The sequence below is a fragment of the Hemiscyllium ocellatum genome, chromosome 1, assembly GCF_020745735.1.
Source record: "Hemiscyllium ocellatum isolate sHemOce1 chromosome 1, sHemOce1.pat.X.cur, whole genome shotgun sequence".
Taxonomy (NCBI): domain Eukaryota; kingdom Metazoa; phylum Chordata; class Chondrichthyes; order Orectolobiformes; family Hemiscylliidae; genus Hemiscyllium; species Hemiscyllium ocellatum.
The window spans coordinates 86,522,271-86,810,628 of NC_083401.1; positions in this window are offsets into that span (position 1 = coordinate 86,522,271).

A 288,358-nucleotide genomic window follows, 5' to 3' on the forward strand; every position below is an offset into this window, starting at 1 on the left:
CCTGCTGCACAGAATACCATGTGTGGCAGTGACATCAGAGGAAGAACCTATTCTTCGACGTATTGAGCACATGCACTGTGCTTCCCAATAGCTGTCCAGTCACATGGCATGCAGCTGAGAGGGAACATCCGACATGACTTTTTAAAATTTACTTGATGGCTTGTGGGTGGTGCTGGCGAGGCCAAAATTTATTGCCCATCCCACATTACCTTTGAGAAAGTGACGGTGAGATGCCTTCTTGGAGTTGTAGGTTATTGACCTAGTAACAAGGAACAAACCAAGATGTGTTATTATAGGATCCTGGATGAGTTACTGGAGTTTATTTGTAGATAATACACCCTGCTGCCACTGTGTATTTGCAGTGAAGGGAATGAATGTTAAGGTGCTGGATGGGTTACCAATCAAGTGAACTGCTTTGTCCTGGATGGCATTGAACTTCCCCAATCTAAGCAAGTGGAAAATATTCTACCACTCTCTTACATTGTGGTGTAACTGGTAGACATGGTTTGAGGAATCTGGATGTAAGTTAATTACTCTCTGCAGAATTCCCTGGCTCTGATCTACTCTTGGAGCCAAAGCGTTTACATGATTTGATATATTTTCTGGTCAAGTATGTTAACAGGAAATTCAGCAATGAATATTGAAGGGAGACGGATGCTCCCTTTATTGTCAAAGATGATCATTATCTATCTATTGTATGACATGGGTGTCACTTACCACTTATCAGCCCAAGCTTGAATGTTGTCTCGGTTGTATTGCATTTGGACATCACTATCTGTGGAGTTGTGACTGGCATTGAATCCTGTGCAATCATCAATGAATCCCACTTCACACCTTAGGATGGTGGGAAGGTCAACAAAGCAGCTGAAGGTGGTGAGACTTAGGACATTACCCACAAGAACTCCTGTAGCGATGTCCTAGGGCTGAGATGATTGACCTCCAAAACACCACATCCATTTTTGTTTGTCTTGGGTATGACTTCAGTCTCCTGTAATAAGAACAACAGCCAAATACAACAGCAGGTCAATCCGCAGGTTATGGTCACATTAAACAGAGACTAATGCTGCCAGCTTCCTCACTGACAACTGGAAACAGCTGCACACAGGTTGTAGCTAACACATAAACCCAGCACTGATTTACTCGACCCTGCAGGCATCATTAGATGATCCTGTGGCTTTCATGAATCACAAGGGTTTCTACTTCAATGATTTGCAGCTAGTGTGTGGTCAGCAATAATGTATCATCCCAGTTTATTTAATGTGAACAAAACTCTGATTGTTCAGAGTTGGCTTTCGATATTTTTGTCCCCCCTCGGCCTTTGTTCCTGATCTCAGCAGGCCCCCAAACTCTGGCTCAATATCTACTCACATTAGCAGATTACCAAAAATATCACAATTGTTGTATCATAAATACATCTGCTCAAGGCAGATTGCAAGGGAACTGCAGCCTATGGAAAAAACGTTAGCCCATTTTTGTTAAACTGTCCTTAAACTGCTGAAAGCCAAAGTAGTATTTTCCAACCACCCAAAGCTAACACCTACCTGTAGAAATCATTTTCTACCTACCAGAGTGTAACAGTTCACCGTGATTTCTCCCATCTCTCCCCATAAATGGTGTTGATGTTTTTATGATCTTAACCACTCTTCCTGACAACTTGTTTTCTGATGTAAATGAGTTTACATTATACAAAACCACTGCAAGTTGTTCCATTTGTCTAGCCTGCTAGATCTCTCAAATCTTCTTCATTTACACTGAGGGGCATATTCCACAGTGCTGCGCAACACGAACAGCACATGCTCAAACTTAAACATGAACACTCTTTTGGAATTTGTCAGTTATTTCTGGCCACTAGGCCTTCATTGCTGACTGAGGACTGTACGCACAACCTTGCATTATCAACAATGTCACTGACTTCCAAAAGGAAACTGTGGATGAGCCACTGTGTGAAGCAGTTAAAGAATGGTGGGCCCTCACAGATTCGGCTGCATCAAGAATATAATGCAAGAATGTCCCTGCAGGCTACTCCCTACTCTGTCAGACAACATGTCAAGATAAGATTGAAAGCAACAACAGCAGATTTATGTATGTATATCATAACAAAAAACTCCATAGCACTAAAGGCACAAATATGTCCCTTAATGTGTTTATAAATTAATAGCGCACATGAGTCATCAGGACTTACGTTATGTTTAAATGACGACATTGTTACTTCTAAAACCTTTCAGTTTACAAAGCAGGAGGAAGCCAGTCAGCTCAGTATACTTGTGTCACTTTTTTTTCAATCCAAAACTAATCCCATTGACCTATAATCGCTTTATCTTCCTCAAATACTTGATTTGCATTGTTAATAAACAAAACTACATTTGAATCACTTGTTGATTTGGTTTGAGGATCCATGCTGCAACAGTTTACCATGTGAAGGTTTTTTTTTCTAATCTGATCCTTACTGTCACAGCAACAATTTTATTCTTAATACTCATTTTTCATTCCCCACCCAAAGTATGTGGAGTTTTTTGAGTAAACGATAAATATTGGCAATTGCTTAACAGAACTCCTGAAGAATTTAACTCGATAATATGGACATGTTGAGTATTTAACATTCCACGAAAAATCATCATTACCTTAAAAATAGATGAATGCTTGAGAGTACGTAAACAAGGCAAGATTTTGAACTTAAGTAGTGTCAAAAAAGACCCTCAAATCAAATGCAGTTCAATCTAGAAGGGCAAACTTTAAGCGATAAGACGACATTTAGTGTCGATTTTGCTGTAAGTGGATCCAATCGCGTTGGCAAATTGATGGTTCTTTGACTGCATTAGCAGACATGTGTATAAAGAAACCACCTTGGTGAGTAAACCACCATGACCGAGGACTGCAGTGATTAAACATAGATGACAAAAATAGAGCAAAAGGAATAAATTATTTCACGAGATTCAAGGAGACAAAAATGAGCCTGCAAATCAGAGATAATAATGACTGACATAAATGAAAAATAGTGTTTGACACACAACTTGCAACATTCTGTATTAATTACCCAATTCAACTTCTTTAATGTGGAGGAGCTGATGTTGAGCGAGGGTGGACAAAAATCACAGAACACCTGGTTATAATCCAACTCCTTGCTGGATTATAACCTGCTGTTCCTTCATCGGGTGTTTGACCTAAAGAATCACCTGAAGAAGAAGCAGCGCTCCGAAAGCTAGTGCTTCCAAATAAACCTGTTGGACTAGAACCTGGTGTTGTATGATATTTAACTTTATCTAACTTCTTTAACCGTTTGAGGACAACATTTTTTTAAGGGTATGGCCAAAATCGATATGAAGGATGCTCTGGAAAGGCTGTGATTAGGCTGAATGTGTTGGCAGGTGTAAGTGGCTTACATTCCAGGTTGCTAAAGGAGATGATGGAAATGTCTAGCATGCTCTAGCAATATTCCCTAGATATGGGATTGTCAGAAGATTTAAGAGTTGAAAACGTGACACTCTTCTCAAAGAAAAGCTGATCAGTTTAACATCAATGGCGATTAAAATTTGATGAACAATAATCAGGAAAAAAATAAACATGTACTTGAGTTAATTAAGGATTGCCAGATTCAATGCAAAAGGTAGATCATGCTGCAATGATCTAACAGAATTCTTTGATGGAGTAGCTAAAGTCGATCAACTTTTGACAAAGCATCACATAAAAGCCTTGCTAAACAAGATTGAGTAGGAGAGGGTCTGTGAGCTTGGGTAAAAATTTGACTGGGGGGCAGAAAACAATGAGTCATGAAATATGGTTGTTTATCAGAGTGAAACCTAGAAGTTGGCGATGGTCCCTAAGGGTCAGTACTAAGAACATTTGTTGTCTATAAGTAACTTGGATATTGGAGTACAGAGAAAAATGTCAACACTTGCCAATAATATTAATGATGGTGCGTTAAATAATTAGGATGGTACAAAAACTGTGAGGTGATACATTTAACTGTAGGAATAGGAACACCCAATACAGAATTAATGACGTACTTCTAAAGTGGATACAGGGACAATGGTATGTGGCAGGATATATTGAGAATAATTAGCAAATCTCATTGGATTTTGGCTTCATTAAAGGGGAAAAGTACAAAAATAGGAAAGGTATGCTGAATCTTGGACTTATTACAGCACATGTCTGCATTGACTCTCTGAATGAAGATCCCACGTAGCATCTTTCTCCTGCCCACTCTTGGTAACCTTGCTCATTCTTCTATTTGAAATGGGCCAGCACGGTGGCTCAGTGCTGCCTCACTGCACCAGATAACTTGGGTTCAATTCCATCCTCAGGTGACTGTCTGTGTGGAGTTTGCACATTCCACCCATGTCTGCGTGGGTTTCCTCCAGGTGCTCCAGATTCCTTCCACAGTCCAAAGATGTGCAGGCTAGGTGCTTTGGCCATGGGCAATGCAGGATTATAGGTGGCGGGGAGGTTGGGTCTGGGTAGGATGCTCTTCGGAGGATTGGTGTGGACTTGATGGGCCAAATGGCCTGCTTCCACACTATAGGGACTCTATGAAATGTCTGTCTATTTCTCTTCTGAAAGCCTTAATTGAGCCTATCTCCAACATATCTTCAGGTAGGGCATTGTAGATCTTAATTACTTGTTAATCTCTGGAATTAATTGAAAAAAAAGTCCCTTATATAATTTTTTGCTTCTTTACTCAATAATTTAAGTCTATTTCTTCTTGTTTGTGATGCTTTCGCAAATGGCATTATTTACTTCCTATTTATTCTGCCCAAAACCTCATGACTTTGAAAAGTTCAATCAGATTTTGGAAAGGCAAATAGGGGCAAGACTTATACACCGAATGGTAAGGTCCTGGCAAGTGTTGCTAAAGAAAGAGACCTGCAGTGCAGGTACATAGTTCCTTATTAGTGGAGTTGCAGTTGGTAGGATAGTGAAGAAGGCATTCAGTATGCTTGCCTTTATTGGTCAGATTATTGAGTACAGGAGTTGGGACATCATGTTGCAGTGCTACAGGGCATTGGTTAGGCCACTGTTGGAATATTGCGTGCAGTTCTGGTCTCCCTCTATTGGAAGGATGTTGTGAAACGTGAAAGGGTTCAGAAAAGATTTACAAGGATGTTGCCAGGGTTGGAGGGTTTGAGCTGTAAAGAGAGGCTGAACAGGCCAGGGCTGTTTTCCCTGGAGCGTCGGAGGCTGAGGGGTGACCTTATAGAGGTTTATAAAATCATGAGGGGCATGGATAGGGTAAATAGACAAAGTCTCTTCCCTGGGGTGGGGGAGTCCAGAACGAGAGGGCATAGGTTTAGGGTGAGAGGGGAAAGATTTAAAAGAGACCTAAGGGGCAACGTTTTCACACAGAGGGTGGTATGTGTATGGAATGAGCTACCATAGGAAGTAGTGGAGGCTGTTACAACTGCAACATTTAAAAGTCACTTGGATGGGTATATGAATAGGAAGGGATTAGAGGGATATGCGCCAGGGGCTGGCAAATGAGACTAGGTTAGGTTAGAATAATGGATGAGTTGGACCAAAGGGTCTGTTTCCACGCTGGACATCTCTATGACTCTATGAGATGTCCTCTCTGCCTTTTTCCTTTCCATAGAGCACAGTTTCAGTTTCTCAAATCTATCTTCATAACTGAAATTCCTTATCTCTGGAATTATTCTCACAGACATTTTCTGCACTCTATCCAATGGCTTCACCTCTTTCTAAAAGTCCTCCAGAACTAGAAATACTCACAATACTCCAGCTGAGGCTGGACTTACATAAGTTCAACATAATGTCTTAGCCCTTGTACTCTGTCACATTCCACCTGAAACCATCAATAGGGGTAAACTTTTATTGCTGCAGCTCCATTGTTGTTTATGTCCTTGAAAGAAAAATTTGTTCATGAAAGCATATATGATGCTAAAGTAGCCATCTAGTACAAAAGTGACTGCAACAAGTACAAGGCATGTCCTTGTGAAGTATTATGGGATACGGCTTTGCTTGCATCCCTCTGACCAGATTGCAGATCCTGGAGTACGTTGCATCTACACTGAGTCTCAATACAACTTCAGAACTAGTAGATTGACAATTGGCATGTTTTTCTCACTTTGGCAAATATGGGAGAAACATTGAATATAGTGCAGACCACTCTCCATTACTCTTATAGACCTCACCATAGCTTTTGATCTTGTCAGCAGACCTAATGTCAATGAAGGAACAACAATCTAGTTCCAAGTCAAGATAGTGTTTCCAGTGGAGGAGAATTTGCATGAGAACAAGCCCACAGTTTCATTAGTTTCAATTAAAGTGATATCAGATGCTTTCAAGATCAACAGTCAATAAATCAGGGCTGTAACTTGGCAGCAACTCTGTTTCATTTGTTTTTCTTCATCATCCTGTTGTATGCTTTCAGAGTCACAATTTGCTTCCATCAAATAGTGGCAAGATCAGAGACACTATCTTTGGTCCAGGCTGAGCATTGCTACCAGTAGAAAAGCTTGCAATATAAGGCAGCAGCCAGGGGATGAAGAGGATTGAAGAAGGAAGTCATCATGAGTGAAATGGGTGGTCATGGTTTGAGAAAGTTGTGACTGTCGATATAGGAAGGACATTGTGAAGTTTAGGGAAAGATTGAATGACAGGAGGAGTGAGATATTGGGAATGAGGGTGCGGAGTAATGGAGTTCAGCCAGTTGTAAGTTGTATAAAGAGGCAAGTTGTTGGGTGAGACAAATTTCTCCAGCTTCACTGACCATGAAGCTGTGTTTACCTGATGGAACTAGCCCTTTGTATCCTTACTTACCTAATAGGTTAACAAGCCTTGAGAATCTCCGTGGGTTGAAAACAACACCCTGTTAAAATACTGTACAGGCAGGCAGCCTCCTGAGAAAACAATAAACCGTCCTTCTGGGAGTGGATTGGTTGTCTTCCTTTACCTAAGAAAAATTTTCCGTTCATCTACCCATTCTATATTACGACCAACTTTAGTTTGATCTCACATGAGACTTGCAAAGGAGGTCTGAGGTGTGAACATGCACTTTAATCAGGAATTGAGTAGAACTCCACCTTCATATATAGGTTTGTATGCCTGATGATCATTGGCAGGATATAACAGGGAGGGATGAGAATGTGAATCTATATGAAACACTGACCTGAAGCCACACAGGCCATTTCAGAAGTCCACACGTTGTTTCTTAGTCTTGCACAGTTGAACAGCACTTAAATAATATGATAGCTATCCTACAAGTCCAATTGAAAGAGATCCTGAACTACTTGCAGATTAGTAAATGGATCATTTCTACTGTCTACTTGTGTTTTGTTTGCATCTTTGGGGTTTTCTTGTACTTGGCTAAAGTTTATCTAAGTCGGCAGGGAATTCTCTGCTGATCTCGAAATTTTTTTATGTCATTTAAAATCTCGTGCTGAAAGAAATTACTTCCAGATCTGTTTGGTTGCTAAGACAACCTTTGAAAATTTAACATGTCTGAGAAAATGAAGACGTGTTGTTCAGGGTGGGAGAAGCTACCAGAAGAGAAGCAAGGAGGAGGGATGAAGGATGCACAGAATAATTCTCTTCCTTCATCTTTCACAAAGAGCAATGAATCTTAGCTTCAAATGAAAACTTGTGAGTAAAATCTGCCAACTGTTTGCAACCACAATTGAAACATCAAAACAGAGCAAAGACAATGTCATCTTTGGTTGGCAAAATGACAATGATTCTTATCTTTTATACATCGGACTCCTTCCAGATTGCTTCTGGAGAAAATGTTGCAATTAAGTACTGCTTCTGGAGCCACGGAGCCTCTCTATGCAAACAGAAACACATTTCTCTCACACCCACATATCAGAGACAAGTAGGTGAAGTGAGCGTAAGGATGTTCAAGGATTGCAGGATTGACGGATGGATTGCTATAAAAGCCTGGAAGCCACTTTCATCACTGCCATTCAGAGCTGTAATGGCAGAAGTCCGACTTTCCATTATTGCAATCAGAGATTTAATCAAAACTGCAGCCAGAGTTGTAATGGAAGCTGTGATGTTCGCCATCAGATCCTGAATCCTGGTGAGTTCTGTCATATTTGGTTTTGGAATACATCCACTGACATTTTGTGCTTGGGGCACCAACCTTGTCTTAGCAAGTAGGGTTCTTATGGTAAACAAAATATAACTTATCACATGATAGCAATCAAGACCAAGTTACATTGTTGAATGAACATTATTACCAAGGCTGTGGATATAAGTCTTTACTCCTTGAGATTGTAAGTTGTTCAGCTTTATCCTCACTCAAGTCCATATGGTGAGGGAACAGTAATCTAGTTCCAAGTCAGGAAAGTGTTCCCAATGGAGGGGAACCTGCATGAGAACATGCACACAGTTTCATTAGTTGCAATGAAGTAATACCAGACACGTTTAAGATCAGCGATCAATAAACCAGGGCTACGGCTTGCAGGAACTCTCTTTAGTTTAGTTTATTTTACTTTATCTTGCTACTGTGCACTTTGCACCACAATTTGCTTCAATTAAATACTGGCAAGACCAGAGCCACTATCTTTGGCCCAGGCCGAATACTGCTAACATTGCTTCCGTCTGATTGAATTGGTTGGATATTAATGCAGTATCCTTTCAGAATCATTACCTTATACAGTTAGTCACATAGATGTGCTGATGGGGTGGCCAATTAATCCATTTGGAACAGGAGGGCTCTGAGCTCTGCAATAAACCCTGTGTTAAGTTGGAGTCAGACTCTTTTATGCATATAGACATTGTCTATAGGCTTTCTGGCAGATATCCACTGAGCCAAACATTTGCTTAGGTGCAGTCAGCAGACTTCTTCCATGTCTTGGCTCAGCAAAACCTCCCTCTGTGTTCTCTGTAAAAGAACTCGTTGATGATTTTATCCTTGAGCAAAGAGGCACCTGTGTTTTTATTTCTGCCTGCCTGGATCATGCACGTTAGTGCCCTGTTTCTCAGTGCCTGAGTTAGTGACTGTTAGATTGGTGTTTCTTAATCTTCACTATCTTTCCTTCCTCCTTGCTGAGATGGGATCAATTCTTGGGCATCTGAAAGGTTAAAAGAAACACAAGAGTTGGGTTGTGGTGTGGAGAGGAGAAAGTAAGTATGCTAACACCAGCTATAGCTGGTGAATCAGAAAAGATTTGAGAGTGAGTGAAAAAAGAAAGAGAGAGAGAGAGAGAGAGACACACACACACAAATAGGTAAGCAGTTATCTTCAACATAGTTTCCTCCTGTAACCATCTGTCTGTGATGCCTCTTCCCAGGGTGTCCTGTACATTTTTTTTCTGAGTGTTAAAACAGGCGAGCATGTTATTATGTATGTTCTCCACAAGCTTTTCCTGTCTACCTCCTGTTATTCAGAACCTTTCTCCAACAGGAGAAAGACAAGTGGATGACAGAGTGTACTGTATTATTTCTGGATGTTATGACTCTCATGAGTCAGCCGTGCTGCCTGCATCATAATGAATAGAATAGCATATCATCAGTTCTATGTGCATTTTCAGGAATTCTTCAATAAAACCTCCAGTCTACTTACGCCAAAGCATTTGTCTAATAAATTGACAGTTATTAAACTTTATTTCATCAGTACATCTTTAATATTCATGATCAATGGTCTGCTATCTGACAGCATTTACACAGAACAATAACCTGCCCACTGGCATTCAGTTTGATTTCTACCAGAGCCATTCAGCTCCTGATCTCATCCAACCTTGGCTCAAACATGGACAAATAAGGTGAATTCCTTTGGTGAGAGGATAGTGATTGCCCTTGACCAGCTGTGGTATCAAAGTTCCCCGGAGAAACTGAAGTCAGTGAGAATCAGGAAAAGTCTCTCCACTGGTTGAATAAAACCCCATGGAGAATGGTTGAGGTTGTTGGAGGTCAAACATCTCAGCTACAGGACATCACTGCATGAGTTCTTCTAGATGGTGACCTAGGCCAAGACATTTTTAACTGCTTCAACAATGACAATGCCTCCATTATGCAGTGAGAAGTAAGGATCATTGCATAATACAACTCCTCAGACACTGATGTTATCTTGTCCACTTGCAATAAAAACTGGACAAGAGTTAGGCTTTGACCAATTAGTGACTACATAAAGTCATAAGTGATAATATCTATACCATTCAACTGCCAGGAAACACAGTAAGATCAGATGGGGTGGTTGGTCTGGCCTTATCCTTCAGCATATTATTTACAGCTGCTAGCGTTCACCTCAGGCACTCATTGCACTTTGCCTCAATTCTTTGGGTGGGGTCTATTGCCACTGTTTAGTCAGAGCAGATCCAAGTGAGTGAACTTTAACAGTATCTATTGAGTATAACTATATACAGTGGGTGGTGAAAGAGGACATTTCTGGCATCTTACAGACTCAGGTCCCAGCTCCAGGTGATGAAACGATGTCAGTCCTTTTGCGCATTCTCAGTAGATTTTTAAAGCAAAAATGTAGTTAACTCTGTACTCCACAGCCAATTAGGAGTAAGTGAGGACTGCAGATGCTGGAGATCAGAGTTAAGAGTGTGGTGCTGGAAAATCACAGCAGGTCAAGCAGCATCCGAGGAGCAGGAGAATTGACATTTCGGCCATAAGCCCTTCATCAGAATTCTTCTGCTCCTCAGATGCTGCCTGACTCGCTGTGCTTTTCCAGCACCACACTCTTGACTCCACAGCCAATGCCCATCTTCAGTAAGAGGGAATCTAACCATCTCCCCTTGACAGTCAATAATCATAGGAGGAGAAAGTGAGGACTGCAGATGCTGGAGATCAGAGCTGAAAATGTGTTGCTGGAAAAGCGCAGCAGGTCAGGCAGCATCCAAGGAGCAGGAGAATCGACGTTTCGGGCTTGAGCCCTTCTTCAGGAATGAGGAAAGTGTTTCCAGCAGGGTAAGATAAAAGGTAGGGAGGAGGGACTTGGGGGAGGGGCATTGGAAATGCGATAGGTGGAAGGAGGTCAAGGTGAGGGTGATAGGCCGGAGCGGGGGTGGGGGCGGAGAGGTCAGGAAGGAGATTGCAGGTTAGGAAAGTGGTGCTGAGTTCGAGGGATTTGACTGAGACAAGGTGGAGGGAGGGGAAATGAGGAAACTGGAGAAATCTGAGTTCATCCCTTGTGGTTGGAGAGTTCCTATGTGGAAGATGAGGCGCTCTTCCTCCAACCGTCGTGTTGCTATGGTCTGGCAATGGAGGAGTCCAAGGACCTGCAAACAATAATCATATCATTACTGAAAGCCCTCAGTATCAATATCCCAGGATTACCATTGACCTAAAACTAATCTGGCCCACCCATACAATTCTATGGCTGCAAATGTCAATTGCTTGAAATTCTGCAATGAATATTCACATTCTCCTTTCCCAAAGCCTTTCCCATATTTTTCAAGGCAGAAATCAGGAATGTGATAAAATGCTTTCCATTTGCTTGAGATGGATGCAGCTTCAATAACACTCCAAAAACTCAACACCATCCAGTAGTAAGCAGCCTGATTGATTATCATCCATTCCATCAACTTGAAACATTCAGTCTCCCCATTACCAGTATACAGTGGCAGCAGTGTACTTCCAATCTACAACTTCAATCACCAAAAAGGCAAAGGGCAGTAAGTACATCAGAACAGCACCACCAGCAAAGTTTCCCTTCAAGTCATATACCACTCTGACTTGCAAAAACAAATGTCATCATTGCTTCACTGTCACTGAGTCAAAAGCCTGAAACACTGTCCCTAACAGTACTATACGTGAACTCATACAACATGAACTGCATTGGTTCAAAAGGTGCCTCACTGGTACCTTCTCATGGATAATTAAGAATGAGAAACACATACCAGTTTGGTAATGATGCCTAGATGCTATTAAAATAAATGCAATTACAGGTTGACATTTTTAGACATGTCTGCTTTTTAGTAATTGGTATTCTGACATCACTCAGTAGTCCATTCCAAATTATATTTGATTTTTCTTTTTACAAAAATACAAGATAAATGGCAACCAGCCTCTAATATTGCTGATAGGAACAACAACTTATATTTCCAATAACTGGTTTTTCATTTCATCTATTGTAAAATAAATGAATTAATTTACGCTGAAAGCATTACTTATAGACAGAAAAATGTAACAATTGGCTGATGAAAACAGAACATTTACAATTATAAGCAATGTGGTTCTGTGATATTGGGAGTGATGATTAACAGTTTGTTTGTACATGATTTATCTGCATAAAAAGCAATGTTGAAATCAGCAAGGCTGACACCAAATGTTTTTTTATCACTGAAACTGCCGTGATGATACATTCAGAACAAAGGTTTCAAAGCTTCATTTTTTAAATGTTATTCTTTTCTACCTTGATTTAGCTTTATGTCAGATAAAAACCTCTTGCAGCTGGTGTCATTTTTACTGAATTGAATATATAAGGAAGCAAATAATATAATTATAAGCCTGTATAAACCAGCATTTGTGAATCTATAATTGATTGTGCATTGAGAGAGAGATATGAAACAAAGCTGTTCTTGGAATGAGCCATAGAAACTAAGCATAGAACTTAATACATAGACTTTGAACACATGCTGCTTTCAATATGTCCACAACCCAGCAATTGTCTTGTTCTTTCCTGCTGCTTTAATCTCCAGGTACTATTCAAACATAATCAGCTCGACTGCTGAGCAAATAATGTACAATTGTTGGATTTTGAAAATTGCAATGTAATGGAAAACTGCTGCACCTGGAGATTTCAGAAACTTGGTGCTTTGGATCCCTTTTCTTGAAGGCTGTCTATATAAAAGACTATCCATACATCCATTTTTGCGCATGGTTAACTAAGCAGTCAGTATTATGAAGTCTACATTAGAGCCAACAGAAGTTAGAAGGAACAACATGTTTGGAACTATTGGTTTTGAGTCTGTGTTAGGGGCATATTCCATAGGCCTCAGATTTCCTGAATCTGGCATAAATATAAAGAAATGACATAAAACACTGCTTAAGCCACAGCTGGGATTTTGTGTGCAGTCCTGGTTCAAATTATAGGAAAGACATAACTGCTCTGGAGAGAACACAGACTGGTGTCAGGACTTACAGATGACAGGTATGAAGAAATTTTTGATAGACTAAGGTCATTTTCCTTTGAACAGGGAAGCCTGAGGGTTGACTTGATTGAGGTGTCCAAAATAATGAAGGGCTTGGATACAACAGACAGTGGAGACCTGTTTCTCCCAGTGGAGAGGTGAGTTACTAGGGGGCAAACATTAAAGGTGATTGATAGAAAGATTAAAGAACTTTTTTTTGGCCAAAGGATAGTCAGTCTGAAATTTGCTGACCACTTTGGTGGTTTAAACAGAACCTGGATCTGCACCTGCCAAGTTATGGACCAAGAGCTCATGAATGGAGTTAGAATGCATGGCTGGTTTATTCAGTCAATGCAGACATGAAAGGCTGCATGGCCTCTTTCTGTACTGCAATGTCACTACGGTTCGATAAATTTCAGCAATAAATTGAGCAAGTTATTTTATGCTGTTACCTAACTAAAGGTAGAGTGTACTTTTGACTGTGATGATCTGTGGAAAACTGGCAGCTCTTTTACATCAGACCTAATTTTCTTTCCTCTTTACTTTTATCTGGAAACATGTAAAAAGGATGGCTAATTTGCCTCTCACACTGGCACACAAATTCAGCATATCTGCAAATGCTTTCAAAATAGTATCACTGAAACACAAATTATTAGATAGCAATACTGAGTGATAAGTCCTAACAAAGCAAACCTTGCATGCTATTCATAACTAGATGGACAGAATTGAAAAGCAGGTAAATTATGTTCAGCTTATGTAGAAGTCTTTGTTAGACTACACGCAGAGTATTGTCAATTCTGCTCTTCATATTATAGGAATGACGTAGAGGCATTGGGGAAAGTGCAATAAAGAAAGACTGGAATGATACTAGAACCAAGACATTACAATTATCAGGAAAAACTGAACAGACTGAAGCTTTTTCTCTAGAACCTGATAGCAACCTTCAGGATTAAGAATGGGTTGAATAAGAGGGAGATCAAGAAATAGTGCAGAGACTTTCCAACCCCGAATGGAACAGAGGAACAGGAATAGACCATTCAGTCCCTCAAGGCTGTCCCACCATTCAGGGGAATCATGACTGATCTGTGACCCAACTCCATATATCTGTCTTTGACCCAGATTTGGCACGGTAGCTCAGTGGTTAGCACTGTTGCCTCACAGCACCAGGGACCTGGGTTTGATTCCAGCCTTGAACAACTGTCTGTGTGGAGTTTGCCCATTCTCCCCATGTCTGCTTGGGTTTCCTTTGGGTGCTCTGGTTTCCTCCCACAGTTCAAGAATGAGGTTGAAAGTCACACAACGCCAGGTTATCTGAAATTACAAGCATTCAGAGTATTGTGCCTCGTTCAGGTGTAATGAAGGCAGCACCCAGACACAGATATAATCAGAGACATGAAAAGATCATACAAATGGTGTGAGTGGAGTGTTGGCTGGCCACATAATAGGTCTCCGCAGGTAATAGCCTTTTTGGGATCCTCTCTGCTTTCTTGCATCTCTGCAAAAACTTGATGTCTGTGACGATATGCACAATCTTCTTGGAGATCCTCGCCACTTTGAGCCGGAATTTGTGGTATCTATGGTAACCATGATGTGGAGGTGCTAGTGTTGGACAAGGTCAAAAGTCAGAGATTTGCATTTTAGGTGGATTGGTTAAACTGCCCATAGTGTCCAGGGATGAGCTGGCCAGGTGGATGAGCCATAGGAAATGGAGGGTAAGGAGGTGGGTCTGGATGGGATGCTGTTCAGAGCAGTGGTTTGGACTGAATTGTTCAAATGGCCTGATTACAGGCCGTAGAGATTTGATGATTCTATCCCTTAATACCTTGATGTGGCCATTGGTGAGATAGTTGGGTTAATATGATGACAATGTTCAGTACTGGCAAACATGACAATCTAGCTGGCTTCATATCTACACTGAAAGGCAGGGCTACATTAGAGTACAGTGTGGCTACAAGTTCTGAATGATCTGGCTGTATGCAAAAAGGCAGGGCAAGGCAGAGATATAGTGAGCAACCAAAGTCTCTGAGCACAAAGATAATAAATGAAGAGTCTTCTGTTGCATCCTGTTTCAGTGCTTGACCTGTGTGCAAAATGGCAATGCAGCAACATAGAGACATAGAGTCATGAGATGTACAGCATGGAAACAGACCCTGCAGTCCAACTCATTCATACCAACCAGACATCGTATATAAACCTCGTCCCATGTGCCAGCATTTGGCCCATATCCCTCTAAACTCTTCCTGTTCATATACTGATCCAGATGCCTTTTAAGTGTTCTAATTGTACCAGTCTCCATCGCTTCCTCTGGCAGCTCATTCCATATACGTACAATCCTCTGAGTGAAAAAGTTCCTTAAAGTCCCTTTTATATTGTTTCCCTCTTACCCTAAACTTATGCCCTCCAGTTTTGGACTCCCCCATCCAGGATAAAAGACCTTGCCTATTTACCCTATACATGTTACTCAAGCTTTTATAAACCTCTACAAGGTCACCCCTTAGCCTCCAATGCTCTGGGAAAATTTCAGCTTTTCAGCCCCTCCCTATAGCTCAAACCCTCTAACCTTGGCAACATCTTCATGAATCTTTCAAGTTTCAAGTTTCACAACATAATTCATACAGGAAGGAGACCAGAATTGCACACAATATTCCAAAAGTGGCCTAACCAATGTCCTGTACATCTGCAACATGACCTCCTATCTCCTATACTCAGCACTGATCAATAAAGGCAAACATACCAAATGCCTTCTTCACAAATCTATCCGCAACTCCACTTTCAAGGAACTTTGAATCTGCACTCCAAGGGCTCTTCGTTAAGCAAAACTCCCCAGGACCTTACCCTTAATTATGTAGGTTCTGCCCTGATTTGCCTTTCCAAAATGCAACACCTCATACTTATCTAAATTAAACTGCATCTGCCACTCCCTCAGCCCATTGGTCCATCTGATCAAGATCCTGTTTTACTCTGAGGTAACTTTATTCACTGCCCACTACACCAATTTTAGTATCATCTGCAAACGTATTAACTATTCCTTCCATGTTCACATCCAAATCACTTATATAATATGAAAAGCAGTGGTGCAACTCTGAAGTGCAACATTGAAGTGGTCAACTATTGTAAGTGAATCAGAGGTGCGTCATAATGATATGATGAGGTTGGTACAGTGAGTGTAGGCGACTGCTGCACTTATCAGTCAGGGCTTTCCTTCTGGCATGATCGGGGCTGGGGAAGGATGGTGAGCCATTTTCAGAAGGGACAATAGTTATGAATTTAACATATACAAAGGTGGGAGATGATCGAGTATGAAAGGACATAGGGTACTGTCATTGACAGACCCTACCACCCTGGCCTTGATGTGACTACAGTGCCTAACTATGTTAGGTGTAACTAAATTGTAGGGCCAAGGCTCATGGAATAAAAGGGAGAGATGACCAGCTGAATAAAATGGGAAAATGGGGGTGATTAAACCTAATGGATTGACAGGGAGATTAAAGCAGAAAGGAACATAAAGGTTTGTGATTTTAAGAAAGAATCATATATTTGATATAAACAATTGGGATCAAATGAATGTCTTGAAAAATATAAAGTGTGTTGGAGCATTCATAAGAGGGAAATCAGGAGGGCAAAGAGGCAGATAACATTAAGTAAACCCAAAGGGATTCTACCTGTATATTAAGAGTAAAAGAGCAATGAAAGAAAGAATAGAACCTCTTAGAGATCAATGAGGTTGTCCATTTATTGAACCTCAGGAGATGGGAGAGATACTAAATTAATATTTTTACTGTGGAGAAAGAAATGGAGGCTAGAGAAGTAGTGGAAATAAATATTGATGCTTTGAAAACAGTTCACATTGCAGTAGAAGTGCTGGAGGTCTTAGAAAACAAAGGTGGATAAATCTCCAGGACCTGATCAAGGGTATCCCAGGACATTGTGGGTAGTTAGGAAAGAAATTGCGTAGCCCATAGTAGAAATATTTAGATCATGTATTATCACGGGTGAGGTGCAGGAGGACTGAAGAGTTGTGCCTTTACTATGAAAAGCTGTAAGGAGAAGTCTGGGAACTAAAATCCTGGAAGACTTATACGTTCATGGAGGTGATTGTGAGAAATAGGATTTACATGCACTTGGAGAGGCAAGGAATGATTAATGATAGTCAGCGTGGTTTTGTGTGTGGGAAATCATGTCTCTCAAACACAATTAAGGTTTTTGAGGAAGTAACCAAAAAGATTATTGAGTGCAGATCGGTAGATATTGATTACCTGTACTTTTGTAAAGCCTTTGACAAGATTTCAAATGCCTCTAAACCTTTCCTTTTCATGTACTTATCCAAATGCTTTTTAATTGTTGTATCTGTACCTGCATCCACCACTTCCTCTAGCAGTTCATTCCACACACTAACCACTCTCTGTGTGTAAAAAAAAAATCCCTCACACTTTCTCCTCACCATGAAAATATGCCCCTGGTTTGAACACCCCCACCTAGGGAAAAGACCCTTAGCATTCACCTAATCCATGCCCCTTGTGATTTTATAAACCTCATACACTTCAGTTAAAGAACTAGCCAGCCTATTTTTATAACTCAAACCCTCCATTCCTGGCAACATCCTGGCAAATCATTTCTAAACCATTTCCACTTTACTAATATCTGACCAAAACTGAACACTGTTCTCCAAGTGGCTCATGAGTAAAATTCGATCACATGGAATTCAGGATGAGCTTGAAAATTGGATACAAAATTGACTTAGAGTCACAGAGTCATAGAGATGTACAGCATGGAAACAGACCTTTTGGTCCAACCTGTCCATGCCGACCAGATATTCCAACACAATCTAGTCCCACCTGCCAGCACCAAGCCCATATCCCTCCAAACCCTTCCTATTCATATACCCATCCAGATGTCTTTTAAATGTTGCAATTGTACCAGCCTCCACCACTTCCTGTGGTAGCTCATTCCATACATGTACCACCCTCTGAGTGAAAAGTTGCCCCTTAGGTCTCTTTTATATCTTTCCCCTCTCACCCTAAACCTCTAGTTCTGGACTCCCCCACCCCTGCGAAGAGACTTTGTCTATTTACCCTATCCATGCCCCTCATAATTTTGTAAACCTCAATAAGGTCATCCCTCAGCCTCCGATGCTACAGGGAAAACTGCCCCAGCCTATTCAACCTCTCCTTATAGCTCAAATCCTCCAACTCTGGCAACATCCTTGTAAATCTTTTCTGAACCCTTTCAAGTTTCACAACATCTTTCCGATAGGAAGGAGACCAGAATTGCATCCAATAATCTAAAAGTGGCCTAACCAATATCCTGTATAGCCACAACATGACCTCCCAACTCCTGTATTCAATACTCCGACTAATAAAGGAAAGCATACTAAACGCCTTCTTCACTATCCTATCTACCTGTGACTGTACCTTCAAGTAGCTATGAACCTGCACTCCAAGGTCTCTTTGTTCAGCAACACTCCCTAGCACCTTACCATTAAGTGTTTAAGTCCTGTTAAGATTTGCTTTCCCAAAATGCAGCACTTTCTGAGGATTCTGGGTAATCCAAGATGGAGGACGGGAAACAAATTCTGGATGTAACAGGCTGCTCAGTTTTTGGAGGTATTTTAGTGTTGGAGGTGATTCCCGTGAATTCTAGGAGCAGCAATTAGTATTTTATATGCTGTTGCATTGTTTTGGAATTTTGGAGAAAATCAGTAGTCTATTATTGTAATTTGTAAATATCGTAAATAGAATCATTTTCCTGTTAATGACGAGACCTGATATGAATTACTTTTGTCCTGAATCTTGATGGAAGGAGACTGAGGGTGGTGATGGAGGGTTGTTTTTTCAGACTGGAGACTTGCGATCAGCAATGTTGCATAGGAATCGGTACTTCTTATGTTTGTCATTTATTAAAATGAATTAGATGAGAATGTAAGAGGTATAATTAATAAATTTCCAGATGATACCAAAATTGGTGGTTTAGTAGACAATGAAGATGATTATCTAAAGAGATCTCAATCAATACAACAAGAACAGGAATTGTACAATTATTGGTATGGCCCTGAATAACATTGTAGAACAGAGAAACTAAGGGTTCAGGTGTACAATTCTTTGAAATTTGTGTCACAGGTAGACAGGGTGGTCATGAAGGTGTTTAGCACACTTGTTTTCTTGTTCAGACTTTTGAGTATAGGAGTTAGGGCATCATGTTGTGGTTGTACAGGACGTGGGTGAGGCCTTTTCTGGAGTACTATGTACAGTTCTGGTCACCCTGCTACAGGAAGGATATTATTAAATTGTAGAGGGTTTAGGAAGGATTTACCAAGACATTGCCAGGAATGGAGAATTTGAGCTATTAAAATAGGTTGACTAGTCTGAGACTTTTCGGGTGACCTTTAGAGGTTTACAAAACCATTAGGGACATAGATAAGGTGAATAGCAAGAGTATTTTCCCCAGGGTAGGAGAGTTCAAACCAAACAGCATATTTTTAAGGCGAGGAGAAAGTTTTAAAAAGAATATGAGAGGCAACATTTTCACACAGAGAGTGTTTAGTGTGTGGAATGAACTGTCAGAGGGAGTGGTGAATACAGGTACAGTTACAACATTTAAAAAGCATTTGGATAATACATGGGTTGGAGGGATATGAGCCAAACACAGGCAAGTGGGACTAGTTTAGTTTGGAAATATGGTCAGTGTGAACTAGTTGGACAGAAGGGTCTGTTTCTGTGCTGTGTGACTCTACGACTCTACATAGTGTGAGAGGTTAGGCCTGCAACTTACTCAATGAAAGGCTCCCTGTGCTGCCTTCCATCAACATCCAAATCACAATGTACTTATCAAAGTGAAAGCTGCTGCTACCACACCCAGAATGGGCAGCGAAATAGCTCCACAAAGGTCAGTACCCCGTCACCAAGTCACCTTTATTTACACATCCACAATACATGAGACTGACCCAGCTAACTCAGAGCTGGCTCTGAGAAGGAACGGAACCCCTGACCCTCCTGACCAGGTGAACAGCCCCAATCAGGGAACTCATATTCCATGAGATTCCCCTGGCTGACCTCATTCCAGTCACTACAGACAGTGTATTTGTTTGTTTAATCTCTGAGGGTGCAGGATTGCCTTGTGAAATATGAAAGGGGCAGCAGTATTTATGGGAGAGTATAGGTGAAAGACGGCAGGTATCACAGAATTCAGCATGTGATGCATCGACAATCGTGTTGACTATAAATCCCAGCTGCAAGCAATCTTGATCATATCATTGAATATTACAAATCAATCCTATTAATAGCTAGAAGTACAGATAATGTCATACAATCGATCAAGTTTCACCTAAATTCCACATTTCCCAAACATTTAACTGGCACTGCTCACTTCACATCCTCTAACATTTGTTCCAGCTGAGCAAGGTAAACTGCGTCTAACCAGGACACTCTCAGCATATTCCCCGGCCCAAACCTTCAAGCTCCACTATACAGCAGCTGCACTCCACTCTAGATGTGAACCTTAGGACTGCATTGCAACATTGTGAGAGGGATAGGAAAACTAAAATCTTGCAAGCGCAGATAGATGGCATTGAGGACACTTCCTTATAGATAGCATCTCATATTTGTAAACTAAATACTTAATTTTCATTTTCAGCTGTGTCATCGATTATGATTTTATCTGCAGCTGCTACAATAAAGGTAGACATGCTAGCCATCCTTAGTGCCTCCGTAAATGAGCAGTTCCAACATACACAGATGACATTTAGACTTTGCCATCCAAACATTGGACGTGAGGACTTGAACAAGGAATGCAATGGGAAGGCTCCACATTTGACATTGCTGACCTGATTCAGACGCATGGTGTGAAGAACACTAACATCTCCTAGCACCTGTACCCCCATGTTACCTAAGAAAGGCAGCAATGCATATAGGATAATGGTGTGCAAATGTTATGGTCCAGGAGATATGTTATAGTCACAGAGAGTTTAAAAAGGGAAACTTGGTCAGCATGGATGAATTGGATCAAAGGGTCTGTTTCTGTACTGTATGATCCTTTCATTTTTAAAAAAGCTTCCTTTTCACTTTTTTTGGTTCTTTCAAAACTGACCTTGAAACCTTTTGGATTTTGAATCCTTCCGCCTATCGAAAATGCTTACCTTGATTTATTTTATCTAAAGCTTTGAAACACTTCCTTAACATCTGCCTTTTGCCTTCTTTTATCTAAGGTGAACAACCCCAGCTTTTCCAGTCTATAAGACATAAGATGATGAGAAATAGGAACAGGAGTCTGCCCTGCCACTCAATATGCTCATGGCTGATCTCACATTCCTCACATCTAACCAGGGCTTTTCTGCCCTTTCCCCATAACCCTTAATTCACCTATTGATCAAAAATCTATCGATTTCAGCTTTAAATATACACAAGGACTCTGTCCCCACAACTCTCTCTGGCAAGCAGTTTCACACACTCACACCCTCTGAGAGCAGAAATACTTCCTTACTTCAGCCTTAAATTGGCACCCCTTTATTCTGAGTCTATACCCTCTACCCTAGACTATCCTATTAGGGGAAATGTTCTCTCAGCATTGACCCTATCATCTGGCTGTATAGTCCCTTATTCCTGAAATCATTACCTTACACTCCTCTTCACTCCTTTCAAAAGCCGCCATACCTTCCTGAAGTGTGGTACTTAAAACTGGACATGACATCTGCAGGACAAAATTCTTGTTTTATAAAGGTTTCAAACAACTTTCCTGTTTCAATGACTGCAAGTCATGTTTTTGACTTTAGATTCAACATTCTGAAATTAAGTGCCTTATACCCATTGCTTTTGAACAAATTAGAGACAAACAAAAAAATTACTGTTTTCAATTCCAGTAAATTCACTGTCAAGACTCTATCCTACATTCCCATTTTATAACCTACATCTTGTTGAAAGAAAATATACCTCACGCAGACCGTTCGACAGATGATGTCATGAGAACATGAACATATTGTTTTTTTAAGGTTATTACCAAGGAGATTGTACGTGTTGTCACGTTAGGCAAACCATTTGAAGAAGCCTTTCATCTAGATAGTCTATAATAGTCTTTGTAAGCAAATGATAAATGGGACCATATGCTGGCTAGCCTTATTTTGGATGAAATAATGTATTAAAGACAGACCATGTGAAAACTTTATTCACAATTTGCCATGGTACAGCCAAAAAGTCTCCCTAATTGTATTTATAGCACTAATCAGTGGCAATGCAAATGCAATTGATGGTAACATATTCCCATTGATTTGTTAACAAGACAAACGACTTGATAGATTTCCTGTTTTACACACAATTTAGCAAGAATGCGACAGATCATGAGCTGGGGAACTATTTCTAAATGCTTCCATGTTTGAATTATGTAGTATCTTAATAATATTTGTTGTTGTTGGCTAGTATTTTAAACAAGACTAGTGATATACGACTCATCTGTCATTCTGCACTAGATTTTCCTTCTTAGTGCTTAGAGAACCCATGTGGGAGGCCAAAGCATGAGACATCTAGGGCCAAGGCATTACTCCTGCCAGGCATTTTCTCTAGATCAGGAAGCATGATGGATCATAATTTAGTGCACACCTGAAGTGATGTATATGCAATTGAAGTTCCTGTGTGATAATTACATAGTATTTTCCCTGGTTTCAGTGGATTCCTGAGGGCAGTGGGAGCCCCACCAGCTTATGATATCAGGAATCTTTGGACAGGTAGGTTTACAAAATTGTGAAAATACTTTCCCATAACTCCCATAATTCTCATATCCCTTCCACAAATTGGTGCCCCCTCAAATTCCAAACTCCATTCATACACTAAGATCCATTTTCTTAATTCGTTGCATCAATTACAGAAGCTTCCATCCATTTTACACTTCTTAACCTTACATTCATAACGCAGTCTTCAAAAGCAACTTCCATTGGTAAAGTGCCATAAGCCCCATAATGAGTATTTGACGGACCTCCAAGAAGGGCTGTAGGATTGAATTGAATCGAATTGAATGTATTGTCATGTGTATCGAGTAACAGTGAAAACTTTGTCTTGTGAACAATACAGGCAGATCACATGGTTAAGTAGCATAGATAAGTAAATAATAGGTAAACAGCAGCAAAGACAAAAACACAGATACAGGCGAATGTTAAGAGAGTGTGAGTCCATTCAATTTTCTAACAACAGTAGGGTAGAAACTGTTTCAAAACTGGCTGGTGCATGTGTTCAGGCTTCTGTACCTTCCCCCCAATGGTAGAGGTTGTAGAAAAACATTGCTAGGGTGGGATGGATCTTTGAGAATACTGGGGGCCATTCCTTAACAGCGGGCCTGGTAGATGGAGTCTATAGATGGGAGGTTGGCCTTTGTGATTGTCCGGGCTGAGTTCACCGTTCTTTGTAACCGTCTCCAATCTTGAATAATACAGTTGCCATACCAGGTAGTACTACTTTCAGACAGAATGCTCTCAACGGCACACCTATAAAGATTGGCAAGGGTATTCGCTATCATGCCAAATTTCCTCAGCTGCCTGAGGAAGAAGAGACCTTGTTGTGCCTTTGTAACCAGTGCATCCACATGAAATGTCCAAGAAAGCTTGTTGTGGATGACCATTCCCAGGAGCTTGGTACTCTCCACTTGTTCCACCTCTGTGCTGTTAATGAGTAGGGGGGCAGGAGTAATATTCCAACAAAAGTCAATAATGATTTCCTTGGTTTTGCCGGCATTGAGGGCTAGGTTGTTCTCAGTGCACCATTTTTCTAGGTCTTCCACCTCCCACCTGTAGTCTGTCACGTCGCCATCTGTGATTCAACTGAGTATGGTGGTGTCATCAGTGAACATGTAAATGGCATTAGCCTGGTATTTGGTTATGCTGTCATGGGATACAGTGAGTATAGCAGGGGGCTGAGTACGCACCCCTTGGCAAGGGGTGGGGGGGGGTGCATGAGGGTGTTCGTTGAGTGTTAGTGAGGATAAAGTCTTCACTGATCTTCACTGATTGTGGCCTGTCGGTCAGGAAACTGAGAATCCAGTTCAGGAGGATTCAGGAGAATCTCAGCAGGGATTTATTCATTGCAAATTGGAGTGCTAGTTTTATTTGTTAGACATGGTTACGAAAATGTAATAAGTTGCTAATTGACTTTTTTTTAATGCTTATCACTTTATTTGGACAAGATTATGTGGTTTAATATTTTAATAATTGATAGGTTGAATGGCAGGTTTGAATGGCACTTGTATGAGTTCTTTTTTATTCATTCATGGGAATGAGGGCATTGCTGACTAGGCTGCATTTAATGCCCATCCCTAAAGGCCCAGAGGGCAGTTAAGAGTCAATTACATTGCTGTGGTTCTGGAGCCACATGTAGGCCAGACCAGATAAGTATAGCAGTTTCCTTCCCTAAGGGACATTAGCAATGAATTTTATAGAAAGATGATTTTCAAAGAGCATTTGATTACTTGATCAGTTTCAGAAACATTTTAATGACTTGCCAGACCTGCCAATAACTCATTGGTATGGTCCATAATGGATTCTGGAAGAGTGGGTGTAGATGATGCAAGGAAATTGCAAGAAAGAGACATGGTGATGTAATTGAACCTAGAGGGATATGAGGAGTTGGAGGGATTAGCAATCAGAGATGTTCCAACACATTGAGCCAGGCCTTCTAACCAGCACTCCCAAGCCACTATTGCTTTGTAGACTCTGGGGGACAGCATTCCCAAAACCAACTTCTCCAGATCACGTCGTAGAAATTGGACCGCAACATCAGGAAATTTAGATTAGATTACTTACAGTGTGGAAACAGGCCCTTCGGCCCAACAAGTCCACACCGACCCGCCGAAGCGCAACCCACCCATACCCATACCCTTATATTTACCCCTTAACTAACACTACGGGCAATTTAGCATGGCCAATTCACCTGACCCGCACATCTTTGGACTGTGGGAGGAAACCGGAGCACCCGGAGGAAACCCACGCAGACACGGGGAGAATGTGCAAACTCCACACAGTCAGTCGCCTGAGTCGGGAATTGAACCCGGGTCTTCAGGCGCTGTGAGGCAGCAGTGCTAACCACTGTGCCACCGTGCCGCCCAAATGGTCTGTGCATGGTTCTCAACTCTAAAGGGAAAATCTGACACTCTCCTTATTCTTTGTGAATTTAAAGCAGTTTGTATCCGATGTTTTTGGTTGCATTTCACCTCCCAGCAGGTTTCCAGCAATGAGTGAATTTACTGCCTGCATACATCAGTATGAAACCCAACCAATTTTAACAGCCAGCAGTCACAAGAATCCAGCCAACCAATTGTCCACTTAAACTCTCAGAATCACTGAGGTTTTATAATACAGAAGGAGGCCATTCAGTCAATGGGGCCTTCAATGGAACTTCAAATGAGCATCATTACTTAGTGCTGATCTTCTTCCCCTATTATTGAACAATATTTTAATCCAAATAATTATCCAGTATCTGTGAGACTGACTCATTTGAACCTTCCTTCACCACATTTCCAATAAGCCCATTCTTTACCCTAACTACTCACTGGTTTGTTCTCATATCACGCTTACTTCATTTGCAAATCACTTTAACACTATGCCCACTCATTCTGGTTTGTTTATAAGCTTCCTACTGTCTACTCTGTCCAGCCCATGCATAATGTTGAATACTTCTGTCTGACCTCCTCTTTGCTTACTTCTCTCCAAGCAGAATAGTGCCAACTTCATCAATCTATCCTCAAAACTGAAGTTCATCATAAGAACATAAGATTAGAAACAGCAAAAGGCAATTTAGTCTCTCAATCCTGTTCCTCCATTTAATTCGGACATGGCATATCTCATGTCAGCCTCAATTCTAGTTTCCACCCACTTTCCATTGCCTTTCAACCCATTACTGAATAAAAATTTGCTATCTTCTCCTTAAATTCACTCTATGTTCCAGCATCTACCACACTCTGAGTGATGAATTCCACAGATTCACAACCCTTTGGGAGAAGTGCTTCCTCCTCATTTCTGTTTTAAATCTGTTATCCCATAACCTAAAACTATGACCTCTTATTAAGATTGCTCCAGAAGGGGAAACATCTATTTTACATCTATTTTGTCAAATTCCTAATATATCTTACATACCTCAATCACATCACCTCTCAGTCTTCTAAATTCCAGAGAATATAGGCCTAAACTGCTCAATTCCTCTTCATAAGGAAAAATCTTCACTAGAATCAATCTAGTTAAACACAACCTAACTACCTCCAATGCAACTATATTCTTCTTCAGTAAGGAGACTAAAACAGTCCACAACACTCCAGCTGCAGTTTTACTCCTTCCTTACATAGTTGCAGCAACTTTCCCTATTTGATACTCTATTAATTTAGCAATAACTGCCATAATTCCATTTACCTTCTTTATTATCTAGTTTTCTGCAATTCATGCTCAAAGATATCCAGCTCCATATGCACAGGAACACTTTGGTTTCTCTCCATTTAGATAATAAGCTGCCTTTCTAGTCTTCCAACCAATATGGATAACTTCACTCTTATCCATGTTAAACTCCATCTGCCACATTATGGCCATTTACCAAACATATCCATATCCATTCGTACATTTCTTCATTGCAACTTGCTTTTTTACTTATTTTACTTACAACTGCAAACTTGTCTATAATACCTTCTATCCCTATGACACCCTACTGGAATAATTGTTCTATACTACTTCTGCATTCTCTTAATGCATTCACACCTTCCTATAAGGTGATGCTCGAAACGGGACAATACTGAGGCTGAGATCTAACAAGTGTTTTATATAACATCATATATTGCAACATCAACTCCTTGCACTTGTGAACAGTGGTACTATTAATGATGCCGAAGATACTGTATGTTTTACTCACTGCCCTCCATTTCCACTACCACCTTCAATGATTTGTGCCAATACATTCATGACCCTCTGCTCATGCTCCCTCTTCGGAATTGTACCCCCAATTTTATATTGCATTTCAATTCTCTTTCCATCAAAATGCACAAATCCATATTTCTCTGCATTTAAACTCACTTGCTATCTATTCATCCATTCCCCCCGATTTGTCTCTGTTTTATTGGAGTTCCACGCAGTCCTTCTCACAGTTTTCAATTCAGTTCCATTATCTTAAACCATTGAAATTGTCCCCGCACATAAAAATCCAGACCACTAATAGATATCAACAAAAGCAGAAGTTCCAATATGTACTTCTCAGGAATTCCACTATAAAACCTCCTTTAGAGAAATAATATTCACTGAATATTACTTCTAGTTTCCTGTCACTCAGCCCATTTTGTATCCATGTTGTGACTGACACTGTAATTCCATGACGTACAACATTCCTCACAAGTCTGTTAAATGGCAGTGTATCGAATGCCTACTGAAATTCCATGCACAACACGTTAGACAGCAAATCGAGCCTGTCACTTACAGTCATAGAGTCATAGTGATGTACAGCATGGAAACAGACCCTTCGGTCCAACTCGTCCATGCTGACCAAATATCCCGATCCAATCTAATCCCATTTGCCAGCACTTGGCCCATATCCCTATAGACCCTTCCTATTCATATACCCATCCAGATTTCTTTTAAATATTCTGATTGTACCAGCTTCCACCACCTCCTCTGGCAGCTCATTCCATATACATACCACCCTCTGCATGAAGAAGATGCCCCTTAGTTCCATTTGAATTTTTCCCCTCTCACCCTAAACCTATTCCCTCTAGTTCTGACTCCCCCACCCTGGGGAAAAGACCTTGTCTATTTACCCCATCCATGCCCCTCATGATTTTATAAGCATCTAGAAGGTCACCCCTCAGCCTCCGACGCTCCAGGAAAAACAGCCCCAACCTATTCAGACTCTCCCTGTAGTTCCAGTCCTCCAACTCTGGCAACATCCTTGTAAATCTTTCTGAATGCTTTCAAGTATCACAACATCATTACGATAGGAGAGACTCCAGAATTGCACACAATATTCCAACAGTGGCCTAACCAATGTCCTGTACAGCTACAAAATGGCCTCCCAACTTATATACTCAATGCTTTGTCCATTAAAGGAAAGCATACCAAACGCCTTCTTCATATCCTATTTATCTGTGACTCCACTTTCAAGAAACTTTGAACCTGCACTCCATGGTCTTTTTGTTCAGCAACACTTACCAGGACCTCACCACAGAAGTCCTGTGCTGATTTGTCTTACCAAATTGCAGCACCTCATATTTATTTAAATTAAACTCCATCTGCCACTCAGCCCATTGGCCCATCTGATTAAGATTCCAGTGTACTCTTAGGTAACCTTCTTCACTGCTCATTATACCTCAAATTTTGGTGTCATCTGCAAACTTCCTAACTATACCTCCTATGCTCACATCCAAATCATATATATAAATGACAAAAAGCAGTGGACCCCGCACCAATCCTTGTGGCACACCACTGGTCACAGGTCTCCAGCCTGAAAAGCCACCTTCCACCACCACTCTCTGATTTCTATCTTCAAGCCAGTTCTGTGTCCAAAAGGCTAGTTCTTTAATAAACTCCAGAAAATTAATTAATCATGATTTCCCCTTTAGAAATCTAGGCTAATTCTTCCTAATCAACCCATTTTTTTCTACCAAATCTAACTTGAATAACCATTTTTAGAGGATTTCTCACCACTACTGTTAAACTAACTGATCTGTAATTGTTGGGCTTAAGCTTACAACTGTTCTTGAACAAGACTATAATATTTGCATTCTTCACTCTTCTGGCCCATCCCATGAGTTGAGGGAAGACTGAAAGAACACAATTTCTAACCTCACTACCTTCAAAATTCTTGGATGCATATTATCCAATCCCAATGCCTTGTCAACATGGGAAAGTGGCAAGAAAATATGGAATCCCGCATGGATGGAATCCATTCTCCCACAAAAGTTGCATTTAATGATGTCAACAGTTTTATATTTTGGCAGGGTGGTGATGTTGGCTGCAAGGCCCCAAGATTAAGGTTGAAGAGTGTTATTCAAAGTCACACCAGTTCTCCTGGCTTCCAAGAAAATGAAATAACTCTTTAGTCTCCTGCCCTAATCATTACTTTGCCGGAAAGTCCCTGGATCCTGATTCATGCTGTTCTCGTTAATATTGCAGCCAGATCACTGGGACCGCATGTGTATGTTACAAAGAAAGATTCTATCGAGTTCTGAGGCTGGAGGTGAGACAATTCTCTTCTATCTGACCACCTCTCAGTTGTCTGCCAGTTGAGTCAGGTTCAAGTCCCAATTTTCAGCCTTGTATTTCCGGCAGCCCATCCAAATGTCATTTTTGGATCATGGTTGAATGAATCATCACCACAGGCAAGCACTCAAGGCACTTGTGAAATAACTGAAAGACTAACAGAGTCTGCCCGGCATAGTGCAGCATTGCAAGGAGCTCATTTTGGGAGGCAAAGAATTGAAACACAGCCCACAGGAGGAAAATAAAATCTATGCCTCTCTTTATGCAAGGTTGTTAGCAAAGAAACTCTGTCTTCATCACTCAGATGGCAGGAATCCACTATTCAGAACTGGATAAACAGAGCACTTAATTTAATAAGTTACCAAAGGTTTGGTATTTAGCTATGCTATTCCATAGGCTGAAAGTGAATACAATTTTTGTTGACTAACTTATACCTTTCAAAGGGATAATAAATATGTTCAAGACATCCAGATGAAGACCATTCTGTGCTTTTAATTGGAAAGGTTTCCGTTTAAAACAGGAATTTGGCCAACATCATGAACAAACATAATACTAAGAATGATGGAAGCAATTTCTTAGCAACACAGGTCGAATAAACACATCAGTCATCCAGACATATTTGTTCTGTAATTGATTCATTTCCATCCTTTGATTTGTTTTCTCAAAGATTGGCGGTGGTCAAATGTTTCAGTACATAAAAATGTTCCAACTTTTTAAACCTCTCCTTTTTGATGCTATGAAATTAAATGTAGCCTTGAAACACCAAGGTAGTGGCTTATCGAGTCTTAGGTATGAAGAGTTTTTAATGCTGTCCAAGTAAGTGTTTTTGGTAACAAAGAGGCATTTAAATCATACAGGAGGGTGTCAGCGGTGGGAGAATCCTGGTGCCTTCCATCGCCTGTCTAAATGAGGTCTGGGTCTGACAGCTTATGAATGGCCTTTCCACCCCAATGCTAATTTACTTAGGGATGTCATTGCAGCACTGCTGAGCTTCAACCAGCAATCAATGGCTTCCCAGGGCTTCTCTTGGTTTCAGGTACAGTGTGCCTGACTGAGGGGCCCGAAATCAAGAAGAGCTGGGGATCCATTGAAAGCCATCACTTTCCCTCACACACACACTTAAGCAAGCTTACACACACATATATACACACAGACTCTATCACGTGCACTCACATGCACACTCAATCTGTCACCCCTACATGCACACATTTATAAGCTTCTAGGGTGAATTTGTTTTTGCAGAATTACATTTTATTTTGCTGCATGAATCCATGTAAAACTCTGTAGAACTATGCAGAGGGTTTGTCAGTCTGACTTAGCATTGGAACCCAGACAGACTTCACACTGATTGTTTAAAAACCTGAGTTACCTTGAGCTATCTTGATTGCATGTTCTTTTCATATTTTTTAATGAAAGTGGAGTTGCAGGTAAGTAGGATAGTGAAGAAGGCGTTTGGTATGCTTTCCTTTATTGGTCAGAGTATTGAGTACAGGAGTTGGGAGGTCATGTTGTGGCTGTACAGGACATTGGTTAGGCCACTGTTGGAATATTGCGTGCCATTCTGGACTCCATCCTATCGGAAAGATTTTGTGAGACTTGAAAGGGTTCAAAAGAGATTTACAAGGATGTTGCCAGGGTTGGAGGATTTGAGCTATAGGGAGAGGTTGAACAGGCTAGGGCTGTTTTCCCTGAAGTGTCGGAGGCTGAGGGATGACCTTTTAGGGGTTTATAAAATCCATGAGGGGCATGGATAGAATAAATAGACAAAGTATCTTCCCTGGGGTGGGGGAGACAGAATTAGAGGGTATAGGTTTAGGGTGAGAGGGGGAAGATATAAAAGAGATCTAAGAGGCAACGTTTTCATGCAAAGGGTGGTACATGTATGGAATGAGCTGCCAGACGAAGTGGTGAATGCAGTATAATTGCAACATTTAAAAGTCATCTGGATGGGTATATGAATAGGAAGGGTTTGGAGGGATATGGGCCAGGTGCTGGCAGGTGGGACTAGATTGGATTGGGATATCTGGTCGGCATGAACAAGTTGGACTGAAGGGTCTGTTTCCGTGCTGTACATCTCTATGACTCTATCATTCTATGACTTAGAAATAGAGTGGTATGGTGGCTCAGTGGTCAGCACTGCTGCCTCACGGCGACAGGGACCCGGGTTCGATTCCCATCTTGGGTGACTGTCTGTATGGAGTTTCCACACTCTCCCCATGTCTGCAAGGGCTTCCTCCCACAATCCAAAGATGTGCAGGTCAGTTGAAGTGGTCATGCTCAATTGCCCAAAGTGTTAGGTGCATTCATCAGGGGTAAATGTAGGGTAGGAGAATGGGTCTGGGAGAGTTACTCTTCAGAGGTCCAGTGTGGACTTGTTGGTCTGAAGGGCCTGTTTCCATACTGTAGGGAATATAATCTAAAAAAAATGTCACTTAAAAGAAGTTCTGGGATTTACATATCAAAGAATAGAAGCCAGCATATCCCATTACAAAAGATGAAAGTTTTAATCTAAGATCATTTACTGTATCACATCTCCATTACACAGGACTCCTTTGGCTATAAATTCTGTGAACATGGTCTTAACCTCCACAACTACCTGATGAAGGAGCGGCACTCCAAAAGCTAGTCCTTCCAAATAAACCTGTTGAACTATACTGGGGGGGAAGAGAGAGAGAGACTGGGTGGGGAGGAGAGAGAGAGACAGAGAGACACCCTCGTCCTACACTGGCACCTCCAAGTCATGTATAATGCCACCATACATGGCATCATCTTAGCTACGAAGGTATCCAGGTATAAAACATTTAGTTACAAATTAGTAAGAGAAACGAGAGTTAAAAGTTCAGAATTGCTTCATAGCATAAGTGGAAAAATAAAGCAACATGGCAATAGGTTACATTAAAGTCTTTTGTAGTTTAATCTAGGAAATTAACGGAATAAGTTACAAGTTCAACAGTCTTTGATGGGTCCTCTATTTATCTCGCTCTCTGGGAGACCTCAGCTATTCTCGATCCTGCCATCACAGATACTGTCCCCGCTGCTGAAACAGTCACCTCTCCAATCTCTCCTCGGTGCCTCAGGAACATGACTGGCCAGGATCCACTCACAGACCAAGCCGAGACACATCGCCATGAGCCGCTAAACACAGGCCAACATACCACCGAGAGAGCAGGCCATGAGTTGCACAAGCGGCTGAGAGACCAGGCCGTCAACCACAACATGCAGCCGAGACACCTGGTGGACCCACCATGATTTACCAAGAGGCCAGGCTGGGATCCACCATGATCCACCGAGAGACCGGGTGGGACACACCATAATCCACCGAGAGACCGGGTGAGACCCACCATGATCCACCGAGAGACCAGGCTGAGAGCCACCACGATCCACAGAGGTATCATGTCTAGACCCACCATTAGCCACTGAGAGACCGGGCCGAGACCTATCACAGGAGAGGTGTACATCAAGATGACGAAAACACCAAAAAAGAGAATAAAAGAGAAAAGACAGGAAAAAAAAGAGAAGGAAATGAAAAATAAACTGAAAGAGCAGGGGAGATCTGGTTGGAGCTTCTCACTCCACCACCATCTTGAGTGGAAGCTTACTAACCATGGCTTCTATATCCTTATCCAAATCATTTATATTATCATTTAATAACCTCCACTTGAAGATACACTTGTGTGTGTACAAGTGATAGTCAGTTTGATCTTAATGGTATGAAAGCTATTAGGTAAATACCTTAACAAAGCCTGCCATTGGAGATGGCCATTTTAGTAAGAAACCCAAGTACATTAATATCAGTCCTTCTAAAGAATGTGGGGAGCACCTGGGAGAAAAATACTACTTCCAATTTAGCAATTACAATATACAATTTAGTATCTATTACATCAATATTCAATACTCAGTATTCAACGTGATATACAATTTTACAATTAAAATGTTTCAATATGTTTCTCGTTTTGTGATATGGAATCAAGCTTCAAACAATAACCTAATCCTACTTACACTTGGTAATATAACTCAATCCCTTTCTCAGATCATCTGCTTGGATGGGTGCTCTACCACTAAGCCACTTACCATTTAATTAGGAACAATATTACTGTTGGTTCACTGTCACTGAGTCAAAATCCTGGAATCCCCCCTTAACAACACTGTGGGTGTACCCAAACCACAAGGGCTGCAGCATTCCAGAACGCAGCTTCCTACAGCTTATCCAAGGCAGTTACAAATGGTCAAGAGACACTAGTCACTGCTACCCACATTGTATGAATAAGAAACCTGTATACATGCCTCATCCATCACTTTCCTGTCTCTAGATTTAACAATTTTCTCACTCTTCTGACCAGCCTTGTACTTTACATTCTCCATAAACTTGAACTCATCCAAAACTATGTTGCTCATATCTTAACTCACACCAGTGCCGTCCACACAAAGACTTGATGATCCACATTCCATTCCAATGTGGCAGTGCCTCAATTTAAAAATTACCATTGTTATTTTAAGACCATAAATCTAAGAATAGGAGTAGGTGGTTTAGCCCCTGAAGCCAGCTCCACCACTCAATAGGATCCTAGCCAACCGACATTCCTCAGGCGCACTTTCTTGCCCTTTCCCCATAACGCTTGATTCCTGTACTGATCAAGAATCTATGTCAGCTTTATATATACACAAGGACTCTGTCCCCACAGTTCTCTGTGGCATGGTGTTCTAAAACTCTCAACCCTCTGAGAGAAGAAATTGCTCCTCATCTCAGTCTTAAGTTGGCATCCCTTTATTCTGTGCTGAAGATGTGTTGCTGGAAAGGCACAGCAGGTCAGGCAGCATCAAGCAGGAGAATCGGCGTTTTAGGCATGAGATCTCCTTCAGGAATGAATCCCTTTATTCTGTACCATGCCCTTTTGTCCTTGACTTTCCCATGAGGGAAAACATCCTCTCAGCATTTGTCCTGTCAAACCCCTTAAGAATGCTCTATGTTTTGCTGAGATCACCTCCCATTCTTCTAAGCTCCAATGATTAGAGCTTAGCCGTTGCTCATAGGACAAGCCCTCCATTCCTGAGATTATCCTGGTGAGCCTTCAATTCAACTTTCACTTTGTTTCACCCCTCTCTGTCATTCTGTCCAGCCTTGCAAACTTGTAAAATCATTGCAGTCCTTCAATTCTGGTAATTTACATATTCCAGTTATAATCTCTCCACCACTGTCAGCGATGCCTTCCTCTTCCTGAACTGTCAGCTTTGGACTTTCTTCCTGATAACACAGGCTTACGAATCAGGAGCAGAAAAAGACCTCTCAGCCATTAAGCCCACATTGCCATTTAATAAGATCATGGCTGATTTGATTTCTCCACACTCCTGCATCCCCCTACCTGCCTTGTTTATCAAGAATCTATAGACTTCCATTTTTAAATTTTCAAAGACTCTGTTTCCACCAATATTTGAGAAATAGTTCCAAAGATTCATGACCTGCTAAAAGTCCTTTCATTTGCATCTTAATTTTCTTGTTCTAGGCATTCCCAAACATTTCTGCTCCTCTAAGTAACTCTCCTTCTTTCAGGTGTTCATTAAAATCTATTTCCTTGACCATCTATCCTATTACCTTCTTTTGGAGTTTGGAATGATATGCTCTGGTAAGAATGTGTCATAAATGTGAGTGTTGCTGTTGACATCCAAAATATGGAAATTATTTAAAATGTGTTTCAATATGGATTATCCAGAAGTATTTTGTTTGCATTTTAGCAGTTTTTAAATTATTCCAAATCACTTAAAATTAAAAGATTGTTTAAACTCCTCATTAAATAGTGCTGTATTTATTGACAAGCTATCAGAACAGTGGTTGTTAATCAAGTCCCCAAAATCAGTCGATCATCTGGATAAAGGATCTGGTGGTCATGAGGATATGACCAAGTGATGGAGACAAATAATATGAAGGGTGAATCGATAAATAAGTTGTAAAAAAATGTATCAATAAAGATAGAAGGGAAATAAAACAAAACATCTTGATAAGATTTAAGACATAAAAGTGAACAATATCAGAGCATGGCACTTGGTGCATGATGGTACTGTGTCTAGACCAGAAATCCAGATCCCCATGCCAAAGGTCTGTGGATGTGGGCTCAAATCCCACCATGAATTCAATAAAATCTGGAATTAAAGAAAGCAAACGGTCTCATGGCAACCAAGTAGCCAATGCTAGTTGCTGTTAAATAGTCATCCAGTTCAATAATCTCCTGTAAGCAACCTGGTCTGGCCTACATGTGGCTCCAGATCCACAACGATATAATTGACTCTCAACTACCACGTGGGCAATTTAGGGATGGACAATTAATGTTCGGCTAGTCTATGACTTCCACACCTTGTGAACAATTTAAAGAAAGAAACTATCAAATATGCCATGATGAAAGTACAAAATAAACAGACCATTTGAGCAAAAGGAGAGAAATACAGAAAGAGGGTGTTAATGAGGATCACAGATAAAGGCTTATGGACTGTTGGAAATAAATGTTCTCAACCTTCATTTATTTTCTTTAAATATTCTGCATCCACATTGGACAACTGAGGGTGAACTTACATTTTAAACCAAGTTGGGAGAGAATGCCAATGTCCTTAGTCAATATTGTGTGACAGCTACATGTAAAATCACGTGGATGTGCACAAAATGGTGGCCCATGAATAATGAAGAAAAAAAGTGCTGAAAGTCACAAAGGAACAGATTTTCTTTGTATATTTGAGAAAGAGTTGACTATTATAATGCAAGCATTTCATTTCTTTTTGCAATTTTCATCCCTGTCATTCACTTAAAACATATTTTGACCCCTTTAATTAACATCCACCTTTACATTGGCTGAAGGAACATTCTTCTGGAAAGCATTAGCCTATACTGTATTACTGTTTAAACTTATCGGTTGTTTTAATGCAAAGAATTTCACTTTTGTTTGGCAGTCTGGGAAAGAAACGCAAAAGAGAAGTGTGAGTTAAATTAAAATCTTATCAAAATTGTGAAGTAAAATGAGGTTAAACTTAAAAACAAACTGAGTTTGTGATTGCAATACCCAGAAAATAACATGTAAGGATAAATACTGCCTCTGAAAAATGTCTTTCAAAAAATTCAGAGTCCAGTTAAGAGTTATCTAATGGAATATCCATATTGAAATTGCAACAAGCTGCATACATTCAGCTCACAACAGACAAGATGTCTGACTTCAAAGATCAGGATAACTGCAAAACAAAATACAGGGACGCCAGTGTTGACTATCATGCCCTGACAACAAAAAAGGACAAGGAGGAATTTGTAATACTAATTTAAATGAGCTCCATTCTAGAAAAATTTTTATTAGACTTAAAAGTGGAAAATATCAGAGCAGGGGAGGTGGTGCATGATGGCACCACTTACATCACTTTTTTTCAGTTCTATTAAAATGGAATTTATTCATAACAACTCCTGCTAACAAAAAATACTCCCTTTTCTTCAGAAACTTGTTAGTACAAGCTACTACATATAACTGCAGGCAACTGCCCACTCATGTGGGAGGCCAGACCATTAGCTGACTTCCTGTCACAAACAAAAAAAACCCACAAAAGTACTTTAGATTTTTAATTTACACAAAGGTGCTACAATTCATGACTGTGCTCAATAGATGTACTAACACAGGATGGGAAGACATCACAAGGTCTAGTCTGTAAAGCCTGAGGCTCTATATTTAACCACTGTCTGGAGGACCTTTAAAATAATGCAACTGTATCAATTGCTTGTGACATTCCAACATTCTTCTACATTTTCTCCTTAAGACTTTTCTCATTTTCAGTAACGTGCAAGAAGTTGAAATGTATAGCAATGTTTCTTCCCCCTTCAGCTACATTACCATAATAACAGCTGCATCTGCTATCAGCTGCTCAACAAATATTTGACCCAAAGTACCAGCCGTCTCTGAATTACTCACTTTCTTCAGATCTGCTTAAGCCCCAATATCTTCAGATTGATTGCTGATTGTTTGCAAATGTGAAAAGCATTTGTCGAATCCACACCGCTACCCACCCCCACCTCCCTGGCCTCGTTCTGCGCCAAGATAAAAAGCGTGTCAAAGCAGGTTCCGAAAAGAGGCCCACCACTTGCATGTTGCACATTTTCTGATGACAGCTTGCTGTGATTACTCCTCTGAGGTTTTCCCTATAACACAAAGTATCGCTCCTACTTCCGCTGTCCATTCTCGTTCACATTGAATCTTTCATTAATTCCATTTCAGGAACAGCTAATACAGTTGGCATAGTATTAAATATCAATTTGTTTTAAAGCCAGGTGTACTTTTGTATTCTATTACACCGTAGATGTAAGTTTCTTTAACACTTTTCAGCTCAGATCAGTTGATCAGCAGCAGACCTTTTTTCTGCAGCATAATTTCCTCAACGTAAAGAACGTTATGAAGTTTTAATGCATACTCCGAGTCTCTGAAAACTTCATCTTGATCGTCTCTACTTACACTGTTGGGACAGGGATGTAAAGCAGGGTTTTTAATTTAAAACAGGCAAATTTTTTGCCAACTTATGTCACAGAATTGCCTGTCCCTTTGCTGTGGTGAAGCTTCAAAGTGCTGCACACCCATCTCACCGAGCTGGAAAATTCCCTTTTAAAGTTCATAGGGAATCAGCCGTTAAGTATATGATTGATTTTCCATAATTTTTGATGTTAGTAAAAAGAAACACAAACAACATATAGCATAAAGCATGACATTATTTCACTTATGTGGAGAAATAGTTTTGTATTGACAGTGAGTTTGTTTGAGACCTCTGATGCCCTTCAAAATGTGACGGAAAAGGCCCTGATTGACGCGGGCAATTGGCAGGAAAATTGTGAGAGTTGGCCAGCAAGGAGCTTCTCAATGATGATAGAAAAATGGCCCAATTTCTAAACAAGTATTAAATGGCAAGATGAGATTCTCGTTAGTGAGCAATGAGAGATACAGTTGCCAAAGTTAGCATGTATTAGCATCTAATTATTATCAATTTCACCTAATTAATATGCACTTTCCCTTTCCAACACTTACTGGATTGAATCCAGACAGTGACGATTACCAGTATGAAAGTCTGAACAATTTCCTGCTACTCCAGCTAACTGCTTACTCCTCTGGACCTCCATTATGGATTTCCAGCACCAACATCTCAGGGCATATTCTATGAGCAGCAATGACACACACACACCCACCCCATTCATGGATCTTGGCATCCAACACGTACCAGCAATGTTCGCACCTTCCTGGCACATCTTCGATCCACTTACCAGATAGTCTAGCACTTCCATACTGCACAGTGGAGAGCATCAGTGCGTTTTATTACAATGCTACTGCAGGACATTATTGGTTCAGAGAGAAGTGCTCATTTCATGGTTTGGATGGAGGTGAGTTTCAGGGCCACTCATTTGCTGTCTTAGTACTGACTCATTTTGCATGTGCTACAATGCTAAAAATATCTCTGCCTTGCCTTTTTATGCTTTGACCCTTAAGAAAAACTTAAAGACTCATAATATTTCTGTCTTGGCTTATATCTGTCTTGCCTTGCTGTTTAGTCTGGCCACAGCCAGTCAGCTTTCATAATTGTCAGTAGCGATCAGTCAATGGTTGTAGAACACATTATATACAACACAGGTACAGGCCATTTGGTCCATTATATCTGTGTTAACCATGATGCTATTCTAAACTAATCTAATTTGTCTGCACATAAACCATATCCCTGTCTGTTCATGTGTCTGTTTAAATTCCTCTTAAAGTTTGCTAACATATCTGCTTCTAGCACTTCCACTGGCAGCATTTTTCAGGCACTGACCACCCTTTGTGCAAAATCTTTTTTCATACATCTTCAAAGCTTCCCCTCTCACCTTAAACCTACATCCCCAAGAATTTGATACTTCCACCCTGAGAAAGAGACTCTGACTGTCCACCCTATCCATACCTCTCATAATTTTACTTACTTGTATCAGGTGGCCCCTCAGCCTCTGATGCTCTCGCGAAAACAATCCAAGTTTGTCCAACTTCTCATTATGCAAGTAATATCCTGCTAAACCTTTTCTGTACCCTCTCCAGTGACTACAACTGTATCACAGTACTCCAAATGTGGCCTGATCAAAGTTTTGTACAGTTGCAACTTGACTTGTCAACTTTCATATTCAGTGCCCTGACTGATGAAGACAAACATGCTATATGCCTTCTTTACTACCTCATCTATTGTTGTATTGCCATTTTCAGCATGTTATTGACTTGCAACAGAAGATCCCTCTGTATATCAGTGCTCCTAAGGATCCTGTCATTTATTGCACACTTTCCTCTTGCATTTGACCTCCCAAAATGCATCACCTCACAGTTGTACAGATTAAACTCCATCTGTCATTTATCTGCCCAACTTTCCACCTGGTCGATATTCTGTTGCACCCTTTGATATCCTTCCTCACTATCCACAGTTCGACCAATTTTGGGTCATCTAAAAACATACCAATCGGACCACTGACATTTTTATCCAAATCATTTATATATATATTACAAACAAAGAGGTCCCAGTATTGATCCTTGCAGAGCACCACTGTCACAGACCTCCAGCCACTACTTTTTGTCCTGTCTGACCAAGTCAGTTTTGTACCCAATATATGAACTCACAGTGGAACCCATGTGACTCAATCTTGTGGACCAGCCTACCATAAGGACCCTTGTCAAATCCTTTAGTAAACTACATGCCTACTGCCCTACCCTCATCAGTCATCTTCATCATTTCCTCAAAAAACTCAATCACGTCTGTGAGACAAGACTTCTCCTGCATAAAGCCATTCTGACTATCACTATTAAATCCCCTATTCTTGACATGTGAGTAAATCTTGTCTGTAAGAATCTTCTCTAATAAATTCCCTATCAGTGATGTGAGCCTCACTGGTTAATTTCTTAAATTATCCCTGATGCCCTTCTTAAACAAAGGAACGGCATTGGCTATTTTCCCATCTTCTTGACCTCACCTGTGGCTAAAGAGGACGCAAAGATCTCTGACAAGACCCTAGCAATCTCCTCCCTGACTCCTTCATTATCCTGACATTTTCAATCAGGCCCTGGGAACGTTTTTTCAACACACCCAATACCTCCTCTTTCTTAATATTGCCATGATTTAAACTATCAATATACCCCTCCCTGAACATCCCGTCATCCACGTTTTTCTCTTTGATGAATACTAATGAAAGTACACAATGAAGACCTCACTTACTTCTTCTGGCTCTTCCTTTGTCCTTGAGCTGACCTATTCCCTGATTATGCTCCTCCTAATGTATGTATAAAATGCCTTGGAATTCTCCCTAATCCTACTTGTCAAGGAAATTTCATGGTTCCTTGTAGCCCTCCTCATTTCTTTTTTAAGTTCTTTCCTGCTTCCTTTATACTCCCCTTGGGCCTTGTTTAATTTCTGTTTCCCAAACCTTACATATGCTTTATTTTCATTTTTAACTAACCTTACAGTATTTCTTGTCATCCCAAGTTACCTGAATCATGCCATTCTTAGCTTTCATTCTCACAGGAACATGCTGCTCCTGAACTCTAATTAATTGGCTTTTAAAAGGCTCCCACTTATCAGATGCGGATTTACTTTCAAACAACTGCCCCGAGTACAATTTTTTCATATCCTGCCTAATACTGTTGTAATTTGCTTTCCCCTAAGGACCCGTCTAATCCTTTTCTGTAATTACCTTAAAACTTAAGGAATTATGATCACTATTCCCAAAATGCTCCCCCCCCCCTCCCCCCGCCCACTGATATGTCGATAACCTGGCCAGGCTCATTCGCCAATACAAAGTATAATACGGCCACTTCTCTATCTACATTTTTTTTTCCCAGAAACCCTTCAAATGCACTTAACAAATTCTGCCCCATCTAAGACTTTGGCTCGAAGGGAGTCTAAGTGAATTTTGGTGAAATTAAAATCATCCACTATCATACACCTGTTCTTTTAAATGTCTATTACGCCTTAATCATCTAAACTCTGGAAGATTGAGCTGCCAGTCCTGCCCTTCTCTCAACCATATTTCTGTAATGGCTGCCCCATCATAGTCCCATGTACTAATCCAGGCTCTAAGCTCATCTACCTGGTCTGTTACACTTCGTGCATTTAAATAATTACACTTCATGTTGCTAGTCCTGCCACGTTCATTAACCTGGACCTACCTGTTCTTCCTATTAGACTTACTTGATGTAGTGCCTCTGTTCTCTTCAAACACTTCACATGCTGACCTACTGCTTTGGTTCCCACCAGCCTACCACACTAGTTTCAACACTGGCAAACCTCCCTTCAGATAATGGTGCCTCTCAAGGTGCAACCCCTGCTCCACTAACTGAAATGGAATTTCCCCACCTATTCTGTCTATGCTCATCCCTTTGTGCATTCTCCTGCAAGTCTCACAAGGAATTCTTGAACCTTACACGGGTCTACACAGGATTGTGATCTCTCCCTCTAACTTGTTTCTCCTCCTCCTGACCTGCCACCTCCTGCGTTTTCTAAGTTCCCCTCCTTACTAGGCAGGCTATCAGTCTGTCTGGACATTGAATGGGAGACTAAAGGATTAATTGGCATTGAGGTGTCTAGGGTAATGGGTGGGAGGGTGAGGTTAAGGATTAGTGGGCTGAACAGGCTTGAGTATAACAAGGATAAAGTCCCAGAGAATGAAAGCTTACCTTCCAACCAGACATAGGTACCCCTTAACATGAAACAGATTAAATATAACATAGTAAAATGCAAAGTTATTCATTTTGCTACAAAGAATGAGGAGACTCAATATAAATTATATTAAAATTTAGAGTGGGAGAGTTGTTGGTAGTAAGCTTGTCTAGTAAAACCTATACAATATATGTTAGACTTACCCACTGGGATTTTTAAGGCCAGGAGCTGGCTTCAGGCAGATATTCACTGACCAAGGTGCTGACATTATCATCACCATCATACTGACACACCTTCTCCCAACCCCCCACCCAGCTTCAACCTTTAGCTGATGTTGCAGACTGGATCCAGGCAGCAACATTGAAATGGACTCTTTTGATTTGATGTAGCTTTCTGCATTCAGCACGAAGCTTGACGATTTTAGATTATAACTTCCGTCTCTATTTTAGTTTGTTTCTTTAACTGCTTTGGTTTATCTTGCTTCTTTTCTCATTCCTTTAGCTTTCATGCAGACAACTGGTGTCCAATCATTCACACCTCATTTTGGCACTTCTTTTTATTCCCTTTAACTTTCGCCATGAAACATTTTCGCATTTAATCACTGCTGCTCTCCAATCGATCACAAACTTTGCCCTCTCAAATTTTTGGAGAGCTGCTGCAACCTGGAGTTTGCTGTTGAGGTGAACAGCACCAGTCAGGAAATTTCCAAAGCTTCTGCCTTCATGAAAAGTCTCCCTAATGTTAGGAAGCTGGTAGAGAGGAATGTAGTAGCACTTTAGTAGGAGGGAATGTCATAGTTATGGTGATAAACCCCTCACTGTTCCCTTCAACTGAGACCATGAGCACTAAAGGCTGTGTTGTCTGCCCATTGTCAGGATTAATGATATCAGTGTTGGGGAAAAAAAATATTAGTTTAGGTGGGGTGGCATCTAACTGTCAGCAGTTGCTTATAAACAGAATTGTGAAGCTTAAGAAAGGTTTTTTTTCTGAGGGTGTATCAGTAACTGGAGGATCCATTAAAAAGTAGAAAAGTAAGATGTGAAAAGGATACTCATAGTGCACACTCCTTCACTGTGCTCTGCTATCTAGGTATTATTATGGTGGTGTAGCTCTTCCTTAAGGCTTTTCCCTACTTTGTTGAAGCTCTGTAACAACAAATCTTAAAAAAAAACTTTTATCAACTCACTGAAGAAGCTTCAGGCAAATCTATATCCAGCAACCTGCTCTGAAAACTCTGATGCCATTTTGATAACATAGCAAATGAGACAAGCAACAATGTTCTAAATCAAAGAAACGCATTTTGTAGGAAAAAAGTCATTTTGCCCCAACTAACATTATAAAGTTCTAGTATCTGGGCACATCCCTTCAACAAAGCATTAACCATTTCTTCCTTGCACCATCTGTGTACCAAGTTTTGCTGACAGACAAAACAACTAATAAACGAGGAAGAAGGCATAATTTCCACCCACTTTCAGTGGCATTGGTAATAATCTTTGGGCTACTACCTGTGCCTCAAGCAACTTGGCATAAGATTGAAAAATAAAGCATGGGGTGGAATCTTATAGGAGCCTGAGCAGTGCTGACTATGCAAGCTGTATAGTACCTTTGGGGGGAAAGTGTAATAATGCTGCATTCATCTCACTCCATCTTCTGTACTTTCCCCAACAGCAGGGTGACATTATCACTAGGCTGTGGCTAGTTGTCACTTGACAGGGATTATTGCTTGTTAAGCACCTTGTTAACAGTGCAACTCCCCTCATCAACATTCAACCTCCCATATAACCAAACTCACCAAATACATTCAACATCAGGAAGACTTAATAATGAAACCAGAGCGAGCACCTTGCTGGGAATGCCTCCAAGTTGAATAACAGGCACCAACATCTAAAAGCACACTCCCATGGGCACTGCCCACACACATACATCCACAACCATTGGCATCCAGCGTGTGCCTGATTTGGAATAACCTTCTAGCACACCTATGATCCACCTACAGGATGCTTCTGTATTCCAAAGCTGCACAGGTAACTTATTTTGTAATGCTTCATCAAGGACATTGTATAATCAGTTTTTAAAGGTGAAGGTCAAGACTCTTAAAGATATACAATCAAAAACAGGAAATTTCTGAAGTCCAGTGAAGATTCTGACCATCATAAGGTAAGTATCTGAGTGATCACCCAGAAGACCATTATGTTATTTTCCTTGTGTCACAACACTTTTTGTTTTGGTGCTTTCTCTCTCTGATTGCTCGGGGTGGGGGGGGGGGAGATGGGGGAGAGGTGGTGGGTAGTAAAAAGCTGAGGGGGAAGTGGAAGAGGTGAATAGCTGTAGTGTGGTTGTCAGCAACTCTCCAGCTAGTGGACAAACGCACTACTGTGAGCAGCAAATACTGTCCCAAGAGTCTGTACCTGAATGTGCTGTGATGCAAACCATACATACCTGAAGAGGCGGTGAAGGCAGATACTTTTGCAATATTTAAGAAGCACCTGGATGAACAATTAAAATGCCAAGCTAGAGTGGGCTGTAGACCAAGTGCAGGTAAAAGGGATTACTGTAGTTTGGTGTCTGTTGGTCTGCATGGACACGTTCTATAATGTATGATTCTACGAGTTGCATTATAAACACTAAGTGCAAATTAAGAATGTTAACATCAAAATTACAAATTTTGATGTATTTTCACTCACTTTCATCCAATCTTTAAAATATACTGAACAATTGGAAATTATGGTAGTTAAAGACATCATAAAAATTTAATTCATGCATACTCTGACCAAGTAATTGTGATGTAACTAAAATAATAGCCATATAGTAGGCAGAATAACAATAGGGGAACAACTCTAATCTAAATGCAAAATTACAGAAAGATCAAAAAAACCTTTTTAAGGTTCCTTTGTTAGAATGTTTTATTGAAGTCTGCAATTCAGGGCAGAAGGTATTTACATTCAAGTTCCACCTGACCATGGCTGTGCTCGAGGAGTTCATTATAACTAATGCAAAGAAGCTGGTGGAATCCCTCACTTTGAAACTACATAGAGCCTTTGAATGATACAGAACAAAAGAATGCCATTTCACCACATATCCTCTTCCTGTCTTTAAAAGAGCTATTTGATTAATTCTACTTCATTTCTGTCTCATCATATCCCAGCAAATTATTTTAATTCTCAAATATCTATTGATCTAATTTTTAAAAATTATTATTACATCTTCTTCCAAGCCTCCCACAGCTAATAAATTCTAATTGAGAGTTTGATTGGAATCTTAAAAGTGTGCTTTTATTTCCTTGATAAAATCAGAAGTCACATGATACCAGGTTATAGTCCGACAGGTTTGTTCCTTCGCCTGTCAAAGGAACAGTGCTCCAAAAACTTGTAATTTTAAATAAACCTGTTGGACAATAACCTGGTATCATGTGACTTCTGACTTTGTCCACCCCAGCCCAACACCAGCATCTCCACCTCATTTCCTTGTTAGACCTAGGAAGGCTCTATATTTGTTCCTAAGTATATTGAGACAAATAGTTTACATTTATGGAGCACTGTTCATGATCCTATTTAAAGGCTTGTTATTGTCATTATTTTGAAGTGTATTCACTACTATAACGTGGGTACAACCAGTACCAATGTGCACATAACTAGGACTATCATCAATAATGTTTTAGGCACACTGCAACATCCCATCCACCAGGAGCTCCATGCAAGTGGAATGTTTCCCCCATATCTGCTATGTCTGGGGCCAATATCATTAACTGTAAAGAAAAACTGTGGGCTGAAAGATCTTACATGAGTGCACAATGCTGTTTTAAATAGGGTGATGGTGTCAGAAATCCTGGGATTACCCCATGGCGGTGAGTACTTCTGCCTATGATGAGTGAGATGCACCAAATGAGCGGAATACCACGAAAGCATTGCATACAGTGAATGAGGCGAGTTTGGTACAATAGCATGAGAAAACTCACTAGGCCTTGAAGAAACCCTCCATCAAACTGATGGAATTGATACTTAACACATTTCTGCTAAGATTTAGCTTAATGATTTCATTGAGTTTTTCTCTTCCTTCAAACTCCTGATATCTGGGAATTTTCTTTGTATCCTTTATAGTGAAGGCAGAAGTAAAACATTTAGCAATCACATCATGAGGTAATTAGCATCAGTGAATCTCATTGTCTCAATGTAATCTCCCTATTCTGATAAACTTTCAACCGATTTCACTCTACTCCAATTCTCCGGATAATTTGTTTCGTGAATAATTCACTAAATATGTCAGCTCATGTTGCAGGAAAGAATAGAGAGCTCTTGTTGGCGAAAGCCTCAATGCAACTCATGAAGGATCCACAGTTAAGTCAACTTTGACAGCATTTGATTTGCCACCTAAGGGCTACTCCAGCGTGAACTCAGGAGTAATATAGGTAGCATTGCAGTTTTTAATAAAAAGTAAACTAAATGATGTGTTTCATTACTTTTAATGTAAATGAAATAGTAGGTGCATCTAGACTGGGGCACCACAAAGCTCCTTTTGCTTTGGATCTTAACTTCATGTATTTGTTACACTGTGTACTGGACAACACAAGTGTTTGAATACAAGTACACCAACTCTTTCAGTCTAGGTGATTCTAAATAAAAAGTGTGTTTATTCATGAATGCATTGAATCATCCATCTTTTCATTCAGCTTCAATATCATTCATTGTTTCACAGCCAAATAACTGGGAATTCAAAACCCAACAACAAATAGCTGATTAATCAATCATTATGGAATTATTCTCATGCATGCCAATATACGCATACTTTATATAATTTAAATTTTAGATTATGACTGCCCTTTTTGGTTGTTATACAGTTCTAATTAAGATATTGGTTTCTTTTTGGTGAACCAGCTGTATTGCTGATAAAAATGGAAGCCTTGAAACAACAACTAATGTCAAGATTATCAACCTGAACCTTAACTTTGTTTCTCCATCTACAGATGTTGCCAAACAGCTAAATATTTCTAACAGAAAATGCAATATTTTGCTATTGTAATAAGGACTTATTATGATCGATTTTTTTTTAATGAAGCTGTTCAGAGATATTATTATACACCTTGGAGCAGAGGGGGCTTGTGTCTTCTAGCTCAGAGTCAGAGACACTATTGCTGTACCTCAAAAGCCCGATCAGTCTATAGTACTTTAAATAATATGATATCTCAAGGCACTCAATAGGAGTGTTACAAAGCAAAATTGAACAGCATTAGACAATTTTGCAGCAGATGGGCAAAAGCTTGGTCAAAGAAGTCATTTCCAAGGAGTGTCTTAAAGAACGAAAGCCAGGTAGAAATCAAGAGACAGTCAGGGAGAGAACTTTAGCAGCAAGGACTGACACAGCATCCCCGCCGGGGTGGAGCAATTCAAAGTTGGAATGCTCATGAGGTCAGAATGACAATAATGTAGATATCAAAGGATGTTTGTGGGACTGGAAGAATAGAAAGAGAAGGTCTGGGGCACTGCTGCAGAGTGGTGACAAAGTCACAAAGATCCATCGGAAACAACAGAGACAGTAATGATTTAAGAGGGGACTGGACAGCCAGCAGAATTTAGCCAGGCTGAGAGACAGACACTGAGGAAAGGAGGAGAATTAACAATAAAGGCAGCAGAATGTTGAAGTGGATGTCCCTGAGTTATGTTTGGCAGAAACTTACTCTCGGGATTTAAATGGGGACAAGGAAGATTCAGTCAAAGCATTAAAAAAGCTGACAAACCTGCAAACCCTAAGTCCCACTCTTCACAGAGCCAGGGGAAGGCTAGAATAACACATGCATGTTTCACAGAGCTATATGATTATTGAAATTATCAGCTGCCTCCAAACAAATCAGATTTTCCATCCTTGCAGTGTGGAACCTGATGTGTATAAAACTGAAAAGATCAGAACATATCTAAGTATCCTCTTGAATAATTCAGCTACCCCTTTGGAAAGTAGTTCCAATTCACTGAAATAAGGGTGTGTGATAAATTGCTCTTTAGTGGAGCTAAGCCACCCTTTTGAGAGATGCAGACTCCCTTTGGGAGAGCTAAGGTACCCTTTTGAAAGAGAGCAGGTTTATTTTTGAATGAGTAAACATGCTGGGAAAGTGTGTAAATGCACTGAAATTGCCAAGCTGTCAAAGAACTGTCAACATTGTCAAAGAACTGTCAGATCCTCTAAGAGATTTAACTTGGTTGCATTTCAAATTTAAAAAATAATTGTAAAGCTAAAAATGGTCTATGCTAAAGTATTCACAGTACCTGTTCATACAAGCCTGAAGTTTGTAATTATAAGGTTGTACTACATGCCTGACTTCCTGAAATATCGTTTTCACAGTGCCTGTTAATTCATCAATTTGATTGACAGCATCTGATTGCTTACAGAATCATTTATCGTAAAATATTAGTTGAAATAATTCAACAGCATTGAAATGTATTTTTCAGTGAGAGAGTTTTACTGTAATAACGACAAATGCAATAACCAGATAGCTTTACTTTACATCAGTATAGCTCCTGAGATTAACCCATTTTGGGTAGTAAGTGTATTGGCATTGGGGGGAAGCGCAAACAATAATGGATGGAACCATGCGTTGGCATCAGTTGGCACTAAGTTGGCATTGAGATTATGAAGAACTGTGAGGATAAGTAGGGTATCAGGGATATATAACGGACCATGAAGAATAGATAGGAAGATTAACGTGACATAATGACTATAAAAGACCATGGGATAATTGAGGAGACGGAGGATGGATTGGCTATGAGAAACTGTGCGGGACAGTTAGGGGACATGGAGTAGCATAGGAGTTGTAAAGGATCATGGGCATATCTGGAGCATAGTTTGAAATTGTGGTAAAACATGCCATACATCTGGATGTAATAGGAAGCAACATAGATTGGCGTGAATGATGCATGGGGAATTGTGTGTGGGTGACAAGGGGTTCACAAATTGCAGTTCTCTGCAAGTATTTTCTGGGTCACTTTTTGTGAAACTAGGAAATAGCTCATCTCTGCACTTCCAAACCAGATGTGAAAATTCAGGCCTATGAAATTATTATCATTAAAATGTCCAAATTCCTACAATCAGATGCAAAGAAAATGCAAGATAGTTCAACAACACTTAACAGGGATTTAAAATGGGGACAAGTATCAAAGGCACCAAGCTGTCTGAACAAAGATTGTTCAAACACCTGACCTCAAAAACAAAAGAAAACTCAATATAAATATGGCTTATCCAAAAATTGTGATGAGAAACCTAAAACTTGACATAGGAAATTGGCTAATGCAAACACTGCCAACAGTAGCAGTTATAAGACATCAAAGTTGCATTTGACTGACTGTGGCATCAAGAAACCCTAGAAAAACTAGAGCCAATGTGAATCAGGGTAAAACTCTCAGGTGGTTGGAGTCATGTCTGCTACAAATGAAAATGGATATGGTTGTTGAATGTCAGTTATTTCAGCTTCAAGACATTGCTGCAGGAGTTCCTGAGGGTAGTGTCCGAGGCTCGATTATCTTCAACTGCCTCAAGAATTATTTTAAGGTCAGAAATGGGAAAAGTCATAGATGATTGACAATATTCAGCAACGTTTGAGATTCCTCAGATACTGAAGCAACTCAACATGATCTAGAACCAGATTCAAGTTTGGGCTGACAAGTGGCAATTAACATTCACTCCATGTAACTACAAGGTAATGACCAACACTCAGCCCACACCCATTGATGTTCAATAGCATTGTCATTGCTGAAGCCTCCACTATGAGATCCTGGGAGTTACTATTGTCCAGAAACTGAATTGGACTACCCATTTAAATTCTATGGCTACAAGAGCAGGTCAGAGGCTAGAATCCTGCAGCAAATAACTCACCTCCTAACTCCCCAGATCCTGCCCATCATCTACAGTGCACTAGTCAGGAGTGTGATTTACTGAATGAATGCAGATCTTACAACACTCAAGAAGCTTGACACCACTAACACAAAGCAGCCTGCTTGATGGGCACCATATCTAAAAGTTTTCTCTACCACCAATGCTCAGTACCAGTTGTGTGTACCATCTGCAAGATGAATTACAAAAACTCACCAAGGCTCTTTAGACATTATCTTTCAAACCCACAATCACCAACATCTAGAAGGATAAAAGTAACAGATACGTAGAAACACTGAAGCATACAAGTTACTCTCTAAAATGCTCACTATCCTGACTTGGAAATATATCACCATTCAGTCAGTGTTGCTGTGTCAAAATCCTGGAACCCTATCATTAGCAAGATTATGGTGTGAGACTTTATTTTATTTAATTTCTTACTTCATCGCTTTCTTTTCTCACTGTTGCACCCCTTTTTTCAAGATTTAATGGCATTGGAACTGTTACTTTAAAAGGTACAAACTTGTAGTCATAGAGATGGGATAGCATGCAGAACAAGTAAGGCATGATGACACATGTATACTAGTGTCATCAGTTCTAGTGTCAAAATAGCACAGCTAACCAACCTCTGTGCACAGGTAAGATTAGATTAGAAAAGTGCTATTTAGTTACTTAAAAACTTTACATTCAAACAAGATGGGGTGGGGAGTGGATGGTGGGGGTTGGGGAGGTTTGGGGAATACTATATTTAAGCAGAGAGGAGCCTTTGGAGGTTTTATCATTTGACCCTCAATAGACCAGAAATTCTGAGTCTTTCCTTGCCTTCTTCAGCTTGAGCTCCCATAGGTGTGGGGATCGCAGGTAGGTTAGTGGTGGAACGACCAAGCTAATCTTCTGAGAGGTGATATCTGCTCAGCATGTCAGGGTCCTCCTCAGGTTGGGTGCCTAATATCAGTGTGTCTTGTCTGCTTGTGAGGACAGACAACCTAGTGTGAAGTCAATGTATCCAATGTCTCCTGTCTTCTTGCAGTTGGTATTGAGGAACAATGGAGTGTAAATCTGTGCACCCCTCCAGTAGACCCTGAGACCGATGTCCCTGGATCTCCATGGCAGCCAGCAACTTGTCCATGGAGGCAGTCAGGTGATTGTATCCTTGTGCCAGTAGGGGCCCATTGGGACTGCAGACCTGCAGCCTCTGAGCAATGGGGACATTGCCTCACACGTACCTTTCTGCTGCCCCTGGGGTCTGTTTGAGCATGTGCATGGCATTCCTGACTACCAACACAATGCAGGCCTCTCCTTCCTGGGGCTAGGCACATGCCTGGTCTCCGGCAATCCTCCGAGTCCCAACCTTTGTTCTATGGCCAGATGAGAAGCCTATTTGTGTGTGTGCTGCCCTCTCCTGGAATGAGAGAAAGTTGGTTGAGGGGATAAGGGGGTGGTTAAGTTATATAATAATGGCTAGCACAGCTGGTGCAAGTGGGGGAAGATGGTAAGGTGCCCATGGTTCATGAGTAGGCTGCGCAGAGAGCTTTCAAGGGTTAGTAGTGGGGAAGGCTTGGGCAGGTGGGGAGTGAATAAGGAAAAATATTGCATGTAACAGAGAGTAGGAGAGCACTAGTCTGAGTGGCAAGTGCAGCAGTAGCAGGGATGGGTAAGTGTGAGGGAGCAGAGAGAAGATGGCAGTGGAATGCAAAAGGTCATTGATAGCGAGTATTGAGAAGATTTGTGGCTCAGGTTGAGTTTCTGGATGTAGGTTTGTTAGCTGAGCTGGAAGATTCGTTCTCAGATGTTTCGTCACCATACTAGGTAACATCATCAGTGACCCTGGTGGCATGGCCCACTTTTAATTAAAGTGTTTAGGTTTCCTTGGGTTGGTGATGTCATTTCCTGTTCTTTTTTTCTCAGGGGGTGGTAAATGGGATGCAAGTCAATGTGTATGTTGATGGAGTTCCAGTTGGAATACCATGCTTCTCGCAATCATGCGCATTTCTATTTAGCTTGTCCTAGGATGGATGTGTTGTCCCCGTCGAAGTGATGTCCTTCCTCATCTGTACGTAAGGATATTAGGGAGAGAGGGTCATGTCGTTTTGTAGCCAGTTGATGTTCATGTACCCCGGTGGCTAGTTTTCTGCCTGTTTGTCCAATGTAGTGTTTGTTATAGTTCTTGCAAAGTATTTTGTAAAGGACATTAGTTTTGCTTGTTGTCTGTATAGAGTCTTTCAAATTGATTAGCTGCTGTTTTGGTGGTTTTGTGGGTTACCATGATGCCAAATGGTCTGAGTAGTCTGGCAGTCATTTCCGAGATGTCTTCGATGTAGGAGAGAGTGGCTAGGGTTTCTGGATGTGTTTTGACTGCTTGTTGGGGATTGTTGCTGAGAAATCAGCAGACTGTGTTCATTGGGTAACCGTTATTTTTGAATACACGGTATAGGTGATTTTTCTCTGCTCTATATAATTCCTCTGTGCTGCAATATGTGATAGCTTGTTCAAATAATGTTCTGTTGCAACTTCGTTTATGGGTGTTGGGACGATTGCTTCTGTAGTTCAGTATTTGGTCAGTATGTGTTGGTTTTCTGTAGACACTGGTTTGAAGTTCCCCATTGGCTTTTCGCTCTACTGCGACATCTAGGAATGTCAGTCAGTTGTTGTTTTCCTCAACTTTGACTGGGACAACACATCCATCCTAGGACAGGCCAAATAAAGACATGCATGAGAATTCCTAGAAGCATGGCATTCCAACCGGAACTCTATCAACCGACACATTGACTTGGATCCCATTTACTACTCCTTGAGGAAAAAAAACAAGAAATGACATCACCAATGCAAGGAAACCTAAACACATAAATAGAAAGTGGGCCATGCCACCAGTGCTTCATCCAGAGACTCACTGATGATATTACCTAGCATGGCGACAAAATGACTGAGAATGAACTTTCTAGCTCAGAGCAAACCTACATCCAGAAGGTCATTGATATTCATTATGATGCTACTGAACATGAATCTGCATGGACTGAGGTGACAACCTCATGCCAGGCAGCCAGGATCTGATGATGTTGTCTGGTCTGCCAGTCCTGGAAGTGTTTCCTTCTCTACCCCATCCCATCGACAAGGAAGTCTAGGTCCCTTCCCACAAAGCAGGGCACTAATTCATCCTGGTTTGTTGTTCTTCGGAAAACGGGCGGGAATCATGCTGCATGGCAATGCTCATGAAATCATACAACAGCCTTTTAAAGACAATGGATGTGGGTCCATTCTAGAATCTTCCGTGAGTGCCATGTTCTTCCAGTTGCAATGAGATGGTAGAATTGGACTAGCATCAGTCACGAGTGGCATGATGGGTAGTTAATGGTGCAAAAATCTCTCTGAGCATCATGGAGAAGCCTTAAAGCTCTTCACTCTTTCTCCCTTATCACATGCTGACTGTAAAGCAATCTTATGGCCAATTCTTATATTTTGGTTGACTTAATTTTTTTTTAGATTATGCTCCTGTAAGTTTAATTAGTGATTTTTTTTTCTGCATAAAAGGTTTATATATAAAAAGATATAAACCTTGCCACCTGACGAAAAATCGATTTATAACTGCACAAAATTAAACACAAATTTTACTTCTGACTGGCAGTCAGCTAACTGAAGCAATTCTATCTGATATTTTTGAAGTTTAACATGTGGGATGGTATACCTTTTTAATATTTCACAAGCAACAAAGGAAGCTGCAGAGATCTCTCACACAAGTAAAATAAACAGTGCTATGCAGCTAATCACACATTGTTTTGTTTGCCAACTACAAGGCTTTTAGATGTGAAAATTAGTTGTTTTCTTTAATATAATACCCTACTCAAAAATAACACGACTGGCTATAGAGAGTAAAAGATTATATTTTATTTCTCTGCAAATGTAATTTCCTCCCATTTTGCTTAAATTGCTTTAACCACAGAAGTCATGTTTGGTAGATAATTGTTAGAAATAAAGAATGATCCATCCAACAGTACAATCCTTAGAACATGTCCCTATTCTCAGACCGATCAATCTTTGTTGCTTTTACAGTAGTACTACACTCCCATAGAGATTTCTGGCTCTGAGGTATTTACAGAACCCTTTCATTGACAGATACTGAGGAGGAAGTGAAGCTGCTAATGAGACCCAGTGGACTAGGCTCTTTGTGTTATTAATCCCAAACCAGAAATTATAAGATGTCTAATAAGACAATAAGCCTTTTAACCCTTCCTTAGTGCAGGGAAGTGAAAGAGTCTAAAGCAAACCATACACTCTAGGAATGATTAAAGATGATGCGGAATATAAAACCATTGGAAATTGTTCAAAGCTATTGGATGTTTGGAATTGCCATTGACTGCCAAATGTCTGCGATGTAAACATAGAGATTATTTGTGATGAAATTGCAAGAAAGTTTTAAAAGAAGGTTTTTTATGACTTTGTTCAGCTTTGCAGAAGTGCCAATATACAGCAGCCACAAAGGAACCTTCTTCCACACTTCAAATAGCACTAAGGGTTAACATTCTATGGTCTTATTTTTAAATTAATCTAGAGTTTGTTATATCATTTGTTTTCTCTGTTGTCAGCCAGGTTAGGCTCGAATGAATAATCTGTCTTAGATTCATCTTTGGAAATCACAGAGTATTTGTAATAAACTTTCCCTCTGAAGACCAATCCCCAGAGAAGATCTGAGTGGGAAGGACCCAATAGGCTGAATTGCTTTTAGTCATTCCAGGTTTTCTCAATTTGCCAATACTGCAGCAAAAATTATGTAAAATGTATTTCAAGTTTGGTCACTTCACTATAATTTTTTTTCTTTCATAAAATTAACAATATAACATTAACTACATAGTCTGGTTTTGCTGGTGTAATTCAGACAATTTCTTCTGGCATTGTTGTTCTTAATTGTTTTCTGGATGAATCAGTTCAACCTTTGTCTCTTAAATAAAAGTCACTAGAAAATAGCTTCAGTTATAAGAGCATGTACCAATCATAATGGTTTAGTTGGAATAAAAGTAACTGCAAATAAACATCTAGGCATTAAGTTCTTCATAGCTGAGAAACAGTGGCTTTAAATAATATCTCGTCTTGATCTCTCTCCATCACTACCTTTAGTATAATAATTGAAATCAACTCAACTTTCTGTAACTTGTCAATTTAACTGATGGCCTCAGAAAATGCAGGTCTATAGAACAATTCAGGTTACTGCTATTAATAATCTGAGTGCAACAGATTGTCTGAAAGTAATATATTGATCTACAGCGCTGCATTTTAATGTACTTCAGCTAACTTTTTTTTAATCTATAGGGCAAGTTGCCTTTAAGCTATTGAAATTTTACTTTAATATGTACTTAGATCTCAAAACAGTATTTATTCCTTCCTTTTGTGACCCCACAGTACTAGACATTTTAATTCATATTAATTTGCTAATTTATGAAGTAAAGTCTTACAAGAACAAATAAAAATGCAAGGAGAGAATACAGCAATCAAGAATCAATATCTTCTTGAATTCAAAAGAAAATATTGATTCTTGATTGCTGTATTCTCTCCTTGCAGATTTTTTAAAAAAAGTTTCGGACAAACCCTCCTTAATTCCTGGTTGGAAGGTAAAAGCATTGTATCATTTTACCTCACTATTAGACTCAATTCTATGCATTTGAAACCTAAAGATAAGCATTAAATTGAGGGGGAGTAGGAAAAATTGCTTATGTTAATTTAATTACTAATGTAGTTCTTAATTTGCAATTAAGAATAGATTATTCTGTGACATAATATTGTACTTTTGTCAGTAATTTAACAGAGATCTCCAGTGCATCAATAAAAAAAAAATGTGCATTGCAATTCTATTGCCTCAATACTGATGTTCAAGGGCAGTGTACTTTTACTGCCTTGGTATTCATTTTCTAGTATACTATAAATCTTCTGATTCATTCTCAAGATGTAGACTTTGTTACAACCAGTTGTGGAGAGGTGGGTCCTCTCCCCTTGTTCAACCTGCTTTGTAGGCTGCAATAAAATGTTTTAAAATCATTGTAACACACAATTATTCCATTTCCAATTAAAACGCAATTAATCGTTTTGTCAGATGATATAATGAGCCAATTGCAAGATTTCATAAGTGAAAGGAAGAGGAACTTTATTACTTGTTAACCTCAAGAAAAAAAGACACAATGTCAAACATACAGCACAAGAGCAAAGTGAAAAGTTTCTTGTACCAAAAGAAAAATAAAAGAATGAAGTTTTAAAATTATTAGGTCATTCTTGAGGAGGTAACTGTTTAGTTGATTAACCATGGTTGTTTAAGAATATCTTGGCAGCCACAAATATTGAAGATATGTTTCTGTTCTCATGTTCAAATAGTTCTCAAATTAGTGTTGCCTTTAGATCCTTGGCCCTTTCTGAGTTTGTAAAGGGAGAGAGGCTTCTTCAGTTTCTGTCACAAACCTATTTCTATTGCCCTGTCAAAGCAGTTCCCTGAAATATAACTCATTTGTGTGTTCCCAAGACTGGGTTCTTTGTCTCCAAATCAGATAATTGTAAGCGATTTTGTTTCAAATATATGTCAACTTTTCAAAAATGTATAAACCAAACCAATGATACACATTTGATTGACAGATTTCAATCTGAGGGTGTGGATTCGTTCGCCAAACTGGTATGCTTTTCTGCAAGTATTTTGTCGCCTTGCTAGGGGACATCATCAGTGCATCTTTGATAAGATGTTGGTGCACTGTTCCACCTGATATTTATATGTCTCTGTTTTTTGATACTTCTGCTTCTGCATCTGAGTGGTTTGTATACGGAGTCCAGTTCAGTGTGTTTATTTATCGAGTTCTGCCTGGAGTGCCAGGTTTCAAGGAATTTTCAGGTGTGTCTCTGTGTTGCCAGTTGAACTTGTGTCCTTTGTTGGCTGTGTGGTATGAAATGAGTGTACTGGTCATGTCTGGCAGCAACGAGTTGATGTTCGTGCACTCGTATGGTCAGTTTTCTTTGTAATTGTCCTATATAGTGTTTTTCACTGTCTTTGGAGGGTATCTTATCGCTAAAGTTCATCCTGTTGGATGTGGGTGTCGGGTCTTTAATTTTTGTGAGGAGCTGGTGGAAGATGTTTACTGGCTTATGGGCCATTAAGATTCCCAGGGGTCTGCGTCGTTGGGTGGTTTTCTCTGAAATGCCTTTGATGTATGGTACGATCGCTATCGTGTCTGTATATGCCGTGTTTTCTTGTTTGGGTTTGTCCCATAAATACCAGAGCAGAGTATTCTTGGGAGACCCATTTTGTTTAAATCCTTTGAATAGGTGATTCTGTTCTGCATCTGGAGTTCTGGGTTGCTGCAGTGTGTCCTTGCATATTTAAATAATTTGTCAAGAACTCTGAAAAGATTTCAGAGTCTTTTGAAAGGCACCTCAAATTTGGATTGCATTCAAGTTCTCACTACTCAGACCTTGGTATCTTGGTAGCCCACAAACCCACCAATGCACTAAAACAGCAGCTAATGGACTTGAAAGACCCTATACAGACAACAAACAAAACTAATGTTATTTACATAATATCTTGCAAGAACATTAACAAACACTCCATTGGACAAACAGGCAGAAAACTAGCCACCGGGATACATGAGCATCAACTAGCCACAAAAAGACATGACCCACTCTCACTAGTATCCTTACATACAGGTGAGGAAGGACATCATTTCGAATGGGACAACATATCCATCCTAAGACACAGACACACACAAGAATTCCTAGAAGCATGGCATTCCAACTGGAACTCTATCAACAAACACATTGACTTGGATCCAATTTACCACCACCTGAGAAAAAGAACAAGAAATGACAACACCACAAGAAATGATATCACCACCCAAGGAAACCTAAACATAAAAATAGAAAGCAGGCCATGCCACCAACGCTTCATCCGGAGGTTCACTGATGATGTTACCTACTACGGTGACGATACATCTGAAAATGAACCTTCCAGCTCAGTGAGCAAACCTATATCTAGCACCTCAACCTGAGCTACAAATCTTCCCAAGAGTGTTGAATTTTCTTTTTATTCATTCATAGGATATGGGCATCACTGTCTGGGACAACATTTAAAATGCATCCTAATTTTTGAATTGGTGAATGGGCTGCCAATCAAGCAGAATGCATCGTCCTAGATGGTGTAGAACCTCTTCAGTGTTTTTGGAGCTGTACTCTTTAAAGCATGTGAAAAGCTTTCCACCATGCTCCTGACTTGTGTACTATAGATGGTGAACAAGATTTGGGGAGTTAGGAGATGAGTTACTCATCAACACGTTGCCAATCTCTGACTTGTTCTTGTCACCCCATTATGGATATAACTAGTCTAGTTCAGTTTCTGGTCAATGGCAAACCCCTATATATTAATAGTGTGTGACTCAATGATGGTGATGTCATTGCATATGGAAGGGAGATGGTTAGATTCTCTCTTGTTGGAAATGGCCATTGCCTAGCATTTGTGTACTGTACATGTTGTCAGCCTGAGGCTAATTGTTATTCAGGTCTTGCTATGTATGGCCATTGACAACTTCAGAATCTCCAGAATGGTGCTAACCACTGTGCAGTCATTAACAAATGTCCCGACTCTAATCTTAGGCCAAAGGGAGGATCATTGAAGAAGTAGCTGAAGGAACTGAGAATCTCCTGCAGCGGTATTCTAGGCCTGAGATGATTGAACTCCAACAATCGTAACCGGCTCCATTTGTGCAGGTATAACTTCAAGTTTTCTTCCTGATTTTCACTGTCCTTCATTACAGTAGAGATTCGTGGTGCCACACTCAGTCAAATGCTGCTTCAACATCAATGGTAGTCACTCTTATCTCTGTTGTAGAATTGCGATATTTTATCCGTTTCTGGACCAAGACTTCAATGAGGTCAGGAGTTCTTTGACCCCAGCAGAAGCCAAACTGAGTGCCAGTGAGCAGGTTATGGTGGAGCAAATACTGCTGGATAGAACATGGATGGCCCCCTTCCATCAACTTACTGTTGAGTGAAAGTAGACTAATGGTGTGGTAATTGACCAGGCAAGTGGAGTTTGTTCCATCATACTCCTGAGTTGTGTCTTCTAAATTGTAAAAAGTCAGCAAGTGAATAATGCATCAGAGCTTTCCAAGTTTCTGGGAATGTTTTAATTGCCACAGTATTTATATATATGTTGATGGTCCTTTTTAACACTTGGGTTCCACACAGGAATAAAGCCTGAAGATAAGGGTTGACTCTTTAGGAAATAAAAGTTGTGTGTCCCCCAACACAGAAGGTATGTAAGATCTGAAACTTCCACTTTGTACAGAGGACCCAGCTTCTGTCCTATATCCAGGTTGCTTCAGCCAGTTGAGCAGAAGTATTCACTGAATACATCCCTAAACTGTTAAAGATTTTAGTGTCCTCTCACTGATACTTACGAACTGCAATTATGTCAACATTAGAATCTAAAGATTTCAAATAATGCTGACAATAATATGTATCATGAAAGAAATTGAAACAAAATAGTTGGGAGGTTATGCTTCATCATACGTTGCACTGGTGAGACTCCATCTGGAGCATTGTGTACAGCATTGGTCAGCTTATTTAAGGACAAATGTAACTGCAGAGAATGCAGAAGGTTTACTAGAATAATACCTGGAATGGCTGAGTTCTGTTATAAGGAGAGGTTGCACAGGCTAGGATTGTTTCTACTGGAGTTAAAAAAAAAAGTAAGAGATGATTTGATTGAAATGTATAAGGTCTCAAAGGATCTTGACAAGGTAGGTGAGGAGAGGATGTTTCCTCTTATGGAAGAATTGAGATTGAGGTATCACTGTTGAGATCAGATCATAGTTTTAGGTTAGGTCTTTGGGACTCTCTACTTGAAAAGGTGGAGGAAGCAAAATCCTTTAAAGTTTCTAAGTTAGAGATAGGTAGATTCGCACTAAAATTTAAAAAAACTGCTGATACTGGAAATCTGAAACAGAAACAGAAACAAAAATTGCTGGCTTCCATGGCTGATTCCTAGGCTGATCGACTCATCAGCATTTACATCACTGAGCCATTTGACCCATTGTTTCCACCAAGGTCAACAAACACCTGACTACTCTCATCCTATTTTCCAGTAGCTCTTCAGTCTGTGATAACACAAGTGAGTATCTAAATACTGCTTACATGTTAAAAAAAAACTGACTCATCCACTCTTTTAGTAGCAGGTTTCAGATTCACAACAAACTCAAAACACAAACACAAACACAAAAACCTGCTCCTCAATGCTCTTCTTAGCATTCTACTTCTTATTAAATCTACACCCCTGCTCATGAAGCCCTCTACTAACAGCAGCAGTTCCTTTTTATCCACCCCCTTATTGTCTTATACACTTCAGTCAAGTCCCTGCTCAAACTTCGCTGCTCCACGGAAACCTAGGCTTTTGAATTTATCCACTTTGAAGGCTGTTAAACCCCACTAGTACTTGCTCTCCTTCTCTCTTGTTCTCCTTCTCTCTCTCACTCTCACTCTTTCTCTCTTTGTCTCTCTCTTTCTTTTGCTTTATGTCAATTTATTCTAACATTTCACTGTCCACCTGGTTGTCTATACCAGCACCCCTTTTTCTAATATGAAGACTAATGCAAATATTCATTGAAGACTGTGCCCATGTCTTTCGGGTCTGGACACAAATTATCTCTTTGGTCTCTAAATAGCCCTCTTCTTTGCCCAATTATTGGATTTCTCTTTATCCTACTGACCAATGCTTTCTCATACATCTTTCTTTTTCCTAATTTTTTTTCTGATTACTTAATTTTCCGATTAGGAGGAAACCTCAACTATTCAATCTTTGCGGCAAAGAGATGCAGAAATGTAACTTTTCTTGTTGAATGAAAATCTGATGAGAGAAAATCAGCACCTCATTTTAAATCTCAGCCAATGTTCACCAGAGTGTTCCAGAGGGAATAGCCTAACTGATTTGTTATCACCACAATAAACAAATTAAAATAACAACTTGCTAGGAAGATAAAATTCCAGATATTAGTCTAAATTTGCTTTTTAATCCTGTAAACTGTGAACCCTTGCCCTACATTTGCAAGTTAACTTTGCAGGAATTTACAAGGATTCCACATGGTGTGTTCGCCGCATACTTGAGTAATGAGAAATGTTGGGAGATGTGCAGCCAGCAAACTAAAACCTGAAGGAGTAGTACATGAACTGAAGAGGGGTAAACAAAGAGAATGGGCTAAAGGCTAGTTTTTCTGGCTGAAGGGAAATAAGAATTAAGTGTCCCACGATGATCAATGCTGGGACCATGCTTAATCAATCAAGATTAATGATTTTGAATCAGGAATAAGTAACTTAGTTCAACATTTGCAATTGAAACCAAACTGAAGGACATAATAATGCAGTGTGAAATTAGAAAACTTACAGATGAGGCAGTTCACAAGAAAGTTAGCGATAACACAGCTAAGTGTAAGCTTTATGCCCTATGATAAGGAAAATAGAAACATTATCTACATCATGCAAAACTAGAAATTAAATGGGGCAGACAAGAATTGGGATGTATCTCGGGATATATATAAACAAGCAGCATTGCAGCTCACAACATACTTAAATATAAACAAAGCACTGGGATCTATTTCTAGGATGGAATTCAAAATTAGTGAAACTATTTTAGACAAGAATAGGTCCCTGTTTGTATTGCATTTAGAATATTGTGTCAGTCTCCATGTTCTAAATAAAATATGAAAGCCCTGGGGAAAGTGTAAAAACAATCCACAAGAACAGTACCAGAATTTTAGAGATGACCTCTATTGGGAAATATTGAATAATTTAAAGTTATTTTCTTTAGAGAAGAGAGGACTTCAAGCACAATGTACAGACATATTTAAAATTATGAATGGATTGGATAAGACAGATGTAGGAGAGAATGGTTCTACTTATGAGAGAATCCAATCTGTTGTAACGTTTTCCTCTGATGACCTCTCCTGGTATGTTTGCCATAGCTCCCACACTTCTGCCCTCACCCTTTTCATTCCCTCCCAAAGTGATTACAGGGATCCCCCACCCCACCGCCCCCCCCCCCCCCCATCCTGTCCTCACTAACCTTTCTATCAGCCTCTTTATTAAAAAGATTGTAAACTGCCATTTCCGTCACATCCAATGCCACCACCAGGTGCATATTCCCCTCCCCTCCTTTGTCAGCATTCTGCAGGGACTATTCCCTCTGTAACACTCTGGGCCACTCTGCCTCCGCTCCCAACATCTCCTCACACTCTCATGACACCTTCCCATGCAATGGCAGAAGGTATAATACTGGCCTGTTTACTTTCTCTCGCTTCACTATCCAAGGCCCTAGACACCTTCCAGGTGAAGCTGCCATTTACCTGCACGTCAATTAATCTAGTCTGTTGTATTCACTGCTCACAATGTGGGCCCTCCTCTATATTTGGGTGACAATTTCACAGAACACCTTCCCTCTGTCCACAAAAATAACCTTGAGGTGCCAGTTGCCTGCCACCTAAACACACCACTGTGTTCCCGTGGCAACATTTCTATCACAGCCTGCTGCAGTGTTCCAGAGAGCCTTAGCACAAGCTTGAAAAACAACATCTCAATTTGCAACTAATTCCATTGTTTTAACTCATCCCCACACCCGCTCCTGTCATGACATGCATTGCTTTAGCATAGTCAACCATTCCCCAAGTACTCCTTGGCCTATTAACACATCATATTAGTTGCATTCAGCACAGCTAACCCATTTTCTCTTCTTACATCTTACTATCACTTATTCAGTCTTTCTTCTCTCTTACACCTTTCATTATCGCTCTCTCTCTCTCTCTCTCTCTCCCTCCCCCCCTCCTTCCCTCTTTCTCTCTGGACGGCGTTTCCAACTATCTGCTCACCTCTCCCCTTGTCCCTACCTCCTCCACTTCGATTTCAGCACAAGTACCACTTTTACCTCGCTGCTAACAGTTCTGATGAGGAATCTCTGGATTTGAACATTAACTCTGTTTTCTTCCCATGGATACTGCCAGACCTGCTGAGTTTCTCCAGCAATTTCTGTTCTTGTACCAGTATGTGGTATGGAGTAAGGGTTCTTTCAGGCAGGTAGTGTCACCATCCTCCTTTGTCTTTGCTTTGTTTTGGGTCTAGTTATTGATTAGTAGTAGATAATACTAATCAAGGAGTATCTACAGAAGAGACAGCGTTCTCAGATAACTAGAAGGTTTATTGCATGATAGTAGTAAGAACAGCTAATTTTATTCAAGACATTATCACTAGAACTTCAGAGAGCTTGTACAAATATATTTGCTCCCTCTGAAAGCTAGAGAAGTATTTGTCTCTTCACAGGTTATATATGATATTAGTAGCAAGGATGGAATCAATGTAACATTAATCCCCTTCAGAACCAGAACATATACAAGAACTAAGTTCATGAGTACAAGATAGATACTAATAAATCCAGTACAGGTTCAAGGAGGAATGCTTTTATTCAAGAGTTGAAGTGTGAAGTCTGCTACCATAGGAACTGGTTGAAACAAATAACTCATTCTTTCAAAAGAAAAATTGTTAATAAACACAAAGAAATGGATTAGAAAGAAATCTTAATAAATTAACATGAAGTGGATAGAATGAAAGATGACACACAAGAAATATAAATACCAGCAAAGACTACTTTTTGTATTCACTCACAGAATGAGAGCATCCCTGGCTAGGCCAGCAGTTCTTCTCTATCCCTAATTGTCCAGAAGGCAAGTAAGATCTGGATCAGTAATCATTTCTCAGCCAGATCAAGTAAGGTTGGCAATTTCCTTCCCTAAAGAGGATTAGTTCACCAGATGGGTTTTTCCAAAATTTGACAATGGATTTTTGGTCATCATTCAACTTTTAATTCTTGATATTTATTCAATTCAAATTCTACCATCTGCCATGGTGGGATTTGAACCCAGGTCCCAGAGCATTACCTACATTCCTGGACTAACGATAATACCACGAGGCCATTGATTCCCTTATTTGGAATAAATGGCCTATGTTTATGCTGTAAATTTTGGATAATTCAATGTAATATATTTATCTCTTTAAGACAGTTGTCTTTAAGACCAAAAACCCCACGTGTCTCTCAGCTTTTCATAAATGGCGATCAGCCGCATAGTTCTTCTTTACACTAGCTCCTGCATTTGAATGTTCCCTTTGTTTAGACATAGTGCTCAAGTTGAAGCCTCACCAGCACAGTTTAATCTGATTGTATTCTGATACTTTGCAATTGTATTTCAACATTATATTGCCATGGTAGGTGGGGTTATGCCCTGAAAAGTCAACTCTCCTGCTCCTCAGATGCTGCCTGAGCTGCTGTGCTTTTTCTAGCCCCGCACTTTTCGACTATGATTGGTTCAACATCAACCATGAACTGTGTGCATTTGTTTGTTTTTTTTTCCCAATATGCAGTACTTTACATTTTCCCATATTGAATTTTTTATTCATGGCTGAAAACACCAGCAGCACCCCAGAACTTCAGCAGAGTCAGAGGGCAGAGGTACATGTAATGGCTATCACTATGGAGAAGGTGCTGGGGAGCCCAAAACGTCTGAAGGTGGATAAATAAGGGTGAGATTGCGGAGTACTTAGAAGTGCATAGTAAAAGGGTTGTCTCAGCATGGCTCTGTAAAGTGGAGGTCATGCCTGAAAAATCTGTTAGAATTCTTTGAGAAGGTAATGAGCAAGTTGGAGAAAGGAGCACCAGAGAATGTGATCTATTTGGATTTCTAGAAGGCCTTTGGCAAAGTGGCACACAGGAAGCCACTGAATAAAATATGAGCCCTTGGTGTTAGGGGCAAGGGATTGGCATGGATGGAGGATTGGCTGACTGGCACAGAGTGGGGATAAAGGGCTTTTCTTCAGGTTGGCAGCCAGTGACTAGTGGAATTCTGTAGGGATCAGAGTTGAGACTAAAACTATTCATGTTATACACTAATGACCTGAGCAAATGAACTGAGGCAATTGTTGCTAAGTCTGCAGATGACACAAAGATATGTGGAGGGACAGGTAGTGTTGAGGAAATCATATGGTTGAAGAAGGGCTAGGAGAGTGGTCAGTAAAGTGGCTGATGGAATATGTGAAACTGTGAGGCAATGTACTTTGGTAGGAAGAATAGAGGTGTAGACTATTTTCTAAATAGGGAAAGGCTTCAGAAATCTGAAATGCAAAGGAACTTAGGAATCCCAGTTCAGAATTCTCTTAACGTTAGCATGCAGATTCAAATACAATGTTAATATTCATTTAGAACAGGGCTAGAATACAAAAAGCAGAGAGATACAACTAAGTCTGTATAAAGCTCTGGTCAGACCGCATTTGGATTTTTGTGAGCAGTTTTGGCTCCATATCTAAGGAAGGATGTGCTGGCCCTGGAGGGATCCAGAGGAATGATCTCTGGGATGAAGGGTTGCCACCTGGAGAGTTAATGTCCCTGGGTCTGTACTCAACGAAATTTGCAAAAATGAGGGGGGATCCGATTTAAATTTACAAAATAATGAAAGGCCATAAAGTGGAAGTGAAAAATAACAACTCTGAAAGGGGGAGATACCATTCCTTACCAATACTCAGCATCTTTAGATCTTTTGTTCAAATATCTAAAGCCGATAACTCACATTTTAAACACCAAACTAATGAAATGTGTATTTGTGAACACAGCTGCACTGTTACATGTTTAGCTTGCTTCACGTAAACTGCATTTGTGTAAACTACAAACTGTCACCATTGCTCACTTGGTGAAAATAGCTGGTGCCAAGATCAATGAAGGACTTCCTGACGTGGTCTCATTTTGACCACGAGTCCAGTGTTGTGAAAATAAAGCCATCAATGTGTGGCAGTAAATGATCAAAGTGGAAAATTCATTTCAGAATACAACATCTTAAATCTGAGGAGATTGGTGAGCAGTTGGGGGCGGGGGGGGGGAGCGGCGGTTGAGTATTGGGGGACCAGGGAGTGCAAAATTACAAATTTCCACAAGATGAGTGAAGCCAGTTTTGCATCATAGGAAATAAAATTTCCCATTGATGATCTGGCAAAATAGCTTTTTTTGAAAGGCTTCTTGAGTAAGCTGTTTGTCATGTCTTTTGGAAGTATCATTGAAATAAATTTGTAAAGTAGACATAACCTGTTGGGGAGTCTGGAATTGGACTGCAGTCTTTAAACAGACAATTCTTACTAGGGCCTGCCTCAGCACACTGTGAGGTACGGAGATAAGGAAGGAGCAAGACATAGTTCACTCACAACATTTGGCAATCATCATGGCATGTTTCATCGTTATTTTTCCAAGCACGTTTACCAAACAATCAGTTAGGACATGAAGCCAAACAGAATAGCAGGGGATGGTGTGGCACATAGGCACAGAAGTAGATGCAGCCATTTCACCACTTCTGACTGTAAAGCAATTATCTTGAGAGACATTAGCATCAGAAGACACATAATAATGGGATAGCAAACCCAGAAATGTTCATCATTCTATCTGAGGCAAAGGGGTATCAGCTCCCAAAGAGACTCTGGCACAAAGTATTAGGTAAACAGGCATTATTTGGATTAGAGTATAATTGGCAGGGATATATTCCAATGATCAGGATCTGTGTTTACTTTCAGCATTTAGAATTGATCTGAACATTCTCTGAAACTGCCAGCAGTTGAAATTGGGGATTGCCAAACAGCAAACAGACTTCCCAAAGGCTTCAAGCAGAGAGAAGTGAACACTATTGAAAGAGAAATGGAAATGTGTTTTGAAAGTAAAAGCAAAAAATGGGATACACACTTTAAAAAAAACTTAATGCCAAGGATGAAATGGCAAGTGCCATCAAATGTCAACATTTTAGAGAATCTGGGAGTGGCTAGATAAAGAATCATTGAACACTTACAACACAGAGGATGCAAATAAATCCATTCGCCTGGCTGTCTACAAGAGCTCATCAGCTAGAATCACACCCCTCCCTTTCCCATTGCTCTGAACTCACGGGTCTAAGCAAATCCACTTGAAAGACATATTTAAACCTGCCTCCACCACAACTCAGTCCATGCATTCTAAAACGTAACCACTCACCGCATGAAAAAGTTATCCTCCATGTTGCTGTTGCTTCTTTTGCAAATCAGCTGAAATCTGCATGCTCCGATCTTTAACCTTTCCTCAATGGGAAGAGATTCTATCAGTCTAGTCTGACAAGGCACCTTATGAATTTGTACAGGTTTACCAGATATCAGCATTAACCTAGCTTCTCTAATATAGGTATACAATGAACTCCCTCAACATTAGAACCATATTTGTAAATCTTTTCTACACCCGCTCAAAAGCTTTCTTCTTTGAATGTCATGCCCAGAACTGGATATGACTACACAGTAGTGCCTAAACTAGTATGTTATAGCGACTCATTTTATCTTCCTTGGTTTTGCAGTCGGAACAATGTTGCTATTTCTTCAATGTCAGTTGGTCAAAACCCTGGAACTCCCTCCCTAATAAAATTGTGGATGCAGCTACACTGAATGGACTATAGCGGTTCGAAAGACAGCTCATCTTCTCAAGGGAAGTTAGAGATTGTCAACAAATGCTGGTCTACTGTGAATGATGGAGATCGCCATATCTTGCCTTAATTGATCTTTTCAAAGTATTTGATTAGCTGAGTAGAGCTTGTTTATTTAAGCTATTGGGAAAATTGGCTTGCTGCTGGAGCTGCCCAGTGTGATCTCCCTTTTTCCTGACAATCTGGGAAAGATCAAGTTTAACCATGCAACACCAGAACTCTCAAAGGTCCACGCATACTTGTCTCTTTGCTGTTGTAATATGCCAGGAGAAAGTGAGGACTGCAGGTGCTGGAGATTAGAGCTGAAAAATGTGTTGCTGGAAAAGCGCAGCAGGTCAGGCAGCATCAAAGGAGCAGGAGAATCGATGTTTCGGGCATAAGCCCTTCTTCAGAAAAGAAGGGCTTATGCCTTCAAGCAACTTAAAGAAAACTTACATGCTAGAACTGACAGAAAGCTCTTGATGGCTGAAATCCAAGTCTCATCAGATCTACATTGATGAAGCCTCACCAGTATTTCATACACATAGATACCTTCAATGGCCAATGTGTCAGACCATTTCATGTCTACAGAGAGCTTAGTTTAATCACCAACATTATGTGGACAAATATAACGGTCTGAGGTTTTGCCAAGTGTCAGCACTGACAAAGCAGCACCAGAGATTGTAGATGGCTACACATATCTAAGTACCACAGTTGTAACCAAGCTGTCACCTGTTGCTGTACTCAACACTGGCAACAAATAAGCTGCTACAGTTACATGATGAAGGGCTTTTGCCCGAAACATCGACTCTCCTGCTCCTCAGATGCTGTCTGACCTGCTGTGCTTTTCCAGCACCGCATTCTCAACTGTTTCGGGCGTAAGCATTTCATCAGGAATATGGGGGAAGGTGGGGAGAGGGGGGCTAAGAGATGAATATGAGGTGGGTGGGGCTATGGGAAATGTAGTTTGGAAGGCGATAGGTAGATGCAGGTTGGGGTGATAGTGATAAGTTGGGTGGAGAGGTTGGAATGGATAGGTGGGAAGGAAGATGGACAGGTAAGGCAGTTCAAGAGGGTAGTGCTGAGTTGGAGGGTTGATTCTGGGATGAGGGAGGGGAAGGGGAAATAAATCAAATTTGATGCCGTGTGCTTGAAGCGTCCCAAGGTGCAAGATGAGGCGTTCTTCCTCCAGTTGTCAGGTGGCTTCAATTTGGCAGTGGAGGTGGCCCAGGAATTGCATGTTTTTGGGGAGTGGGAGAGGGAGTTGAAGTGGTTGGCCACAGGGCAGTGGGGTTGTTTGGTGCCTGTGTCCCAGAGATGTTCCTGGAAACGTTCCATGAGTTGGTGTCCTGTCTCCCCAACATAGAGATCACATCGAGAACAACGGACACAGTAGATGAGCAGTTTGAAAGTGCAGGAATTTCTCGGACGGATGTGAAAAGGTCCTTTGGGGCCTCGTAAGGAGGTGAGGGGGGAGGTGTGGGTACAGAAATTACACTTCTTGTGGCAGCAAGGGAAGGTGCTGGGTGTGAAGGTTGGGTTGATGGGTGGCATGGACCTAACAAGGGAGTTGGTCTCTTTGGAATGCAGATAGAGGTGGGGAGGGAAATTTATCTCCGGTGGTGGGGGTTAATTTTAAATGATGGAAATGGCAGAGGATAATGTGCTGTGTCCGAAGATTAGTGAGGTGGAAGGTGCAGACTGAAAGGTTCTTTACTTGTTACAGTTGGAGGAGTGGGGTTCAAGGACTGAGATGCGGGAAGTGGAGGAGATACGCTGAAGGGTATTGCTGACCACATGGTAGGGGAAATTGCAGTCTTGGAAATAGGAGGCCATTTGGAATGTTCTGGAGTAGAATAGGCCCTCCTGGATGTAGATACAATGGAGACAGAAGAATTGGAAGTGAGGGATCTCATTTTAACAAGAGCAGGAGTGGGAGGAGGTGTAGTCCAGGTAGCTGTGGGAGTCGCTGGGATTGAAATAGATGCCCATGTAGCTGGAGGTGGAGACAGAGAGATCCAGGAAGGGGATGGAGGTGTCTGAAAGTGTCCAGGTGAACTTAAGGTCAAGGTGGAAGGTGTTAGAGAAGTTAATGAACTGTTCAACCACTTCATGGGAGCACGAGGTGGCACTGATACAGTCATCAATGTAGTGGAGGAAATGGGGAATGGTGCAGGTGTAACTGCAGAAGATTGACTGTTCCATGTATCCTACAAAGAGACAGGCATAGCTGGGGCCCATGCGGGTGTCCATGGCTAGCCCTTTGGTCTGAAGGAAATAGGAGGGTTCAAAGGAGAAATTGTTGAGGGTGAAGACTGATTCCGTCAATTGAATGAGTATGTCAGTGGAAGGTACTGGTTGGATTTTTTTTTTAGATTAGACTTAGATTAGACTTACAGTGTGGAAACAGGCCCTTCGGCCCAACAAGTCCACACCGACCCGCCGAAGCGAAACCCACCCATACCCCTACATTACCCCTTACCTAACACTACGGGCAATTTAGCATGGCCAATTCACCTGACCCGCACATCTTTGGACTGTGGGAGGAAACCGGAGCACCCGGAGGAAACCCACGCAGACACGGGGAGAACGTGCAAACTCCACACAGTCAGTCGCCTGAGTCGGGAATTGAACCCGGGTCTTCAGGCGCTGTGAGGCAGCAGTGCTAACCACTGTGCCACCGTGCCGCCCATGATCTGTGGGAGAGGATGAAATGGAAGGCTTGGAGGCCTTCATCATGGCGGATGAATGTGTATAGGGAGTGAATGTCCATGGTGAAGATGAGGTGTTGGGGGCCAGGGCAACAAATGTCATGGAGGAGGTGGAGGGCATGGGTGATATTTTGAATGTATGTGAGGAGTTCCTGGACCAAGGACCACGGGGGACAGGACGGTATCAAGATATGAGGAGGTACGTTTGGTGGGGCAGGAGGAGGTGGAGATGATAGGTTGATCAGGACAGTCATGTTTGTGAATTTTGTGTAAGAGGTAGAACCATGCAGGGCAGGGTTCCAGGACTATGAGGTTTGTGGCTGTGGATGGGAAACCCCCTGAGGTGATGAGATTGTGGATGGTCTGCGAGATGGATGGAGATGAGGTCATGGTCACAAAGGAGGTAGTAGGAAATGTCCACAAGTTGGTGCCTGCTTTAGTGGTGTACAGGTTGGTGCATCAAACTACCACTGCACACCCTCTTTGTCAGTTGGTTTAACATTAAGGTTAATGTTGGAGCAAAGTGACTGGAGGGCTGTGCATTGCAAGGTTGAGAGGTTGGAGTGGGTGAGAGAGTGAATAAGTTGAGGCGGTCAATATCACGGAGCAATTGGAAGTAAAGAGGTCAAGGGCAGGTAACAAATGAGGATGGGATGTCAAGTGAATGGAGTATTTTGGAGGTGGAAGAAGTGGCCCTTGGAGGGTGGGTGGTAGTCATGATTGAAAATGTAGTTGAAAATGTGTTGCTGGTTAAAGCACAGCAGGTCAGGCAGCATCCAAGGAATAGGAAATTTGACGTTTCGGGCATAAGCCCTTCATCAGGAATGAGGAGAGGGTGCCAGGCAGGTTAAGATAAAAGGTAGGGAGGAGGGACTTGGGGGAGGGGCGATGGAGATGTGATAGGTGGAAGGAGGTCAAGGTGAGGGTGATAGGCCGGAGTGGGGTGGGGGCGGAGAGGTTAGGAAGAAGATTGCAGGTTAGGAGTGCGGTGCTGAGTTGAGGGAACCGACTGAGACAAGGTGGGGGGAGGGGAAATGAGGAAACTGGAGAAATCTGAGTTCATCCCTTGTGGTTGGAGGGTTCCCAGGCAGAAGATGAGGCACTCTTCCTCCAACTGTCGTGTTGTTATGTTCTGCCGGTGGAGGAGTCCAAGGACCTGCATGTCCTCGGTGGAGTGGGAGGGAGAGTTAAAGTGTTGAGCCACGGGGTGGTTGGGTTGGTTGGTCCGGGCGTCCCTGAGGTGTTCTCTGAAGCGTTCCGCAAGTAGGCGGCCCGTCTCCCCAATGTAGAGGAGGCTACATCGGGTGCAGCGGATGCAATAGATGATGTGTGTGGAGGTACAGGTGAACTTGTGGCGGATATGGAAGGATCCCTTGGGGCCTTGGAGGGAAGTGAGGGAGGAGGTGTGGGCGCAAGTTTTACATTTCCTGCGGTTGCAGGGGAAGGTGCCGGGAGTGGAGGTTGGGTTGGTGGAGGGTGTGGACCTGACGAGGGAGTCACGAAGGGAGTGGTCTTTGCGGAACGCTGTTAGGGGAGGGGAGGGAAATATATCCTTGGTGGTGGGGTCCGTTTGGAGGTGGTGGAAATGACGGCGGATGATACGTTGTATACGGAGGTTGGTGGGGTGGTAGGTGAGAACCAGTGGGGTTCTGTCTTGGTGTCGGTTGGAGGAGCGGGGCTCAAGGGCGGAGGAGCGGGAAGTGGAGGAGATGCGGTGGAGGGCATCGTCGATCACGTTTGGGGGGAATCTGCGGTCCTTGAAGAAGGAGGCCATCTGGGCTGTGCGGTGTTGGAACTGGTCCTCCTGGGAGCAGATGCGGCGGAGACGAAGGAATTGGGAATATGGGATGGAGTTTTTACAGGGGGCAGGGCGGAAGGAGGTGCAGTGCAGATAGCTGTGGGAGTCAGTCGGTTTATAGTAGATGTCTGTGTTGAGTCGGTCGCCTGAGATAGAAATGGAAAGGTCTAGGAAGGGAAGGGAGGAGTCTGAGACAGTCCAGGTGAATTTCAGGTCGGGATGGAAGGTGTTAGTAAAGTTGATGAACTGTTCGACCTCCTCGTGGGAGCACGAGGCAGCGCCGATACAGTCATCAATGTAGCGGAGGAAAAGGTGGGGGGTGGTGCCAGTGTAGTTGCGGAAGATGGACTGTTCCACATATCCTACGAAGAGACAGGCATAGCTGGGGCCCATGTGGGTGCCCATGGCAACTCCTTTAGTTTGGAGGAAGTGGGAGGATTGAAAAGAGAAGTTATTCAGGGTGAGGACCAGTTCAGTCAGTCGGAGAAGGGTGTCAGTGGAAGGGTACTGGTTGGTGCGGCGGGAAAGGAAGAAGCAGAGGGCTTTGAGTCCTTCGTGATGGGGGATGGAGGTGTACAGGGACTGGATGTCCATCGTGAAAATAAGGCGTTGGGGACCGGGGAAGCGAAAATCCTGGAGGAGGTGGAGGGCGTGGGTGGTGTCCTGAACGTAGGTGGGGAGTTCTTGGACTAAAGGGAACAGGACCGTGTCGAGGTATTGGGAGATGAGTTCGGTGGGGCAGGAGCAGGCTGAGACAATGGGTCGGCCGGGGCAGGCAGGTTTGTGGATTTTGGGCAGGAGGTAGAAACGGGCGGTGCGGGGTTGTGGGACTATGAGGTTGGAGGCGGTGGATGGGAGATCCCCTGAGGTGATGAGGTTATGGGTGGTCTGGGAGATGATGGTTTGGTGGTGGGAGGTGGGGTCGTGGTCGAGGGGGCGATAAGAGGAGGCGTCCGCGAGCTGGCGTTTGGCTTCAGCGGTATAAAGGTCGGTGCACCAAACTACCACCGCGCCTCCCTTGTCTGCCGGTTTGATGGTGAGGTTGGGATTGGAGCGGAGGGAGTGGAGGGCTGCATGTTCTGAGGGTGAGAGGTTGGAGTGGGTGAGAGGGGTGGACAGGTTGAGTCGGTTAATGTCGCGGCGGCAGTTGGCTATAAATAGATCGAGGGCGGGTAAGAGGCCAGCACGGGGTGTCCAGGTGGATGGGGTGTATTGGAGGCGGGAGAAGGGGTCGTCAGAGGGTGGGCGGGAGTCTTGGTTATGAAAGTAGGCACGGAGGCGAAGGCGGCGGAAGAATTGTTCAATATCCCGCCGCGTGTTGAACTCATTAATCCGAGGGCGTAGGGGAATGAAGGTGAGGCCTCTGCTGAGGACTGATCTTTCATCCTCAGAGAGGGGGAGGTCTGGAGGGATGGTGAAGATCCGGCAAGGTTGGGAGCTAGGACCTGGTGTGGGACTGGAGCTGGGGGTGGGGGCGGGGTTAGGGGCGGGGACAGAGATCGATGTAGGGGCGGGGTTAGACGTGGTGACGTTGCTCGGTGTGGGGGCGGGGTCAAGCATGGGGGCGGGGTCAAGCATGGGGGCGGAGTCATGCTTCGTGACGGAAATAAGCGTGGGGGCGGGGTTACGTGTGGTGGCGAAAGTCGGCGTGGGGGCGGGGTTATGCGTGGTGACGAAGGTTTGCGTGAGGGCGGGGTTACGTGTAGTGACGTAAGACGGCGTGGGGGCGGAGAAACCTGAGGCGTTGTGGTCCTGCAGGTTAGTGATGTCAGTGGGGGCGGAAGTGGCTGCGGCGACGGCAACCGAAGGGGCGGAAATGGTTGTGGCGACGGAAGACCCGTAGTCATTCCTGGTAGCCGCGGGGGTCGCGAGTCTGTCGGCGATCGTGGAAGCGGTTGTCTGTGCGGTGATCGCCGGGGCGGTTGTTTGGGCGGCGATCGTGGAGGCTCCAAGGTCGGTGAGGGCGGAAGTGACGTCACGGTCGGCAGCGGCCGTTGGTGCCGCGGGCGCTGTAGCGGCCACATGTGTAATGGCGTCCGACAGGCCGATAGAAGATTCTGGAACAGTTGAGGAGCCACGAGTGTGGGGGTAAGTACATGAAAGTTTTCGGTACTTACTGTCTTTAATTTCTGATATGGCTAGGAAGAACTGTTTGTTTAGTGTATGGATTCTTCTGTAGATGAGGAACAGCAGGGGTCCTTTGCAGGTTTGTGAGAGTGTTGTCCTGAGCTGGGGCAGGGCTGATTGCAGGGAATGTAGGTAGCGACGCATGGCTGCAAGGGTGGAGCGGAGGATCCGGAGGGAGGTCTGTTGCTGGAGGCTTCGGATTTGTTGCAGGTACAGGTTGTCCTGGTTGGGTCCAAATTTTGTTGGTTGGAATGTAGTTCGGAGTCCGTGTGGGATCAGTCGGTTCCGTAGGCAGGTGCTGAGGAAGGAGATGTGGCTGTGGTAGCGGGTCTGTTTGAGAACGTGGCTGAAGAGCTTCTGTGCAGAGGAGATGACCTGGGGGGTGCAGTGAGAGAGAGAGAGACTCACTGAAATCATTGTAGAGGGAGGAAGAGAGCTTCTTCAAGGAAGGCATCCTTGCAAGAGGATTCGCAGTAGGTTAAAATCTTCGGGTAAAAAAATGAGGTCTGCAGATGCTGGAGATCACAGTTGAAAATGTGTTGCTGGTTAAAGCACAGCAGGTTAGGCAGCATCCAAGGAATAGGAAATTCGACGTTTCGGGCATAAGCCCTTCATCAGGAATGAGGAGAGGGTGCCAGGCAGGTTGAGATAAAAGGTAGGGAGGAGGGACTTGGGGGAGGGGCGATGGAGATGTGATAGGTGGAAGGAGGTCAAGGTAAGGGTGATAGGCCGGAGTGGGGTGGGGACGGAGAGGTTCGGCAGAAGATTGCAGGTTAGGAGGGCGGTGCTGAGTTGAGGGAACCGACTGAGGCGGTGCTGAGTTGAGGGAACCGACTGAAGCGGTGCTGAGTTGAGGGAACCGACTGAGGCGGTGCTGAGTTGAGGGAACCGACTGAAGTGGTGCTGAGTTGAGGGAACCGACTGAGGCGGTGCTGAGTTGAGGAAACCGACTGAGGCGGTTCCCTCAACTCAGCACCGCCCTCCTAACCTGCAATCTTCTTCCTAACCTCTCCGCCCCCACCCCACTCCGGCCTATCACCCTCACCTTGACCTCCTTCCACCTATCACATCTCCATCGCCCCTCCCCCAAGTCCCTCCTCCCTACCTTTTATCTTAACCTGCCTGGCACCCTCTCCTCATTCCTGATGAAGGGCTTATGCCCGAAACGTTGAATTTCCTATTCCTTGGATGCTACCTGACCGGCTGTGCTTTAACCAGCAACACATTTTCAACCGTGATCTCCAGCATCTGCAGACCTCATGATTGAAAATGTAAGCAAGGAGGGGGAAGCTGAGGTGTTGGAAGAAAAATTTGATGTCGCAGCACATATGGAATTTGTTGACCCGGGAACATAGTGGGATGAAGTTGAGACCTTTATTGAGGACTGATCGTTCATCCTCTATGAAAGCGAGGTCTGGGCGAGTGACAAAAACTCGGCAGAGCTGAGGGATAGGACCTGATACTGTTCTGCAGTTGGGAATGGAGGTTAAGACTGTTTCTGGAGTGGGTGTGGTTATGGGATGATTGATGAAGTCATGGGTGATGTCACCAGAGGAAGTGATGTAAACAGCGATGGTCGAGGGGATGGAGGCAGTGTATTTGGTGGCATTTGGGGCACTGATTTTCTGGGTCTTTATATCTTTGCTACAAGGACACATGCAAGGAAAATATGAAGATGAATTATGACCAGTGATGAGACAATCCCTATTTTTTTTTCCTAACTGTGAGTTGCACTTGAGAAATGAACTTTGAATATCAGTTTCTTTTAAAGAAAGAGGAGAACACAATGTTGTTATTTGCTGTTGGAAGCTGGTTTCACAAGAAGTTCTGCTCTAAGAATATTGTAGACTATTCAGCACTGAGATAATATCACACTTGGGGACAGGCCACTAGCTGGATATTAAATTGGCCAATCAAGGAAGGGCCTTTTCTGTTCATGTACCAATCTAATTTTTTTTTAAATGTCATAACCGTACTTGCATCTATCACTTACTCTGGCTGTTCTTAAACTGCAGCAATCCATTTGGATTTTTACCCAGTGATACTGAAGGAGCTGAGATATATCTCCAAGTCAGGATGGGTGAGTGACATTCCAAGGGTTGGTGTTCCCATGTACCTGCTGTCCTTGTCCTTCTAGATGGTAATGGTATGGCTTTTGAAGGTACTGATTAAGGAGTTTCACTGATATCAGTGGTAAAGGTAGAGAAGCAGAACTGGGTGTCATCAGTAAACAGATGGAAGCTGACCCCGTGCTCGTCGATGATAGTGTCAAGAAGCAGAATTACATTTGTAAAAGCTGGTCAGGGAGAGCGTTTTGGTACAAACCAGGAGTAGAAGTAAGCCTTTTGGAGGCTTGTACCACTCAGGAAGATCGTGGCTGATCTGGCTTGTGTTTTGAATTCACAAAACATGCAAACATACTCTTCCATCCAAGTTGTCTGCCCCGACCAACATCCCAATCTGACCTAGTCCCATTTGCCAGCACTTGGCCCATATCGCTTTAAACCATTCCCATTCATATACCCATCCAGATGCCTTTTAAATGTTGAAATTGTTCCAGCTTCTAACACTTCCTCTGGAAGCTCATTCCATACAAGCACCACTGTCTGCGTGGAAATGTTGCCCCTTAGGTCCCTTTTAAACCTTTCTCCTCTTACCTTAAACCTATGCCCTCTAGTTTTGGACTCCCCCCTCCCCCCCCCCCATTGGGGGTAAACAGCTTGGCTATTCAACCTACCCATGCCCCTGATGATTTTATAAACCTCTATAAGGTCACCCCTCAGCCTCCAATGCTTGATGGGGAAAGAAGCCCCAGTCTATTCAGCCTCTCCCTATAGCTCAAAGCCTGTAGTCTTGGCAACATCCTTGTAAATCTTTTCTGTGCCCTTTCAAGTTTCACAACATTCCAACCTGTTGAGTTTGTCCAGCAATTTCTGTCTTATACCTGTTTCGAGCAATTTCCTGAGAATTTGGAAATAAGGTCAACACATTTGACGATTCAGTTAATAAACTGATTTGTTTTACACTCATTGCACTACGTGCCAGAGAAATTTCTGTTTATATTATTCAAACTCAACAACTTTTCTATAGTAAATATTTTTCAATGGAAAGTCCTTCTACAAAGATGCAAACATTTAAATGTACACACATTGATTTTTTTTCATGTTAAATTATATCAGTTTTCCTTTAACTAAGTCACACAAAATGTCTACATTTAAAAAGCTTTGTTGTCATTGTCACCTGCAAAATATAATATTCCACATCAAAGTTTAATAGCAACAATGATGAGGAGAATTATAACGCCATCAGTTTTTTACACTCATTTGCTCAGTTGTTCCTAATGCCTGCAACCATAGGTCTCTGAAAACATTGAACTTTTATGAAACAATTACCTTCAAACCTTTGAAGAGATAAAATATTTCCTTTCTAGCCTGCAGTGAGAACTCGTTCTGCTTTCAATTAGTGGCCTTTGGATTCTCAAACTGAGTAATCCTCATTGAGCAAATAATCATGCACACAAACCCATTCCTTTCAGAATTTGCCTGTCCTTCAAAGGCAACTAAATAAGTTTTGTTTTCCATTAATCTTCCCAACTCATGTATTTAGAAGAATATTACACTTATTATAAGTTATGAAAATAAACTCACCTATGAATAATCTTAGAACATCCATACAGTTCCTTGACTGCAGGCAGTACTGTAACTTTATTTCTTTGTCAAGGTCTTGTACATTTAATTGGTCTTTCAAGTGTTGAAGGTTCTCTGTCTTATCTAGATGAACTACACTGAGCTGCACTGTCAATTTGTGCATTGCTGTTTCACCTTTGATACATGGCCTGAATCTAGCCCAGGCTGATGAGTTGAAAGCCGTCTCTGATTATAAATAAAATTAATTTAGACAATCTCTGGCAGATGTGTCCACAGTACAAATCTCCCCATAATTCAGCATAATTGACACAAAGGGCTGAATTTTATTTTCGCGTAGTAGCAACTGATTTATTTTAAGCAAGCTGTGTTCAAATCAAAAACAAAAGCATCCCACATTAACTAACTCATTCAAAAAAAAGCCGTGAGGAAATTCCTGCCTCAAAGTTGATATACTCACTGTCTGGTGTGAGAAATGTGGAAAATCCAGTCTCAGATGCTGATGTAGTGCAGGGCCTGGACAGCAAGCCTCAGGCACTCTTATGGCATGGTTGTGGTGTTCTTATCTCTGAACCAGGAGGCCTGTGTTCAAGACCAACCTGCTCCAGAGGAGTGCAATGTCATCTCTGAACAAACTGATTTTAAAAATCTGCAACCTATCTAAAGTGAGCTTGTGTGGTGCAGTGGCAGTGTCCCTACCTCTGGACAAGAGTTCCAGGTTCAAAACCCCATCTTCTTTGAGGGGTACACTAAAAACTCTGATCAGAGTGATTAAAACATATCTAGGGTGAGCTTCAATTTGGAACTGGCAGTACTGTACATTATATGTTAGCACTCTATCCCACGATTCTTTGTCTTGCATTCCCTGTCCTTATGACGAAGGTTCAATTGGAGTATCTAAATATTCATTTTGCAATACAGAACGTAGGTATCACTGAGAAAGGATACATTTTGTCAAAGCATTTTGTCTTGGATAATCCGAACACTTTACGTTTTTATAAACTTCATGTTTGTTGAAGCAGCTGACAGTAGTTCATAGAATCATAGATTCCCTAAAGTGTGGAAACAGGCCCTTCAGCCCAAAAAGTCCACACCAGCCCACTAAAGAATAACGCACCCAGACCCATCCCCTACCTTATTACTGTACACTTCCCCTGACTAATGGCCCTAACCTATACGTCCATGAACACCAGGGGCAATTTAGCTTGGCCAATTCACCTGCCCTGCATACCTTTGGGCTGTGGGAGTAAACCGGAGCACCCAGAAGAAAGCCACACAGTCACAGGGAGAATTTGCAAGCTCCACACACACAGTCACCCATGGAATCAAACCCAAGTCGCTGCCGCTGTGAAGCAGCAGTGTAGGTTGGTTCAGGAACTTCTGCAGAGATGTGCTGGAGCTGAGATGACTGACCTCTAATAGCTACAACCCTCTTCCTTTATATTAGGCATGACTCAGATCAGCAGAGAATTTGTTCCCTGATTTCCACTGATTCCAGTTTTGCTAGGGCACGTTGATGCAACAATCAGTCAGGTGTGGCTTTTATGACAAGACCTATCACTCTCACCTCACCTCTAGAATTCAGCACTTTTATCTGTACTTGAATCAAGGCTGTACTGTGGTCAGGAGCTGAATAGAACTGGGTGTCATTGAACAAATATTTCATACCTCTGGTAATGATCCTTCCATCTCTTTACTGATAATCAAGAGTAATCTTTGGATTTGTCCTGCTTTTGGATATATCCTGTAGACTGGATATATTTAACAAATCGCCAGGTAGATGCCAGTGTTGTAGTGGTACTGTAACAGTTTGGCTAGAGGTGTGGCACATTCTAGGACACGTCTTCAGTACTATTGCCAGAATATTGTCAGAGCCCATACCCTTACTGTATCCAGTCCTTTCATTGACTTTAGTAAGTTTGCAGATGACACCAAAAATTGGTGATGCAGTGGACAGTGAAGGAGGTTATTTCAGAGTACAACAGGACCTTGATCAAATGGGCTGATGGGTCAAAGTGTGGCAGATGGAGTTGAACTTTGATAAATGTGAGGCACCACATTTTGTTAGGGCATATCTGAGCAGGACTTATACACTTAATGGTAGCATCCTGGGGAGAACAAAGAGACCTTGGACTGGAGATGCATAGTTCCTTGAAGGTGGAGTCACAGGTAGACAGGATAATGAAGAAGGCCTTTGGTGCACTTGCCTTTATTGGTCAGTGCATTGAGTATAGGAGTTGGGATGTTATATTGTAGTTGTACAGAATATTGGTTAGGCCACTTCTGAAAAACTGTATTCAATTCTGATCCCTGGCTATAGAAAAGATGTTGTTAAAAGTGAAAAAGTGCAAAAAGATTTACAAGGATGTTGCCAGGTTTGGAGTTATAGGAAGGTGCTGAATAGGGTGACCTTTAAAAATTATGAGGGCACGGAAAGGGTGAATAACGAAGGTCTTTCTCTCAGAGTAGGGGAGTCTAAAACTAGAGGGTATAGGTTTAAAAGAAGAAAGGTCTCTTTTAAATCTAGTGGGTGACGTTTCCACGCAGAGGGTGGTACGTGTATGGAATGAGCTGCCAGAGGAAGTGGTGGAGGCTGATACGATTGCAACATTTAAAAGGCATTTGGATGGGTAAATAAATAGGAAGGGTTTAGAGGGATATGGTCCAAATGCTTGCAAATGGGACTAGATTGATTTAGGATATCTGGTTGGCATGGACAAGTTAGACCGATAGGTCTGTGTCCGTACCGTACAACTCTAAAAGTCTAAATCATGTGCAGTGAATTCTATTAGCTAAAGACTGACAACTTTGATGTTGGAGACTTCAAGAAGACGCCAAGATGGATCATCCTTGCAGTGCTTTCAGCTGAGATAGATGGAAATACTTCAGCCTTCCCCTTTACACTGATGTGCTGGGCTCTCCCATTAATGGAGGAACATTTAGCAGAACTTCACACTGGGAAATTGCTTTTTTCTGTCTATCACTTGCTGCTTATGTCATTTGCCATGCAAGTAGTCCTGTTTAGTAGCTTCACCATTTTCCCACCTCATATTTAGGTATACCTGGTGCTGCTCTTGGCATGTCCTTCTGTCCCCTTTATCCAATCAGGGCAGATTCGCTCACTTTATAGTAATGGATATGCTCAGCCACAAGCTTGCAGTGCACATTTGAGCACAATTTTGCTACCCATGTTTGTCCTATCTTGAGTTGTAGAATCGAGAGACAGGCCCTTTGGCCCAAATTGGTCCATGCCAACTAAAATATCCATCAACGCTAAGCCCATTTCCCTGCACTTGGCCCATATTCCTCTAGATCTTTCTTAACCATGTATTTTACCAAATACCTTTTAAATGTTGTTAATGTACCTGCACCAGCCCCTTCTGCTGGCAGCTCATTCCATACGCGTATCATCCTCTGTGTAAAAAGGTTGCCAGTCAGGTTCCCTCTTATTCTTTCCCCGCTAATCTTAAACTGATGCCCTCTAATCCTCAATTCCCTAACCCTGGGAAACAGACTGAGTGCATTTACTCTATCCATGCTTTGCATCACCTTGTACGCTTCTGTAAGATCCCTACCTCGCTCTCCTATGCTCTAAAGAAAAATGTCCTGGCTTGTCCAACCTCTCCCTATAACATTAGACTGTTGAGTCCTAGCAACATCCTTGTAAATTTCTTCTGCACTCTTTCCAGTTTAATAACTTCCTTTCTATAGGTGACCTAAACTGAACACAATACTCCAAGTGCAGCCTCACCAATGTCCTGTACAACAGCAACATAGCTTCTCAACTTCTATATTCAATGCCATGACTGATGAAGACATAGTGCTAAAGGCCACCTTCACTGACCTGTCTGTGACTCCACTTTCAGAAAACATTGCACCTGAACACCAGCGTCCCTCTGTTCCATTACACTCCTTAAGGCCCTGCCATTCACCATGAAACTCCTACCTTGATTTGACTTTCCAAAGTGCAACGCCTCACACTTATTTATATTAAACTCCATTTGCCATTTCTTGGCCCACTTTCCCAGCTAATCAAGGTCCTATTGCAATTTCTCACAACTTTCCTGACTGCCCATGGTACCAACTATTTTAGTGTCATCTGTAAACTTGCTAATCATGACTTGGACATTCTTATCTAAATCATAGATATAGAAACTAAACAGTAATTGGCCCAGCACCAACTTCTGAGGCACTCCACTAGTCACGGGCCTTCAGTATGACCAACATCCTTCCACTATTAAGTACCTACCATTAAGCCAATTGTGTATTCAATTTGCCAGCTCCTCTGGATTCCATGTGATGTAACCTTCCAGATCAGCCTACCATATGGAACCTTATCAAAGGCCTTACTGAAATCCATATGGACTACGTCTACCACCCTGCCTTTTTCAACCTTCCTGGTCACTTCACCCAAGTTGCTAGTTCCAAATCTGTCCCATTTAGCAAAATGTTATTGCCACACAGAACAATAGAGGATATCTTCAATGTGAAGGTGGGACGTCATCTCCACAATTACTGTGTCAATGCTGTTGTGGACCGTTCCATCTGTACCAAGTGGATTGTTGAGGATGAGTTCAAGTACGTTCACTTTTGTTGGTTTCCTCACCCCCTGCTGCAGACCCATTCCGCTAGCTGTGTCTATAATTGAGTCAGATCATTCAGTGATGATAGTACTAAATGATGGACATCAAAGCTTCCCATACAGAGGGCATTCTGCCCTCTTGCCATCATCCATGCTTGCTCCAAGTGGTGTTCCTCGTCAGCCAAGTGTGGACAGAACATGGTAATCAGCAGGAGGCTTGATATGATGTCATGAGATTTCATGAGTTCCCGAGTCAATGTTCAGAACTCTCAGGGCAACTCACTCCTAACTGTATATAACTGTGCTGCCCCCTCTGCTTGATCCATCCTACCAGTGGGACAGGCCATATACAGGGATGGTGATGGCTGTGTATGGCAGGTATGATTCCATAAGTATTACAACATTAGGCTGTAGCTTGACTGGTCTGCGAGACAGCTCTCTCAATTTTCGCACAAGCCCTCAGATGTTAGTAAGGACGACTCCACAGAACTAGCTTGCCGTAGTTGTTTCTGATGCCTCAGTCAATGACAGGTGGTCTGTCTGTTTCATTTGAGAGTTTGTAGTGGTGTTTTGATCCATTTGAATTTCTTGCTAGGCTATTTCACAGAACACTTAAGAATCATATGACTCTATGGTTAGTCTGTACTCTTTTGCAAGTCAGGTCAGGTGAGGACAGCAGATTTCCTTCCCTAATAGAATGCAGGTGGATTTTTATGAGCAGTGACAACAGGTTTTTTTTATATAAAACCTTAACTTATCTTGACAATGAGACTTAAAAAAAGTTCTGGGATTTACATATTAATGAACTTTCATCTAAAAGATGAAAGACTGAACAGCAATCCTCTATTCCTGATGAAGGTCTTTTGCCCGAAACGTCGACACTCCTGCTCCTCTGGTGCTGCCTGACCTGCTGTGCTTTTCCAGTACCACTCTAATCTAGACCCCAGCAATCTAAGTTTGTTCAGTATATCATTTCAGTTGCATGACATTGCAGCCTTTTGCTATAAATTCTGTCTCTTATGGTCCTGTCCCACAGCTACCTGATGAAGGAGCAGCACTCCGAAAGTTGGTGCTTCCAAATAAACCCGTTGGCTTTTCACCTGGTGTTGTGAATATAACAGGTTCATCATTATCCCGAGCCCACACTCAGTTTCTTAGTTTACAAGAAATAACGTTAGCATTGATGGTATGAGGTAAAACACCCGGTTGGAGGCAAAACTGCATCACGAGACAGCCTTGTCCCAGGGTGTGAGAAGCCCACCCTTAACATTAAATCCAACCCGAAGTGTCCTGGAGTTTGCATACAGCACAGGGTGTACATGTATGTGGCTGCACCATTTATTAGACCACAAATCACAGAAATAAGAGATCTGGACAAATATGAAAATACTTTACAGCTACTCATCAATCAGCTTTCCTTATGTATGTCATTGCTTTATCACTGAGTTCCACAGCTGAGGTCATCTTTGAGGGGTACACCACAGTTCTGCTGCTCTAGATAAAACCCTCTCAGGTCTGTGCTCCTTTACTACAGGCTTAGTGTTTCTATTTCTTAGAAACTGATCTTTGAAAGATTGAAACATACTTTTGCTATTCTCTGCTGCTGCTTTTATCTCTGGATTTCTTGTTTTCCCTCAGGCTCCCTCTTTCCACCGACTTAGAGAACCCTCCGTGCTCTGGACAGAAGAAAATGTGCACCAACTATCTCTACTCAGCTCCTTCCAAGAATGTCTAACTCAATGCGGCAGAATAGTGACCAATGTACCAATCATAGTGTTATGACACCTAAATAATGTAAGCCTCATGATGGTCCCTGTTTGGAAATAGAATGTGCAAGAATAGTTCCTCAGGTCCCGATTCTGAAGGGAGGTTTCTCCTGACATGCTGCTGTGAACTTGGATAAATATTAGTGAAATCAGCAGAGAATAACTATTTCTATTTATATAATGTTTCTAGCATAATAAAACAGCACAAGGTCCTGAACACACATGTAGAAGTTGCAGCAGAGGTCCACACCACTGCTGGTCTGCCTGTTGGTTACATTCCACAGTAACCACCAACCTTATTTCACCTTAGACTACCAACATACCCTTCTATGTCTTTCTTCCTCATTTGTTTGTATGGCTTTCCCTGAAAAACAAATTGCTCAAAAGCTCCATGTCGTAGGGTCATAAAGTCATGGTGGCACAGAAGGAGACCATTTGGCCCATTGCATCACCTTTGAAAAGATGCCAGATTGCTTTCCTGCCCTTCAGGTAAAGAAGTTTCTCCTGAATTCCTCATTGAATGAATTGGTAGCTACGAGTGACTAACTTTAATTGATGATCTCTGAGTTTTGATTACCACATATTCCTGATCGTTGACACTATTTTGCAAGAAAATACCTCCACAGCAATTTAAAAACAATGTTTTCTAATATTTTATAACTGCTACAATCAACTTCTTCAATTAAGAATAGTGGAATCTGCTCCAAGCTATATTTGAAAATAGAAGTGTATTATGCCTCTTTAAATGAAGATCAAATTACTTCACTTCTTTAATATTCGTAGCATGTTCTATCACGTACTGGTCAGGACCAGTTCAAGCCAGTCGAGTAATTAGTTTGTACTGGAATGGACTGAAATTTATAAGAGTGGAGGTTGCATTGTCAATCACAGACAAAGCAGGTTAGACATTTTACTCACATTCAGGCAGAGAACTTTTAATTTTGTGCAGTATTTTTGTGCCTCATTTTGTTGGTTTTGCATACAAAATGAATTTCAATATCTCATCTGATATTATACAAATACCTTAGAATAATATGCCTTGAGATCATGTAAGGCATATCTTAATCGATCATGAATGAATAACTCACTGTGCATTATACATTTTGTGCCTACATATTCGCACAGTGTGAAGCTTTTTATTTCTTTCAGTAGATTTGATTTACGCAAAGATTGAACATGGTTAAGAGTGGAAAATGTTTGAAGTATGCAGCAGGTTATACTCTCTTTCTTCAAACTATTCTGATGAAGGTTATCTATCCAAATCATTAACCTCTTTTCAAATACTGATGTTGTGCATTCCCAGCATTTTCTGTGCTTTCTCCCAAATTGATAAAAATATAGTCTTGCATAATCTACACAGTATCCCAGTTGATTCGACAACAAATGCCTTTAAAATAGGCTTCTCCCTCAGAAAACATTTTAAATTCAGGTCCATTGATATTCTTTATGCAACTGTGTTTACTGATTAATTAATGAGTAAGGACATCACTCAATCTGGCACTGAACTGTGCAGAGAAAATTCTGCTATTTGCTCTCAGTCCTGCTTAGATTTAATAGTCCTCAAATGGGGTCAAAAGCAAGGCCCCTGCAACAATGTCTATTAGATAAAAGAAAATTCAGGCAAGCTTTTCAGTTTTGACTGGAATTCTTGTGTCATGCTAAATTTCTCAAAAATCTATGACTTAGAATGCAACAACAGCCAAACAAATGACTAAAAGGTTAATAAGGTGGGAAGAATTAGAGTTTGAGAGAAAGTTAGCCAAAAATATAAAAGCAGATAGGAAACGTTTCTTCAGATATTTAGAGAAGACTTAACAAAGTAAGTGTTGTTCCCAGAAAACAAATCATGGAAAATAGTAAGAGGATAAAGAGATGGTAGATGAATTAAACAGATATTGCATTAGTCTCCATTAGAGAGAATACAAGTACCATCCCAGAAGTAGCTGTTATTCAGAAAACGAAAGGAATAGTAGAACGCAAAGAAATTACAATTACCATGGAAATAGTACTGAATAAATTGTTTGAACTGCAAATTGACAAGTCCTCGAGTCCTGATGGATTTCATATTAAGGTCTTAAAAGAAGTATCTAGTGAATTAGTTGATGCATCAGCTTTAATTTTCCACAGTTTATTTGATTCGGGGAAAGTTCCTTTAAATTGGAAAAATAACAAATGTGACTCCTTTATTCAAAAAGGCGGACAACAGGAAACTACAGGCCAGTTAGCTTAAGCTCTGTTGTAGGAAAATGTTAGGAACTATTCGTGAAGATGTTATAACAGGACATTTTGATAGGTCCAAGCTAATCAGGCAGAATAAACACAGATTTATCAAAGGAAAATTCTACTTAACTAATTTATTGGAGTTCTTTGAAGCAATAACTTGGGAAAAGGGGAAAAGGGGAATCAGTGGATATATTGTACTTGCTTTATAAGAAGGCATTGACAAGATGGCACATCAAAGGTTATTGTGTTAAAATAAAAGCTCATGAATTTGGATTAGCCTGGATAGAAAACCGGTTGTCTAGCAGGAAGCAATGGGTAAAAACAAATGGGCCTTTATTGGCAGGATTTCATGAATAGCATGGCAAAGGGGATGGTACAGGGGCCTCTTCACAGTTTTATAGAAATGATCTGTGTGAAAAAACCAAAGGTATGGTAGTGAAAATTACAGATGAAACATAGCTGGGTGAGATAGTAAGAGAACATAAAAGCCAAGAAAGGACAGAGATAGGTAAGTTGATAAAGTTCTGGCATATGGAGAATAATGTGAGAAAGTGTAAGTGGGATGGTGAGTACAGCAGTGAGTGGGTCATTGACTATATTATCAAATTTGGCAGTGGGTAGAGTATGTGGATGTGGCGGTGAGTAGAATGTGTGGGGCTGTGTCTATGATACAAATGCGGTAGTGACTGGGAGAGAGCTGAGTGCTGTTGGAAGTCATTGCCCCAGTCTGACCAGTTTCACATGTTCCATAGATGATGTCAACAGCAGAAACTATCTGTCCCTGGACAGAGATGGGAGCAAGACTGATGCAGGTTTTAACAGAATTCCCCAAAATAATTTTATAGAGTAGACTTCACTTACTATAGTCCAAGTTGGCAGTGGAGTAGGATGCTTCAGAGAGTGCTCGTCTGCTATACCTGTTTCCTTTTCTTGTTCTCTCTCTCACACTCTCTCCCCTTCTCTTGTATTTTTTTTTCTTTCTCTGTTCTTCTCCCGCCACAGACCCCTAGTCTCTGGACTCTGTGCTGACGTAGCATGGCAGTCCCCTGGTCCAAAGAGGCCTCAGTGTGGAATTCCAGTCTCAAGGTGATTCCTCAGAGTGTACTCCCAACATGACTAAGCACTTCAGAAAGACTGAAATGCTTGAACTTTCAGCTTTATTCATTTTCCCCTTAAAATTAAAAAGTTCTGCAATCTATAACGTTTAACCTTATTTTGTACATTTTTTTTGCATTATACTGCTATCTATGCAATGATTAACTTTTAACTTTGTTCTTTATTTCTACCTTTTTCTTAAAATTTTCTATCTAAGATGCCATCTTGTGTGGTGACATTATACAATTTTCACTGTACTTTTGCACTTGAGTACACATGACAATAAAATCAAAATCAAAAATCACTGAATGTGCTCCTTGGAGAGGTAAAGGAGGCTTCCTGGTACACTGCCAAAAATCCTGCCTCTCCATTTTTCTGATCCGTTCTCACCCTCCCCATCTTGATCACTGCCTCCTCTCTGTCTGTTGCTCCGTGCTCCTCTCCCTCCAGCCTTTCTCCATCTCCCATACACTGCATCCTTCCATCTTCCATCACCCTCTCCCTACATTTCTCATTTGCCTTCTCCCCCCACCCCAAACACTTCCTCCCTATCACTTCATTTGCTTTCCTCCCCACCAAGTACCTCCCACCCTCTCCCAATCACATGTTCCCTACCCCTCATATTTGTCTGTCTCCCTCCCCCGGTTACTCCCTCTCCATTTGCCTTTTTCACTGTCTAAATCACTCCTTTCCTTGTTCACCCAGTCATGCCATTCCTCTCTCTCCCCCAATCATCCCCCCTTTTCTGGTCCCCATTGCTCCATCCCTCCCTATTTGTTTGATTCTCATAACTGATCCCTGTCCCAGTTATTCTGTCGTTTCATTTCCCATTCGCTGCCTCCCTTCTGTAATTGATTTCCGGTGCATTATCTTTTACTTTCAGGCAAAACTTCTACCTGAATGTTGAAATACCAATCTGGACTACCTTAGGCTATAGGTCTCTGAACATGCACTGACCCTGAGGCTACATATAAATAAAGCACTACAGTTCCTCATGTGCTCTAACATTCCTTTATTTACATCTGTACATGGTTGGTTGTCAAATACAAGTCTCTTGTGTAGTGGCTAAGACCATAAGTTCATTCTACACTGGTCTCTCCTAAATAATTGATAACAGAATTGTATCATCTGTCACATAATTATGATTTTCATGAATCTCATTATATCATTTTGCCTTAATTTTCTCTCTACATGACCTAAATTATTCCAGTATATTACTTTTATTTACTTATAAAGTCTTTATAATCATTAAGATAATTTGAAACATCATTATGACCATTATCACTGTTATCACCATCTCCCCCAAAACATCAAAGTCTGAATCTTCAGAGTGAGATGACCTTCGACTGGATGCCTTGATCTGGGTCTCTCGAGTACAAAATTAGGATAATTAGATTAGATTAGATTCCCTACAGTATGGAAACAGGCCCTTCATCCCAACATATCCACACTGACCCTGCAAACAGTAACCCATCCAGACCCAATCGCCTACTCTATATTTACCCCTGACTAATGCACCTAACACTATGGGCAATTTAGCACGGCCAATTCACCTGGCCGCACATCTTTGGATTATGAGAGGAAACTGGAACACCCGGAGGATACCCACGCAAACACGGGGAGCATATGCAAACTCCACACAAACAGTCGCCCGAGGCACGCAATGCTGTTGTCCTTTGCCTGGAATTGTTGTACCCCTCTGCCCATACTCAGCCTCACCTTTTGTTTGTGGGATCAATGCCTTCATGTTCCGCAATGGCCATTCTCAATGTTGTCTGTGCTTTGAACACTTTAACCAGTTTATACACTAAAATACTTGAACCAAGCACTCGTGTTGGTGAGGCAGACAAAAGGACGTAAAATTAAATTGAACTGCAAGCTGAATTCTATTAACAAACTAACTGCATTAAAAATACTAGAATATTTAAATACATTTCGTACTGAATAGATTTCCCAAGTTCCCATGCCATCTGTCTAGCTCTATCCAGCTGGGAAAGGATGAATAGACTCATATTGATCCATGTATTTGAGCTGGCCCATTGGATGAACTTTTTACTTGATTTAACCATATCTAAAATATTTCATACACCTTTTTTGCACTTATAGAGTCATAGAGATGTACAGCATGGAAAAAGACCCTTCAGTCCAACCCATTCATGTCGACCAGATATCCTAACCTAATCTAGTCCCACCTGCCAGCACCTGGTCCATATCCCTCCAAACCTTTTCCTATTCAAATACCCATCCAGAATGCCTTTTAAATGTTGCCATTATACTAGACTCCACCACTTCCTCATACACGTACCACCCTCTGCATGAAAATGTTGCGCCTTAGGTCTCTTTTATATCTTTCCCCTCTCACCCTAAACCTATGCCCTCTAGTTCTGCTCCCCCCCCCACCAAGGAAAACCACAGGACTTTATCTATTTATCCTATCCATGCGCCCTTATGATTTTATAAACCTATGTCCTCTAGTTCTGGACTTTCCCACACCAGGGAAAAGACTTTGTCTATTTATTCTATCCATGCCCCTTATGATTTTGTAAACCTCTATGAGGTCAACCCTCAGCCTCTGATGCTCCAGGGAAAATAGCCCCAACCCGTTCAGCCTCTCCCTGTAGTTCAAATCCTCCAACCCTGGCAACAACCTTCTAAATCTTTTCAAGTTTCACAACATTTTCTTTGCCAGAACTTCACTGATGAATCTTATCTTCTTTGGATCTATCATGATGCCTGATTCCTCATGGGTGGTAGTGGTTAGCACTGCTGCCTCACAGCACCAGAGACCTGGGTTCAATTCCCACCTCAGGTGACTCTCTGTGTGGAGTTTGCACATTCTCCCCGTGGCTGTGTGGGTTTCCTCCAGGTGCTCCGGTTTCCTCCCACAGCCCAAAAATGTGTGGGTTAGGTGAATTGGCCGAGCTAAATTGCCAGTAGTGTTAGGTGTAGGGGAATGGGTCTGGGTGGGTTGCTCTTCAGATGTTCGGTGTGGACTTGTTGGGCCGAAGGGCCTGTTTCCACATTGTAAGTAATCTAATTTAATATTCTTGTGCTCAAGAATTTTTAAAAATCTAATGTTTGTTCCAGAGGATTGGCATTTCACATTTAATGTAGGGCATCAGTTCAGTCATCCCTTTCCCTCTGTTTACTTCTTTTAACTCACTTCTGGCACGTGGTATCATTGGATGGCTGGCATTTATTGCTCATCCCCAGTTGCCCTTGAGAAGGCAGTGATAAGCTTTTTTTTGTGTCAAGAGCGGTGAGACTGAGGACTGGGGGCTGCTGGCAAGGGAAAGTAATCCTACTAAAAAGCTTACTTCATGACTAGGCAGAGTGCACACTGAGCAGGAGTGGACATGGGATGGCTGAGTAAGTGAGGTTATATACTTACATGGTTGCTTTACCCGAAACACTAGTTGGGTAGTGTCTCCCTCCCATTCTCCTCCTCTAAATAAAAAAAAGGTTCTGTCCACCAATTTGGACAGGTTACTACTTTTTTTCAAAAATCTCTTCGGGAATTCAGACCAGTGGGAATGGATGTTAAGGCATTCCTGATTAAGGGCTCTTGCCCAAAATGTTGATTCTCCTGCTTCTCTGATGCTGCCTGACTTGATGTGCTTTTCCAGCACCACACTTTTGACTCTAATCTCCAACATCTGTAGTCCTCACTTTCACCTTGGATGTTAGGGCAGTTGAATGCTCCTCCTGTAGAAGGCAATGGTCACCACTAGCGTCCCTGCTAACTGCATCTGGGGGATGTGCATCCAACTCCAGCTCCTCAGAAACTGCATTATGGAACTGGAACTGGAAGAGGAGCTGGAGCTGGATGAACTTTGCATCATTCGGGAGACTGAGGGTAATTGAGGGTTAGTAGTCACACCACAAGCACAGGAAGAAGGTAGGCAGGTTACAGTCAGGTGACAGAAAGGAACCGACAGGCAATGCAGGGATCCCCTGTGGCCATTATCTTCAACAACAAGTATAACCATTTTGGATACTGTTGCAAGGGATGACTTACCAGGGATAAGCCATGTAGTACAAGTCTCTGGCACAATCTCTGTCCCTGTTGCTCAGAAGGGAAAGGGGGAGATGAGCAGAGCATTATCCATTGGGGAGTCCACAGTTAGGGGAACAGACAGGAGGTTCTGTGGGAACAAGAGAAATGCACAATTAGTGTGTTGTTTCCCAGGTACCAGGGTTCATGAAGTCTCAGATCATGTTTTCAGGATCCTTTCAGGAGCAACCCCAAGTCGCGGTCCTCATAGCCACCAATGGCATAGGTAGGAAAAGGGAGGGGGATGTAAGGCAGAAATTTAGGGAGCTAGGGTGAAAGCTTAGAGCTAGAACAAACAGTTGTTATCTCTGGTTTGTTATCCATACTATGTGCCAGCAAGGTGAGGAATAGGAAGAGAGAGCAGCTGTACACATGTCTGCAGGGATGGTCCAGAAGGGAGTGATTCAGATACCTGGATAATCTGGGGTAAATGGAATAGTCTACACTGAACCAGAGGGGGATCGATATCCTGGGGGCGCGGGGGAGGTTTGCTCATGCTCTTCAGGAGAGTTTAAACTAATTCAGCAGGGGAATGAGAACCTGAATTGTAGCTCCAGTGTACGGGAGGTTGAGAGTAGTGAGGTCATGAATAAGGTTGCAGGAGTGTACTGGCAGGCAGAAAGGTGATTTGAAGTGTGTCTACTTCAACACCAGGAGCATCCAGAATAAGGTGGGTGAACTTGCAGCATGGGTTGGTACCTGGGACTTCGATGTTGTGGCCATTTCAGAGACATGGCTAGAGCAGGGATACGAATGATTATTGCAGATTCCAGGGTTGAGGTGTTTCCGTAAGATCAGGGAAGGTGGTAAAAGGGGGAGGGGGGGTGTGAGGGGGAATGTGACATTGTTAGTCAAGGACAGTATTACAATGGCAGAAAGGATGATTGATGAGGACTTGTCTACTGAGGTAGTATGGGCTGAGGTTAGAAACAGCGAAGGAGAGGTCACCCTGTTGGGAGTTTTCTATCAGCCTCTGAATAGTTCCAGAGATGTAGAAGAAAGGATAGCAAAGATGATTCTGGATAGGAGTAAAAGTAACAGGGTAGTCATTATGGGGGACTTTAACTTTCCTAATATTGACTGTTATAGTTATAGTTTGAGTAACTTAGATGAGTCCGTTTTTGTCCAATGTATGCAAGAGGATTTTCTGACACAGTATGTAGATAAGCCAACAAGAGGTGAGGCCACATTGGATTTGGTACTGTGTAATGAACCAGGCCAGGTGTTAGATTTGGAGGTAGGGGAGCACTTTGGTGATAAGTGAATACAATTCGGTTAAGTTTACTTTAGCGACAAAGTGGTAGGTATATACCACAGGTCAAGAGTTATAGCTGGTGAAAAGACAATTATGATGCGCTCAGGCAAACTTTAGGATGCATAGGAGGGAAAGGAAACTGCAGGGGATGGGCAGTTGAAGTGTGGACCTTATTCAGGGAACAACTACTGCGTGTCCTTGATAAATATGTACCTGTCAGGCAGAGAGGAAGTGGCTGAGCGAGGGAACCTGTGGTTTACCAAAGAAATTGAATCTCTTGTCAAGAGGAAGAAGGAGGCTTAAATAAAAATAAGATGTGAAGGCTCAGTTAGTGTTGCAAGTTGGCCAGGAAAGACCTAAAGAGAGAGCAAAGAAGAGCCAAGAGGGGACATGAGAAGTCATTGGCAGGTAGGATCAAGGAAGACCTTAAAGCTTTCTATAGGTATTTCAAGAATAAAAGAATGACTAGGGTAAGATCAGGGCCTGTCAAGGACAGTAGTGGGAAGTTGTGCATGGAGTCTGAAGAGACTTCAGTACAGCATTCGACAAGGTTCCCCATGGGAGACTGGTGAACAAGGTTAGATCTCTTGGAATAAAGGGAGAACTCGCCATTTGGATATAGAACTGGCTCAATGGTAGAAGACAGAGGGTGGTGGTAGAGGGTTGTTTTTCAGATTGGAGACCTGTGACCAGTGGAATGCCACAAGATCGGTGCTGGATCCTCTACGTTTCATCATTTATGTAAATGATTTGGATGTGAACATAAAAGGCACAGTTAGTAAGTTTGCTGATGACATGAAAATTGGAGCTGTGGTGGACAGTGAAGATGGTTACCTCAGATTACAATGGGATCTTGGTCAGATGGCCCATGGGCTGAGAGGTGCCAGATGAAGTTTAATTCAGATAAATGCGAGGTGCTGCATTTTGGGAAAACAAATCTTAGCAGACTTATACACTTAATTGTAAGGGAGTGTTGCTGAACAAAGAGACCTTGGAGTGCAGGTTCATAGCTCCTTGAAAGTGGAGTCACAGGTAGATAGGATAGTGAAGAAGGCATTTGGTATGTTTTCCTTTATTGGTCACAGTATTGAGTACAGGAGTTGGGAGGTCATATTGCGGCTGTACAGGACATTAGTTAGGCCACTTTTGCAATATTGCGTGCAATTCTGGTCTCCTTCCTATCGGAAAGATGTTGTGAAACTTGAAAGGGTTCAGAAAAGATTTACAAGGACGTTGCCAGGGTTGGAGATTTGAGCTATAGGGAGAGGCTGAGCAGGCTGGGGCTGTTTTCCCTAGACCGGAGACGACCTAATAGAGGTTTACGAAATCATGAGAGGCATAGGTAGGATAAATAGATAAAGTCCTGGGGTTTCCCTAGTGGGAAGGGGTTGGGTGTCCAGAGCTAGAGGACATAGGTTTAGGATGAGAGGGGAAGAAAAGGACAACCAGCTCCCATTCCTAGATGTGATGGTACAGAGAACACCAAACGGAGAATTCACCACAAAGGTATACAGGAAAGCCACACACACAGACCAAGTCCTGAACTACGAAAGCAACCACCCCAACACACACAAAAGAAGTTGCATCAAGACATTATTCAAAAGGGTCACAACACACTGCAGTACACCAGAACTGCAAAATGAGGAAGAAGAACACCTATACAAGGTATTCACCAAAAACGGATACCCGCGCAATTTCATCAACAGATGCCTAAGGGAAAGACAACGGAATGAGGACATGCCACAACTCAAAGGACTAGCCACACTACCATACATCAAGAGCATTTCCGAACTGCCAGCCAGACTACTGTGACCACTAGGACTCATAACAGCACACAAACCAACAGCCACTCTCAGACAACGACTCACCAGAATGAAGGACCCAATACCCAGCATGAGCAAAACCAATGTAGTGTACAAAATCCCATGCAAGGACTGCACAAAACACTACATAGGACAAACAAGAAAACAGCTAACGATCCGCATCCATGAACACAAACTAGCCACGAAACGACACGACCAGCTATCCTTAATAGCCACACACACAGATGACAAGCAACATGAGTTTGACTGGGACAACACTACTATTATAGGACAAGCCAAACAGAGAACAGCCAAGGAATTCCTAGAGGCATGGCACTCATCCACAGATTCTATCAGGTAAAAACAATGATTGCAGATGCTGGAAACCAGATTCTGGATTAGTGGTGCTGGAAGAGCACAGCAGTTCAGGCATCACCACTAATCCAGACACAGATTCTATCAACAAACACATCGACCTGGACCGAATATACTGGCCACTGCAGCGGACAGCTGGAACTGACAACCGGACGCAGCAGAGATAAACCACTATAAATGCCAGAGGGAACATCACAGAAGCGCTTCACAGGAGGCTCCCAAGCACTGAGGATGTCACCTAGACAAGGGACGAAATGTCTGCAACACAAATTCCCAGCTCGGCGAACAGAACCACAACAACGAGCACCTGAGCTACAAATCTTCTCACAAATTTGAGTGAGAGGGGAAAGATATAAAAGAGACCTAAGGGGCAACTTTTTCACTCAGAGGGTGTTATATGTATGGAACAAGCTGCCAGAGGAAGTGGTGGAGGCTGGTACAACTGCAACATTTAAAAGGCATCTGGATGAGAATCTAAATAGGAAGGGTTTAGAGGGATATTGGCAGGTGGGATTGGATTGAGTTGGGATATCTGGTTGGATGAGTTGGACCGAAGGATCTCTTTCCATGCTGTACATCTTTATGACTCTATGAGATAGGAGAGGCGCTAAGTGAATTTTTTTCATCAATATTTGCACAGGAAGAAGACAGTATTGTTGAGGACACTATTGAGATATGGGCTTTTAGACCAGACAGGACTGAGATTCATGAGGAGGAGGGGTTAGCAGTTCTGGTAAATGTAAAAATAGATCAAACCCCTGGGCCTGATGGGATTTATCCGAGGATTCTCTGGGAAGCTAGGGAGGAGATTGCAGAGCCTTTGGCTTTGATTTTTATGTCATCATTGTCTACAACATTAGTGCCAAAAACTGGAGGATAACAAATGTTGCCCTCTTATTTCAAGAAGGAGAGTAGAAACAACCCTGGTATTTATAGACCAGTGAGCCTTACTTCAGTTGTAGGTAAAATGTTGGAAATGGTTATAAGACAGAGGATTTATTTATAATCATCTCGAAATGAATAATTTGATTAGGGATAGTCGACATGGTGTTGAGAAGGGTAGGTCATGCCTTACAAACCTTAGAGTTCTTTGAGATTGAGACCAAACAGGTGGATGAGGGTAAAGCGTTGGATTTTGGTAAGACATTTGATAAGGTTCCCCACGGTAGGCTATTGCAGAAAATACAGAGTCATGGCATTGAGGGTGATTTAGCGGTTTGGATTAGAAATTGGTTAGCTGAAAGAAGATAGAGGGTGATGTTTGATGGGAAATGTTCATCCTGGAGTTCAGTTCCTAGTGGTGTACTGCAAGGATCTGTTTTGGGGCCATTGCTGCTTCTCATTTTTATAAATGACCTGGATGAGGGCGTAGAAAGTTGGGTTAGTAAATTTGCGGTTAACACTGAGGTCAGTGGAGTTGTGGATAATGCCGAAGGATATTGCAGATTCCAGAGGGACATAGATAAGCTGCAGAGCTGGGCTGAGAGTTGGCAAATGGAGTTTAATGTGGAAAAGTAGGAGGTGATTCACTTTGGAAGGAGCAACAGTAATAAAGAGTAATGGTAAGATTCTTGGTAATGTGGATGAGCAGAGAGATCTCTGTATCCATGTGCATAGACCCCTGAAAGTTGCCATCCAGGTTGATAGGGTTGTTAAGAAGGTGTATGGTGTGTTGGCTTTTATTGGTAGAAAGACTGAGTTTCGGAGTCATGAGATCACGCTGCAGCAGTACAAAATTCTGGTGTGGCCGCACATGGAAAAGTGTGTGCAGTTCTATATGATTGTAGGAAGGATGTGGAAGCATTGGAAAGAGGCAGGATGTTGCCTGTTATGGAGGGAAGGTCTTATGAGGAAAGGCTGAGGGACTTGAGGTGTTTTTGTTAGAGAGAAAAAGATTAAGAGGTGACTTAATAGAGGCATACAAGGTGATCAGAGGATTAGAGAGGGTGGACAGTGAGAGCCTTTTTCCTTGGATGGTGATGGCTAGCACGAAGGAACATAGCTTTAAATTAAGGGGTGATAGATATAGGGAGGTTTTTTACTCAGAGTATGAAGGGCATGGACTGCCCTGTCTGCCTACAATAGTAGTGGATTCACCAACATTAAGGGTTTTAAAATGGTTATTGGACAAACATATGAATGATACTGGAATAGTGTGAGCTAGGTGGACTTTAGATTGGTTTCACAGGTCGGCACAATATTGACTGCTGAAAGGCCTGTACTGCGCTGTAATGTTCTATGTTCTAGCTGCAGTCCACCTGCTGTACCTTCTTCAATCTACTATACACTGGGATATTATTCACATGGCAAATAGTTTCCTTCCAGGATTCAAAACATTTCACTTTGGAAAATCTCAGGTAATAAAGAGATTCCAAAAGGGAGATTGTTAAAGCAATATCACCAGAATGGTGTTAATAAATGTGAATAGCAAACTTGACTTTTGGTCTCAGTGTAGTTGCTAAGGCCCATTGTTGGATCATCTTGTCGAGTAGTGCGACCTCCCTGCTCGAATTTGACTAAACCTTGTAGTTATAGATTCGCTAGTCTGACTCTGACTTCAACAACCATGGCAGGCTGGCTATTGCTATGTGAAAGTTAAATTCTGTTTCAAAACCCTGTATCTTCAATGTGATGGTCCAGTATCTGTTTTGACATGCGTTGCCCTCTGAGGAATGTTGGCTTCATTTTGGTTCTTTACTATTGACTTTTTGAACACTTCTCTTGTTGCATGATTTCCATATCTTTGCAATGTGCCTTTTTACAGGGCATGTTCTTTATTCTTACAGTGATTTAAAGGTACTGTTACTTACAATTTTTAAAGTGACCCAAAAACCACGGAGCATTCAACTCCTCCTTCCTAGTTTTTCAATTGTTGTTGTGGTTCTTTTTGGAGTCACATCTTTGGTAAATGACTCTGATTCCAGATCTTTTGGCACTTTATTGGGATTTGTTTGGGAGGATGACAGCGCCACCTTGGGGCCTACACAAATGACCATGTCACAAAAATCCCTGCTATGTTCTCACAGTACTGTCAAATTTTGGGCAAAGATTTCATCTTGTGTCATGAAATGGATTACCTTTTTCAATGTTAAATCCTCCTTATATTTGAGAAAATCTAGTTACTCCTCATTCCTCACACTGGCGACAACATGAATTCATCCTTCAATGCTCCACACCCCACCACATCCTGCTGACTGTCAAAATCATGAAAAAAAGCTTCTATCGATTCTCCAAGATGTTAGTGTGTACTTGTAATTTTCCTTTTTAAAAATGTTCCATGCTGTGTTTTTACTTTCCTCCACATTGCTGATTCGCAGCTTGACTTTGAAGTCTGCCATTATTTTCCACCTTCAGGAGTCTTGCTGCACTGTAGAGTCTTAGAGTCATAGAGAAGTACAGCACAGAAACAGACCCTTTAGTCCTACTCGTCCATGCTGACTCGATATCCAAACCCAATCTAGTCCCACCTGGCCTCTGATGCTCCAGGGAAAACAGCCCCAGACTGTTCAGCCTCTCCCTATAGCTCAATCTTCCAACCCTGGCAACATCCTTGTAAATCTTTTCTGAACCCTTTCATGTTTCACAACATCTTTCCGATAGGAAGGAGACCAGAACTGCACGCAATAATCCTGAAGTGGCCTAACAACGTACTGTACAAAATCCCACAGGTGAAGTCTTCTGATGAAGTTTCCCTACCTTCAGAGTCTATTCCTGTTCCAGCTGATTTATCTTGTGCTTTAAGCTATGAAGAGATGGCAGGCTGGAGAATCATTAGCTGTGAATATCTGCAAATATCTGCTTCCCCCTTATTTCTATGTAATTGTTTTTGACATTTTATGTACTGTTACACTCTATTTACATCTGTGCATGGTAAGTTATCAAGGACTGCTCTCAAGTGTCATGTCTAAGACATTTCATCACATGTTTATGTGAGAGCTGTGTCTTCCCTCTTACTGATGTCAGAGGCAATATCTTCATGATGTAAATGATTCTCAAAATACCATACCTCCTTTCCAAGTCACTGCCTCTCTTCCTCTCCTCTCACTTCTGCATCTCTTAATTGCCTCCCTCATTTTGTCCAAACACTGTTCTGCCAAATCTCCACCTCCTCCTTCACAAGCTCACTGCCCTATCACTGTGCACACTTTCTGCCATCTCCATCGTGCACTCCCAAACCTTACTTATCCTAATCATTGTTACCTCCCAAGAAATGTCCCTTCCCACATCCTGTCTGCTTGAGGAATGTTTTTCAAAAGCCATCTGAATTGCAGATATTTAACTATTTGGCACCATCCTGTAAAGGAAAATTAATCTAGGTCCATAAGCAATTAACCTGGTAGACAATAGCAGACAAAGGAAGTGCAATTGCTTATTTTGATTTTTCTGCTGTTTTAACTCTTCGAGCATGAGCATTTTTCATAGTCAGTACTGTACAATCATTTTTAACTCAGCTGAAGATAAAACAGACTGGGTCTCAGTTTAATATCTTATTCAAAAGGCAGAATTTCTAACAGTACATTACAATGCAACACATCATTCTCAAATTTTGTACTGAAAGGTCAGTTTAATTTATGTGCTTGCATCCTGGTGTGAGATTACTTTCGAGTGGCTGGCAGTGACTAGTGGGGTTTCAGAGGTATCAGTGCTAGTATGCCAGCTGTTCACAATATATATCAAATGATTTATAAAGGAAACTAAGCGCCTCGCTAGCGCAGTCGGTAGAGCATAAGGCTCTTAATCTGAGGATGGTGGTTCAAGACATCTGGGCCTGGATATCTCAGTTGGTGGTGCATTTCAATTTTAATTTGAGTGTCGGGATTTAATACCTGCTCAGGCAATATTTAGTGTCCTCTTGTAGCACAGTAGTAGCATCCCTACTCTTGGACAGGAAGACCTCAGTTCAAGTCCGACCTATTTCAGACGGAGTGTAATAACATCTCTGAACAGGTGGCTTAGACAAATGGATTATTTTAAAAATTAGATAAGAAAACTAACTAATAACTAAAACAAATGACACAAAGCAGGGTGGGAAGGTGAATTGTAAGATTCAGGCGTTCTTCAGTGTGATTTGGACAAGCTAACTGAGTGGGAAAATGCATGGCCGATGGACTATGTTGTGAATAAAGGAAAGCTTGTTCACTTTGGTCACAAAAACAGGAAAGCAGAATGGCAACTTTTTGGGAAAGGGAGATGTGCAACAAGACATGGGTGTCCTGTAAAATAATCACTGAAAGTAAACATACGGGTGCAGCAGATGCTGAAGAAGGCAAATGGTATGTTGGCCTTCATAGTGAGAGGATTCAAATCCAGGAGCAGGAATTTCTTGTTGCATTTGTATAGGGCCATTATAACCACACCCGGACTGTTTTATGCAGACTTGATCTCCTTTTCTGAGGAATGATGTTCTGCCGATGGAGATAGTGCAACAGAGTTACGAGACTGATTCCGAGATGGCAGGAACGGATCGTTTTGGACTAGGTTTACTGGAGTTTATAAGAATGAGAGAGGTAACTCATAGAAACTTATAGAATTCTAACCGGACTAAACAGGGTAAATGCAGAAAGGAAGTTCCTGCTGATTGGGGTCTAGAATCAGGGGTAACATTCTAAGGGTACAAGGTTGGTCATTTAGGCTTGAGATGAGGAGAAATTTCTTCACCCAGAGAGTAATGAGCATGTGGAATTCTATGTTGGAGAAAACAATTGAGGCTAAAGCATTTAAATTTTTCAAGAAAGAGTTTGATCTTTTTAGCCTTAGAGTTATATCTAAGGGTATGTGGATAAAGTGAAGACAAGGTCCTGAGTTGGATTATCAGCCATAACCATATTGAATGTTAGAGCAGGCTTGAAGGGCCAACTGATCTACTCCTGTTCCTGTTTTCTATGTTCCTATTTTTAACGTAAAGACCCCTGAGTAACAGCACACAAACCAACAGCCACTCTCAGACACCAACTCACCAGGACAAAGGACCCGATTCCCAGCATGAGCAAAACCAACGTGGTTTACAAAATCCCATGCAAGGACTGCACAAAACACTACATAGGACAAACAGGAAGACAGCTAACAACCCGCATCCATGAACACCAACTGGCCACGAAACGACACGACCAGCTATCCCTAGTAGCCATACACTCAGATGACAGACAACATGAATTCGATTGGGACAACACCACCATTATAGGACAGGCCAAACAGAGAACAGCCAAGGAATTCCTAGAAGCATGGCACTCATCCACGAATTCAATCAACAGACACATCAACATAGACCCTATATACCAGCCACTGCAGCGGACAGCTACTGACAACCGGAAGCGGCAGATTCAAACCAGTATAAATGCCGGAGGATTCAGCACAGAAGCGCTTCACAGGAGGCTCCCAAGCACTGAGGATGTCACCTAGAAAGGGGATGAAACGTTTGCAAGAAAAACTCCAAGCTCAGCGAACAGAAGCACAACAACGAGCACCCGAGCTACAAATCTTCACACAAACTTTGATCATGTCAAAATTTACACACTCATGCAACTAATAAGAGAGTATTTCATCATTTTCTTGACTTTTGCCTTGTGGATGGTGGACAAGAATTAATCAAACATGAAGTGAGGTCCAGAATTTCCAGCCTCAGACCATATAGACACATTATTTATACACCTGGCCCTACGTGAAGTAATCACAAGCCACAAAAATAACAGAAGTTTGTTTTCTCTCAGTTTGAAAAGAATAACCCCTCGCCAGAACTCACTGGACAAAATTTATGTTAATTCAGATTTTCTCTTCATAGATGCTTGTAGACCTTCTGAGTTTCTCCAGCACTTGCTGTTTTTGTTTCAGATTTCCAGTGCCCACACTTATTTTCATTATTACTTAATATTCATAATATGTCCAATGTTGATATGACCAATCTCATTTTTCTCTCGATGCATTTATTGAATGAGCTGCATGAGTTATATAATCCAACGTAGACTGCAAGATAACGACAATAGCTACTTTCCCAGTGGTTAGTGAGTTTATCCAGTGACTGGGTAGTCCACATGAACAACCTTTGGCTTCAGTCCGAAGGCTGTGTGCAGTTAGCTGGGGCACTGGTAGAGGACATGCCTGACTTATGTTAAATAGACAGGCAAAAATCAATCAGGACTCATGCTTCTAGCCATTATCATGCTGGAAGTACTTGTGTAAATGAGATGAGGATGGCTGAAGTGCAGATATTTTCTAATCAACCTGTTTAGAGTTGTTATGATACACTTCTGAAGCAGGTGGGATTTGAATCCTGGCCTACAGAAAATTCTCCCTAAACAGATAGATTGACAAGACTGTTTTGTGAATAATATTCACCTTAAACCAATTATCATTCTGAGCTAGGAGTCAGCACTTTTAGGAAGCAAGGAGTGAAATATCGCAAAGAATTAAGTTAATATAAGCTGTGGAAAGTAATGTAAGACATGCACATCTTTTATCTCCAAATGACTAGCAATCCAAAATTTCATCTCAAGTCTGCTTTACAGTGCTTTTCTAAACAAATAGATGAGCCTTCAGACCTTGACATTATTATTCATGTCCAGTTTCCTCAGGTTGTTAGTTATTACATTGACAGTATCTTTTAAATTTAAATGAATGGAAAATACATGAAAAAGTTAATGCATGCAGTTTTATGTTTGAATTGCATTGATGAAAGTACTTTTCATAATCTAATTTGTGAGTTTAAAAATGCATCCTCCCTCCCCATGATTTTGTTTTTGTTTAGGCATGTTTTCACAATTCCTGAAGCAGATGGGACTTGAAACTGGGCCCTCTGGGTCAGAGGCAGGGACACTACTGCTGCGCCAGATGCACTGTTAAGTCACGAGTGCTGGTGACATACTGGTATTGGATGAGGTCCAAGCTAATGTTCTGGAGGTGAAAATGTGTTGCTGGAAAAGCGCAGCAGGTCAGGCAGCATCCAAAGAGCAGGAGAATCAATGTTTCGGGCATGAGCCCTTCTTCAGGAATGAGGAAAGTGTGTCCAGCAGGCTAAGATAAAAGGTAGGGAGGAGGGACTTGGGGGGGGGGGGAGGGGCGTTAGAAATGCGATAGGTGGAAGGAGGTCAAGGTGAGAGTGATAGGCCAGAGTGGGGGTGGGGGCGGAGAGGTCAGGAAGAAGATTGCAGGTTAGGAATGCGGTGTTGAGTTCGAGGGATTTGACTGAGACAAGGTGGGGGGGAGGGGAAATGAGGAAACTGGAGAAATCTAGGTTCATCCCTTGTGGTTGGAGGGTTCCTAGGCAGAAGATGAGGCGCTCTTCCTCCAGCCGTCGTGTTGCTATGGCCTGGTGATGGAGGAGTCCAAGGACCTGCATGTCCTTGGCGGAGTGGGAGGGGGAGTTCAAGTGTTGAGCCATGGGGTGGTTGGGTTGGTTGGTCCGGGTGTCCCAGAGGTGTCCCCTGAAACATTCGCAAGTAGGCGGCTTGTCTCCCCAATATAGAGGAGGCCACATCGGGTGCAGCGGATGCAGTAAATGATGTGTGTGGAGGTGCAGGTGAATTTGTGGCGGATATGGAAGGATCCCTTGGGGCCTTGGAGGGAAATAAGGGAGGTGTGGGTGCAAGTTTTGCATTTCTTGCGGTTGCAGGGGAAGGTGCTGGGAGTGGAGGTTGGGTTGGTGGGAGGTGTGGACCTGACGAGGGAGTCACAGAGGGAGTGGTCATTTCGGAACGCTCTTAGGGGTGGGGAGGGAAATATATCCCTGATGGTGGGTCCGTTTGGAGGTGGCGGAAATGACGACGGATGATACGATGTATGTGGAGGTTGGTGGAGTGGTAGGTGAGGACCAGTGGGGTTCTGTCCTGGTGGCGATTGGAGGGGCGGAGCTCAAGGGTGGAGGAGCGGGAAATGGAGGAGATGCGGTGGAAGGCATCGTCGATCACGTCTGGGGGGAAATTGCGGTCTTTGAAGAAGGAGGCCATTTGGATTGCGCAGTATTGGAACTGGTCCTCCTGGGAGCAGATGCGGCAGAGACGAAGGAATTGGGAGTATGGGGTGGCATTTTTACAGGGGGCAGGTTGGGAGGAGGTGTAGTCTAGGTAGCTGTGGGAGTCGGTCAGTTTGTAGTAGATGTCCGTGTTGGTTCGGTCACCCAAGATAGAAATGGAAAGATCTAGGAAGGGGAGGGAGGAGTCTAAGACGGTCCAGGTAAATTTGAGGTCGAGGTGGAAGGTGTTGGTAAAGTGGATGAACTGTTCAACCTCCCCATGGGAGCACAAGGCAGCGCCGATACAGTCATCAATGTAGCAGAGGAAAAGGTGGGGGTGGTGCCAGTGTAGCTGCGGAAGATGGACTGTTCCGCATATCCTACGAAGAGGCAGGCATGTTCTGGAGGAAAGAGGCTGAACCTTCCCATATTCTGGCTGTGTCACTTTCCTCAAATGTCATGGAGTGTTTCCATTAACAAGACCTGGTGGGTTTGTGTGTACCTTTGTCCCAACTTAGCCCATTTAATAGGCACCCTTCTCTTCCATTGCTAACCTGATTCTATCACTCACCGCAGCCACAAGAATTCACCACTGCCAGGATTTCCCCAAATGGACTGGCGTCCCTGGTGCCAGCACCATCTTTAAAAGACCATTGTGCACCTAGACAAGCACCGTCAGTCTGGGGCTACATGGAATGTGTTGTATCATTTGGCCTAGGTGCTACACCTAAGGGAGAATTGGTGCCCCGCTTTATGGACCTGAACATTCTGCTGTACAGCAGTGCAAGGGTGGGAAGTCCTCTTCCTCCAGGATTGACAAAGCATGCCATGATGGCAGACCCTTCTCGCCTTGTCAGAGTTTTCCACCAACTCAATACCTGTGGATGGATGTCCAGAATCTATGAAGATACTTGAAGATCTTTTCCATCCTTCCAAACTATTTTCCTCTGCTAACCCACTCACCTCCACCCTCCTCTCCCCGCCAAGGCCCAAGCTCTACTGCTGTCGTCAGTATATACGACATCTTCCCTCACTTGCTCACAACCAACTCCCAATCCCCAGAACCTCACTGTGTTAACCTCACTCTGCACCTCCCAATTCACTGCTACGGGACACCTCATCACATTTTAGCAGCACGGTGGCTCAGTGGTTAGCACTGCTGCCTCACAACACCAGGGGCCCAAGTTCAATTCCAGCCTCAGGTGACTGTCTGTGTGGAGTTTGTACGTTCTCCTCATGTCTGCGTGGGTTTCCTCCAGGTTCTCCGGCTTCCTCCCACAATCCAAAGATGTGCAGGTGAGGTGAATTGGCCATGCTAAATTGCCCATATGTGAGCTGTATTAGTTGGAGGGTCTGGGGTGGATTGCCGTTCAGAGGGTCGGTGTGGAATTGTTGGGCCAAAGGGCACTGACCCCCTGATAAGCATCCCACCCCCTTCCTATCCCCGTAATCCCGCATTGACCATGGCTCATCCACCTAGCCTGAACATCTCTGTACGCTACCAGGCAATTTTGCATGGCCAATCAACCTAACCTGTACAAGGCACTTGGACTATGGGAGGAAACCAGAACACGCGGCAGAAACCCACATGGACACAGGGAGAATGAATGGGCAGAGCTTGCACAGTCTCCCAAGATGGAATTGGACCCATGTCCCTGGTGCTGTGAGGCAGCAATGCTAACCACTGTGCTGCCCCTTTTTCTTTTTTTTTAAAGAAATAAGCCATTCAGTCTATCAAGTCTGCACCAACCCTCCAAACAGTCTCCTACCAGACCCGGCAAGGTGGGTAGTTGACTGCCCAACATTCATTGGTTCATCCCTTATAATGACAGGAATCTGACGTTGAGCAGCCAACTGATTGTATCCAAGTCTTGGGACTGATGTTAGAGATTGCTTTCGACGTATTGTGCTGGCATCCCCTCGTTGGATCCCATTAACTAAGGATATCAGAGAATCGTGGCAAGGTTTCCCAGCAACTTGTCTGCACCAAACAACAAGGAAAGACAACAGTACTGTGAGCCAGGTAGCACTTAATGAAGAGGTGACATCCAACAAAAAGACATGACAACTCCAGGCAAGGCAAAGATGCTGCTTGTAAGGAAGGAAGCATAAAGTGAGTGAACAATAAGAGACCAGGGGAGCAGCTCTCAGATGCAGCCTGGTGGAGTCCATGCAATGGGTATCTGGCCCTGCATGCAATGTCCTTGCAGCAGCATTGCTGTGGTAAGTGCCAGTGCACTGCAATGCAGCATTAAAGAGCAGAAGATTACTAAGCAGTTTGGACAGGTGCCATGACGATGCAGTGAGGTTGGTACCAACATCCATGAATGTGGGATGTGTATGACCATGAAGTCTACGCTGGGATATTGATGCTGGGTTTCAAGTTGGAGGTACTGAGAAGCAATGCAACTGGAGTTGCTAGGTACCCACTCAGACTTCCCTGTCGGAAATTCTCGGTGTCTAGTTTCTTCACAGTCGGCGTTAAATTAGAAAATTGCATATTGATGAGGTGGGATTTTCAGTTAAGGGTGATAATCCTCATTGATCGGCATTTCATTGTTCTCGAGTGAAAATCTCATCTCAACATTCAGAACTCTGTTGGAAAATGCTACTAATTGTTTGTGACATTGAGAATAGCCTCTTGGGTTGGCCTTTTCACATAATTTTATCAAATTTCTCACTAGAGCCCATATCATTCGGACTTCTATAAGGTACTGTCCATAGTTCCAAAACTCACCAAGACATCTAGAGGAATGTAAGTTAACAAATAATAAAGCTGGACTTGAATGTAGTCTTTAGAATGGTGGCTGTAAAAACCCATTTAGTTCACTAATGTCCTGTAGAACAAAGAACAGTATAGCACAGAAACAGATCCTTCAGCCCACCAATACTCTGCTGATATATGATGTCTTTCTAAACTAAAATCTTTTGCCTCTACACAGTCCATAATCCTCTATTCTTTGCCTATTCATGTATGTGTCAAGATTACTCTTAAATTTTGCTGTTGCATCCACGTCCACCAGCTCCTCTGGCAATGCATTCCAGGTACTTACCACACTCTGTCAAAAAAAAATCTTGCCTCTTACATCTCCTTTAAACTTTCCCCTTTTACCTTAAACCTATGTAATTGACATTTCTATCCTGGGAAAACGACTCCAACTCTCCACCCTTCCATGCCTCTCAAAATTTTGTAAACTTTAATCAAGTTGCCCCTCATCTTCAACATTCAAGTGAAAACAAACCAAGTTTGTCCAATCTCTTATCACAATTAATACTGTCTAAACCAGGCAACATCAGTACCCTCTCCAAAGCAGTCACGTCCTTCTGTGGTGATCAGAAGTGTATAATATACTCCAAATGTGGCCTTACTAAAGTTCTATACAGCTGCAACATGACTTGCTGATGTTTATACTCAATATCCCATCTGATGAAGGTAAGCATGCCATATGCCTGTTTGACCACCTTATCCATTTGTGTTGCTACTTTCAGGAAATGGTGGACCGTACACCTAGATCTGTCTGTATGTCAATGCAGTATTTACACTACCCTTGTGCACCTGATCTCCCAAAATGCATTACCGCACATTGACCTTATTAAAATCTGTCTGCCTGGCTGTACAGAAAATTCCAGCCTATCTGTATCCTGCTGTATCCTCTCATAATCCTCACTAACTGCAGCTCCCCTAACTTTGTCATCCACAAGACTATTAATCACTTCACCTACATTCTCATATACATATACCATGTTTTATATATTCCAAACAGGTATCCCAAGACTGATCCCTGTGGAACACCACTTGTCAAAAATCTCCAAACTGAAAAACATCCTTCGCCATTACTCTCTGTCTTCTATGAAAAAGTCAGTTCTGTACCCATTTTACGAGCTCACTGTGGATTTCATATGGCTTCAATTTGTGTGTCACCCTTGCATGAAGGACCTTGTCAAAGGTCTTGCTCAAGGCCACGTAGGCAACATCCACCACTCTGGCCTCATCATTTGTCACATGCTTAAGAAACCATCAAGTTTGGGAAAGACAACCTTTCCCATATAAAGTTATGCTGCTTCTTGGTAATAAATCCATATTCTCCCAAATGTGAGTAAATCCTAACCCTAAGAATCTTCTTGAATAATTTCTGTAGCACTGACAAAAGGAGCACTGGCCTGTAAATTCCCAGATTATCGCTGTTGCCCTCCTTAAACAAAGAAGCAACATTGGCGATCCTCAAGTTTTCTGGGACATTTTCTGTGATGAAAGAGGAGACAACAATTTCATACAAGGCCCCAGCAATTTTCTCACCTGCCTGCCTCAGCATTCTGGAATTGATCCCATCAGGTCTTGGGGACTTGTCTACCTCAATGCTTTTCAAAAGACCCAAGGCCTCCTTTTTCATATTGACCATGGTGGATATTGACCATATCCACCATATACATTGTAAAGACTAACACAAAATATACATCAAGGATCTCACCTACTTGCCCTGGCTCCACATATAAATTCATTCCTTTGTCCTTGAGTCGACTTGTCCTTTCCCAACCACCCACGTGCTCCTTATATGCATATAAAAAGCCTGGGGATTTTTCTTAATCGTGTTTGTCAAAGACATTTCATGGCTCCTTTTAGGCCTCCTCATTCCCTATATTTGAGTTCTTTCCTGCTATCTTTGTATTCTTCAAGGGCTCTGTCTGTCTTCATTTTCCTAAACCTTACATGTGTCTCCTGTTTCTTTTTTGACTAAGCTTTCAACTTCTCTTCACCCAAGGTTCCATAATCTTGCCATCCTTATCCTTCATTTCCACAAGAACTTGCTTGTCCTGAACACTAATCAACCGGACCTCTAAAAGATACCCAAATGACAGATGTGGAGTTACCCTCAAACAGCTGTCCCAGTCTATATTCCACAGTTTCTGCCTAATATTGTGATAGTTAGCCTTCCATCAGTTTAGTACTTTCACCTGCAGACTACTCTTGTCCTTATTCATAAGTAACTTTCGGGAAGGCTATCTGCCATCCTTACCTGATCTGGCCTACATGTGATTTCAGACCTACATCAATGTGGTCAACTCTTAATTGCTATTTGAAATGGCCTAGCAAAAAATTAATTCAAAAGCATTTCCTCATGGGCAAGAAATGCTTGTTTCAGCAGTGATCCCACATCACGGTGAATTCTGGAATCTTTATCCCTTGTTTGTAAAATTGCATGGTATCACCAAGTTCAAAACAGTATTCCTCACCCACAGATAATGTCTGATTTCAATAACAATGTTTCATTCATCTTCCCTTACAGGTAGCATGTATAGGAGACATACTACAAGTACGAGCTGATGTGGACCAGTTGCAGTGGTTAGCTGAGTCAAATTAAATCAGAAGAATAAAGAATAATGAATAATATAAAAGTCAGAAAATAATAAATATATGCTGCTCATAATTGACTATGCTGGAAGTACAGATGTGACCATCAACCTTTGCAAGGTAGAGATGAAAATACATTTAAACAGGTATCACCAGAAGCTCTGCAAATGAAGCAGAATCTTATTAACATTATTCAATTGTCTGCCCACAACTCTGTCCTGAGGTGCACAAGAATGTTTATTTGTTAGGAAAGGAGTAACTCAGCATTGCTCAGTCTTTCACAGCATAATAAAACAACTTTAATGCTTGCCGGGCTGTTGTATTGTGTGTGTTAAATTGATTGTTCTCAGTGCTCTCTCATATGGTTAGAACTGAGTTTAGAAAAATGAAAGGGGGGTTCTCATAGTTACTTACAAAATTCTAACAAGACTAGGACGGTAAATGCAGGAAGGATGTTCCTGATGACCAGGGAGATGAGAATCAGGGGCCACAGTCTCGGGATACTGAGTTAGGTTGTTTAGGATTGAGGTGAGGAAAAATTCCTTCGTCCAAACAGTGGTGACACTGTGAAATTTTCTGCCACATAAACAGTTGAGACCAAACATTTAAATTTTTCAAGAGGAATTAGATATAGTTTTTAGGACTAAGGAACCTAAGGGTATGGGAGAAAGCGGAGACGGGATTCTGATTTGGATCAGCATCCATAATCATAGTAAAGGTACAGTAGGCTCTAAGGGCCAAATGGCTTAGTTCAGCTCCTATTTCATGTTTCTTTACCTGCAGGAGCTGAAATATTTCCATATTTAAGTGTTGCTTTATCATTGTCATATTGCTATTTCTTTTCACAGTGCTGAATCTTATGATATTATCCACTTTCTCCTATGTGATGGGCAGGAATTTTACTGAAGGAATCCTAGAAAATTGAAGCACTCACCGTTTGAGGGCTGCTCTCAGCCTGGCAGAACCTGCATCTTATTTGAGCCAAATTAGCAATTATTTCTTGTGTTGGCATTGGCTTTAGTAAATTGAAGCTGCTACATTGTCACCATCATGAGAAGTGGCAACATCTGTGCCTACTAACCGTAACTGGGCTGGAACTCAATTGAGTTATTTGTCTACATGGTAACAGATTGAATAATATCAATTAAGTCCTGAAAGCATTGAGCCAGGATGTTGTTAAGGGCATCTATGGAGACAATCAGCACCAACAGCAATGATGATACTATGAATCTCCTCCCAATATCTTACTGTAGCAAGAATCTTTAATGTTTGGCACATGAAGGTGCTGGGCCCTCTACATTTTGTCATTTACGTAAATGATTTGGATGCGATCATAAGAGGTACAGTTAGTAAGTTTGCAGATGACACCAAAATTGGAGGTGTAGTGGACAGTGAAGAGGGTTACCTCAGATTATAACAGGATCTTGCCCAGATGGGCCAATGGGCTGAGGAGTGGCAGATGGAGTTTAATTCAGATAAGTGCGAGGTGCTTGCTGCATTTTGGGAAAGCAAATCTTAGCAGGACTTATACACTTAATGGTAAGGTCCTAGGGAGTACTGCTGAACAAAGAGACCTTGGAGTGCAGGTTCATAGCTCCTTGAAAGTGGAGTCACAGGTAGGTAGGACAGTGAAGAAGGCGTTTGGTATGTTTCCTTTATTGGTCAGAGTATTGAGTACAGGAGTTGGGAGGTCATGTTGCGGCTGCACAGGACATTGGTTAGGCGTTGGAATATTGCGTGCAATTCTGGTCTCCTTCCTATCGGAAAGATATTGTGAAACTTGAAAGGGTTCACAAAAGATTTACAAGGATGTTGCTAGGGTTGGGGGATCTGAGCTACACAGAGAGGCTGAACTGGCTGGGGCTGTTTTCCCTGGAGCATCAGAGGCTGAGGGGTGACCTTATAGAGGTTTACAAAATTATGAGGGGCATGGATAGAATAAATAGGCAAAGTCTTTTCCCTGGGGTGCGGGAGTCCAGAACTGGAGGGCATAGGTTTAGGGTGAGAGGGGAAAGATATAAAAGTGACCTAAGGGGCAACTTTTTCACACAGAGGGTGGTACGTGTATGGAATGACCTGCCAGAGGATGTGATGGAGGCTGGTACAATTGCAACATTTAAGAGGCATTTGGATGGGTATGTGAATAGGAAAGGTGTAGATGGATATGGGCCGGGTGCTGGCAGGTGGGACTAGATTGGGTTGGGATATCTGGTCGGCATGGACCGACAGGTCTGTTACCATGCTGTACATCTCTATGATTCTATGTACCAAGGACACCTTATGCTGTGAGACTCCACCTTAATTGTGTTATAAATGCAGACCAAGGACTCTTTCAATATTTCCATCTAAATTGAAAGAGACTGGCCAAGGTGGGAAATCACATATTCACACCAACAACCTGTAGATTCTCAAGGAACAAGGGCAACAGGTACATGAGAGTGCTTCTACCAGAAAGTTCTCCAGCAAGCCAATTAATGTAATAAATGCTGCCTCATCCAGCAACGCCCACATTCCATGAAACTAATTATAAAAATAGATGAGCACTGTTATACAGATTACATCTGGAGGTGCTCATTGAGGAGGGAGATCAGCTCTGTCCCAAACTTCTTGTTTCTTCATTCCTCAATCATTCTCAACGACCTGATGTACTGAGTACCATTCAGAACTTAGCTATAAAGTCTGTGTCCGTTTACAACTGAGCAGCCTCTGTTGCTCTTCATTCACTAATTCAAACAATTAGCGCACTGTATCCAATTTCCACTATTGTGGAAGTAGTTCAGTGTTATAGTCAAGCAATTTGTATCTTTTTCAAGAACACTAATTTCATATGTGGATTAAGAATTAACAATACACAAAAGCCTGAGAACGTTATGCAAATTCCAGTTGGTCATTAATTGTAATTGCATTAATGAAATCAACAGGCTTGTGACAAAAAGCATAACTTTTCATGAATCCTTACCCTGTATTTTCTATTATTGAAATCAGCTTGGTCCCACATTTCTGCCGAGTCAGAGGAAGAACATCAGTTAGTTGGCAGTTTAACCTGGAGAGGGGGCAGGAAGGAGCAGGGATGGAAGTAAGGAAGAACCAGTTGCACAGTATAAAGTTCCTCAAGATTCAATCTGATTACCATCAGTGACTTGGGCTTTGGATAAATCTGGTAGTTAAGTTTAGTGAGCAGCATAAGTGCTGTCTACCTAGGCCAGCAGGTCAAGCCTCCTCAATTAGAGTCAAATCATGAGGCAAAGCTGCTGTTGGGAACCAGGGAAGGTGTGCCCAATATTATTTTAATTGCTTCCTAATGACTCTTTAGTCACGCAGGCAAATTTATCCCAATTCACTATTGGGAAAGTGAGATGGAGTTGGGAGAATGTTGAGATATCAACCTGAGGGCATTCTTTGCAAAGTGAACAACTACATCTGGCTATATACATAAAAGGAAAATACAAGCGTTGAGCAAGATAAGTTGTCAAGATGATCAGAGTATTTGATAGATTAAGGAGAGACAAATTAGTTCTGCTGGTGAATTGGTCAATAGATTTCACCACAGGTTGAAAACAAACTCACATAAAAGAAATTGAAAAGAGGATTCTCACTCACATTGGTGGGATCTAGAGTATTGTATTTAAGGTGATTATAGTTGATGCAGTAACTGTATTTAAAAGGGAGGTGGACAAGAATTTGAAGATGAGAGAATTATTGGTTTCAGGACAAAAAGTGGAAATGTGGTATTAATGTGACTGCTCTTTCAAAATGCTGGCAGAGGAAAGATGGACCAAATGGCTGCCCTTTGCGCTGCAAGTTTTAGGTATTCAGTTCCTGTATGAATCATTATTTTCTTTCTTGGTCTCTGTCTAGAAGTCATATTGCTAGCTCTCAATGCCGGCAAGACCAAGGAACTCATTATTAACTTTCAGCTGGGGATTTCCCTATTTCTTTTCTTGAAGAGAGGAATTACATTTGCCTCTCTCCAGTCCTCAGGTACGACTCCAGTGGAGAGCGAGGATGCAAAGATCTTCGCAAGTGGCGAAGCAGTTGCAGTTCTCGTTTCCCAAAGCAGCCGTGGACAAATCTGGTCCGGGCCGGGCGACTAGTCAATCTTAATGTTTGACAAAATTTTCAGCATATCAGTTTCCTCTATCTCTATCCATTTCAACATGCACACCTGCTCTTCAAAGGTTTCATTCACTACAAAGTTCATTTCTTTCGTAAAGACAGAAGCAAAAAAACTCATTTAGGGCTTCCCCTACCTCCTCAGACTCCACACACAAATTCCCGATGCTATCCCTGATCGGCCCTACTCTTTCTTTGACCATTCTCCTATTCCTCACATAAGTGTAAAATGCCTTTGTGTTCTTCCTAATCTGTTCTGCCAAACCTTTCTCATGCCCCCTCCTGGCTCTCCTCAGACCATTTTTGAGCTCCTTCCTCGCCTGCCTGTAATCCTCTAGAGCTGAGCTTGACCCTAGCTTCCTCCACCTTATGTAAGCTACCTTCTTCCTTTTGATGAGAAGCTCCACCGCTCTCATCACCCAAGGTTCCTTTATCTTACCACTTCTCGCCTGTCTCAGAGGGACATAGAACATAGAACATAGAAGGATACAGCGCAGTACAGGCCCTTCGGCCCTCGATGTTGCGCCGACCGAGTCCTACCTAACCTATACTAGCCCAATAACTTCCAAATGCCTAGCCAATGCCCGCTTAAATGAACATAAAGAAGGAGAGTTCACCACTGATACGGGCAGGGCATTCCATGAACTCACAACCCGCTGTGTGAAGAATCTACCCCTAACATCTGTCCTATACCTACCACCCCTTAATTTAAAGCTATGTCCCCTAGTAACACCTGACTCCATTAGCGGTAAAAGGTTCTTAGTATCTACCCTATCTAAACCCCTAATCATCTTATACACTTCTATCAGATCTCCCCTAAACCTTCTCTTCTCCAATGAGAACAGCCCCAAGTGCCTCAGCCTTTCCTCATAAGATTTTCCTACCATTCCAGGCAACATCCTGGTAAACCTCCTCTGCACTCGTTCTAAAGCTTCCACATCCTTCCTATAGTATGGCGACCAAAACTGCACACAATACTCCAGATGAGGCCGCACCAGAGTCTTATACAACTGCAACATGACCTCAGGACTCCGGAACTCAATTCCTCTGCCAATAAAGCCCAGTACACCATATGCCTTCCTCACAGCACTATTTACCTGGGTGGCAACTTTCAGAGACATATTTATTCATCACTTGCAACAATTGTTCCTTAAGCAGTCTCCACATGTCTATAGTGCCTTTCCCATGGAATAATTGCTCCCAATCCATGCTTCCTAACTCATGTCTAATCGCATCATAGTTTCCTTTTCCCCAATTAAATATCCTCTCATTTTGTCTAATCGTCTCCTTCTCCATAGCTATGTAGAATGTGAGGCAGTTGTGGTCACTATCACCAAAATGCTCTCCCACCACAAGATCTGATACCTGCCCCGGCTCATTTCCGAGCACTAAGTCTAGAATGGCCTCTCCCCTTGTCAGCCTGTCAACGTACTGAGTTAGGAAACCCTCCTGAACACACCTTACAAAAACAGCTCCATTCAAATCTTCTGCTCGAAGGAGGTTCCAATCAATATTGGGAAAGTTAAAGTCACCCATTACAACAACCCTACTACGTCCACACTTCTCAAACATCTGCCAACCTATGCTTTCTTCCATCTCCCTGCTGCTATTGCGGGGCCTGTAGTAAACCCCTAACGAGGTGACTGCTCCCTTGCTGTTCCTAATTTCCACCCATACTGACTCGGTAGGCAGATCTTCCTCGACAATAGAAGCTTCTGTCGCTGTGATACGCTCTCTGATTAGTAGCACTACACCCCCCTCTTCTTTTTCCCCCCTCCCTATTCTTTTTAAATGTTCTAAACCCTGGAACATCCAGCAACCATTCCTGCCCCTGAGAAACCCATGTCTCTGTTGTGGCCAGAACATCATAGCACCAGGTACTGTTCCATGCTCTAAGCTCATCACTTTTATTCCTGATACTCCTTGCATTAAAGCAAATACACTTTAACTGATCCCTTGGTTTCTTCCCAGGAAAATCCTTCCCACTAGTTGGTCTACCTCTTGCTCTTGCCTCATCTGCATCAACTCTCACCACCGGTATACAGCTCAGGTTTCCATTCCCCTGCCATACTTGTTTAAACCCTCTCGAACTACTCGAGCAAACCTTCCACCCAGGACATTGGTCCCCTTCCAGGTCAGATGCAACCCATCCTTCTTGCACAGGTCCCACCTTCCCCAGAAGGCATCCCAATTATCTACATATCTGAAGCCCTCCCTCCTACACCAGCTGCGCAGCCACGTGTTAAGCTGCGCCCGCTCCCTGTTCCTTGCCTCGCTATCTCGTGGCACCGGTTGTAAACTAGGGAACACTATGTATTCGTCCTGCTTTGCAGCTTCCATTCTAACTCCCTGAAATCACTTTTTATATCCTCGATCCTTTTCCTGGCTATATCATTAGTGCCAATATGTAACAAGATTTCTGGCTGTTCAGCCTCCCCTTTTAGAACCTTATACACCCAATCGGAGATGACCGGACCCTGGCTCCAGGGAGGCAACATACCTTCCGGGAATCCCGATTCTGACCACAAAATATCCTGTCGACTCCCCTAACTATCGAGTCCCCTACCATGAGTACTTTTCTATTCTGTCCCTTTCCCTTCTTTGCCACACTGTCAGGCTCAGTGCCAGAGAACTGACTGCTATGGCTTTCCTTTGGTAGGTCATCCCCCTCAGCAGCATCCAAAACGGTATATTTATTGCTGAGGAGAATATCCACAGGGGATCTCTGCACTGTCTGTCTATCCCCTTTCCTCCCCCTAACTGTAATCCATCTATCCTTGTCCTGAGACTTAGGAGTGACCAACCCCCAATAACTCCTCTCAATTACCCCCTCAGCCTCCCGAATGAGCCGTAGTTCATCCAGCTCCAGCTCCAATTCCCTAACAAGGTTTTCAAGGAGCTGGAGTTGGGTGTACTTCCCGCAGATATAGCCAGCGGAGACGTATGCCATGTCTCCCGCCTGCCACATTCTGCAGGAGGAGCAAGCAACTGCCCTAGCATCCATACCCGACTTATCTGAACACCCACTCCGTACTAAAGTAGAAAGCTTAGTTCAAGTTGCTATAAAATTAATAACAAACTTATATTCAATAGAGGAAGTTTAGAATGAACTTTACCTTATTAACTAGGTTAGAGGAGGAGGGCGGGTGAGAGACACTACATTTGTAGAGTCTCAGGTTTAGCTGCCTTGCTGATATATATGGTCATTGCTTTCCTTCCTGGCTGGTCCTCGTCACTTCCTCTGCTGCTCCCGCTCCTTCTGTGAAAGGGAAAACACTGCTGTCCGCTACCGGTAAGTAATTTTTAAAAACTGCCTTACCTTAGCTGCAGTCTTTCAGGTTCGTCTTACCTCCGCTGCTGCTCACACAAAAAAATCCAAATATCCTTGCTAACTTTTATAGGTGCGCTCTCTTAACATTCACCTGTACCTGTGCTTTTGCCTTTGCCGCTGTTTACCTATTATTTACTATCTATGCTACTTAACTCTGTGATCTGCCTGTACTGCTCGCAAGACAAAGCTTTTCACTGTGCCTCGGTACACGTGACAACAAATTCAATTTGATTTAATTCAATTCTATTCTATTCTATTCTATTCATTGCTTAATGTATGCTCAGTGTGTTGAAGAGCTAAAGTATGGGCCAAATTGACAATTATTTCTATTGCAGTGGTCTGTTAACATAGTTGCAAGATATGATTCTAACTGGAATGGTTCAGATAAAGATTTATGCTTTCTGCCTAACAACTTCAGAATGGAAACGTAATGTGACATTGCAATGATGAATCCTTTTCTTTAATTTTATTAATAGGATGAGGACATCACTAGCTTGGTCAGCATTTATTGCCTGCCTCTAATTCCCCTACAGAAGGTGGTGGGCGGCCTGCTGCCTTGAACCACTGCAGCCCATTTTCTGCAGATAGACCCACCGTGCCGTTAGGAAGAGAGTTTCAAGGATTTGACCCAGCGCCAGTGAAGAAATGACAATATATTTCCAAGTTAGGATGGTGAGTGGCTTTGAAGGAAACTTGCAGGTGACAGTCTGCCCTTGTCTTTCTAGATGGTTGCAGTTATAGGTTTGGAAGGTGCTGTCTATGGGCTTTGAATTTTTACAGAGCATCCTGTAGATGGTACACGCTGATGCTACTAAGCCTTAGTGGTAAAGGGAGTGGATTCCTCTGGGTGTGATGCCTATCTACTTTGTCCCATTCTCTGTGTCTATTTCATTCTCTCTTGAGTAGGCTGCCACTCCCTCCATGCTGGCAGCTTTCGTACTAACCTTTTTAGCTTTACAAACCCATCCGCCATCAGTCATTGTATAGTCACGGGCACCGCATTGTAGGAAAAATGTGAATGGATTGCAGAGAGTGCAGAAGTGATTTACAAAAACATTTCGAGGAATGAGGAACTTCAGTCTTGAGGATAGATTGAAGAAGCTGGGATTGTTCTGCCTGGAGAGAAGGAGGCTGACAGGAGATTTGCTGTATGGTTTCAAAAACAGAAATGGGCTAGATGGAGTAGATTTGGGAGAAGCTGTTCCAGCTCGCAAAAGGAATAAGAATGAAAGGAATTCGATTGAGGTTGATGTGCAAAAGGACCAAGGATGATGTGAGAAAAAAGCCTTTTCACACGTTGAATAGTTAGGACATGGAATGCACAACCTGGATATAGAGTGAAGACAAGTTCAACTCAGGCATTTGCAATGACATTGGATGATTATTGGATAGAAATAGTGTGCAGAGATATGGGGTTAAAACCGAATACTAGCCCAAGATAATGAGACTCATTTGAATAACCAGTGCAGGTATGATGGGTTGAATAGCCTCCTTCAGCATTCTGACAATTCAGTGATTCTGTGAATTTATAATAAGCATGTCCTCTGTTGACAATTTTACTAATTCAGGCAAAATCTTTGCTGAGTGCTTGTAAAATGTCAGGACTCCGACTGATCTCGAAACTAGGCTCCAGACCCAAAACACAAAGTTCTGTCCTATCACTCATAACCATGAAACAGTTGCAAGTCAAGTATTTCCCATTTCAAAGGGAAATAGGAGGTTCAGGAACCTTGCATGCTGAGGGACGAAACAAAAGTGAGAAATTAGCAAAGAGTGCAGGAAAACTCAGTGACTGTGTCACAGGAATATATGTGCAAATGCTGCAAACGTGGGCAATATACTGACAAGTGGCAAGTACCAACACGCAATATTACCCTGAACATCCCCAAAGTCCTGACTCCACACCCTGACATGTCACCATACCAACATGATCCAACAGTCCCTTCTGTCCTATTAACTACATTAAGCTCTCACACATGTACCTGTCACTCTGTCCTATACCCACTCTTCTGCTGAACCTATCAACCAGTGGGCTCGATTCTACCTCCTTCCCAAGATCCACAAGCCAGACCACCCTGGCCGACCCATTGTCCCAGCATGCTCCTGCCCCACCGAACTCATCTCTACCTACCTCGACACAGTCCTATCCCCCCTAGTCCAGGAACTCCCCACATACGTTCGAGACACCACCCACAACCTCCACCTCCTCAAAGATTTCCATTTCCCTGTCCCTCAACACCTCATCTTCACCATGGATATCCAATCCTTCGACACCTCCATCCAACATGACCAGGGCCTTCAAGCTCTCTGTTTCTTCCTCTCTCAACGTCCCCAATGGTACCCTTCCACCAACACTCTCATTCATTTGACAGAACTGGTCCTCACCCTTAACAATTTCTCCTTTGAATCCTCCCACTTCCTCCAGACTGAAGGGGTAGCCATGGATACCTGTATGGGCCTCAGCAATGCCTGTCTCTTTGTTGGCTATGTAAAACAGTCGATCTTCCGTAGTTACACCGGCACCACTCCCCACCTCTTCCTCCGCTACATTGATGACTGCATTGGCGCCAACTCGTGCTCCCGCGAGGAGGTTGAGCAATTCATTACCTTTACCAACACATTCCACCCCGACCTTAAATTCACCTGGACCATCTCTGATACCTCCCTCCCCTTCTTGGACCTCTCCATCTCCATTAATGACGACCGACTCGACACTGACATTTTTTACAAACTCACTGACTCCCACAGCTACCTGGATTACACCTCTTCCCACCCTACCTCTTGCAAAAATGCCATCCCATATTCCCAATTCCTCTGCCTCTGACATAATCTGCTCTCAGGAGGACCAGTTCCACCACAGAACACACCAGATGGCCTCCTTCTTTAGAGACCGCAATTTCCCTTCCCACGTGGCTAAAGATGCCCTCCAAGTCATCTCATCCACATCCTGCCTCTGCGCCCTCAAACCCCACCCCTCCAACTGTAACAAGGACAGAATGCCCCTGGTGCTCACCTTCCACCCTACCAACCTTTGCATAAACCACATCATCCGACGACATTTCCGCCACCTCCAAACAGACCCTACCATCAGGGATATATTTCCCTCCCCACCCCTTTCCGCAAAGACCGTTCCCTCCGTAACTACCTGGTCAGGTCCACGCTTCTCTACAACCCACCCTCCCATCCTGGCACCTTCCCCTACCACTGCAGAAATTGCAAAACCTGCACCCACACCTCCTCCCTCACCTCTATCCAAGGCCCCAAAGGAGCCTTCCACATCCATCAAAGTTTTACCTGCGCATCCACCAATATCATTTATTGTATCCGTTGCTCATGATGCCGTCTCCTTTACATTGGGGAAACTGGACGTTTCCTAGCAGATCATTTAGGGAACATCTCTAGGACACCCGCACCAGTCAACTCCATTGTCCTGTGGCCCAACATTTCAACTCGTCCTCCCACTCTGCCGAGGACATGGAGGTCCTGGGCCTTCTCCACCGCCGCTCCCTCACCACCCGACGTCTCAAAGAAGAACGCCTCATCTTCCACCTTGGAACACTTGAACCCCATGGTATCAATGTGGATTTCACCAGTTTCCTCATTTCCCCTTCCACCCCCCTCACCCCAACTTCAGCCTTCCAGCTCAGCACCATCCCCAGGACCTGTCCTACTTGCCTATCTTCCTTTCCACGTATCCACTCCACCCTCTCCTCTGACCTATCACCTCCATCCCCACTCCCATTCACCTACTGTACTCCATGCTACTTTCTACCCACCCCCATGCCCCTCTCATTTATCTCTCCACCCTGCAGGCTCCCTGCCTCTATTCCTGATCAGGGGCTTTTGCTTGAAACGTTGATTTTCCTGCTCCTCGGATGTTGCCTGACCTGCTGTGCTTTTCTAGCATGACTCTAATCTAGTAGGTTCCTACCTACTCCCTTACTCAACTGGCACCAGTCCCCTTACTCATCTGCCATTTGTACCTCCTCACCAATTTGTCTCTCTACTACCTGGCACCCTACCCACCCACCTACCTGTCTTCTGGACACTCTTAATTGGCTATTCATTGAAAGTTCAATCATGAGCACCAATTAGCAGTGGAGCGTGAAGTCTCTGGTATTGCGGCCTTCCTGTATTGAATTTAATTTAAGTGGAAGCGAGAGGGCAGCAGGCTTTGCGGTGCAATCTCTTCCTTTAATTGATTTACCAACCCATCAGTGGCTCTGTGGTTTGCACTGCTGCCTTACAACGTCAGGTCCATGTTCAATTCCACCCTCGGGCGACTGTCTTTGTGGAGTTTGTACATTCTCCATGTCTGTATGGGTTTCCTCCAGGTGCTCCAGTTTACTCCCCCATCCAAAGATGTGTGGGCTAGGTGGATTGGCCATGCTAAATTGCCCATAGTTTCCAGGGATGTGCAGGGTTATGTGGTTTAGCCATGGGAAATATAGGGTTACAGGGTACAGATGTGGGTCTGGGAGGAATGTTCTTTAGAGGTTCTCTGTGGACTCGATAGATTGAATGACCTGTTTCCAAACTGTAGGGATTCTGATTTCTCTAAATGTATCATCTCCAGGACCAGATGATTCCACAACAAACTTCACTTCTGATCCACCAACCCCATCCCTTTCCTGTCAACTGTCCTGTCAACAGACCAATAACTGACTTGGTGTCAGATTTCACTCTGAGAACATTTTAAACCATATGTTCGCATCATCGCTATAACATTATCTGAATTTACCACACCACCTCAGCTTATCAACTGCTGAAATCCTCAACTTTACTATTGTTCCTTTGTTACCTCTAGATTTGACTCTAGCAATACACTCCTGGCCAACCTTCACTGTTTTGTAAATTCATCTAATATCTTTGCCAATGTCCTAGCTCACTAAGTTTACCCAACACGTGGTCACTGACCTACATTGACTCCCAGTTAACCAATGCCTCAATATTAAAATTCTCAGCCCTATGTTCAAATCCCGCCATAACCCAAAGGGACTATATCTCCATCATTTCTTCCTACTTGACAATCTTTCATGAGGTTAGTGCTCGTTTCAGTCTGGTTTCTTGAGGATTCCTGATTTTAATTGCTCCACGTTGGTGTCTGTAGCTCTAGCTGCACAGATTCTTCTTAGATTATGGAGTTCGCTGCCAGTTCCTTTCTGTATCTTGTACTTTTTGCCCTCCTCTGCGAAATAACACCTACTTGTTTGGCCTAAATTTTATACACTAATGGACTGTCAACTTTGCAGGAGGAGGACAGTCCGAGGATCATATCCATATTGGGCAACAAGGATCTGCCTACACTAATCCCATTTTCCAGCTTAAAGTACTGAACGCTTGGGCAACGCAAGTGAATATCTAAATACTGCTTAACTGTTCTGAGAGTTCCTGAGTCAACAACCCTTTCAGCCAGTGTGTTCCCATCACCCTCTGAGTGAAAGGCTTCCTCCTCAACTCTTCTCTTAATCTTCTACGCCTTACTTGAAAGCTATAGTCTCTGATTATCCATCCGTCTAATAATGGAGAGAAAGCCCTTGTCTAGCTGTAGTGATTGTAACACAGCCAGCTGGCTGGCCATTATTGAATATGTATTCCCTGATTGGGGCTGTTAATCTGGTCTGATCAGGGAGCCCTGGCTGACAGACAAAAAGAGGAGTGTCAGAGTCTGACACTCTGGTAACTACCTTTGAAGAGGCAGTACTAAAGTCAAGGCCTGTTCATATGTAACTCGGTAACAGGATATTGGGGTTGTGGAGTTATTTTACCAATCATCCTACTGATTCTCCTCACAACCTTATACACCTCTATCAGGTTATACACCTCTATCACACCTTATACACCTCTATCACACCTTATACACCTCTATCAGGTTAGACACCTCTATCACACCTTATACACCTCTATCAGGTTCCCAATTTGCTGCTCTGAGAAATAACAACCCAACTAATTTAAAGTATCCTCCTGGATCAGACCCTGTAGTCCATGCAGCATCCTGCTAAATCTCCTCTGTATCTTCTTGACTGCAATCCCATGCTTCCTATAATGTGCTGACCAGAACTACACATTACTCGATGACCTGGAGGTGCTTGGTGTTGAACTGGGGTGGACAAAGTTAAAAATCACAACACCAGGTTATAGTCCAACAGTTTATATGGAAACACGAGCTTTCGGAGCACTGCTCCTTCATCAAGTGGTTGTCACAACCATCTGATGAAGGAGCAGCGCTCAGAAAGCTAGTGCTTCCAAATAAACGTACTGGACTATAACCTGGTGTTGTGTGATGTTTACCACAATACTCCAGTTGTGTCCTAACCAGTGCTTTATACAGTTCCAGCACAACCTCCCCACTCTTACATTCTGTTTCTCAGTTAATAAGGGTACATATCCTACATGCCTTTTTAACTACCTTATCTATCTGGTCTACTACCTCCCAGTATCCCAAGGCACAAGTCTGGTGTTTGATAGGATATTCTCCATTTGATTGAATGAATGCAGTTCCAACCACATTGAACAAGTTTGACACCATCCAGGACAAAGTATTGGCAACTCGTCCACTCCCTCCATTGTCAACATTGAGTAGTAGCAGTGTGTATCATCCACAAGATTCACTGCAGAAATTCACCAAGGCTCTTTAGAAAGCATCTTTCAAAACAGGACACTTCCATGTAGAAGGACAAGAGTAGCAGATGCATGGGAATGCCACTATTTACATAGACCCCTCCAAGCCAGTTCCATCCTGATTTGGAAATATATAACTGTTCCTTCAGTGTTGTTGTGTCAAAATCTTGGAACTCCTTCCCAAATGCTTTGTGGGTCCATCGATAACCTATGCACTACAGTAGTTCAAGAAGGCAGCTCACACAACTTCTCAAGGGAAACTGGGAATGAGAAATAAATGGTTATGCAGCCAGCGATGCCCACATCGTTCAGAGTGTTATCCCTGGCGTTGGCAGCTCTTCAACAGTGCTTCCCCTTAAACCTTTCTGGGTTGAATCCAGTAGCTCTGCCCACTTGACAAGGCTATTGATATCCTCCTGCAGTTCGTAGCTGGCATCCTCTCTGTTTACCATCGTACCAATTATCATGTCATTCTCAAAACTTGTTGATCATTCCCCCTACTTTTGAGTCCAAATCATGAATATAACTCCATACTACACACAACCTAGGCCCCACCAATCCCCATAGAACCCTACGAAGCAGATATCCAGTCACAGAAACATTCCTCACCCCTCACATTCTGCTTCCTGCCTCTCAGCCAGGTTTGGATCTAATATGCTCTGTTGCCTTGGATCCTGTGGGCTCTTACGTTCCTGACCAGACTGCCTTGAGGGACCTTATGAAAACCTTGTTAACGTCTATGTAGACCACGCAGGTTATCTGTCATTGCATGTTTGTGGCTTGCAATTAGTTTTTTAAAAGAATATCTCTGTGAGATATTTTAAAGGCACTATTTAGCTACAATGATTTGCATGTTGCATTCATATAAACACCCTATTCCACCCCCATGAGCACCTCCCAGGTATGGAGTTAGGATATGGGTAGTGGAGGTGCTGAGTATTGTGGTTGTGGTTTCTATTCCCTTCCACTTATTGTTTCTTTTCATTTTAAATGACCTGCAATTGTGGTTAACTCCAGCACCAATTCCATTTCAGTGAAAGATATGATCATTCCTTTCTCAGTGATTACAGTTATTATGTCTGCCTTCAGGACAAGAAAATCCTTTGTCTTTTTTTTTATCCTTACTTACACTTAGTCTTCCCAAAATGTAAAATCTCTTTCCTCTTTTAATGACAACTAGCTGTTGTTATTACACTGCAGGCCCTATCCCTTACTGAGCAATGAAAGGGCACATATATCCTCTATTCGAGTGGTTTGGTCGTCCACTACATTATTCCAATCCATTACAAAATAGTTTGTGCACATGCTTTTGGATTAGGATTGACCCACACTTGATGCTCAACTGTGCAATAAAACTATTCTCAGCTAACAACATTTTAATAGCTATTCCACTCAGCAGAAGGAAAAGCTCATGTTCCTCTGCTCACTAAAGGAGAATAAACGCTAAAAGTTTTAGTTATACATTTATAATTAGAGTAACTATTGAGCATAAGGAGCGTCAGGTCAGATCACAGGGAACTTGAGCCTGAGCATTCTACATGATGTCCTCTCTTAACCTTTCTTCCAGCAAGTTTTGTTTAATGAAGCATAGCCCTGATATTACAACGTGGTAGCAGTCGTGATCACACTCTCATAACAAGAGGCAAGCAGCAACAGGCACAGGAAGGGAAGTCTAACACACAGTACAGTGTTACGGATGATGCACAAGATCCAGAAAAACATACTCGAGAAACAGGGACTGTATCTGATGGAAGGAGAGGGAGATAGAGGTAACGGCCTATCTACGTTCTGAACCACAGAGAAGAAAAGTCATACAAAAGCAGCAGGAAAGTGGAGCAGAAACCCAGTTAGTCAGAGCGAGTAAAATATTAGTGGGCGACACGGTGGCACAGTGGTTAGCACTGCTGCCTCACAGTTCCTGCCTCAGGCGACTGACTGCGTGGAGTTTGCACGTTCTCCCCGTGTCTGCGTGGGTTTCCTCCGGGTGCTCCGGTTTCCTCCCACAGTCCAAAAATGTGCAGGTCAGGTGAATTGGCCATGCTAAATTGCCCGTAGTGTTAGGTTAGGAGTATGGGTGGGTTGCGCTTCAGCGGGTCGGTGTGGACTTGTTGGGCCCAAGGGCCTGTTTCCACACTGTAAGTAATCTAATCTAATCATTGACCAGACGTCATTCATCATCAGCATTCAAAACCTTCACCAGCAGCAAGAGGGTGAAATACAAGGTACAGTCATTGCTATTAAGAAACCTCCACCAGCAGAAACTCAGCTTTAACTAGTTTTATGAAAGGTTGTAATTACCAAGAAAGATCATGTTCTAACTGCAGTAGCAGCACAGAAAATTAAACACAGGTTATAGCAGCCTGCTGGTGTTGCTGCAAGAGGGGACACAGACAGGCAGGATGAATGGTTCCTGAGCAAAGTGGCAGGCTCACTGTATGATTTTGATTGCACAGGTCCACGGGATGAATTCCCTTCTGCAGAGATTAATAGCAAGGAAGCAACAATAAGATTAGATTTGTGACAGATTCATCAATTCTTTTATATCTGTACCATGGTTAAGGCAAAACATTCGCAGGCCATTCTCCATTCAAATGTGGGGCACAGGAACTTTTAATATCAGAGTGAACAGCCAGCCACTTGCTACGTGATCTCTGCAATGCTGTATGCCAGTCTTAATCATCTCAATGAAGGGCTTATGCCCAAAACATCGTTTTTCCTGCTCCTCGGATGCTGCCTGACCTGCTGTGCTTTACTAGCACCATTCTCTCAATTCTGATCTCCCACATCTGCAGTCCTCACTTTCTCCATTCTTAATCAATGCTTTATTAAGGCCAATCTTTATTAAGTGGAGTCATGTGTAAGTGTAGTTTTGAATATTCTTCAGTTATCACCCACCAGAGTCACTAAAGTTGATTCAGTGGACCAGAAATCCCTCTCTACTACAGACATCCCAGATGAGAGCTAGAAAAAGGTAATGCCAAACTTTAATTTTCCTCAAAAGAAGAGCTGCTGGTGGTAGGGAAAAATAATGACATTAAAGATGCAGGTGACCAGTCACAAGAAGAATTCTATGCCTTCATTTGTTATTTGAGGTAACAGTGACAGAGAAGGAACCTATCACTCAAGTTGCTCATTTATTGAAGGCAATAAAGAGGCCTTAGACCTTGGATCCAGGTGTTACTGGTTATGAGGTTTCTGCTGACTGAGTCCTTTGTTGTCGAAGTAAAGTTAAAAACCAAAGAATTGCTGGAAATCAAATCAAAAGGAGAAATTGCTGGAAAATCTTAGCAGGACTGGCAGCATCTGTGGAGAGAAATCAGAGTTAACATTTCTGGTCCGTCACCCTTCCTCGGAACTCCAATGAACTCCATTTGAATTCTGAGGAAAAGTCACTGGACCCAAAACATTAATTTTGATTTCTCTCCACAGATGCTGCCAAACTTGCTGAGCTTTTCCAGCAATTTCTGTTTTTGATTTAGGAGTAAAGTACAGATTCACGAGATTGGAGGTTTCAGCTGCATTGGCAGAAGCTAACTGTGTTGCAAAACATCTTTACAATCATGCAGGAAACAGCAACGTGACACATTTAAAGAAATATTTTAAACCTCAGAAATGGTCAGCCAAGAGGTAATTCAAAAACTACAAGCACCTTTCCAAGGTAAAGGATATGTGCAAGTACAAACTGGTCAAAGTTCTGAAATTGTTGAACTGCAGAAATGGAAGGTTGAGTATGCAAATACATCTCATCAACACGCCATGTGCACACTCGAGATTTTTTTATCCCTCAGCAACTGATAGAAATGCACATGTAGAATGGCTTGGTGGAGCTTAAAGTTGAGCAGAAGAAGGAACAATACATTGATGTCAATGTAAATCTCGCTGTTACAGAATCATTCAGAGCTCCAAGATCACACAGAATTAGAAGCTGAGGAAAACTTTCTGCTGCGATTAGTGATTAGTGACCTATCTTAGAGCTGGTCTTATGTAGTGAGAGAGGAATAATTAATGATGTCATTATTAGGGATCCTCTTGGAAGGAGCAATCACAGTATCATTGAATTTAGAATACAGATGGAAAGTGAGAAGATAAACTCCAATACCAGGGTCCTGTGCTTAAACAAGGGAGACTACAATAGGATGAGAGAGGAATTGACTGAAGTAGACTAGAAGCAAAGACTTTGTTGTGGGACAGTTGATGAATACTAGAGGACTTTCAAAGCAATTTTTCAAAGTGCTCAACAAAGGTATATCCCAGTGAAAAGGAAGAACTGTAGGAAAAGGGGTAATCTGCCATGGGTGTCGAAGGAAATAAGGGAGGCTATCAAATTGAAAGAGAAGGCATGCTAATGCCTAGATCAGTGGGAAACTAGAAGATCAGGAAGCTTTAAAAGTCACCAGAAAGCCACAAAAAGAACTATAAAGAAAAGTAAGATAGATTATGAGAAAAAAACTAGCTCAGAAAGTAAAGACAGCAAAAGTTTCTATAAATATATAAAACAAAAAAGTGTGGCTAAAGTAAACATCGGTCCTTTAGAGGATGAGAAGGGGAGTTAGTAATGGGTTATGAGGAAATGGCTGAAGCATTGAACAGGTATTTTGTGTCAGTCTTCACAGTGGAGGATATTAATAATATGTCAGTAATTGGCAAAGAGACGAAAGTAGGTGAGGACCTGGAAACAATCGTTATTACAGGAGAGGTAGTGTTGGGCAAACTAATAAAGCTAAGGTTAGACAAGTCTCCTGGCCCTGATGGAATGCATCCCAGAGTGCTAAAAGAGAAGATGGGAGAAATAGCAAATGCACTTGTGGTAATTTTCCAAAATTCACTGGACTCTGGGACAGTTCCAGTGGATTGGAAAACAGCAAATGTGACACAACTGTTTAAAAAAGGAGAAAGACAAAAGATGGGGAATTGTAGACTAGTTAACTTCAGTAGTGGAGAAAATGCTAGAGTCTATTATCAACTTCTTCACCCAATGGGATAGAAATTATCCCATTGGGCAGATGCAGCAAGAAGGTTTTGCAATTCTATGAAGGCATTAGGAACACAGCAGACAATGGGGACCCAGTAGATGTGGTATATCTAGATTTGTAAAAGGCATTTGACGAGTTGCCACACACAAGGCTGCTATATAAGATAAAGATGCAAGGCGTTATGAGCAACGTATTAGCATGGATAGAGATTAACTAACAGGAAGCAAAGAGTGGGGATAATTGAGTACTGTTCTCATTGGCAATCGGTGACTAGTGGTGTGCATCAGGGATCAATGTTGTGACCGCAATTATTCACAATTTACGTAGATGATTTGGAGTCAGGACCACATGTAGCATGTCAAAGTTTGCAGATGACACTAAGATGAGTGGCAGAGCAAAGTGTGCAGGGAATTGCAATGTTGCAAACGGACATAGTTTAATTGAATAGGCGAAGGTCTGTCAAGTGGAGTACAATGTTAATAAATGCGAAGTCATGCATTTCAATAGGAATAACTGTAAAAAGGACTATTACTTGAATGGTAAAAAGTTTCAGCATGCTGCTGTGCAGAGGGAGCTGGGTGTCCTTGTACAGGAAGCACAGATGGTTGGTCTGCAGGTGCAACAGGTAATTAAGAAGGCAAATGGAATTTTGTCCTTCATTGCTAAACAGATTGAGTTTAAAAGCAGAGGTTAGTTTGCAGCTATACAGGGTGCTGGTGAGACCACACCTGGAGTACTGTATTCAATTTTGATCTCCTTACTTGAGAAATGATGTACTGCACAAGAAGGGGTGCAGAGTAGGTTCGCTAGGTTGATTCTGGAGTTGAGGGGTTTGGCTTATGAGGAGGGACTGCGTAGACTGGGATTATATTCACTGGAATTTAGAAGAATAAAGGAGGATCTTAGATAAGCATTTAAATTATGAAGGGAATAGATAAGATAAAAGTAGACAGGATGTTTTCACTGGTGGGTGAAACTAGGATGAGAGGTCATTGCCTCAAAGTTAGGAGGAGCAGATTTAGGACTGAATTGAGAAGGAAATTCTTCTCCCAGAGAGTTGTGAATCTATGGAATTCCCTGCCCGGTGACGTGGTTGAATCTTCCTCAGTAAATGTTTTTAAAAGGAAGATAAATTTTTGAAGAGTAAAGGAATTAAGGGTCATGGTGAGAGGGTGGGTAAGTGGCAGTGAAGACCTGAAAAGGTCAGCCATGATCTTACTGAAGGGTGGAACGGGCTTGAAGGGCCAGATGACTTACTCCTGCTCCTCACTCTATGTTTCTTATGGTCTGATGGAATTCTAGAAAATGTTGCTTTCGGGATGCTGCCATCTGACTCCATCCCCATGCTCACCTTCCTTGTCAATGATAAATCTGATACTAGACAGTGGGAAACTGTTGAGAATGAGTCCTCCAACTAAGGATGCATGTGCTAGTGGCTGTGGGGTATGGTATAATGAGTTAGATGGCAGTGGTTAAAAAGTTGGTGGGAGGTGTGTAGGGTAAAAGGTTGGTTATACCTTTGCACTATAAAAGACTACTAAGCATTTGTGTAGAGGAAGCTATATCGTGGTGACATCAGTTCACATGGAACTGGTGATGAGTTGGTAGGGTTTCAGAAGATATCATGGGAATATAGGACATATAAGCTGGAGTAGGGTATCTGGCTGGTCTAGCTAACTCTGCCAATCAATAAGGTCATGTCTGATCTGGTTGTGGTCTCAACACCACTCTCTCACTCTGATTTGTATGTAGTTATGTTGAATAAAGCTTGTTAGTGTTCAGTCATAGAATCCTTACAATGTGGAAGCAGGCCATTTGGCCCATTGAGTCCACACTGACCCTCTGAAGAGCATCCCACCCAGACCCACACCCCTATCCTATCCCTGTAACCCTGCATCTCCCATGACCAATCGAACCAGCCTGCACATCTTTGGATTGTGGGAGGAAACTGGAGCATCCAGAGGAAACCCACGCAGACACTGGGAAAATGTGCAAATCGCATACAGACAGTTGCTTGAGGGTAGAATTGAACCTGGGTCTCTGGTACTGTGAGGTAGCAGTGCTAACCACTGAGTCACTATGCCCTCTGCTAAACTCGAGTAAATGCTTCATTTTACTCTAACTACCACAGCTGCGGCTGAAGTTATGGCTGAAGAGTTTTTTTTAATTCTTTTATGTGATCTAAGCTTTTCTGTCAAGAGCAACATTTGAATTGACTTGATAGGCCATTCAGAGGGAAATTAAGAGTTAATCACCATACTGTTGAGTCGAGAGGCACAAAAGGTAAGGTTGGCAAATTTCCTTTGCAAACAGACATTAATGAACTAAACGAGTTTTTATGACAATTAAAAATAACTTGGCTAATGATTGTAACTAGCTTTCATTTAATTTTGTTATTAATTAATTGAATGTGCTGGTTAATTTAATTTTCAAACTACCAGCTAGAGTGGAATTTGAGCCTTTTCCCCAGAGTATAAAACTGGGCCTCTGCTTACTGCTCCAGTAGCATTATCATCACATCATAATCTCCCTCACTGGTCACGCAGAGCGACTCTTCCACACAGGTATTAAAGTAAATATAATTTCATAAGCCCACTGGGCTTTTTGCGCTCCACCCTTTTTGACAACATGCAAATTTGTTCGGCAACACCCATGTTCTATCCTACCTAATTACTGTTTACTTTTTCTCTATGGTCTCTGCTATTGGACAAGATAGGCTGGATAATCCTGACTGTGCGAAGAATTATATTGAGAAAACTGATTTAGGATTGCCAGTTGAGCTCACAGTGTGGTGCACATCTGTGTACTGGAAGCTACGTATATTAATAATCATGGTCCTGGCCTATGCAGACTCACCAATTTGTACACACATTGTGCCTGTTTCAATCCAACAAGGTAGATAACAACCATTTGCTGGTTAATTTCTCAGGGTAATGTCCTGACCAATCATAGTCAACCCACCTGATTAAACAAAGCCGAGCTGTTAACTGTTGATTGTCACTAACTGGTACATTCCCCATGATCACACCTCCCTCAATTACAGTGTACTTAACAAGCAATCAATATTCTCCCTCTTGTACAGTATAAATGCTGGTTGTCCCTTGAAGTTAGTATCCTTGCAAATTGGCCTGATGACAAATTTTGGCAAAATATTTTTTTCAGCAACACTCAAATTCTGTATTACCAAATATTTTTTAGATTTAGATTACTTAGTGTAGAAACAGGCCCTTTGGCCCAACAAGTCCACACCGACCCTCCGAAGAGCAACCCACCCAGACCCATTCCCCGACACTTACCCCTTCACCTAACCTTACAGGCAATTTAGCTCGGCCAATTCACCTAACCTGCACAGTTTTGGGCTGTGGGAGGAAACCGGAGCACCCGGAGGAAACTCACGCAGGCACAGGGAGAATGTGCAAACTCCACGCAGACAGTTGCCTGAGGCGGGAATTGAACCCGGGTCTCTGGCGCTTTGAGGCAGCAGTGCCAGCCACCGTGCCGCCCAGATCTAAATTTCCCATTCTTGTTATCCTCTATTTCTAATAAAGGATTGAAAATGAGATAGAATTGGCAAAAGTAGCAAATGTGATTTGAGATGAAGTTTAAAGTTAAGCTTTGAAAGGCACTTCATGTCACTGGTGGAGGTAGGTTCAACTGATTCTGGATTAGTGGTGCTGGAAGAGCACAGCAGTTCAGGCAGCATCCGAGGAGCAGTAAAATCGACGTTTCGGGCAAAAGCCCTTCATCAGGAATAGGCTTTTGCCCAAAACATCGATTTTACTGCTCCTCGGATGCTGCCTGAACTGCTGTGTTCTTCCAGCACCACTAACCCAGAATCTGGTTTCCAGCATTTGCAGTCATTGTTTTCACCTAGGTTCAACTGAGGCATTCAAAATGTCATTAAATAATTATTTAAATAGAGATAATATTCAGGATTATGGGGAAAAGATGAATGCCAATGCAGTTGTAATAGTCATTTAAAGAGTTGGTGTAAACATCGTGGACTGAACAGCCTCCTTTGAAACCTTAAACATGCTGCGATTCTGTAATGTGTGCCACATTCTGTGTGCCATAAGGGATGAACTCAGATTTCTCCAGTTTCCTCATTTCCCCTCCCCCCACCTTGTCTCAGTCTCAACCCTCGAACTCAGCACCGCCCTCCTAACCTGCAATCTTCTTCCTGACCTCTCCACCCCCACCCCCACTCCGGCCTATCACCCTCACCTTGACCCCCTTCCACCTATCACATCTCCATCGCCCCTCCCCCAAGTCCCTCCTCCCTACCTTTTATCTTAGCCTGCTGGACACACTTTCCTCATTCCTGAAGAAGGGCTCATGCCCGAAACGTCGATTCTTCTGCTTCTTGCATGCTGCCTGACCTGCTGCGCTTTTCCAGCAACACATTTTCAGCCCACATCCTGAAAGTATTTGTTCAATAGCTCTGCCATTTCCTTATTTCCCATGATAATTTATCATGTTGCACTTTGCAGAGATGTTATTGGTTAGTTTACTTCCGTATTCTATTTTTGTCCTTTTATCCATGTTTTATTTGCCATTATCAAGCACACCCAATCTACAGACTTGCAACTGTTCAATATGAAAGTATAAGCCACTCCTTTTAATCAAACATTATCCTTAACTTCCTGAGTAGGCCACTGTTAGATTTTTGTTGTAGAATTTTTATTTTTCAACAGAATATCTGGTTATTGAATATTTTTATCTAGTTCCTTATGTGTTTTTCACGGTTTTCTTATGGCTATACCATTTAGCGTATTTATCTATTCAATCTTAGGTCATTCTCCCAACACACCTAAATAATTACCTGTGTTTATATTTAAGATTTTTGTGTTTGTTTGGATTATTTTAATTTCAATCTTGAACACAGAATATAAAATACACTGCAGTAACTTACCTAGCTTCCTTTAGCAGTACATTCCAACTCATCACTTTTCTCACCCTGAAGGACAAGGGTAGCAGATGCATGGGAGCACCACCACCTGGAGTTCCCAATCCAAGGTTTCAGAAGATTATTATGTCTTAAACTGCCTCTTTGATGTAAGGAAAATGGAAGTAATGAACAGAGTCATATGATCTGCAATAACTTCTACTCTCAGTCTTTTGTGTGATGTTTTTACCATGGGAGCCACGGATTCAAATAATGTCCAGCTGAAAAGCACAACATGCTTATACCTAAAGGCAAGAAGAATATACCTGGTTCTGGAATCATGGAATCCATACAGTATGGAAGCAGGCCATTCAGCCCATCAAGTCCACATTGACTCTGCAAAGAGCATCCCACCCAGATGCAACCGTTCCTGTAATCCCTGCACTTCCCATTGTTAATCTACCTAGCCTGCGCATACCTGGATGCAATGGGCAATTTCGCATGGCCAAACCACCTAACATGCACATCTTTGGACTGTGGGAGGAAACTGGAGCACCCAGAGAAAACCAGAAAGCCACCCAAACACAGGAAGAATGTACAAGCTCCACTCTGACAGCTACCCGACCAGCCTTTTGGTTTTCTATGCACCCTTGTGACTAATGTATAGATGATACCATATGTCTTGATGCAAGATGTTGGGGATCAATACTTGGTTAACATAAAAATAATATTCCTTAATATGTTTAACTCATGTTTTGTTGGCCAAAAAAAACATACTTGTTCAGAACATGCTTAATGCACTGATGCCCCCTGCTGATGTTGATGTATTTTAGCTCTTATAATTCATCATCATCAGGTGTAGAACATTGAATTTGTTCTACCTTATTATAACCAAAGTGAATGAGATCAAAATGAACATTGTCCTCTCCCTCGTATCCCATGATATCTGCCTATATATCAAATGATGTGTCTTTATTATTGGCTGGATTTGGGAGCTGACTCAAAGTGTCTGAGATTATTATTTTTATTTTCAGTTTATACTGATCTTTGAGGTTGTAAACTTGTATTTGACCAAGACAGTGGAGCCATGAATGTATGCTTGTAAGTGGATTGCTGCAAACCACTTCCAAAGGCTGAAAGTCAGTCTGAATGGCAAACTGTCCTCCAAAGAGGGATACCACAGGCTTCTCTTTCTGTACTGGAATAGTTTGCCTGAGTTATCCTGAAACTTCAGATCCAAATGAGATGGGCTTGCTGTCCTCCAACAGATATGCGCTAAGGCCTTTTGAATACTTTGGATTAGTTGGTACATCATATTAAAATGTGCATTTACATGAGAAAATATGTTTCAAGGTCAGAAAGTTATGTTGGTCATCATCCTGCAACAGGTATGCGTAATTTTGCATGGAAGACTTCTGAGACAAGAGACTTCAGTCACAAAATTTGAAATGAATGGTAACAGAAAGTTGAAGAAACTGAGGTATCACTACAGGATCAGCTTTGTCCTGTGGTATAGGCAGCTTTCATTCTCTTCTATTTTGGCTGGCTCAGGCCTTGTACTGCTGGATGAGTGCAGAGAACCCAAAAAGTTTACTTTGCTTATATTAATTTGGCATTTTTGCTGTAAGAACAAAGCAACGTTTCTTCACTGTCTCAGCGAGTTCATGGAAATTGCTGTTGTGCTCATGTTTGGTTTTTCCCAGGATGACAATATCATCAGCAATGCAAAGGCAAATATTCTGACTCTCAATCTGAGTGGTAATCATAAAAAGCAAGATAAAACATAGAACAGGACAGGCCCTTCAGCCCTCAATGTTGTGCCAGCCTTTTATCCTACTCTAAGATCAGATTAACCTACATACCCTTCATTGTAATATCTTCCATGTGTCTATCCAAGAGTCAATTTAATGGCCCTAATGTCTCTGACTCTACTACCACTACTGGCTGTGCATTCTATGCACCCAACACTCTGTATAAAGAATGTACCTCTGACATCTCCCCTAAACCTTCCTCCAATTATCTTAAAATTATGCCTCTGGAAAAAGTCTCTGGCTATCCATTGTATCTATACCTCTCATCATCTTATACTCCTCTATCAAGTCACCTCTCATCCTTCTTCTCTCCAATGAGAAAAGCCCTAGCTACCTCAACCTTTCTTGATAAGACATGCCCTCCAGTCCAGGCAGTATCCTGATAAATCTCCTTTGCACCCTCTCTAAAGCTTCCACATTGTTCCTATAATGAGGCAACCAGAACTGAACACAATACTCCAAGTGCTGTCTAACAAGGGCTCTATAGAGTTGCAGCATAACCTCGCAGCTCTTAAACTCAATCCACTTGCTACTGAATTCCAACACACCATACACCTTCTTAACAACCCTATCAACTTGGGTGGCAACCGTGAGGGACCTATGGACATGGACCCAAAGATCCCTCTGTTCCTCCACACCGCCAAGAATCCTGCCTTCAACCCTGTATTCTGCATTCAAATTCGACCTTCCAAAGTGCACACTTTCCAGGTTGAACTCCATCTGCCACTTATCAGCTCAGTTCTGCATCCTGTCAATGTCCCAATGCAACCTACAACACCCCTCCACAACTCCACCAACCTTTGTGTCATTCACAAACTGACTAACCCACCTTTCCCCTTCCTCATCCAAGTCATTTATAGTGCTCACAAAGAGCAGAGGTCCCAGAACTGCTCCCTGCGGAACACGACGGTCACCGAGCTCCATGCTGAATACTTTCCATCTACCACCACCCTCTGTCTTCTATAGGCCAGCCAGATTTCCTTGTATCCCATATCTCTTCACTTTCTGAATGAGCCTACCAATGGGAATCTTATCAAACATCTTGCTGAAATCCATGTACACCTCATCCACTGCTCTACCTCCTTCAATGTGTTGTCACATTCTCAAAGAATTCAATAAGATTGTGAGGCATGACCTGCCTCCCTGCTGACTATCTCTAAACAATCTATGGTTTTCCAAGTAATCATAAATCCTGTCTCTCAGAATCCTCTCCAACACTTTGCTCACCACTGACTGGTTTGTAATATCCAGGATTATCCCTATATCCTTGCTTGAACAAGGGAATAACATCTGCCACCCTCCAATCATCTGGCCCTATACGACTGGACAGTGAGGACGCAAAGATCATTGCCAAAGGCTTTGCAATCTTTTCCCTTGCTTCCTGTAGTAACCAAGGGTATATTCCATCTGGCCCAGGAGATTTATTTATCCTTATGTTTTTCAAAACTTTCAGCACGTCCTCTTTCATAACATCAACGTGTTTGAGTGTATCAGTCTGTTTCATGCTGTCCTCAGAAATATCAAGATCCCTCTCTGCAGTAAATACTGAAGCAAAGTATTCTTTTCAGGACCTCCCCACCTCCTCTGACTCCAAGCGCAAGTTCCCTCCATTATCCCTGACCAGCCCTATCCTCACTCTGGCCATCCTCTTGTTCCCCATGTAAGTGTAGAAAACCTTAGGGTTTTCCTTCATCCTACCTGGTAAGGCTTTTTCATGCCCCCTTCTAGCTTTCCTAAGTCAATTGGTCAGTTCCTTCCTGGCTACCTTGTAACCCTCGAGAGCCCTGTCTTGCCTCCTCAACCTTAAGTAAGCTTACTTCTTGCTCTTGACTAGATGTTCCACATCCCTTGTCACCCAAGATTCCTTCATCCTACCATTCCTTCCTTGCCTCAATGGGACAAACCTGTCCAGCACTTTCAGCAAGTGCTTCCTAAGCAACCTCCACATTTCTGTTGTGCATTTCCCAGAGAACGTCTGTACCCAATTTAGGTTCCCCAGTTCCTGCATAATAATATTGTAATTCCCCCTCTCCCAATTAAAAACTTTTCCATACCGTGTGCTCCTATCCCTCTCCATAAGTATAGTAAAAGTCATGGAGTTATGATCACTAAAATCAAAATGCTCTCCCACCGAGCGATCTAACACCTGGCATGGTTCATTGACAGGCATCAAATCCAAGATGGCCTCCACTCTAGGTGACTAATCTACATATTGAGTCAGAAACCTTTCCCAGACACACCAGACAAAAAACTGATCCATCCAAGTTATTTGAACTAAGTAGGTTCCAAACAATAATAGGAAAGTTAAAGTCACCCATGACAACAACCCTGTTAGCTCTGCATCTTTCCAAAGTCTGCCTCCCAATCTGCTCCTCCATGTCTCTATTGCTATTAGGGGACCTGTAGAAAAAGTGACTGCTCCTTTCCTGTTTCTGACTTTTCCAGCCATAGTGACTGTAGATAAACCCTCCTTGATGACTTCCCTTTCTGCAGCTGTGATGTTATCCCTGATTAGCAATGCCACTCCTCCACATCTTTTACCACCCCCTCTATTCCTTTTGAAACATCTAAACCCTAGAACATCCAACAACCATTCCTACACCTGTGATATCCATAATGGCCACAACATCCCAGTTCCAAGTACTGATCTATGCTTTGAGTTTGGCACCCCCTATTCCTGATGCTTCTTGCAATAAAATAGACACACCAATCAATCACACTGACTGCACCTTTGCCCTATCAAGGCCCTACCCTTCCTTACAGACACTCTGCACACTGTATCTGGATGTTCACTACCTATTCCATTGTCTGATCTGTAGCTCAGGTTCCCACCTTCCTGCCAATTTAGTGTAAACACTCCCAAAGAGCTCTAGCATACCTCCCACCAGGATATCTGGCAAATAAGTTCTTGTGAATCAAGCGAAAGGTACTCTGACTAATAGCCAACTTTTGCAACTGATTTGGAGAAGTACCTTGCATCAGAGAACCTGGGATTGAGTGCTTCCAGAGTGAAGATTTTATGTGAATATCTTGTTAAAACAAGATTTAGTCAACTGGGTCCTAGCATAGAAATATGATACCATTGTTTGTAAAACACAAGTGATGGAGTTGCACCAGTCAGTTTGATAATCAGTCTTGAAGATAATATTATTGTTCCAGTGTATAGTATTCCATTCTTTAGTCTGCTATCTTTGGTGTCCCAGCAGACATTTACACTGCATCATGGATCATCATGATGTAAAGACCTGAATGCACAGGCAAGTCAAAAATAGCTGGACTTCTGATGTCAACATGTAGAATGTTACTGATGTTCACCGCAAAAAAACCATTGACCTTTGAAACTAACAGTGTAATTTCAGATCTATTACAAACCATGAGCTCATGTTAGGTTTGATCACATTTTACCATTCTCCTGCAAAGATCTCATCTTGCATTTATAATGCATTAATGACTACAATCACACCTACTTCAAATATAATTCATTATTCATGTTGTCCATTCTGCCTGGGCTACATAATATTGATTAAGCGAATGCTTCAGCTCTTTGAACAATATCAATGTGGTGTGTCAGATTGGCCCCATTTGCAGCATGATTAGATCTGGAAATTGCATTGGTACAGGTATTTCCTGAATGTCACTTCTGGTTGAACAGTTTGCATGTATTGTCTTTGAAATTTAAATGGCACCTTCACCCTTCCTGATGGTTGGCTATTCAGTCAACCTTTCCCTAATGTCTCTTTGTGGCACACAGATTGCATGTATCTTGAATGATAGTCACTATTTTGGTGACTAAGAGAAGCCATTCTTTGGGTATGACTTTGTTTATAATTGCTGTTGTATCAGAATCAAAACATTGAAGGTGTTCCTGTCCTGCAGTAATGGCTTCGAACAATTGTAACTTTGAATAGTGCTTCAATGGTCTATCAGTTCACTTTGTCTAAGAGAGCTTTTCAGGAATGTTTTGATTGGTTTTGAAACAATTGTTAATTCCGTAAGTCTTTTAGCCAATTCCTATTCACTGAAATCACAATCTGCATTTGCACCAATGTCTGCTAACAAACAGATCAATTGTTTTGCTCAGTAGCTGCCAACGGGATGGAAATTCAAGTTACTGAATAATGAAATTGACCTTCCTGATGAAGGGCTTATGCCCGAAACGTCGAATTTCCTATTCCTTGGATGCTGCCTAACCTGCTGTGCTTTAACCAGCAACACATTTTCAACTTAATCTTGAGTTGGTCATCTTTGTGAGCAAAGATCTTTTCAGGGTATTCCTTGTTATTATTGGACAAAATTGAAGAAGTAGCTCTTGTCACATCTTCATTTTCTAGAGCAATAGGCATTCAATGGTTCTATTTTCTTTATCAATTATTTGTTGGTCAGTGAACTGCAGTTTTATTCTTTGTATGAATAATTGGAACTCTGCTAGAAGATCAGAGTTAACCAGTCCATGTTGAGAATCTTGTTCTCCGTTGTGATCCATATTTACTTGTTGTATCTTTCATGTTTTTGCAAGGTTTCAGAACTGTTTCTGAGCTGTCACTAATTGAAATGCACTGAATTGCTTTGTTTTACAGCAGTGGTTACTATTTATTTGCTGCTTGTGGTACTGGAATTGCAATCACATTGATTTCAATGGATGGCTGTCATTCAGAAACAGGTGACAAACTGTAGTTTTGCACTAATAAAAACAAAGAATGCTGGACAACCTCAACATCTATACAGAGAGAACTAAAGTTAAAATTTTACAGCCAATATTACCCTTTCTCTGACTCAAGGCAATAATTACGTTTCTCTAAACAAAAAAGCCAAAGAATTGCAAATGCTGAAAATCAGAAAACAAAATGTTTCTGAAGAAGGGTCACTGGACCCAAAATTTTAGTTCTGCTTTCTCTCCACAGATGCTGCCAGACCTGTTGAGTTTATTCAGGCAATTTCTGATCTTAATTCTGTTTTTCACTTGCTCCGCTCTATTTCAGATCTCCAAAATTTTGCATTTAATGGATTTTTGCATATTTACCTCGTTTTTTTGTGCCTTTTGTTAAAAATCAAAATCAATCCAGTGACAGTTCAATGGACAAGAACCTTGAAAGTACTGAGATCACAATTCGCAATTAGTTCACACTGTGGCTGGGAACCACTACTGCAGCCGAGTAACATTGCATGGTTAGTGATAAGGTTTGCTGGTTTTCTATTATTGGGCTCTGGATTGATTAGTGTACTAAACTGTTTATCTTAACTAATAGATCTCAATGCATATTAACTGGAAAGTTAATCAATTGCCCTCCTATTAAATAGAAAATACAAAGAGACCATCCTTCTCTTGAGAAGGTGTCTGTTGTTTAGAACTACGTGAAGCACCTACAATTGATTTTAGCTTGCATGGAGGCTTTTATTCTGGATTCAGCAATGTAGCTACCACATTGATAATGATTTTGCAGAGTTAACAAGGGAAATTTATTGAAGCATTAGCCAGGAATAGTCTTCTAAAATAATATTCCAACACCACGCATAAGCTGCCACTAAGCTGTAATCATGATGTGTTCTTTGATTTAGCTGTTATGTTAATTGTTATAGCATGAACTCTGAGAATTGTTATTACTAAGAACAAGCATTAGAAGATTTATTTACACAGCCATTATATACATCACAATGCTATTACGAACATCAGTATAGTCAGGGCTCTCGCTAGTTGACTAAGATTCCTGATGGATTACAAAGTACAGCAGCAGCTATTCACATTGGTGTTGATCACTGTACACACGAGTACCATAAGGCATGATGTGAAACTGTAACACCTCAAGGATATAGCATGCTGCAAATCAAGTCCAGCTATACCTGGAGTCCTAACATACTACACGGCCAAATCAAATCAGCCTTTCTGCCTCTGTATTCTCAACACGTACATTAAACCCTGCAATGACCCTCAATGGTTACTCCAATGATTCCTAATCAGATCTTTGAGTAGCTAATCCCAGACTTTTCAGATAATTAATTCCAGATTCCAATTTTGTATCATAAACAAAAGACGTAATTCATTAAATGCAAAATAAATTTAGCAGAGAAAGAAAATTAAACAGCAAGGTAATCTAATTAATGTCTGTACTTGAAACCTGAAGCATTTGAGTTCTTGCCCCATTTGTAGAAAAGACAGACAGACAAACAAAGACAGTCAAGAGATAAATAAAAGAAAATATCAAAACTGGCCAGGTTACTTAAATGGTTCTCATGATGCATTGATTCACAGGCATGGATGTGGATTCCTTCATTGCTTTTCTGGAAACGCCGATCAGGATTATCTTTTCAGTCACTAAGATAAAGATTCATCTTTCTACTCTTTTGGGCTTTTAAAAGCTGATAAGGGAGATTAAACAGGGAGCTTTCAAATCTTCAAACAGGAGCAGTCAAATGCAGCTCCCCCGAAATCACAGTTGAAAGAAACAACTTGATGGACTGACCCACCATCTCCCAAGGCCTCGATTACCATTCAACATCTGCCATCCGCTTGTACATAGAGTCTCTTCCAGATTTACTGGAACCAGTACCCAGGGACTGACCTCCATTTCAGCCAATTTCTGCTATCTGTTTAAATACATTGCTCCTCCCAGGATGAAGCCTTTGAATCAAGAAGCAGCCTAAAAATAACCACCAGGCCTCACCTCACAAACAAACAAAAGATTGTTTGGTCTGTTCTTTTTACCACAAAAGATTTCCCAACTTTCACAAGTCATCTTCAGTTTACAATTCTCAGTTCACAGCTTCAAACCAAAATTAATAAAAGAACAAAAGTGAAAATAATGAAAAAACAGCAAGGTTTTAAAATAACAATAGGTAAAGTTTCTTAAAAAGTATTCAAAATTTCTCAATTTACTAGATTTTCAGATTCTAATTGACAGAGAGACCAACCTGGTTTCTGTACTTAACAAAACTAACTGTTTTCCACACATGTACAGATGCTTGCTAGAAGTAAACAACTATGAATTCTCAGCATATAATGCTACAAGTTAAATCTCTAACTCCTTATAAACATTCCTGTGTATATACACGAGCACATGCACATCCACATGCAGGAAACAAACATCAGTTTTTTGGATAGAACGAAAGACTCAAAAGCAGGTTAGCAGTTCCTGGTCACAAGATCTGGTGACACAATTTTTGAGCTGATCAGAATGCTACTTCTCAGTCTTCATTCTCCAAAGGCTTTCACTGATTTGCAGGAGGCAAAGAGTGACTTTCACAATTATAAATGGTCATAGTCCTACAGATCATGTTCCCAAACTCCCAGATCCTTCAAACCTTTCCAATTCATTTCTCCTCTCAACTTAAAGAACAGCTTTGAACTCCCCCACCCTATGGATAAGACCCTTGCTATTCACCTTATCCATGCCCCTCATGAGTTTATAAACTCTCAACCTCCTATTCTCCAGTTTAAAAAAAGCCCCAGCTTATTTTTAAAACTCAAACCCTCCATTCGTGGCAACATTCTGGCAAATCTTTTCAGAACAAAATCTAATTTAATAATATCCTTTCAATAGCAGAAAATACTGACATTAATTAAAAGCTATAGCCTGCTACAACTGCTGACAGAAGAATTAATTGGTTTTCTTCAGGCTTAAAGTGGCTTTCACTGTAGACTGCTCCTGAACTTCTGGAGATGTGAAGGCTTCTCTCTATCTTACATGTTATATGTTCTATGTTATAGCCCTAAGCTGTTTACTTATCTGTGAACAGTTAACATATTTGTTGACAGGCAGAAGGCCCTAATCATTGCTAACTCATCCAAAAATCAATCATCTACTTGTTACTGACTAAATCTCCATTTCTTCCAGCTCATCTGCACACCAGCAGCTTTGTAAACGACACCTCCAATGAGTGTCAGGCTACTTGTTTAATTTTTAAAATATGCAGTTACCTTTGGATTTCATTTTGCCCATTTTAGTGCACAAGTGAAAACACAAATAATAGAAAGACATGGTCTTTACAACAGTGATGCTACAAACTTGATAGGGTGCAGAAAAGCTTTACAAGGAAGTTGTCAGGGTTGGAGGGTGTGAGCTATAGGGAGAAGCTGAATAGACAGACTGGGGTGATTTTCCCTGGAGCATTAGAGGCTGAGGGGTGACATTATAGAGGTTTATAAAATCACGATGGGGAAAATATGTGTTGAGAGGGTACTTCTGGAAAACCACAGCAGGTCAGGCAGCATCCACGGAGCAGTAAAATCGACGTTTCGGGCCAGAGCATTCCTGACGAAGGGGTCTGGCCCGAAATGTTGATTCTCCTGCTCCTCAGATGCTGCCTGGCCTGCTGTGCTTTTCCAGCAACACATTCTCAACGCTGAGCTTCAGCATCTGCAGATCTAATTTTCTCCTAAATAGGCAAATGTGTTTTCCCCAGGATGGAGGAGTCCAAAACTAGCTGGCATAGGTTTAAGGTGGGAGGGGAAAGATATAAAAGGGACCTAAGGGGCACCTTTTTTAGTGCAGATGGAGGTGCCTGAATGGAATGAGCTGCCAGAGGAAGTGGTGGAGGTTGGTACAATTGCAACATTTAAAAGGCATTTGGATGGGTATATGAATAGGGAGGGTTTAGAGGGATATGGACTAAATGCTGGCAAATGAGGTTGGATTTATTCACGATCTCTAGTCAGCATTGACAACTTGTACTGAAATCATTTCCGCCACCTCCAAACAGACCCCACCACCAGGGATATATTTCCCTTCCCACCCCTATCAGTGTTCCAGAGAGACCACTCCCTCCGCGACTCCCATGTCAGGACCACACCCCCCACCAACCCCACCTCCACTCCCGGCACCTTCCCCTGCAACTGCAAGAAGTGCAAAACTTGCACCCACACCTCCCCCCTCACCTCCCTCCAAGGCCCCAATGGATCCTTCCATATCTGCCACAAATTCACCTGCACCTCCACACACATCATTTACTGTATCCGTTGCACCTGATGTGGTCTCCTCTACATTGGGGAGACAGGCCGCCTACTTGCGGAACGTTTCAGAGAACACCTCTGGGATACCTGCACCAACCAACCCAACCGTCCTGTGGCTGAACACTTTAGCTCCCCCTCCCACTCCGCCAAGGACATGCAGGTCCTTGGCCTCCTCCATCGCCAGACCCTGACCACACGACGCCTGGAGGAAGAGCACCTCATCTTTCGCATAGGAACCCTCCAACCACACGGGATGAATGCAGATTTCTCCAGCTTCCTCATTTCTTCTTCCCCCCACCCTATCTCAGTCCCAACCCCCAGATTCAGCACCACCGTCTTGACCTGCAATTTTCTTCCCGATCTTTCCGCCCTCACCCCCTCTCCGGCCTGTCACCCTCACCCTCACCTCCTTCCACCTATCGTATTCCCACTGCCCTTCCCCCAAATTCCTTCCCCCCTACCTTTTATCTCAGCCTGGCACACCAGCCTCATTCCTGAATGAGGCCTTCTGCCCGAAACGTCGATTCTCCTGCTCCTTGGATGCTGCCTGGCCCGCTGTGTTTTCCAGCATCACATTTTTCAACTCTGGTACTCCAACATCGACAGTCCTCACTTTCTCCAACTTGTACTGAAAGGTCTTATTTCTGTGCTGTACATCTCTGTGAGTCTATGACTTTAACATACATTTGCGTGATTATAATTACATGTACAACCCAACAGCCATGCCACCCGGGTTACCCATGCAGGAAACCAGACCGTTTTCTTCCCTTCCAAGGAAGCAGGTAATGGGGTGAGACTGTTAATTAACTAATTAAGTACTTTAATGGATGGAGGCCTTGAAAGTCTTCAATGTACCTTCTTACCCCAAACCTAATGGGTGCAATGGTGAGCCAGGTGTGGGAATCTCCTCAGCAACAGATTATCCAATTGTTTCACCTTCTCACTACCATGTTCACCATGTCCAGGGAGGGGGATATTCTACCATATCTGTTTATTTATGACAGGGTATAATTGCTTCAGTTACACTTGTGCCAGCAGTTCTGTGGAATAAAGAAACATTTAAAATCAATTTTCTCAGAAACTTGCCTCATTTCATATTAACATTAAAAATGATTTCTTTTGTCATCCTAGGATCGTTCTTATGGAATGTGATTTCAAGGTATTTGCATTATTGTGTCTAAGATCTGATCTCAAACACACCCTGTAAGCATGGCACCAGTACTCGGCTCACAGATCTGATATCATGTATAGTGTGCACCCAAAAGATGATAAGTTTCCGCTCTCGTGAAGAATATTTCACAAATATCTGAAAAATAGAATGATCTCTTTGTATTTTCGGTATCTGAAGCATTTAATATGTATGTTTTTAAAATAAATGGATTGCTTTTGAAACATTGTAAATCTTTAGCCTTCAGCAAAATCAAAGGGGAGGTACAGGAAATCGCTTCATCTTCCACAGACTGGTCGGACAGATTTCTAATGGACAAACAAACATTTGGAGCCAAGTGGAAACCACCAGGAGACTCTACTCTTTGTGGTCTCACTCACAATCCAAGTGTTTTTGAGGGCTCACAATTTCAGATCCGTGTCTCTTCTTCCAGACTTCCAACCAAAGGCACAGCATGCTGTTTTACAAATTGAGTAAATAAAATATACCATGCACTTTAATTCCCTAAATTATGCTTTCCACAACGCCGAGCAGCTGGATGTCAGCTAACATTGCTCGAGCTGTAATTGAGCAATTAAATGCCAGTTTCTAGGTGCATCTCGATGGAGAGCAGAAATTCTGATTGCCCACTATTTGTAATATCAGCAGTTGAGGTGCAACAGCTCTGCTTGATCCATAGACAAACACCAGGGACTGATTTGCTGCCAGCCAATTGAATGGAGTTCACGGTTCCAGGATCCGGGGGCATGCACTGCTTCTCCGTGAGGCACACTATATCATCCCTCAAAATCTGATAGGAAGGATTGAATTATCCCAGGATTGCTGAGGATGTAGGATGGCCATACACAATTGTCCAAAGGCTGGTAATTTTAATGCTCAGGTATATCATAACACTTCTTAAACTTCAACCGTGTAATGATTCAGTGAATGCAATCTTTGTAATCTATGGGAGAGTAAGTCACAAACTCACAGAATTCCTTTCTAAGAGGCCATTCAGCCCATTGGGTCTGCACCAGCTCACAGAATCAACATCTGACATTGTACCAGTCACCTGCTGTTTCCTCTACCCTGTAAATCTTTCCTTTTTAAATAATAATAACCACCTGTTCTTTTCATTGAGCCTGCCTCCACCACACTTGCAGGCACTGCATTCCAAAACCAAACAGCTCACTGTGTGAATGAGATCTTTTCTCACCCCACATCAACTTGTTTTGCAAAACACTTTAAAACTGAGCCCTTTGGTTATTGACCCTTCTATGAATCGGATGATTTTCTCCTTATCCACTCTGTCCAAACTCTTCATGGTTTTGAAAGCTTCTATCAAATCTCCAGCTACCCTTCCCACTCTCCAAAGATGTCAATCTCAACTTCTTCAATTATACTCACAGCTAAAGGGTCTCCTCTTTGAAACCATTCTTCTAAATCTTTTTTACACTCTCTCCAAGGCATTCACTTTCTTCCTAAAGCTCCACCGTGCCACATTTGGTCAAATGTTTTCATGGAATCCCTACAGTGTGGAAACTGGCCCTTCGGCCCAACAAATCCACACTGGCCGTCCAAAGGGTCACCCACCCAGATGCATTCCCCTACCCTATTACTCTACATTTCCCATGACTAATGCACCTAACCTACACATCCCTGAGCACTATGGGCAATTTAGCATGGCCAATTCACCTAACCTGCATATTTTTAGACAGTGGGAAGAAACTGGAGCACCCGGAGGAAACCCACACAGACATGGGGAGAATGTGCAAACTCCACACAGAAGTCGCCCAAAGTGGGAATCAAACCTGGGTCCCTAGCGCTGTGAGGCAGCAGTGACACCCCAATGTGACCTTGATGTCAAGGGCTGTCACTCTCACCTCCTCTCTGGAATTCAGCTCTTTGTCCATGTTTGACCCAAAGCTGTAATGAGGTCAGGAGCTGAGTGGCCCTGGCAGAACCCAAACTTAGCGTCAAGTTAGTTTTGTCCTTCTGTTTATATTGGCCAGGTTAGATTTGTCCTGCTGTTTATATGCAGAACATACCCAGAAAACTTTCCACATTGTCAGGTAGATACCAGCGTTGTAAATGTATTGGAACAGCTTGGCTATGGCTGCAGCACGTCTTCAGTGCTATTTCTGGAATGTTGTCAGGACCCATAGCTTTTGCAGAATCCAGTGTCTCCAACTGTTTCTTGATATCATATGAGGTGAATTTGAATTGGCTGAAGACTGGTATCTGTGCTGCTGAGATCCTCTGGAAGTGGCCAAGATGGATCATCTACTCACTTCTGGCTGAGGATTGTCTAGAATGCTTCACCCTTACCTCTTTTCACTGATGTACTAGGCTCCCCGATCATTGAGGATAGGGATATTTGTGGACTCTCCTCCTCCAGTGAATTGTTTAATTCTCTCCCACGATTCACGACTGGATGTGACAGGACTGCAGAGCTTTGATCTGATCTTTTGGTTGTGGAATCACTGAGCAAATATCTATCCTTTGCTGATTATGCTGTTTAGTATGCAAATAATCCTGCTTTATACAATATGATTTTTAGGTGTGTGCTTTCTACGCTTCATTTTATTCCAGTTCTTTACACATGAACACACTTGAAAAGAAATACCATGCATGAGCAAGTATTGTGCATGTGGCATTTCTTCAGTAGTTTTCTTCATTCAGTTATTTGCTCATTAACTACATCTCTTCATCTGGTCTCCAAGCAGTGGCCAATTCAAGCTAAAAAGGAGAAGGTATAGTTGGATAACAACAACCTGAACTTATATTGTCCCAACAATATAGTAAAATGTCCCAAGGTTGGTCTGATAATGGAAAGCAATAGAAGTATTAGGTATTTGCATGTTTACAATTAAGGCCTAAAATGAACAAATGCTGTGATTTCTATATTGTTGAACTACTTCCATTTGAAATGTCCTGCATTGGGGTTTGAGAGGTCCTGTGATTTTGCATACATCAATGATCTGACAAACATGTAACTTTGAGCAATGACATTGTGTGATCTTCCCGCATGTCAACTCCATCTTGAATAACTGTTGCTGTACTTAGTAATCCAAGGGGAAAGCCAGTTCGTCAACCAGCATGAGCCCAGACTATACAATGTCTGTGACGGAGTTGGAATGCATTTAATTGCTCCAGGAATAAATGTTCTGATACTTGTTTTCAATCGAAGCCCGGTCTCAGTGCTCATGTTACCAGAGTTGAAATAATAACTCCAGAGAGCACACCAAGAGGCACCCTGTGATGAATAGATTTTAAAATACCGGCAGGAATGAAGGAACAATTATGCACACAGAGCATGTTTGTTTGAAACTACAATGGTACCTTAAGTTTTTTAGACCTCCCATAGGAGCAAGGAAGTCACACCGAAACACTAAGCCTTTTAAAGAAAATGACAGTCACTGATAGACACTTGTGTTTTGGTGTCTGCAAGCAGGTTTCTTATAACGTTATTTGAATTCTCTGCCAGCATTCACATTATATCACTTGTGTTGCAGCACTGTCATTAGCATTAAGCCTATTGTCCATGGTAGTGCTACAACAGTAAAAGACCATTCATTAATGGACTGCAGCAAAAATACAGTCCTCTAACTTATGTTTGGAATAATTATCAGGGTGTTGCTGTTGTCTGACAGTGTCTAACTTATAAAACAGGATGATTGCTAATGTTCCTCAGTCATTTGTTTGGCTTCTCAATTGTTCTCAAATTTTAGCAGATTTTCTAACGTGATTTACCTGTGACACTCAATTCCACAAACTGTTTTGTGATATTTTTAAGACACAATAGGCCCTGATTAGCATTCATTGAATAAGAATACAATAACATTTGTTACATGTTAATGTCCTTAAACTCAGCCAAAAACCGTTGATATGCCAACTGTAAAAATCCCATAAATACATTTCCTGGCACTATTGTTTATTTTTCAGACCATTTAAACCATGGGGAATCTTTGTAACCTCTTGTTCCTATGGTTACTGAGTTCTTTTTTAGTATTTTGGTTCTGGATTTTGTAACAAACCAGAGTCCAATTGACATTTGCAATCAAACTTTCTAATAAAAATAATGCTAAAATTCTTAACAGCCAAACATTAAAATAGATCTTCCTTCACAAGATCAATTAAATCTAGCACTCAAGTGTGAGCACAGAATCCTAGTTAAACTTATATTTGAATACATAGAACTGCAGACATTCCAATGTAAGTAGAAACAAAATCCTCATCTTTGCCCTTCCCAATATCTCCAGGGGTTCACTGCAAATCCAGCCTAAGCAAGGTAGGTTGGAAAGTGCTTTTGTCTCCCATGATGTTGGCTGATCTTACCATGAGGAACCTTGGGAGTAGAAAAAGTTGTTTATAACAAAGTCAGCCTACGTTCATGTGCCTGATTGCTACCTAACATATATTAGACCTCTTTAATCTTCTCTCTGGTCCCAGCTGCCCAGAGCTGACGTGTGCCATCAACTTTACTCCTTCTCAAACATCGTGTGAAAGTTAAGGCCTCAGTTCTCCCCAAGGCTGTTGTCAAAATCAGTTTGTCACTGGATGGCAAGTAGGAGCTTCTACTATTCAGCTTTCCCCTGCTATTTCCTTCCACCTGAGCTGAAGCAAATCCCTGAACTGGAGGTGTTTAAGCTTCCGCTAAATAAACAATTACCCAAGACCAGAATGAGATTTAAAACAATCAGTTTTGCTGATTTGCTTCATGACTGAGCTCAACATTGTAATCTGAAAGGAATCAGCAAAAGAACATGTTGTTATCATGTTATAACAAAACAATTTGTAAATTAAACCAATTGCCACAATATGGTAACTTGCTCAGCTTTTAAATATCTACTTTTCAGCTATGTTGGATGGCTGATTTTGATATGACAGGAGTAACATGTTTCCTTTATTTCTCTTAGATAGCCAAATATAGTAAAACATCAGTCACTGTTTACAATAATCATTTGTTGAAGTCCAGGCATTTCTCAAACTTCTCCAAAGTAGCTGAAAGTGAACATTGACAGCTATCTGAAATAAACCAGAGGGAAGGGGAAGTTCTTGAAACAAATCCAATGAATGAGATGTTCTTTCACTCATACTCAGCACCCTGCTCGCCAAATTTTATAGAATTTCCTTTTGCAAAACAAGGAAACAATACCAAAATTTATAACTGTTTGTTGGTGTGCCTGTGCTGTGTGTGGGTATTCTTTAAGTTGCATTTAAAGGTATGCATATTTTTGTTTATGTTCAGTGACTTTCCCCTTTATTGCCGGTCTCTCCAAGATGTTAGCATCAATTCTGCAATTTGTGATCTCAGTGTGCATGTTACACTTCAGAAAGACAGGATGACACTGTACATTTCAGTAACTAGCCCATGTTCCTGGCAAAGTGCCAATCCACTGAGATCTTAGCAACCCTGTCAATTAAATCAAGTTGGAGTAAAAACAGAAAATGGTGGAAAACTCAGTTAGTCTAGCAGCATGTGTGGAGAGGGAAACAGAATTCATACTTTGAATCCAATTTGATTATCGAGTTCAGTTGCCTTACAGGTGCCAAAGACCTTATGGTAATCTCATTCGTCAAGCCAAGGCTCTGAGAGTTGGATTTTCCAGATTGTCACTCCACTCCTTTTTTCCAATAGGAAAGAGATCCACATTTCAGATTCCAATCAGAGTTTTCTGTAGTGAGTGCTCATCAAATCTGATAGCTCCCTTACAGCGCGTACTAGTCATTGAATATCAAACCCCATCACATTTTTCACAACAGTAGATGTCATAGTGTGATTTAAATGTTCACAGACAATCACTGTTAGGGTACCACTAAGGGTAGGGTTCATAGATACATGGTAGGCTAGGTAAATGATGTAGTTTGGAAATGATGCTGGATATTGGTTAACAGCTGTAAGGACAGTACCTGTCAAGTGGTGGTGAGGGGTAGTGTCGGCTTATGGCCGGGAGAATGGAGGTCTCCATTTGATGTTGATACCCAGGGGAGGGAGTGTTGTGCCCAGCAGTGAGAAGTGTTTGGCTCTCGTGCTGGAGAGGGTTGTAGCTTCTGGTGAAGGGGGTAGGGGATGTTGGGTCCTTGGACGAGAGGGCAAGTATTGAATCCAGTGGCAGGGAGGAGGTGGGTGATGGTGGTGGTGGAGGATCACAGCGAGTAAGGTGCTTGTCAGGTCTGGTGAAAGTGAGAGATGAAGGGTTATCATGTTTGAAGGTAGAGAGGATCACATTGGTTCTGGTGGCAAGAGAGTGTCAACTCCAGTGGAGAGGGGGTTTTGGGGATCAAAACTGGAATGGTGTAAGAGGGCTGGGGTAAGTGGTGATGACTTCTGTAGTCCACCACTACTTCCTCACCACCCGACGCATGGAGGAAGAACGCCTTATCATCAGCCTCAGGGCACTTCAGCCTCAGGGCACCAATGTGGACTTCACCAGTCTCCTCCCCCTACCTTACCCCAGTTCCAACCTTCCAGCTTAGCACTGTCCTCAGGACCTGTCCTACCCAGCAATCTCCCTTCCCACTTATCCACTTCACCCTCCCCCTGACTTATCATCTCTATCCCCACCCCTATTCACCTACTGTACGCTTTGCTACCTAACCCCACCCTCCTCTCTAACCTATCACCTCCATCCCCACCCCCATTCACCTATTGTCCTCTTTACGACCTTCTCCACCTCCTCCACCTCCTCCCCCTCCCCCCCTCCCATTTATCTCTCCACCCTGGAGGCTTCCTGCCTCTATTCCTGATGAAGGGCTTTTGCCCAAAACATCGATCTTCCTGCTCCTTGGATGCTCCCTGACCTGCTGTGCTTTTCTAGCACCACTCTGATCTAAACTCTGGTTTCCAGCATCTGCAGTCCTCACTTTTGCCTTCTGTAGTAAATTGAAAGGTGTATGTAAGTTGAGTGTTGCATTACCCATGCGTTAGACTGAATTTTTAATAGCTTATGTATGGTGGCTTTAAGGCACTAAAATACTTCAGAGGACTTAGAAGAGTGGATTCTGAAAGGCTATTTTCACCAGTGTGACCAGAGCTAGAGGATACAGTGTAAAAATAAGATGGAGATGAGGAAGATTTTTGTTTGTCTCAAAGTGAATTGTTACTTTGTGGAGTTCTAGATTGGTAGATTCTTGATTGACAAGGGAATGAAAGAGGCCTCATCTGATCAATTCATGGAGTATCCTAATGGTCTATTCCTGTTCAAATTCATGTTTGTATTTTGAACTCAGCTTCGTATAAGAGGCTAAAGCAATACCATTGTAACCAAAGACATGGCAGATCAATAATTTCTATTGGATAACCCTGCTCTAGCCAGCAAGAACAGACACTACCCTACATCCAGGCAACGCTGATTTTTTTTAAAAATGCTATTTCTATTTTTGGACAATTATGTTTCTAATTACATTCTGCTTCTGATGTTTTGGTTTGACCCGCATGTTGTATTTTCTAACTTCAAGTTATCAGGATTTTATTTTTCAAGTTCTTGTTATGCCTGTAAACCATCAAATTAAGTATTGATTCATCTTGACAGTAACTTTGCAACAACTTAATTTTTATAGCCTCACTGTAAAACTCAAATGATATCGGTCTGCCTGCTCGCTAAGCCCATTCGTTCATCTGAGACATTGACCATTCAGGCATAAATTAGGAAGCGTTTATGATGTAAAACAGACTATACTTGTTGACACTTCCCACTATCTCCTGGCTGGTACTTCAAGACATTAATTTTTTTATAGGACCATCCTCCTTATTGCAATTCATTTTGTTGCTTTTATAAATTCTCATTTGGATACTGGATTATTTTACAATATCTTTCTTACCCATTTATTCAGGATACAAGGATGTATGGTGCTCTCTCGCAATTCCCCCCCCGCCCCCCACCCCCTCACCCTCACCCCATAGCTTCCTATGCTCACCATCTCAGACTTGGTGAGACATCCTCATTAAATCAAAACAAAACAGTGACCATTTGTCTTCAGAAATCATCCATCAGGAAGTGTGTTTTACTAGTGGCTGTTGGTGCTTGGAAGAATACCTTTGACAATATTTAGTAAAATGGTAAATTTGCAAATAGCCTTAGAACAATGTGATATAAAATTAAGGCGGAAGTAGGTAACACTTAAAAAGCTGTACAGAGTGTATCTAAAACCAAAGTGAATAATGGCAATCACTATGTAAAAGATGGATTAATGAAGTATATTTTTATCTTCAGGTAATGCTTGACTAATAAAAGTCAAAAAGGATTATACTATCATTGAGTCATAGAGATATAAAGCGCAGAGCATGAAAATAGATGCTTCAGTCTGTGCCAATCAGATATCCTACATAAATCTAGACCCGTTTGTCAGCATTTGACCCATACCCGTCTAAACCCTTTCTACTCATTTACCCATTCAAATGCCTTTTAAAAGCTGTAATTGTACCAGCTTCCTCCACTTCCACTGGCAGCTCATTCCATATATGCACCACCCTTTGTGTGAAGTAGTTGCTCTTTAGGTCCCTCATGTGTCTTTCCCCTCTCACCCTAAACCTATGCCCTCTAGTTCTGGACACCCCATTCCAGGGAAAAGACCTTGGGTATTCACCCTATCCATGCCCCCCATGATTTTATAAACATGGTCACCCCTCAGCCTCCAATGCTCCAGGAAAAACAGCCCCAGCCTAATCAGCCTCTCCCTATAGCTCAAACTCTACAACCCGGACAACATCCTTGTAAGTCATTTGAACTTTTTCAAGTTTCACAACATCTTACTTAAAGTATGGAGACCAGAACTGAGTGCAGTATTCCAAAAGTGGCCTCAGCAACATCCTATACAGAGGCAACATGACCTCCCTACTCCTATACTCAATGCACTGACTAATAAAGGCAACTATCTCAAGTGCCTTCTTCACAATCTTGTTTACCTGTGACTCCACCTCCAAGGAACTATGAACCTGCACCTCAAGGTCTCTTTCATCAGGAATAAAGGCAGTGAGCCAGAAGCGTGGAGATATAAGCTAGAGAAGGGTGGGGGTGGGGAGAAAGTAGCATAGAGTACAATAGGTGAGTGGGGGAGGGGATGAAGGTGATAGGTCGGGGGGAGGGGGGAGTGGATAGGTGGAAAAGAAGATAAGCAGGTAGGACAAGTCATGGGGACAGTGCTGAGCTGGAAGTTTGCAACTAGGGTGAGGTGGGGGAAGGGGAAATGAGGAAACTGTTGAAGTCCACATTGATGCCCTGGGGTTGAAGTGCTCTGAGGCGGAAAATGAGGCATTCTTCCTCTAGGCGTCTGGTGGTGAGGGAGCGGCAGTGAAGGAGGCCCAGGACCTCCAGGTCCTCGGCAGAGTGGGAGGGGGGAGTTGAAATGTTGGGCCATTTTAGGGCAGCGTTGTATCACCTTCATCCCCTACCCCACTCAACTATTGTACTCTATGCTACTTTCTCCCCACCGCCCCCCCTCCTGTAGCTTATCTCTCCACCCTTCAGGCTCTCTGCCTTTATTCCTGGTGAAGGGCTTTTGCCCGAAACGTCGATTTTACTGCTCCTCGGATGCTGCCTGAACTGCTGTGATCTTCCAGCACCACTAATCCAGAATCCACTCCCAGTCTATGTTTACAAAGTTAAAATCCCCTACCACAACCACCCTATTATTCTTACAGAGAACTGAGATCTCCTTACAAATTTGTTTCTCAATTTCTCATTGACTGTTTGGAAGTCTATAATACAGTCCCAATAAGGTGATCATCCCTTTCTCATTTCTCAGTTCCACTCAAATAACTTCCCTGGATGCGCTCCCCAGCATATCCTCCCAAAGTGTAGCAGTAATGTTATTTCTAACTAAAAATGACACACCTCCTCTACTCTTGCCGCCTTTTCTATCCTTCCTATAGCATCTACACCTGGAACATTTAAGCTGCCAGTCCTGTCCATCCCTGAATCATGTTTCTTTAATAGCTATGATATCCCAGTCCCATGTTCCCAACCATTCCCTGAGTTCATCTGCCTTCCCTGTTAGGCCTCTTACATTGAAATAAATGCAGTTTAATTAATCAGCCCTACTTTGTTCTGTGCCTTGCTCCTGCCTGCTTGGACTGATGGATTTACTCCTTTTCTCATGTACACCAGCCACAGACTGATCTATTTCCTCATTATCTCTTTGCGTCCTCCTCCCCCCAAGTCTAAAAGCTCCCAAGCAGCTCTAGGAAATTTCCTCACCAGTATAGTAGTCCCCTTCCAATTTAGGGGCAATCCATCCTTCTGATACAGATCACTTTTAACCCCGAAGAGATTCCAATGATCCTAAAATGTGTATCTTTCTCCCCTTTACCAGTGCCTCAGGCATGCATTCATCTGCCTTATCTTCTTATTCCTACTGTCACTGATAAGTGACACCGAGAGTATTCCTCAAGCACCTACTTTTTAACCTCCTATCTAATTTCCTACATTCTCTCCTTGGAACCTCGGCCTTTTCTCTTCCTATGTCATTGGTGTCAACGTGTACAATGGCCTCCTGTTGGTCATTCTCTCCCCTTTGAGAATATTCAACATCCTCTCCGAGACATTCTTGACCCTGAAGCCTGGGGAAAAGAACACACCATTCTGGTATCTCATTGGCGGCTGCAGAAACGTCTGTCTGTGCCTCTGCCTGTAGAGACCCCTATCACAGGTGTTGGTACCAGATACCTGGCTGTCAGTGCTCATTCTACTGAGAGTCCATCATCACCACCCCCCTACATTTTCCAAAACAACATACTTGTTTGAGACAGGGATAGCCACAGGAGTCTCCTGCCCCACCTACCTCCGTCTCCTGCCTTTCCTGGCGGTATCTGACGGCATCTGTAGTTTTTCTACCTTCCTGACATTATAGTCACAAACTAATCACACTAATATCGAATTAACAAAAATTTAAGGAATAATAATATGATTTTTCTCTCTCAAAAGCACCAGGAAATAAAACCAACCCAATGTAGAACACATTGGAGGAGTGGGCAGGAAGACGTCATTGAGACAGGCAGGCAGCAGCACATTGAGGAGCAGATAGCAGGGCAATTGGAGACAGGCAAGTAGGATGGGGGAAGGGCCTGAAAGAGGAAGTGGCATCTTGGCAACAGGCAAGCGGAAGCCCCTGAGACAGGCATTGGGAAAGAAATACTGTTTAGGAAATTCACAGGAAAGCTGTAAGGTGATTGGCTGACTGTTCATTCCCTCCCAGAGTTAAGTTTGACTGGGGATAGATTGAGTCGAAAAGTGTGGCGCTGGAAAAGCATAGGTCAGGCAACACCTCAGGAGCAGAAGAATCGACGTTTTGGCCAGAAGCCCTTCATCGGGAATATGTTAGGAGGCGGGAGGGGGCTGAGAGATGAATTGGGGTGCTGGGGCTGGGTGTGAGTAGCTGGGAAGGCGATAGGTAGATATAAGTGGGGGGTGATGGTGATAGGTTGGAGAGGAGGGTGGAGCAGATAGGTGGGAAGGAAGATGGACAGGTCGGACAGTTCAAGAGGGGAGTGCCGTGTTGTAGGGTTGGGTAGCAGGATGAGGAAACTGGTGAATTCGACATTGATGCTGTGTGGTTGGATAGATTGAGTCCAGAACATTTAATTCAGGACAGCAGCAAGCAAAGAGGTGTGTCTGATCACTGCAGCTCCATCAGACTGATAAATAAAATCAGTGATCATGACAGGAAAGAGGTGATTGATTAGATGATAAGTAACTGCTGTTAGAATCCATTTTATTATTTGATTTATTGATATGTGAAAGATTTAGGAGAAAGTGAGGACTGCAGATGCTGGAGAGGAGAGTTGAAAATGTGTTGCTGGAAAAGCGCAGCAGGTCAGGCAGCATCCAAGGAGCAGGAGAATCGACGTTTCGGGCATAAGCCCTTCTTCTGGAATGAGGAAAATGTGTCCAGCAGGCTAAGATAAAAGGTTAGGAGGAGAAACTTGAGGGAGGGGTGTTGGAAATGCGATAAGTGGAAGGAGGTTAAGGTGAGGGTGATAGGCCGGAGTGGGAGTGGGAGCGGAGTGGCCAGGAAGAAGATTGCAGGTTAGGAAGGTGGTGCTGAGTTTGAGGGTTGGGACTGAGACAAGGTGGGGGGAGGGGAAATGAGGAAACTGGAGAAATCTGAGTTTATCCCTTGTGGTTGGAAGGTTCCTAGGCAGAAGATGAGGCGCTCTTCCTCCAGCGGTTATGTTGCTATGGTCCAGCGATGGAGGAGTCCAAGGACCTGCATGTCCTTGGTGGAGTGGGAGGGGGAGTTGAAGTGTTGAGCCATGGGGTGGTTGGGTTGGTTGGTCCAGGTGACCCAGAGGTGTTCTCTGAAACATTCCGCCAGTAGGCGGCCTGTCTCCCCAATATAGAGGAGGCCACATCGGGTGCAGCGGATGCAGTAAATGATGTGTGTGGAGGTGCAGGTGAATTTGTGGTGGATATGGAAGGATCCCTTGGGGCCTTGGAGGGAAGTAAGGGGGGAGGTGTGGGTGCAAGTTTTGCATTTCTTGCTCCTGGCACCTTCCCCTGCAACCGCAAGAAATACAACACTTGCGCCCACACCTCCCCCCTTACTTCCCTCCAAGGCCCCAAGGGATCCTTCCATATTCACCACAAATTCACCTGCACCTCCACGCACATCATTTACTGCATCCGCTGCACCCAATGTGGCCTCCTCTATATTGGGGAGACAGGCCGCCTACTGGCGGAACGTTTCAGAGAACACCTCTGGGTCACCCGGACCAACCAACCATCCCAACCACCCCATGGCTCAACACTTCAACTCCCCCTCCCACTCCACCAAGGACATGCAGGTCCTTGGACTCCTCCATCGCCAGACCATAGCAACACGACGGCTGGAGGAAGAGCGTCTCCTCTTCCGCCTAGGAACCCTCCAACCACAAGGGATGAACTCAGATTTCTCCAGTTTCCTCATTTCCCCTCCCCCCACCTTGTCTCAGTCCCAACCCTCGAACTCAGCACCGCCTTCCTAACCTGCGATCTTCTTCCTGACCTCTCCGCCCCCACCCCCACTCTGGCCTATCACCCTCACCTTAACCTCCTTCTACCTATCGCATTTCCAACACACTTCCCCCAAGTCCCTCCTCCCTACCTTTTATCTTAGTCTGCTTGGCACACTCTCCTCATTCCTGAAGAAGGGCTCATACTTGAAAGATTCACCAATGCTTGTAAGATTTAAAAGTGTTTGTAAAGTTTATTAAATTCAACAGGAGCATCTACTTAAAACCCACTGATTCCCACAGCTACCTAGACGACATCACCTCCCACTAACCCCCCTCCTGTAAAAATGCAATCCCTTACTCCCTATACTTCTGCCTCTGCCGTACCTGCTCCCAGGAAGAGCAATTCCACTCCAGGACATTCCACATGGCCTCCTATTTCCAGGACCGCAATTACCCTCCCAGGTGGTTAATGATATCCTCCAGCGCATCTCCTCCACTTCCCGCACCTCCACCCTTGAACCCCACCACTGAAACCTCAACAAGGACAGAACCCCTGCCTAGTCCTCACCTTTCACCTCACTAATCTCCTGAAGCAGCGCATCATCCTCTGCCATTTCCATCACCTACAGTCAGATCCCACCACCAGAGATATCATTCCCTCCCCACCCATCAGCACTCCGCAGAAACCATTCCCTCCACGATTCCCTCATTAGGTCCAAACCCCCTACCAAACCAACCTCCACACCCGACATCTTTACTTGCCACCACATGAGGTGTAAAACCTGCATACACACCTTTACCTTCACCTCCATCCAAGGCCACAAAGGATCCTTCCACATCCAGCAGAGATTTTCCTGCACATCCAAACCCCTCATCTACTGAATCTGTTGCTCTCGATGTAGTCTCCTCTATACTGGTGAGACAAGACGGCAACTCACGGAACATTACAGAGAACATCTCTGGGACACATGCAGCAAACAACCCCACTGTCCTGTGGCCAACCACTTCAACTCCCTCTCCCACTCTACCAAAGAAATGCAGGTCCTGAGCCTCCTCCACCGCCAAATCCTATCCACCGAATGCCTGGAGGAAGACCGTCTCATCTTCTGCCTTGAGACCCTCCAACCACACGGCATCAAAATCAATTTCACTAGTTTCTTCATCTCCCCTTCCCTCACATCATCCCAGATCCAGCCCTCTTGAACTGTCCCTCCTGTCCATCTTCCTTCCTACCTATCTGCTCCACTCTCCCCTCTGACCTATCACAATCGCCTCTAACTGCATCTCCGAATCACTTTGCCGCACAGCCCCCTTCTTCCCCCAACCCACCCCAAATTTCTGATTTAGGGCTCATGCCCAAACGTTCTGCTTCTCACCTGTTGTACTTTTCCAACACCACACTTTTCGACTTATTATATTAAACCCCAATCATTGCCAGCTAGAATCATGTCCCTGCTGCTATTGGTGGCTGGCCACTGTCACTGCCTTCCTAAGAAGGTAGAAGCTTGATGTCCAAGGCTGACAGCAAGCATGAGAGCAGTGGCAGGTCATCACTAATGCTGAAGTGAGTCCAGCCAGGCCGAGGCCTCAGCTGCATGGTCCCACAGAAACATGGAGGCAACAGAAGGACCAAGGGTTCCCAACTCTACTTCCTGGGGATGAGCAAGGCACAATGTTAATTCAAGTTGGCAATGCATGAAGCACAGTGTCAGCATAGAACCGAACCCATTAACTTTCAAAGGTGCAGGCACGCTAAATAGGCATTGACAAGCTACCACAGAACATTAGCTAAACAAAGGACACAAACTTCTGATGGCCTGACCATCATTATTTCAGTGTAGATGGGAGTCAGCAGGCACCAAAGTAATGACCCAGGACATTGACCGTACAGCTTGGCAATTTGCCTGCACCTGGAATGCTTCGCAATTCTCCATTTAATTCGGAGAATTCAGAGGGTCCTGAACAAATTAACTAAATGGTTTCTCAGGAAAGGTTCAACTACTAAATGCATAGTCGAACTCCTGAGTAACTTAGACACCCCTGGACCACGTACACCCACCCGACCCTCTTTCACCTGCCCCACTCTGACACAACATTGGACCCAAATCCATTCATGCCTAGAGAATCTATCTTCCTTCACCCTGCTCAGGACTCCCCGCCCCTTCTGCCCCATCCCTCAATCTTCCCATGCTCCAAAGCTGACCTTTCCACCATTTTCCCAACCCCAGGACCATTCATCCCAAGAACCCAAAATACCCTCCCTCTGCCATCAGACCTGACCGAGCCCCATTCCTTGACCAACATGACCCTTACCAGAGAAAATTCCTGCACTCTCCCCAATCTACCCTAGACATCGCATCACTTCGCAGTCTCCCTTGCCACTTGCACCTGGCATTTTAGGCACTAGGTTTCTTACCCACCCAACACCCTACATCCTGCACCCTATTCCCCACCCATCTGCCAACCTACTCATTTGACACCCTATCCAGCTGATAACCTCACACTGACTAACAGACTTAGCATTTCCCTGCAGCTGTCAAGGTGGCTGCCTGTGACTGTGGGTGCGATAAGGTTAGGGTTGTGAAGAGGGGGTGGTTTTGCTTTTCTTTTCTGGTTCTGCACTATGAGACAACTGTTTGAATGGACTCCGCATTTCTGAAGAGCTCTCTCTTTTCACAAAATCAAAAGGGACAGAGTAACAGTCTGCATGAGATTGCCACTCCTCAGAGATTCTGACCCCAAAACTCCATGCAAAGGTGATACACTGTCCATTCAGAATGGTGTTTGACATGGATGATATTTGCATGCAACAGCTGCTCTTGTCGGACCTGATGGAGGTTGCAGTTTGAACATTACTGTGTAAGTTGGTCAGTTATTGCAGTTAGCATTGCTGCCAACATCTGTCTATGGCGAAGGAAGTGAATGTTGCGTCCAAAGCTAGTCCATTTTTTTCTAAAAGCTGTTCCTTAGCTCAAGGATACTCAGACGGGTAATTAACCAGGACGGGCTCCGATCAATCTGGTTTGGTACAGAGATGAAAAGGATTTTGAGAGGCCTTTTGTTTATATGTAAACAGATGAGACTTCAGGCCAAAGTGGTCATGTTTTAGAAGTGAGCTGTAGGATGAAAGGGGAGTGGTCAGCTCTCTAGTTGAGCAGTTTAGTTCAGTCCAGAACTGGTTGGGAGTTCAACAGGGGGCAGTGTGGAAACTCTCTCTTCTGCTTTTCTAACTTCAACCTGTAAGCATCTGACCCTTTTCTGTACTGTGTTTTAAAGGGGGTTTGCTTATTGGGACTGTTGTGTATAACTTAACCCAGGTAATTTTCACTGTATACTTACCGAAACAAATTGCAATGTTATGATCTGGGCTGCCTACTTAAGAATGTTTTGAGTGCTCTGGCCTAGTCCATAACAGTTGAGTGTGGTTGATGGGGTGCCAAGTAAGTGTCTTGGATAGTTTCTAGCTTCTTGTGTGCTATTGGAGTTGCACCCAACTAGGCAAGTGGAAACTATTTTACCATGCTCTTGTTTTGTACCTTGTGGAAGGTGGACAGACTTTGCGAAGTCCGGAGATGAATTACCCGCCTCAAAATTCCTAATCCAGTAATGTTATTAGTTAACGATAACCCCTAGGATGTGGATAGTGGGAGATTCAGTGATGGTAACAATACTAAACTTAAAGAGCCAATGATTCAATTCTCTCTAGTTGGAGATGGTTATTGCTTGACAGTTCTGTGGCATAAATGTTACATGTCACTTAGTCTAATCCTGGATATTGCCCAAGCCTTGGGCACAGATTCCTTCAGTGAATGAGAAGTCATGAATGGTGCTGAACATTGTGCATTCATTAGCAAACATCCCCATCCCTGACCTTACAGTGAAGGGAGACAGGAGGATATCGCTGAGGCTAGCACACTACACTGAGGACCTCCTGTAGTGATGTCCTGGAGCTGAGATCATTAACTTCCAACAATCACAATCATCTTTCTTTGTGTTGGATATAGTAGGGGGAAGATGTACTTAGCTTAGTTCCTGGAAAATATTATTTGCAAATAATCATAATTTCAAATAAATAGCAGACACTGCTGTTTAATTTTTAGATATGAGAAGAAAATATTACATTTCACTACACTCTCACAAATAAATTATGTTGACAAAACACTAACATTGACAAAATTGGAACTTAAGGACACAAATAACAGAAATATGGATGGCCATACACTTTGAATTTGTTCCACCATTCATTCCTTTTAATATAGCTTGAACTCCACATTCCTTCCTGCCCCAAAAAAAACTCTTTTACTGCCTTGAAGATCAAAGATCTGTCTGATGCAGCCTTGAATACATTCAGTGACCTAGCCTTCACATTTCTCTCTACTCCCAAAATGTCAACATTAATCAGGAGGATTGTTAAATAAAATGGCCCTGAGCAAATATAACATCAGAAATGCCCAGCCTTTCATTTACAATGGAATTTGGCTGTCATTTCATTACAGGGAAACAAAAATATTATGTGTAATAATATAAATGTCATTTTTTTTGTATCCTACATAATTGTTGTCTTCAAAGCCAAAGTAAAAGGTTGGTTTGAGGTGCATTTGCTTTTAGTTCATTTTCTGAGTGTGGGTATTGCTAGGAGGAGCACATTAATTTCCCATCCCTTATGGTCTAGAGAAGGGCTTGTTGATTTTCTTTATGAAGCACAGTATGTAAAAATTGGCATTATTTTGTTAGGTTCACTCAGAGGACAATTAAGACTCAAAAACATTGTCGAGATTGGAGTGGTGCTAGAAAAGCACAGCAGGTCAGGCAACATCCAAGGAGCAGGAAAATCGATGTTACAGACAAAAGCCCTTCATCAGAACTGAAGGTAGGGAGCCTCCGGGTGGAGAGATAAATGGGAGGGCTGGGGAAAAGGTAGCAAAGAATACAATGGGTGGATGGGGGGTGGGGATGAAGGTGATAGGTCAGAGAGGAGGGTGGGGGAAAGTAGCAAAGAATACAATGGGCGGATGGAGGTGGGGATGAAGGTGATAGGTCAGAGAGGAGGGTGGAGTGGATAGGTGGGAAGGAAGATTGGCAGCTGGGATAGTCATGACAATGGTGCTGAGCTGGAAGGTTGGAGCTGGGGTGAGGTGGGGGGAGGGGAAATGAGGAAACTGGTGAAGTCCACATTGATGCCCTGGGGTGGAAGTGTTCTGAGGCGTAAGATGAGGCATTCTTCCTCCAAGCGTCGGGTGGTGAAGGAGTGGCAGTGAAGGAGGCCCAGGACCTGGCAGAGTGGAAGGGGGAGTTGAAATGTTCGGCAACAGGGCGGTGGGACTGATTGATGTGGGTGTCCCAGAAAACATTGGTTTAGTACCAGAATCACATCTAAGTTAGACTAGGTAAGGATTGGCAAGTCCCTAAATGGCATCAATACACCAGTTAGGTGGTTATGACAATCCAATAGCTCAAAAATTGAGTGTTAAACAAATGTCTAGTAAACTGGGATCAATTCTGAGGCATGTAGAACCTGCACAAGGTGAACGTTATGCATCTTACTGAATCCTTACATTATGGAAGCAGACTATTTGGCCCATCAACTCCACACTGATCCTCCAAAGATCATCCTGCCCAGACCAACTCCCCTACCCTCTCCTTGTGACCCTGCATTTCCCACAGCTAATTGACCTAACCTGCACATCTTTGGACTTTGGGATGAAACCAGAACATCCGGAGGAAACCCATGCAGATATCGGGAGAATGAGCAAACTCCACACAGACAGTCACCCGTGGGTCCAATCAAACCCTGTTCCCTGATGCTGTGAGACAGCTGTGCTAACCATCGTGCCTCCATGCTGCCATTAACCACTTAAAAGGACCAGGACTCCCATCCTCACAGAGAGATTTACTCGTGCTGCACAGGACGGTTTAAACTGGGTTAGAACCTAAAAGGGAGTATTTCAATGGAAGGGAAACTAGTAAAGGGTAAAGAAAGAATTGTAAGTAAAAGCAGAAGACAGATAAAGAAATGTAAAGAAACAAATAAGATCAAGATGAAAAATGATGCTAAGATCGCTGAATTAATGCACCCTATTTAAAAGTGTGTAGCATTGACAAAATGGTTAACAATTTGAAGGAACAAAGTTAGGTGAAAGGATATGATTTTATGACCATGACAGAGATATGGCTACAAGGGGTCAGGGATTGGAAACTGAATACCCAAGAATATTCTACATTTAGAAGAGAAAAACAAAAAGGAAGAAAAGGTATCTTAGTACTCCTAATAGAGGATGTAATCAGTATATTAGTAACAGTGCACTGATAAGAATAATTGTGTGTCCATCGCAGGTAAGGACATCAGAGTGGGGAGCAAGAAAGTAGCAGAGAAGCTAAAGTTATTTACACCTGTCTTTATGGAAGAATATGCAGAAATTCTCAAATACTAGGTGATCAAGGGCTTGTATATTTGAAAAGCTAAAAGAAATAAATGTTAGTAAAGAGGTACTACTTGATTTTTTTAAAAATCTGGATTGAGGGTAAATTAATCTACTTCATGAAGATGAGTTTCATTCCAGAGTATTAAAGGATGTTGCAGTAGAGATACCAGCTGCATTGAATCATTGAACTGAATTAGCTTTGTTGCCACGTGTTCACATGAATACAGTGAAAAGTTTACAAGTCATCACATGCAGCGCCACCTTAGGTACAACAGTACCGAGGTACAGATTCTCGTGTATAACTTCTTAGGAAAAAACATTATAAAAAGTAAGAAGCGTGAAGTCCTGAATTACAGACCTTCAAAAATGTAAAATCACAGTAATAAATTAGAAAAGTAAAGAAAAAGAAAGCTCAGAATAACAGTCCTTCCATGATAGTAAATAATAAAACATGGAAGACATTTTTTAAAAAGAGAAATTAGTCCATTTCACCGCTCTGTGCTTGAAGACCTGACACCCTCGATGGAATCCTGAGCCAGACCCCCACGATGACAAACAGAAGCCACATCGAGTCTCAGATGAACTTCATTGAAACCTGTTATTGAAGCTGCCAAAACGGAGTCCCAGGCCGGTCATTGGAATCCCTGCCCAGAACTACCTCGTCTTCAATGCTATCACTGAAGGAGAAGGGCCTGCTGGGATATAGCTATGAAGAATGGCCGGATCCACTGTATTCCTCACTGCAACAACAATTTTTTTAAAGGTGTGGCAGGCCTGTGCCAGGAGTGCAAGCACTCCCTACCCTGCCACTGCCATCTTGATGCTCATCACCATTGGTGATTATCTTTCAAAATTCTATAGATTCTGACAAGTCTGTTGACAGGAAGATAAGAAATATAACCACATTTTTTAAAAAGGAGCAAGGCTTCTTATACATCACCGTCCAATCCCACAACCGCCATTATCAAGAAAGTCAAGGGCAGCAGATACATGGAAACATCACCAACTGCAAGTTGTCCACCAAGCCTTTTATCATCCTAACTTGGGAATATATCATTGTTCCTTCATTGTCGCTGAATTTAAAGCCTGGAATTCCTGCCCTGATCGCATTGCTGGTTGTACGTACTTCAAATGGACTGCATTGGTACAAGAAGGCAGCTCACCGCAGTTTGTCCACGGCAACTAGGGATGAGCCCAGCCAGTGATACTCAAGCTCATTAATGGAATTAAAAAGAGAATGGAGAATTATGGACCAATTAGTTTGACACTTGTCGAAGGAAATATTAGCAAACCTATTAGAGATTTTTGAGGATTTTATTGTACCAGAAAACCAGTAAAGCAGTAAATGTCAAACCAGTCATTACAAATCCAGTCCTCAACATTTCTGCCATTCCTTATGATTTTGTCAGTTGCAACAGCCCCAGTCATTCCCATTGTTCACAAAATATATTTCCAGAACCCTGCAATGCTTGATAGGGCAAATAGTAGAGATCCTGACCAAAGATGTATCTTACTGAACATGTCTGGATGTCCCTCCATCCTATGCCAGGTTGTTCTGGTATAATGCGCTTTTCATCAACGCAGTTTGGCGATAACACGATTCACAAATTGTGGATGGTGTTTGGATAGTGCACACTTTCTGCGGAATGGGTATAGCAATCTTCTCTCACATGATCTTCTACAGCATGATTTTCTGTCGCAGTTTTCCATAATGCGATTTTTCCATAGCGCAAGGTTACAAAGGAGTGCAATAGCAGAATGCCCTGTACTGCAGATGTTTGGGAGAACCATCTACCAATGACTTGCACATCAACAATCTTCGTTATAGAAGAGGTTTAAAGATCAGGCCTTGTCCCAAACTTAATGATGTTCTTAGAATATCTCAATTGTTCATTAAAGAACCATGTGTGGTCCCATGTAACTATCAGGATTTAATCTGCAAACTTTATAAATCTATAAGCATTGAATTCAATAATTGGAAAAAAAAGGTGGGGTCAATTTAATCTAAGCTGCCCACATATTTTACAGTCTACCGGATTTAATTGTCATTAATTTTAATTGAAAGGTAACTGCGACTATGTAACAGAAAATTTTGTCCAAATCTGGAATTAGGTTAAACATTATGCTCTGTGGTTCAGATGAAGTAAACTTGAAGCTGCAACTGATATGTAAAATGAGGGAGTTGCAGGTGTCATTTTTAGCTTTGGCAAACTTGCTGCAGGTTGCTGAGGGTTATCAACATCTAAATTGTATTGAGAATGGGAATGGTAAATTGTGACGGTGATAGGTTATTTTACCAATAGGTGCTACACTTATTATTTATTTGATTTCAGCTTTGTGCTTTGTCAATAGGAATCTGGGGTAGGCTCTTCATTGGTGAGAGGAATGCCTAGCACAGGAGGATGGCAGTGGTTGTTGGAGGTCAATTATCTTAGCTCCAAGACATAATTGCAGGTGCTCCTCAGCGTAAGCTATTTAGAGATGGGTGACAGATGGTCATGTTGTGGCTATACAGGCCACTTTTGGAATCCTGCATGCAATCCTGGTCTCCCTCTTATAGGAAGGACATTGTGAAACTTGAAAGAGTTCGGAAAAGATTTAGAAGGATGTTGCCAGGGTTGAAGTGTTTGAACTGTAGGGAGAGGCTGAGTAGGCTGGGGCTGTTTTCCCTGAAGTATCGGAGGCTGAGGGGTGATGTTAGAGAGGTTTATAAAATCATGAGGGGCATAGATAAATAGTCAAAATCTTTTCCCTGGGATGGGGGAGTCCAGAAGTGTAGGGCATAGGTTTAAGGTGAGAGGGGAAAGATTTAAAAGGGACCTAAGGGGCAACTTTTTCACACAGAGGATGGTGCGTATATGGAATGAGCTGCTCAAGGAAGTGCTGGAAGCTGGTACAATTACAGCATTTGAAAGGTATCTGGATGCGTATATGAATAAAAAATGTATAGAGGGATATGGGCTGAGTGCTAGGGAATGGGACTAGATTAGGTTGGAATATCTGGTTGGACCAAAGGATCTGTTTCCGTGCTGTACATCTTTATGACTCTATGGGAATACTGTACATCACAAAGAACTGCATATGTTGTTTGAACAATTTGCAAACAGAAAAGAAATCTTAGATATGACATAGATTTCAGAGCATCACAATGGTGTGGTAGAGGTAATCCAGTAATTTTATTTATTGACAAGGAATTGCAAAATGAGTCTGTGTAGGGCAGCTGCTTTTAGTTGTCCCCCTCAGGACCTTTCCAGGATTATCAGGACCTGGTTGTTTCAGAAAGGCAAAGAAATGCTGTTAACTTTATCAAAGTAAGAACCAGATTCTCCAGTGAGTATTTTTCATTTCTCTAATCAGTGCCAATCAATTCTGTTTGTGCTTTGTGTGTTTAAATGCAGATTGTATGCACTTGAGCATTTCATAGCTCAACATATTTTCAGCTTACAATATTGTACTTTGTTTGTTCACATCAATAGAACAGTTAATGTTTAATCTGGTTAAATGAATATAACATTGGCAATGAAGAGAATTCGCTTCTCATCAGAAAGTGAAAAGGGCAGGAGATGAACTAACCGGCAGAAACACTGACTTATCAAGCAATCACAAAATATTTTTGACAACAGCCTGGGGACAGACTGCGGCCCAGTCCTTTCTACAATCTGTTAGATGGAGAAAGGGTGATGGCATAAGTCAGTTCTGGGCATTGGGGACTGAAGTTAGAAATAAAGATGTTCAATAAATGTTAGATAGCTATCAGCAACAGGATCTGTGACTGGCATATCCTCTGCCTGATTTGTCCAGCTCAGCTGAGACCAACTGTAGATTCTCTCAGTCGAGATTAGGTAATTTAACACAAACAACATGAGTTTTAAACGAGGGCCTTCAGGGATGAAGAGAAGAAAACTGGAGCAAAGTTAACTGAAATAAAGGTGGAGATATGTCACTGTAACCTGCTTGAAGGAGAGTGACAATCATTTTGACTGCATTGTCGAGCATATCCACTAACTTCATGGATTCTGTGAAGACAACATTGAATACATCACTCACAGAACAGAAACATCAATATCATATAATATACAACGTTCATATTAGTAAGAAAAATGACTTTACATTATCATGATACATGCCTAATACTCATTCTCCTCATGTTTGATTAGCTGACAAAAAAGGGGCACCGACCTTTTGAACTTTGTAGTCTGTTTAAAATCTTTGTTCAAGTTCAACAGAGAAATTCCAGGGGTATGTTATGGACCCCACAAAAGTAAATAACATGGAATGTGGGCTGACTTAACTTCAATTTCCCAATCAGATACAAAAATAGAAATTCCTGGAAAAGCTCAGTAGATCTTTGCAACACCTGTGATGAGAAATCAGAGTGAACATTTCTGGTCAAATGACCCTTTCTTGGAGCAGTTATTTCGGTTTTTATGTAGTTTTCAATTTCCCAATGGTGAATTAACATGCGGCACTAAAGCATTACCAAAGCCTGTTTGTGGACTTCCCTATGCTCATGATGAAGTCAATGGCATTCAAAACGTTTGTGCCACCTGTTTTGTGCTAGTTTAAATGCGTGGGCATGAGCTGGGTTTCGTGCACTTTTGATGAAGGGAAACAGTTTGCCGTGTTGAAAAATCGGTGTTTGGATGGAGGGAGGTGTTGCGGAGGGAGGAGAGGGTAGACACAGGATGGTCTTGGTGCAGGAGAAGGTGAGATGGGGGAAAGGGAATCCTGTAAGGGATAGGAGTGATGGTGGTGCTTGGTTGGGGGGAGGGGGTGGGGGGGGGTAAGCGGGTTGGTTAAACAGGGATTGAAAGACGGATGTAAGATTAGAATGTGGTTAGTATTTTCAATGGAGAAATCCTGAAGACCAAATTGAAGATGATAGATGTTGTAGGTGACAGGAGTTCTCAAAGGGGGATGTTGTACTCTGAGTGAGGACAGAGCTAAAGACAGGGTTTGGGATTCAATGGTTGAGTGGGGTAGGTCATGGCAGCAAGCAAAAACACAAAAAAGGATTATTGGAGGATTCAGGGTTAGAGTGGCCATTGGAATTGTCATGGGTGTAGGTTCCAATAGTAGTGTTGTAGACTATAACAAAATGCACATATCAAAACACTATAATCAATATGTCACTGAAACATATGTATCCAGATATCTTGTAATATCAAGCCAACAAACTGAAACAAGTCAGGAAACCAATAAAACAGTTGTAAGTTTTATTAAACAAATAGTTAAAATAGGTAACCCACTCAATATTTAATTACAGTATTGTCCGAGGTTTCCCAGATATATGTTCCGTGTACTTGAACTGACAATGGTTTCTCCATCTCACTCTCGCACTTGCACCTTCCTCCTTTACCCCCTTTCTCTCCCCTCCCTCTCTCCTCTCCCTCTCTCCCACCCCCTCGCTCCCTACTCCCTCTCCCCCTTTCTTCCCCCTCTCCTCCCCCTCTCTCCCGTTCCCCCTTTTCCCCCTCTCATCCCCCTCTCTTCCCCTCCTCTCTTCCCCCCTCTCCCCACTCTCTCAGCCTCTCTCCCCCCCTCTCTCTCTCGTCCCCTCTCTCCCACTCCCCCCCTCCACTGCCCCTCTCTCCATCCCTACCCCCCTCCCCATCTCTCCCCCTAACCCCTCCTTTGACCCTCTCTCCAATCCACCCTCTCTCCCCGTCTCTTCCCACCTTCACACCCTCTCTTTCCCCCTCTCTCTCCCCCTCTCTCTTTCCCCTTCTCTCTCTCTCCCACCTCTTTTCCCCTCTCTACCCCCTTCCCCATCTCTCATCCCCCCATCTCTCTCTTTGCCCCCACCCCTTCCGATCCTCTCTCCCCTCCCCTCCCCCTCTTCCCCCTTTCTCCTCCTCTTTCCCCCCCACTCTGTCCCACCTCTCTCTTTCCCCCTCTCTTTACCCCCCTCTCTCTTTACCCCCCTCTCTCTTCCCCCTTTCTCCTTCCCCCTATAATCCCCACCTCTCTTTCCCCCCTCTCTTTCCCCCTCTCTTCCCTGCTTTCTTCCCCCCTTTCATCCTCTCTCTTTCCCCTCTCTCATTCCCCTCTCTCCCTCCCTCTCTCTCCACTGTCTCTCTTTACCCCCTCTATCTCTTTCCCCCTTTCTCTTTCCCCTCAGTTTCCCATCTCTCTTTCCCTTTCCCCAACCACTTCCCCCCTCACTCCCCCTTTCTCTCTCTCCTACCCCCTTCCCTTCCTGCCCCCCTTCCCACCCCTCTCTTCGCCCTCTCTCTTACCCCCTTCTCCCCATCTCTTCCCACCCCCTCTCTCTTCCACCTTCCCCCTTTCCCCATCTTTTCCCCACTTTCTTCCCCCTTCCCCTTTTTCTTCACGTCCCCTCTCTCTTTCCCACCTCTCTTCCCCTCCAACCCTTTTTCCCTCTCTTTCTTTCCCCCTCCCTTCCCTCCCCGCCCCCCTCCCCCCACCCCGGGAACAATTCAGCAGGTCTATGGAGAGAAAGCAGAATTAATGTTTCATGCCCTGTGACCCTTCTTGTGAACTTCTTCAGACGCTGTTCTGAGGACATTGCAAAGCAAGTGTTTGGGGGGAATCAGCCCACCTTAAATATGGTGGACTTTGCAGAATATCAGGAGACAACCATAGATCCAAATGACCTGACCCTGTCATGAATGCCAGGGTCATGGAGAGACATGAAGGGGATGCCAGAGACAACCCGATCTACACAAAGTTCACATAGCAGTTATCCCATGACCATTTCTCCACCATCTGGCTTTCATAGCATTGCTGGGGTGAAACCGAGGACTACCATGCTCCTTTCCTGAATCTTGAACTTCAGTCCTATGCCTTTTCGAACAGAGTGAGGAATGGAACTTGAACATACACGTTCACTGGTGAATCTGAATGCCAAGGACATCTGAAAGGTTCATACAAATGATGGAAAAATACTGGGAATGCTGGAAAGCTGCAGCAAGTACAGAGAATGTTAGAGCAACTCAGTAGGTCTATGGGATAGAAACAGTATTAACATATCAGGTGCAGTGACCCTTCTTCAGAATTGGAGAAGAATCATACAGATTCGGAGCATTAACTCTGATTTCTCTCTCCACAGATACTGCCACACCTGTTAAGTTTCTCCAGCCATTGTGCAGCAAGTTGGCTGCGGCGACGGCGGTGCCTGGACCAGGGATTCCCAGCTGTGATAGGCCTGAAGCATCAACTCTGCAGGTCATCGGCTGCAACAGTGGGGGGGGTGTCCATTGCGAGCATTCCTGGCTGTAGCAGGCCAGGAGTGTGGACTCGGTGACTCAACAGCTCATCGGTGACCGTGGTGGTAGTAGTGCTCAGAGTGGGGTCTCCTAGCTGCAGAAGGCCCAGAGTGAAAACTCTTGGTGGGGGGTTGACATGGCTGTTGACCCAGAGCAGAGACTCCTTCAGGTCTGGGACACCTTGCAGAAGTGCTGAAGCTGGATTTGACAATCCCTTGGGAAAGAAAGTAAACTCTCTTTCAGTAATTTTTAAAAATTCCTTATGCAACTCAAAATGACACTGGATTGTGGCAACAAAGCATTTTTTATTAGTTTCCCTACAGTGTGGAAACAAGCCCTTAGGCCCAACAAGTCCAGACCAACCCTCCAAAGAGTAACCCACCCAGACTCATTTCCCTCTGACTAACACACCTAACCTGTGGGCAATTTAGCCTGGCCAATTCACCTAACCTGCACATCTTTGGACTGTGGGAGGAAACCGGAGCACCCGGAGAAAACCCACACAGACACGGAGAGAATGTGTACACTCCACACAGACAATCACCCGAGGCTGGAATTGAACCTAGGACCCTGGTGCAGTGAGGCAGCAGTGTGAACCGTTGATCCACCGCACCACCACCGGATTTTTCCAGATACATGTGACAATAAATAGATAACTCCGTTTTTGTGTTTGTTCAAAGTTCATGCAGATAGATGAACTTTAATTTCATTAATGGGATTTCATTAACTGAAAGAGTTAACACAAATCATGAGTTAAGTTCCATTTCAAGGATACCCGAATTGTTTCCTGAAGGAGCTTATCAGTTTGGATGTTGTTGTTCTCCTGCATAATTTTAAGCAGCTAAACAGAAAAGAATGTTTATTCTGAAGTCTAACCTGAGATCTCATGAGATTATCATGTAAATGAGAAGTAATGTAACCAACTATTAAACACAATGGGCTGAATCAACATTTCTTTTGCTAAGTCTGAATTGCACCAGGTTTTCTTTAGGGATTTCTGTGGCAAGGATTAGCAAGTTGTCAAGCCCTATCTTACCAAAGCCATCTCATTAACTGGCTATCCATCCGCTCCAACACCTGTCCCATCTGGTTCCAGCCCATATTACCATACACCATTCCCAGAACATCTCACCACTCAGCACCGGCGGTGGGTTACACCGAATCCAGAATCCTTTGCATGTCTTGTCCTCTTCGCCTGTTTCGTTTTCCCTTCTTATTCTTTCTCCACCTACTTCTTTTCCAGTTTTATTTAGTTTTCACTCAGACTTGCTTGATAAAGAGAGACCTCGGTGGGAACGTGGCCTCAGTAGATTGCAGAACAATGGTGGAGCCTGCAGTGATAGTGTGGTAAAGAGTCGGAAGACCTGCGAAGTCTAGAGACAGCGTCATATGGGCCGATGTAGCCCAGAGCAGAGACTATAGTAGCAGCATGGTGTTGGCCAGTGTAGCCCAGAGCAGGGACTATAGCAGCAGCACAGTGTAAGCCGGTGTAGCCCAGAGCAGGGACTATAGCAGCAGCACGGTGTGGGCCGGTGTAGCCCAGAGCGGGGACTATAGCAGCAGCACGGTGTGGGCCGGTGTAGCCCAGAGCGGGGACTATAGCAGCAGCATGGTGTGGGCCGGTGTAGCCCAGACCGGGGACTATAGCAGCAGCATGGTGTGGGCCGGTGTAGCCCAGATCGGGGACTATAGCAGCAGCACAGGGTGGGCCGGTGTAGCCCGGAGCGGGGACTATAGCAGCAACACAGTGTGGGCCAGTGTAGGCCAGAGCAGGGACTATAGCAGCAGCACAGTGTGGGCCAGTGTAGCCCAGAGTGGTAACTATAGCATCAGCACGGTGTGGGCCAGTGTAGCCCAGAGCGGGGACTATAGCAGCAGCACAGTGTGGGCCAGTGCTGCCCAGAGTGGTAACTATAGCAGCAGCACGGTGTGGGCCAGTGTAGCCCAGAGCAGGGACTATAGCAGCAGCACGGTGTGTGCCAGTGTAGCACAGAGCAGGGACTAAAGCAGCAGCACAGTGTGGGCCGGTGTAGCCCAGAGTAGGGACTACAGCAGCAGCACAGTATTGGCCAGTGTAGCCCAGAGTGGGGACTACAGCAGCAGCATGGTGTGGGTCAGTGTAGCCCAGAGCGGGGACTATAGCAGCAGCATGGTGTGGTTCAATGTAGCCCAGAGTGGTAACTATAGCAGCAGCACGGTGTGGGCCGGTGTAGCCCAGAGCAGGGACTATAGCAGCAGCACGGTGTGGGCCGGTGTAGCCCAGAGCAGGGACTATAGTAGCAGCACAGTGTGGGCAAGTGTAGCCCAGAGCGGGGACTATAGCAGCAATACAGTGTGGGCCGGTGTAGCCCAGAGCGGGGACTATAGTAACAGCACAGTGTAGGCCAGTGTAGACCAGAGCGGGGACTATAGCAGCAGCATGGTGTGGGCTGGTGTTGCCCAGAGCGGGGACTATAGTAACAGCACGGTGTGGGCCGGTGTAGCCCAGAGCAGGGACTATAACAGCAGCACGGTGTGGGCCATTGTAGCCCAGAGCAGGGACTATAGCAGCAGCACGGTGTGGGCCAGTGTAGCCCAGAGCAGGGACTACAGCAGCAGCACAGTGTGGGCCGGTGTAGCCCAGAGTGGGACTACAGCAGCAGCGCAGTATTGGCCGGTGTAGCCCAGAGTGGGACTACAGCAGCAGCGCAGTATTGGCCAGTGTAGCCCAGAGTGGGGACTACAGCACCAGCACAGTGTGCGCTGGTGTAGCCTAGAGCGAGGACTATTGCAGCAGCACAGTGTGAGCCTGTGTAGCCCAGAGCAGGGACTATAGCAGTAGCACAGTGTGGGCCGGTGTTTCCCAGTGCAGGGTCTATAGCAGCAGCACAGTGTGGGCCGGTGTAGCCCGGAGCCAGGACTATAGCAGTAGCACAGTGTGGGCCGGTGTTGCCCAGTGCAGGGACTATAGCAGCAGCACGGTTTTATCCGGTGTTGCTCAGAGTAGGGTCTATAGCAGCAGCGATGAGGATGCTGGACTTTCTTTGAATTATTTTTATATTTTATTTTTAGTTAATGTTAATGGTGCATCTGCACTGTGACTGTACACGCTTTGCACTGTATTTTGTATTGAATACATATGACAATAAATGATCAAATCAATAGAATTTACTGACATCCGTTGTACGTGTGCTGTCTTAAAAGTCTGTTGTGCACCCAGACAAGCACCATCATCCTGCGTGCCCCCTGTATTACCCTGGAAATAGGAAAACGCAGGCAGAGGCACAGAATCAGTGCCCCACTCTCTGGGTGGGGGCCTGAGGATCCCCTTGGATGGAATGATGCAGAGGCAGAACTTCCTCATCCCTCCAGTGCCAGCAGTGGAGAACACAGCACCAGACCAGGCCCAAATCCAGTCATGAAACTGTGAGAGTATCTTTAAAGGCTGAATCCCATCGAGCCAGTCAGCTACTATGAAAGCAGCAAGCAGTAGCTGAAAGGTCTACTGAAGCAACAGTGGTATTAAAAATGTTTGTAGAAACTTAAACAGCTCATTATAGTGGAAGATCCTGAAAAATGTTGTGTTGATCAGAGTTGCTCAATGTCTTGAGGGAGAAATACGAACCATAAAACTGAGATAAAGTATTCAATCTCGGATACACAAATCAAGTTGTATCCCTGAGAGGAAGGGCCGGAGAAATTCTGACAGGCTCTGCCCCAAAGGGCAGTGGAGGCCCAGTCTCTGGATTCATTTAAGAAAGAGTTGGATAGAGCTCTCAATAGTGGAATCAAGGGTTTTGGAGATAAGGCAGGAAGCGGATACTGATTAGGAATGATCAGCCATGATCACATTGAATGGCGGTGCAGGCTCGAAGGGCTGAATGGCCTACTCCTGCACCTGTTGTCTATTGTCTATTGTCTAAAAGTTTATCTGCTCAGCTGGAATTTTTATGTTGTTATATTTAGTGAACAAGCAGTTATAATCATTTAAAATTATCTGGTCAAGTTTCTAAATATATATTTTGGAAAAGGAATTTTTATTAAGAGGGTCTTTAAATAGACAGTATAATTTGACTCGCCAGAGTTACAAGATTGGACCATAAGAAAAAGGAGCAGAAAAAGGCCATTCAGCCAATCAAGTCTGCTCTGCTACTTAATGAGATCACAGCTGCTTTGATAATCCTTAATTCTACTTTCCTCTCTTTTCTCCATAACTCCTGATTAAAAATCTAATGATCACAGCTGGAATATATTCAACAACCCTTTGTGGTAAATAATTCAAATTCACCAAACTGTGAGAGAAGAAATTCCTCCTCATCACTGTCTTAAACGTGTGATCCTTTATTCTGAGATTAGGGTGGCTGGTCATAATCTATCCCACAAGGGGAAACAACTTTTCTGCACCTAACCTGCCTAATTCCCTAGAAATCGTATGCTTCAATGAAGTCACCTCTAATTCTCCTTTCCAATGAGCAGGGGCCAGCATACTCAACCTTTCCTCATAAAGCAATCGCTCCCTACCCGATACCAGCCAAGTAAGCAGTTCTCGAGACTTTACCCAAATTCAAGAATATCTTTCTTTTTATAATGGGCACAAAGCTGTTCACAATATTCCAGCTGCAGTCTGACTAGTCCTTTGTATAGTTTTAGCAAAATTGTCCTACTTTTATACTCTGTTCTCTTTGAAATAAAACCCAACATTCAACTGACCTTCTTTATTATCCACTGAACCTGTTGTTAGCTTTGTGTGATTCATGGATGAGGACTCCCAAATCCTTTTGTTCCTAGCTTTCTGAAGGATTTCTCAATTTAAATAATATTCAGCTCCTCTGACTCTTTCTGCCAAAGTGCTACCTGAAATTATATTTCACCTATAACATTTTATCTACCCGTCTACATTTTTCTGCAGTCATTTGGTCATCCTGATCATTTGCCTTTCCACTTATTTTTGATTTGCTATAAATTCTGTGTGTTAGGACTGAGCCCTCCACGACCACCTGATGACAGAGCGGCGCTCCGAAAGCTAATGCTTCCAATTAAACCTGTTGGACTATTACCTGGTGTTGTGTGATTTTTAACAATTATTTTTGGTCTTCAAGAAACTTTGCTATAGTACATGAAAATCAATAATATGTAGTATAAATAATTTTGGTCATAGCACTGATCCCTGTGACATTCCGATAGTTATAAGTAACCATTCTGAAAAAAAAATCCCTTATCCCATCTCTCTATTAGTTAGCCAATCCTCGATTAACACTAATATACTAACTCCATTACAATGGGCGCTTATTAAGTACCTTAAGGTGCAGTACTTGTAAAATGTCTTTGAAAAATTCAAATATGTTTTATCCATTGTTTCTCCTTTATTTATCCTCATGTTATTTCCTCAGAGAATTCCAGTATATTTGTCAGGCATGACCTCCGCTTAATGAAGCCAGGGTGAATCTATTTGAGTCGAGGGTGTGGTGTTGGAAAAACACAGCAGATCAGGTAGCATCTGAGGAGCAGGAGAATTGACATTTTGGGCATAAGCCCTTCATCAGGAATGAAGGGCTTATACCCAAAACATCAATTCTCCTGCTTCCCGGATGCTGCCTGAACTACTGTGCTTTTCCAGCACCATACTCTCGACTCCAGCATCTGCAGTCCTCACTTTCTCTTGAATCTATTTGATCACATGATCTCTTTCTATATGTTATACTATTCTGTCTTTTGTAATAGACTCTAACATTTTCCCAATAATCGATATTTAGCTAACTGGCCTTTAGTTATCTGTTCTAGGTCTCCTTGCCTTTTTGAATAAAAGTGCTACATTGGCAGCTTTCCAATCCTCTGGGACATTTTCAGAATCCTGGAAGATTACTATCAGTACTTTGTTTATTAAGCTAGGATGTATCCTATCAGGTCCAGTGGACTTATCTGTCTTTACCCCTTTAGTTTCCCTGGTTCATTTCCGCTAGTGAAAGTTACTGTCTTTATTTTCTCTCCCCATTTGGGCCCACAAATATTTAGCAATTTTGGAATGCAATTGGTGTCTTCTACTCCGAAATTGGAATATAATTTTTATTCAATTCCTCTGCCCTTTCCTTGTTCTCCATTTTTTTTCACCCGATTCATTCTCTTAGGGGTGATCTTTCACTTAGGCTCCTGCCTTTAAGGCATTATCTGAGCTGAGATGTCACTTCTTGTTATAAAAGTTATAGTTATCTTCAGAATGTGACTTAAAAGAAGTTCTGGAATTTACATATTAAAGATCCAAAACCAGTAAGTCTATTCTAAAAGATGAATGACCTAATAACAATATAGGTTTGTTCAATATATCATTTCAGCTGCATGACACTGTCATCTTTTGCTATAAATTCTGTGGCTTATGATCCTGCTTCACAACCACCTGATGAAGAAGCAGCACCTGAAAGCTCATGCTTTCAAATAAACCTGTTGGACTATAACCTGGGGTTGTGTGACTTTTAACTTTGCTGCGTAGTGTCACACTCTTTGTAAGCAATTTTTAAAATACCTCTGGAAATATTCCACTTCTCTGCACAGCTTATACAGGTGTAATAAAGCCAGAAATTGTTTCTGTTTGAGAGCTTCTTAACCTCTCATCTGGAGCAGCGAGTTTTGTCATCAAAGCATTTTATAACTGTTTGTGTTGGTCGATCATGTGATGTTTTCGTAGAAAGTAGGTAAAATGTTATATTTCTCTTCATATCATTCTCTCACGCTGTTTGCAGATTTCAGTTTCTACAACCAGCTGAATAGCTCTTTCCTGCATAAGATCTTCATTTGAATGTAATATATTTTAAAGAGATGTACCAAGAATTCCGATGACAATTCTGTCTTGTAGTAATTAATTAATTGGAAATCTCCATAGTCCCAAAATCCTGACAATGTATAAATATCAGTTATGAAATTGTCAATTGGATTCTCCTGGATATTTTATTCTTCTATTAAATCTTGCTCTTTCCATTTTATGATTTGTTCTAAATGTGAAGTAGTTGTCAAATTTCTTACAATATTATCAAAGGTACCTGTAAATTGTAAAGAATCCTAAACTCTGCCATTTCCTCCATCTCACTCTTTTCTTTCTCTCTCTTCCTTATAGGTGTTCCTTAGAACTTACATTTTTGGCCAAATGTTTGGTGCCCATGATTATATTCTCTAGATGTTTAAGTGTCAAAGTCTCTTTGATAGGACTCTTGTGAAGTATCTTGATGTTTTGCTGAAGTATGATATGAATACAGAATCTTGTTTGTTAACATGATTCAGTGATGATGACTATCAGAACTTTGAAAGGTAAACCTGCTAGCATCAGATCTCTATGGTTAAAATGCCATTTAACCTAACCTGATGAACACTCCCATGAACCTGATTTACCAGGTTAATAAAGAGAACAAAGAACAATACATCACAGGAACAGTCCTCTTGGCCCACTGAGACTGCACTGATACATGATGCTTTTCTTAATCAAAAATCTTTTGCATCCATGTGGTCTATACCCCTCTATTCCCTGCGTATTCATGTATCTGTCAAGGTGCCTCTTGAATATTGCTATTGCATTCACTTCCACCACCACCTCTGGCAGGGCATTCTAGGGACTTACCTTCTGTGTAAAAACAAAGCCCACATCTCCTTTAACTCACCCTCTTTTGCCTTAAACCTATGTCCTGTAGTAATTGACATTTCTAGCCTTGGAGAAAGACTCCAACTATCCATTTTAACCAGGCCTCTCATAATTTTGTGAACATCTTGAGCAGGTTGTCCCCTCATTTTCGACATTTCAGTGAAAAAAAAGTCAACAGTTAATTCCTTCCAAACCAGGCAACATTCTGAGAAACCATTTCTGTACTCTCCCCAAAGCCTCCACATCCTTCTGGTGTGTTGGACTAGAATTGCACACAATATTCCAAATGTGGCCTAACTAAAGTCCTATACAGCTGCGACATGACTGATCATGACATTTATACTCTATGCCTTGACTGACGAAGACAAGCATGTGATATGCATTCCTGACCACCTTATCCACTTCTGTTGTTACTTCCAGAGAGCTGTGCACCTGTATGCTCTTTATGTTGATGTACTCAGAGTTCTGCCATTTACTGTACACTTCCTTCATGCATTAGATCTTCCAAAATGCATCACCTTGAATTTGTTCTGATTAAGCTCCATCTGCTACTTCTCCAGCCTATCGATATCCTGCTGTATCCTTTGGCAATCCTTCTCACTATCCACAGCTCGCCCAATCTTTGTGTCATCTGCAAACTTACTAATCAGGCCATCTGCATTCTCCTCGAACAGCTCCCTTGAACTGTCCTACCTGTCCATCTTCCTTCCCACCTATACACTCCACCCTCTCTGACCTATCACCATCACCCTCCCTTACCTATTGTCTTCCCAGCTACCTTCCATGCCAGCCCCACCCTCCTATTTATCTCCAATCACCCTTCTCCTGCCAGCCCTCTCCTCACCTCCCCCCCATATTCTTGATGAAGGGATTATGCCTGAAATGTCGATTCTCCTGCTCCTTGGATGTTGCCTGATCTGCTGCGCTTTTACAGTATCACACTTTTCGACTCTAATCTCCGGCATCTGCAGTTCTCACTTTCTCCTAATCATTGGGACCTTGTCAAAGACCATTCCAAGATCTATTAGACAACATCATGTTAGATCACTCTGCCTTCATCAATCAACCTGGTTACTTCCTCAAAAACCCCAATCAAGTTTGTCAGACATAACCTTTGTCACACAAAGCCATGCTGCCTATCATTAATGTTACAAATGTGAGTAAACCTTATCCCTAAAAATCATCTCAAATAATTTCCCTACCGCTGATAGAAAGCTTATCAGCCTATAATTTCCTTGATTATCCCTGTTGCCCTTTTTAAACAACAGCATAGTGTTGGATATTCTCTGGGACCTCTCCTGTGACTACAGAGGATACAAAGATTTCACACAAGACCCAGTCATTTCCTCAACTGCCTCCCTCAACATTCTGGATAGATCCCATCAGGGACTTGTCTGTCTCAATGCCTTCAAAACACCCATCGCTTCCTCCTTGTTTATATTGACATGCCCTAGAACATCAACATACCCCCGCAGGGACCGACTTCCTCCAGCTCCACGCATAAATTCCCTTCTCTGTCCTTGAGTGGACCTATCCTTTTCCTGGTTACTCTTTTGCTCCTTATATATGTATAAAGCACCTTGGGATTTTTCCTTAATTATGTTTGTCAAATCCACTTCATGGTCCTTTTCAGTCCTTGTAATTCCTTGTTTAAGTTCTGCCCTGCCATCTTTGAATTCTTCGAGGACTCTGTCTGTCTTCAATTTCCTAAACCTGTACCAAATAAACATATTTCTCAAAAAAATGTTTATGATGAACATTATTAAAGAATCAGAGAACATTACAAAATAGAATGAGGCCATTCAGCCCATTGTGTCTGCATTGGGTCAATAAAGAAGCAATTTACTTAATTCCATTTCTGACACACTGTCTTGTTTGGAACTGCATCTCTATTTCTTTTTTTTAGTCATGGAATTCACTTATTGTTCAAATTAAAGTGCTCTTTCGTACAATTTATTTTAGAAATGATGCCCTTTTACTTGTACTCAATTTATAGCTTTCTAAAATACAATTCAATATAACACAGGAACAGGCCCTTCAGCCCACCAAGATTGTGCCAATTCGTAATCCTTATTGAGACCCACTATTGCCCATACACGGTTTCTATCTCTCTGATCGCCTCCTATACATGTGCCTGTCAAGATGCTCTTTAAATGTTGCTAAAGTGCCTACCTCCACCACCTCTACTAGCATTACTTTCCAAGCATCCACCACCCATTGTGTGAAAATGCCCTACTAGTTACCTGATGAAGGAAGCTTATACTTCCAAATAAACCTGTTGGACTATAACCTGATACTGTGTGATTTTTTTTTTAACTCTGTCCTCTTGTAGTCAACCTTTCCACCTTGGGAAATGACCTCTGACTATTCACTCAAGACTGCAGCAATGTCAAAGAATGCATAGTTTGTAAACTTTCCACACATTAAGTTACGTACAGAAATGATCTTTTCTTTAAAAAAATCCCACAGAGGAAACACATACCTCCCCCACTGCTATTTCTTCCCCCCCCCCCCCCCCCAATTCTACCTATATGTGGTCATGAGGGAAGTCGGTGCCCATTGTCTGTCTTATTGACATCTGCTGGATACCTAACACCTCACTGTGGATTCACTGGCCCCAGGTCAAACTCCTCCTGGCAGCATCGTAGATGTATTTGCACCCCAAAAACTGTAGTGTTTTAGAAGAAATTTCACTCCTGCTTCTTCCAGATCAATTAGGTCTGGGCAATAATTACTAGCCTGGCAATGCCCATATATCATAAAGGAATAAAATAAGGAATTCCCTTTAGCCTGAGACTCTGTGATGCCAGGACACCAGGGAGGATATCGTTCCAGTAGCAGCCACAACCTCCTGGGTGGCACTGTTGAGTGCAAATCCTCCCAACCTCTGATTCAATGACTTTCAGCCTGGGATGTTGATTCTAGAGGAAGGCCTGCAGGTCAATTCACCGCTACCAGACTGACAGATGGTTGGAAGCCTTCCTGAAAAGAATCCCTGTGGAATTCTCACTCGCTCCTCAGCCAGCAGGTAAAACTCCTGTAAGCCACAACAAGATTCTACCCTGATGCAATTGGAATGGATTGCAATCAAGCAAGTTCTGATAGTGTTGACTTTCTCAAGTGTTTGTACATTGTTCTGCTCACATTAAAATAAGATTGACATTGCCATTTTAAATTTTTAAAGGTAAGGATGTTACTTTTTGTCTCTTCTTCCCTGTTTGAATTTTTTCAATGTTACGTTTAACAGTGTTTTTTTATGTATTCTAATACATGAGTAAATGAGATTTCCGCTGTAGTTCTGGCTAAATGAGTTCTGGAGCGGCTGAACCTCCAGGGAAAGTTTGGCTCTGCTTCCCATTTCTCAGCTGTAATTTCAAGATTTTGGCCAAGGTACTGGCCAAAAGAAATAAACTACAACAGCCTGAAGCTGTACACCTTGATCAGATGGACTTCAGTATTGTTAACATTGGATGCTGAGTGCACTGTGGCAGGTCCCTCTTGTCTACTATGTTTTGAACCACATTGATGATTTGAATCAATGCGGAAAAGGCTTTTGATTGAGCAGATTGGATTTGTTTACTTGAAAAACTCACAGACCTCTGCTTTTGGAAATAATTGTAAAATAAATATCATATATTTCCTTATTTGGTTCAATGTATTAATTTTTATAGAAGCAAACTAAAGCAGTGAAGAATCTCAAGTCAAATAGAAGATTTTCAAGTAATGTCAACCATTGTAGTTAGCACCTCTGTTACAGTGCCAGGGACCCAGGTTCAATTCCACCCTCAGGCAATTGTCTGTGTGGAGTTTGCACATTCTCCCCGTGTCTGCAGGGGTTTCCTCTGGGTGCTCCTCCCATAGGCTAAAGGTATGTAAGTTAGTTGGAATTGCCATGCTAAATTTCCCTTAGTGTCCAGAGCTGTGTAGGCTAGGTGGATTAGCCAGAGTAAATACAGGGATTACAGGGATAGGGTAGGGGTTTGAGTCTGGGTGGGATGCTCTTTGGATGGTCAGTATGGACCTGATGAACTGAATAGCCTGCTTCCACATTGTAGGGATTCTATGATTCACTGGGCCGCACAGTCATCTTGAGTGGTAAAACTGTCCACACAACCTGAGAAGAACCATTGTTGACCAGTGAAAACATTAATCTACATTAGATTACTGACACAATATCAATGTTAGTTGATGAATGAAACCTACACCTTAATAATAAATCAGGCAGTTAATCACAAACTCAAGATACCTTTGGTGGATCACTGGATTCCCTCAATTTTGTTATTGAGATCTGGGTGCACTGGCTAAGTCAGATTTTATTGCCCATCCCTATTGCCCTGGAGAAAGTAATACAGTAGCGCCTCGACATACGAATGACCCCGTTCACGAACAAATCGGTTTACGAACAGGATTGCATGTAAAATTTTGCTTCAACATACGTACGAAATTCAAGGTATGAACGAAGGTATGAACGCAAAAAGCCCGCGTGTGACCACATAGTTTCATTGTTCTGCTTTGCTATGCACTTGTCGAACGCAAAAGCTCTCGGGCCCCGCTATATCTCATTCAGTTCATCTTTGGCGCATGCGCTGTGAACAGCATTCGTTGCTACGTCCAAGCATTCTTACGCTGTCCGAGCAATGGGAAAAATTGATTCAGTTCACGAACCGGGTCTCGGAACGGATTAAGTTTGTAAGTAAAGGCGCTACTGTATTGAGCTGCCTTCATCAATCACTGCAACACTTGGGTTATAGGTATACACACCAGTCCTTTAGAAACACAGGTCCGGGATTTTGACCCAGCAACTGTGAAAGAATGGTGATATAGTTCCAAATCAGGATAGTATGTCACATGGAAGAGAGCTTGTTATGCTCCCTGCTACCTTTGTCCTTCCAGACAGCAGAAATTATACATTTCAAAGCTGTTGTCAGGGGAGCCTTGGTGAATTACTGCAGTACATCTGAACAAGATTGGCTTAGTATTTAGCCTTCAATATTTTTTGTTCTGTTTACATAGTCCTTGGATTAAGTTAATTCTCTGTTTGAATAAATTTATTCAAATGAAGTGATTCAAATCCAAAAAATTGATCTTTAATAAATAGATTTTATTTTTAGATGAACTATAGCTCAGCAAGATGATTTGGATACTCTGTATACCATATGTTTCTATTAAATAAGCCAATAACAATTACTAACATGAAGGTCAGTGTTGTCTCTTCTGTCGTTGGTATGTTGGCTTTTACTCAATTGATTGTCAGTTTCTAAAGGAAATTAGACAGCATTTGGCATACAGCACGATCAGTGTGATTTTGTATTAGGACTAAATAGGTAGAATATCAGCTAACACAGAAGTTCTTATTCTTCACTGACCCTTTCAGTTCATTCAATACAGTTTAGCTGTCTTTGACAGTACTATGGAACTAGCCAACTGCTTGCAATATGATGTTTGCACATGCTCAACCTTACAATACTTCAAGACTGTATTCATATGTCACCTAGTTAAATCAGATTAACAAGACTCACAATGCAGCAACACTTCCATATGCTTAATTTAGAGAAAAGCCACCAGTTTATACCTTTTTTTCTATTTTACTCTTATTTCCTTTTTGTTTCTTGCCCTTTCAATCTCAAATCTAAAGCGACTGAATATGTTTGACAGTTTATGACATTGAATGAACCCTTGATTGGGCTTTTCTTATTGATTTAGGCAAGTTCAGTTACAAACTAAAATGCTGTAGAATTATATTCGATCAGACTGACATCAATTTACTGGCATCACTAAACCTGCTTCTGTTTGGTGCTTTAGAAAAAGATTTAATTCATTTATAATTTACAAGTGCAAATATTCTCCGGACATTTATTTGTTGTCATATTTAATTGAATAGTATAAAACTGTGCATTAAGTTTTTGCAACAACAAAGGATAACACTTTCATAAATAAAAATTACCTTATCCTTGTCAAAAGTAAGGTTGACCAGCTGAAAAAAAAATCAAAAATGTGGAAATCACTAAAGCAATCAGATCCATCTTAATGCCCTTTATTAACAGTACCCAGACTTATTGGCAGTGCTTTAATATATTGGCTCAAATTTCAAACAACATCCCTTACTGTCCAAATACAGCCATGTGTTATTAATGTTGTTGGAGCCAATGATCTGAACTACTGCCAATAAGTCTGGATACTAGAACAAATTATATCAGGATTGTTGCTTTAATAAACTTTACTTTTCTGACCTTCATGTATTTGGAGTTTACTTTTCACAGTTGATCAACTATATTAGAATATATACAGGGAGTAAATTAATTATGACGTCTAATTGTCAAAAAAAGCCAAGAAAAGTCAACCTGATCCATCTAATCCACATGATTAGGCAGAGTACAACACATGAAGTATTTTTTTTAAATGTAGATACTTATAAGGAAGCGCAAACAGAAGAGAAATTTGTGACTAGATAATCCATTTCAGTGATAAATATTGGGGTCCCAAACAAACTCAGCTGGGTTTTTTTCAAATGTTTGATTCCCTACAGTGTGGAAACAGGCCCTTCTACCCAACAAGTCCACATCGACCCTCCAAAGAGCAACCCACCCAGACCAATGTACCGGATACTATGGGCAATTCAGCATGGCCAATTCATCTGGCCTGCACATCTTTGCAACTGTGGGAGGAAACCCACACAGATACAGGGAGAATGTGCAAACTCCACACAGACAGTCACCTGAGGTTGGAATTGAACCTGGGACTCTGGTGCTGTGAGGCAGCAATGCTAACCACTGCACCACCGTGCCGCCATTTGTGGTATATATTTAATATCAATGATCATTTCAACTTACAAGTCAATGTGCTTGGAATGAATTGACTGCACTATGATGCTGCTGGTTCAACAGCCTATGCTTGAAAGAGTGCATCCAATCTCCCTCTGTACCAGCTAACTATACCAAAAATAGTTACCTTTCCTTTACTGGTATGAAATTCTCTGTATGACTTTTGAATTTAACGCTTGTGATGTGTACCTTTTGATGATGCATGCTTCGCGTGAGGATGTAACATTTGATGCAACATTTTGGTTAGCTATTCACTGAAGCAACTTCTTAGTCTAAAGCAAGCAGATATTCTATAATTCATTAAACATCGGATTTATGCATATCACCAATTCCTCATATCAAGTGACTTTTAGATTCTGCCTCCCAAATGAATTACATACGCTACCTTAATAAGTAAAATGTTATTTTTAATGCCCTGAAGTCCACAATACATTCCACTCTTTTACGTGTTGGCTGTCAAACTTCAAAATCATACCCCTTTTCCAAACACACTGTCTTCTCTTAGATAAAGTTAAAAATCACACAACACCAAGTTATAGTCCAACAGGTTTATTTGGAAGCACTAGCTTTCAGAGCGCTGCTCCTTCATCAGGTGATTGTGGAGTATAAGATCCTAAGACACAGAATTTATAGCAAAGGTTTACAGAGTGATGCAACTGAAATGACATATTGAAAAAGACCTGGGTTGTTTATAAAGTTGCTCATCTTTTAGAATGACCATGTTGGTTTCAGTTCTTTCATATGTAAATCCCAGAACATTTTTTAAAGTTACATTCTCAAGTGAACTTTAACAATAGGTGCCATGTCAGCTCAGATAATGCATTGAAAGTGCAAAGATAATGTTCGGACCGATTCTATTTCTGAAAAAGTGATTTACAGAAACTTACATGGATTCCTGCAGTTTTTGAGCAAAATAGAATGCAATTCTGCAAATACAAATTCACCCCACAAACTTGTATGTGTGCGCGTGTGGGTGGGTGTGTGTGTGTGGGGGGGGGGGGGGGGGGGGGGGCTGTGAGTGTCTGTGAGGGAGTAAGGACCTCATAGTGAGTGTAAAGGGGTACAAGTCTGTAAGAGGGTGTGTATATGAGTGTGAGTGTGGAGGGTGTGTATATGTGAGCATATGAGAGAGAGCTTGTGCATGAGAGAGGGTCTGCATGAGTGGATGGGTCTGTAGGAGTGTGTGTGGGGTCACCAGTTGAGGCCATCCCCATGGGTACCAAACTTAGCTGTCAGCCTCTGCTCAGCCACATTGCGTTGTTGCCTATCCCAAAGTTTGCCTTGGAGGATGGTCATCCCGACAAGCTGAGGCGAATGTCTCAGACCGCTGTCAAAGACACGTGGAGATCAAAAGTTTGGAATGTAAATTGGTTCAATGGTGGTAAGGACCACCATGCTGAGAGTGATCCACCAAAATGGATCTTGTCCTTCACCTGACACTCTACCATCACAGATGGCATTTTTCAAATTCAATTTATTTCAAATGTTATCAAGAAAAGGCTGAAAGCACTGCATCAGGTAAAAGCATGGACAGCAACATTTGTGCAACTCAAGTAATGTTTGGATCACTTAACTGCCAGACAATGACCATCTCTGACAAGACAGAATCTAATCATCTACAGGAGTCAAGATGGCGCTGATACAGGGTGACTCCTTGCAATGTCTCTCCAGATCTTATTATCATATTTCTTACAATTGTTCTGCATTTTGAAGCCTCGATTCTGAGTCTGTAAAAATGACTAACAATGTTATTCCTCACTCTGTTTAATCATCCCATGATCTTTGAGTCTTTGTATGTTATGATCTGCTATACTGCATGAAAAACAAAGCATTTCCCTGTACTTAGGTACATGTGACAATAATAAATCAAATCCTCTTGACACTAAGTGGCATAAGCATCAGCGAATCCTTCACTATCAACATCCAAATATCCATAGACCATAAACTAAACTGGATTAGCTACATAAATACTCTGGCTACAAGATCCAGTCACAGACTGAGAATTCTGCAGCACGTAACTCACTGCCTGACTCTCCACAATTTGTTCAATAGTTACAAGGCCCAAATCAGAAGTATGATCAAATATTCTCCACTCATCAGGGGAGCTCCAACAATCAAGAAACTTAATATCATTTAGGACAAAGCAGCCCTTTTGATTGACACCACATTCGCTACCATAAAAGTTCACTTAACCCAGATGGCAGAAGTGTATGCATCTATAAGATGCATGACTACAAATCCCAAAGATTTTTTTGACAATACCTTCCAAACTTGCTTTCTCAACCAACTAAAATGACAAGGGAAATAGATGTGTGGGATCACAAAGACCTGCAATTTCCTCTCCAAGCCACACAACATCCTAACGTGAAACTATATCACTATTCCTTTATTTTGTTTGTTGGTTTAAAATCCTGGAACTCCCTTCATAATAGAACTGTGGACATAGCTATACCAGATGAGTTGCAACAGTTCAAGAAGGCAGTTTACCACCACCTTCTCAAGCATATTTAGAACTGAGTAATAAATCCTAGCCTTACTAACAATGTTGAAATCCCATAAAGGAATAAGAGAAAACTGTGAGGTTTATATTCTGACCTTGAAACTATGGTTGTTTCACCTTTGGCAAGGATAACTGCCCAAGAATTGAACTCTCAACTACGCACAATATCACAGCATGGCAAAACAGCCAGGTTTGGATGATTACGTCATGATGTTTACAGATGGACACCTGCCACATGTTAGCACTCACAACCCAAAGATATGGGATTTGTTAACTTCTATTTTTCTTGGCCTCTTCCATTGTTCCTCCAAGCAATTCTAATAATGTGAGATCTGCATTCTTGTGAGTGTACTACAATAGGCTTTATTGAATTATAACTATGGACAGAAGATGAATAAAGAGGACATTATCTGGAGCTGACAGATACCAGTTCCAGTTCTAGTTATCAGACATCATTATGAAAGACCTTCCTACATCCATGCTCAGTAGCTATGCAGTAACTCAGTAGTAAAGGTACAATTCCTTTTATTCTACATTCCCCCCTTTCTTTTATAGTCTCCTTTTTTGCCAATTGTATTCAGCCTTGAACATTTAACTCTTCACTTCCTACCACCCTCATCCCAACAATTCTCTGTTGCTTGAAGGATTAATCTCCAAGAGTGTTCTCTGTTCTCTTAGAGAGCATGTAGGACGTATGTGGTCTCTTCTAATTTCTTTGAACGTTTAACATATTGGTGAAGATGAACCATCAATTATGACTGGTTCTCCAGCTTCTATACTCACACGGGTGTGAATTAATCTGCAGTGAGAACCGATCAAGGAAAAGCTAATTCAACAGAGAGCACTTCAGAAGTCAAATTGTCAAAGCTCTTTAAAAGGATGAACATGGAATCAAAATTCTCATTTTCCTTTCCTTCCACTTTGCTCTCTGGCCCAGGGATGAGGCTAATAGAAGAAGAGAAGAGTGGAAGGTGTTCTGAAAAGAACTCTGAAGATGAGCAAGTGATGACTTCTCCATTAATTCTCAGGTAGGAATTTCTCTTCCTATAGGTTTGATGCTTGAGCAAAAGGTGACTATTGAGGTGCAGACAATCACATTCAGGGCTCCATGAGAAAGCAAGATAGCATCATTGACAATAGAATGAATTGCCAGATCAGTGTCTATGGAAAGTTGCTATACAATACTCTGATCTACAAAGTCAATCTCATTCTGTAGGTAATCTCTGACACTAACAAGGTAGAACAGATCCTTCTTCTCACTCACCAGACTTTATTTTTTAATAGCTGAGGTCAGCCTAACAGAACATTTTGATCAGACAATCACTCATTATGCTCTTGAAGTTTTGAACTTTCTGCACCAGAAAGGGTTTCTCCTCCCTCAACATACCTCTCTGTCATTTAAATCATATGCAAACACTAATTCGTCTGCATACAGATTTTTCCATAAATCCTCTGCAAGCTTTTTGTTTTTAGCCTGTAAGGCTTGATTGTTTTGTTTGCCTGCTAACAGCTAGACTTTTAGATCTTGTGTCTCACGAAAGGACTGTGCCAATTCTTGTTGAGTTTCAAATTGCTCAAGCTTGGACTGCTACTCAGCTTTCAGCTTCACCAAGGAATTCCACTTCTCTCAAAGCTTAATAAACTGATATTTTGAGTTTTGGTTGAAAGAAGACTCAAATGTGTTTCCATGGCTTGTTCATATGGTTCTCCCACAGTCACCAGCTGTCATCTATGCTGATCAATTTCTACATGTTGAATATCAGATGATCCAATTTGAGCTTATGGGTCCCATTTCCCTGGATAGTTGTTTTTTAGTAGCTACTTGCAGTTGCTACATTACTTCCCAGTAGTCCTTTTTCAGGAATTGAAGTTTTGTTCTAAATGTGTTAGGCTCACATTGCTGCTCTCTATGCAGCACATCTTTATGCAGCGTGAGTAGCATGGTGGCTCAGTGGTTAGCGCTACTGCCTCACAGCACCAGGGAAATGGGTTTGATTCCACCCTTGGACAACTGTCTGTGTATAGTTTGCACATTCTCCTCATGTCTACAAGAGGTTTCCTCCCACAGTCCAAAGATGTAGGTGAATTGGCCATGCTACATTGTCCATAGTGTACAGAGATAAGTAGGCTAGGTGGATTGGCCATAGGAAATACAAGATTATAGAGTGGACCTGATGAGCCAAATGGCCTACTTCCATACTGTAGGGATTCTATGATCTTTGCAATCAGACATTCCACTGGGTTCTACCAGTACAGGTAGGAATACCAACTGTAAAGGTGTAATTTCCTTTATTCTACAACAACTAGCTGCCAGAGATTATAGCTGTTGGTGACAAATCCTTAGCTGCCTGTGTTGAAATCCACCAAGTTTGTGTCTCACTTATAGATGCCCTTAAGGCTGAAGTATGGACATTCAACAGAGTGCAACCCAGTGGCCAATTCACACTATTGAAGTTCTTTGGCCACAGACACCATTCATACAGTGGAAGCAGCCAAGTCAGCACAGACGTTGTTGGCTTAGTAGCATGTATATGGTGATTCAATTAGCACATTCCAGAACCTCTAAACTGGAAAATTGAGGCATTAATATTAAGGCATATCTGAAGTCAATAGTTATGCTGTCTACTTTCCCTTGACAAACTTATGTAAATTCCATTTTGGAACAAAAAAAGTTGAATTATATCTACATAGCAAAAGAAAAAGCAAATATTGAATCATGTAAACATTTTATTAAATCACTCTTCTTTTTAACTTCAACAGAAGCCCAGTGTATATTAACTGAACATTAATGCAAAATGTGTTTAGACATACAAAGTATTGTTAGCATAGCAATATTAAGCTACTATATTAGATTCACATGCAGTACTAAAGCTAACAGTTAAAGTCATTTAATTTAATACCCAAGTAACTTCAAATTAGTATAATTGAGTGATGGCAGAATAATTAAACCAGAGAATGGAAGACGTGCATTATCTAATTGAGCTAATGAAAATCATAACTTTGCAGCACCTCTACCGATCTTTAACAGCTATTAGCATTAAATTGTTATAGAGAACTTAAATCTTTTGAAAATTAGTTTCCTATTATCAGAACTGTGAATGAAGTTATTCCAGTAATGAGTCCTTGGCAATAATGATTTTAACTTAAGCTTTATAAAAATAGGACTTGGTAGTTGGATATTAAAATTTTGTAATAGCCCATTAAGTTTATATAATTAATTTCTGTAATTTATTCTTGGATTGTTGATATAAAGGGGAGGTGATGGCCCAGTGGTATTATCACTAGACTATTAATCCAGAGATCTAGTTAATGTTCTGGTGACCTGGGTTCAAGTCCTGCATGGTGGAATTTGAATTAAATAATAAAAAGTCTGGAATTAAGACTGTGATGAAAAGACCATGAAATTGTCAGGAGACCCCTAACTGGTTCACTAATGTTCTTTAAGGAGGGAGATTGCTGTCCTTATCTGGTCTGGCCTATATGTGACTCCAGAACCATAACAATGTGGTTGAATCTTAACTACCCTCTGGGCATTTGGGAATGGGCAATAAATATGACATAGCCAGCAAAACATCCTAAGAATGAACTGAAAAAAAGGTTATAACTTTATTATTATTCCTAGGTCCCCTGAAGATATGATGGGTTTGTGTTTTGCAGAATTCTGATCCTCCTATTGAAGGAAACATATCATTTCACTGGAGGCAATTCGGTGAAGTTTCACTAGACTGGTTCCTGGTATGGAGGGATTGTTCTATGACCACACATTAAACAAGTTAGGACTCTACTCACTGGATGTAGAAGAATAAGAGGTTATCTTGTTGAAATATTCAGGATTCTTAAAGCGTTTGACCAGGTAAATGCTGAGAGAATGTTTCCCATCATGGGAGAGTCTAGAATAAGAGTGCATAATCTCAGAATAAAGACTGAGATGAGGAGAATTTTTTTTCTCTCAGAGGGTTTTGAATCAGAGAGTCATACAGCACAGAAACAGACCATTTGGTCCAACTCGTCCATGCAAATCAGATGGTGCAGGTTACAAGATGGTGCAAAGAAAGCATGGTCGGGTACTGAGTTCTTCCCATCAACATGGTACTCCAGGACGAAGGTGGAGGATATTTTGGCAAATGCATGAAATATCCATCAGGCAGACTGTTTTGTCGTGCTTAATATTATAGCTGGATCCATACCAGACAAGTAATAACACATGCCTTATATATATCTGGTATGTTGTAAAGAGATTATGGGAGTCAAAAAAAATGAGCTACTTGTTATGAAATACCCTGTTCGAGTCACCATGATGTTTATGTGCTGATCCAGATGACATTTTGGTCAATGGTGAAGGTGGAACATTGATTGTATAGTAGTTAGTGACAATAATTCTTCTTGAATGTCAGCTGGAAGTGCTTGGGCTTCTGTTCATTCGAGATGGTCATTCTCCAAGCTTGTCTGGCACAAAAATCACTTCTTGCATACAAGCCAAATTTGACAGGAGTAATGAGCCAAATATACAGGTCCAGAAGCAGCCAGCTTAATAATCAACAGTCTGGGCAGCTTGGCACAGGGTGTGAGCATCATAACAACAGCCAGCATGCTGGGCACAGATCTACATCATTCATAACTTGACACAGTGCTTCAGATTTGCTCTCAACAGTGGCTTATGTAATTGTAGTAAATACCCCTACTTTCTAAGAACATTCCCCGTGCAATAAACTATAGCATTCCTGGCCACTTGCTGCATCAATGTACTAACTTTATGTGGTTTGTGTACCAGGACATCCTATTCTCATTATTCTGTCGAGTTCTAAAACCTTCCTCCGTCTAAGTAATGGATTGCTTTTCTATTTTTCCTGCCAGATTCAGAAAATTCATAATTTCACAGAATATGTTTGACATGGCAGGCATGAGATGCTTAACCTGGCACAGAGACATGAGAAGTCATGTGGGGACTGGTGCATGAGGTTGCATGGATGAAGCTTGAGTCATGTGCGGATGTCCTTACAGCTTTATCAGAAGTGGGATGAAATCGGATAGCACTGAGGTGCACTTTTCAAATGGGCCACTCTACTGGCAGCTGCAATGGCTACCTCCTTCCTGAGTTGACTGACCCGACTACAGTCTTTTGCCATCCTCTGCCCATTTGCAATGGGCTGGAAGCATGAGAATTATCCCAGCTACTTGCCTGAAAATCCAGTACGTGTTCCCCCTAGCTCAAAAGTGAGTGCAATTGAAAAGTACTTTATTGAAAGTAAAACACTTTGGGAAGTTCTGAAATCCAGCAAAGTGTTATTTAGATGCATCTTTTACCCTCCAAGTAATCACAGAACTAGACTGATTGTTGCCATGGAGAAATTTGAAATATAAAACGAATAACCTTTCTTCCGATGCTAAATCTGGCATTCCCAGCAGCTCTCCTATTCTCATCATATAATGGAATATAAGCAATACACTGTATTGACAGCATAACTGACATTCTGTTGTTTACTGAGCAGTAAAAAGGGAGCTTGCACACAAGATCGAAAGTTTGAAAACTTTTGTGTTAGAAAAACACATTGAGTATAATTATGGTAAATGACAATGCAGAGATTAGTTGCAGTTACACTAAGCAAGGAGTTGTTAAATACTGAATATTCCACTTACCAAGAAAGAGCTTTTGTTATAGACAGAGCAAAAATTGGCTTCCATACAATTGAATGATAAAGCACTTTGACCTTGACAAAAAATTCATTTGAAAGAACTTATTCTATTATACACAAGCGGAGAATATTGCAGTACAGACTCCAAATCCCCCAACTTATATGGAGGCCATTATTTTTCCAGTATTAATGCTTGATTTCCACTGTCATAATGACTGTTGAATGACTGCCTGTGAACTCAAAGCAAGGGCATGCACCAGGTAGAATTGTGTGCTCCAGGCTCTGTATAGGAAAAGAATCCAGGGACTATAGTGGATGAGACACTGAAGGGTTATGACCAGTGCCAGGAGGCTATTATAAAAACAAATAGGTTGTTAGGCTGCATTGTCAGGACAATAAAAAACACAAAATGAGGAAATAAATATCTTTTATTTATACAAGAAGCTTGATTAGATAACACAGTTCAGTTTCAGTGCCCTTGCAAGGTAGCAATATAGAGATTTTCGAACAGTCAGTAGTTTGGTGCTAAATGTACCCACTTACAGTTAAACTGGGATGGTGTGCAAATGTCATAGCATCATGTGTGCAAATGTCCAGGGATGTGATTGTTTTTTTCCCTAAAGACACGCACATGTACCGTGTTGGGAGAGCTATTGGCTGAATCTTTTGGGTGATTAAGATAGAAGAGCTCCCCAGTATTGGGACCTTCGGTTTTCCACACCATATTGAAGGCTCACCTGTGCATCACATCAAACGTTATAAACCTCGATCATCCCCTCATTCTCTGAACTTGAAGAAATGACACAAATGAAAGCATGATTCTTGGCAAAGATCTCAAGGTGCTACTGGATAGGAAAGCTGAGGGAGGGTCTTTCCTTTGTCTGTGAATTGCCATGAGAGGCCTGACCACGGATCCAGGAGCCTGGTGATATAATGTCATGGGTCAGTGCTATGCTCTGCATGAAGAGAATGCCCAGCCATGCGAGGATAAGGTCAATGATCATCTACAAGGGGAAGTCACACTGTTTTCTCTCTACTATCTCATACTCACCACGCCATTATTCATTCTACCATCACACACACATATGTCACCAAGAGTGATGGACTACAACTCACAGTATCAAGTCCATTATGTCCAAACAAGGTCTCTCACCTACCTCATCCTTTACAATAAGTAATCCTACCTGAACTCTGCACTCCCCACTGTCTCACTGGAGACACCTTACCATCTCTCCTGCCCATGTATGAACCTCTAACTGCTCTTGTATCCACTTACATCATATTTAATCCCTTCCTCTAGCTCATTGCAAGAAATACTCATACACAGCTTAGCCAAGAGGTCCAAGACCACAGTGGGGGTGTGGGCATCAGTTGTCTCACCCCATTTGTGTAGAAGATAGTGAACCTGACCAGAGAAGAACTTTATTGAGACTCCAATGGGCAACCAACACATAAGCTACATTGAGCTGTGCTGGTGTCCCAGTAGCAACAGTGTTAACCTATTCTCAACCTGCATAAGCTTTTAACCATCTTCTCAAAGTAATTGACTCAGTATTTTAAGAACACACAGAGAGTTCACTCTGATGTCCTGGACAAAAGATCTTGCTGAATTAAAAGCATACGGCAGAATCTTGCAGCATCTGAGTGAAGTGTTCAATGGCAAGGGGTTTGGCAAAATCAGATGAGAAGTCCGGTGAAACACATCTCAAGCAAAAACAGAAATTGCTGGAAAAGCTCAGCAGATCTGGCAACAACTGTGGAGAGAAATCAAAGTTAACGCTTTGGGTTGAGTGACCCTTCCTCAGAATGCTCAGAAACCCATCTCAAGAGCAACTCAATATAATGGTGAGGTGAAGGAGCAGAAGTAGGCCATTCAGGCCATCGAGTCTACTGATTACTGATTAAACATCTCCCTGGCCTTAAACTCATCCCTGGCATTGAAATGTGTCCTACAGTTGTAGGTGTCATCAGCAAACTTGTAAATGGCGTTAGGGTGGAATTTGGTCACACAGTTGTGAGTGTAGAAGAATTATAGTAGAGGGCTGAGTCTGTGACCTTGCAGATCCACCAGTGTTGAGGGTTATGATGGAAGCCATATTGTTGCCTGTTCTTACTGATTGTGGTCTATGGGTGAGGAAGTCAAGGATGCAGTTACAGAGGGGGGAGCTGAGAGTCTCAGAGTTTCGAGATGAGTTTGTTTGGAATTATGGTGTTGAAAACGGAGCTGTAGTAAATTAATAGGAACCTGATGTATGTATTCTTCTTATCCAGATTTTCCAGGGATGAGTACAAGGCCAGGGAGATGGTGTTTACTGTAGACTGGTGTGCTGGTATGTGAATTGTGAAGAATCAAGGCAATCTGATAAGCTGGCATCAATGTTAGCCATGAGTATCCTTTCAAAGTGCTTCATAACTATGGAGGTCAGAGCCACTGGATGGTAGTCATTAAGATAGGCTGCACAATTTTTCTTTGGCAACAGGATTAGATTAGATTACTTACAGTGTGGAAACAGGCCCTTCGGCCCAACAAGTCCACACCGACCCGCCGAAGCACAACCCACCCATACCCCTACATTTACCCCTTACCTAACACTACGGGCAATTTAGCATGGCCAATTCACCTGACCCGCACATCTTTGGACTGTGGGAGGAAACCGGAGCACCCGGAGGAAACCCACGCAGACACGGGGAGAACGTGCAAACTCCACACAGTCAGTCGCCTGAGTCGGGAATTGAACCCGGGTCTCAGGCGCTGTGAGGCAGCAGTGCTAACCACTGTGCCACCGTGCCGCCCACCAGTGCCACCGTGCCGCCCACCTGTGCCACCGTGCCGCCCACCTGTGCCACCGTGCCGCCCACCATGATGGTGATCTTTTTGTAGCAAGTGGGGACTTCAGATTATAGCAAGGAAAGGTTAAAGGTTAAAGTTGTCAGTGAATACTCCCGCCAGCTGGTCCACACAGGATCTGAGTGCATGGCCGGGGACTCCATCCAGGCCAGTCACTTTCTGTGGGTTCACGCTAAACAAGGGTGATCTGACATCTGCAGCAGTGACCATGGGTAGAGGTACCTCTAAAGGTCATGGGATAGGTGACATTGTTTCACTGCATTTCTTTTGTGACGTACATAAATGATCTGGCAGAGGGCATAGGTGGTCTGATCAGTAAGTTTGCAGATGACACAAAGATTGGTGGAGTAGCAAAAAGCATAGTATACTGTCAAAGAAAACAGGAGAATATAGATAGACTGGAGAGTTAGGCAGAGAAGTGGCAAATGGAGTTCAATCCGGGCAAATGTGAGGTGATTTACATGAGGATTAAATCTCGGCACACCCTCGTGAGCCAAAGGGCCTGTTCTGTGCTGTACTTTTCTATGTTCCATGCTCTATGATGCATTTTGGAAAGTCTCATTCTAGAGCGAACTATACTGTAAACTTAGGGAAAGTTGATGAGAGATCTGGGAGTTCAGGTCAGTTGTACCCTTAAGGTTGCTGCACAGGTGGATAGAGTGGTCAAGGTGACAAATGGTATGCTTGCCTTCATCAGACGGGGTATTGAGTATAAGAGCTGGCAGGTTGTGTTAAAATTGTACAAGACTTTGGTTCAGCCGCATTTAGAATACTGTGTACAATCTGGTCGCCACATTACCAAAAGAATGTGGACGCTTTGGAGAGGGTGTAACCAAGGTTTACGAGATTGTTGCCTGCTATGGAAGGTGCAAGCGATGAAGAAAGGTTGAGTAGGTTAGGTTTGTTTTCATTAGATGAAAGGAGATTGAGGGGTACCTGATTGAGGTTTACAAAATCATGAAGGGTATTGATAGGGTGAACAGAGATAAGCATTTTCCCAGGGTGAGGGATTCAATAATGAGATGTCATGTGTTCAAGCTGAGAGGAGAAAAGTTTAAGGGAGAAAGTACTTTACACAGAGGGTGGTCAGCAGAGGTAGTAGAGGCAGGCACAGTAGATTCATCTATGGTGCATCTGGACAGATGCATGAGCTGGTGGGGAGCATAGGGATACAGATCCTTAGGAATTGAGTGATAGGTTTAGACAGTGGATTTAGATCGGCACAGGGTTGGAGGGTTGAAGGGCCTATTTCTGGGCTGTAAATTTTCTTTGTTCTTTGTTTGTTCAAAGCGAATGTAGAATGTATTGAATTAGTCAGATAGGGATGTACTGTTGCTTGCGATTCTCATCAGAAACAACAGACATCCATGTGGTTAGCCTCTTGGCATCTCTAATGGCTTTATGAAGGTCATACTTGCATTGTCCAACTTGAATGCCTCAGACCTGGATTTCAGCAGTTCATCCCTGGCCTTAGACTTTTCCAATGAGAATCCATTCAAGTCGCTTAAAAATCCTGAATATTCAATAAGGTCTCATTCTCATTCTCATTCTCCTGAACTCTAATGAGTACAGGCCCAACCTACACAATCCCTCCACACAAGAGTCCCACCCTATTCAGAATCAACCAACTGTCTCCAATACCCATCTATCTTTCTTTTGAAATTGTCCAGAAAGTACCATAGAACATAAAACATAGAACAATACAATGCAGAACAGGTTCTTCGGCCCTTGATGTTGCACCGACATGTGAACAATTCTCACCTCATCCCCCTACACTATCCCATTATCATCCATGTGCTTATCCAAGGATTATTCAAATCTCCCTAATGTGGCTGAGTTAACTACATTGATAGAGCATTCCACACACTTACTACTCTCTGAGTAAAGAACCCCTCAATTTGTAGTTATGCCCCCTCATAAAAGCTGACGTCATCATCCTAGGAAAAAGACTTTCACTGTCTACCCTATCTAATCCTCTGATCATCTTGTATGTCTCTATCAAATCCCCTCTTAAGCCTTCTTGTTTCCAATAAGAACAGACCCAAGTCTCTCAGCCTTTCCTCATAAGACCTTCCCTCCAGACCAGGCAATCTCCTCTGCACCTTTTCCAATGCTTCCACATCCTTCCCAAAATATGGAAACCAGAACTGTGCACAATATTCCAATTGTGGCCGCACCAGTGTTTTGTATAGTTGCAGCATGATATTGAGGCTCTGGAACTCAATCCCTCTACCAATGAAACCTAACACACTATATGCCTTCTTAACAGCACTATCAACCTAAGTGGCAACTTTCAGGGATCTATGTACATGGAATCCAAGATCCCTCCGCACATCCACACTGCCAAGAATCTTTCCATTGACCCAGTACTCTGCCTTACTGTTAATCTTCCCAAAGTGCATCACCTCACATTTAGCTGCATTGAAATCATTTGCCACCTCTCAGCCCAATTCTGCAGTTTATCCAAGTCCCCCTGCAACCTGTAACATTCTTCCAAACGGTACACCACTACACCAACTTTAGTGTCATGTCTTCTCTAATTAGTGTCTTGTATAGTTTTAGTAATCCTTCCTTAATTTGATGCTTCATTCCCAGGGAAATGTCTATGAGTGTTGCTTGTATGAACTTCCAGAAGGTATTTGATAAAGTCCCACATAAAAGACGGTTGACTAAGGTAGAAGGTCATGGAATTGAGGGCAAATTATTGACATGGCTTGGAAATTGGTTGAGTGGCAGGTGACAGAAAGTAGGGATAATGGACAGGTACTCAAATTGGCAGGATTGTAGATATTGTAGATAATAGCATAAATTTACAATATGGACAAAACTGTGGCAAATGGAGTTCAACGTAAGCAAATGTGAGGCGATGCATTTTTGATCAAAAGAGGATAGATCAGTGTACTTTTGAGATGGAATTAAATGAAATATAATGGATGACCAAAGGGACTTGAAATTCAGGTACATATATCTTTAAAATATCATGAGCAGAAAATAATCACAAAAGCTAAAGGAATGCTGGCCTTTCTAGATAGAGGACTGGAGTACAGGGATACAGGAGTTATGCACAAAACCCTGATTAGACCTCATTTGGAGCGCTGTGAGCAGATCTGGGCATCACATCTTCGGAAGGATACATTGACCTTGAAGAGAATACAATGTAGGTTTACAAGAATGATACCTGCACTTCAGAAGTTAAGTTATTATTATACAAATTAGGCCTATTTTCTCTAGAATTTAGAGGGTGTGATTGTATTAAAACCTTTAAGATATTAACAAGACAAGACAGCCTAGATAAAGATAAGACATTTCCACTGGTTGGGTGTTCTCAGACTAGGGGGCAGACTAGGAAATTAAGGCCAGACTATTCAGGAGAGATATTAGGAAACACTCCTACATACAAAGGGAGGCCGAAGTTTGGAGCACTCCACAACAAATGGCAGTGTGTATGGATCAGTTGTTAATTTTAAACCTGGGTTTGAAAAATTTTTGTTAGGCAAAGGTATTAAGGGATATGGGCTACATACGGATATTTGGAGTTAGACCACATGATCTCATTGAATGATGGAGGGGACTGAATGGGTTACTTCTGTTCCTGTGTTCCTATGTAAATAAAGACCAAAATTCCATTTGCTTTCCCTATTACCCACTAAACTTGTATACTATGTTGTTGTGATTTATGCATAAGGATTTCCAAATCCCACTGTGCTGTATTTTTCTATGGTCTTAGTGAGTTTTCGATGGTCTTTTGCCAATGAAATAATATTCAGTTCTTCTATTTCTCCTGCCAAAGTGCATAAGCTCACAATTTCCCAAATTATATTTCATCTGCCAAGTCTTTTCCCACTCACTTAACCTATTTAAATCCCTCTGCATACAATTTGTGTCATCTTCACCACTTGTCTTCCCACCTATTTTTGTGTCATCATCAAACTTGGCTATAATACACTCACTTGCCTCATCTAAGTAATAAATATGTATTCTAAATAATTTTAGTTCCAGCACTGATCTCTTTGGCACTCCACTCATTACAGATTTCCATCCTGAGATGGCCCCCTTTTCCAAACACACTGTTCTTTCTTAGTTAAAGGTAAAAATCATAAAACACCAGATTATAGTCCAACGGGTTTATTTGGAGGCACTAGCTTTCGGAGCACTGATCCTTCATCAGGTAACTGATCCCATTCCACGGCTACCTGATGAAGGAGCAAGGCTCCAAAAGCTAGTGCTTCCAAATAAAGCTGTTAGACTACAACCTGGTGTTGAAAATGTGTTGCTGGTTAAAGCACAGCAGGTTAGGCAGCGTCCAAGGAGCAGGAAATTCGACGTTTCGGGCCAGAGCCCTTCATCAGGAATGAGGAGAGGGTGCCAGGCAGGCTAAGATAAAAGGTAGGGAGGAGGGACTTGGGGGAGGGGCGATGGAGATGTGATAGGTGGAAGGAGGTCAAGGTGAGGGTGATAGGCCGGAGTAGGGTGGGGGCGGAGAGGTCAGGAAGAGGATTGCAGGTTAGGAGGGCGGTGCTGAGTTCAAGGGAATCGACTGAGACAAGGTGGGGGGAGGGGAAATGAGGAAACTGGAGAAATCTGAGTTCATCCCTTGTGGTTGAAGGGTTCCCAGGCGGAAGATGAGGCGCTCTTCCTCCAACCGTCTGGCCTGAAGCGTCGAATTTCCTGCTCCTTGGATGCTGCCTGACCTGCTGTGCTTTAACCAGAAACACATTTTCAACTCTGATCTCCAGCATCTGCAGACCTCACTTTTTACTACAACCTGGTGTTGTGTGATTTTTAACTTTGTACATCCCAGTCCAACACTGGCTCCTCCACATCATTCTCTTAGTTAGCCAATCCTCTATCCATGTGAATATATGACTTTCAAAACCACGAGGTTTTATTTTATTAAGCAACCTAACATGTGGTACCTTATCAAATGCCTTCTGAAACTCCAAATATCACATCTCCTGCTTCCCTTTCACCGATCTTGATTGTTACCTCCTCAAAAATTCTAACAGGCATAATCTTCTCTTCAAGAAGCCTTGCTGACTCTAATTGATCATATTATGCATTTCCAAGTGTTCTGTTATTATATCATGTGTAGACTTGCACACCATGAGTGACATAATGGCTAGCAGAGGTTAGCACGGCTGCCTCATAGCACTAGGGACCTAGGTTTGATTCCAGCCTCGGGTGACTGTCTGTGTGGAGTTTGCATACTCTCCCTATATCTGCATGAATTACCTCCCAAAATCCAAAGATGTGCTGGTTAGGTGGATTGACCATACTAAATTGCCCATGGTGTTGAGGGATGTGCAGGCTAGGTGAATTAACCATGGGAAATGTGGGGTTGTGGTGATAGGGTAGGGGATGAGTCTGGGTGGGATGCTGTTCAGACATCTGATGTGGACACAGTGGGCTTCTGTAATGCAGGGATTCTATGATTTTCTCACAAACAAAAGCTAACTGATTTGCAGTTACCTGTATTTTACCTCCTTCCTTTCTTAAATAAAGCTGTTACATTGGCAGTTTTCCAATGCCCTGGGACCTTTCTAGAATCTAAGAGTTCTTCGAAGGTTACTACCAGTGTATCCACCATCTGTATAGTTACTTAATTCATGGTCATTTTCACATTGTTGTTTTTGGACCCTGTTGTGTGGAAATTGGCTGCAAGAAAACTACATTGTAAAAATGATCACATTACAAATGTACTTCAATGCCTATAAATAATTTCTGGATGTCCAAGATTGTAAAAAGTGTTGCCTAACTGAAAGATTTTTACTTTCAGGGAAGAGCTAGGTGGGTGATTTTGAGAGAATAATTTTCACTTTGTACAGCTGTGTAAAGTGGGTGATAATGAATTACTAGCATGTTTTAAAATTTTACATTCCTCATTTTTCTATATTTCCAAGTGAGTGAAATATAAAGTGAACACAATATCAGTTTTTTTTAGTGGTATTATTAAAACTCAATCTCAAACCAAGTGAACTGGAATTATAGTTTCCAAATAAATATTTGTTTCACAGGAAACATAGCCACTCTGCATAGTTCCACAGTTCAATCACTTTATTTATATTTCTCTTTGTGGCAAAGAAAACATTTATAGCAACATTGCTTTCTCCCAATAATCATTTAGGCACATGTACGTTTTAATCCACAACGGACTTTCAATCCACCTGTTAACCACTGTGCATCACCCAGACATTAATGTTCATTGGACATTGTAACTTCTAAAGATACCCTTTCAGAGCAGTGTTTCTCTTCTGTCAATCTCTAACTATTAACAAGTTTTTCAACAAAGCACTAAACAAACTGCTCACCTTCAACACACTGCTCCAACCTTCAGAGATTAACAAAAAAAAATTTCATTAGATAAGACACACAAAAGATGGTAGAGGTTTGGAAGGTTAGTTCAGAGTACAATGGGATCTTGATCAGATAGGCAATTGGGCTGAGGAGTGGCAAGTGGAGTTTAGATTAGATTCCCTACAGTGTAGGAATAGGCCCTTCGGCCCAACCAGTCCACACTGACCCTCCAAAGAGTAACCCACCCAGACCCATTTCCCTCTGACAAATGCACCTAACACTATGGGCAATTTAGCATGGCCAATTCACCTAACCTGCATATCTTTGGACTGTGGGAGGAAACTGGAGCACCCAGAGGAACCCACGCAGACATGGGGAGAATGTGCAAACTCCACACATACAGTCGCCCGAGGCTGGAATCGAAACTGGGACCCTAGTGCTGTGAGGCAGCAGTGCTAACCACTGAGCCACCATGCCGCTCAATGATAAGTGTGAGGTGCTGCATTTTGGAAAAGCAAATCAGAGCAGTACTTATACAGTAAGGGCCTGGGGAGTGTTGCTGAAAACAGATCTTGGAGTGCAGGTTCATTGTTCCTTGAAAGTGGAATCTCAGGGAGATAGGATAGTGAAGAAGACATTTGGTATGCTTTCCTTTATTGGACAGAGCATTGAATACAGTATGGGAGTTGGGAGCTGCCAGACGAAGTGGTGGAGGCTGGTACAAGGCATATAAAAGGCAGCTGGATGGGTATATGAATATGAATAGGAAGGGTTTAGAGGGGGATAGGCCAAATGCTGGCAAATGAAACTACATTAGTTTAGGATATCTGGTCAGCGTGAATGAGTTTGATGAAGTGGTCTGTTTCCGTGCTCTACATCTCTATGACTCTATGACTCTGTATGGAGTTAGGTCACAGATCAACCATGATCTCACTGAATGGTGGAACAGGCTCGAGAGTTTGAATGATCCAATCCTGTTCTTCTGTTCTGAGGACCTACAAACAAGGAAACAAAAGAAATAGTGCTCATGCTAATTTTCTTTTTGTATATCTCAATCTACTGAAATTGGCAAAAAATATAAATATTTGTGGCTTTGATTTGCTTATACATTTCAACAAGCATTTAATTGGCTATAAAGTGCTTTTGGATATCCTGAGGCTGTAAATAGGCTATAGAAAATAATTTCTATCCTTTCTTTCTTCTTTAAGAAATCATCTGTCACTATATGAATTACAAATATATTCATTGAGATTAATAAATCCAGAGGTTTAGTAAACTAAAATAATGGTGAATATGATTTTTGAACCTAACTATTCCAGTTCATTATATGATGCTGTAAAAACAGAATAGTTTGCAATGAACTGTACGTTTCACAGAACTGTGGAATTCTGTAAGTGCGGAAGCAGGCTACTTTGCCCAATAAGTCCACACAGACCCTCTGAAGAGTATCCCACCCAGACCCACCCCTCTACACTATGTCAGGAAAGACCTAAAAAAAGAGAGCTCAGAAGAGACAGGAGGGGACATGAGATGTTTTTGGCGGATAGGGTCAGGGTTAACTCTAAGGCTTTCCATAGGTATGTCAGGAATAAAAGAATGACGAGAGTTAAATTAGGGCCAATCAAGGGTAATAGTGGGAAGTTGTGTGTGGAGTCAGAGGAGATAGGGGAAGCACTAAATAAATATTTTTCGACAGGGTTCACTATAGAAAATGAAAATGTTGGTGAGGAAGATACAGAGATACTTGTATCTAGACTAGAAGAAATTGAGGTTCACAACGAAGAGGTATTAGAAATACTGCAGAGTGTGAAAATAGACAAGTCCCCTGGGCTGGATGGGATCTATCCTAGGATCCTCTGGGAAGCAAGGGTTGCCGAGCCTTTGGCATTGATCTTCAAATCATCACTGTCTACAGGAATAGTGCCTGAGGACTGGAGGATAGCAAATGTGGTTCCCTTGTTCAAAAAGGGTAGTAGAAACAACCCTGGTAATTACAGACCAGTGAGTCTCACTTCACTTGTTGGTGAAGTTTGGAAAAGGTGATAAGAGTTAGGATTTATAACCATCTAGAAAAGAATAATCTAATCAGGGACAGTCAGCATGGATTTGTGAAGGGTAGGTCGTGCCTAATGATTCTTATTGAGTTTTTTGACAAAGTGACCAAACAGGTAGATGAGAGTAAACCGGTTGATGTGGAGTATATGGATTTCAGCAAGGCGTTCGATAAGGTTCCCCATAGTAGGCTATTATACAAAATGTGGAGGAATGGGATTGTGGGAGACATAGCAGTTTGGATCAGTGACTGATCATTGGCTTGCTGAAAGAAAACAGAGGGTTGTAGTTGATGGAACATGTTACTAGCGGCAAGGGTCGGTGTTGGGTCCACTGCTGTTTGTCATTTTTATAAATGACCTGGATGAGGGCTTAGAAGGGTGGGTTAGTAAATTTGCGGACAACACTAAGGTCGGTGGAGTTGTGGATAGTAACGAAGGATGTAGTAGGTTGCAGAGAGACATAGGTAGGATGCAGAGCTGGGCTGAGAGGTGGCAAATGGAGTTTAACGTGGACAAGTGTGAGGTGATACACTTTGGACGGAATGCAAAGTACTGGGCTAATGGTAAGATTCTTGGGAGTGCAGATAAGCAGAGAGATCTCGGTGTCCATGTACACAGATCCCTCAAAGTCACCCAGACTGACAGGGTTGTTAAGAAGGCATACAGTGTTTTGGCCTTTATTAAAAGAGTGATTGTGTTCCGGAACCAGGAGGTTATGCTGCATCTATACAAAGCTCTGTATGGCCACACTTGGAGTATTGTGTACAGTTCTGGTCACCGCATTATAAGAAGGATGTGAAAGCTTTGGAATGTGTGCAGAGGAGATTTACTAGGGTTTTGCTTGGTATGGAAGGAATGTCTTACGAGGAAAGGCTGAGGGCCTTGAAGCTGTTCTCGTTAGAGAGAAGAAGGTTGAGAGGTGACTTAATAGAGACATATAAGATATCAGAGGATTAGATAGGGTGGACAGGGAGAGCCTTTTTCCAAGTATTGGGACGGCGAACACGAGGGGACACAACTTTAAAGTGCGATAGGTATAAGACAAATGTCAGAGGTAGTTTCTTTACTCAGAGAGTAGAAACACTTTGCCTGCATTGGTAGTAGATTCGCCAAGTTTAAGTGCATTTAAATCATCATTGGACAGGCAAATGGACGTATATGAAATAGGGTAGGTGGGATGGGCTTCAGATTAGTATGACAGGGTGGGGCAACATCGAGGGCCGAAGGGCCTGTACTGGGTTGTAATGTTCTATGTTCTATGTTCTATCATTGTAACTCTGGATTTCCTATGGCTAATCCACCCATGGACATTGTGGACAATTTAGCGTGGCCAATCCACTTATTCTGTCATCTTTGGACTGTGGGAGGAAACCAGAGCACCCAGAGGAAACCTGCACAGACATGGGGAGAATGTGCAAACTCCACACAGACAACCACCCAAGGTAGGACCTGTGTGTGTTGTCTTATCACCAGGTGAGGAGGCGGAAATCATCTTCCCTCTTTGACCTTACTGTCAGTCAGTCATAATCCTTTTTGAAAGTTTATTTTTAGCACAAAGCCATCACATATCAATCGCTTGGAAGTCCATGCCACCAGTGCCATATTTAAATCCCAGCTGCGAGCCCACTCTCATGCTTCAGCCAGAAGCAACCATTTACACTGTGTGTACTGCTGTACAAATTGAATGGATGGGGATGAAAAATGGACATTGGCATCCTATTTGACCAACAGAAATCTTACAGAGAGGAGAACCATTCTCTTTGCTCAGATCTACTAGAGGAGACCACAATATCAGATCCAGACAGCTCAGTCCAAAGTTGTCACCCAGGTCAATGTAATGTCCCCAGACCTGAGGAAGACCAGCAGTACAACCAGAATGTAAATGGTGGTCTGTACTCTGCCAGGAGAAACACATTTATCTTCTCTCTGCTACCTCACACTCCGTCTCTGCAAATGACTCCATTGTCTGTCACTCTCAGTATTGCATAGATCATCTTCTCTCAATCACTCTCACCAAGCACAACCCTCCAGTCTACTAATCCTACATGTCCTCTATGTGTCCTACCCGCACCCTCAGGACACCTCACCATCTTTTTACCACCTGCACCAACACTAACATCTGTATCAGCCACTTGCATGTCGCTCATTCCCTTCCTTTCTCTCATTATAGAAGAAAATAGACCCAATAAAACAGAAAGATCCAAGAAAGATGGTGGTTTGCCCAAAATTCGTTACCATGCCACATATGAGGAGTGGATTCTGCCTTACTGGCAGAGGACCATGACTGTTCATATGGCAATGCCAAGACCTGGATGCCCAGAAACCAATTAAGATTTGGTGATAAGTGCAGTGCTGCACCACCAGTACTTCCCCTATCCCAAGCACCACCATTATCAGCTGTTGTGAACTTCTTAACATCCCCAAACCTCGATACCAATCTGGCAAATCATTCTCTTCTGCAGACACCAGTGGCATCCACACTGTGTCTAACCTGATGAGATCTGATCCCTCAGGACATTATCTCTTCCTGTACCTCTGAGGAAGAATACAGAGACCCCTCAGAGAAAGCACCAGCAAGGCTGTCACTGCTCCCTCCACCAGCCCAAGTCCTGACTTCCTGTGCTCTATTGTCACCAATCCTGAAATGTTAAGTTGTCCCCCCTTCACAATTATTGTGCCCTCTGCAACATGCTGCCTCCAATCTCCACAACTGACTTACCCACCCCAGCACTTGCTCATGATAAAGATCAATGCCCGTTACCGCCCACTATTCCCCCATTCCCTCCTCTTCCACCACCACGCTGACTGACTTTGAATGACAATCTTGACTGATGAGTGATCGGTCTCTGTACAACTCCCTCACTTGATTGTCACTAATCCTTGGGCTGGTTGCACTGTACCTATAAGACTAACCATGGCCCATGGTTAGATTCTAATGACACAGAACCACTACCCAAGTGCCAACTGATGGTGTTCAAGCCCCTGGACTGATAACAGATGATGTCCTTGACTGACTATGCCAGGACACCCTGACTAAAGACAGTTCCCCTTGATTTGACTGAAGATGACCAAACCTTTAGACGTTCAGATCTGACATTTGGTTGAAGCACATCAGTGTGTTTGCCTGTAAGTTGCTGGCACATGATGCAGGTGAGAGGTTGATGTAATATGCCGTGATCAGCAACAAGTTCACCCCTCAGCTGATTATTGCTGGCAAACACAACAAGCGACTTGGCTTTGTGTCAGCTCTAAAAGGCAAAGCAAGATAGAACTACTGTGAGCGTGTTAGCTCTGAATGATGTGGAGGTGCCGGTGTTAGACTGGGGTGGACAAAGTTAAAAATCACACAACACCAGGTTATAGACCAACAGGTTTATTTGGAAGCACTAGCTATCGGAGCGCTGCTCCTTCATCAGGTGGTTGTGGAGCATGATCATAAGACATAGAATTTGTAGCAAAAGGTTACAGTGACATGCAACTGAAATGATATATAGAACACAAACCTAGAGTGTTGTTAAGTCTTTCATCTTTCAGAATGGGATTGCAGGTTTTTGTTAACTAATAATGTAAATCCAAGAACTTCATTTAAGTCACTTTGTTAAGATAACAAGGCTTTATAAAAGAAGGTAACATTTGTGGGTAGCACAGTGGTTAGCACTCCTGCCTCACAGCACCAGAGACCTGGGTTCAATTCCCGCCTCAGACAACTGACTGTGTGGAGTTTGCTCATTCTCCCCGTGTCTGCGTGGGTCTGCTCCGGTTTCCTCCCACAGTCCAAAAATGTGCAGGTTTGGTGAATTGGCCATGCTAAATTGCCCGTAATGTTAGGTGAAGGGGTAAATGTAGGGGAATGGGTCTGGGTGGGTTGCGCTTCGGCAAGTCGGAGTGGACTTGTTGGGCCGAAGAGTCTGTTTCCACACTGTAAGTAATCTAATCTCAGCTCAGGCAATGCATTAAAAGTGTGAGGTTGGAATCTGTCTGTATCCCAATCTTGAGTCAGACTGGTTCTATTTCCAAAGTAGGAATTTACAAAATATCACATGGATTGACTGCCTGCATCCAGATCCCTGAACAGCCATGAGGACTAAATTTGCACCCCAATATGCCAACATTTTCATGTACAAGTTTGAATAAGACTTCTTTACTGTACAGGACCTCCAACCAACATAATACACCAAACATATTGACAACATTTTCTTCCTCTGGACCCATAGCGAGGAGTCACTGAAACAACTACCCAGTGATATCAATGAGTTTCATCCCACCATCAGACTCACTATGGACTACTCTTTAGTATCTGTCTCACTCTTGGACACAGGCATCTCCATCAAGGATGGGCACTTCAGTACCTCTCTCTACCGCAAACCGACGGATAACCTCGCAATGCTACACTTCTCTAGCTTCCACCTTAAACATAGTCAGATAGTCATCCCTTATGGACAAGCCCTACACATACATAGGATCTGTTCAGATGAGGAAGAACATGACGCATACCTGAAGGTGCTCAAGGATACCCTCATAGCAACAGGGTACAATTCGCAACTCATTGATCACTAGTTCCAACGTGCCACAGCGAGAAACCGTAATGACCTCCTCAGAAGACAGACACGTGTTGCTATCGATAGGGTACTCTTCGTTGTCCAGTATTTCCCAGGAGCCAAAAACCTATGCCATGGACTTCGCAGCCTGCAACACATTTTTGATGAGGATGAGCACCTCACCAAGACCTTCCCCATGTCTCCATTTCTCACCTTTAGGCAACCGCTAAATCCTTAAACAGACCATTCTTCACAGCAAACTGCCAGCCTTCAGGACAACATCGAACACAATACCGTACAATCCTGTCATGGCAACCGCTGAAAGAATTGTCAGAGGGTCAACACGGATACACCATTACCCATGAGGACGCCATTGCAGGTACTCATGTGACTCAGCCAACATTGTATATCTCATATTCTGCAGGCAAGGATGCCCTGAGGCATGGTACATTGGCGAGACCAAGCAGACTTTACGGCAATGGATGAATAGACATCATGTAACAATAGCCTGACAGGGATGTTCCCTCCCAGTTGGGGAACACTTCAACAGTCAGGGACATTTGGCCTCTGATCTTTGGGTGACTGTCCTCCAAGGCAGACTTTGGGATAAACAACAATGCAAAGTGGCCAAGCAGGGGCTGATGGTATCCATAGGGATGGTTTCAAACGGGACCTAGGGTTCATGTCACAGTACAGGTGACAACACACACACACACACACACACACACACATATGCACACATGTATTTTGTGGGGTGAATTTGTACTTGCAGAGTTACGTTGCACTTTGCTCAAAAACTGCATATATTCATGTAGAACTCTGAGCTCAAAAACTGCATGAATTTATGTAAAACTCTGTTATCTCACTTTTTAGATTAGAATCAATCTAAATGTCAGGTCATAGACAGAGAACACAGGGGGCTAACACCTTCAACATATTGTCCAGCTATCACCATTGTTAACAGCTAACCCGAGAATGCAACTTTAAAAAAAAGGTTTTGTGATTTACTCATGAAAGAAGTGAAACTATCACTGTATTCTAACAGATGAAAGGCTTAACAGACAAACAATTTTTCAATGTATAATTTCAGTTACATCACACTGCAAATTTTGGCTATAAATTCTGTTACGATCGAGCCCGCCACAATCACCTGATGAAGGAGCATCGCTCCGAAAGCTAGTGTGCTTCCAATTAAACTTGTTGGATTATAACCTGGTGTTGTGTGATTTTTAACTTTGTACACCCCAGTCTAACACCAGCATCTCCAAATCATGACCAATTGTTACAGTTAACCTGAGAATGTAACTTTTAAAAAAAAGGTTTTGTGATTTACATTTGAAAGAAGTGAAACTATCATGATATTCGAACAAATGAAAGACTCAACAATCATGGTATTTTTCAATGTATAATTTCAGTTATATCACACTGTAAACTTTTGCTATAAATTCTGTGCCTTACAATTGTGTCCTCCACAACCAGCTGATGACGGAGCAGCGCTCCAAAAGCTAGTGCTTCCAATTAAACCTGTTGGACTGTAACCTGGTGTTGTGTGATTTTTAACTTTGTACATCCCAGTCCAACATTGACATCTCCAAATCAGGAAAAGGAAGGTGTGGGACTATCTCATTTACTTTTGCAGAGACACACTGAGTTGAATTACTAATCCTCCGTACTTGACCCATTCTATGAATCGATGGAAAGTACGATGTCGGTAAGGCACATGGTGTCCTTACACATTCAATGGCATTTGTATCAAACTCTAGTTTCTTGTTCATTCCTGAAATCTGATTATATATTTTTCTAACCTCTCTCTGTGAATACCAAATTTACAGCTTCTATACATCTTGATCCAACCTCAAATTTGTCAAATCTCCAAAGACTCTGCAGTTTCGAGATGCACTCCCAATGGCATTAATCTGACAAGGAATGCATTAAACTTAATGTTTGAGAAATGTAAGATTTAAGATAATTCATGGGATCCCTCTCGCTCAGCTAACAATTTTCACACCAAAATGGAGCTTTTCACAGTATTTCTGAGTTCTTTCTTCAGCAAGTGTGAAGCAATCTGAATGTGGATTGTTAAACCATATGTTAGCAGAACAAAAATTCACAGGGGTTTAACCTCTTTTGTGTACTTTTTTTAATGTGCATGTTAACACAGTTCTATTAAATGCATGTCTGCACGGTTCAATGCAGTGATTATCCCATAAATAGATTAAGGATTGCATTTAAACTGGCACCATTTTAATGTGGGTTTTAGAATATTGGCACCTCCTGATATTAATAATTAAGTCTGAGTGCCTTAACCCAGCAGCAGCTCTAGGCTGGATCAAATGAACTATTCAAAGTCATAAATGGCATACCATTAGGGCCATAAAAACCACCGCACAACAATCAACAGACAGGAGTGTTCCCTCTCAGTTGGAGAACACTTCAGCAGTCTGCGATATTCGACCTCAGAGCTTTGGGTGACCATCCTCCAAGGCAGTCTTCGGGACAGGCAGCAGCAGAAAGTGGCTGAGCAGTGGCTGATAGCCAAGTTCGGTACCCATAGGGAGGCCCTCAACTGGGATCTTGGGTTCATGTCATACTACAGGTAACCCCATTGCACTATACACACACACACACACACACACACACACACACACACACACACACACACACACACACACACACACACACACACACACACACACACACACACACACACTGCAATACATACATACAGGCACTCCCACAGACACACACACACACTCCTACAGATACACACACTTCCACACTCACACATGCGCCCTCTCACAGACTTAGACCCCTTTATACTCACACACACTTATACACTCTCTCTCACAGATACTCACAACCACTCCACCCCACATACACATGCACACACGTGCACACAAGCACACATACACGTATATGTTTGTGGGGTGAATTTGTACTTTGCTCAAAAACTGTATGAATCCATGTAAGGCTCTGTTAACTCATTTTTTAGATTAGAATCAGTCTAAACATTATGACACAGACAGCAGCACACAGGGGGCTAACACCTTCAACACGGTATCTGGGCTGACGCCAATTGTTAAAGTTCACCTGAGAATGTAACTGTTAAAAAAAACTGTTTTGTGATTTACATAGGAAAGAAGTGAAACTATCATGGTCATTCTAAGAGATGAGAGACTTCACAAACAATCAAGGTAGTTTTCAGTGTATAATTTCAGTTACATCACACTGTAAACTTTTGCTATAAATTCTGTGTCTTACAATTGTGTCCTCCACAATCACCTGATGAAGGAGCGACACTCCGAAAGCCAATGCTTCTAAATTAAACCTATTGGACTATAATCTGGTGTTGTGTGATTTTTAACTTTGTATACCCCAGTCCAACACCAGCATCTCCAAATCAGAAACAGGAGTAGGTTGTTCAGCCCCTTGAGCTTGCTCTGCCATTCAATAAATTCACGGCTGATCTGGCATTTCTCATGTCTGCTTTCCCTGTAACGCTTGATTCCCTGACTGATCAAGAATCTATTAATCTCAGCCTTAAAGTACACCATAATAAGAACTCTTCTCTCTCTGTGGTAAGGAGTTCCAAAGATTCACTAGCATCTGGAAGAAGAAATTCCTCTCATCTCAGTCTTAAAATAGCATCCCTTAATTCTGAGTCTATACCCTCTGGTCCTAGACACTGGCATGGGGAGAAACATCTCTCAGTATTTATCTTGTCCAGTCCCATAAGAATCCTATATGCTTCAATGAGAACACCCCTCATTCTTCCAAATTCCAATAAGTACAGTACCAACCTGTTCAAGTGTTGCTCATAAGACAATCCCTCTATACCAGGGACCATTCAAGTGAATCTTCACTGAGCTGCCTCCACGTGTGTGTGCATAGGAGTGCCTGTCTGTGTGTGCGTGTGTGCCTGTGCGTGTGTGTGTGTGTGTGTATAGGAGTGTCTGTGTGTATGTATAGTGTAATGGGGGTCACCTGTAGTGTGACATTAAATAATATTTTGCATTAAATACAGGGACCCAACCTACTCATAGTATTTCAGATGTGGTCTCAGCAGCACCTTGTGCAGTATAGTAAGACTTCCCTGTAGTAAGACTATCTCGCCACACTTCAGGCTCTCTGCCTTTATTCCTGATAAAGGGCTTTTGCCTGAAATGTTGATTTCGCTGCTCCTTGGATGCTGCCTGAACTGCTGTGCTCTTCCAGCACCACTAATCCAGAATCTGGCTTCTCTAGTGTTATACTCCAGTCCCCCTGAAATAAAAGCCAATATTCCATTAGCCTTCCTGACTACCCACTGCAGCCGCCTGCCAGCTTTCTGTATTTCAGGCACAAGTACTACTCTAGTAGTATAGCACTCTACTATAGCACAAAACACTACATAGGACAAACAGGAAGACAGCTAACAACCCGCATCCATGAACACCAACTAGCCACAAAACGACACGACCAGCTATCCCTAGTAGCCATACACTCAGATGACAAACAACACGAATTCAATTGGGACACCTCTATTATAGGGCAAGCCAAACAGAGAACAGCCAGGGAATTCCTAGAGGCATGGCACTCATCCACAAATTCTATCAACAGACACATCGAACTAGACCCTATATACTGACCACTGCAGCGGACAGCAACTGACAACTGGAAGTGGCAGATTCAAACCAGTATAAATGCCGGAGGAATCAGCACAGAAGCGCTTCACAGGAGGCTCCCAAGCACTGAAGGTGTCACCTAGAAAGGGGATGAAACACTTGCAAAAAAACCTCCCAGCTCAGCGAACAGAACCACAACAACGAGCACCCGAGCTACAAATCTTCTCACAAACTTTGAACTACTCTAGTCCCTTTGTGATGTGGTTTCTTTCTGCATTTTTTCTCCATTTAAATAACCTTGTGTTCTTTTCTTTTCCCTTCCAAAATGAACAACTTCACATTTTCCCTCAATACACTCAATTTGCAAACTTTTGCCTACTTACTTAACATATCTGTGAACTGTTTGCATCTCTCTTGCCTTTATACCTATTTTGGTGTCATCTACTAATGTGGTTATGGACATTCACATCCTTCCGCCAGGTCATTAATATATATTGTAAACAGTATGGTCCACCACTGATCAACCCACTGGTTCAAAGTCGCCAACCTATAAAAGGGCCCCTTATCCCCACTTGTTGTTTCCTTTCGATCAGCCATTCTCTATCCATACCAATTCACTGTCTACAATACCATGGCCTCTTATAGCTAAACATTTGTGAGGTATCTTGTTAAATGCCTTCTGTAAATCTAAATACAATGCATGTATCGGTTACCCGCTAATTACTCTAATTGGGACTCCCTCAACAAACTCTAATAAATTAATCATACATGATTTCCCTTTCATGAAGCTATGCTGACTCTGCTTGATCAGATTAAAACAAATAACTGCAGATGTTGGATACTTGAGACAAAAAAAATTGCTGGAGAAACTCAGCATCAGAGCTTCACCAGACTTGAAACATTAACTCTGTTTCTGTCCACATAGATGCTACCAGACCTGATGTGTTTCTCTAGCAAATTCTGTTTCAACTTGATTAGATTTTGATTTTCCAAATGGGCTGCTAGCACTTCCTTAATAATTTATTCCAGCATGTTTCCATCAATAACTGGTTAGATATTTGACCTATAGTTGTCAAGTTTTGACTTCCTCATGTTTTGAATAGGGGTCTCACTATGACAGTTTTCCAATCCTCTGGGACTTGGCTAGAATCCAAAGACATCTAGAAAATTACAACAATTGCATCCAGTATCTCACTAGCTACTTCTTTTGGGATCCTAGGATGCCAGCCTTCAGAGCCAGGGTATGTATTTGCCTTTAGCCCCATCAGTTTGTCTAATGCTACTTCTCTAGTGATGGTGATGGTATTTAATTCCTCCCCTGTGCTGTTTCATGTTAATGGAGTGTTCAAAATATCTTCCACCATAAAGACTGATGCAAAGCATCTTTTTTATCCTCTGCCATTTGCTTGTTCCCCACGACCATCTCCCCAAATTCAACCTCTAAGGATCCTATGTTCATTTTGCCCTCCCTCTTCCTCTTTATTTATTTGAAAAGCTCTTATTGTAAGTTTTGTTTAATATTCCTTGCTAGTTTGCCCTTGTAGTTTATTTCTTTTCTCTTTATTATCTTTTTCATCCTCCTTTGATGGATCCCGAATTTATTCCAGTCCTCAGGGATATGATTGACTTTTGCCTCCTCATGAACTTATTCCTTCAAACTTAATACTCTCCTTAACTTCCTTGGTTCATCATTCCATGACTGCAGGATCCTTAATATCCTTCTCAACATGATCAACCAGAATGCTTCTCCTCAGTTGTCCAGTTCAGTAGGATTTAGTTGCCTCCACACTGACTCTATTGTAGGCAGCATATCTCTTGCATCTTCTATCATTACCTTTGGAGTAAATTAATAGTAAACCCTCGATCCTAATTTACTACTGCCACTTGGTATCATCATCTGATTGTATGTTTGTATATTGATGAGGCCATTTTTGGAATACTGCATTCAATTCTGGTCTCCCTGCTATAGGAAAGATGTCGTGATACTTGAAAGGGTCCAGAAAAGATGTACAAAGATGTTGCCGGGGTGGAGGGTTTGAGCCATAGAGAGAGGTTGAATGGGCTGGAGCTTTTCTCCCTGCAGGGATGACCTTATAGAGGGACATGATACGGTCAATAGCCAAGGTATTTTCCCCAGGGAAATGGACTCCAAAACTAGAGGGTCTAGGTTTAAGGTAAAAGGGTAAGATTTAAAAGGGATCTAAGGGACAACTTTTTCGCACAGAGGGTGATGCAAGTATGGAATGAGCTGCCAGAGGAATTGTTGGAGGCTTGTCCAATTATAATGGCTAAAAGGCATCTGGATGGCTATATGAATGGGAAGGGTTTAGAGGGATATAGGCCAAATGCTGGCAAATGGGATCAGATTTGTTGAGATATCTGGTTGGCATGGACAAATGGATCAAAATGTCTGTTTCTCTGCTGTTTATTTTCATAACTCTATTTGCCTATCATACCACAAACTCAGCTTTCAAATCCACTATGAAATGAAACAAACAGTTCTAGTTTTTCGGAAATGTCGCTGGACTTGAAACATTAATTCTGTTTTATTTTCTCCACAGATGCTGCCAGACCTGGTGAGTTTCTTCAGCAATTTCTGCTTTTGTTTGTTTCAGATCTCCAGCATCTGCAATTCTTTGCTTAAATAGAATGAAACATCATCAGTGCTCTGCTAGTCAGTCTCCCATCCTCCATTCTTCACAAACTTCTGTCCATCCAAAATCCTGCTGTCCTTATTCTATCCTGCAACATGTTCTGCTCACTTTATTCCTCTGGTTTTCCTGAATTACGTTCAATCCCAATCCATCAACAACTCATATTTAAAATTCTCATGTATGTGTTCAAAACTCGACAGCTCTCAAGTATTCCTCCAGTTCTAGCCTTTTGTTTATCCATGTTTTTCTTCTTTGTCTGTCTGGATTCTACAACCTGGAACTGTCTCTCTTTCCAATGTATTTCTGCCCCCCTTCCTCATTCAAGAATCCTTTAATCAAATCTGAAGTCAGCTTTTCTAACATCGCTTTCTTAAACACCATGCCATTGCTTGTTTACAACGACTGCATCGTACATATTTCCATTTTCAAGGCACTTTATAAATACAAGTTGCATTTTCCCTCATTGCTGGGGGATAGCAATCTGGAATTAGTAATACAAATGCAAGGAGACAACACACATGCATAAGCCTCCCAGAATCTAAATACAGATTATTGTAATTTAAAAGCAGTTATGTTTCAGGAAGAAATTCACACAAATACATTAGCTCATGCATTAAATTCCATTTTTTCAATTATGCATAAATGGGTGATAAATCAACAGATGGCTTTACATCCCACTGCTTATTTGTTTTGATTAATTGTTATCAATGGAAATAAAAATCAGGAAATCTGTAAAATGGCTGCCTATTTGCTATCACTCACTTTAAACTCCTGCAGTTCAAAGTCTACTCTATGCAATTGTGAATGTTGAGTTATGCAATAACTTAAATATTAATTCCCTCAACAATTTTTTTTTACCCCTTCATCTCTTCCCATTCATCCTTTTGACCCCAAAATAGGATGAAACCAAAAATGTAATTAACCTGCAGGTGCTGCTTCTAATGCATGAGGTGCACATACCTCATACTCCCTATTTGCCTAAATGATTGTCATGAGCAGGTAGCTGGACATGTGCTGCTGAGTGACTGTATGTCTGAAGTGGGGACACTGAGCTGTAAGAGCTATTCCCTTCAAGCTAGGCTGCTTATTTAACGATAGCTTGCACCTAAGTGATAGAGAGGTGCACTTTGACTGGATTAGGTTCTGGAAGACATTGTAAAGGTGACTTTGAGCCAGAAATGGTGTCAGAATGGCACACGTGGAAAAGAGCAGGCTCCATGACTTTTTGAAGCTGCTGGAGGCATTTTGATTGAAGAGGTGTTGTGAAAAACAGATAATGCTCTGCGGGGCCCAAGGAGGTCAGAAGATAAATTCTCTGAAGACTGAGGGACTGAACAGCTTTGGAGGTCAATGCTAAGACTCTTAGAGTGCAACAAGAAATAAGAATAGGATTAGGTCGTGAAGCGTCTCCAGCTGGCTGCATTACTGCAACAAAACAACTTAATAGTGTTGCTATGAGCTTGAGAAGGTTTTGCTGTTTGGAATTTGGATAGGAGCAACTAATTACAAGAATTCTGAATTGAATGTGCAAACACATGAATTAGAAGCAGAAGCAAGTTGTTCAGCTCTTCAAAGCCGTTCCACCATTCAATAAGAACTTGGCTGATCTGTTTGTGTTCTGGATTAAACGTTCTCATCTATTACTGATCCTCTTTGATTTCTCCATCTCACAGGAATCTATCTACTTCCAACTTAAACAAAAATCAGTGACTTTGCCTCCCTCCCTGTCTGAGGCAGAGAGTTTCAAAATCACACAATCTTTCAAGGAAAAGACATTCCCTACATCTGTAATGAAGCAAACCATCCCTGCACACCCCCCTCCAAAAGATAGCCTAGACCCTAACTTTTATAGTTACTTAAAGGCAAGTGTAAGGCATTTGGTCCAATGTAATTCGATTGGTCCACCAGTAGGCTTTAGTCAAAACACACTTTATTCTCACAGCATATTTAAAATACAAAAAATATTTAGCTGGGGTTAACTCTATTGAAATAGTTAACAAAATAATATATCACTTAACTACTAATCATCAACAGTTCCCATATCAGCACCATCCTATAAATACACCTTGGCAAGACAATTTAGCAAAACAGTTCAGGTTCTCACATGCTGCCTGCTTCCAGTCCAGCAGAATGAAATACTGAAAAAAACAGTTTGTCTGTTTTTATTTCTGAGAGGAAACTTCTTGCCTGAGACTCGAACAGCAGAGAATTCTAACTGTTAGCTCAGCAGCAGCAAAAACCGTCTCACTAACTGAAAGCAAAACTACAAACCATCCTGGGTCTGTGTGAGCCCTGATCCCACCCAGTCAAGGTTCTTTTGTCTAATTAAAAATAAACACCCAGGGATATATCCAAACTGTTTACCAACTGCCTGGCTGAAGCAGATATCCAGGCATAGCTGTTTTCTACACCTCCCTGCAACAGGAGCACACAGAACATATCGCTCTTAAAGGTAGAGTACTGTCATAGATCACTGTATTGAAACAGCAACCTTAATTTTCAAACAGAGTCTTCTCATTCTGGACACATCCACAAGAGTAAACATCCTTTCTCTGTCCACTGTATCAAGACCAGGATTTTATACACTTTGAATTACTTCTCCCTTTTCTGAACTTTGATAAAAAGAAGCTGAAAATGTGTTGCTGGTCAAAGCACAGCAGGCCAGACAGCATCTCAGGAATAGGGAATTCGACGTTTCGAGCATAAGCCCTTCATCAGGAATGAGAGAGAGTAGCCAAGCAGGCTAAGATAAAAGGTAGGGAGGAGGGACTTGGGGGAGGGGCGATGGAGGTGGGATAGGTGGAAGGAGGTCAAGGTGAGGGTGATAGGCCAGAGTGGGGTGGGGGCGGAGAGGTCAGGAAGGAGATTGCAGGTTAGGAGGGCGGTGCTGAGTTGAGGGAACCGACTGAGACAAGGTGGGGGGAGGGGAAATGAGGAAACTGGAGAAATCTGAATTCGTACCTTGTGGTTGGAGGGTACCCAGGCGGAAGATGAGGCGCTCCTCCTCCAGCCGTCGTGTTGTTATGTTCTGCCGGTGGAGGAGTCCAAGGACCTGCATGTCCTCGGTGGAGTGGGAGGGAGAGTTAAAGTGTTGAGCCACGGGGTGGTTGGGCTGGTTGGTCCGGGCGGCCCAGAGGTGTTTTCTGAAGCGTTCCGCAAGTAAGCAGCCTGTCTCCCCAATATAGAGGAGGCCACATCGGGTGCAGCGGATGCAATAGATGATGTGTGTGGAGGTACAGGTGAACTTGTGGCGGATATGGAAAGATCCCTTGGGGCCTTGGAGGGAAGTGAGTGTGGAGGTGTGGGCGCAAGTTTTACATTTCCTGCGGTTGCAGGGGAAAGTGCCGGGGGTGGAGGTTGGGTTGGTGGGGGGTGTGGATCTGACGAGGGAGTCACGAAGGGAGTGGTCCTTGCGGAACGCTGATAGGGGAGGGGAGGGAAATATATCCTTGGTGGTGGGGTCCGTTTGGAGATGGCGTAAATGACGGCGGATGATACGTTGTATGCGGAGGTTGGTGGGGTGGTAGGTGAGAACCAGTGGGGTTCTGTCTTGGTGGTGGTTGGAGGAGCGGGGCTCAAGGGCGGAGGAGCGGGAAGTGGAGGAGATACGGTGGAGGGCATCGTCGATCTCATCTGTGGGGAATCTGCGGTCCTTGAAGAAGGAGGCCATCTGGGCTGTGCGGTGTTGGAACTGGTCCTCCTGGGAGCAGATGCGGCGGAATTGGGAATATGGGATGGAGTTTTTGCAGGGGGCAGGGTGGCCTCTTCTATATTGGGGAGACAGGCCGCTTACTTGCGGAACGCTTCAGAGAACACCTCTGGCCCACCCGGACCAACCAACCCAACCACCCCGTGGCTCAACACTTTAACTCTCCCTCCCACTCCACCGAGGACATGCAGGTCCTTGGACTCCTCCACCGGCAGAACATAACAACACGACGGCTGGAGGAGGAGCGCCTCATCTTCCGCCTGGGAACCCTCCAACCACAAGGGATGAATTCAGATTTCTCCAGTTTCCTCATTTCCCCTCCCCCCACCTTGTCTCAGTCGGTTCCCTCAACTCAGCACCGCCCTCCTAACCTGCAATCTCCTTCCTGACCTCTCCGCCCCCACCCCACTCCGGCCTATCACCCTCACCTTGACCTCCTTCCACCTATCCCACCTCCATCGCCCCTCCCCCAAGTCCCTCCTCCCTACCTTTTATCTTAGCCTGCTTGGCTACTCTCTCTCAATCCTGATGAAGGGCTTATGCTCGAAACGTCGATTTCTCTATTCCTGAGATGCTGCCTGGCCTGCTGTGCTTTGACCAGCAACACATTTTCAGCTGTGATCTCCAGCATCTGCAGACCTCATTTTTTACTTGATAAAAAGAAGCCCAACCTATCCAATCTTTCTCTGTAAGACAATCCACTCATTCCAGATATCAATCTAGTAGACCTACTCAGAACCATAATCCAGCACATTTACATCCATGCTGTCAGACCACTAAAATTTAACATTTATCACAGCAAACTGATAGAAGTTTCAGACAGGGTAGCACAGTGGGACAGAAAAAAAGTTTTAAATGGTTAAGTCAATGGAAGACAACTTCGAAATGCATTGAGCAATCATAGCCTTTTATGCACCCAACCATCAATCCACACCCAAAACAGGACTGTGCATGAGCTCCTTCAAAACACCATTCCGTATGTAGACCCAGAAAAAGTAAACAGAAGATACATGTCAAAGGGAAGTGTCCTGGTGAACCATGCAGGAAGATCATAGTCAAAGATCACTTTCAAATGAATCGCAGTCATCTCAAATTACTCTCCTGCTGCGTAACTCTGTGATTTACTTGAAATTTTCTGTTTGAAGTTCTCAATACAGGTGTTGATTTTAGTACAGGATTGTGTCAATCATAATTCTCAGTCTCCACATAACGTCCACGGCTAGCAGAAAGGCCAGTGAGGAGCCCCCCCTGCAGCCAAAAGGTGCATAGGGTAAGCTAAATGAGATCTGGTTGGGATTTCTGTCCCATCCTGATTAGCCAGATACACCAGCCCCAGTGCTGGAAGTACTACCAGAACCCAGCAATGGGCCTTCCTGGGATTGCAGGCATGCTCAGAAAGAAGGACCCATGAATTTAAAAGGAAATAAGTTTGAGCTTCTTTCTGATCCCTTCCTCCCCTCACTGCCTCTCAACTGGTAGTCTCCCAACCCTACACATTTCCCTTCCAACTCCTTCCCAAAATCCACAAAACAGGACTGCCTGGGCAGACCCATTGTTTCTGCCTGTTCCTGCTCCTGTTCCTGCTCCTGTTCCTGTTCCTGCTCCTGCTCCTGCTCCTACTCCTGCTCCTACTCCTCCTGCTTCTACTCTTGCTCCTGCTCCTGTTCCTGTTCCTGCTCCTGCTGCTGGTCCTGTTCCTGCTCCTGCTCCTGCTCCTACTCCTGCTTCTGCTCCTGCTCCTACTCCTGCTTCTGCTCCTGCTCCTGCTCCTACTCCTGCTTCTGCTCCTGCTCCTACCCCTGCTCCTGCTCCTACTCCTGTCCCTGCTCCTACTCCTGCCCCTGCTCCTACTCCTGCTCCTGATCCTACCCCTGCTCCTGCTCCTACCCCTGCTCCTACTCCTACTTCTACTCCTGCTCCTACTCCTGTCCCTGCTCCTACTCCTGCTGCACAAAACTCATTTCTTCCTACCTGGACTCGATTTTTCTCCCCTTGTCCAGTCCCCTCCCACTCAGGGATTCCTCTGACATTTTATATCAGTTTCAGAATTTCCATTTTGCCAGCTCCAGCTGCTTCCTATTTACCATGGATGTGCAATCCACTTACACATCCACCTCCCAATAGAATGGTCTCAGGGCTCTCCGCTTCTTCCTGGTAAAAAGGCTTGAACAAATCCCCATCTATCACCAGCCTCCTCCATCTGGCTGAGCTCATCCTCACCCTGAACATTTTCGCTTTTAACTCCTCTCACTTTCTTCAGATCAGAGAGTTGGTCATGAGTGGGACAAGGGCCCCAGTTATGCCTGTCCCTTTGTGGGGTACATGGAACATTCCTTGTTCCAGTCCTATTCTCGGCCTCAGCCACAACTCTTTCTCAAAGATATCAATGATTTACAGCTTCTCTCTCTTGTCTGGAATTGAAAATGTTTATTAGTTCCAAATTCTTCCACACTTCCACATCTCGCTTTCACCTTCACCTGGTCTTCCTCTGACTCCTCCCTTCTCTTCCTCGACATCTCTGTTTCCATTTCTGAGGACAGGCTGATCAGCAATACCTGTGACAAACCAATCACGGTTACCTTGACTTTACATTCTAACAACCTACTTCCTGTAAAGACTCTATTCTATTCTCCCAGTTCCTCAATCTCTGTCACATCTGTTCACATGATGCCATCTTCAACAAGGGGGCCTCCAAAATGTTCATTAGTAGCTATTCATTCTGCTAGGCTGACCATTATCCTTACCTTTGTCTGTCAAACTATTCTTATCTCTCTTTGGCTCTATCTCCATCCATCGCTTACCCCTTAACCACTGCCTCAATCCTGTCTTCTGCATTAAAAAAAGTTTTCTTTGGCTATTATCAATTCTGAGTTAGGGTTACTCGACCTGAAACATTAACTCTGATTTCTCTCCACAGATATTGAGCTTTTCCAGCAATTCCTGCTTTTGTTTCTGATTTCCTGCATCCACAGTTCTTTCAGTTATTAGTTCGTATATGCAATGTTTTAGGGAGAGGTGTTTTGTACTGCGAGCAAGTAGGAAGGAAGGGGAGGTGCTATCTTCTTGATGTATGCCGCTTAAGAGCATTTCCAATGACCACTCTGCACCCTGCGTCATGTTTTAAATATGTTTGAAGAAAAACAGATTGCCTACTCCTGCCCAACTCCCCATGCCAACTGCATTATGCCATGGGAAAGAGAACTTTGATGTCAGTTGAATTTTTAACAAACAAATTTTTCAAGGTTGACTGAGCCAACTTTTATGAAACCATCTAAACAAGGCCCATTCTGAACTGAAGCTGACATATCACCGAAATGGAGAAAGTGAGGACTGCAGATGCTGAGATCAGAGCTCAAAAATGTGTTGCTGGAAAAGCACAGCAGGTCAGGCAGCATCCAAGGAGCAGGAGAATCGACGTTTCGGGCATAAGCCCTTCTTCACCAAAATGCCTGAAATTAGTCACTCATAAAAACAGTGAAGCCAATTTTGGGAACAAATAAATGAACTGTATTTTGAGGCAACAGATTCGATGTAGAGCAGGAAGAAGTATGATGGGTTTGTAACAGAAGGGCTACAAAGCTTGTTTTCACCATCTTCCTGGTTTCTTACAGAATCTTGAAAACAACATTCAGTTAAACATTGCAGCAACATCCATTCTCCTCAAAAATATCTACACATTTTGCAACGGCAGAGGATATGAGTCACAATTAAACAACCGTGGTCACAGGTTCAACATAACACCTTAGGGACTCAGAAGACATTTTAAATTGTATATTCTCAATCTTCCTTTTTGTATTCAATGCTTTTGACTTTCTAAATTTTGTATCCATGTTTGTTTGATATCACATCGAATTATCTTTCCAGGCGATAGTGAGTAATGAAACAAATCTTTATTTCACTCAACACAACATTTTAATTGGCTGGTTCATTTTTTGACTAGCCAGCTGTTGAAGTGTGACATAAAACTCATGCTAAAGGTGAATTAAAAATCTGTGGGTGAAATGTTCTCGCCCCTGGTGCCATGTGAGAAATGACAAGAAAGGAGGAAAACATGGTAAGAGTGAAAAAAAATCAGGTTCTTGATGCTGGGAAAAATATTCCCAATTTTTCCCGTTAAGCTTTGGATTCTCAACCTTGCCCGGTGACTACCTTATTTCTATACATTTGCATTTCATTAAAGCAATAACTCGCCATATTTATATGTCACTTTCAATTCACATCTCCGTGGGCAAGAAACTAGAAATAAGAATATGGTGCAAATGTATTCCCAGCAGGTAAATTTGAGCAGATACCTGGTGGCTGTATGTCCGAGCTATCACGCAACTGCTTCAAAACAATATCCCTCCAAGCAGTTCACAAAATGTCCCAGCAATCCTGACAATTGATACAGGCTTGACTTCACATTCGATATTGTAATACACTAAATCATCAGATATACTTCAATGAGAGAAAGGGAATCAGGATTTGGGTACTGTATGTAAATAGGACTAATGGCCAATGGATTTTGATTACTAATTTAAGAACATTGTGGAATTGTTACCGCAAATCTATTGGCTGTTTTTTTTTTGTTTTATGCTTTTTCTATTCATCCACTCATCCAAATGCCTTTTAAATGTTGTAATTGTACCAACCTCCACCACTTCCTCTGGCAGCTCATTCCATACATGCACTGCTTTCTGTGTGAAAACGTTGCCCTTTAGGTTCCTTTTATATCTTTCCTCTCTCACCCTCAACCTATGCCCTCTAGTCCTTGATTCCCCCACCTCAGGGAAAAGACTCGTCTATTTATCCTATCCATGCCCCTCATGATTTTATAAACCTCTATAAGGTCACCCCACAGCCTCCAACATTCCAGGGAAAACAGTCCCACCTATTCAGCCTCTCCCTGTAATTCAACCCCTCCAACCCTGGCAACATCCTTGTAAATCTTTTCTGAATCCTTTCAAGTTTCACAACATCCTTCCTAAAGGAGGGAGACCAGAAATGAGTGCAGTATTCCAAAAGCCTTTAATCTCTTTGATTTCCATTGTGGAAAATAGGTGCCCAGTTAAAACAAGCACTTTTTTTTTGCGGTATCCTGCATTTCAGGATCAGACATTTCCTTCTTGACTATTTGCTGAATCGATGCATATCTATCTTCTCATTTCAGGGTAGGCTCACATGGTATTGTATGTAACCCATTTTTAATCTGTTTGAACAAATCTTTATTCTCAATCTACTGTGCCACGTGTTGAAATATTTTCATTGACCAACTGTGTCTTGTCCTTAATTTTTATTTTTCCTCCATTTGAAGGAAATTGAAGTCAAGTACATAGAGTTCTAGAGTTCTAGAGTTAGAATTATTGGTTGCAAAGTATGGATGTTTACTAATATTTGGCATCCTTTACATTAAGTAGTTGCCTACAGGAGATGTTTAATGTTGTGGTTCTGTTTGCCGAGCTGGGAATTTGTGTTGCAGACATTTCGTCCCCTGTCTAGGTGACATCCTCAGTGCTTGGGAGCCTCCTGTAAAGTACTTCTGTGATGTTTCCTCCAGCATTTATAGTGGTTTATCTCTGCCGCATCCGGTTGTCAATTCCAGCTGTCCGCTGCAGTGGCCGATATATTCGGTCCAGGTTGATGTGTTTGTTGATAGAATCTGTGTCTGAATTCGTGGTGCTGGAAGAGCACACCAGTTCAGGCAGCATCCAAGGATGCTGCCTGAACTGCTGTGCTCTTCCAGCACCACTAATCCAGAATCTGGTTTCCAGTATCTGCTGTCATTGTTTTTACCTGATAGAATCTGTGGATGAGTGCCATGCCTCTAGGAATTCCCTGGCTGTTCTCTGTTTGGCTTGTCCTATAATAGTAGTGTTGTCCCAGTCGAACTCATGTTGCTTGTCATCTGCTAAGGATAGCTAGTCCTGTCGTTTCGTGGCTAGTTGGTGTTCATGGATGCGGATCGTTAGCTGTTTTCCTGGTTGTCATATGTAGTGTTTTGTGCAGTCCTTGCTTGGGATTTTGTACACTACATTGGTTTTGCTCATGCTGGATATCATGTCCTTTGTCCTGGTGAGTTGTTGTCTGAGAGTGGCTGTTGGTTTGTGTGCTATTATGAGTCCTAGTGGTTGCAGTAGTCTGACTGTCAGTTCAGAAATGCTCCTGATGTCTGGTAACGTGGTTAGTCCTTTGGATTGTGGCATGTCCTCATTCCGTTGTCTTTCCCTTAGGCATCTGTTGACGAAATTGCGCGGGTATCTGTTTTTGGCAAATAAATTGTATAGGTGTTCTTCTTCCTCTTTTTGCAGTTCTGGTGTACTGCAGTGTGTTGTGGCCCTTTTGAATAGTGTCCTGATGCAACTTCTTTTGTGTATGCTGGGGTGGTTGCTTTTGTAGTTCAGGACTTGGTCCATGTATGTGGCTTTCGTGTATACCTTCGTGGTGAATTTTCCATTAGGTGTTCTCTGTACCATCATGTCTGGGAATGGGAGTTGGTTGTCCTTTGCTTCCCCTCTCTAGTGAATCGGATTCCTGTGAGTGTGGCGTTGATGATCCAGTGTGTGTTCTCTATTTCTGTGTTTTTAATTATTACAAAAGTGTCATCTACATATCTGACCCAGCGTTTGGGTTGAATTTGCGGTAAGACTGTTTGTTCTAATCTTTGTTTAATCCTAACCACTATATTCCCTGGACCAAGAGGTTTTCAACAACAAAGCAGTTTTTGCTCAACTAGACTTGATTATCTGATAATATAGTGACACTTGACCCTGCATCTAACCTGAAGCTCACAAGATGACTATTAGTATAAATATCAGACTGCCAAAATCTATGGCTTGGATCATGTATTTCCTCACAGCTCACATAAGGTTTTAACTTTATTCTAGACTATGCCACCTCTTTGACTTCTTTGTGTGGGATGCTATTAATGTCTTGTTTTCTGAAACTCTATGCAACTTCTTTGCATTTTCTAAAAGCAATCTGTTGTGTGAAAGCATTTAATTTAGTAAAAGCAAAGTACTAGAGAGGCTGTAATCTGAAATGAAAACTGAAAATGCTGGAGAAACTCAGTAGGTCCAGCACAATTGGTGGAGAGAAAAGCATTCAATATAATACCCAGGCACTGTCAGTACCTGTGAGATTTCTTTGAGTTGACATGTTGACAAAGACTTTAAGACTCAGCTGGTGTATTGGTTATTTATATGAACCATTTGTGGTTTTCTACTTTAAGAATTGAACAGATTCTGATTATCTGTTATGTCAACATTGACCTTCCCTTCTTGGGATTTATCATGGAATCATAAGAAAAGCCTACAGTGTGGAAAGAGGTCATTCAGTTCATTGAGTCTCTACCAACCCTCACCCTATCCCCGTAACCCTGCATTTACTATAGTTAATCAACCTAACCCACACATTCTTAGACTCTATGGAGCAATTTGGCATAGCCAATCCACCTAATCTGCACAGCTTTGGGTCAAAATTAAAGCACCCAGCAGAAGCCCACACAGACATGGGGAGAACATGCCAACTCCACACAGACAGGTGCCCAAAACTGGAATCAAACCAAGGGCCCTGGCACAGTGAGACAGCAGTGCTAACCACTGTGTCACTATGCTGTCCTTTCAATTGTGTTTCCTCAGAAGTTTGGCTTATCTCAGCATCTGAATGGCTTTCATTAGAATCAGGTCTTCTTTGGTCAGTAATAAATCTGAGAAAGGCTCATCAACATTCCTACATAATTATGTTCCATAGGAACTCTGTCTTTAAATCATAATATGATGCATTTTCCACTAATATGTCATTACCATTAATAATATAATTTATGTATTTCTTTGGACATGATAGCCTTTTAATAGATCTTGCTCTTTCAAACCTTTATCTGTCCTGAGATTAAAGGAATTGTCAAAGTGTTTCAATACTTCTTCAAAAGTATCTGTTGCTTCTTTTCCACCTTGTCAAGCCGTAACACCACTAGTTAGACTCCCAATTGTGCATAAAAGTGCAGTAACTTGTTCAGCTTTGGATTTAGTATCTAATTTGGAATCTATTTTCTATCTTAAGAATTGATTTTTCTAAGATATCCATTTCTTGTTTTGTGTTCTGATTAGCCCATCTCTTGAAATTAAATCTTCTTGACATTGCTATTTCTGATGCCATGTGTTCCTAATTTGATTACTTATCTTCCTTGTATTAAATGCATTTATTTTGCCGTAGTAGCAGTGCTGCTTCTCTGTGCTGGTATATGCTGACATTTTACAAACAGCATAGAAGATTCCAAACTTTTTGGCAGCTAAAGTGAATGATTCTGTCCTTAGCAACTAAAATGATTATTCCTATTGTTTTCATGGCTTAGATGATTGCTGCTACTGATGGCATTAATGAAAGACTCCCATTTTCTAAGCATTTTACTGAATGAATCCCTCAGACACTTTAATAATGTTGCCCCCCTCAAACACGGTTTTACTAAATGGCATGTTTATTTAATATTTTTACCTGATCAATTCCCATTTAGTGTGGCTGTAATAATGGATCCCCGTTTCTTCTGTGTTTTTATCCTGGATGATTCTTATTTCTGCATTTAAATAAAGATCTCCCACTTTTAACAGAGGTTTAGTAAAGGTCTACCACCTTTTCGGCACCTTAACAATATCTTCCAAATGTTTTCTTCCATTAGTCTGGGACTGCTTAAGCTTCTAAATTGCCCCTTTGCCACTTCACTTTGGGCTTTGTAATGCTATGACCTCAGTTTAAATTGCTTTTGTGGACAGTGTGTTCCCTTACATTAGTTGAGTCTCACATGGTGCCCGACCTCTGAGCTGTAAGTATTTCACTTACTTTTTGCTTTCCAGGTGATAGTAATACTGTGCCTTTTTTAAAACAGTTGTTTTTTTTGCCCATCAGGGATTTTACTGCCAGAGACTCTGATGTTCATTCTCTCTTTAGCTGAACACCAACTTCACACTGCTCCTACAAACCATTGTCTCGTAATGCAATCTGTATCTGCTTTGAAATAATTAATCCTCCTTCTCCAGGCAGTTCTAACTGCTCCTGCTGCAGCACACCTCACACCAAGTCTGAAATTCTTTTACCACTGACTGTCGATTCTTCCTTGTTAAAGATTGCCAGGAGATTAAGTTTCTTCTGTAAGGTTCAGCACTTCTCAGCTACTGACTATTTACATGAGCTGATGATTTAAAGCTTATTCTGAAGATTAAAAACAAAGCTAGCTTCCAACTTCCACCACTGCTGCCATGTTGTATATGTAGCTAAATGAAGTCTGCACCATTGCCCACCATGTTGTATATGCAGCTAAAGCACTTCATCATGGGATACATGTGCTGCTGCCATCTTCTTCATTGTCAGCCATCTTCCACTGTGATAAAGGAAAACCACTTATTGCTCTAAAGACAATGAGAACAATGTGGATGTTGGGCCTTATTCCTTCCTGATCCTAAATTGTTCTGCCCAAAAGTGTATGTGATATCATCAAATTGGGTGATGTTTATGGCACACCTCAGAATTAATCCTTTCAGACTCTGTCAGATCTATACAACACCAGAAAATTTAAATACTATAGATCTGTGAGTCTACTTCAGTAGTGAGTAAGTTGTTGGAGGTGATTCTGAAAGATAGGATTTATGTGCGTTTGGAGATGCAAGGATAGCCAGGGTTGGAGGGTTTGAGCTATAGGGAGAAGCTAAATAGGCTGGGGCTGTTTACCCTGGAGCACCAGAGGCTGAGGGGTGACCTTATAGAGGTTTATAAAATCATGAGGAGCATGGATAAGGGGAGTCCAGAACTAGAGGGCATAGGTTTAGGGTGAGAAGGGCAAAATATAAAAGGGTCCTAAAGGGCAACTTTTTCACACTGAGGGTGATGTATATATGGAATGAGCTGTCAGAAGATGTGGTGGAAGATGGTTACAAAATTTAAAAGGCATCTGGATGGGTATGTGAATAAGAAAGATTTACAGGGGTATTGGCCAAATGCTAGGGTAGCTGGTTGGCATGGACTGAATGGACGGTTTCCGTGCTGTACATCTCTATGACTCTATGACTGATGAGGAATAGTCAACATGGCTTTGTGCAAGGGAAATCGTGTCTCACAATCTTGACTGAGTTTTTTGAGGAAGTAGCTAAGAAGATTGATGAGGGCAGAGCAGTGTACATTGTTTACTTGGTCATTAGTGAAGCCTTTGACAGGTTCTGCATCATAGACTAATTAGTAAAGTTAGATCACGCGGGATTCAGAGTGAGCTTACTAATTACTATAGATACAAAATTGGCTTAACGGCAGGAGACAGAGAGTAATGGTGGAGGGTAGTTTTTCAGACTGGAGGCCTATAATCAATGGGATTCCACAGGGATCAATACTGGGCACAATTTTGTATGTCATTTATATCAATGATTTAGCTGAGTACATAGAAGGCATGGTTAGTATGTTAGCGGATGACACCAAAATTGGTGGTATAGTGGACAGTGAAGAAAGTTATCTAAGATTACAAACAGCTCATGATCATTTGGGTCAGTGGGCTGAGAAGTGGCAGATTGCGTTTAATTTGGATCAATGCATGGTATTGCATTTTGGTAAAACAAACAAACTTAAATAATTATTAGTCAGGCTTTAGATAGTGTTGTAAAACCTAGGGGTTCAGATACATAATTCTTTGACGCTTGCATCACATACAGATAGGGTGATTAAGAAGGCATTTAGCACACTTGCCTTCATTGTTCAGACCTTTGAGGATTGGAGTTGGGACATTATGTTGAAGTTAACGAGGACATTGGTGCAGCCTCTTCTGGTCCAGTTCTGATCGCCCTGAATTAGGAAGGATATTATTAAGTAGGAGTGGGTTCAGTAGAGATTTATTGGGACGTTGCTGGGTATGGAGGGTTCAATTGTAAGGAGTGCGTGGATAGGCTGGGACCTCTTTCACTGGAGCATAGGAGATTGAGGGGTGATGTTATAGAGGTTTATGAAATCATGAGAAGTATAGATAAAGTGAATGGCAGATGTATTTTCCATAGGATGCAGTGTTTCAAAGCTATGGGGCCTATTTGAAAGGTGAGAGGAGAAATCTTTTAAAAAGACATGAGGGGCAATTTTTCTTTTACAGAGAGTGACTCGTTTATGGAATGAACTTCCAGAGGAAGTGATGGATGTGGGTACAGTTACAAAGTTTAAAAGACATCTGGGTAAGTACATGAATAAGAAATGTTTGGAGAGATATGGGCCAAGTGCAGGCAGGTGGGACTAGTTTAGTTTGGGATTATGGTTGGAATGGACTGGTTGGACCAAAGGGTCTGTTTCTGTGTTAAATGACTCCATGACTCCATAAGTACATTGATTTAGTGGCAAACACAGGCCAAGACAAATGGCCTACATTTTTTAGTCATGAGTCTACAATGATGATACCATACATCATCACTTCTTTTCATGTTAACTGTTTATTAAACACATTCTTTCATTATCAGACATACATTCAGGATTAAACTTTGTCCATCCTCATCAATTATTTTAAGTTTTATTCTTCCAGACCATGAAAGCCTCATGAGTTTACATCATTTTACAAGATCTACATAATTTTTTTTCATGTAGTCCAAGAGTGAACATTCCTGCTACCCTTCTGATATCATCTTGTTATCAATCTGCAAGGAATTACAGAGAGAACCATTGATATAGAATCCTCCTGGATATGTATCATCTGGAAAGTCGAAAACAATCTGGGTAAAATGGAAACTTAATAAAGACAGACAATGTTAACCAACTTCTCTAGGACAAGATTCAGGATTTGATAAAAGAAAAATAAACAAATAAATCTCTTCTGGCAAAAGGAAACAACATAATCAGACACTCAGACAAAATAATACTGCCAGACTTCAAGAGTTCTTTGTCTGTGTCAAGACCTTCGCAGATGTGTTCAGGTCATTTCTTGGGCCCATCAGATGCTATGAATGAATGAAGTCATGAATTTTGCATGTCTCTAAATTGATTTCTGTCCTGCTAGATCATCCTTCAGAGATAATGTAAATATTTCTATTGAGGTTCGTAATTTGGATACTTTGGAATTAATTTAAAGTAATATATTTTTGGTATAAACATATTTGCCAGATTGCCACTGACATTAAATAATTTTACATTCACTTTGATTTCATTTCTAAGCCTAATTTCATTTAACCTAAAATGACAAAGTCCTGATTGTTTTTATTGTTCTGCGCTTACAATCCTGTGTACAATTCTGAGTTATGAGTTATTTAATGTCACATATCCCTCGAAAGGTACAGTGAAAAGTATTTTCTAGTCACTCTTCTATAGGAAGGATGTTGTTAAATTTTAGAGGGTGCAGAAGTGATTTACAAGGATGTTGCTGGGACTGGAGGATTTGAGTTATCGGAAGAGGCTGAACAGGTTGGGGTTATTTCCCTGGAGTGTCAGAGGCCGAGAGGTGACCTCATAGAGATTTATAAAATGATGAGTGGCATGGGTAGAGTGAATAGCTAAGATATTTTTCCTAGGGTGGGAGACTCCAAAACTAGAGAGCATAAATTTAAGGTGGGGGGGGGGGGGGGGAAAGATTTAAAAAGCACCTGAGGGGTAACGTTTACATACAGATGGTGGTGTGTGTCTGGAACAAGCTGCTACAAGAAGTGATGAAGTCTGATACAATTACAACATTTAAAAAGCATCGGAATGGCTACATGAATACAAAGAGTTTAGAGTGAAAAGGGCTAAATGCTGACATTTGGGACGAGGTCAGGTTGGGTTGTTTGCTTGGTGCAGATGAGTTGGACCAAAGGGTCTGTTCCCTTGCAGTATGGCTAATACTCTATCAATGTTTTCTCAATCATTAATAATTTGAACTAACTATCTTTCATAATCTTAGCTAAGAGTCAATTCATAGTTGTACTGATGATCCTAAGTTGAAGGAAAAACGAATGCATTGTACATTATTAGACTTTTTGGACAAGGTAAAAGCACTTTTCTGATGCAGTGTAAAACTGGAATATTTCAATCTGTAGGCAACTAGATAACTGAGAAAAGCAGTTGGCCCATATATCATATACTAGAAACATGCAGATACTATAACTGCTTGCCTTGGTATCTAAACCTTTTAGAACAAATTTCCTTCCTGGGGGGAGATCCAAACCATTTCTTCATGTCCTGTGTTGTTGTATTACATCGTTACAAATATTGATACTTTCAGGGCATCACCTACCATTTGTGAGACAATGTTGTGTGCAAATTGCTGTCTTCATCTTATGACTTTGCTCCATTGCAAAATATTTATTTGCTGGTAAAGCACTTTGGGGATACCCTAAGGTCATAAATAACACTAGAGTCATAGAGTCATAGAGATGTACAGCACGGTAACAGACCCTTTGGTCTAGATCATCCATGCCAACCAGATATCCTAACCCAACCTAGTCCCACCTGCCAGCACTTGGCCCATATCCCTCCAAACCCTTCCTATTCATATTCCCATCCAGATGTCTTTTAAATGCTGTAATTTTACCAGCCTCCACCACTTCCTCTGGCAGCTCATTCCATACACACACCACCTTCTGCATGAAAAAGTTGCCCCTTTGGTCCCTTTTATATCTTTCCCCTCTCACCCTAAACCTATGCCCTCTAGTTCTGGACTTCCCACCTGAGGGAAAAGATTTCGTAAGGACAGACTGACAGGCAGAGGGGGTGGAGTGGCCTTGTTGGTAAGGGAGGATATTCAGTCCCTTGCGCGGGGGGATGTAGAGTCAGTGTGGATAGAGCTGCGAAATACTAAGGGTAAAAAGACCCTCTTGGGAGTCATCTACAGGCCCCCAAACAGTAGTCTGGATGTCGAATGTAAGTTGAATCAGGAGCTGAAATTGGCCTATGGTAAAGATGTTACTACAGTTGTTATGGGGGATTTTAACATGCAGGTAGACTGGGAGAATCAGGATGGTATTGGACCTCAAGAAAGAGACTTTGTGGAGTGCCTCAGAGATGGATTCTTAGAGCAGCTGGTGCTGGAGCCGACCAAGGAGAAGGCAATTCTGGATCTAGTATTGTGTAATGAACCAGAATTGGTCAGAGACCTCGAAGTGAAGGAGCCATTGGAAAGTAGTGACCATAATACAATAAGTTTTAATCTGCAATTTGAGAGGGAGAGGGTACAGTTGGAAGTGATAGTATTTCTGTTGAATAAAGGGAACTATGAAGCTCTGAGGGAGGAGCTGGCCAAAGTTCAATGGTGCAATACCTTAGCAGGGATGACCGTGGTGGAACAATGGCGGGTATTTCTGTGTATAATGCAGAAGTTGCAGGATCAGTTCATTCCTAAAAGGAAGAAAGATCCCAGGAGGAGGCATGGGCGGCCATGGCTGACGAGGGAAGTTAAGAAACATATAAACTTAAAAGAGAAAAAGTATAACATAGCAAAGATAAGTAGAAAAACAGAGGACTGGGAAGCTTTTAAAGAACAACAGAGGATTACTAAGAAGGAAATACGCAGAGGAAAAATGAGGTACGAAGGTAAACTGGCCAATAAAATAAAGGAGAATAGTAAAAGCTTTTTCAAGTATGTGCAAGGCAAAAAAATGGTTAGGACTAAAATTGGGCCCTTGAAGACAGAAACAGAGGAATATATTACAGGGAACGAAGATGGCAGAAGAATTAAATGGGTACTTCAGATCTGTGTTCACTGGGGAAGACACAAGCAATCTCCCTGAGGTAATAGTGACTGAAGGACCTGAACTTAAGGGAATCTGTATTTGCCAGGATTTGGTGTTGGAGAGACTGTTAGGTCTGAAGGTTGATAAGTCCCCAGGGCCTGATGGTCTACATCCCAGGGTACTGAAGGAGGTGGCTCGGGAAATCGTGGATGCGTTGATGATGATTTTCCAGAATTCGATAGATTCGGGATCGGTACCTGAGGATTGGAGAGTGGTTAATGTTATACCACTTTTTAAGAAAGGTGGGAGAGAGAAAGCAGGAAATTATAAATCAGTTAGTCTGACCTCAGTGGTGAGAAAGATGCTGGAGTCTATTATAAAGGATGAGATTACGGCACATCTGGATAGTAGTAACAGGATAGGACAGAGTCAGCATGGATTTATGAAGGGGAAATTGTGCTTGACTAATCTGCTGGAGTTTTTTGAGGATGTAACTGAAGATGGACGAGGGAGATCCAGTAGATGTAGTGTACCTGGACTTTCAGAAAGCTTTTGATAAAGTTCCACATAGGAGGTTAGTGAGTAAACTTAGGGCACATGATTATTGGGGGCAAAGTACTAGATTGGATTGAAAATTGGTTGGCTGATAGGAAACAAAGGGTAGTGATAAACGGCTCCATTTCAGAATGGCAGGCAGTGACCAGTGGGGTACCGCAAAGATCCGTGCTGGAACCGCAGCTTTTTACAATATATGTTAATGATAAAGAAGATGGTATCAGCAATAACATTAGCAAATTTGCTGATGATACAAAACTGGGTGGCAGGGTGAAATGTGATGAGGATGTTAGGAGATTACAGGGTGACCTGGATAAGTTAGGTGAGTGGGCAGATGCATGGCAGATGCAGTTTAATGTGGATAAATGTATGGTTATCCACTTTGGTGGCAAGAACAGGAAGGCAGATTACTACCTCAATGGAATTAATTTAGGTAAAGGGGCAGTACAAAGAGATCTGGGTGTTCTTGTACACCAGTCAATGCAGGCAAGCATGCAGGTACAGCAGGTAGTGAAGAAGGCTAATAGTATGCTGGCCTTCATAACAAGAGGGATTGAGTATAGAAGCAAAGAGGTGCTTCTGCAGCTGTACAGGGCCCTAGTGAGACCACACCTGGAGTACTGTGTGCAGTTCTGGTCGCCAAATTTGAGGAAAGACATTCTGGCTATTGAGGGAGTGCAGCGTAGGTTCATGAGGTCAATTCCTGGAATGGAGGGATTACCTTACACTGAAAGACTGAAGCAACTGGGCTTGTATGCCCTTGAGTTTAGAAGACTGAGAGAGGATCTGATTGAGACATATAAGATTATGAAAGGATTGGACACTCTGGCAGCAGGAAACATGTTTCCGCTGATGGGTGAGTGCCAAACCAGAGGACACAGCTTAAAAATACGGGGTAGACCATTTAGGACAGAGATGAGGAGAAGCTTCTTCACCCAGAGAGTGGTGGCTGTGTGGAATGCTCTGCCCCAGAGGACAGTGGAGGCCCAGTCTCTGGATTCATTTGAGAAAGAGTTGGATAGAGCTCTCAAAGATAGTGGTATCACGGGTTATGGAGATAAGGCAGGGAGCGGATACTGATTAGGAATGATCAGTCATGATCATATTGAATGGCGGTGCAGGCTCGAAGGGCTGAATGGCCTACTCCTACACCTATTGTCTATTGTCTATTTTGTCTATTTACCCTATCCATGCCCCTTATGATTTTATAAACCTCTATAAAGTCACCCCTCAGCTGTGGATGCTCCAGGGAAAACTGTCCCAGCCTATTCAGTCTCTCCTTATAGCTTAAATCTTCCAACCTGGCAACATCCATGTAACCCTTTTCTGAACCCTTTCAAGTTTCACAACATCTTTCACTATATAAGCCATTTCTCTTCCTTCAAGAAACTTTAAGGAAATATTCAAATAGAACGTGCTAAATATTAAAAATAACAAACGTTGGACACCAGAGCTATTCTCGAAACACAGCCTTCTACAGAGTATGCTTCCATATCAATGTTGACTTCTCATTGGAATGAGAATGGATTGAGGGGTAAAATAGGCAATATAAAATCAGTCATCCATAAACATCTTTTCTAAGTCTCATTTATATTAAACTTACTTCCCTAAATGAGAGGGCTGAATTTGACCAAAGGTTAGCCAAGTGCCAATTTCCAGGAATTTCAAGGAAGGTTTCTCTCTTTGATCTCAAACAAGTTATCGCAAGCAATTTTACAGCATTCACCTCATTATATGAGTGGCACAAATGCTCATTGTCATGGGGACCTTCTGGGTTTCCTACTTCCAGTGCTAGATCAATTATCACAGGCCAGGAGCTATCCTTCACAGTTCCAGTTTGTTTTTAATGAAATCCCCACAGTGTGGAAGCAGGCCATTCAGCCCAACAAGTCCACATCGATCCTCCAAAGACCAATCCACCTTGACCCATTCCCCCCCACTCTATGCCTGTAATCCTGCATTTCCCATGGTTCATGTACCTAACCTACACATCCCTGAGCACTATGGGTAATTTAGCATGGCCAATCCACATAATGTGCACATCTTTGGGAAGAGTTGTCCCAAAAATGATTGACAGATGCACATTGGCACACCGATATGTTGGCAGGGAACTGGGTGTCCTGGCAGACAGCAGTAGGATGGAAGATCATTTTTCCTGAAGAATGCTAGAGGAGACCATGTCTCCAGACCCCAGCAGCCTAGTCTAAAGTTGTCACTGGACCAATGCAACGTCCAGGGTCAAGAAGAATGCCTAACGCTACTAGAAGAAGATTAACGACAATATGCATTCCATGACAGTATGTCCCACAAGCTTACCTCTGTTTCCTCACATTTATTCTAAATCTACTCCTGCAACATTTCCCACCAAGGCTCATGATCTACACTTTCACAGTTGAATGCAATATCTTTTCTCAATGGCTCTCATCTACCCAATTTTCGCAGCCTAATTATACTTCCTACCTTCTGTGCTTCCCACTCATTCAGTCAGGACTTCCACCATTCCTGCACTGCATTCCTCATCAGCCTCATTCCTGATGAAGGGCTCTTGTCAATTCTCCTGCTCCTCGGATGCTACCTGACCAGCACCCCACTCTCGACGAATGCCAATAGCTGAGCTGGAATCACATTTGTCTCAACACCTCCCTTTGTCTCACTGCAGGCGAAAAAGGCCTGTATGCAATCCGAAACAGGTGGTGGTGTGTCCAACATTCACCGCCTGACCCCACACAAGGAGAGGGTCCTTGAGCTTTTGGGAGTGAATAGAGACCAGTCACATGATGATAACAAGACCTCCAATGTTCCAGCAACCAAGTGTTGTGCTCCCCTCCCAATACCACCATGGCGAATGTATTCTAAAGATGCCAAGCCTTCTACCTTGATTGACTGCTTATTCCATCTCTTGTCTACTGTAGGCATGAGGGGCATCTACACAGTCTCTACCCTCAAGAGAGCAGCCCCTCCAGTCAACATCTCCTTCTCCAGCTCTGAGGAACAAGTTGTAGATGCCTCGGAGGAAGCATTGACAAGATTGTTTCCTGCATCCTCCACCACCTCAGAAACTGAAATCTCAGTGGGTAAATCAGTTAAACTAGAGTGAAGGGCATGTCACTGGCATGTCTCTGTGACTGGCCAAGGAAGAAATATCCCAGAAACCCAGCACTAGGAGGACTGCCAGAGACCAGGTACCTGCTCAGCCCCAGGCAGAAGAGGATTCTATATGGCAGTTATCAATGATTTCATGAACATGTTCAAACTGGCACAGGAGCAGCAAACAGGTTTGTTGTAAACATTCAACAAACTGCATCGAAGGTTGGAGGAACTCACCAACTCTCTCTCTGTACTTCACTGGCTTTGAGGACAGTTTGGCAGCTGCTCTGGACAGCCAGGGGCAGCACTGCCTCATCCACATGCCTGGTCACCTTCTCTCGAAACTCAATCGCATTTGTTAGGCATGACATCCCTCTGGCGAAGTTGACTATCTCTGATCGAGCCTCGGCTCTCCAAGTGAAGATAAACGATCACCTTCAGAACTTACTCCAATAGTTTACCTAACACTGATGTGGCACTCATGGGTCTGTAGTTCTCTGGCTTACCTCTATGACCCTTTTTAAATACCAGAACCACATTACATATTCTCCAGACCTCTGGCACCTACCCTTGGTGAGAGAGCAATTAAAAATTTGAGTCCATGCCTTTGCAAACTCCTCCCTTTTCCAGCACCACTCTAATCTTGACTCTGATCTCCAGCATCTGCAGCCCTCACATCCGCATAACCTCCTGCCTTGCCCCCCACAGCATCCCAGGACACAATATATCTGGACCGGGAGATTTTTCCACTGTTAGGCGTACAAGGACCTCCAATACCTCCTTACAGACTTCAGTAAGGCATTCGACAAGGTCCCCCATGGGAGACTGATTAGCAAGGTTACATCTCACGGAATACAGAGAGAACTAGCCATTTGGATAGAGAACTGGCTCAAAGGTAGAAAACAGAGGGTGGTGGTGGAGAGTTGTTTTTCAGACTGGAGGCCTGTGACCAGTGGAGTGTCACAAGGATCGGTGCTGAGTCCTCTATTTTGGTCATTTACATAAATGATTTTGATGCGAGCATAAGAGGTACAGTTAGTAAGTTTGCAGATGACACCAAAATTGGAGGTGCAGTGGACAGCGAAGAGGGTTACCTCAGATTACAACAGGATCTGGACCAGATGGGCCAATGGGTTGGGAAGTGGCAGATGAAGTTTAATTCAGATAAATGCGAGGTGCTGCATTTTGGGAAAGCAAATCTTAGCAGGACTTATACCTTAATGGTGAGGTCCTCAGCAATGTTGCTAAACAAGGAGACCTTGGAGTGCAGGTTCATAGCTCCTTGCAAGTGGAGTCGCAGGTAGATAGGGATAATGAAGAAGGCATTTGGTATGCTTTCCTTTATTAGTCAGAGTATTAAGTACAGGAGTTGGGAGGTCATATTGCGGCTGTACAGGACATTGGTTAGGCCACTGTTGGAATATTGCATGCAATTCTGGTCTCCTTCCTATTGGAAAGATGTTGTGAAACTTGAAAGGGCTTCAGAAAAGGTTTACAAGGATGTTGCTAGGATTGGAGGATTTGAGCTATATGGAGAGGCTGAACAGGTTGGTGCTATTTTCCCTGGAGCGTCGGAAGCTGAGGGGTGACCTTGTAGAGGTATACAAAATTATGAGGGGCATGAATAGGATAAATAGACAAAGTCTTTTCCCTGGGGTCGGGGAGTCCAGAACTAGAGGGCATAGGTTTAGTGTGAGAGGGAAAAGATATAAAAGAGACCTAAGGGGCAATGTTTTCACGCAGAGGATGGTACGGATTTGGAATGAGCTGCCAGAGGAAGTGGTGGAGGCTGGTACAATGGCAACATTTAAGAGGCATTTGGATGGGTATGTGAATAGAAAGGGTTTGGAGGGATATGGGTCGGGTGCTGGCAGGTGGGACTAGGATTGGGTTGGAATATCTGGTCAGCATGGACGGGTTGGACAGAAGGGTCTGTTTCCATGCTGTACACCTCTATGACATCTATGACTTCATGACTCTATGTTGTGAAACTTGAAAGGGTTCAGAAAAGATTTACAAGGATGTTTCCAGGGTTGGAGGATTTGAGCTATAGGGAGAAGACTGGGGCTATTTTCCCTGAAGCGTCGGAGGCTGAGGGGTGACCTTATAGAAGTTTATAAAATTATGAGGGGCATGGATAGGGTAAATAGGCAAAATCTTTTTCCTGGGGTCGGGGAGTCCAGAACTAGAGGACATAGGTTTTGGCAGGTGGGACTAGATTGGGTTGGGATATCTGGTCGGCCTGGACGGGTTTGAGAATGGAGGAGATAATAAAGAGGTGCATTGAATCAATAAAAACGTCTCCTCTCAGACTGACCTCCCGAATTACACAAGAAAACTAACATTGCATATAGAATAGTGGTGACATTTTATCTTTCAAAATATGAAGTTAGCATCTCCTGGATCTTGTGCAGGGTATGAAACCTTGGAATGTGTTTGTGAATTGTGGAATATGGTGAAATGTTACAGCATGCCTGACCTTACGTGAGCATTATGACCTGCAGCAGTAATTTTTAATGATATGAATAAAATTACACATGGTCAGGATTTCTAGTGAAGAAACTTGGTGAACATGTAAGGTTCACATCCAGAATTCTGTGATAAGTGATTTCTTTAACCTGCACTGTTTAAGTGAGCATTTAATCAGACATTCTGGATTGGCATTGGATTGAATGACCTCAGTCCTTCTTGACTTGAATGAAGTCTATTCCCACTAAATTCTCATGGCTATTTAGTTGTGTCATTTGCAGTGAATTTGCTGTGTGAGCTACAGTCATGTGCTGGAGGTGTGACATTGACATAGAGTATAAATCACAGAGCAACATGTCCACTCCCTTGACTGATCATTGCTGGCAAAAATGGCGAGTTGCTTGGCTTTGTGTTTGTGCTAAAAGGCTGGACAAGGCAGATGTACTATGAGCCTGCAAGTTCTCAAGGGTGCAGCAAGTACAAAAAAGCAAGGCAAGGCAGAGACGCTGTGAACATCCAAGTAGGTACAAACTGGGCAAACAGTGAGAGCATTTATAAGCCCTAACATGCACCTTATTCTGATGCATGAAGTGGTGCTTCTCCCTCTATAACAGGTGGCCTTCCAGCAGCCTTGCAATGTAAGGATTCAGTGAGCTTGAGAGTTTTGAGAAGATTTCTAGCTCAGGTTGAGGTTCTGGATATAGGTTTACTCGCTGAGCTGGAAGGTTCATTTGCAAACATTTCAGCACCTTTCTAGACGAAGCACTATACATAATTCCTACTTTTTATTTATATTTGAGTTGGTGATGTCACTTCTTGTTCTTTTCCTCAGGGGTGGTAGATGGGGTATAACTCGATGTGTTTATTGATAGAGTTCCGGTTGGAATGCCATGCTTCTAGGAATTCGCGTGCGTGTCTCTGTTTGGCTTGTCCTAAGATGGATGTGTTGTCCCAGTCGAAGTCCATGGATGAAGGTTGTAGGTGATCATTACTCATGGAGCATGCCCTGAGGGATTTGGGGTCTGCTGTCCAAAATGGAGGCCAAAAGGAGCAGGTTAGCTGGAGCTGCCAGATTCCTGTTAGAATTTGGTGTCTGGAATGATTGCTTTCTTGTTTCTCTCCACTGTCCGGGGAACTTTAAGGGCGGCACGGTGGCACAGTGGTTAGCACTGCTGTCTCACAGCGCCTGAGACCCGGGTTCAATTCCCGACTCAGGCGACTGACTGTGTGGAGTTTGCACGTTCTCCCTGTGTCTGCGTGGGTTTCCTCCGGGTGCTCCGGTTTCCTCCCACAGTCCAAAAATGTGCGGGTCAGGTGAATTGGCCATGTAGTGTTAGGTAAGGGGTAAATGTAGGGTATGGGTGGGTTGTGCTTCGGTGGGTCGGTGTGGACTTGTTAGGCCGAAGGGCCTGTTTCCACACTGTAAGTAATCTAATCTAATCTAATAAATTGTGTACAAATGAGGGAAGAATAGGTAATAGTCAGATTATATACTTGAAAATTGACCCCCCCTCCACCCCCACCCCCACTGTCCCCTATGCACAAAATTGGACTTCTTCTCAAGTGTAGGATCAATCAAAAATCTGCAATATTTAAACCAATGGACAAAACCCTGGACTTTCCGGATCTGTAAAGTACTGGACAAAACCCTGGAAGTTCCAAAACTTCTAAAATGGAAGTTGGACTGAATATACAAACACAACTCTCAGAACTGAGATGGCTGCCTGGAACTATTGCTCGAGACGCTGATGTTGGAATCCAAGGTAGATAAGCAGGAAGGCCAATCTTCAGCCTGGAATTCCAATTTACATCTCCTCTTGAAAAGAACAATCAGCTCAAACCACCTGTCCAGCCCCAGACAGCTTTTGTACCTCAGTGTAGACAGTTTGGAGGCTACAGAGATACTGGACATACAACCACAACCGAAATCCATTCCCACATACTCTAATGATGGGAAAATCATTCGCAAGCAAAGGATATGCCTTTTAAACGACCGAACATTTTTTCAATAGTTATTCACATGGATTCATGTGTGCTCATGTGGAGACAAGACAAGGTAGGGTTATTATTCTGCAATGAGGCACTCATGTCACACACATAAATATGTCTTTGCATTGACTAAACATAGGACTATCATCAATAAGTAGCGAGTTTAACTTTGACAGCCCCCCGGACCTTTATGTTGCCTGGAATAGAATACTTTGAAGAGAGGCTAAGTTATTTTCTTTAGAGGAGAGAAGATTGAGTGATCACCTGATTGAAGCATTTAAGATGAGAAGGGACGTGTACAGGGTGGGGAGAAAGCAGCGGTTCCCTTTAGTTGAATAGTCAATAACAATAGGGCATAAATTTGAAGCAAAAGGTAAGATGTTTAGATGGTATTTAAGAAAAGTTGTTTTTCACCCAGAGAGTGTTGGGAACATAGAATGCACTGCCTGGGAGGGTAGTTGAGGTGGGGAAACTCACAACCTTCAAAATCCAGATGGATGAGCACTTTTAATGTCACAATATTCAAGGCAATGAGCTAAGTGCTGGAAAGTGCGATTGGTGTAGGTTATGAGTAGTTTTTTGTTGGTGCCAAAGGGGCTCTGCTGTACTGCATCATTCTATGTTTCTATGATTTTATGACTATCAGACTTGATAGTTCACTTTAATACTGGATTAATCACAAAAATAACAATACCTTGAAGACTAGGAATTGCACAGCTGGTATACTTGTTTTATGATTTATTGACTGGACAGATATTAAGATTTCAGCCCGTGGAAAAGCTAGCATTATACTACAATTTCTTTTTTCCAATTAGTAGCCAAAACAAAAAATCTAGAATATTCTTTAGATGATAGATATCTTCCTTGTAAGTCATAGAATAAACGTTAAAGCAATGTAGTCATCAGAATCAAGCTAAGATTTACATCTGTTTTAATATCCTAAACATTATAAACCCTTTTTGGTTTAGTTTGTGGCTTGTACCAGCCCTAGTATATTAAAGAAAGTGTTGTTATTTAGATATATTGCTTTGACAGCCAATTGATTCCAATTATATTGCAAATATTTGGTTTTGGTTAAACCCAGTCCTCTCCAAATCCTGAATGGAATGTATTACATACTTATCCGATGGTCATTGTGAAGAAAATTTAGGCATCTTTCTAAATAATGTCAGTGTTTAGGCACGTTTAGGCACCATCTGTGTGGCACAGTGTCTCTGTGGTTGACAGTGCTGCCTTACAAGCATCAGGGACCCAGGTTCAATTCCAGCCTTGGGCGACGGTCTGCGTGGAGTTTGCACATTTTCCCAGTGTCTGCATGGGTTTCCTCTGGGTGCTCTGGCTCACTCCCACAGTCCAAAGATGTGCAGGTTAGGTGGACTGGCCATGTTAAATTGCCCATAGTGTTCAGGGACATGCAGGCTAGGTGGGGTAGCCATGGGATTCACAGAGGAACCTCGATTATCTGAACGACACAGGCGGGAGTATTTTGCTTGGTTGATGAAATTCCGGATAATTGAATGCCGGATAACATAGTTTAGCTAAGCAAGTCACCTTGCGATCTTGCCGGATAATCCAATATTTGGATAATCCTATGACATATAATCGAGGGTTCCCTGTACAGGGTCTTGATGGGTTGCTCTTCGGAGGATTGGTGTGGACTTGATGGACCCAATGGTCTGCTTCTCCAATGTAGAGATTTTATTTTAAAAATTATAAGAATTAAAGTTAAATGTTAGTTCATCTCTATTTATTTGCAGTGTTGGTAACAGGTGAATATACCCCTGATTAATGTACACACAGTCGGAGAATGTGAGTGCGTTCTAGGACTTGTATTGAGGCTGTAGGCTACCTATTTGGGGTGGCACGGTGGCTCAGTGGTTAACACTGCTGCCTCACAGCGCCAGGGAGCCAGGTTCAATTTCCACCTCAGGCAACTGTCTGTGTGGAGTTTGCAAATTCTCCCCGTGTCTGCGTGGGTTTCTTCTGGATGCTCCAGTTTCCTCCCACAATCACAAAGGTGTGCAGGTCAGGTGAATTGGCCATTCTAAATTGCCCGTAGTGTTAGATGCATTAGCCAGGGGTAAATGTAGGGTAATGGGTCTGGGGGGATGCTGTTCGGAGGGTTGGTGTGGACTTGTTGGGCCGAAGAGCCTATTTCCACACTGTAGGGAATCTAATCTAATTTGGTATAGTGTTATTTCAAGGCATCAAAGAAAATCCCTTTTAAAGCACAAAAAGGGGCCAGCTTTTATCCCATTGTCTTTGCTGAAGGCAATGCAGAGCCCATCCTATGACAGTGTGTAATAAAGTGCTGTTTACCAATATTAAGCCACCTATGAACTAAGTTAAGCATTCTTAGGCAGTTCAAGCTTTCCCCAGATGCGATGTACGATTATATCATAGCTGAAGCACAGTTGAAGTAAATTGAGCTAACACAACCTGAAAATTAGCATTGAACCTATGTGATTTCATGCAAATGCAAAGTTTAGATAAATGTGAAGCCAAAAGCATTTTGAATAAATATATAATGTAACCGGCCTGTGAACTGCTGCAAGCCAACTTACCAATTTTTGCAGGTTTTCCCCTTCTCAAACAAATCTCACTTCCAAATTTTAAAGGGCTCCTGTCAAATTCCTAATATGCTTGCCCTGCCAGAATCAGTCAATGAAGTGCCCCCTTCTCCAATCTGTTGAAGCAGAATTAGTAATCCAATTTTACACTGAGTACATATGTTTGTTTGCACTAGTGCAGATGGTCTAGACTAATCCAGTTGTGTGCCTGTTAGAACAAAGAAAGATTTGCATATAAAATTGGCTTTGTATTTGAACAATATTATTTCATAATCTTAAAACTCTCTCTCTCAGACATGCTGTTGCCTTAAAATTAAAATAAATATAGTCCTAAATGTCACATTCCAAATGACAGTTTATTCAGGATTCTGCAGTTGTGCAATGTATATAGATTTCACTCAAGGATTAGAGTATTTATTATTCATTAAATGTTGTATTTGTGAAGCTCATTAATGGGATATTCATTTGAAAGAGGAAAAGAAAATTAAACTGGGAAATTCTATTGAACTGAATGATGCCCTCAGCATTTAAATGAAATATTCTGCAATACAAGCTGTTAAAATAAAAATTACATCTGTTAGGTACGGTAAAGAATAATAGCTGTAGTAGAATCAATTGTTCTTATATTATGTATACAATGGCAAGACAATTGATTTGAAGAAAGATCATGGATCGATGTAAGGTAAATCATTTGCGAGCTGTGCACAGCAGCTATGGCAGGTTCTGAAAGGTCATTTCTAGCATGATTTAAAATTGCTCTTGTGTTTGCTTGACAGTACAACTCTAATATTATGTTACCACAAGGAAATGAACTTTCATCAGTTAGGACTGAACTTCAAGTTAGAATTCGTGATACCTTTTCAAATTGGACAAAGGAACCAAAGTAGGCCATTCAGCCCCTCAATGAAATGATGTCTGATCTATGGCCTTACTCCATGTACCCGTCTTTGGTTCATATATCTTAATACCTTTGCTTGACAAAAACATATCTATTTCAGGTTTAAAATTAACAACTGATCAAGCGCCCATTTCTATTTGTGGAAGAGTTCCAAACATCTACCGCCCTTTGTATGTAGAGGAGCTTCCTAATATTTCTTCTGAATGGTCTATCCCTAATTCTCAGACTGTGGACTCTAGTTCTGGATCCCCAGTCATAGAGTCATAGAGATGTACATCATGGAAACAGATCTTCGGTCCAACCTGTCCATGCCAACCAGATATCCTAACCCAATCTAGTCTCACCTGCCAATACCCCTCCAAACCCTTCCTATTCATATACCCATCCAAATTTTTGCAAGGTTTGTGAAGGTTTTAGATTAGATTAGATTACTTACAGTGTGGAAACAGGCACTTCGGCCCAACAAGTCCTCACCGACCCGCCGAAGCGCAACCCACCCATTCCCCTACATTCACCTCTTTACCTAACACTACGGGCAATTTAGCATGCCAATTCACCATTTGGATGGGTTTAGGGTGTAGGATTGCTCACTGAGCTGTAGGTTTGATATCCAGACATTTCATTACCTGGCTGGGTAACATCATCAGTGGCAACCTCCAAGTTAAGCGAAGCTGTTGTCTCCTGCTTTCTATTTATATCTTTCTCCTGGATGGGGTTCCTGGGGTTTGTGGTGATGTCATTTCCTGTTCGTTTTCTGAGGGGTTGATAGATGGCATCTAGATCTATGTATTTGTTTATGGCATTGTGGTTGGAGTGCCAGGCCTCTAGGAATTCTCTGGCATGTCTCCATCAACATCGACCTGGCAAAGGAAATACTTACCACACTTTTAGAAGAGACCATCTCACACACACACCAACCACCATCAATCACACTACCAATGAAAACATCATGAAGCTAGTGGACCTGTGCCTCACCACCCACTTCACTTTCAGCAACATAATCTACAAACAAACCAACAGCACACCCATGGGATCTCCGCAATCAGGATTCATAGCAGAAGCGGTAATGCAAAGACTAGAACAAACAGCCCTACCAACCATCAAACCAAAAATCTGGGTCCACTACGTAGATGACACCTTTGTCATCACAAAATGAAATACGATAGAAGAGACATTTAACATCATCAACAACACCCTCACAGGCATAAAGTTCACCAAGGAGGAAGAAACCGACAACAAACTCACATTTCTGGACGTTACAGTTGAAAGAAAGGACAATGGAGAACTACAAACCTGCATATACAGAAAACTGACAAACACTGACCAAATACTTAACTACACCAGCAACCATCCCAACACACACAAACGAAGCTGTATCAGAACACTATGCCAACGAGCCACCTCACACTGCAGCACAGACGAACTTCAGAAAACAGAGGAGAACTACCTATACAACGTATTCAAGAAGAACGAATACTCAAAAAATACAGTGCGCAGATTTCTCAAGAACAAACCATGACAAGCAGACCAAACACAGCCAGAAACCCTAACCACCTTACCATACATCAAAGAAATTTCAGAAATGACAGCCAGACTACTAAGACCCCTCAGAATCCTAGTAGCACACAAACCCACCATCACTCTCAAACAAAAACTAACAAACTTAAAAGACCCAATACAACCCATGGACAAAACCAACGTCATCTACAAAATTCCATGCAAGGACTGTCACAAATGCTACGCAGGACAAACAGGAAGAAAGTTAGCCACCAGGATACATGAACAGCAGCTAGCCACAAAACGACACGACCCTCTCTCCCTCATAGCCCTACACACGGATGAAAAAAATCACCATTTCGACTGGGACAACATCTATCCTGGGACAGGCTAAGCAAAGACATGCCAGAGAATTCCCAGAGGCCTGGCACTCCAACCACAACACCATAAGCAAGCACATAGATCTAGATGCCATCTATCAACCCCTCAGAAAACGAACAGGAAATGACATCACCACAAACCCCAGGAACCCCATCCAGGAGAAAGATATAAATAGAAAGCAGGAGACAATAGCTTCGCTTCACTTGGAGGTTGCCACTGATGATGTTACCTAGCCAGGTAATGAAACGTCTGGATATCAAACCGACAGTTCAGTGAGCAATCCTACACCCTAAACCCATCCAAATGCCTCTTAAATGTTGCAATTGTACCAGCCTCCACCACATCCTCATGCAGCTCATTCCATACGCGTACCACCCTCTATATGAAAATGTTGCCCCTTAGGTGTCTTTTGTAGCTTTTCCCTCTCACCATAAACCTATGCCCTCTAATTCTGGACTCCCTGACACCAGGGAAAAATTTTGCCTATTTATCTTATCCATAATGTTGAAACCATCTATAAGATCACCGCTCAGCCTCCGACGCTTCATGGAAAATAGTTCCAGCCTGTTCAGCCTCGCCCTATAGCTCAAATCCTCTAACCCTGGCAACAACCTTGTAAACCTTTTGTGAAGCCCTTTCAAGTTTCACAACATCTTTCCAATAGGAAGGAGACAAGAATTACACGCAAATATTCCAACAGTAGCCTAACCAATGTCCTGTACAGCCGCAACATGACCTACCAACTCCTGTACTCAATACTCTGACCAATAAAGGAAAGCATACCAAACGCCTTCTTCAATATCCTATCTACCTGCGACTCCACTTTCAAGGAGCTATTGAGCCTGCACTCCAAGGTCTCTTTGTTCAGCAACACTCCCTAGAACCTTACCATTAAGTGTATAAGTCCTGCTAAAATTTGCTTTTACAAAATGCAGCACCTCGCATTTATCTGAATTAAACTCCTTCTGCCACTTCTAGCCTATTGGCCCACCTGGTCCAGATCCTGTTGTAACCTAAGGTAACCCTCTTCGCTTTCCACTACACCTCCAATTTTGGCATCACCTGCAAACATACTAATTGTACCTCTTATGCTCGCATCCAAATCATTTATGTAAATGACAAAAAGTAGAGGACCCAGCACCGATCCTTGTGGCACTCCACTGGTCACAGGCCTCCAGTCTGAGACACAATCCTCCACCACCACCCTCTGTCTTCTACCTTTGAGCCAGTTCTGTATCCAAATGTTCTCCCTTTATTCCAAGAGATGTAACCTTGCTAGTCAGTCTCCCATGGGGAACCTTGTCGAATGCCTTACTGAAGTCCATATGGATCACATCTACTGTTCTGCCCTCATCAAACCTCCTTGTTACTTCTTCAAAGAAACTCAATCAAATTTGTGAGACATGATTTCCCACACACAAAGCCATGTTGACTATCCCTAATCAGTCCTTGCCTTTCCAAATACACGTATATCTTGTCCCTCAGGATTCCCTCCAACAACTTGCCCACCACTGAGGTCAGACTCACTGGTCTATAGTTCCCTGGCTTCTCTTCACCTCCCTTCTTAAACAGTGGCATAACGTTTGCAAACCTCCAATCTTCCGGCACCTCACCTGTGACTATCAATGATACAAATATCTCAGCAAGAGGCCCAGCAATCACTTCTCTAGCTTCCCACAGAGTTCTTGGGTACACCCGACCAGGTATTGGGGATTTATCCACCTTTAACTGTTTCAAGACATCCAGCAATTCCTCCTCCGTAATCTGAACATTTTGCAAGATGTCACCATCTATTTCCCTACAGTCTATATCTTCCATATCCTTTTCCACAGTAAATACTGATGCAAAATATTCATTTAGTATCTCCCCCATTTTCTGTGGCTCCACACAGATGCCACCTTGCTGATGTTTGAGGGGCCCTATTCTCTCCCCAGTTACCCTTTTGTCTTAATGTATTTGTAAAAACCCTTTTGATTCTCCTTAATTCTATTTGCCAATGCCAACTCATGTTCCCTTTTTGCCCTCCTGACTTCCCTCTTAAGTATTCTCCTACTTCCTTTATATTCTTCTAAGGATTCACTCGACATATACCTGACATATGCTTCCTTCTTTTTCTTAACCACACCCTCAATTTCTTTAGTCATCCAGCATTCCCTATGCCTACCAGCCTTCCCTTTCACCCTGACAGGAATATACTTTCTCTGGATTCTTGTTATCTCATTTCTGAAGGCTTCCCATTTTCCAGCCGTCCCTTTACCTGTGAACATCTGCCTCCAATCAGGCTTTGAAAGCTCTTGCCGAATACCATCAAAATTGGCCTTTCTCCAATTTAGAACTTCAACTTTTAGATCTGATCTATCCTTTTCCATCATGATTTTAGAACGAATAGAATTATGGTCGCTGACCCCAAAGTGCTCCCACACTGACACCTCAGTCACCTGCCCTGCCTTATTTCCCAAGAGTAGGTCAAGTTTTGCACCTTCTCTAGTAGGTACATCCACATACTGAATCAGAAAATTGTCTTGCACATACTTAAGAATTTCCTCTCCATCTAAATCTTCAACACTATGGCAGTCCCAGTGGATGTTTGGAAAGTTAAAATCCCCTAACATAATCACCCTATATTCTTACAGATAGCTGAGATCTCTTTTCAAGTTTATTTCACAATTTCCCTCTGACTATTAGGGGATCTATAATACAATCCCAATAAGATGATCATACCTTTCTTATTTCTCAGTTCCATCCAAATAACTTCCCTGGATGTATTTCCAGGAATATCCCCCCTCAGCACAGGTGTAATGCTATCCCTTCTCAAGAATGCCACTCCCCCTCCTCTCTTGCCTCCCTTTCTATCCTTCCTGTAGCATTTGTAATCTGGAACATTAAACTGCCAAACCTGCCCATCCCTGAGCCATGTTTCTGTAATTGCTATGATAGCCCAGTCCCATGTTCTTAACCATGTGCTGAGTTCATCTGCCTTCCATGTTAGGCCCCTTGCATTGAAATAAATGCAGTTTAATTTATTAGTCCTACATTGTCCCTGCCCGTCCTGACTGTTTGATTCACTTCTGTTCTCAACTGTACCAATCTCAGATTGATCTCTTTCCTCACTATCTCCCTGGATCCCACCCTCCCCAACTTACTAGTTTAAATCCTCCCGAGCAGTTCTAGCAAATTTCCCTGCCAGTATATTAGTCCCCTTCCAGCTTAGGTGCAATCCGTCCTTCTTGTACAGGTCACTTCTACCCCAAAAGAGATCCAATGATCCAAAATTGTGAGTCCTTCTCCCATACACCAGCTCCTCAGCCATGCATTCATCTGCTCTGTCCTCCTATTCCTGCCCTCACTAGATCGTAGCACTGGGAGTAATCCAGATATTACTACCCTTGAGGACCTCCTTTTTAAATTTCTGCCTAACTTTCTGTAATCTCCCTTCAGAATCTCAACCTTTTCCTTTCCAATGTCGTTGGTTCCAATGTGGGCAATGATCTCTTGCTGGCCCCTCCTCCCCGTGAGAACATTCTGTACCTTCTCTCAGACATCCTTGATCCTGGCACCAGGGAAACAACACACCATTCTGCTTTTTCTCTGCTGGCCACAGAAACGTCTGTCTGTATCTTGGACTACAGAATCCCCTAACACAATTGATCTCTTGGAAGCCGACATACCCCGCTTTGCATTAGAGCCAGTCTCAATACCAGAAACTTGGCTGTTCATGCTACATTCCCCTGAGAATCCATCACCCCTACATTTTCCAAAACAGCATACCTGTTTGAAATGGGGATAGCTACGGAAGACTCCTGCCCTAGCTGCCTATCTCTCTTACCTTTCCTGGAGTTAACCCATCTATGTGACTGTATCTGTGACTTTACCCCCTTCCTATAACTGCCATCCATCACTTACTGTTGCTGTTGCAATTTCCTCATCGCTTCTATCTGTCTCTTCAACCGATCCACTCGATCTGATAATATTTGTATTCAACAGCATTTATGGCAGATATAATCTGCAGTAACCCCTTAAACTCTCTTTAAACTCCCACATCTGACAAGAAGTACATCTCGCTGCAAAGGCCATTTTTTGCTCCTTCACAATATACAAACCCAGAAAATAACACCAACTTATTCCTCTCCAAAACACTGCCCCAGGTTAAATTAATAGCCATGGCTTATACTTTAAGTTTAATCAAGAAACTTATCTCCAAAAACATATAATCAAAAAAGAACCCACTGTACTCACTAATACAGCCTTTCTCTTGGACAGACTTAAAAAAACAAGTAACTTATCTGATTCTGTGTTGTGAACTTCGCCCAAACCAGTTCCTCCAAGATTAGTTGTGAAATTCACTGTTTGTTAATTTTCCCAGATGCACTCCAATGTCCAGAAACACATGAATTCAAAAACAGCAAAGGCAGTAACTATGCAGGTTCTCTCTCACTCTCTCTCTCACTCTCTCTCTCTCTCTCTCTCTCTCTCTCTCTCCTGCACTGTCCTCACCATGTGCTTCCTTTTTCTGCTCTTCTGTCTTTTCAACTGCTGTTGTTTTGACTTTTTTTTTCCCAAAGTTCCAAAACAGTGCAACAGCATATAAAACAGTAATTGCTGCTCCTGGAATTTGAGGAAATCACCTCCAACACCTAAAATACTTCAAAAAGAGGAGCAGCTCTTACAGCCAGAAATCTTTCCTGTCCGCCTTCTTGGATTACCCAGAATCAATCAGTGTAAATAGGTACATGGAATAGGAATATACCAGAATAATTAGGCAATTCAGCCCTTCAAACCCACTCTGCAATTCAGTTAGACCATGGCTGATCATCTGCCTCCGTGACATCGCCCAATCTACCTCCATATTCTATGACGTTATCAGCCTCCAAGATTCACTTCCATCTTGAACCTACTCAATGACTGAGTTTCCACCGCCCTCTGGGGTAGAGAATTCCAAAGATTCCCAACCCTGCAAGATGGTTTCTCTGTATCTTTCATCTCAGTCTCAAATGGTCAGCCCCTTACCATGAGATTACATAATCTAGTTTTATTCTCACCAACAAGGAGAGGTATCCCCATTTCATACCCCATTAGAATTTTATAAATTCCAATCAGTCACCCCTTATTTGCCTCATTAGACAAACCTGCCATCATTGGGATTAATGTGGTGAACTTTTTATTTTTCTATTCATTCAGGAGGTGTGGGCATTGCTGACTAAGCTAGAATTTATGGCACATTCTTAATTGTCCTTGGAAAATCGATAGAGAAGTGAGCTGCCTTCTTGAACCATGGGAGCCCTTGGGATGGAGGGACGCCCACTGTCCTGTATGGAAGGAAGCTCCTGTAACGATAAAGGGAAAGAATTTCTACTCAACCTGTTCAGGGAAATATTTTGATACACCTACAGCAGCAGTAGTAGTGCTATGATTGTGCCACTCAACGATATAGTTCCAAGTCAAGATAGTGTGTAACTTGCAGGGGAGCTTGCATGTCATGCTGTTATCATGAATTTGCATTCCTCTATGAAAGTGTATCCCTCTTTAAATAAGGTAACCAAAACTGTACATAATGCAGCAATATGGCTGATCTTATTTTCTACACTGTACCAGCTCTCCACCCCAAGGCTTCTGGCCTCATTCCTGATGAAGGGCTCCGGCCCAAAATGTCGATTTTCCTGCTCCTCAGATGCTACCTGGCCTACTGTTCTTTTCCAGCACCACCCTCTCAATACTAGTCTCAATACTGAGTCTGAGGCAGCTTTGTCTGTAATCTGATAAGATTTTACACTGTAGTGTTAAACTGCCATGATAAAAAAAAATTAAAAATCACACAACACCAGGTTATAGTCCAAAAGGTTTATTTAGAAGCACTAGCTTTTGGAGCCCTGCTCCTTCATCAGGTGGTTGTCTTTCCAATTATACCTGTTGGACTATAACCTGGTGTTGTGTGATTTTTAACTTTGCACACCCCAGTCCAACACCGGCATCTCCACGCCAGTGATCAATAAAGTAGTTTGCAGTAACAGTACAGCCTGTTGTCATTGTGTTCACTGGCATTGACCTGGGGAGGGTCACGATCAACAGCAATAGGACATCTCACCAAGGCTCTACATAAATGCAACAAGATGCTGAAATCCTCTTGTAATGAAGATCAACAAGCATTTGTGTTCCTTATTGCTTGCTGTTCCTTCATGCTAGTTTTTAATGATTTATAGACAAGGGCATCCTGCATTTCCAAGTCCCTCACCTTATGAGAAATATTCTGCGTTTTTGTGTTTTTCTACCAAAGTAAATGACTTCACAACATTCATGTTATATTGCATCAGCCATGTCCTAATGCATTGACGTGGCCAATTTGCTGCTTTCCAATCTGCAGGAACTTTTCCAGAATCTATATATTTTGAAAGATATTCACAATGCATCCATGATCGCTACTGGTAATTCCTTCAACTCTTTAGGATGAAGCCAGTCTGGTCCAGGGGATTGTTTATTACACATTTGTCCAGTTAACTTTCAAGTGTCACCTCTTTACAAATACTAACTTCTGTTGGTTCCTCCATTTCACAGGTCTATCCTATTTCTGGGAGATTGTCTGTATCTTCTTCCACAAAGTAAGTAACAAACTACAAAATGGCTTTTAATTTAGCTGCCAATTTCTTATCCTTAACTTTAAATTCTTGTCTTCCCCCTGTAATATGTCCACATTTGCCCAAGGTAATCTTTACCTATTTGCATAACTAAATAAGCTTTTACAGTCCACCTTTATATACCTTACTATTCTGTAAGAATACTTACATTTATATAGCACCTTTCATGATCATAGCTTGCCCCAAAGAAATATATCCAAGCTATATTTTAGACTGCACCTGTTGTAATGATTTGAAGGTAGCTCCCACACATTTCAATGAAGCAAATGACCAGATAATCGAGTTTTGGTGTGTAGGGATACAAACAGGCCAAGACTGCAAGGAGAACTGCATTTTGTTCTTCTTTGCATAGTGTCAGGTTTTTATCTTACATATGATAAGCTTTATGTCAGTCTTAGAGTTCAGATTTAACATCGCAACAGAAAAGACAGTATCCTTCCCGGTGTAAGACTCCCTCAGTTGTACACTATCATTATATAGTTAGGTTATATGCTCAAGTGTCAGCAGTAGGATTTGGAAATTATGATAATCTGAATCAGAAACAAGAATCCTCCTAACCAAGGTATTACTTTAAATCAAAGGCCAATGCAGAAATTTTTATACAATATATCATACATTTTTGACAGCACCAATCATCAATCTGTTTATTCTGAGCACACAGATGATCTAGGTTACTGTGACAAGCAATTAATAGAAAACATGAAATGGTACACTTTTGTAGCATCATTGTATTTCATTTCAAGCTACTGATAATGTTATGAGTGCAAAGAACCAAGGTAGAAAAGTTTCAATTTCTCATCTTATTCATTCCAGTGACTCAGTGTGGAAAATATGACTTTATCAATTTCCAGCATCATGCAAATAAAAATGGTATACATCTGTGACTTTGGGCAATTACTATGATTGGGTTACTAAAAAACAGTAATATATTTACTAATATAATGGAAAGGGGAAAACCAATCCCATACCAATAATTCTCTCAAAGTGTCGTGAATTTGTGCAATTCACCAAGCCAGTAGGCCCTGGCAGATGATACATTCAATAGATTTGACAAGGAGATGGGTTTTTAATGAATAATTTGTTGAAGAGTTAGGAGGAATGGAAGACAGGGAGCTAAGGCCAAGATGAGATCACTGTGATCATATTAAGGGTGGAGAAGGCTCCTGTTCCTGCACTTAGATCATATGTTGTTGTGTTCTTAAATTAATGCTACCATCTCCTAATTCCTGAAAACATGTACCAGTTGGACAAATTGAATGCAAGTTGAAATATAATCTTATAATAAATTAATCTAAATTAACGATGACATGAGTTAATTATTAAAGCAAAATGCTCATCTACAATTAACTTGAAGTTGTTAATTGTCATCAAATTATTTTATTCCTTTGTTGCCTGAAGTAACTCTCTATAATCATGTAGCATGAATTCAAGAAGCTTAGGAAAACAGCTTTCTCAATGGTCTGAGTAGCAAAAAGTAATCAGGAAGATTTTCTGAACTAGGAATTAGTACGAACAAAAGTGTAAGTTATTGATTTTTTTTATTGAAACATTAGCATATATAAGGTCCTTCTTGCTCTTACCAATAGACTTTGTAATAGAGAGAAGTCTCAGTTGGTCTCATCTGTTGTGATTCAGTAGATCATCATTCAGTCTGACTTAATATGAAAAATGATCTAATTTTAATGTCTGTGAATGCAAAATCAGCTATTTGGTTTTCCCACTTAATAATTTTCCACATCAGCCCATTCTGTGTCAAGGTGTATTGCTATTTAATTACAGGGGAAGTCAATCAAGAGTGTAATTTTACCAAGTATTTTATGCTTTATTTATCAGTTTCACACTTTCAGTTTACATAAGAACGTAAAAGATAAGCAGAGGTTTAAGGCTATTTGGCTGTTTGAGCTTGCCCGGCCTTGAATACAATCACAGTTGATCTGATTGTGGCTTCCATTTTCCTGCCAACACCCCATATCTTTGAACTCACTGGGAGATCAAATCTGTCTAATTTGGCTTTGAACATATTATTGAAATGCATGAAATTCTGAGACAGCTTAACAGAGTAGACGTTGAGAGGTTGGGGTCAGGGTGAAGAGCTTGAAAACCTTTCCTGCCCACCTAATAAACCCACTAATGTTTAAAGGTTAAAAAACACTTCTCTGATTCCAAGACTACATAATTGTTTCACTGACCATGCAACTGTAATCTCAACCTTTATTAATTCAGTAATTATGCCTTGCTGTGTGACAAAACCCAACAAAATATTCTTTATGTAGACAAAACCTTACACAGCACTTTTCACAATTACTAGACATCTTAAAGAAGTACTGTTAAAATAAGTCACTTTTACAATGTCGGAAAGTGTGGGAGCCAACTAATGCACAGCAAGCTCCCACAACTAGCAATATTAAAGTTGGTAGATGTATTTTTTCTGATCTTAATTGCAGATCATATCTATGGTCAGAACGTCTGAGACAACCCTCCTGTTCTGTTACCAAGTAATGCTCTGAAATTTAGGACTTTATTTCTGAGTTTGCTGTGCTGTTAAAGAAAATTTACAGAATCTGCAAGATAAGGAAAACATTCACCTTGTTTAAGAAATATCCCACTGTGACTTCATCTTTCAGAGAGGCAGAGAGTAAGTAAATGACTTTGCATCACTTCTGGTGATAAGCTGCACTGTATTGCAACTGAGTGACTCACACAGGTTTAGGTCTCCAACTACATCTCATTCAAATGATAGCGGCCTTATTTAGTGTCACATTGTCTGAGTTTTGCATTGGAATTTCAAGAAAATGTTTTCTGTTTTGGAATGGTACTTGGGCCCAAAATCTTCTGAGTCAAAAGTACAAGCATCTGAGCCAGAAGTGGCATCTGAAATCTGACAGAATTTATCCCTAGGAATTAAGATTATAAATGTTGAAACTGTTTCTTTATCTCTCAAATGTTGAGCATCCACAGAAAGCACCACAGAGAGAACAAGCTGAAAGATATCACCACTTATCTGTAATAGCACATGGTCTCTTGATCAAACATAGAGCAGTACAAGGACCAGGCCCTTCAGCCCACCATGACTGTGCTGACCATGATGCCATTCTAAACTAATCGAATCTTCTTGCGCATGGTCAGTATCCCTGTATTTCCTCCCTGTTCATATGTCTGTCCAAATGCCTCTTAAATGTTGCAATTGTATCTGCTTCTTGAGGATCCTGGGATTGTATTCATTAGAGTTTTAAAGGTTGAGGGGAGATCTAATAGAAACTTACAAGATAATGCATGGCCTAGAAAGGGTGGATGCTGGGAATTTGTTTCCATTAGGCGGGGAGACTAGGACCCATGGGCACAGCCTTAAAATTAGAGGGTGTCATTAGAACGGAAATGAGGAGACATTTCTTCAGCCAGAGAGTGGTGGCCTGTGTAATTCATTGCCACAAAACGCAGTGGAGGCCGGGACGTTAAATGTCTTCAGTGCATAGATTGATAAATTCTTGATCACGCAAGGAATTAAGGGCTATGGGGAGAGTACTGGTAAGTGGAGTTGAAATTCCCAACTGCCATTATTTAATGTTGGAGTGAACTCAATTGGCCGAATGGCCTTACTTCCACTCCTATGTTTTATGGACTTATGGTGTTCCATCACACGTGGCAGTGCTTTTCAGGCACCTACTATCCTCTATGTGACAAACGTGCCTCACATATCTCCTTTAAACTTTTGACATTTCCGCACAGGGAAAAGGATTCTGACCATCCATGTCTCTCGTATACTATATAATGAGATCACATCATCCTTAGTCTCCAATGCTCTTGCATAAACACCCCAATTTTGTCCAACCTTTCCTCATTGCTAATACACACCAATCCAGGTAACACCCTGATTTGCACCCTTTTCAAAGCCTCCATATCCTACTTAAAGTGTGGTGACCAGAACTGCACTCAATACTCCAAATATGCTGCAACATGACTTGCCAACTTTCATATTTAATGCTCTGACCAATGAAGGCAAGCATGCCATATGCCTGCTTTACTACCTTATCCACTTGTGTTGCCACTTTCAGGGAGCTATGGATTTGCACCCCTCTAGATCCCTCTCTATATCAATGCTCCTAAGAGTCCTGCTATTTACTGTATGCATTTAAATGGATGGTATTCAATTGATTTGCATCAACAACGTGTGAACCTACCTGTTAGATTCCCCCTTTTACATTCTGCTCATTTGATACATATCGGTCAGGCAATAATGTCAAAAATCTCACCCACTACCATTGTTACCCCTAGGCTTCATGATCATAAAGTTGCAGAGTAACCTGAAAGTCAACACACAATCAGTCCTTATAAGCAACTGTCTAGAAAAATTTAAAGAGCCCATACAGTTAGACGAATCACTAGCACATGAAAAAATGAAAAATTAGAGGATACCTTAGCATGCAGAGACTTGCTAGACTTGTATAAACATATGTGGCAGGCTCCCAAAATCTTCAGTCAGAAATTAAAAGTTTGTTACATTCAAATTGTCTGTAAGTCCAAACTTTGTAGAAATGAATACTCTGCTGAGCTAGTGACATGAACTGCAGTAAAATTACCTGAACGTTTGGCATCTAATCTATCAAATGTCCTCCACTGAAAATATTTCCAAGTAATTCTTGGCTCAGAAGATCAGGAATGAGAATAATTAATTAGTAGTAACAAGGGTGAGAAAACATGGGTGGAAACTGCTTATAGGTCTCCGGGCACTGACTGTAGTGTTGGACGGAGCATTAAGCAAGAAATTATTGGACCTTGTTACAAAGGCAATGTAATAACTGACTACAATCTTTGTGCAAGGTGGGCCAATCAAATTGCCAAAGCTGGCCTGGAAGATGAGTTTATAGATATACAAAAATACAATGTTTCTGGGTTAATTAGTAATTTCACAGTAACATGATTTGCTGGGAAGAAGTAAACTTAATACAGTTGAATTCTATGTTAAGTTTGAAAATGGCTTACTCCAATCCAAAACACAAATCTTAGCCACACCAATGATATAGAGATGAGAGTTGGCTGTGGTTAAAACCATAAGACCATAAGAAATAGGAACAGGAGTAGACCATACAGCCTTTCAAATCTCCTCCGACGTTCAGTAGGATCGTAGCTGATCCTACATTCCTTGCATCCATTTTCCTAACTTTTCTCCATAATCCTTGATTCCCCTATTGATAACGAATCTGCCTCAGCCTTAAAGATACACAAGGACACTGATGCGACAGCTCTGTGGCAAGGGGTTCCAAAGATTCACAACCATCTGAGAGAAGAAATTCCTCCTCATCTCAGTCCTAAATTGATTTGGTAAATAGACCAAAAAGCATTGTCTTCAATACAAACAGGCAAGTATTTTCAAAGACAATTTAAAAAGTGCCACAGAAATTAGATTCAAATGCAAGAATTATCATAGTTACATTAAAATAAGAAGGTCATTATGTTACAAATATTTCTAGCAAGCCTGAAGTTTGGTAGAGATTTAAAAACCAGTGACAAGCCACCAAATTGTGGATAAGGAGACAAAAAGGTAGAATGTGAGAGTGAGGTAGCATGGATTACAAAAACGGGATGTAAGAACTTTCATAAGAATATAAAAAGAAAACAACTGGAATGATCATTGCTTAGGGGAAGGAAGAAGAGAAATGATTAAAGTTTATTCACAATACATGCAGGAAGGCAAGAAGGTTCCATGCTCTGAACTATACAAGTTCCAATTTTCTGGCCTATGCCTACCAAAATCACATGGACGGGTTGGACCGAAGGGTCTGTTTCCATGATGTACATCTCTATGACCCTATTTCAAGTAAAATTTAACAACTTTATTTCTTAAAGTCATGATTTGGAGATGCCGGTGTTGGACTGCGGTGTACAAAGTTAAAAATCCCACAACACCAGGTTATAGTCCAACAGGTTTAATTGGAAGCACACTAACTTTCGGAGCAACGCTCCTTCATCAGGTGATAGTGGAGCTCTCCACTATCACCTGATGAAGGAGTGTCGCTCCGAAAGCTAGCGTGCTTCCAATTAAACCTGTTGGACTATAACCTGGTGTTGTGTGATTTTTAACTTTATTTCTTAAAGTATAACATAGAAAAATTAACTAATAACTATTTACAATTCCTTCCTGTAACCTATTTTTTACTTTCCCTTCTACTCCTCTGATAAACCCCTCGATTAAGATTTACCAAACTTCTACTTTTCAAAACCAGCCAGATGCCGAATCTTCTCATTATGTCTTCCTCTGTCTTCTTTTCTTCTTCTTAGTGATTTCTGCTTCACAGCTTACTGATCAATAAAGGTACCTTTAAGAGAGCTATTCTCTGGGCAGTCTGCAGATGCTGGTGGCTTGCCAGTTTTCTTAGTTTTTATCTTTCTTAAAGGTACAGTACACCCACATCTTCATAACACCTCCCCCCAAAGAAAAAATGAACCATTATGATGAAAAGATGGCTTCATGTTTTCTATACTTTAAACACATTACCCTAACATACGGATAACTTTAATCTAAGTTCACTTTAACTTCTTCCCATATAACCATATATTTGTATATAACATTAAATAAAGACAAATCTCATCTCACACCATCAGTTAAATCCACAATAATGCATGTGCGATTACATTCTTATGACCTGCAACATGTATGATTTTTAAATTAAAAGTCTGTAACATAAGTCTCCAACAAAATTGTCTCATATTCTTGTCTGTAAAATGTTCTAAGACTGTAAGCGGATTGTGATCCGTGTACACACCGTCTCCAACACATTGTTCATGACATAAACATTAAAATGTTGTAAGGTCAGTACCAAACGCAATCATTCTTTTTCGATTGTGGAATGTTTCCTCTGGTGGATGTTAATCTTCTTCAAAAAGTAACCAACTGGCAGTTCAATCCCATCCTCATCTTCCTGTAGGAGTACAGCTCCAACTCCAATGTCACTAACATCGATGGTGACTTTAAAAGGCTTTGAAATGTTTGTAACTGAAATTGGTTTGGTGGTTAATATTGATTTCAAATGGTCGAGTGCCTCCTGACAGGGTTCTGTCCACTGAAACTTTGTGTTCCTCTTCAGCAAATCAGTTAATGATGCCATTACACTGCTGAAGTTTGGAACACTCTCCCAACATAACCTGCTGAAACCTAACAATCAAAGCACCTCTTTCTTCGAGGTTGGTCATGGCAATTCCTTGATGGCCTTCTTCTTTGCTTTCCGTGGGGTCAACCGTCCATGATCGGTGTTATGTCCCAAGAACATCACCTCTGCTTTCGTGAATTCAGTTTTATTTAAGTTTATCACCAGTTTTGCCTCTCGTAGTCATTCAAAGAGCTCTGCCAACTAGTACCATGTGATCTTTCCATGACTTTATTAAAGATTACTAAATTGTCCAAATAGACTGCACAGTTTGTTAACCCAGCCACAACTCCATTTATGAGTCTTTGGAATGTAGCGGGGGCATTCTTCATTCTAATGGGCATCACTTTAAACTGATATAGCCCACTTGGGGTTACAAACATGGAAATTGCTTTCACAGACTTTGATAAAGGTATCTGCCAGTAACCACGCATTAAGTCCAACGTTTTATGATATGAATGAATGATTTAGTTGAAGAGACATACAATATTATATGGCAAAAGTGAGGACTGCAGATGCTGGAAATCAGAGTCTATGTTAGAGTGGTGCTGGAAAAGCACAGCAGGTCAGGCAGCATCCGAGGGGCAGGAAAATTGACGTTTCAGACAAAAGCCTTTCATCAGTGCTGATGAAGGGCTTTTGCCCGAAACGTCGATTTTCCTGCTCCTCGGAAGCTGCCTGACCAGCTGTGCTTTTCCAGTGCCACTCTAATATATACAATTATTTTATGGAAGATTTCTAACAATACTAAACTAAGTGGGAATACAGCTCTGAGGAGGCTGCAAAAAATAATGACAAATCTTCTTAAATTTTCATAAAAATTATTTAGCCAAAATGGCACTGGAGCCCCAGTTTTGGAACTCTTTCACTGTAAACTGGCATTAACCATTTTAGCTTGGGGTGGGGATCGCCCAATAGGTAGTAAGATGAATTTCCCACATCTATTGTTGAAAGGCAATTATTCAGGTTAAAATGTAGCTGCTTTCAAATTTGATAAGTGAGGTGTCCAAGGCACAACTTGCAGGCTTTAGGCTCTTCAAGAAAAAGTTTACAGCTGCTAGATACCACTGGTGAGATATAGTACTCTTTTTGAGAAGTGGCTACCTATTTGGACAGGATGAAATGCACCTTTTGGAAGATGTCATCTGGTTTTTGCAAGAGGTTAGATGCCCTTTGGGAAAAGTAAAGTGCCCTTTTGGAGATTTTAAATTAAGACAGAAAGATATGTAAAAAGTGGATACACCAATTAATACTATCAAGCTGATTGGAACTATCAGGCTGTCAAGAGAATAGTCAATCCATTAAGGTAGCTTTCAATTTTTCAAGTATTTAAATCTAATGGCGTATAAATTTTGTTAAATTTATAGTCAAGTTCTGAGGTTTAAGAATTGCTTGTTATTTCATTCTGTCTATTGACATAAGCTTGAGGATTATCATTATCAGATTGGTATTATATGATCTATTTCCCAGACTATTGTTCCGATAGTGGGGGAGCTGTCAGTTCAGAGGTTGATTCATTGATCCAAGTGCTTATAATATGGGGCTATGAATATGAATACAAATGCTTGTTTTTTTTATAAGGAGGTAAGTATTTGAATTAAATGTTTGTTTTATGAGGGAGTTGCGGGAAAGTAAATGTAGTAAATGTGTTTTTATAAACAAAAATATTTTCAATGAAATAGTAGGCCATTAGAACTTCATTTCCTCTCATCTTGAACTGTGATATCTGCACAAGGTGGCTGCATGTTGTATTGGTATCATATGTGTAAGAACAAGAGATGGTCGACAGGAATCTGGTTGGCAGTAAGTTTCCATGGTGACTATAAATGGCCTGGGTGGGTAAAGGTGAAAGTGTTGGTGTGAAAGATATGAGGCCCATTTGTTGAGGTGGGGGGGTGGGGGCACTTGACTTGTGAATGTGGGGTTTCCAGGAGAATAAATGAGGAATGGAAGACTGGTATTTTTTCACTATTTATTTTTAAAGCAATAAGGATTCAGTACAGGATCATTGAGTGCACCCTTTCCACATCAACATCCACACCTGGTAATTCCTGTTGTCCCCAGAACCTTTCCAAGAATTGTAGATCTAAACAGATATAAACCAACAACTCCCTCCTCAACACAAATGAAAGTCTCATTGATTGAGAGAGGCGCTTTCTTACGAATTTTACCGGTGCCCCATCCTGACAGGAGACCAAAGATTCAAGCTATTGCATAAGTATTTTAGAGTTACCGTCTTTATGGGGTGTGATGACCTAGAGGTAATATCACTGGACTGTTAACCCAGAAACCCTGTACTGTGGTCACAATCTAAAGATAGAACTGAAATTTAAGACTGAGATGAAGAAAGGTTTCTTCCCCCAGAGAGTGGACCTCATTACCACAGAAAACAGTTAAGGCCAAAATATTACACAATTTCAGGAAGGAGTTGAATATATCACTTGGGGGCTAATGGATTTTTAAAAAATGGAAGAAATGTAGGAACAGGTTATTAAGTTGGATGATCAGCCATGATCATAATGAATAGCTAAGCAGACCCATATGGCTGAATAGGTTACTCCTGCTCCTGTTTTTTATGTTTCTATGTAAAAATGTGCAGGAAATCTTCAGCTTCTGTCACGACACTACAGATTTCTTACAGAAACTCAGCACCACAAATCAGTCGAACTTTGTCACAATGGACGTTTCAGCACTCTATACCCGCATCGCCTACAATGACGGCATCGCGGCAACTGCTTCAGTACTCAATGCCAACAACTGCCAATCTCCAAGCACCATACCATAACTCATCTGCTTTATCCTCGACCACAACACTTATACCTTTGACACCAGTTCTTAATCCAGACACACGGAACAGCCATGAGGGCCAAATTTGCACCCCAATATGCCAACATTTTCATGCATAGGTTCAAAAACGTTTTCTTTTCTGTACAGTACCTCCAACCAACATTATACACCAGACCTATTGATGACATTTTCTTCCCCTGGACACATGGTGAGGAGTCACTGAAACAGCTACATAGTGATATCAACGAGCTTTAATCCACCATCAGACTTGTCATGGACTACTCTTTAGTATCTGTCTCATTCTTGGACACATGCATCTCCATCAAGGATGGGCACCTCAGCACCTCACTTTACCACAAACCCATGAATAACCTCACGATACTACATTTCTCTCACTTCCACCTTAAACATATTAAAATAGCCATCCCCTATGGACAAGCCCTACACATGCACAGGATCTGTTCAGATGAGGAGGAACGTGATGAACACCTGAAAGTGCTCAAGGATGCCCTCATATCAACAGGGTTTATTGCTCAATTCATCAATCACCAGTTCCAGTGTGCCACAGCGAGAAATCATAATGACCTCCTAAGGAGACAAACTCGGGTTGCAACCGATAAGGTACCCTTCGTTGTCCAGTACTTCCCGAAAAACCGAAAACTGCACCATGTTCTTCGCAGCTTGTAAACATATTATCGGTGAAGATGCACACCTAGCCAAGACCTTCCCTACACTTCCACTTTTCACCTTTAAACAACCACCAAACCTTCAACAGGTCATCGTTCACGGCAAACTGCCCGGCTTTCAGGACAACGTCACACAACCCTGTCATCTCAACCACTGCAAGACATGTCCTCATGGGGACACCACCCACCACATATGAGGCAAGTACTCATGTGACTTGACCAATGTTGTCTATCTCAAGTGCTGCAGACGAGGATGTCTTGAAGCATCACATTGGTGAGACCGAGCAGACGCTATGACAACAGATGAATGGACACTGCATAACAATCACCAGGCAGAGGTGTTCCCTTCCAGCAGTCCGGGACATTCAGCCTCAGACCTTCAGGTGACCATCCTTCAAGGTGGACTGCAGGACAGGCAACAACACAAAGTGTCTGAGCAGAGGCTGATAGACAAGTTCGGTACTCATGGGGCTGGCCTCAACCAGGACCTTGGGTTCATGTCACACTATAGGTGACCCCACTGCACCACACACACACACACACACACACACACACACACACACACACACACACACACACACACACACACACACACACACACACACACTCTTACGTACCCACACACTCATGCAGATCCTCTCTCATACACAAGTTCTCCCTCATACACACACACATACACTACTCACACTCTCACCCATACACGCACCCTCTCACAGGCTTATATCCCATGCCACTCACGCACATACTTTACCAAGCTGACACACATTCTCTCACATGTACTCACACCCACACGCACAGGCTCACAAGCACACAGGCAGAGGTTTATGGGATAAATTTGTATCCACAGAATTATATTTGCAGATACTTTTTATTTTGCTCAAAAATGCATAGCCTACACTCAATCCATGTAATATCGTATAAATCCCACTTTAGAAATAGGACCAATTTGATTCAAGATTGGGACAGACTTTAACCTCACACCTCTAAAGCTTTGTCTGAGCTGAGATAACACCTTTTGTTAGAGAACCTGAAGTTATCTTGAGAATGTGACGAAAACAAAATTCTGGGATTTACATATTAAAGAACCGAAACCAGCAAATCCATTCTAAAAGATGAAAGACTTAATCTAGGTTTATCATTTCAGCTGCATGACACTGTAATCTTTTGCTATTAATTCTGTGTGTTATGGTCCTGCTTCACAACCACCTGATGAAGGAACAGCGCTTCAAAGGTTAGTGCCTCCAAATAAACCTGTTCGACTATAACCTGGTGTTGTGTGATCTTTATCTATGTAAATAGACAATGTAACATGAGGCAGAAATGTCAGAGATGGCAGAGTGAAAGATGGAGGAAACCCTCCAAGTTCTGACTATTGTTGTATTCTGACAGGTGAGAATTTACCTTCCTCCATGGAAAGGTTGGTAGCTGCACAGGAACACAGTGCTCAGCACAGTGGCTCAGTGATTAGCACTGCTGCCTCACAGCACCAGGTCCCAGGTTCAATTCCAGCCTCGGGTGACTGCCTGTGTGGAATTTGCACATTTCTCCCTGTATCGGCATGGGTTTTCTCTGGGTGCTCCGGTTTCCTCCCACAATTCAAAGATGTGCAGTTCAGGTGAATTGGCCATGGTAAATTACACCATAGTGTTAGGTGCATTAGTTGGAGGTGGGTCTGGGTGGGTTACTCTTCAAAGGGTCGGTGTGGAGTTGTTGGGCCGAAGGACCTGTTTCCACACTCTAGGGAATCTAATCTAGTCTAAAACAATAGAACACTGAATAGTTGCCAAATATACACCAGAACTGAGTATCCAATTGTGTAGCTGTGGATGCACAGCATCAATGGCAAGGTGAAAGGGAACCCTGATCCCTATGTTGATGTCAGAAAGTACCTTGACTGTACATCCTCACACCCTGCTTCCTGTATGCAACTCCATTCCATTCTTCAATTCTTCATCTAATCTCATTCTGATGATGCCACTGTCCGAAGTGGGAGTAGTCCTCAGAAATGTCCACCCTTTTCTTCAGTGGAGCTATTGTGGTTGACCTATGCCCTTAGCCGTGTCAGACCCATCTCCCCCACATTTCCTCTCACCCCTTCCTTTCCCTCCCACAACAAAGATAGAGACACTTGGAGTTCACTTACCACCAACTGCTTCCACATCCACAGGTTTGTAAGCTGTTATTTCCAGCACTTCCAGCAGGATGCCACCACACAACACATATTCCCCTCCCCTCCTTAGTCAGCATTCCACAGGGAGCTTTCCATCAGGCACACACTGCTCTACTCCTCCTTCACTCCCAACATCACCTCACACTGCCACAGCATCTTCCTCTGCAATTACAGAAGATGTAATCCCTGTCCATCCTCATTATCCAAGGCTCAAGACATACCTTCCAGGTGAAGCAGTGATTTACCTGCACTTCATTCAAACTAGTCTACACAGTGTGGCCCTTCATCTACACTGGGGAGATGAAATGCATCCTGAGTGACCACTTTGCAGAACAGTCTGTAAAAAAGATCTTGAGTTTCCAGTTGCCTGATACTTCAATACACCACTGCATTCCCTGGCCAACATTTCTCTCACAGGCTTGCTGTAATGTTGCAGCGAAGAAGAACAACATCTCATTTTCCACTTGGGAACCCTGCAGCCTTTAGGACTGCACATAGAGTTCAATAACTTTAAAGCCCGATTCCATCCTTCCAAGTTTATTACCTACCTCAGACTGGTCCTGTTATGACATGGGCTGGTTTTAGCACAATTACCCATTCCCACAAACTCCCAGGTCCATTACCATATCGTATGGGTTACATTCAACACAGCTAACCCATTGTCTCCTATTCTTATTCACAGAATCACAGAATCCCTACAGTGTGGAAACCGGTCCTTTTGCTCAACAAATCCACACCAACCATCCGAAGAGTAACCCACCCAGACCCATTCCCCTACCCTATTATCCTATATTGACCCCTGACTAGTGCACCTAACCCACATATCCCTGAACAGTATGGGCCATTTAGCATGGCCATTCACCTGACCTGCACATCTATGGACTGTGGGAGGAAACCGGAGCACCTGAAGGAAACCCATGCATAGACTGGGAGAATGTGTAAACTCCACACAGACAATCGCCCAAGATTGGATTCAAATCCAGGTTCCTGGCACTGTGAAACAACAATGCTAACTACTGAGCCACTCTACTTTCTTCCCACAGATGCCTGTGAGTTTCCCCAGCAATTTCTCTTTCTGTTTCAGATCTCCAGCATCTACATTTTTATCTTTTATTTAGCTTAATCACCTTAATCAATTTGTATGAGGAAATATTTGCCCATTTTGCTGTACTGAATCTGTATTACACTTCTCTATATTCTCTGAAAGTGACCTGAAGTTTCACAAATATAGCATTTCTTTCTTATGGCTCATTATTAGCTAAACCTGTGAGGCTTTACTGCTCCAAAGTGTCAAGACTCATCCTTAATATCAGCTATTTGGCCTGCTGAATACAATAGTCTATTAGTATGTTGAGCTTCTGTTTAATTTTTAAGAATTCTGTATTTCAAGAATTGTTTTCCTTAAGATGTACAACCCAGTATTCTATTTGGCCCATCTCTGATAAAGATTTGTTTCTATAAGTATTATGCCTCCTTCCATGTCTTCTCAATATTTTAAATCTGAACAATCTGGCTCAAAGGTAGAAGACAGAGGGTGGTGGTGGAGGGTTGTTTTTCAGACCGGAGGCCTGTGACCAGTGGAGTGCCACAAGGATCGGTGCTGGGTCCACTACTTTTTGTCATTTACATAAGTGATTTGGATGCGAGCATAAGATGTACAGTTAGTAAGATTGCAGATGACACCAAAATTGGAGGTGTAGTGGACAGCGAAGAAGGTTACCTCAGGTTACAACAGGGTCTGGAACAGATGGGCCAATGGGCCGAGAAGTGGCAGACGGAGTTTAATTCAGATAAATACAAGGTGCTGCATTTTGGGAAAGCAAATCTTGGCAGGAGTTATATACTTAATGGTAAAGTCATAGGGAATGTTGCTGAACAAAGAGACCTTGGAGTGCAGGTTCATAGCTCCTTGAAAGTGGAGTCGCAGGTAGATAGGATAGTGAAGAAGGGTTTTGGTATGCTTTCCTTTATTGGTCAGAGTATTGAATACAGGAGTTGGGAGGTCATGTTGAGGCTGTACAGGACATTGGTTAAGCCACTGTTGGAATAATTCTGGTCTCCTTCCTATCAGAAAGATGTTGTCAAATTTGAAAGGGTTCAGAAAGGATTTACAAGGATGTTGCCAGGGTTGGAGGATTTGAGCTATTGGGAGAGGCTGAACAGACTGGGGCTGTCCTCCCTGGAGCGTTGGAGGCTGAGGGGTGACCATATAGAGGTTTACAAAATTATGAGGGATGTGGATAGGATAAATAGGCAAAGTCTTTTCCCTGGGGTCAGGGAGTCCAGAACTAGAGGGCATAGGTTTAGGATGAGAGGGGAAAGATAAAAAAGAGACCTATGGGGCAACTGTTTCACGCAGAGGGTGGTACGTATATGGCACGAGCTTCCAGAAGAAGTGGTGGAGGCTGGTACAATTGCAACATTTAAGAGGCATTTTGCTGGGTACATGAATAGGAAGGGTTTGGAGGGATATGGGCCGGGTGCTGGCAGGTGGGACCAGATTGGACTGGGATATCTGGTCGGCATGGACAGGTTGGACCGAAGGGTCTGTTTCCATGCTGTACATCTCTATGACGCTATAAGTGACAAAAAAAGTGAACTCAGTACTAATCCCGACAAAACATCATTGGTCACTGGTCTCCAGTCCAAAAAAACAACCCTCCACTACCATCCTTTGTCTCCTACCATCAAACCAATTTTGTATCCTGCAAAAGGGCGGCACGGTGGCACAGTGGTTAGCACTGCTGCCTCACAGCGCCTGTAGACCCGGGTTCAATTCCCGACTCAGGCGACTGACTGTGTGGAGTTTGCACGTTCTCCCCGTGTCTGCGTGGGTTTCCTCCGGGTGCTCCGGTTTCCTCCCACAGTCCAAAGATGTGCGGGTCAGGTGAATTGGCTAAGCTAAATTGCCCGTAGTGTTAGGTAAGGGGTAAATGTAGGGGTATGGGTGGGTTGCGCTTCGGCGGGTCGGTGTGGACTTGTTGGGCCGAAGGGCCTGTTTCCACACTGTAAGTCTAATCTAATCTAATCTAAAATCTAAAAAAAGCATTCCAATGATGTCCCGAAAGACTATTGTTGGGCTCTTATTCAAGAAAAGCTGCAAAGAAAAACCTGGGAACTATAGACCAGTAAGCCTAACATCTGTGGTATGTAAGATACTTGAGAAGATTCTGAGAGATAAGATATACATTTTGGAAAGACTGGGTTTAATTAGAAGTAGTCAACATAGCTTTATGGGTAGGGAGGTCATGCCTCACAAATTTGTTAGAGTTCTTTGATGAAGTGAGCAGGAAGGTTGATGAAGGCAGGGTGGTAATTGTAGTCTACATAGATTTTGGTAAGGTCTTTGATAAGGTTCCACATGGTAGGCTGCTCTAGAAGGTTCGATCACATGGAATCTAGGGAGAGCCGGAAAAATGGATGCACAATTGGCTTGATGGTAGGAAGCAGAGGGTAATAGTGGAAGGAAGCTTGTCGGACTAGAGACCTGTGACTAGTGGAGTGCCTCAGGGGTCAGTGCCAGACCCATTGCAGTTTGTTATTTATATCAATAATTTGGATGAGAATGTACAAGGCATGATTAGTAAGTTTACAGATGACACTAAAATATATGGTATCATGAACAGTGAGGATGGCTATCAGAAATTGCAGCAAGACCTTGATCAGCTGGGGAAGTGGACTAAGAAATGGTAAATGGAGTTTAATACAGATAAATGTAAGGTCTTGCATTTTGGCAAGTCAAATCAACATAGGAGTTTCGTGGTGTATGGCAGAGCCTTAAGGAGTGTAGTGGAACAGAGGGAGCTTGGAGTTCAGGTGCACGGTTCTCTGAAAGTGGAGTCACAGGTAGACAGGGCAGTGAAGAAGACTTTTGGCACACTGGCCTTCATCACTCTGGGCATTGAGTCCAGAAGTTGGGAAGTTATGTTGCAGTTATACAGGGCCTTGGTGAGGCCACACTTGGAGTATTGTGTTCAGTTTTGGTCATCTTGCTATACAGAGAATGTCATTAAACTAGAAAGGATGCAGAAGAGATTTACAAGGATGGTGCCAGGACTCAAGTGTCTGAGATATACAGAGAGGTTGGACAACTTAGGACTTTTTCTGTATTGCATAGGAGACTGTGGGGGGGGGGGGGGCGGGGGGGGGTGGGGGGGGAGGCGGTGGTATCTTATAGAGGTGTATAATCTCATGAGAGGTGTGGATAGGGCAAATGCACTCAGTCTTTTTCCCAGGGTTGGGGATCGAGGACTAGAGGGTATCAGTTTAAGGTGAGAGGGGAAAGAATAAAAGAGAACCTGAAGGGCAACTTTTTTACACTGAGGGTGGTATGAATATGGACTGAACTACCAGTGGAAGAGGTTGAGACAGGTTCATTAACAACATTTAAAAGATATTTGGGCAAATACATGGATAGGAAAGGTTTGGAAGAATATGGGCCAAGTGCAGGGAAATGTGGTTAGCATGGATGGATATTTTGATCGGCACGGGCCAGTTTGGGCCAAAGGGCCTGTCTCCATGCTGTCTAACTCTATGACACTAAATACCATCAGCTTAGGCTGACAGTCAACATTCCTACTGCATCAGAATTGCAATTCCTGTGGTGACTTCAGTTGGCGGTGTTTCTGTCCACAATTCTGTTTGTCTAGCCAGTGAACATGGTCTTCAATGCATCCAAGAGCTGTTTTCACTTTCATTATTCTTTTTACCGTTAGTTTGTATTCTATCAAAAATCTAAGGAGCCACTGTATCTTTCAATTTATCACAAAGAAACTATTTACTGATCTGGATTGCTCTACTTTTATAACCTGACAGTGAGTTATGTGATGGAATAACCTTCACTGCTTTTAGCACCATATGTAGCTAAATGCCATTACTGCTTTGTGTGCTCCAGTAATTCATGGACTGCCCTACTGATCCCCCTAGGTCACAAGCCTCAGCTAGGCTCAGACAACTGCACCATTTCCACACCAGAGAACATGAGCTGTTCCCTCGTAAACAAAAGAAGCAGTCTTATTTGTTATCCGGTTCAGAACATAAAACAATTACAGTGCAATAGAGGTAAAAATCATTGCTTGGTGATTTAAATTAAATCTAGTAGCATCTATTCTTCTTCACTACTTAACAGCTTTTGACTCTCCAAATTGAAGAACTGTGATTCTTGTACCTATTGTTCTTCAGTTGTAGATTGTGTTTCAGAAAAACTGAGGCAAGCTACAATTAAGTCTGATAATGTGTTCACTGAATGTTTTGGCCACAATCTTGCACATAGTTTATAAAAATAAAAAAGTTAAAGTCACCATCAGGCTGCATTCTCCTGAAAGAGAGATGACCAGTGGTGGCTTAACCTGAGGGTCACCATACCTCTGGCAAGGGAAAAGGTTGAGAAGGAAAGCCCTTTACAGTCACCTCAACCAACACAGGAATTGACCCTACACTGCTAACATCACTCAACACAATAAGCCAACTGAACTAACAGTACATGTAAGTAAACAACAGAGAAATGATGAGCATTTTCTGTAATCAATAAATACAAATTTTTAAATAAGCTGATCCAAAACGTGCTTATAAACTAACTTCATTCTCCAAATGAACATTAAGCTTCAAATTTGGACTGACAGTACTGTTTTCTCCCTGCTCTCTGCTTACCTGCTGCTAGTATATCTTAGCTCAGGCCTAAAGTTAGGCATCATCTTCAGGTTTGTCCCAAATGTTGTCGTCTAACTTAACCTCAAACAATGCTTCAGTTTGTATAATCTCCTTCCTAAAGGCCATCCACTTCCACCTGTAATAATGCTGGCTTCCAGCTCTGCCTTAGTCTACACCACTGAAACTATCACTTATGCCTCAGTCACTTGCAGAGTTGAATATTTCAATACTCTCACGAACTTTCTTCTTACTCACCACATTCTAACAACTTCAATTCATTTAAAACTCAGTTTTATATGTATACCTATACAATCCTACTTACTCCTCAGTTATATTATGGCAGGGCTACATTGGCTCTCAGTTCCCAATGCCATCAAATTAAAATGTTTCTCCTCAAGTTTGTTTGTATTAATAGTCTTATGCCTTTCATTTCTTGTACCTTCCTCCAGCCCTACATCACCTCAGAACTCAACTTCCCTCTCTAAATGCCTCCCACAACCACTACAATCACCGTGGCCTACCCATCTTAATTGCCTTCATCTTCAGGTTTCCTTCTTGAAATTAACTATAACTCCTAAGATCTTTTTTAAGTCTAATTATGAAAATGCCATGAGATTTTGTTTTAACTAAACATTCAAAGCACATTGGCGCTGCTGTAATAAAGTATGCACATGTTTTTTAAGTTTATTTAGCAAATGTTAATCCTTGGAGCTAAGCAATAACGTCTTTATTTGAAAGCTAAATGCAGTGTATATTGAAAATCTGAAACAAAACCAGAAAGTGTTGGCATAACTCAACAAGTCTGGTGACATCTGTGAAGAGGGAAACTGACTTAACATTTCAAGTCCAATATGACTGTTCAAAAAACAAAGCAGATTTGATGATCTGAATAGCCTATTTCTTTTGCTCCCAGGTTTTATACTGCCATTCCTATTGAATTTCTCCAGTGTACTCTGTTTTTGTTTAAGCCTCCTCATTTGCTGAGTTTAGGTGGTTAGCCTGCTGCTTCGACTACAGAGGAGGCATTCCTCAGTAATATGCAGCATTGTACCTCTCTCCCCATAATCCCACACTGAAGATTAGCTGCACGCATGCCATAGTTTGTCTTGAAACCGCTTTGCAAGGACCAGTCATGTAATAGTGGTTTCAAGTGTGCCATTCAACAGATGGTATTTGTCACAAGAAACTTGTCAGTGACTCATTGTGTGTTCTAAGAGTGAAAGTATGTCTACTTGTAGATCTTGCTCAAGAGGGTTGTTATGTTAGGAGTACTGGGATAGAGGTGAGCAGTAGTTGGGTTATGGAATGGTAAGTGAGGTGCAACAAGAATGGTTTCAGCTGATGGGCTTTCACCAAATGTTGGATGTGTAGGGGGAGTGATATTTGCAAGGAAGGATGCCAGGAAGCCCCATGCTTTTTTGAAGGGGATGAAATAGCGCTCCTCAACTTAAATTCTGGAAAGGTTTGGCTGATTCCTTCCTCGAGTTCTTTGGGTTGTGTTTATGACAGATTGTATGAAATGATGCCCTTCGTTGTTGCCCCTACAGAGGTTTTACGGATGAGTGGAAATTATAGCAATGGATGGGATGCACATTTCATTAAACGATGAGTACAAGTGCTAATGTGGACACAACTCTGGCATGAAGGGCTTATGCTCGAAACGTCGAATTCCCTATTCGTGAGATGCTGCCTGGCCTGCTGTGCTTTGACCAGCACACATTTTCAGCTGTGATCTCCAGCATCTGCAGACCTCATTTTTTACAACTCTGGCATGTGTCTGTCTGGCAATTACATGGACAGTGGACACTTTAACTCAAACCAACTGGAAAGATTTGGAATTAAAATAAAATGGGATGAAGTGTAAAATAGTAACCGATCCCATCCCCAGTTTCCTGCAAAGCTGGTTGGATTAAACTTGGGTAGGAAGTTGCTCAGACCATCCCTCCATACAATTTATTATCCAAATTCTTTCCCTCACTCCACCTAACCATTTCATCTATTTGGTGGAACTTACATTGATTTAATTTAAACTATTAGTGATTCAGCATGCATATTTCTTCCCTAAATTAACCTTTGTGGAGTTTGGTATACCAATATTACAACATTAGTCAGACCTGTAGATGAGGAATGAGAGCTCCCAGAGAACTGAATTCGATTTGCCATTGAGATTCAGAGTGGTTTTAAGCCAGGGAAAGAATTGGAAGTGATATATAACCAAAGATGTATATCCCTCCATATTCTCTTTTGCAACTGTTTTATTGGTTAAATTTATGTCAATTTATCTATAGAAATTATTAACGCCACTGAAGTAGTTGGAGCCAATTTTGAAATTTGACAGTATGGTGGCAATAACCTTTATTTCACTATCTTTTCATATCTGTGAGTCTTTAACCTTGTTCACAAATTTTATAGAGCACTGATTTTGTAATTAAACTGAGCTAAATAGTAATTGCTTAATGATGCTAACATTAACTTTCGAAACATAAGTAATTTGTGAATCAAACCTGTACAATTTTCAAAATTATTATAGTACAACATTAAAAATATGCACTAAAGGTATAAGTGCAAGATTTATGGGACTCAAATTGTATTAGTACTTATCTATTTCATGTAAATGCGTGAAGAGTACACTTCCAAGTAAGCAGTCAACAGACCAATTTAATTTCCACGACTAGGCTATCATCCAACTTCTTATATTGCAACAATAAATCATTCTGGAGCATAGCTGTGGAAGCTAATAGCTGAATAAAAGCATTGGAGTATTTTCATTGTGTCGTTAAAAGTCTCCTGGGATCTTTTACACTGTGTCATGATACAGTTAAATACTTTACCTTGCAAATTGTCTTCTGTTGTACATGCAGACACAGACATCCCTGGTCAATGTTTCCTGTCAACTTCAATCCATAAATCTGACATTCATGCCTTTGCTGTAAAAATTACAGCTCATTTTTGTTCTGTGAGCAGCAGTATGCATTTCTGTTTTGTGTCAAATGAGATTTAAATAAAAATCTTTATGAATGCAATCAGATTGTGCAGGGAGAAAATACAATTTTAGATTTTGAAAGGTATTATTTTGAAGTAAAGAAAATTAATTTACTGTGAGATGAAATCGAAATGTAACCCAATTGATCTCTGGACAATTGGCAGCACTTAACGTGCACTTCTCCAAGTCCGTGTGGCACACTTCACTCAATAGTTCATGCCATTTGAACCAAATTGGAGCTAGGCCATGGAAATCATTCATACTGATTCATACACAAGTCCCTGAAGATTAAAATTCAGTCAGATATAAAAAGTGTAAAGCTGAGAAAAGCAGATAGTAAACTTCTTGCTTCATTGACCTCTCCTGCTCAGATCCTCCTATCCCTATGCTGATCAGAGCAATACATGATACCCAAAGCCCACTACTCCCATCACCAACCAGCCAGTTCACCTTCATGGTGGTGGGTGGAGTTAAGGGTTCTGCTGCCTCAGTGTAGAAGAGCTGTTGGTCAACACAAACTTTGTGTCTCAAGGCACTGCATCTCCCTTTCTATGTCCAAGTGGAAACCAATAGGCTTCACCACAAGTAGATTCATTTGTTTATAATGTCACTTTCGATATTTCCCTTCAAACTATGATCAGCAGGACTAAAATTCTGTTATGAAGATAATCTATCAATTTGGTTTTGTGATGTGAAGTCCTCAAGATTACACTAGTCAGTGATGCTGTCCATTTTAACACATGCTCTCTGGCACATTTGGAACACCAGTACGGATAGAATCTGTTTCCTAACACTTAGCAGGAATGGGGTCGGGTTAAGGGAGCAGGCTTGAGGGAAAGAAAGAGAAGTCATCCCCAGATTTCTCTTCAAGATGATTCCTGCACCAATGGGACAAAATTTATTTTTATCAAAGTCTTTCATCATTTGTTTAGATATTCAGCTCATCTTGACTTGACTCCTAATGTCATTCATCAAATAAATCTCATTTTAACATCAGACTGTTCTGGCAAAAGTCAGCATAATGAAACATTAACTCTGTTTCTTTCTGCATAGTTGCTGCCAGACCTGCTGAGCATTTTCAACATTTTCTGCTTTTATGTCGCACTGGGTTCTGGGTGTTTCCCCATGGATTCCAACAAATATCTGCCAGAATTACAGCAGGACTTTGCTCATATACCTATTCAAGACTGGCCTGTCAGATATTGCGGAGGCAATTCTAGCCTGGCCTGCTCATCAAGAAACGCTCAGGAATGGGAGCAATGTTGGTTTTATGACTGAATCGACTTTACTCTCAATCAAAGTTAATGCAGAGTAACATCAGGTGGGGTGCAAAACTGACATTCCACCAAATCCCATGAGCCTTCCTCCCAATGAGTTAATTTAAGATCACATCCAATGTTTCTCACTTCTGAATTCCTAGCATCCACTTCGGGTACATAAAAGCTGATGTGAAGACAATTAAACTGTCTTGGTATTTTACTGGCACTAGTAACATAATGGGCTGAGAAAGTCTTATAAAATGATTGAGAACTGCTAACGGTCTGCGTCTCTGTATTTGAAACAAGATCACATCGAGGAGAAAGCTTGTGAATTGAGAATCTGTGATTTTCTGTATGTCTTGAGACTCGTCTAGATCAACATTGACTCACCCATTTAAAAATTCAGACATGTTTGAAATCTTTTGGGTGATTCTATCTCAACGTGACATTGTTTCCATTGTTTTTGAAGATGTTTGGTGAGAATATTGCCTGCAGCACTAGTTTTATTATCTTTTATTTTCCAAAGTCAGCAGTTGAAGGACCTAATTAGATACAGCTGGGGTTTATGAGTTTCAAGTTTCAATGCCAAAAGTCTGATCTGAAAGTATAGCTACTTGCTGGCACAACAAAAATGTGTATTCTTAACGTGATAAGAATGTTTCAGCCCTCCTCGGTCTATAACTGCTTGCCTATGGTCACTTATAGTCCTTATGTTCAATATCCAGCTGATCTATATTTTGCACTAACTATTGCAAACCTTGTGTCCATCATGCATTGATAGTCCAATTTTTTTTATCATAGGTCCTCCTTAAAACATTTAGTCTGAATTTTTACGCAACTTGTTGAAAATATTAGCAGAGGCAAGAATTCACAGGGTTTTATTCCACTCTAGGTCCCAGTGCAAGTGAGTTCCAAATTGCATACCCATCATTGGCATATATTAAAGTGCCTCAGTTAAATCTGATTTTCCAAAGATACTATTTAGAACAGTTAGGGTTCACTTTTGGACAGCTAAGTTTGACTATTGGAAATGATCCAGGGATATCTTTGGGATAGATTAGGTCGCCTTTGGGAAATGTCAAGTACCCTTTTGGACAAACGCAGAAAACGCTGGAGAAACTCAGCAGGTCTGGCAGCATCTGTGGAAGGATAAACAGAATTACTGTTTTGAGTTCATATGACCATTCTTCAGGGGTTCTGAAGAAGATAAGGACATGGATACAAAAGAAAAATTGTGTGTCTGTGATAAAGAGAAAGCAATAATCATGTGAAATTTTAATCAAAATATAAACTGGAAACATCAGATTGGCAATACACGCCTGCATGTGAAGTTCATAAAATGCTTTCAGGATAGTTTCTTAGAGCACCGTTCTGGAACAGAGAGCAGGTTATATTAGATTTGGTATTGAGTAATGTGACAGGATTAATTAATGACTTCAGAATAAAGGCACTCCTCGGTTGAAGTGCAGCAACATAATTAAATCTCACATCCAGTTTCAAAGGAAGAATAGTTGGTCTAAACAGTGTTTTAAATTTAAATAAGGGCAATTTTGTGGGCTCTAAAAGCTGAGATAGCAAAGTTAATTAGGTTAAAAGTCATCCTGGCCTTACCAGGTTATCGTGCTGTTATTACATTAGAAAGAAACACTACCTGATGAAGGGACAGATTGAGAAGGTGAATCCTTTATCGTAGCCTCAGCCAGCACAAGAATTGAACCTGCACTGTTGGCATCATTAAAGAGCCATCCAGCCAACTGAGCTAACCAATCCTTAATTGAGATATGAGACTATGAGTTAGATCAATAGAGACATGATGACAACATTTAATGGGATATTTCAGAATAAATATACCCTACTATGAAGAAAAATTCAAAGTGCAAGGCCCATCATCTGTGGCTAGTAAAAAATGTTAAAGAAAGCTTCAAAAAACAGCAAGAAGCATATAATTGCACAAAGATCCGTGGCAGGTCAGGTGATTGGACAGTATACGAAGAACAGCAGAGAATGACTAAGACTAATTAGGAGAACGAAGTTAGTGTATGAGGAGAAGGCAGCCAGAAATTTAAAAATGGAAACAATAGCTTCTATAGGTACTAAAAATGCAAAAAAGTTAGTAGAGTGTTGGTCCTCTAGCGAGTGAGGATGGGGAATTAGTAGCAGATAATGGGGCAGTAGCAGAAGAAACAAACAAATATTTTGCTTTTCATCTTCATTTACAAAAAAACACATTCCAGTAAAAGTTGTAAATCAGAAACGGGAAGGGAGGAATTCAGTAAAATCACAATCACTAGGGAAGTGATACTAAGTAAACTCATAGAAACATGAGCTAACAAGTCCTTGGGTCCTGAGGGACTTCATTTGAGGATCTTAAAATAGGTGGCTAATGAGGTAGTAGCGGTGTTGATATTAACTTTACAAACTTTGCTAGATTCTGGAAAGATTATATCAGACTGAAAGTGGCAAATATATTCAAGAAGACAAGAAGGTAGAAAACAGGAAAATATGGGCCAATTAACTTGATGACTGTTGTGAGGAACATGTTACAATCGATCATTAAGGTGGCTATAGATGGGTTCTTAAAAAATGTAGGGTAATCAGGAAGAATTAGCATGGTTTTGTGAAAGGAGAACAATGCATAAATAATTTTATTAGAATCCTTTGAAGAAATAATGTGCACTATGAATAACGGGAACCCTGTAATCATACTTCAGTTTCTAGGAGGCATTTGGCCAGGTGTCACTTAAAAGGTTATTGTGCAATAAGGAGCTCATGGTATGGGAAGTAACATTGACATGACTAGAGGATTGGCTGGTTGACAGAAAACAGAAGGTTAGATTTTCTCAGGCACTAGGCAAGGTGGACAATTGCAAAAAAATTGGGAAAAAACAAGAATGAAAGAGAACAAGTTCCTAACATTGAGAAAAAAATGTTTTTCTCCCTGGGGCTAATCAGTGAATTGTGAATAATGACAAGTGACTACCCTATCTCTGTCCATTTGCAATTCATTAATTGCAAATTTTGCCTTGTTCCTAATTTTTTACTTCACCTATTTTTCCTAATCAGCCAGTTCAGAAATGTTATGGTGCACATCTAAAACAGATGGGACTTGAACTTGGGCTTTCTGGTCCAGAGGTAGGGACAATACCACTGCACCACACGAGGGCCCCCTCCCCCTTGGCTTGTTTCTATGCAGATCATGTTTCCATTCATTTCTTGAGAAATTAGATTGTGCCATTTCCCGCCATGGTGGTCACATTGGTTACCTGGTAACCTTCTCTAGGGCTTTTATCCAACTCTGCCTTCCCCACCATTTTCTTGCAGGCTGTATGGACACCATCCTCTTTGTCTACACAAGTGGGTATTACCATCCCACATGGCCCACTACATTCTTAAGGCCAACACACACATTGAGGAAGTATTAGACTAGTATCCATAGAATTCCTACTGTGTGGAAACAGACCATTTGACCGAGCAAGTTCACACCAACTTTCTGAAGAGTATCCCATCCAGACTCACCACCCCACCTCCTCACTCCCATCATCTCCCTGCAACCCTGGACATCCCATGGCTCATCCACATCCCTGGACACTATGGGTAATTTAGCATGAGCTGAAAATGTGTTGCTGGAAAGACGCAGCAGGTCAGGCAGCATCCAAGGAACAGGAAATTCGATGTTTCGGGCATAAGCCCTTCAATTTAACATGGCCAATCTACCTAACCTGCACATCTTTGGACTGTGGGAGGAAACCAAAACTCCCAGATGAAATCCATGCAGATACAGGGAGAATGCAAACAGTATGCAAACTCCATAAAACAGTCACTCAAGGTTGGAATTGAACCCAGGTCTCTGGCACGGTGAGGCAGAAGCACTAATCACTGAGCCATTGTCCCACCCTGAAGTAGTAGTATTACTACTGATCCTGAAACCCAAGTAATATTCTCGGGGGCCTAGGCCTGAATCCTGCCATGGGCCGACAGTGGAATTTGAGTTCAGGAAAATAATAAAGTTTAGAATGAAAGTCCAGAAATGACTATGAAATCATTGTCAATTATCAGAGGAAAGGTCTATTTGATTCATATTGCCCTTTAGGAAAAGTAAGTGCCATCCTTACTTGGTCTGGTCTACATGTGACTCCCGACACACTGCAAAGTGGTTGACTCTTAACTGCCCTCTGAGAAATTTGGGATAAGCAATAACTGATGGCCAGTGATATCTGCATCCCATAAATTAATTTTGAAAAATCTTCAGGACTTCACTTTGGAGCTCAAGGACATTTCTGCCATGCAGAGGATGTCCCTTATGGTTCCTAGCTCACTTTCAGAGCACTCACACGCTTTGCCCTTACTATGAGGCTGCTAGCCTCTGAGGAGAAAGTGAGGACTGCAGATGCTGGAGATCAGAGCTGAAAAACGAGTTGCTGGAAAAGTGCAGCAGGTCAGACAACATCCAAGGAGCAGGAGAATTCGGGCATAAGCCCTTCTTCAAGAACGAGGAGGGTGTGCCAAGCAGGCTAAGATAAAAGGTAGGGAGGAGGGACTTGGGGGAGGGGTATTGGGAATATGATAGGTGGAAGGAGGTTAAGGTGAGGGTGATATGCCGGAGAGGAGGTGGGGGCGGAGAGATCAGGAAGGAGATTGTACGTGAAGAAGGTGGTGCTGAGTCCGAGGTTGGGATTGAGATAAGGTGGAGGGAGGGGAAATGAGGAAGCTGGAGAAATCTGCATTCATCCCTTGTGATTGGAGGGTTCCTAGGCGGAAGATGAGGCACTCTTCCTCCAGGCGTCATGTTGCCATAGTCTGGTGATGGAGTAGTCCAAGGACCTACATGTCCTTGGCGTAGTGGGAGGGGGAGTTAAAGTGTTCAGCCACAGGGCAGTTGGGTTGGTTGGTGCGGGTGTTCCAGAGGTGTTCTCTGAAACATTCCACAAGTAGACGGCCTGTCTCCCCAATGTAGAGGAGGCCACATCAGGTGCAGCGATGCAGTAAATGATGTGTGTGGAGGTGCAGGTGAGTTTGTGATGGATATGGAAGGATCCCTTGGGGCCTTTGAGGGAAGTGAGGGGTGAGGTGTGGGCACAAGTTTTGCATTTCTTGCAATGGAAGGGGAAGGTGCCATGAGTGGAAGTTGGGTAGGTGGGGGGTGTGGACCTGACAAGGGAGTCACAGAGGGAGCGTCATTTCCACCACCTCCAACAGACCCGACCACCAAGGATATATTTCCCTCCCATCCCCGATCAGAGTTCCGGAAAGAGAACTCATCTCTGCATACCTCGACCCAGTCCTGTCCCCCTTAGTCCAAGAACTCCCCACCTATGTTCGGGACGCCACCCATGCCCTCCACCTCCTCCATGATTTTCACTTCCCCGGCCCCCAACGCCTTATCTTCACCATGGACATCCAGTCCCTATACACCTCCATCCCCCATCATGAAGGCCTCAAAGCCCTCCGCTTCTTCCTTTCCCGCCAAACCAGCCAGTACCCTTCGACTGATACCCTCCTTCGATTGTCTGAACTGATCCTCACTCTGAACAACTTCTCTTTCCAATCCTCCCACTTCCTCCAAACCAAAGGAGTAGCCATGGGCACCCGCATGGGCCCCAGCTATGCCTGCCTCTTCGTCGGATATATGGAACAGTCCATCTTCTGCAGTTACACTGGCACCACCCCTCACCTTTTCCTCCGCTACATTGATGACTGTATCGGCGCTGCCTCGTGCTCCCATGAGGAGGTTGAACAGTTCATCCACTTTACTAACACCTTCCACCCGACCTCAAATTTACCTGGACCATCTCAGACTCCTCCCTCCCCTTCCTAGACTCTCGTGCGATTGAGTCAACATGGACATTTGCTATAAACCGACCGACTCCCACAGCTACCTAGATTACACCTCCTCCCACCTTGCCCTCTGTAAACACGCCATCCCATATTCCCAATTTCTTTGCCTCCACCGCATCTGCTCCCAGGAGGACCAGTTCTAATACCGAACAACCACCTCTGCCACATCCAAACAGACCCCACAACCAAGGATATATTTCCCTCCCCTCCCCTATCAGCTTTCCGGAAAGACCACTCCCTCATCAGGTCCACACCCCCCACCAACCCAACCTCCACTCTCGGTACCTTCCCCTGCAACCGCAAGAAATGCAAAACTTGCGCTCACACCTCCCCCCTTACTTCCCTCCAAGGCCCCAAGGGATCCTTCCATATCCATCACAAATTCACCTGCACCTCCACACACATCATTTACTGCATCTGCTGCACCCGATAGGGCCTCCTCTACATTGGGGAGACAGGACGCCTACTTGCGGAGCATTTCAGAGAACACCTCTGGGACACCCGCACCAACAAACGCAACCGCCCTGTGGCTAAACACTTTAACTCCCCCTCCCACTCCACCAATGACATGCAGGTCCTTGGCTTCCTCCATCATCAGACAATGGCAACATGACGTCTGGAGGAAGAGTGCCTCATCTTCTGCCTCGGAACCCTCCAACCACAAGGGATGAATGCAGATTTCTCCAGCTTCCTCATTTCCCCTCCCCCCACCTTATCTCAGTCCCAACCCTCGGACTCAGCACTGCCTTCTTGACCTGCAATCTTCTTCCCGACCTCTCCGCCCCCACCCCCTCTCTGGCCTATCACCCTCACCTTAACCTCCTTCCCCCTATCGCATTCCCAACGCCCTTCCCCCAAGTCCCTCCTCCTTTTGTCTTAGTCTGCTTGGCACACCTTCCTCATTCTTGAAGAAGGGCTTATGCCCGAAACGTCGATTCTCCTGCTCCTTGGATGCTGCCTGACCTGCTGCGCTTTTCCAGCAACACATTTTTCAGCTCCTAGCCTCTGTGGCCAGACGTTGCATTTTAGGACATTGGCTCTTCAGACAACTTTTACAGGCTCTTAGCCTCGATGTTGGGCAGAGGGAAGGGCAATAATTTGTCATAGTATGTTAGTGAGGGTGCTGTTGGAGACATTGTAAAGGGGCTAGCTCCTACACAGTTGGGAATATCCTCCCAAGCCAGTCTAGGAGATGGCCCTGTAGACAGTCCTGGAGATTTGGGTTTTAATATTTAGGGTCACATCACAGACCAGTCCACGCAGTCCTGGGGAGCTCAACTCTGGGATGCGTTTATTGGACTGGATGGAATGAGGATATTGAAAGGGAACTGAGAAGTCACTGGAAGCACGGGGACAGTGAAACAGTAGGGAAACATGTTAGCAGTCATCTCAGCGGAGCCCACATTCAAAAGGACACAGAGGTGAAGCCTTATCAGTTGGATATTAAACTGTTCAATAAAGAGACACAATGTCTGCCAACCCGTGCAGAGTGGGAGGTTTAAGTTACTGCTTTCCTTTTCAGAGAAGGAGTACACTGATTAATATGTGGACCCCTTGGAGGGACAAATGTATTAATCATTCATCCACTGATCCTGTAATATCATCCATTTGGCATCTAATTCCACTTAATTGAAATATCATTGTTTGGCAACAATGAACATTACAAATGGTCTGAAGCAATCATGATTTTTTTTGTTATTCATTCACTTATGGGATGTGCATCAATGGTCTCCTGAACTGTCAGATACACAAAGCCGTGCAGATGCAAACTTAAACATCTTACCTTCCCATTCTGCATCACTGCTAATGTCTGATCCTAGAACAAAATCTTTCAAAACTACAACTTTCCACAACTACCTGTAAGTCTGCGATGTGAACTCTGATTTTAAATTGTGGCTGTTTTGGGAGAGGGTGCTATCATTGAGGAGAAATGCCTGCAGTTAACTTCTCCAGTGGAGCATTAGTGCTCCAGTTCTGAAATATATATCTGCATAAGATTACAGAGCTAAGAGCTCCTTATCAAGGCATGACATCGGTCTCTTGCAAAGGCAAAGAACCCATACCACTGTGACTACTGTGAGGGATCAGGAGTACCATTAACTGATCACTTAACTGACATAGAACTTGCACGTAGGGGATTTCTTGTGCCATTACTGACCATGAGATGACAATGTCGAAGAAGAGATAAGTGGCAGTATCAGCACTGAATCCAACAACAGGAACCTCCAATGGCTCTTACACAGCCTCCACAGGAAGAACTAGCAGTTGAAGATGCCCCAATGAAGCAGACAAGAATGATCAGGGCCCAAATGGACAGCTCTCTCTATCATTATCAGACCCCTTGGAGAACCTTGGAGAACATAGAGATCACAGCTGTCCTGAACCTTGACAGCAGCGGCTCATTCCAAAGAGAAAACAGGGATCTGTGTGGCATTTCTCAATCCTCTGTCTACAAATGCATCTGTAGATGAAGTTAGAAATGCAATTTTGAATTGAATTGAATTGAATTTATTGGCAAGTGTACCGAGGCACAGTGGAAAGCTTTGTCTTGCGAGCAATACAAGCAGATCACAGAACAATAGGTAAACAGCAGCAAAAAACAAAAATACAGGTACAGGATGACTGTTAAGAGTTTGAGAGTCCATTCAGTATTCTGACAACAGTAGGGTAGAAACTGTTTTGAAACCGGTTGGTGGGTGCGTTCAAGCTTCTGTACCTTCTCCCCGTTGGTAGAGGTTGTTGTAAAACATTGCCAGGGTGGGATGGATCTTTGAGAATGCTGGGGGCCTTTCCTTGACAGTGAGCCTGGTAGATGGATTCTATAGATGGGAGGTTGGCCTTTGTGATTGTCTGGGCCAAATTCACCACTCTCTGTAACCATCTCCGATCTTGTATGGGACAGTTGCCATACCAGGTAGTGATACATCCAGACAGAATGCTCTCGATGGCGCACCTATAAAAGTTCGCAAGGGTATTCACAGTCATGCCAAATTTCCTCAGCTGCCTGAGGAAGAAGAGACGTTGTTGGGCCTTTGTAACCAGTGCATCCACACGAAGAGTCCAAGAAAGCTTGTTGTGGATGACCACTCCCAGGAGCTTGACACTCTCCACTCGATTCACCTCTGTACTGTTAAAGTATAAGGGGCATGAGTAACATCCTGCCAAAAGTCAATAATGAGTTCATTGGTTTTGCCAGCATTGAGAGCTAGATTGTTCTCAGTGCACCATCTTTCCAGGTCTTCCACCTCACGCCTGTAGTCTGTTTTGTTGCCATCTGAGATTTGATCAACTATGGTGGTATTAACAGCAAACTTGTAAATAGCATTAGTCTGGTATTAGGCGACGCAGTAATGGGTATACAGTGAGTACAGTAGGGGGCTGAGTATGCACCCCGGGGGGAGGGTAGTGTTGAGTATTAGTGAGGGTGAAATATTGTCCCCAATCTTCACTAATTGTGGCCTGTGTGTCAGGAAACTGAGGATTCAGTTGCAGAGAGTGGGGCTTAGTCCAAGATCACTAAGTTTAGTAATCAGTCTCGAGGGGATAATAGTGTTGAAGGCTGAACTGTAGTCAATGAGTAGGATTCTTACATAGCTGTTCTTGTGTCAAGATGTTCTAGGGAGGAGTGAAGGGCAAGTAATGTGGCATCTGACGTGGATCTCCTGGTCCGATAGGCAAATTGGAGTGGGTCAAGAGTAGTAGGGAGGCTGTAGTTGATTAATGCCATAACCAGCTTTTCAAAGCACTTCATGACCACCGAAGTTAGGGCCACTGGGCAGTAGTCATTGAGACATGCTGCACGAGCCTTCTTAGGCACAGGGATGATGTTGACTCTCTTGAAACAGGCAGGGACAGTGGCCTGCTGCAGGGAGAGGGTGGAGATGTTCAAGAAGACCTCTGCCAGTTGATCTGCACATGCTCTGAATGCACGGCCTGGTACTCCGTTTGGTCCCATCACTTTCTTTGGATTCACACAAAGGAAAACTGATCTGACCTCTGATGTAGTGACAATTGGGATGGGTTCGTCAGAACATGTCAGAATAGGTGTTACCTCTCTGCCGAAATTCTGCTCAAAGTGAGCATAAGAGATGTTAAGACGATCTGGGAGGGATGTATCATCATCTGCTATCTTACATTGTCTCTTTTTAGAACGTGTGATGTCATTCAGTCCTTGCCATAGTCACCGGGTGTATGTCTGGGTCTCTAGTTTGGATCGGTATTGGTCCTTGGCTGCCTTAATGGCTCTACAAAGGTCATACTTGGCTTTCTTATATTTGAGTGGGTCTGGTTTTTAGCAGGTTCTGTATGTCCTGATTCAGCCAGGATTTCCTGTTGGGGAACACCCGGATTGGCTTCCTCAGTATGCAGTCCTCCACACACTTGCTGATAAAGTCTGTGACAGTGGTAGCATACCCATCCAAGGTACCTGTGGACTGTTTGAACACGGCCAATCAGCCAATTCCAGACAGCACTGGAGTTGATCCTCTGCCTCCTCCAA